Source organism: Phyllobates terribilis, unplaced genomic scaffold (assembly GCF_046119375.1).
Source record: "Phyllobates terribilis strain yellow unplaced genomic scaffold, ASM4611937v1 Scaffold_5__5_contigs__length_657084704, whole genome shotgun sequence".
Taxonomy (NCBI): domain Eukaryota; kingdom Metazoa; phylum Chordata; class Amphibia; order Anura; family Dendrobatidae; genus Phyllobates; species Phyllobates terribilis.
In genome coordinates, this window is record NW_027362765.1 from 204,603,478 (window position 1) to 204,891,835 (window position 288,358).

Below are 288,358 nucleotides of genomic sequence, written 5' to 3' on the forward strand. Positions count from 1 at the left end.
TGTGGAAAGCCGCATCAACACAGCAGCCCTAACACCTGCCCCGGAGGTCTGCAGCAGCACTGGTACCCGTTACCAGAAACCACAGGTGGCGTCACGAGACAAAAACTGTTACCAACCAAAAACCCCTTTTTCAAGAGAGACGGGCCCGGGAGCCAACTGCCGTGACATCCTAAGCAAAGTAAAAGGCCCGGGTACCGAGTCCCCTATATCTCCCTGGGCGAGACACATGCCACCACTACAAACTGTGGATCAAACATGCTCTTTTCAGTTTTGTTTTGTCTGACCTTTGTTGACTGTTGTCCTCTTGTGACTCTCATCTTCGAATTCATCTCAAACCTCTTCCATCTTTTTATTTTGTGGATTGTCCTTAGTATTCAGTTTATCCTCATTCTCTAGTAGATTGGTTGGCTTGACTACCTATTGCAATTCTTGGCAGGTTAACAACTAGTCTTCGGCCAATCTACCTTGTGCCAGCTGTCATCCTTGCATGTCTCAGTGATTATGGTCTGCAGACTTTTTGTAATTAAGCCCAAAAGTGTTAAAATTCTAGTCAGCCACTGGCAATCATTAAATAAAAAACTGTGAATCAGACATCACACATAAGTCCTTATTCATCATACGTATACACAAGGAGGTGACTGTATGTACTTCATTACATGGAAACTAAGAAGATTCCACAGTTCCACCAGCATTGTTCACTGTTCCATCTATAAAATGCAAGATATGCTGTTGCAGCCTCCTAAATAAATTATGTCTACTGATACATACATCACTTCCACTGGAAAATGGTTAACATGCTTCTTGCCTGATATGTTTTTTGAAACTCATTATGATTTAACTCCACAATATGTCATCTGAGATATATGACCATTCAAACAGTATTATGATTGAAATCCTAGGCAAGTGCATAAGACCATGATTGATTGCACGTGCCACTCATGACTTCTTTACTGAATTCATAGTCAGGGGTGTTTCTCATGATCCACGTCTTTCAATTATCGCTTTATTGTTTTATATGCAGTAGAAATTATATATATATATATATATATATATACACACACACACACAGGGTTGTCCAAAAGTAGGTGGACAAAAAGTGTAATAAGGTTATGAAGGGGGAGATTTATCAAACAAAATCCAGTAATTTTAGATAACATTATGTGGAGTGATGAATAGAGATGAGCGGTGTTCAAGTCGAACTGTTCGCCAATCTCAAATTCGAGCTGTTTTGGGCGGTGTTCGAGCCGTTCGACGAACCCGAACGATTTGCAAAAAATTTGGCTGTTCGAGGTTATGTTCGATAACTGTCCGTGCACCAAAAGCGTAACTGGATTTTTTCACAGTAATACTGTTAATCAATGTTCATAGACAGTTTCAGTGTAGAGTGGGCGGGGCGAGGGGCAGGGGATGGATCTCTGCAGAAATAATGCCGATCTCCATTTTTTTTTCTTTCCCGCATTTACAGTGGGGCGGTGCAGTCTGTCAGCCTATCAGCAGCGCACACACGCAGCGAAGTGCTTATTTTTCACACAGGCAAGGGCATGTGTCATTGGCTGTGTATGTCACATGTCCTTGCCCTATAAGACCCAGACATTTTCCCCGTCGCCACCATTTTCTCACTGCTGCAGCTGAGTGTTAGACGGCACCGCTGCTGCTGTGGGCGCTATACAGTATAACTGTGTGAATTGCGAGCAAATTTCCAGTTACATAGAGAGAGATAGAACTAGTCCCTACTCCCTAAACCTAATTGCAGCCCTTTTGAGGGCTAGGTTACAGCAGTTCATAGCACTTTTTGCCAGGCAGGTCTGCGCCAGTGCTGTGCAAGTGTTTTTCACAGCATTTGGCGAAATGTAGCTCAGCCAATCCTTTTGGGCCTGTAGCAGTGTCTGTTAGTCATTGGAGTAGCCTACCACCTGTGTATCTAATACCAATTTTTTACTGCATTTAAGCCAGCCAATCCTTTTGGGCCTGTAGCAGTGTCTGGTAGTCAGTGGAGTAGCCAATCTGAAGCAAGCTACACCACCTGTGTATCTAATAACAATTTTTTACTGCATCTAACCCAGGAAATCTTTTTGGGCCTAGTAGCAGAGTCTGGTAGTCAGCGGAGTAGCCCACCTGTAAAGCCCATTTCTGTTGTGCGAGGTTGGAGTGAGAGGGCAGAGGAAGGAAGCATGATTCTTACCTCGCCACCAACACAACAGGGACTTGGTCCTCCTGGATGCGCAAGACGCATGAATGCCTTCTTGCTGCACTACCTGCAACATGACCCTCGAATTGTCAGAATTCGAAGTAATCCCGACTACTGGGTTGCCACACTCTTAGATCCCCGGTACAAAAGTAAATTTGCCAAAATAATTCCTGCCATAGAAAGGGATTCACGCATGCAGGAGTATCAGCATAGGCTGTTACAGAATCTTACATCTGCTTTTCCACAAAACACCAGTGGTGCACGTAGTGAATCTCACAGTTCTAACTTGCCAACCGTGGGACTGTCGAGTCTTCATCGCTCAAACCTTAACAGTAACACTGTATCTGCTGGTAACAGCAATTTTGTGCAATCATTTCACCACTAGTGTTGAGCATTCCGATACTGAAATATCGGGTATCGGCCGATATTCACAGTATCGGAATTCCGATACTTAATTCCGATACTTTTGCAATATCGTATACCGGAATCGGAAGTTCCCATAATGCAATGAGCCATTTTCATTTTATTCAGCCAATGAGGATCCTAAGAAGAGTGGGCACATCCTGTTAGGCATGTAGGCATCTTAACTAATGGCATGGCTGTGATTGGCTGCTGAAATGATGTCATGATGCACTATAAAAGCCGCCGCCGCCATTTTGAGCTCACTCTGCTGTGAATTCAGTTAGGGATAGAACGCTGTTGTTCTGAGGGACAGTTTTAGCTACCTATTTGGTCTATTCTGCTTTACCCAAGCTACTTTATAAATTGCTGTGCCTTGCAGTGCTAGTGCACAGTTCTCTGTGCTGTTCACCGCTTTCTGCAAGGTCTCTGTGTGTGAGTGCAGCTCACCCTGTAGTGTGTGCTTCAACCACGTCTGGTTGTAGTGCACTCAGTGTGTGTCACTGCCTCATACATTGTCCTTTTTTGCCAATTCAAAATTTTTCCTGATATCTCCTATTAGTGTGGTGGTTCCATCCGTATTCAGCTAAATTGGTTCCAAACACACTATATAGGAGTAGATAGAGAAATTTTTTTGGTCTTGCAGCGCTAGTGCACAGTGCTCTGCATCTGTACTGTTCACCGCTGTCTGCAAGGTCTGGTGTGTGAGTGCAGCTCACCCTGTAGTGTGTGCTTCAACCCCGTCTGGTTGTAGTTCACTCAGTGTGTGTCACTGCCTCATACATTGTCCTTTATTGCCAATTCATAATTTTTCCTGATATCTCCTATTAGTGTGGTGGTTCCATCCGTATTCAGCTAAATTGGTTCCAAACACACTATATAGGAGTAGATAGAGAAATTTTTTTGGTCTTGCAGCGCTAGTGCACAGTGCTCTGCATCTGTACTGTTCACCGCTGTCTGCAAGGTCTGGTGTGTGAGTGCAGCTCACCCTGTAGTGTGTGCTTCAACCCCGTCTGGTTGTAGTGCACTCAGTGTGTGTCACTGCCTCATACATTGTCCTTTATTGCCAATTCATAATTTTTCCTGATATCTCCTATTAGTGTGGTGGTTCCATCCGTATTCAGCTAAATTGGTTCCAAACACACTATATAGGAGTAGATAGAGAAATTTTTTTGGTCTTGCAACGCTAGTGCACAGTGCTCTGCATCTGTACTGTTCACCGCTGTCTGCAAGGTCTGGTGTGTGAGTGCAGCTCACCCTGTAGTGTGTGCTTCAACCCCGTCTGGTTGTAGTGCACTCAGTGTGTGTCACTGCCTCATACATTGTCCTTTATTGCCAATTCATAATTTTTCCTGATATCTCCTATTAGTGTGGTGGTTCCATCCGTATTCAGCTAAATTGGTTCCAAACACACTATATAGGAGTAGATAGAGGAGCCTTTCTGCAGCATTGGGCCCTGCAGCCCCAGCCAGATTAGTATTAGCCTATTTTTTGCAGCCTCATCCATTGCATTGTAGGTTACCTTCCTACATTGTAATAGCTACAAAAAGTTTGTGATACTATCGTTATTACATCTTTAGGCACATCCAGTGTCTTTTTGTGACAAAAAAAACCTAAATAAAGTTCACCAAACACTCCACTTTACAGTTGTGTAGGCCACATTAGCTCATATTAAAGTCTAGTCCACACTTTATAAAATTAGTGTTTCTTATACCTGTTAGCAGCTGTTCAGGAATAAGCACACTAAGCCCTTAGTACTTTTCTGCCTATCTTTATCAGTCTACCAAGATGAAGAAGGCAGGGAGTAAGGCATGTGGGCGTGGGCGTGGAGTTTCTGCAGGGAGAGGACGTGAGGATTCTGTGCCTGCAGGGAGAGGACGTGGGGATTCTGTGCCTGCTGCGGGCACCAGTGACTCAGCATCCCCCAGTTTTACCAGGGAACAGTCCTTTATGCGCAGCTTTGTAGGAGCTAGCCGTACCCCACTGCTGCGCGAGGACCAAATTGAAGCCGTTGTCGGATGGATGGCAGCTAACGCATCGACTTCAATTAGTTCCAGATCCTCTCAGGTCCTGAGCACTGAAGAGCACCCATCTGTCTCTTCACCACCTGCCAAATTGCCCAGGCAGTCAGAGAGCCCTGGACAGGAGCCATCTCTACTTCTGTTCTCTGAATCTCTTGGCTTGGAAAGAGGGGGCCAGCCAAGCAGAATTCTAGAATTTGAAGAAGAGGTAGTATGCAGTGATGCGCAACCGTTTTGTCTCTCTGAATCTGAAGAGGCGGGTGGGCCAGTGCCTATGGTCAGCAGCACACCTCAGTACGCATCTGATGATGAGACTCAGGTGCCACTTTCTGGTGCGTACTGTGCTGTCGAGACTACCCAGGAGAAGCAGTTGTTTGAAGAGGGTGGTGTAGATGATGAGGTCCTTGACCCATCATGGCGTGAGGGACAGGAAGGTGGTGGGAGCAGCTCTGAGGAAGAGATTCCCCGAACGGCCCAAAAAGGAGGGAGAGGGAGGGGGCAGACTTGGTTGCCTGTAGCCTCCACTTCGGCACCCATTAGGAGCATGGCTCTTCCAAAATCCAAAGCGGGCGCTCCCAAGACTTGCAGTGCCTGGTCCTTTTTTGACACAGTTGCAGATGACATTTGCTTTGTCAAATGCAAGCTGTGTAATCAGAAGGTGAAAAGAGGGAAAAGTGTCAGCAACCTCAATACCACAAATATGTGGAAACATGTGCGGACCAAGCACGTGGTGGAGTTACAAAAACACACTGAAGACCTAGGCCAACCTACAGCGCCACCTACCACCTCTTCAGCTCGTGTTGTAGCCTCTTCCTCCAGCTCACACACAGCTGGTTCGGCTTCCTCACAGGATCGCCATGGAAGAATCTCTGGCACTGTTGTACAGAGACACAGTGTAATTCCACCCACAGCACCACTTTCCCAGTCATCCTCACACTCCCAGGCCAGTCTACAGCCATCGTTAGCACAGGCATGGGAGAAAAGGCGCCCATACTCGGCAAACCACCCCCGAGCACAGGCTCTGAATGCTGGCATTGCTAAACTACTGGCCCTTGAAATGCTATCATTCAGGCTGGTGGAGACTGACACATTCCGTAACTTTATGGCATTGGCAGTCCCACAATACAACGTGCCCAGCCGCTTTTATTTCAGCAGGCAAGCAGTCCCTGCCCTGCAACATCATGTGGAGGGAAAAATTAAACATGCGCTACAAAACGCCGTCAGTAGCAAGGTCCACCTGACCACCGATGCGTGGACCAGTAAGCATGGACAGGGACGATACCTTTCCCTCACTGCCCATTGGGTAAATGTTGTGGAGCCGGGTACAAATCTTGAGAGTGGCGCTGTACGTGTTCTGCCAACTCCAAGGATTGCAGGAATCCAGTCTGTACACATTAACTCCTCCTCATACTCCAGTTCCTCTGAATCAGCGCCGCAGGAGCCTTCACGGTCTACCTCCACATCGACCCGTGAACGGTTACCTGTTATGATGACCGATATGAGCACAGCCGTGGCCAAACGTCAACAGGCCGTATTAAAATTAATTTCTTTGTGGAATCGAAGCCACACAGCGCAGAAGCTCTGGAATGCCATCAAGCAGCAGAGCGACGTGTGGTTTGTGCCAGCGAAGTGCATTTAGGTGAAGGGTACATTGCTGGAAAAGGAAGAAAAAAAAAAAAAAAACCTCTTTAAATCTCTTAGTTTGCGAGTGTGAACGAGCTGCGTGTGTCCGGAGCGTAAGTGCGAACGAAAGTAAGTGTGTGACTTGTTTTTCAGTGACTTTGGATTCAGGGAGTTTGGAAGGGAGGACTTAGGACTGAATTGCTGACTGTATTTCATTCTTTCTTTACTTTACTTTTTACTTAATTAATCCACCTGACCTACTTATCTGATTCCCCCGTCCATACTTGATACTTAACTGATCCCCCGCCGATATCTAATTGATACACTTGCACATCCCTAATTGATCCCCGTCCATACACCTATATATAAATAATTGTGTTTTGTACTTGTATATATATACTGACTGTATCCCCATATTTAGAATGACGTCCATGTTGGCCGGAGCCGTGCAGTGTACATCTTGCGCAATGTATGCATTCCGTGAGCAACCGCTCGAGGATCCATACTGCTGCGAGAGATGTGAGCATATCGTGCACTTGGAAGCCCAAATTCTGGATCTAAGTGCTCAGATAGCGATACTGAGGAGCATCGACAACATGGAACGGAGTTTGCTGCTCACCGAGCAGACACTCAATGGGTCAATACTGGGGGTGGAGCATAGAGGGGAAGTGCAGGCTGAACAGGCAGGGAGCTGGATAACAGTTAGGAGGGATAGAGGGAAGAAGTATAGGAAGGCTGGTTCAGAACCGGCATTATTGGAGCACGACAGATCCTCTGACCGCCGGGGGAGTGTATGCTCCAGTAATGAGGGGGAGGGGGGAAGTGTAGGGCAGGCAAGACAGGTTCTGGTAGTGGGTGACTCTATTATTAGGGGGACAGACAGGGCAATCTGTCACAAAGACGGGATCGCCGAACGGTGTGCTGCCTCCCTGGCGCTCGAGTCCGGCACATCGCGGATCGAGTTGACAGGTTACTGGGTGGGGCTGGCGAAGACCCAGCGGTCATGATCCACATCGGCACCAATGACAAAGTGAGTGGTAGATGGAGGGTCCTTAAAAATGATTTCAGGGACCTAGGTAGGAAGCTTAGGGCAAGGACCTCCAAGGTAGTTTTCTCAGAAATACTACCAATCCCGCGAGCCACACAGGAGCGCCAACGGGAAGTTAGGGAGGTGAATAAGTGGCTAAAGAGTTGGTGCAAGGCAGAAGGGTTTGGGTTCATGGAGAACTGGGCCGACTTCGCGGTCAGCTACAGGCTCTACCGTAGGGACGGGCTGCACCTCAATGGGGAGGGTGCAGCGGTGCTGGGGAAGAAGATGGCTAACAGGTTGGAGGAGTTTTTAAACTAGAGACGGGGGGGTGGAAACCAAGGAAATAGGTGGGATGTGAGGAAAGCAAGGGGGAAGGGGAGAAGTGAATATAATGAGGGTGGAGAGGGGGGTGGGGATAGTACAGTTAGATCGTTAGAGAAGAATAGGATGCTAAATAACCCCAAAGTTTTATCTTGCATGCTGACCAACGCAAGACACCTGACCAATAAGGCGGATGAGCTGCAGGCGCTTATATCGGAGGAGAGGTATGACATCGTAGGTATAACAGAGACTTGGCTAGACGATAGCTACGACTGGGCGGTAAATTTATTAGATTATAGTTTATTTAGAAGGGACCGGAAACAGGGGAAAGGCGGAGGAGTCTGCTTATATGTAAAGTCATGTCTAAAACCCAGACTAAGGGAAGATATAGGAGAGGGAGAAGAGGGGGTCGAGTCCATGTGGGTAGAGATAGAGGGAACTAAAAATAATAATAAAATATTACTGGGGGTCTGCTATAAGCCACCAAATATAACAGAGGAGAATGAGAATCTGCTATTAGGACAAATAGACAAAGTAGCAAAACATAATGAAGTGATTGTAATGGGGGATTTCAACTACCCGGATATTGACTGGGAAACAGAAACCTGTAGATCTCAGAAAGGAAAAAGGTTCTTGACAAATATTAAGGATAATTATCTCTCCCAACTAGTGCAGGAACCAACGAGAGGGAAGGCCGTGTTGGACTTAATATTGACTAATAGGCCTGATAGAATAACTGAGGTACAGATAGGGGGGCACCTAGGTAATAGCGACCATAATATTATCGACTTCAAAATGCCCTTCAGTAGGGTTATCAATAAGGGAACAACAAAAACATTAAACTTTAGGAGGGCGAAGTTTGATCAGCTGAAAGAAAGCCTTCAACTTATTGACTGGGACAAAGTTCTTAATCAAAGGAATACGAATAGTAAATGGGAAACCTTCAAAAGAATTCTGAATACTCAGTGCGAGAGATATATACCGTATGGGAATAAAAGGGCCAGAAATAAGAGGAAACCAATATGGTTGAACAAGAACGTAAAAGGGGCGTTAAATAGCAAAAAAGAGGCATTCAAGAGATTAAAACAGGAAAACAGTAAGGAAGCACTAATGTGTTACAAGGAAAAAACGAGAACCTGTAAAAAACAAATAAAAATAGCGAAGGAGGAAACAGAGAGACGTATTGCTAGGGAAAGTAGATCAAATCCCAAACTGTTCTTTACGTATATAAATAGTAAAAGGATTAAATCGGATAATATTGGACCGATAAAAAGTGAGGAAGGCAAAATCATAGAGAAAGATGAGAATAAAGCTAATCTATTAAATAATTTTTTTTCGACAACTTTCACAAAGGAAATCGAAATAACAGGAGAAATGAGAAGTGACAAACTTAATCCTCCACTAAGTATGACAAATCTAACCCAAGCTGGGGTACAGAAACGCCTCAGTAACATTAAAATAAACAAATCACCAGGACCTGATGGCATACACCCACGGGTACTAAGGGAACTAAGTAATGTGATAGACAGACCGTTATATCTTATATTTAAGGACTCTGTTGAGACTGGGTCTGTGCCACTTGATTGGCGACAGGCGAATGTAGTGCCAATATTCAAAAAGGGAGCGAAAAGTGACGCCGGAAACTATCGGCCGGTGAGTCTGACGTCCGTTGTGGGCAAAATTTTTGAAAGCTTCATTAAAGAGGCAATTACGGAGCATCTTGATGCTAATAATCTTTTAATCCCGAACCAACATGGATTCATGAGGAATCGCTCCTGCCAAACAAACCTGATTGACTTCTACGAGGAGGTTAGCTCTCGAGTAGATCAGGGGGAACCAGTGGATGTCGTGTATCTCGACTTCTCAAAAGCGTTCGATAGCGTGCCACATAATAGGTTGGTATACAAAATGAGAATGATGGGGCTGGGGGAAAATGTCTGCAAGTGGGTAGCTAACTGGCTAAAGGATAGAAGGCAGAGGGTGGTTATAAATGGAATATACTCAGATTGGGTAAGCGTCACTAGTGGGGTACCACAGGGGTCTGTACTAGGCCCAATGTTATTTAATATCTTTATTAACGACATAGTCAACGGGATAAATAGTAAAATATCAATATTTGCAGATGACACAAAGTTATGTAAAACAATTAATACAAAAGAGGACAGTGCAGACCTACAGAGGGATTTGGATAAGCTGGGTAGGTGGAGCATTAAATGGCAAATGAGGTTTAACGAGGAGAAATGTAAGGTCATACATATGGGAAGGAAAAATGGAAGTCACCAGTACTCACTGAATGGGAAATCATTGGGGAATTCAGAGATCAAGAAGGACTTGGGCATCTTGATTGATAGCAAACTAAATTGGAGTGCCCAAAGTCAGGCCGCTGCTGTAAGGGCAAACAGGGTAATGGGATGTATCAGAAGAGGTATAGCTGCAAAGGATGAGAACATTGTTCTTCCACTGTACAAAGCACTGGTCAGACCACACTTGGAATACTGTGCTCTGTTATGGGCCCCAATATATAGAAAGGATATAAATGAGCTTGAAAAGGTACAAAGGAGGGGAACAAAATAAATAAAGGGAATGGAGGGACTGCAATACCCAGAGAGGTTGGCAAAACTAGGACTATTCAGCCTGGAAAAGAGAAGGTTGAGGGGGACATAATAAATGTGTACAAATATGTTAGGGGACAGTATAGAGATCTTGCCCGGGATTTGTTCAAAAGGAGGGATATTACGGTAACAAGAGGGCACTCACTAAGACTGGAAGAGAAAAGGTTTCAGCACCAGCATAGGAAGGGGTTCTTTACGGTAAGAGCAGTGAGAATATGGAATTCACTGAGTGAGGAGACGGTAATGTCGGATTCACTACACCAGTTCAAGCGGGGACTGGATGCATTTCTAGATACCAGGCAGATTTCAGCATATACTTAAAAATAAAATAAAATAGTAGGTTGATACAGGGATTTATTCTGACTGCTGGTTTCAGAGTCGGGAGGGAATTTTTCCTCAGGTGAAGATTGGCCAAATCATTTGGGGTTTTTGCCCTCCTCTGGATCAACTTTAGCAATTACAGAACTAACAGGTCGAACTTGATGGGCGCAAGTCTTTATTCGGCTTTACAAACTATGTTACTATGTTACTATGAATCTCCAGCCAGGCATGGTAGTGTGTGACAATGGCCGAAATCTGGTGGCAGCTCTGGGCCTAGGCAACCTCACTCACATCCCATGTCTGGCACATGTGCTCAACTTGGTCGTGCAGAGTTTTTTGAGGGGCTATACGGATCTTGATGCACTGCTTCACAAGGTCCGCATAGAGTGCGCTCACTTGCGGCGTTTCAGCAATGCAAGATCACGCATTGCAGCTCTGCAGCGCCGATTACGTCTTCCGGAACATCGCATCATATGTGACCTACCCACCAGGTGGAATTCAACGTTACATATGTTGGAGAGGTTGTGTGAGCAGCAGGCAGCAGTAATGGAGTACCAGCTGCAGCAGGCGCAAAGAAGTCGCAGTGCGCGCCGTTCACACTTCACCACCACTGAGTGGGCCTCTATGAAGGACATTTGCCACGTTTTGCGTGCCTTCGATTATTCCACGCGGATGGCGAGTGCAGATGATGCACTAGTCAGCATGACTATCCCCCTTATCTGCCTGCTTGAAAAACCACTGCAAGCACTAAAGGACGAGGTTTTGGAAGAGGTGGAGGATGAGGAGTCACAAATGCCATCTGCTTCTCTACAGTCTGCGCAACGTGGTTCCTCACAAAGGCCTAGGCAGGGGACACTTTGTGAGGAGGATGAGGAGGAGTCAATGGATGAGGAAGACATCTGTCCAGAGGAGGGAGGTACACAATGCTCTAGTAGTCAGTATCTAGAGCGAGGGTGGGGTGATGCAGAGCAGGCAGAGATCACGCCTCAAGCAGGGGACAGTGTTTCTTGGCCAGTTGGCAGTCTGCAGCACATGGTTAATTTCATGCTGCAGTGCCTGAGAAACGACCGCCGCATCGCCCACATTCTCAACATGGCTGATTATTGGGTGTCCACCCTCCTAGATCCTCGCTACCGGGACAACTTACAAAGCCTCATAACACCGTTGAACCGGGAGCGTAAAATGCGGGAGTACCAAGACGCACTGGTGCATTCCATCATGTTCTCCATTCCAACCGAGAGCAGTGCTGCTAGTGCTTTACAAAGCAGCTCAGTGCGTCGAGGCAGTGGAGGAAGCTCTGCACAAAGAGGGAGCAGAAGCAGCGCCTCAGCACAAGGCAAGACCAGTATGGCCGAAATGTGGCAAAGTTTTGTGTCCCCGCCGCCACAAATGTCTACACCATCACAGACGGCTCCAGTCAGCAGGAGGCAACGTTTCCGTCAGATGGTGACAGACTACATGTCTTGCCCTCTTAGTGTACTCCCAGACGGCTCTTCTCCCTTCAAGTTTTGGGTCTGTAAGCTGGATACAAGGCCAGAGCTTAGTCAGTATGCATTGGAGGTGCTAGCTTGCCCTGCTGCTAGTGTATTATCGGAACGCGTCTTTAGTGCCGCAGGTGGTGTACTAACAGACCGTCGCATGCGACTATCCTCCGATAACGTTGACCGGCTTACTTTTCTCAAAATGAACAAGGCCTGGATCTCTCATGAATTTGCCAGTCCTCTTCCAGAATAAATAATTGGTTGGCAACAGTATCCAGGTCTCCTGTTGTGTTCATGTTTCTACCACCTGAACTGTAATCCCTGAGCTCCAACACCGCCAGTTGGTGCTCGGAAGTGCCGTCTGCACAGTCAACACTTGCTGCTGTGTTATTGGGGTTCAGTAACGTCAGCTGTTCCCCTGCTGTGCGGACGGCAATTTCTCCTGCTCTGTCCACATTCTCACTACTACAGATTTGAAAGTTTCTCCAATTACACCTCTGGCTCCTCTGTTTTCAGTATTATCCCTGAGCTCCAACACCGCCAGTTGGCGCTCGGAAGTGCCGTCTGCACAGTCAACACTTGCTGCCGTGTTATTGGGGTTCAGTAACATCAGCTGTTCCCCTGCTGTGCGGACGGCAATTTCTCCTGCTCTGTCCACATTCTCACTACTACAGATTTGAAAGTTTCTCCAATTACACCTCTGGCTCCTCTGTTTTCAGTATTATCCCTGAGCTCCAACACCGCCAGTTGGCGCTCGGAAGTGCCGTCTGCACAGTCAACACTTGCTGCCGTGTTATTGGGGTTCAGTAACGTCAGATGTTCCCCTGCTGTGCGGACGGCAATTTCTCCTGCTCTGTCCACATTCTCACTACTACAGATTTGAAAGTTTCTCCAATTACACCTCTGGCTCCTCTGTTTTCAGTATTATCCCTGAGCTCCAACACCGCCAGTTGGCGCTCGGAAGTGCCATCTGCACAGTCAACACTTGCTGCCGTGTTATTGGGGTTCAGTAACGTCAGCTGATCCCCAGCTGTGTGTCCGGCAAATTCTCCTGCTTTGTCCACATTCTCACTACTACAGATTTGAAAGTTTCTCCAATTACACCTCTGGCTCCTCTGTTTTCAGTATTATCCCTGAGCTCCAACACTGCCAGTTGGCGCTCGGAAGTGCCGTCTGCACAGTCAACACTTGCTGCCGTGTTATTGGGGTTCAGTAACGTCAGCTGATCCCCAGCTGTGTGTCCGGCAAATTCTCCTGCTTTGTCCACATTCTCACTACTACAGATTTGAAAGTTTCTCCAATTACACCTCTGGCTCCTCTGTTTTCAGTATTATCCCTGAGCTCCAACACCGCCAGTTGGCGCTCGGAAGTGCCATCTGCACAGTCAACACTTGCTGCCGTGTTATTGGGGTTCAGTAACGTCAGATGATCCCCAGCTGTGTGTCCGGCAAATTCTCCTGCTTTGTCCACATCCACTGTACTACGGATTTAAAACCTCCTCCAAATACACCTCTGGCTCCTCCGTTTTTAGTATTTACCCTGGGCTCCAATACCGCTAGTTGCTGCTCAGAAGTGCCGTCTGCACAGTCAACGCTTGCTCCAGTGTTATTGGGGTTCAGTAACGTCAGCTGATCCCCAGCTGTGTGTCCGGCAAATTCTCCTGCTTTGTCCACATCCACTGTACTACGGATTTAAAACCTCCTCCAAATACACCTCTGGCTCCTCCGTTTTTAGTATTTACCCTGGGCTCTAATACCGCTAGTTGCTGCTCAGAAGTGCCGTCTGCACAGTCAACGCTTGCTCCAGTGTTATTGGGGTTCAGTAACGTCAGCTGATCCCCAGCTGTGTGTCCGGCAAATTCTCCTGCTTTGTCCACATCCACTGTACTACGGATTTAAAACCTCCTCCAAATACACATCTGGCTCCACCGTTTTTAGTATTTACCCTGGGCTCCAATACCGCTAGTTGCTGCTCAGAAGTGCCGTCTGCACAGTCAACGCTTGCTCCAGTGTTATTGGGGTTCAGTAACGTCAGCTGATCCCCAGCTGTGTGTCCGGCAAATTCTCCTGCTTTGTCCACATCCACTGTACTACGGATTTAAAACTTGCTCCAATTACACCGCTGGCTCCTCCGTTTTTAGTATTTACCCTGGGTTCCAGCACCGCCAGCTGGTTCTCGGCAGTTCCATTTGCTCTTGTACCTTCTACTACCCATCCGGGTTCCAGTACCGTCAGCTGGTTCTCGGCAGTGCCTTTGGATTAGGTGCCTCCTTCTCGGTATCCAAGTTCCACCAACGTCTGCTGGTCCTTGGTAGTGCTTTCTGGCACAGGTACCTCCTGCTTAGTAACCGAGTTCCAGTACCGTCAGCTGGTCTTCGGCAGTTCCATTGGCTCTTATACCTTCTGCTACCCATCCGGGTTCCAGTACCGTCAGCTGGTCCTCGGTAGTTCCATTTGCTCTTGTACCTTCTACTACCCATCCGGGTTCCAGTACCGTCAGCTGGTTCTCGGCAGTGACTTTGGCACGGGTACTCCCTCCTGCCCAGCCTGGTTCCAGCACGCCAGCTGTTTCCGGGTAGTGTCAACGTCACTTTGCCTCCAATGCATTGTCCTGTCGTGTTGCGGTCGGGTTAGCCGACTCTATGGTGCCTGCAGTTTAGGTGACTCCTATGTGGGCTGCGGGATCTGGCAATGAAGGCTGGTTCCATAGTGCCAATAGGACAAGCACCCCCTGTAGGACTGTGGGTTTTGGTAACTGCGGCCGGTTCGCGGCCTTGAACTTTTTTTTACATGGGTACCTTCTGCTACCCATCCGGGTTCCAGTACCGTCAGCTGGTTCTCGGCAGTGCCTTTGGATTAGGTGCCTCCTTCTCGGTATCCAAGTTCCACCAACGTCTGCTGGTCCTTGGTAGTGCTTTCTGGCACAGGTACCTCCTGCTTAGTAACCGAGTTCCAGTACCGTCAGCTGGTCTTCGGCAGTTCCATTGGCTCTTGTACCTTCTGCTACCCATCCGGGTTCCAATACCGTCAGCTGGTCCTCGGTAGTTCCATTTGCTCTTGTACCTTCTACTACCCATCCGGGTTCCAGTACCGTCAGCTGGCTCTCGGCAGTGACTTTGGCACGGGTACTCCCTCCTGCCCAGCCTGGTTCCAGCACGCCAGCTGTTTCTGGGTAGTGTCAACGTCATTTTGCCTCCAATGCGTTGTCCTGTCGTGTTGCGGTCGGGTTAGCCGACTCTATGGTGCCTGCAGTTTAGGTGACTCCTATGTGGGCTGCGGGATCTGGCAATGAAGGCTGGTTCCATAGTGCCAATAGGACAAGCACCCCCTGTAGGACTGTGGGTTTTGGTAACTGCGGCCGGCTCGCGGCCTTGAACTTTTTTTTACATGGGTACCTTCTGCTACCCATCCGGGTTCCAGTACCGTCAGCTGGTTCTCGGCAGTGCCTTTGGATTAGGTGCCTCCTTCTCGGTATCCAAGTTCCACCAACGTCTGCTGGTCCTTGGTAGTGCTTTCTGGCACAGGTACCTCCTGCTTAGTAACCGAGTTCCAGTACCGTCAGCTGGTCTTCGGCAGTTCCATTGGCTCTTGTACCTTCTGCTACCCATCCGGGTTCCAGTACCGTCAGCTGGTCCTCGGTAGTTCCTCAGCTTTCTTGTACCTTCTGCTACATTTCCAAGTTCAAGCTTTTTGAAATGGTTCTTGGTAATCACTCTAGATATCCCTGACTAGGACCCTGAAGACGAGGACCCTGAAGACCAACCCTAGGAAGACGAGGACCCCGAAGACGACGACCCTGAAGACGAGGACCCTGAAGACCACCCCAAAGAAGACGAGGACCCTGAAGACCACCCTGAAGAAGACGAGGACCCTGAAGACCACCCCGAAGAAGACGAGGACCCCGAAGACGAGGACACAGAAGACCAACCCGAAGAAGACGAGGACCCCGAAGACAAGGACCCCCGAAGTCGACGACCCTGAAGACCACCCCGAAGAAGACCAAGAAGATGACCCTGAAGAAGTTGACCAAGAGGACAAAGAAGAGAAGACAAGCACCAAGATGCAGAAGAACAAGAGACAGAAAACCAAGAAGCAGAAATACAAGAAGCTGCAGAACAAAAAGCGGAAAAACATTAAGCATAAGACTAAAAATCAGAGCAAAAGATAATATCTAAATTATAAGCAGAAGATGACTAAGCAGTGTATGGGGGTGAGTCCGTTCCTCCTCGTGGTGCCCCTGGAAAAGACCTGCTGCTGCAGGCCAAACTGAACGCGGACAAATCCTGTTGTAAATCTTTTGTGACGGACAGAACGAAAGGTGTAATGTCCAACCTTTTAGAGATAACAACTACAGGAATGCCTGCCACAAATAAGAATATGATGAAGAAGAAGAAGATGAAGAAGATGAAGAAGTAGAATATGAAGAATGTAAAAAAAAAGAATAATACGAAGAAGGTGAAGAAGAAGAAGAAGATGAAGAAGAAGTGGATGAAAAAGATGCTGATGCTGAGGATGATGAAGGAGAAAGTGTGGGAGAAGTAAAAAAGAAGGTGAAGAGCATGGAAGTAGTAAAACATAAATATCTGACAAAATATAAAAATACTTAACATAGTCAATATTTCCGTAACTCAGAACGTCTTAAAAAAATATTAATTCCTGCTATTCCATTTGATTGGGCTAAACCTCTATGCCTTTATTGTCTCACCCACCTCCCCCAATACATTCTACATTATTCTTAGTTGTTTTCCTTCATATAGAATTAACCTACAAGGAAAGAAAGGGTTTATTTTCATTCCGATATTTCTGTCCCATTGACTTGCATTGGTTTCCGGTATCGGAATCGGCGATATCCGATACTTTTTCGGTATCGGTCCGATCCAATCCGGTCCGATATTTCCCGATATCGGAAGGTATCGCTCAACACTATTCACCACCTTTTTAGACCATCCTTTGCAAGGCCACAGGAGACAAGACGTCTGACACATAGTCAATGTCTAGAGAGGATGGTACAGGAGTATCTCCAAGTGAACATCGAAGCCATGACTGTGTCACTGGACCCTTGCTCATTTTGGGCTTCCAATCTGGAAAAATGGCTTGAGCTTGCCACTCATGCCTTGGAGATCTTGTCGTGCCCCGCAGCCAGCATTCTCTCTCAACGTGTGTTCAGCGCTGCTGGTGGTGTGCTGACAGATAAGCGCACGCGGCTGTCCACTGAGAATGTAGACAGACTCACATTCATAAAGATGAACAAATCATCGATCCGCAAGGACTTTTCTACCCCTGTGTCATCCTGGGGAGACTAAAAGCTTGAGGATTTTGGAAAATCACCTCACCAACCATTTTAAGCAACTCTGGGGCAATTGATGCCACTTAAGTGGTGTCTGTGCCACAATTTTTGGAAAAAATGGAGACTCTTTTTGGAGGCCCCTTGCTGTGTTTTACATGATGTTGGCATAGTCAATTCCAGGTGGGTCAGGTCGCTACCCCCCCTTTTAACTGTAAGAAACTGCATACACTATGGCTTGGGGTAACACAGATGGTTGAGTCTGCAGAGCTGTTTACTCATACTATAGCCTGGGAATCAGAGGTCTGCTCCAAAGCTTCAGTGTCTGCTAGTCAGCGTAGTAGCCCAGCTGTGAAGCAAGCTACACCGCCTGTGTATCTAATAACAATTTTTTACTGCATCTAACCCAGCCAATCATTTTGGGCTAGTAGCAGTGTCTCGTAGTCAGCGGAGTAGCCCATCTGAAGCAAGCTACACCACCTGTGTATCTAATAACAATTTTTTACTGCATTTAATCCAGGAAATCCTTTTGGGTTAGTAGAAGTGTCTCGTAGTCAGCGGAGTAGCCCATCTGAAGCAAGCTACACCGCCTTTGTATCTAATAACAATTTTTAACTGCGTCTAGCCCAGGCAATACTTTGGGCCTAGTAGCAGTGTCTGCTAGTCGGCGTAGTAGCCAAGCTGTGAAGTTAGCTACACCGCCTTTGTATCTAATAACAATTTTTAACTGCATGTAGCCCAGGCAATACTTTGGGCCTAGTAGCAGTGTCTGCTAGTCAGCGGAGTAGCCCAGATGTTAAGCAAGCTACACCGCCTGTAGATCTAATTACAAATTTTTAACTGCATCTAGCACAGGTAATACTTTGGGCCTAGTAGCAGTGTCTGCTAGTCAGTGGAGTAGCCCAGCTGTTAAGCAAGCTACACCGCCTGTAGATCTAATTACAAATTTTTAACTGCATCTAACCCAGGCAATATTTTGGGCCTAGTAGCAGTGTTTGCTAGTCAGCTGAGTAGCCCAGCTGTTTTGTAAGCTACACCGCCTGTAGATCTAATTACAAATTTTTAACTGCATCTAGCCTAGGCAATACTTTGAGCCTAGTAGCAGTGTCTGCTAGTCAGCGGAGTAGCCCAGCAGTTAAGCAAGCTACACCGCCTATAGATCTAATTACAAATTTTTAACTGCATCTAGCCCAGGCAATACTTTGGGCCTAGTAGCAGTGTCTGCTAGTCAGCAGAGTAGCCCAGCTGTTAAGCACCACCTGTGCTTTGGACACTTAATTTTTTCAAAGGAAACGCTTCGGGCGCCCGGGACACTCAGTCAAGAGCATCGGGGAGGCGCCCCAAGGCAAAGGGGCTGGGACTGACCGCCAAGCTCGATCCTTATAAAAGCTTTTTAACTGCAGCAGCTTTAGTGGACGCTACTGGAGCTGGAACTCTATTTTATTATAAATGTAAAAACACAAACAAGTACAAGTAACGAAAACAATTTCCAGCAATATAACCGATACATAAACAATGTATATACAAGGGACCCCACCTGCTTGACATCCACCATACAACCACAGCCTATCCAAACATACCTCAAACTTCCTCCACACTTACACCTGATTCTGCCGTAACAAAAACCAGAGATGCAGAAGCAAAATACATATAACAAAATATAAACCACATAAACCATATGAAATAACACACAACACTTAAATCATGAGTAACACATAATAACACATACACTACCCCAACTCTCACTATACCCCCAACCCGAACCGGCCTCTAAGTTCCGAAAAAGTCCTTTCGGACTTAGGGCGAACCCCGACAGTTTTGGGCCCGGGCCAGTCCAAGTTCATGCTTAACCCCCCTCAAAACCCCCACCCCACCTAACTAACCCCCAAAGTAAAAGAACAATAAGACAACAATAATAATAACAACAAGAACAATAACAAAAATACCATCCGCACCGGTTCGGTGCTTGTAAACCCTTTTCATGATACCATTCTCAAAACAAAAAGCTACGGTGAGAACTTAGCCCACCACCAGGAGGCTCGGAGCAATCCAGAATTAAGGCACCTGGAAGGAGAAACCCCTCCAGAGACGGGAGCCAGCCTAGGCCAGTCAATGGAAGCGCCCACCCTGTTGCATACCTCTGCATTAAAGGGACACTGAAGCAGGAAGTGCTCCATGCTCTCAAGCGTGTCAGCACAACTCTCACGAGGACAATTCCTATCCTCGGAGTTCCTGTACTTCAAGTTGTCCCTCCCTGAAAGCAGCGCCAAGTCAAGTCCCAATACTTCGCGGGGATCCGTTTTGAATTTAAAAGACGCAACCCCACCTCCAGATCCCGACTTGGGCAGTCCCTGAGTGCCAGTGGCTTTTGAAAATGGGTCGATAAGATCCTCCCCTTGAGAAGTTTCCTTGTGAGAGTCCTCACCTCCCACACTCCCAAACCCCACCGGCGTATTACTTTCAAAACCGGGGTAACATAAGCCGGGAGATGCCCGTGCGGTGTGCGAAGATCCTTCACACGCCCTCCTGTCTCCCAATCCTGGAAGAAGGACTGCAACCATCCCCTACAGGAGAATACCCACAGAGGAGCCCTCTCTTTCCAGAGGTTTGATATATTTAGCTTAAGAAAGGTGCAAACCAAGAACACCATGGGGTTGACCATATTCAACCCCCCTAGTCTCCTCGTACGGTAAGTAACCTCCCGCTTGACTAGGTTCAGCCTGTTTCCCCATAACAGTTGGAAAAACAGGCCATAGACCCGCGTCCAGAGAGGCTCTGGCAAAATGCAAATGCTGCCTAGATACATTAACAATGGGAGCAGGAAACCTTTGCACAAGCTCACCCTTTCCCTCAGGGTCAAAGACCAACCCTTCCACTGGTCCACTCTCTGGGCAGCAGTTTTAAGTCTACCTTCCCAGTTTTTGGTTGGGTAATCACCCTGGCCAAATTCAACGCCTAGGATCTTGGCATACTCTTGGGGCTCTGGGTGGGTGTCCGGGAGATCAAACCTGGGATCTCCTCCCCCCAGCCAAAGACTCCCACACTTGCTCCGATTGACAATGGAACCAGAGGCCCTGGAGTAGCCCTCCACCTCAGACATCACTGCCCGCACCTCCTCTTCCGACGAGACAAAAACAGAGACATCATCAGCATAGGCCACTACCTTCAGGGCGGCCTCCCGTTCGCCCGCCTGGTCCATCCTCACCCCCGCTATTGGTCCACGATCCACCCTCCTTATGAAGGGATCAATCGCGAACACATACAGCAGGGGACTGAGAGGACATCCCTGACGAACGCCGGAGCCCACCGCAAAGGCCTGTCCAATCCAACCATTCACAAGTGGGAAACTCTCCGCCCCTCTGTACAATGTCTTCAGTCAGTCCACGAACCTCCCTGGCAGACCATACCTCAGAAGAGCGGACCACAGGTACTCGTGATCAACCCGATCAAAGGCTTTGGCCTGATCCAAGGACAGCAGATACCCCTTCCAGAGGCCAGCCCTACCCTGTTCCACAGCCTCCCGGACACCGAGAACAGCACTAAAAGTGCTACGGCCAGGAACACAGCAGTGCTGGGACTCCGAAAGGAGCCGTGGCGCAAACCTCACCAACCTGTTAAAGAGTACTTTAGCCAAAACCTTCCTGTCCACATTGAGAAGCGCTATGGGCCTCCAGTTCTCAATGTGCGACGGATCCTTTCCCTTAGAAAGAAGGATCAAAGCTGACCTCCTCATTGATCTCGGAAGAGTGCCCGAGGAGAGACACTCATTAAAAACCTGAGTCAATAAGGGGACCAAAAGGTCCTTGAAGGTCTTGTAGAACTCCGACGTTAAGCCGTCCGGACCTGGTGATTTTTTGAGCTGGAGCCCGTCAATCGCCAGTCTAACTTCCTCTTCTTTGATCTCATCCACCAAGACATCGAGCGAGGGGTCTACCCCTGATTCAGGAATGGCCTCAGCCAGGAAAGCCGACGTCTCATCTCGATCCAGCTCCTTCCTCCCCAAGAGATGTGAGTAAAAGGATCTGACGACCTCCAAGATCCCTGACCTGGACCTGGTCAGGGATCCTGTACTGTCCCTCAGACCCGCCACTATCTTACTACTCACTGACATCTTGCAGTTTCTGTAGGGGTCGGGTGAGCGATACTTCCCGAAGTCCCTCTCAAAAACCAAAGATGTGTGCCTATCATACTGACATCTCTTGAGTAAGGCTTTCACCCTGGTGATGTCCTCAAGGCCACCCCCAGTCGAGACAAGTTCCTCGAGTTTCCTCCTCAGGCCCCGATACAGGAGATCCCTGTTCAGGCTTCTGAGGTTAGAAAGCTGGCGGAAGAATCTCGCCACCCGATGTTTGAAGATCTCCCACCACTCTGACTTAGTGTTACCAAGGCCCAGTAGCGGTACCTGACTTTGAAAGAAATCCTCAAAGGACTGTCTTACAGCTGCTTCCTTCAGGAGTGACGAATTCAGCTTCCAAAAACCTCTTCCCATCCGAGGAGTCTCTGTGACACTCAGAGAAAACATAATCAGGCAGTGGTCGGAGAATTCAACCTCTACCACCGATAAAGGTGAAGAGACTGCCTCCTCCTTCAAATAAAACCTGTCTATTCTAGACCTAGTCTGACTACCTCTGAAATAAGTGTAACCCGCGTGGCCCGTGGTGTTCCGGATGTGGACATCCACTAGGCGAGCCTCACTAACTATGCTATTCAAGGCGACGCTGTCGTCGGCCAACCGGTCTCTGGAACCTCCTCTGTCTTGGGGCCTCGAGACATTGTTGAAGTCCCCTCCAAAGACCACCTGTCGGCTACAAAACAAAAAGGGTTTAATACTCATAAAGAGACACTTGCGGTCCCACTTAGTCTGGGGACCATAGATGTTTATGAGCCGAAGCTCTTGTCCCCTTATGAACACATCCAAGATCAAGCACCTCCCCATTTCCAACTCAATAACCCGTCGGCATACTACATCTGCGGTCTTGAAAAGGACCGCCACACCGCTATACGGCTCAGCCGCAAGAGACCAATAGGAAGGCCCATGTACCCACTCCCTCTTAGCTTTTTTAAGGGACGAGAGATCGACCAACCTGGTCTCCTGCAAAAACAAAATGTCGGCATCAAGCTGGCCGAGAAAATGAAAGGACGTGAACCTAGCCGCATCAGACTTTATGCTGGCAACATTAATGGTCGCCAGCGTCAACGGGGTGAGTGCCGCCATCATGAGTGATCAGGTTGGACAGCGACCTTCTTCCAACACACCTTACCCTTTACATGTGCTCCATTTTCCTCCTCAGAGGACGATATAGCACGTTTCAGGCACACCGACACATCCATACCTGCTGTTCCACACACAACTTTAACGGGCACAACTGTTTCAGGCGCACCCTTGCCCTTGTCAGGAGGCCCTGGGTCGACGCCCCCCCACCAGAGGCCCGGTTTCCCCGACCCCCGATGTTGAGGGCCTGGCGCCCCCTTTAGCCCCTACATCCTTGTCCGCAACCCCCAGCACCAGACCCCCCTCCTCACCCCCATCTGAAGACAAGGGAGACTCGCTTAGGGCCTGGTACTGGTTGGAGAGCTCCACCGGAGGAAGGTAGGAAGAGCCTTCCTTTGGCACCTGGCCCCGGGTGGCCTTCTCCTTCGAGTTACCCTTCTTCCTCACCCTTTTCTTCTCCCTCTTCTTTTGCTGTTGCCACTCTTCATTCCCCCCCTCATCCACACCTTCGCTGGATGAGGATAAGGGAGAGGTGGCCCCATCCTCCCTGACCATCCTCCTGACCTCTTCGTCTATCTCACTGTCCGGGACCTCAGCTGCAAGCTCCCCCGAACTAGGGACTAGAGGCAGGGACATAATCCCCTGGTCCCTCTCCACCACTCTCCTCGGACGCTGTTATTTCCCTCCCACCTCAGGGGGAGTTCTGCTCCTCACCGGTCCCTTACTTCCTACGCCGCCGCTAGTCCCTTCACCGGCTGGTCTGGTCCTCGCCTCCTCCCTACCAGCACCTCCCGGATTCAGGCCAACATTGACATAGGAGCGCGGACAGCGACTAAACGGGTGTCCCAAGACACCACACAGGTTACACCGAATGTCCCTACAGGTTGCGGCCAGATGACCCACCCCTCCACACATTGCGCACTTCTCCACCTTGCACCCCGCGCTGAAGTGAGAGGGGCTGCCGCACCTGTGGCACAACTTCGGCTGCCCCTGGTAAAAGATCAGGATTCGGTCCCTTCCCAAGAATGTTGAAGTGGGAATGTGGGTAACCGAGTAACCCGAGACCTTCAGTTTTACCATAAAGGTCCAGGTCCCTGACCAGATGCCATGCTTGTCCAGATTCTTTTTGGGAATCTGGACCACCTCCCCATACCTGCTCAGCCAGGTCATGATGTCCATCTCAGAAAGTGACTCGTTACTGGTGAGCACGGTCACTTTCTTCACTGAGTTTTGGCGAGAGATAGCCTGGACTATAAACCCTCGCCATTCAGGGCAAATCCGAGCCAGCTCATACTGAGACCAGAAGAGCTCTAGGCCCTCCGATCTCACAAAGCTGACGTCGAAAAAGGTGGCACCATAGGGATGAATCAGGGCATAGATGTCATCAGCCCTGAAGCCCATCCCCAGGAAAAGCTCCACCACCTTGTCCCTAGAGGGGCACGTTTCATTGCCTTCCCACCGGAGACGGACCACCCTGCCCTGCTGTCGGCAGAGACCACGTAACGTTCTCTGCCCCTAACTCTCGGAAGGCGGACAGACCATGTCGGTCTATCCAGAACGATAAATCTACCTCCCTGCCCTCCACTGTAATGGACTGCTCTCCCCTCTTCAGGGCGTCCAGGAGACGCCATTGCAAGTAACCCTGCCCAGCGTCCCCTGACAAGGACCCTCCACTACCCGCGGCAGCGGCCGCCGCAAAAGTGCGGACATGTGAACCGCCCTCTAACGAGGCCGCCAACGAACTGGGATTCCTTGGCCTCACACTTGGCCCCTCATTCACACTCACACTCTGCCTCACAGCCTCACCTACCGCCCCTGCACCACTACCATCACCACCAGCCGTACCACTCACCACTTCCATACCTGCATCCTCACCTCCATCCTCACCTCCTTCATGTACCCCATTCATCCCCACCTCATGCACCCCATCCATGCCAGCTAGAACAGGTGGGGTACTAACCGCTTTACCCAAGGTCCTGGCATCGCTGGGTGGGGGTTTCAGGACACTCACCACATCCGCAGCATTGTCCTTACTCCCCTTCTCCCCCTCTGCCACCTTGGACCCTCCAATATTCATGCGCTGGGTATCACAGGGGCCGGGATTTTGGGCGGCGGGTTTCACCAACCTCACAGGTGCAGACACCCCGGCCGGTTTACCCCCAGCAGCCTTGTCCCCAGCATGCGGCCCCTCAACCCTCTGGCCTGATATGGAAGCAGTGGCTCTCTCCTTCCCCACCATCCTCCAGACCTCAGCCAAGATCTCTGAAAAAGCTGCTCCGGCTCCACCGCCACAACCCCCACCTCCCTCTGCCCGAGACCCAGAGGCCATGGGAGACAGAGACGGGAACTCCACCGCACTGAATATGTCTGGCGCCACCGCCAGCGATGACCCTTTGCCATCCCTACTGTCCTCCGCAGGGATCGCCACACCATCACCACTCGCCTTACATTTGCCTTTACTCTCCCCACCGGACCTGCGCCGAGGACCAACTTCATGATTCGGGCGCCCTTGACCGGCGGGGGTTACACAGGAGACAGCAGCAGCATCAGTATCATCATTAAACACGTAACGCATACTCACCGTCTCCTGTGCCTTCTTCTTGCGCCCCTTCTTCTTTCCGGGTCCCGGATCTTTGTCCCCGAAACAAAAATGCTGGAGGTTCACCGGGGACTCCAGCAACCGGATGGCCGCCATGAGCCCCCCGGACCCCAAAGACGCCTCCATGTCCTCCTCCTCTGATGTGCTGGAGGCAGGCAGCGCCACCTGCTCAGGACGCAGACCGGAAGATTTAGGAAGCTCCCCAGTAACATCGGCAGGCTGCTCGACCGGGGTTACTGCCACCTCCTGGGACACTGTTCGTGGATCCGCCTCTGTCTTCCCTGCTGTTTTTCCTGCTGCCTCCCTCCCAGCCGCAGGTTTCTTCTGGGCAACTCCAGGTGCTGTGGTGGGTAGGACGAGGGGCGGGGCACCGGCGCAAGGCTTGCTGAGCCTTGTGGTACTATAAGCATTGCTTGCTGCTTTTTCTTTCATGTCCCTCCAGCCTCCCTCCTTCCCTCCGCCCACAGACTGTACAGAGGCAGTTCAGAGTGCTGCGGTGGGCGGGACTAGAGGCAGACCAGCAGACCGGGAACTGCTGGGCTCTGCAGTTCCACTCGCGGCTCTCATGGTGGCCGCGCCGAGGTGGGCGGGGCTTGGGGCGGGTTGGCAGACTGGGGGCCGCTGGGCTCTGTAGTTCCACGTGTGCCTCTCATGGTGGCCACGCTGAGCGCCGAGGTGGGCGGGGCTAGGGGCGGACTGGCAGACCGGGTGCCGCTGGGCTCTGCAGTTCCACGTGTGTCTCTCATGGTGGCTACGCCGAGTGCCGAGGTGGGCAGGGCTTGGGGCGGGTTGGCAGACTGGGGGCCGCTGGGCTCGGTAGTTCCACGTGTGCCTCTCATGGTGGCCGCGCTGAGCGCCGAGGTGGGCGGGGCTTGGGGCGGGTTGGCAGACCGGGTGCCGCTGGGCTCTGCAGTTCCACGTGTGTCTCTCATGGTGGCCACGCCGAGCGCTGAGGTGGGCGGGGCAAGGGGCGGAGCCCCGGACCGCGATCCCCCGGCCTTTGTGCCCGCACCCACACTATCCTCTGCTCTCACTAACAGCGTGCCACTTCCTCCACCCGCCACCTTCTCCTCCTCCATGGCTGGGGTAACCCCTGGGGCAGCACCCAGCGCTGTGGTGGGTGGGACAGGGGGCGGGGCTCCAGACAAACGTTCCTTTCCAGGCTCCTGGCTGCCATGCATAGTCCTGGGAGTGCCTTCACTGGCCGGCAGGCCCCCTTCATACGCCCCCCTTCCTTGCTGCGTGGTTAACCCCTCCTGGCCCGAGAACCGCCGATCATTAGAGAATTTCTCCAGAAAGGGACCCGCAGCCCTCTCTATTTCCGCCTGCCTCTGCTCCACCTCGGCAATCCTATCCTTGACCCTCTGGAAAAAAGTCCTAGTTGGAGCTTCCCAGGAGCTCCTCCACACAGCTCTCACTCAGCTAGGAACACAGGCCACACCTCCTCCACTCTCTGCTACCGTGGCTGCTGGCATGAGACTTGCCCTCCAATAGATCCTTGTAAATGGATGTAAAGTGTACTCATTCAAATTACAGAGCCAATTTAAATTACAGAGCTTAGACCGGCCTCCACCGCGGGGGGTCTCGACCCACCAACGGACAGGCACCAGTATTGGGAGATGGGGGCTGGCCGCCAGGGTCCACCGCGGCTCTGGCACAAACCCGGCGACACGGAGGTCGCTCGCGCCCGTAACCTCAAAGGGATGCGCAAGTGGCTTTTCTTTCCAGGGCTGTTCCCCGCCCAGCAGGAACGTGGGGAAGCTCAGGTCGGCTTTCCACCGTACTCCCTTACCTCCCTCGCCCTCTTTTCTTCTTCCGTTCTCCATCTAGCCCCTCAGCTCTGTGGTGTCCGCTCTCCCTCCACCTCTCTCCTTCTCACAGGTGGACTACCGCGTGTATTCACACTGTGGCGAATCTTTTGGGCCCAGGCATAAGAAATCGTCGAGGTAATGGATAATATGTGCCCCCTTAGAAACGTCCATGACGACCCATTCAAGGAAGCAACTAAACGCCTCAAATAGTGAGCAGGATATGGAGCACCCCATGGGCAAACAGCGATCTATATAGTATGCTCCTTCCCAGAAGCAGCCCAAGAGGCGGACACTATTCAGAGGCACAGATAGTAAGTAACCGGAACGCACCCTTAATGCCTGTTTTCGCCATTAGGCTGCCCCTTCCCAACTTCTTGACCCGCCTGATTGCCTTGTCAAAGGAGGTACAGTATATACTACTGTACTTGGTTCCGCGTCGATGTTGTCGTTTACTGACCTGCCCCTTGGATATGACAAATGGTGGATTAGTCCGAATGTATTGGGTTCCGTTTTTGGCACGACTCCCAACGGGGATACCACTACATCTTGTAAGGAAAGTGTTCTGAATGGAACCGCCATTCTACCTAAAGATATTTCTTTTTTTAATTTTCTTGTCACGACGTCTGGGTGTTGGTAGGCTGATTTTAGATTTTTACTCCAGCCTTTCTTGACTTTAGAAGGGCATGACATGCCTATATCTGTGTCTCCTCCTCCTTTTACTCCTCCTCCTCTTTTCTTTTCGCATGACTATATGTACTTGTCACTTTTCCATGTGTTAGCTGTGTCTTCTGAGCAGTTTGTCAGCTTTTTGAAGGTGTTTTCTATGTGTTTTCTATGTGTTTTTGTTTCCTGCCATTGGTTTAAACGGTGTTCGACGGTGTTCAACGAACATGCCGGTGTTCGACGAACCGAACCCGAACACTATGGGGGTGGCTCAACACTAGTGATGAAGCTTCTTTCAAATTATCCGGCCATATTAACAGACATAATTGTATTTACTGGTATAATGAGAATATGCATTTAACTTTAGAGCAACAACTAAATGAGCCTGGTGTCAATGTTTGGGGTGGTATTTCAAGTTTTGGTGTTTTAGGACCAATATTTTTTGATGGAACTGTCACAGGAGATAAGTATCTCAAAATTCTAATGAATCAAGTTGTTCCCCAGTTATAGCAACAGCCTAATTCAAATTACCTTTACTTCCAACAAGATGGGGCCCCTCCACATTATTCAAGAGTAGTCCGCGAGTATCTTGATGAAACATTTACTAATAAATGGATTGGCCGAAGAGGCCCACTTTATTGGCCAGCACGTTCACCAGACTTGACCCCAATGGATTTTTTCTTTTGGGGAGTACTCAAGGACAAAGTTTATAGTCGAAAACTAAAAGTGTCAGTGATTTGAAAAATGAATGCATTTCAAGAAATTAAAACCCAAGGAGACTTGTGCAAAAAAGTTTGTCGAAGCGTAAGAGGCAGACTTCAAAGCTGTGCAAATTGTAATGGAAGACAGTTTGAGCACCTGCGTTGATAAAATTTAAGGGCTTTTATATTACTGTTCAGAATAAAATTTAATTGTCAATGTTATGCTTGTGTTAGTAAATATAATTTTATATATAAATCAAAATAAATGTTATTTTTGTCCACCTACTTTTGGACCACCCTGTATATAAGACTGGTTGGCTGGTTTTAAACAAGGTGGTGCCTTGGACAAGATTAAAAATGGGACCCCAAATGCTAAGGTATTGCACCATCTCACACAGAAATATTTAAATGCATCTACAGAAGTCGATTTTAGGCCATTAAATGAATGCCGCTTAACTACAGTGGTGGCCAAAAGTATTGGCACCCCTGCAATTCTGTCAGATAATACTCAGTTTCTTCCTGAAAATGATTGCAATCACAAATTCTTTGGTATTATCTTCATTTAATTTGTCTTCAATGAAAAAAACACAATAAGAATTATCCTAAAGCCAAATTGGATATAATTCCACACCAAACCTAAAAAAGGGAGTGGACAAAAATCATGTGATGCTTCTCTAATTCGTGTAATTAACAGCACCTGTAACTTACCTGTGGCACCTAACAGGTATTGGCAATAACTAAATCACACTTGCAACCAGTTAACATGGATTAAAGTTGACTCAACCTCTGTCCTGTGTCCTTGTGTGTACCACATTGAGCATGGAGAAAAGAAAGAAGACCAAAGAACTGTCTGAGGACTTGAGAAACCAAATTGTGAGGAAGCATGAGCAATCTCAAGGCTACAAGTCCATCTCCAAAGACCTGAATGTTCCTGTGTCTTCCGTGCGCAGTGTCATCAAGAAGTTTAAAGCCCATGGCACTGTGGCTAACCTCCCTAGATGTGGACGGAAAAGAAAAATTGCCGAGAGATTTCAATGCAAGATTGTGCGGAAGGTGGATAAAGAACCTTGACTAACATCCAAACAAGTTCAAGCTGCCCTGCAGTCCGAGGGTACAACAGTGTCAACCCGTACTATCCGTCGGCGTCTGAATGAAAAGGGACTGTATGGTAGGATACCCAGGAAGACCCCACTTCTTACCCCGAGACATAAAAAAAGCCAGGCTGGAGTTTGCCAAAACTTACCTGAGAAAAAGCATCAACATAGAGTGTACAGGAAAAAAAAAAGAGGCATTCAAAAAAAAAGAACACGGTCCCTACACTCAAACATGGCGGAGGTTCTCTGATGTTTTGGGGTTGCTTTGCTGCCTCTGGCACTGGACTGCTTGACCGTGTGCATGGCATTATAAAGTCTGAAGACTAGCAACAAATTTTGCAGCATAATGTAGGGCCCAGTGTGAGAAAGCTGGGTCTCCCTCAGAGGTCATGGGTCTTCCAGCAGGACAATGACCCAAAACACACTTCCAAAAGCACTATAAAAAGGTTTGAGAGAAAGCACTGGAGACTTCTAAGGTGGCCAGCAATGAGTCCAAAACTGAATCCCATAGAACACTTGTGGAAAGATCTCAAAATGGCAGTTTGGAGAAGGCACCCTTCAAATATCAGGGACCTGGAGCAGTTTGGCAAAGAAGAATGGTCTACAATTCCAGCAGAGCATTGTAAGAAACTCATTGATGATTACCGGAAGCGGTTGTTCGCAGTTATTTTGGCTAAAGGTTGTGCAACCAAGTATTAGACTGAGGGTGTCAATACTTTTGTCTGGCCCATTTTTGGAGTTTTGTGTGAAATGATCAATGATTTGATTTTTGCTTCATTCTCTTTTGTGTTTTTTCCTTGCAAGCAAATTAAATGAAGATAATAAGACCAAAGAATTTGTGATTGCAATCATTTTCAGGAAGAAACTGAGTATTATCTGACAGAATTGCAGGGGTGCCAATACTTTTGGCCACCACTGTATATTCAAGTTGATCATTGGTCATTAATTTGACTGTTGACAGAGGCCAAAAAACAATGATAGTGACTAGTGTTGAGCGAGCATGCTCGACACTGCTCGGTACTCACCCGAGCATCATGCTACTGTGTCTGTGACAGTTCAGACACAAATATACAGTATCTGTTTAAAAGAGTCTGGTGTAGGCCAGAGAAATAGAAGTGTGGTTTTGCAGTTCCACGGTTCAAACCTCTGTATTATCCACTTTTGGGCCATTTTTACCTTAAAAAAACAGTTTGAGTGTGTCGCTCACTGTTCAGCCACAAATATATCTATTTAAAAAAGTCTGGTATACACCAGTAAATTATAACTGTGGTTTTGCCGTTCCACGGTAAAAAAATCTCTATTATCCAGCTTTTGGTATTTTTTCAGTAAAGAAAAACAGTAATAGTGTCTCCTGGTTGTTCAGACACAAATATATCTGTTTAAAAGAGTCTGGTATACACCAGTAAATTATAACTGTGGTTTTGCCGTTCCACAGTAAAAAAATCTCTATCCAGCTTTTGGTATTTTTTCCGTAAAGAAAAACAGTAATAGTTTCTCCCTGATTGTTCAGATTGTTTAAAAGAGTCGGGTGTAGGCCAGAGAAATAGAACTGTGGTTTTCCTCTTCCACGGTTGTAATCTACTTTTTATTACCCTTTTTACATTGATAGTGCGAGTGTAAGCTATTTTACTTAATTTACAATGGGCAAGGCACGTGGCAAGTGACGTGGAACTGGACGTTCTGGTGATGGTGCGTGCAGAGGACGGGGCCGTGGCCAAGGTGAAAATGTGCCACAACCAACAGCCACATCTTCTCACTCCCAGTTCTTGACTGAATTACTAGGGAAGCACAGAACAACACCAGTATTGCGAACTGATCAGTGTGAACAGGTTATTAATTGGATAGCAGATAATACTTCCAGTTACCTGGACACCACCACCTCCAGTCTGTCTTCCACACGGTCAAATCTTAGTAGCCGTGAGTCTCGACTGCATACTCCTCCTCACCCTGATGCTCCTTCCTCCCACCATGCCGAGTGTCGTCAGACAGCAGCTGATCCCACACTTTGACACTCTGAAGAGCTGTTCACTGGTCCATTTCCAGATTTGTGCCCCTCGCCTGCTCCGCTTGAAGTGGTGGAAGAGGATATCCCATGTAGTGATGCCCAAATATTTGAACAGCCATGGCCAGAGGAAGTCGACGCTGGCAATTTGTCACAAGAGGTGGACAATGGCGAGATACAATTGCCAGGAAGTGAGGAGGAGGATCGTGGTGCGCAAGTGGAAGAGGAGGAGGTGGTGGATGATCTAGTAACTGACCCAACGTGCCAGGAGGGCATGCAGAGCGAGGCCAGTAGCACACAGGGTGAGGGAAGCAGAGTACCCCAACAGGCAGGAAGAAGCAGTGTGGTGGCCGCACACAGAAGGCAGGCAACAGTTCCCCGTAACACCAACACGAGGGACGTTGCCAGTACAACCTGTAGGTCTTCCAGAGTCTGGAATTTTTTTAAAGACTCTGCTGATAACCACAAAAAGGCCATTTGTACCATCTGCCATGCCAGCATCAGCAGGGGTGACAAAACTACCAGCCTTACCACCACCAGCATGATCAGGCACATGGAAGCAAAGCACCCGACTTTGTGGGACGAACCCCAGGGTCCACGACCAGTGTCAGCGGGTGTCACCACTGCTTCTTCCGCTGTTGTGCATGCAATAGAACCCCCTGTTGTGTGTGCAAGGCAATCCCTGTCCATACTGCATGCAAAGATGCTCCCTCCTCTCAGTCTTCACTTGTTATGGCAGTTTCTCAAGAAACAGCATCAACATCCAAGTCCACGTCCCACTGCAGCGTTCAATTGTCCATATCCCAGACCTTTGAACCAAAGCGCAAATTCGCAACCAATGCCCCACAGGCCACAGTCCTAAATTCGCACATTTCACGACTGCTTGCGTTGGAAATGCTGCCTTTTAGGCTGGTGGAGACGGAATACTTCCGCAACCTTATGGCGGTGGCCGTCCCTCGGTACTCGGTCCCCAGCTGACACTATTTTGCCCGGTGTGCCATCCCTGCACTACACAAGCACGTGTCCCAAAACATCTGCCGTGCCCTCAACAACGCAGTTACTGGGAGAGTCCACCTGACAACAGACACGTGGACAAGTGCTTGTGGCCAGAGACGGTACATCTCCCTGACGGCACACTGGGTAAACATAATGGAAGCCGGGACCCAGTCGGACCTTGGGACGGAACACATCCTCCCCACACCGAGGATTGCGAGCCCTATGTCAGTCAGAGTTGCCCCCACAGTGTACAGCTCCTGCGCATCATCCTCCTCCTCCTCCTCCTCATGTTCAACCTCCATCTCAGATATCACCACATCAGTTACAAGCTGGAAGCACTGCAGTACTGCCTCCGCCAAGCGGCAACAGGCTGTGCTGAAACTCATAAGCTTAGGTGATAAACCTCATACTGCTTGTGGGTTGTGGACAGCTGTGAAAGAGCAGGCAGATCTGTGGCTGAGACCGCTGAACCTACATCCAGGCATGGTCGTGTGTGACAATGGCCGTAACCTGGTGGCGGCTCTGAGGCGAGGCGAGATCACACACGTACCATGCCTGGCTCATGTGCTTAACCTCGTGGTTCAGCGGTTTCTTAAATCGTACCCCGAGTTGCCAGATCTGCTCGTCAAAGTACGCCGCCTGTCAGCTCATTTTCGCAAGTCGGCTACAGCTTCCGCCGCCCTTGCTGTGTTCCAGCAGCGTTTGCAGCTTCCGTCACACCGACTGGTCCCCACACGTTGGAACTCTACCCTCCACATGTTGCAAAGGATTTGTGAGCAGAAGAGAGCAGTTGTGGAGTACCAGCTGCAACAAGGCCGTCGATATTCAGGTCAGACTCCACACATAAGACCTCAGGAGTGGACCTGGATGTCTGACATATGTACCATCTTGACAAACTTTGAGGAGTCCACCAAGATGGTGAGTTGCGATGACGCCATCATTAGCGTCAGCATTCCACTTGTCTGTCTTTTGCAACGCTCTCTGCAGAGAATTAAAGAGGAGGTATTGCAGCCAGAGCATGATGAGATGTATCAAGAAGCCGTAGCGGTCGATTACACACAGACAAGCCTCATTTCATCCCAAAGTGCATTGGGGGACAATGAGGGAGAGGAGGAGGAGGAGGAGGAGGAAGTACAGGAACTGGTATCATGCGCTGTAGACGGTAGTAACTGTACAACTGTCATACCGTCGGTTCAGCGTGGGTGGCCTGAGAACAGGGGGGAGGAGGAGGAGGAGGAGAGCATGATCAGTCGTCATCTTGGTGAGGACACGGAAGTCTTGCCCGTTAGCAGTCTGGCACGCATGGCTGACTTTATGTTACGCTGCCTTAGCCGTGACCCCCGCGTTGTCAAAATGTTGGGTGAAAGTCATTACCGGTTGTTGACACTTTTAGACCCCCGCTACAAGGAGAACTTTCACTCTCTTATTCCTGAGATGGAGAGGTCTACAAAAATGGGGCAGTACCAGAAGGCCCTTGCTGCAGAACTGTTAAAAAAATTCCCATCTGAACACGCTAGCGGCAGAGGTCACAGTTCGTTGCCCAACCAAGGCGTACATGCGAGAGAGATGCAACTCCAATCCAGCAGAGGCAGGGGAACACTATCAATGTTCTGGGACATTTTTCTGAGACCTGCCCACCATACAGGCCCTGAGGCGCGGGGTACTCTCACACGGAGTGGAAAGTTTCAAAAGATGGTGAGGGAGTACCTTGCCGACCGTACAAGCGTCCTCCGTGCTTCCTCTGTGCCTTTTAATTTTTGGGTATCCAAGCTGGACACTTGGAATGAACTCGCTCTGTATGCCTTGGAGGTCCTGGCCTGCCCTGCCGCTAGCGTGTTATCGGAGAGTGTTTTTAGTGCCGCTGGAGGAATTATAACTGATAAGCGCACTCGCCTGTCAACTGACAATGCTGAGAAGCTGACCCTTATCAAAATGAACAAGGGCTGGATTGGGCCAGACTTCTCATCACCACCAAATGACAGCAGAGTAACATAAAGTCAAATCCAGTGTTATTTCGGGAGGTGTATTCACATGCACCGCTTCACACTCACACATGGGTATACGCTTCCTCATTTCGGCTGTTTTTTGCTCTTCTCCATATCCTCAGCCACTATACCACCAGGGTGACCGTGGTCCGTGTTGCCATTATTGCAAGTTCCTCAGTCCTTATTTTTGGAAGCTTTTGCTTGGAAGGCATAGGCAAAGACTATGGGAGACCCACTCCCCAATAATGGGAATAATGTTTTCAAGATGCTGTACTGTATGGCTCTTGGAAGGGTAATTAAAACCGTCTTGTTAAGCTACTGTGACCTCCACGTCTCTTCCAAGGGGCATTAAAACCATCTTGTTAAGCTACTGTGACCTCCACGTCTCTTCCAAGGGGCATTAAAACCATCTTGTTAAGCTACTGCGACCTCCACGTCTCTTCCAAGGGGCATTAAAACCATCTTGTTAAGCTACTGTGACCTCCACCACTTTTCCAAGGGGCATTAAAACCATCTTGTTAAGCTACTGCGACCTCCACGTCTCTTCCGAGGGGCATTAAAACCGTCTTGTTAAGCTACTGTGACCTCCACCACTTTTCCAAGGGGCATTAATACCGTCTTGTTAAGCTACTGCGACCTCCACGTCTCATCCAAAGGGCAATAAAACTGTCTTGTTAAGCTACTGCGACCTCCACGACTCTTCCGAGGGGCATTAAAACCGTCTTGTTAAGCTACTGAAACCTCCACGTCTCATCCAAAGGGCAATAAAACTGTCTTGTTAAGCTACTGCGACCTCCACGACTCTTCCGAGGGGCATTAAAACCGTCTTGTTAAGCTACTGAAACCTCCATGTCTCATCCAAAGGGCATTAAAACCGTCTTGTTAAGCTACTGCGACCTCCACCACTTTTCCAAGGGACATTAAAACCGTCTTGTTAAGCTACTGCGACCTCCACCACTTTTCCAAGGGGCATTAAAACCGTCTTGTTAAGCTACTGCGACCTCCACCACTTTTCCAAAGAGCATTAAAACCATCTTGTTAATCTACTGCGACCTCCATGTTTCTTCCAAGGGGCATTAAAACCGTCTTGTTAAGCTACTGCAACCTCCACGTCTCATCCAAAGGGCATTAAAACCATCTTGTTAAGCTACTGCGACCTCCACCAATTTTCCAAGGGGCATGAAAACCGTCTTCTTAAGCTACTGTGACCGCCACGTCTCTTCCAAGGGGCATTAAAACCGTCTTGTTAAGCTACTGCGACCTCCACGTCTCATCCAAAGGGCATTAAAACCGTCTTGTTAAGCTACTGCGACCTCCACGTCTCTTCCAAGGGGCATTAAAACCGTCTTGTTAAGCTACTGTGACCTCCACGTCTCTTCCAAGGGGCATTATAACTGTCTTGTTAAGCTACTGCGACCTCCACGTCTCTTCCGAGGGGCATTAAAACCATTTTTTCAAGCTACTGCGACCTCCACGTCTCTTCAAAGGGGCATTTAAACCATCTTGTTAAGCTACTGTGACCTCCACGTCTCTTCCAAGGGGCATTAAAACCGTCTTGCTAGCTACTGTGACCTCCACGTCTCTTCCGAGGGGCATTAAAACCGTCTTGTTAAGCTACTGCAACCTCCACGTCTTTTCCAAGGGGCATTAAAAGTGTATTGTTAAACCACTCTGAGCTCCACAGCTCTTCCAAGGGGCATTGAAATTTTGTTTTTTAATTCACTCTAACCTCCACGACGCTTCCAACGGGCATTGCATTTCCTCCTAATTTCTGGCAGCTTTTGCTTGGAAGGCATAAGCAAAGACTATGGGAGACCCACTCCCCAATAATTGGAATAATGTTTTTAAGACGCTGTACTGTATGGCTCTTGTAAGGGTCATTAAAACCATCTTGTTAAGCTACTGTGACCTCCACGTCTCTTCCAAGGGGCATTAACACCGTTTTGTTAAGCTACTGTGACCTCCACCACTTTTCCAAGGGACATTAAAACCATCTTGTTAAGCTACTGCGACCTCCACCACTTTTCCAAGGGGCATTAAAACCGTCTTGTTAAGCTACTGTGACCTCCACGTCTCTTCAAAGGGGCATTAAAACCGTTTTGTTAAACCACTCTGAACTCCACAGCTCTTCCAAGGGGCATTGAAATGTTGTTTTTAATTACCTCTAACCTCCACGACTCTTCCAACGGGCCTAATTTTAGTCAGCTTTTGCTTTTCAATGCAAAGGCGAAAACTAAGGGAGACCCACTTCCCAATAATGGGTAGAAGGTTTTAGTACGCGGTAATCCACGTCTGTTTCACGGGGCATTGCAGTTCCTCATAATTTTTGGAAAGCCTTCCATTCACTGCTTAGGCCAACAGTGTACAGGAGACCCAGTTGCTATAAATGGAAAAAATGGTTTAGTTAAGGCCCTCTGACCTGCATGTCACTTCCAAGGGGCATTGGAGTGCCTCGAAATTTTTGGTAGGCATTGCACTCACTGTATGCCCTATAACTGTGTAGCTGAACCGCTCCTTTTGGTACAGAAACATATCCTACAAGACATGTGTGGTTGACTGGCCTGATATTGATGTGAATGGTCTCTGTTCCTCCTGCTCTTTCTCCTTTGCCACCACCTCATCCATCATTTATCACCTGAAGCTTTGTTTTAACGGGAGTCATAGAACTGGGAGAGTAGCAGGAAAACATCCAGCAATCCTTGGAGGAGGTAGGATATGCGCCAAAATGCTGACCACCTCAGGCCTAGCCGCTACTACGTACATGCGCTTGCATTCCAAGAAAACAAAGCAGATGCTAACTTCTATCATCATCATCATGATCCTCACCTTGGCACTCTCAACTCCCCTGATGGAGAAGCCAGGGCCCACCGGAGGAGTCTGGTTCTCTGGTGGGCTCGTCCAATGCTGCCCTAAAGCAGGAAAGGCTAAGAAAAGTGTGGGGGAAGGTCACAGGAGAAATAGGGGCGGCTGGGGACCGTTTATGGACACCCGGCCGCCTCCAGGCGGCTGGGGACCGTGTGTGGACACCCGACCGCAGGGCGGCTGGGGACCGAGTATGGACACCCGGCCGCACCCTTGTGGCCGGGGACCGAGCGTGGACCCCCGGCCGCCGGGCGGCTGGGGACTGAGCATGGATACCTCGCTGCCGAGCAGCCATGAGGTAGTGGCCAGCTTCGGCCTCCTTCAAGTGCAAGCTAGCAGTATGGCATTGCAGCCTGCAGGTGGGTGGGTCGTTGGCTGCATATTTGTGCTTGCATTGCAATGAATGGGGGAGGTACAATTGAACACTGCCCTGGGACAAGGACTTGCATGGGGATAGTTGCAAGTCTGCATCTTCTGATGTGGCAAGGATCACTTCTGATGGAAACACTTTTAGGCAGTGACCTGGGAGTCAGAGATGCTTCCAGGGGACTTCCCCATGCTGTTCCCATGTCTTTTCAGCACTGTATGCATGTGTCACACAGCACATGGCCAGATAAGGTTGTAAAATGTTAAAATGACATTTACCGGTGAATGCATTTGTCACAGTTGAAAGCAATACAAAAGTGCAAAAACGCATAAAAAATGCTACTTGTGAACATAGCCCAAGGTGTAGAGGAGTATTTTTGTTTTTGGTTATTTATTTTACCTTATACACAAGTCTTTACCCTGGAAAGGATGTTCCTTAACATATTTCACAGGAAAACCGTTTCAATTTCGTTTTTGAACGTTTTATTGTGAGCCCGTAAAAGTGGCTTAATACCTCTGACAGCAGTGACCTGGGTGTCAGAAATGCTTCCTGGGGCGATCCCCATGCTGCCCCCATGTCATTTGAGCACTATCACTATCATTTTGGGCACTTTTTAGGCTTTCTACAGACTGCCGGGGGAGCCGCCGCAAAAATGCTCAGGTCTCCCATAGACTAACATTGGGCTCGTTGCTCGGGTTGAGCACCCGAGTATCACGGTGAGCTCGGCCCGAGCTTCGAGCACCCGAGCATTTTAGTGCTCGTTTAACACTAATAGTAACAGAACAATCACTAATATGATCATTTTGTCCCTATATACAATATCATGTTATTGTCATGTAAAAATAGCACAGACTTTTATGTTGGCATAAACGATCCAGTCACCCGATGATTGATAATTTTTGTTTGTTTGTTTACTAATTGCTCACATATTTATGCTGCTGTATAATCAGAAATGAGCATTCCTATGAATACTACTTGTCTACGCTATAGGAATTTTTTTTATGTGAATAGATGCTATACCACCTCCCTGGCAAACTAGTGAATACTATCTATCATTGAGTAAAGGAATATAAAAATAGGATGACACCATGTAAAACCAGTTGAGTAGAAATGTCTTTGAAGAGGGAAAAGCTTCAACAGGAAATAGGAAAATGACGCTAAATATGGGGTGTTGTACTTCCACAGAGCTCAAAACAGCTAGAGCTTCTATGATGAACAGACTATGCTAAACAATGGTTTTCTAATTATTTTAAAAATATAAATCTGAAAATTGAGACATGCATTTGTTTTCAGCCCCCTGTAGTTTTATACCCCTAAATAAAATTGTGAGTGACCAATTGCATCCAGAAGTATGTTATTAGTAAATTGAGTTCACCTGTGAGTAATTTATTCTCTGTATAGCTACAGCTGTTCTGTGAAGGCCCCAGAGGTTTGTTTGAGAACATTATGGATCAAACAGTATCATGAAAACCACAGAACACACAAGACAGGTCAGGGATAACGTTTTGGAGAAGAGTAAAGCAGGGTTAGGTTATAACAAAATCACTCAAGCTCTGAACATCTCGCGGAGCACTGTTAAATCCATCATCCTAAAAGGGAAGGAATGCGGCACATTTGCAAACCTGCCAAGACATGGCCGTCCAACTAAACTGACATCCCAAGGAAGGAGAGCACTAAGTAGAGAACCAGCCAAAAGAGCCAATGGTCACTCTGGAGGAGCTACAGAGATCTACAGCTCAGGTGAGAGAATCTGTCCACAGGACAACTATTAGTCATATACTCCAGAAATCTGGCCTTTATGGAAGAGTGGCAAGGAGAAAGCCATTTTTTAAAGCAAGCCATAAGAAGTCAGGTTTGCAGTTTGCAAAAAGCCATATAGGAAACACAGCTATCATGTGAAAGAAGGTGCTCTGGACTTATGAGACCAAAGTAGAACAATTTTGGCTAAATGCAAAATGCTATGTGTGGCAGAAAATTAGCACTACATATGACCTAGAAAATACCATCCCCACCGTGAAACATGGTGGTGTCAGCATCATGCTGTTGAGATGCTTCTCTTCAGATGGGCAGGGAAGATGGTCAGAGTTGATAGGAAGATGGATGGAGGTAAATACAGGGCAATCCTTAAGTAAAACCTGATAGAGGCTGCAAAAGAATTGAGACTAGGGTATAGATTCACCTAACAGCAACACAACAACCCTAAACATACTGCCAGAGGTATAATGAAATTGTTTAGATCAGAGCATATTCATATGTTTGAATTTCTCAAAGTCCATACCTAATGTAACGAGTTTACCACGACAGAGAGGAACCAGAAGACCGCGCCGTCTGATTTCTCCTACTCCTGCACTGACTAAAAGCACTTCTCCTTCATATTAAATGGTGCAGGTTTCTTCTAGCAGTGCTCAGTTGAGAGATCCTGGAAGCTTACCTGCATTAAGGCTCTCCCCTCTCCTAAATATGCTGGACTCTGGCAAGCAATCATTGCTGCAAGGTTCAAGAGTTGGTGGAGAGTTGTTTGAGAAGGCATTTGGTAGATTTTTCTAAAATTGTTGCGTGGTTTTGGTTGTGTGCAAATCTTCTTCTTCTCCTACTTTAGTTTTTCCCCCCATCCTCCACTCTCCGGTGTTTTCCTCTGTTTGTGTGTGCATAATTGTATGATTGGTATTTTCCTTTATTCCTGTTTGTATTACCTTGATTGTCTGGTTGGTGTATTGCCATACACCACTACTTCCCTCTTCCCTGGGTATGGGGAGGGAACAGACTAAGGGCGGATTCAGGAGCTCAACAAGGTACGTGGCCCCGACGTCTTCACCTTTAAAAGTAATATGGGGAAGATGGATAGCTAGGGCGCTGCCTAGCATTAGGGACAGTGAAGTAGCCCCTGGTCCCGGGATACCTGACAACAGAATTGTGACACCTAAATCCCATTGAGAATCTGCGGCAAGACTTGAAAATTGCAATTCACAAACGCTCTCCATCCAATCTCACTGTGCTAGAGCTAGTTTCCAAAGAAGAATGGGTAAAAATGTCAGCCTCTAAATGTGCAAAGCTGGTAGAGACAAACCCCAAAAGACTTGCAGCAGTAATTGTAGGGAAAGGTGGTCTTACAAATTATTGACTTAGCGGGGCTGAATACAAATGCACGTCATAATTTTCAGATTTATATTTTTAAAATATTTAGAAACCATGTATAATTTCCTTTACACTTCACAAATACTTGATACTTTGTGTTTGTATATCACATAAAATACATTTAAGTTTGTTGGTGTAAAGTGAAAAAATGAGGAAAATTTCACAGGGTATGAATACTAATACACCCCATATTAAAAACTACAACAGCTAGTATGGTGTACGATCTCCATGATTTTTAAGGGCAGCAAGTCTTTCTAGGCATGGAATGAACAAGTTGGCGATATATTGCAACAACTTTTTCCTTTCTTCAATAAGGACCTCCTTTTGAGTCTGGATGTTGGATGGAGAATTATGCTTTACTTGTGTCTTCAGAATTTCCCATAGGTGTTTTAGTTGGATGCAGATCAGGAGAAATACTTGACCATTGAATCACTTTCACCCTGTTCTTCTTCAGAAATGCAACAGATGTGTGTTCTGGATTATTGTCATGTTAGAAAAGTGCACATCTACCAAGGGCACATAGTGATGGTAGCATCTGCTCTTTCAATATACAGCAGTACATCTGTGAATTCATGATACTATCAATGAAATGTAGCTCACAAACACCGGCAGCACTCATGCAGCCCCACATTTCGACACTGCCACAACCATGTTTCACTGTAGGCACCATGCATCTTTCTAAATTCATTCTTCTAAATGCATGGTGCCTTCAATGAAACATGGTGGTGGCACTTTCTTTATGTGGGGCTGCATGAGTGCTGCTGGTGTCGGGGAACTACATTTCATTGATGTTATGATGATGGTATCATGAATTCACAAATGTACTGCTCTATATTGAAAGAGAAGATGCTACCATCACTCTGTGCCCTTGATAGACGTGCATGTTTTGAACATCCCAATGGTCCAAAACATCATCCAAAATGTGAAAACTGTAAGTTGATTTTGTAAAAATGTTTTATGAAACTTAGCCATGTCAAAATTATGGAAGTTGTTCTTGTGTTCAGTTAGGAGATATTGATCTTACTTTTCAAAGGGGGTGTCCTTATTTATGCCCAGCACTATAATAATATATATATATAGATATATATATATATATATACATATATATATGTAGCACCCTGAGGATTCGGCTGCTACAGGAGTATTGCACCTCAACCCAGAGGTGTGATATTCCACTCCCGGGCAAGGATGGAGAGTGGAACTGAGCTCGGTAGGCTGCATGCACTACACACATCCCATTTCCGGGGAACAGACCGACGGTACTCCCACTTAGAAATGTGCAGGTACGACCGAGTCTGTTCCTGGCTGGAGTGGGAGGGGGGTGGTACATCCCATGTAGTGTAGGGGCAGATAGGGGGAGCAGCCTGGGTAAAGATAGGAGCTCATTGGGTGCTGGTCACCTGAGCTCACACATAGAGGGTGTATATAAGGTGGGGACCAACTAAGATCAGGGTCAGATGCAGAGGATCAGATGCAGAGAGTCAGTCAGCTGCAGAGAACAAGTCAGGAGCAGAGGAGAGAAGAAAGACAAAGACCCAGAGTGAGAGAGGAGAAAAGAGAGAGACCCAGAGCACAGAAGAGAAGGACTCTGAGATCCCAACTAAAAGCACCGGGTGAAGAGTCGGCATCAGGGTACCGGAACCCAAGCTGGTGGGGGTAAAAACATTCCCCAGCCAGAGACCGGAGACCGTGGGCAGCGTCTGCCACGGTCACCCATCACATCCACCCCGAAGGCACACCACATGAAGGGTCAGGGAACCCAGGGCCAAGGGTGTCCCAACAGAAGGCCCGAGGGAGCTGGACCTAGGTGGATTACTGGTGGGGACGGCCAGAGAACGGGACAGAAAGAGAGCTCAGGGCCACGCTCCGGACTTGTTTGGGGGTTGGCTGGATCCAGGACCTGGTGGACGCAGCACGGCTCGGGTGGTCACTAGCAGCTGGAGTGACCAGTACAACATCTGCAGTAAGTAAACACCCTTAACTGCACAACCCGACTCTGTCTTCACTGCCGTCTGCACTACACCACCACAACCCCCATCCTCTGCACCTGTCCTCCCTGAGGCTATACCCCTCCCGTTGGGGGTTATTCCACCAAGCTGCGCACCCACCATCAGCCTCAGCGGACCCTGCTGCAGCGGCGGCCACAGTGACCGCATCACAACGGGTGGCGTAGTCGACACAAAAGAACTCTTAATAACATCTGTAGGACTGCCACATAACACTGAGCTTGACGCCCTGGGCACGGGCCGGGTCGCAGCCGCTCGGAGACTACAATCCCCCATCTGATCCGGTGCCGGGTATTCCCCTCAAAAAGGAATATGTCCCAGGGGGCGCGTCATATACACATATACATACATACATATACACACACGTCACTACATAAGGTTTATAGAACAGCACCATGTAATTACTCACAGTTGGTGCCAAGCCTCCAAACAAATGTCCAATTTGTCCCATAATATAGATCAAAAAACAAAGGAGTGCTTGAGAAAGGTTCCATGAACCGAAATGTTGTCATTTAGGCTAAATAAAGTCCATTTTCTTCTAAAAATCATCTTTTGTTGGAGAGCTGTCTTTCTTTTTGAGATATGTACATATATATATATATATATATATATATATATATATACCGTATTTTTCGGACTATAAGACCCACTGGAACATAAGGCGCACCTAGGTTTTAGAGGAGGAAAATAGAAAAAAAATTTAAGCCAAAAATGTGGTCATGAATGATGCCCTGTTAAGGGGGAAGGGGGCCTGCTGCTGATACTGTTATAGGGGTAATGTCCCCCAATTCTGTTAATACCCCCCCATCCTGGTATATATGGCCCCCTCCTTCCTGTTATACGTGGCCCTCATCCCCATCCTGATATGCATGGCACCCCAATCCACCATCCTGGTATGCATGGCCCCCTCATCCCTCTTCCTGGTATGTATGGCACCCTTCATCCCTCTTCCTGGTATGTATGGTACCTTCATTCCTCTTCCTGGTATGTATGGCACTCTTCATCCCTCTATGTATGGCCCCCTCATCCTGGTATGTATGGCCCCCTTCATCCCTGTATGTATAGCCCCCCCTCATCCTTCATCCCTGTATGTATGGCCCCCCTCATCCTGGTATGTATGGCCCCCTTCAACCCTGTATGTATGGCCCCCTTCATCACTGTATGTATGGCCCCCTTCATCCCTGTATGTATGCCCCCCTTCATCCCTGTATGTATGGCCCCCTTCATCCCTGTATGTATGGCCCCCTTCATCCCTGTATGTATGGCCCCCTTCATCCTTGTATGCATGGCCCATGGGAGTGGTGAATATTCATGGCCTTTAATAGCGGGCATACTGACAGCCGAGCGCAGCAGGAGCCGTGCTGCAGCTAAAGTGTGCGCACTATTAGCGAGAATGAATGGTTGCTGCTCCCCATGCACGCAGTCCCGGCGTGGGGAGCAGTGACTATTCCGGCACAGAGCGGAACACAGCGTTGAAGGAGAGAGGAGGTGAGTATTATTGTTTATTTTTTTTCTGTGCAGCATGACGGGGATCAGGGGGTGCGAAGCATACCTGGATGAGGGGGGCCATACATACAGGGATGAAGGGTGCCATACATACCGGGATGAGGGATGAGGGGGGGCCATACATACAGGAATGAAGGGTGCCACAGATACCAGGAGCCGTGCTGCGGGCACAGTGTGCCGGTTATTAAGGAAAATTAATATTCACTGCTCCCCACGCCCATGGGCATGGGGAGCAGTGAATATTCATTTTCTTTAGTAGTGGGCACAGTGTAGGCTGCAGCAGGTGGTTGCTGCCTCCTGTGCCCTGCTATTCCGCCACTGTCGCTTCCCCCACATCCCCCACCACCCACAGCCACAGTATTTATGTATATCAGACTATAAGATGCACCCCCCAGTTTCCTACAAAATTTTGGAGGAAAAAGGTGTGTCTTATAGTCCGAAAAATACAGTGTAAAGCAAAGAAATCAAACCATAGATGGACATAAATTAAGTTATGTGTAATAATGAGGAATTACACTGGGAAAAAGTATTGAACACATGAAGAAAGAGAGGTGCAAAAAGCCATGGAAAGTCACAACAGCAGCTGAAATCTATCAGTAATTAGAAAGCAATCCTGCCACTTAGTGAAACATAATATCAGCTGGTTTAAATGATGGCCTATAAAAAGGTGTCTCATTACCAAGGAGCCATACAAGAAACATTTCATGATCGTAAAACCAGCAGCTGTCTCAAGACATTTGCAACCTTATTGTTGGAAAACATACTAATGGCATTGGTTGCAGAAGAATTTCTAAACTTCAGAAGGTTACAGTGAGCACTGTTGTGTAATGCACTCAATCTCTGTGGACTGTATGTGCGTTCATCATGCAAGACTCCATTGCTGAATAAAAAGCATGTTTAAAATTTGCTCAACAACATTTAGACAAGCCTGTGAAATACTGGGAGAATATAGTTTGGTCAGATGAGACCAAAATTGAACTCTTTGGATGCCATAATACACTTCATATTTGGAGGCCAAAAGGCACTACTTATCACACCAAAAACACCATACCAACAGTGCAGTTTGGAGGTGGGAACATCCTGGTGTGGGAAGGTTTTTCAGCACTAACAAACTTCATATAATTGAAGGAAGGATGAATGTACAAATATACTGAAACATTTGTGATTAAAATTTGCTGCCACCTACCAGGATGATGAAAATGAAACAAGGGTGGACATTTCAGCAAGACAATGATCCCAAACACACAGCCAAGGAAAATTTCAATTGGTTTCAGATAAAGAAAATAAAGCTGCTAGAATAGCCAGCCAATCTCCTGATCTGAATGCAATAGAAACTTTATGGAAGAAATTAAAGCTCAGAGTTCATAGAAGGAGCCCACAGAGGATTTGGATTTGGAGAGTGTTTGTGTGAAAAAATGGGCCAAAATCACACCTGTACAATGCATGCGACTAATTACTCCATACAGGAGGAGTCTTGAAGATGTCATCTCCATCAAAGGCCTGCAGATTCATGTATCACAAGGGAATCCTTATATCACTAGGGTAGTACAGTGCATAGCACAGTGCCACCTGTACACTGCCACAAGAGCCAATGAAGGGGGAGAACTACACATGTGACATGGCTTTCATAACTACTCTGCCATGTGTACTATACCTATATTTCTCTGTATCTTGTATGTGCTAAAGATGCCCACAGAAACCTTCCTCATTATGCCTTTATCTGCACAATCCTGTCTATGCTCTGCATCAGACTCAAATCTCTTTACAGTTTGAAGATCACGCTTAAGTTTTCATGAAATATGTAATGTTTTCATACCTTGTCCAAGGCATTGCACTATTTGATGTTTTTTGGCAGCAGAGAGATCCTTTTTCATTCCCATATTGCTTGAAAACTGTGGCCTGCTTAATAATGTGGAACATACTTCTTAAGTAATTTTCTTTTAATTGGGCTCACCTGGTAGACTAATTATCACAAGTGTTTAAGATTGATTTCAGTGATCCAAGGAGCCCTGAGACACAATACCATCCATGAGTTTATTTGAAAAGTAAAATATTACTTCTTTATGACACATATCAAAATTGCATAATAATTTGGAATGCGGTGTATTCACACAATATACACTATATATAGATGGTATGTATTATATACGTACAGTTTGCACTATGTACAGATAGTATATACTATATAAACTATATACAGACAGTATATAATATATAGATAATATATATTAAATAGACAGTATACAATATATACACATAATTTACACTATATACAGACAAGCTATATACAAATTACTATTCTACATATATTTATCTGCTTGAGAAAGCCGATCAGTCTACACGCGAAACGCGCGTCGGGAAGCGGCTTATCTCCTTTATTTGCTGTTGTACTGACCTAGGGTAAGCACTGCCTTATGCCATTCTTCTCCACTGTGTTTTTTTCTATATGCCCCAAGGGGGGTCCCTTCTCTCTGCGGTCAATTGGATCTTTATGGCTGAGGTACCTATCAGTGATTGAACAAATTTGAATACGGCCATAAATCACATTTTCTATGCAGAGCTATACTTAGTGGAGTCTTATTACCACAGTGAGGGGTTTAGGGGCTACATGGGTACAAGCTATATTTATTGAGATATGACTACTATTTTGGCACGTATTCCCCTGTCATCCCCACCCCCCCTCCCCCAGTATTGCCAGTACCCGCTGCTACTGTTCCTAGCCCTCTTGCACATGTCTTTTTATTATGTGTCTTGTTTGGTCTGATATTCTGTGTTAATAAAATGTATACATTTTTTATCTTTAAACCTAAGCTCCATTTTCTTTTCTTGTGGTACATATGTCTTTTGGAGTCTAATACTTGTAACTGCACACCACCAGTGGTCTGTATTGTGTGCTATAGGGCAACATGCCTTTGGGTTTTTTTGTTGCATATATTTATCTGCATATACTACATTTTATATACACACAAAAGTGATATATACAGGATTTACTAAATACACAGGAACAGTCCTCCAGACTCCCACAAGGTAAAGGACCTTTGGCTATGTGACTATGATGTCAACAAAGGTCCTATACATGTCTAACCTCAGAAAGTAGAAAATAATGCAAGACTTCCATTATAAGTGCAGTTTCTGTTAGTTAAGGCAGGCAACCCATGGACTAACCTGCTCACTGAACATGCAGCAGGGTAGAGTCTTGCAGGAAGCCCCTTTGAGGATTACCCAATTTGCTCTCCCTAACACTGTAAGTTTGTGTATATATATATATATATATATATACAGTACAGACCAAAAGTTTGGACACACCTTCTCATTTAAAGATTTTTCTGTATTTTCATGACTATGAAAATTGTACATTCACACTGAAGGCATCAAAGCTATGAATTAACACATGTGGAATTATATACTTAACAAAAAAGTGTGAAACAACTGGAAATATGTCTTATAGTCTAGGTTCTTCAAAGTAGCCACCTTTTGCTTTGATGACTGCTTTGCACACTCTTGGCATTCTCTTGATGAGCTTCAAGAGGTAGTCACCGGAAATGGTTTTCACTTCACAGGTGTGCCCTGTCAGGTTTAATAAGTGGGATTTCTTGCCTTATAAATGGGGTTGGGACCATCAGTTGTGTTGTGCAGAAGTCTGGTGGATACACAGCTGATAGTCCTACTGAATAGACTGTTAGAATTTGTATGATGGCAATAAAAAAGCAGCTAAGTAAAGAAAAACGAGTGGCCATCATTACTTTAAGAAATGAAGGTCAGTCAGTGCGAAAAATCGGGCAAACTTTGAAAGTGTCCCCAAGTGCAGATGCAAAAACCATCAAGCGCTACAAAGAAACTGGCTCACATGAGGACCGCCCTAGGAAAGGAAGACCAAGAGTCACCTCTGCTTTTGAGGATAAGTTTATCCGAGTCACCAGCCTCAGAAATCGCAGGTTAACAGCAGCTCAGATTAGAGACCAGGTCAATGCCACACAGAGTTCTAGCAGCAGACACATCTCTACAACAACTGTTAAGATGAGACATTGTGCAGCAGGCCTTCATGGTAAAATAGCTGCTAGGAAACCACTGCTAAGGACAGGCAACAAGCAGAAGAGACTTGTTTGGGCTAAAGAACACAAGGAATGGACATTAGACCAGTGGAAATCTGTGCTTTGGTCTGATGAGTCCAAATTTGAGATCTCTGGTTCCAACCACCGTGTCTTTGTGCGATGCAGAAAAGGTGAACGGATGGACTCTACATGCCTGGTTCCCACTGTGAAGCATGGAGGAGGTGTGATGGTGTGGGGGTGCTTTGCTGGTGACACTGTTGGGGATTTATTCAAAATTGAAGGCATACTGAACCAGCATGGCTACCACAGCATCTTGCAGCGGCATGCTATTCCATCCGGTTTGCGTTTAGTTGGACCATCATTTATTTTTCAACAGGACAATGACCCCAAACACACTTCCAGGCTGTGTAAGGGCTATTTGACCAAGATAGAGAGTTATGGGGTGCTACGCCAGATGAGCTGGCCTCCACAGTCACCAGACCTGAATCCAAATCGAGATGGTTTGGGGTGAGCTGGATCGCAGAGTGAAGGCAAAAGGGCCAACAAGTGCTAAGCATCTCTGGGAACTCCTTCAAGATTGTTGGAAGACCATTTCCGGTGACTACCTCTTGAAGCTCATCAAGAGAATGCCAAGAGTGTTCAAAGCAGTCATCAAAGCAAAAGGTGGCTACTTTGAAGAACCTAGAATATAAGACATATTTTCAGTTGTTTCACACTTTTTTGTTAAGTACATAATTCCACATGTGTTAATTGATAGTTTTGATGCATTCAGTGTGAATGTACAATTTTCATAGTCATGAAAATACAGAAAAATCTTTAAGTGAGAAGGTGTGTCCAAACTTTTGGTCTGTACTGTATATATATATATATATATATATATATATATATATATATATATATATTGGCATGTAAATGTTTGGGCACCCGTTGCCAAAAGTACTGTTATTGTAAACAGTTAAGCAAGCTGCAGATGAAATTATCTCCTTTGTATTTTAGGCAAAAAATATATATTGTCATTTTTTACAAAACGGAAAATGGTCCGATGCAAAGGTTTGGGCACCCGTGGAGATTTGTGTGCTCAGGTAACTTTGAGCAAGGTTTCAGACTTTAATTAGCCTATTAGGCTTATGGCTTGCTCACTAGCATCGTAAGGACAGGTCAGGTGATGCAAATTTTCCAGCTTTATAAAAACCTAGCCTCCTCTAACCTTGTGCCAAAAAACAGCAGCCATGGGTTCTCCTAAGCAGCTGTCCAGTACTCTGAAAATACTGGAGGACCACAAAGAAGGAGAAGACTATAAGAAGATTGCAAAGCATTTTCAAGTTGCCCTTTCCTCAGTTCGAAAATGTAATTAAGAAATGTCAGTGAACAAGAACAGTGGAGGTCAAGATAAGGTCGGGAAGATCAAGCAAAATTTCGGTGAGAGCTGCTCGTATGATTGGTGGAGAGGCAAACCAGAACTCCTGCTTGGCTTCAAAAGACCTTCAGAAAGATTTACCAGACTCTGGAGTTGTGATAAATTGTTCTACTGTTCTACTACAAATATGGCCTTCTTGGAAGAGTCATCAGAATAACACCTCTCCTGTGTACTCATCAGAAAATTCAGCATCAGAAGTATGCAAAAGAACATCTAAACAAGCCTGATGCATTTTGGAAACAAGTCCTGTGGACCGATGAAGTTAAAATAGCACTTTTTGGTCACAATGATCAAAGGCATGTGTGGAGGAAAAAAGGCACAGAATATCAGGAAAAGAACATCTCACCAGCCATTAAGCATGGGAGTGGATCATTCATGCTCTGGGGTTGTGTTGCAGCCAATGGCACGGGGAACATTTCACGGGTGCAGGAAAGAATGGATTCAATGAAATGTCAACAAATTCTTGATGCAAACATAACATCATCTGTAAAAAGATGAGGTTGAAAAGAGAATGGCTTCTACAAATGGATAATGATCCAAAACACACATCAAAATCCACCATAGACAACCTCAAAAGGCACAAGCTGAAGGTTTTACAGTGGGCCACACATTTCCCTGATCGTAACATCATTGAAAAATCTGTGGCTAGACCTCAAAATAGCAGTGCATGCAAGATGACCCAGGAATCTCACTGGAAGTATTTTGCAAGGAAGAATGGACGATAAATCACTCAAACAAGAACTGAGAGATTCTTGTCTGTCTACAAAAACTGTTTACAAGCTGTGGTACTTTCAAAAGGGGGTGCTACAATGTTCTAATCATGGAACCTACGAAAACAACTACTAAAATGGAGTACACAAGAACCACCAGGCGAGAATGTTACCTAAAAAATCACTCTTTATTAACAATAGAAAGAAAAATGAATCACCAATAATAATATATACAGATCAAAGATGGAGGAGATATTTTGGACAACATCATAAACCAAGGCAAAACATGTACCTAGCAGCAATGAAACACTATGCATGTCAATTCCAATAATACACCATGGTCAATAGACAAAACAATATGAAATAGTATAGGTAGTGAAATTGCATAGGTCTAAAGTGCATGTTCTATACAGTATCCGATGTAGTGCCTATCCTTGAAATAAGGGAGGATTAGATGAGCCCACCACAACTGGGCAGTTGTGGTGGGCTCATCTAATCCTCCCTTATTTCAAAGACAAATTGGACATAATTTCACACAAAACCCCCAAAATTGTCTGGATAAAATTGTTGGCACTTTTCCAAAGTTGTGGGTAAACAACTTTGTTTCAAGCATGTGATGCTTGTTCAAACTCACATGTGGCAAGTAACAGGTGTGGTCAATATGAAAATCACACCTGATACCAGATAAATAGGGGAGAAGTTAACTCAATCTTTGCATTGTGTGTCTGTGCGCACACACTAAGCATGGAGAACAGAAAGAATAGAATAGAACTGTCTGAGGTCTTGAGAATCAAAATTGTTGCACAATATCAACAATCTCAAGGTTACAAGCCCATCTCCAGAGATCTTTATGTTCCTGTGTCCATGGTGCTCAACAAGAAGTTTACAACCCATAGCACTGTAGCTAATCTACATGGACATGGACGGCAGAGAAAAATTGATGAAAGGTTGCAAAGCAGGATAGTCCTGATGGTGGATAAGCAACCCAATCAAGTTCCAAAGAAATTCAAGCTGTCCTGTAGGCTTAGGGTGCATTAGTGTCAGTGAGAACTATCCATTGACATTTGAATAAAATTAATTGTTATAGCAGGAGAACCAGAATCACCCCACTGCTGACAAAGATACATAAAACATAAAAAAGCTAGACTGCAGTTTGCCAAAATATATGTGAGTAAGCCAAATCCTTCTGGGAAAGCGTCATGTGGACAGATGAGACCAAGATTAATATTTTTGATAAAGCACATCATTCTACTGTTTACCAAAAATGGAATGAGGCCTAAAAAGAAGAGAACACAGTACCTACAGTCAAATACGTTGGAGGTTCAAAGATGTTTTGGGGTTGTATTGCTACCTCTGGCACTGGTTGTCTTGACTGTGTGCAAGGCATCATAAAATCTTAAGATTACCAAAGGATTTTGGGTCTCAATGTAGTGCCCAGTGTCAGAAAGCAGGGTTTGCGTCCTAGGTCATGGGTCTTCCAGCAGGACAATGACCCCAAACATACCTAAAGAAACACCCAGAAATGGATGGAAACAAAGCTCTGGAGAGTTCTGAAGTAGCCAGCAATGAGTCCAGATCTAAATCCCATTGAACATCTGTTGAGAGATTTTAAAATTGCTGTTGGGAGAAGGCACCCTTCAAATATGAGAGACCTGGAGCAGTTTGCAAAAGTAGAGTGGTTTAAAATTCTAGTAAAGAGGTTTAAAGAAGCTTGTTGATGGTTATTGGAAGTGATTTATTGCAGTTTATATTCTAAAGGGTGTTCAACCAAATATAAAGTTGAGGGTGCCAACAATTTTGTCGGGCCGATTTTTGGGATTTTGTGTGAAATTATGTCCAATTTGCTTTTTTCAATTCACACAAAGGAAATAGACATGTGTATAACAAAACGTGTAATTGCAATAATTTTCTAGGAGAAATACTTAATTTTCTGGAACAATTTCAAGGGTGCTAACACTTTGGACCATGACTGTATATATAGATACATATACCGTATATATGTATGTATATATTTATATGTACGCTACATTTGCTGACATAGTTTATTCCAAGTACAGTACTATAATATTGAATAATTCTGTTCATTGCAGCTCATGAGATTTGTGTAAGTTAGGTGAGAACATTTCTGAATTTCCCCTCAACTGTCACATTCTGTGGGATTTTTATTTGATTTCCTGTAAATTCGCCCACACTCATCTAAGGCAAAGTGATTACCTCTTAAACCAGGGCTTACTACTCTACTTGGGGCCTTTCAGTAAAAACATTGTAATTCATGGGCTTCACCACCTGTGGTCATTTTCATACCAGAATATACAGTAAAACATTGCTTTATTAATCTTGTATTTTATGTCTGGAACCCAGTATAATATAAAAACAAGAATACAATGAATTAATTATGTACAAATAGCAGAGATTTCTGCATCTAAAAAAGGGGGGTTTGCAACTTACAATCACTTATGTAAAAAAAACACCAACAGTTGGAAGAGCTTCAGTAGTGAGGTTTACCTCCACAATTTGAGGACATTCCTAAAGCAATGGCCTACATTATATGACCAATGTTGTGTTACCAACAACATGAACAGTTTGGGATTGTGTCTGAAGATTTCAGATTAAACAACCAAATCTAAAAAGAATTGCGATCCATATTCCTATACATGCCAATGCTACATGTATTCCAATGTATTCCAATTTTCTAACATAACACTAGGCGTGGAGTGTGGGGCGATGGCAGCATCTCAACCATGAACCTGGTTCAGTAACTTTTTTCCATCACTTCTTTCACAGTGTTTCCATAGGACTTTACTGATGTTCTTTTTTCAATGACTGGCACTTGTATTTCATATATTTATTCCTCACTGCTCCTTAGTTATAATTCCCATCTCTATATTTTTCATTGCACTTGTACTTTATATATAAATATAACCATGTTAGTTTGTATAAATGGATAGTGATGACACTTGATAATGTATGATTCATAGTGTTTATGTTCCTCCGCTTCTAAATTTTAAACTTGTTTTTATTTTTGTTTTGTATATGTTTTTCATCTTGTAGGCATGTAGAGTCCATCCATTCACCTTTCCACAAAGACACGGTGGTTGGAACCAAAGATCTCAAATTTGGACTCATCAGACCAAAGCACAGATTTCCACTGGTCTAATGTCCATTCCTTGTGTTCTTTAGCCCAAACAAGTCTCTTCTGCTTGTTGCCTGTCCTTAGCAGTGGTTTCCTAGCAGCTATTTTACCATGAAGGCCTGCTGCACAAAGTCTCCTCTTAACAGATGTTGAAGAGATATGTCTGCTGCTAGAACTCTGTGTGGCATTGACCTGGTCTCTAATCTGAGCTGCTGTTAACCTGCGATTTCTGAGGCTGGTGACTCGGATAAACTTATCCTCAGAAGCAGAGGTGACTCTTGGTCTTCCTTTCCTGGGGCAGTCCTATGTGAGCCAGTTTCTTTCTAGCGCTTGATTGTTTTTGCAACTGCACTTGGGGACACTTTCAAAGTTTGCCCAATTTTTCAGACTGACTGACCTTAATTTCTTAAAGTAATGATGGCCACTCGTTTTTCTTTACTTAGCCACTTTTTTTTTGCCATCATACAAATTCTAACCGTCTATTCAGTAGGACTATCAGCTGTGTAACCACCAGACTTCTGCACAACACAACTGATGGTCCCAACCCCATTTATAAGACAAGAAATCCCATTTATTAAACCTGACAGGGCACACCTGTGAAGTGAAAACCATTTCCGGTGACTACCTCTTGAAGCTCATCAAGAGAATGCCAAGAGTGTGCAAAGCAGTAATCAAAGCAAAAGGTGGCTACTTTGAAGAACCTAGAATATAAGACATATTTCCAGTTGTTTCAAACTTTTTTGTTAAGTATATAATTCCACATGTGTTAATTCATAGTTTTGATGCCTTCAGCGTGAATGTACAATTTTCATAGTTATGAAAATACAGAAAAATCTTTAAATGAGAAGGTGCGTCCAAACTTTTGGTCTGTACTGTATATATATATATATATATATATATATATATATATATATATATATATACACACACACATATATATATATGTACAGTATATATATACACAGTGTATGGTTTGGAAGAGAAATGGGGTCCCGTAAGAGAAAGGTTGCCTTGACATGGCTAGTGGGCTCGCACAACTGAGCCAAACTTTGTGCAATTTAAATGCAACATATTTAAAGGTTTATTTGGGACTTGTGTTTTTGTTTTTTTTTTGCTATGGGGCTAAGAACTTACTGACAGGTAGTTGCTAACTATTTCCCTGCCATGTGATGATCTTTTCCTCCCTTTTATGTTTGCATGCATCTTAGAGCATTCATAGTCGTGTTGCATTCTTTAGTCTATCTATCTATCTCTTACTGTGCCCCCTCATCATACTCCCCCTTTTTAGCATACTGTCCCCTCCTGGCTGTGACATTACACTGTCCCCCCATGGTACCCTCCCACACTACTCAGTTTCTATTCTGTGCCCACTCACACTTTTCTCCCCCCATAATGTCTCCTCACACTATTCCCCTCAATAGTCTCCTCACACGTTTCCTCCTCCCTCCTCATGCTGTCTCCTCTCACATTCCCCCTGTTAACCATACTGCCTCCTCATATATTTACCCCCTCACTCTCCATACTGCCTCCTCACATATCCCCCCTACTCCCCATACTGGGATGTATGAGAACACATCATGCTCGCTCCCCATACTTTGTCCGCACACATCCCATCAGCCTCGCTTTCCATACTGTGTCTGCACATATTTTTCGCCTCGCTCCCCATTTTGTGTCTGCACCCACTCGCTCCCCACAGAATAAACCTACCATCTCCACACAGAATAAATCTCCCTCAACAACACAGAATAACCCTCCCCACACACAGAATAAATTCCCCACTGCACACTAAATAAGTCCCCCCTCCACAATGAATAAATCCCCCATCCACACTGAATAAATCCCTTGTCCACACTGAATAAACTCCCCCTCCTCACTGAATAAATCCCCCCGCCAAACTGAATAAATCCGCCACCACACTGAATAAATCCCCCTCGACACTGAATAAATCCCCCTCCACACTGAAAAAATCCCCCTTCCACACTGAAAAAATATCCCCCCTCGCTGAACCTTCAGTGTCTTCAGCTCCACAACCACAGGAGCACTTACCACACTGAATAAATCCCCCTCACACTGAATAAACCCCCCACACTGAATAAATACCCTTGCCACACTGAATAAATCCCCCATCATCCCCCATCCACGCTGAATAAATCCCCCGCCACACTGAATAAATCCCCCCTCCACACTGAATAATTCGTCCCTCCACACTGAATAATTCGCCCCTCCACACTGAATAATTCACCCCTCCACACCGAATAAATCGCCCCTCCATACTAAATAAATTTCCCCGCCACACTGAAAAAGTTCCCCATTCCACACTGAATAAATCCCTCATTCCACACTGAATAAACCCCCTCACACTGAATAAATCCCCTTGCCACACTGAATAAATCCCCCATCATCCCCCATCGACGCTGAATAAATCCCCCCTCCACACTGAATAATTCCCCCCTCCACACTGAATAATTCGCCCCTCCACACTGAATAATTCGTCCCTCCACACTGAATAATTCGCCCCTCCACACCAAATAAATCGCCCCTCCACACCGAATAAATACCCCCCTCCACACTGAAAAAATCCCCCCCGTCACACTGAATAAATCCCCCCTCCACACTGAATAAATCCCCCCTCCACACTGAATAAACCCCCCATCCACCCTTAATAAATCCCTCTCACACTGAATAAATCCCCCACACTGAATAAATCCCCCCCTCCACACTGAATCCTCCCCTCCACACTGACTAAATCCCCCCATCACACTGAATAAATCCCCCCCTCCACATTGAATAAACCCCCATCCACGCTTAATAAATCCCTCTCACACTGAATAAATCCCCCACACTGAATAAATCCCTCCTCGACACTGAATAAATCCCCCCTAAACACTGAAACCCCCCACACTGAATAAATCTACTCAAACTGAATAAATCCCCCCTCCACACTGAATAAATACCCCCCGCCACACTGAATAAATCCCCCCCGCCACACTGAATAAATTCCCCCTCCACACTGAATAAATCCCCCCCGCCACACTGAATAAATCCCCAATCCACACTTAATAAATCCCTCTCACACTGAATAAATCCCCCACACTGAATAAATCCACCTCACACTGAATAAATCCCCCCTACACACTGAAACCCCCCCACACTGAATAAATCCACTCACACTGAATAAATCTCCCCCTCCACACTGAATAAACCCCGCTACACACTGATTAAACCCCCCCTCACACTGAATAAATCCCCCACACTGAATAAATTCCCCCTCCACACTGAATAATTCCACCCTCCACATTGAATAAATCCCCCCCTCCACACTGAATAAATCCCCCCCCTACACATTGAATAAATCCTCCCACACTGAATAAATCCCCTATCCACACTGAATAAATCCCCCCCACCACACTGAATAAATCCCCCCTCCACACTGAATAAATCCCCTCCTCCACACTGAATAAATCCCCCACTCCACACTGAATAAACCCTCCTCCACATTAAATAAATTTCCCCGCCATACTGAAAAAGTCCCCTCCTCCACACTGAATAAATCCCCCATTCAACACTGAATAAACCCCCCTCACACTGAATAAATCCCCCATTCCATACTGATAACCCCCCTCACACTGAATAAATTCCTCCATACTGAATAAATTCCCCCTACAATGAATAAATCCCCCCTCCACAATGAATAAATCCCCCTACACACTGAAACAAATCCACCTCACGCTGAATAAATCCCCCTCACAATGAATAAATCACCCTACACTAAATAAATCCGCCTCACACTGAATAAATCCCCCCTCACACTAAATAAATCCCCCTCACACTAAATAAATCCCCCCCACACACTGAATAAATCCACCTCCACACTGAATAAATTCCCACTTTTCACACTGAATAAATCCCCCCTCACTAAATAAATCCCCCCTTCCACACTGAATAAATATCTCCCCCTTGCTGAATCTTCGATGTCTTCAGCTCCACAGCCACAGGAGCTCTTACCACCGATGCTCTTCTTTCTTCTGGGCGCCGATGAGTGATGTCAGCAGTGTGATCACATGACCTGATCACGCTGTTGATGTCGCTTTGAGCCGACGGTCAGAGCTTCAATTGTCTTCTTGAGAACAATTGAACACTGGGAGCCGGAGCGCTGCACATTTTGTGAGCCGGCTATCAGCTTGACAGCTGGCTCAGAGAACTGCCGACTCCCAGTCCGGGGGGCAGCAAAATGCAACTGCCAGGGGATACACTTTGGACCGCAGCATTAGGCAGCCCTACTGTGCCCCCTGTCAGCAGTGCCTCTGTAGCACCCTGAGGACTCGGCTGCTACAGGGGTATTACACCTCGAGCCAGAGGTGTGGTATTCCACTCCCGGGTAAGGATGGAGTGTGGAACTGAGCTAGTAGGCTGCATGCACTACATACATCCCATTTCCGGGGGACAGAACGACGGTACTCCCACCAGCTTATGTGCAGGTACGACTGCGTCTGTCCCTGGCTGGAGTGGGAGGGGGGTGGAACATCCCAGTAGTGTAGGGGCAGATAGGGGGAGTAATCTGGGTAAAGATAGGAGCTCATTGGGTGCTGGTCACCTGAGCTCACACATAGAGGGAGTATATAAGGTGGGCACCATCTTAGAACAGGGTGAGAGTTTAGCCTGAGGAGCAGAGCAGAGGAGCTCAGCCAGGAGGGCTGACAGGGAGCTGTGGCTCCGGCTGGGCCCAGCTCCAGAGCAGAGCCTGCAGAGAGAGAGAGAGGAGTGAGAAGGACCCAGAGAGGAAACAAGAAGGAACCCCAAGATCCCAGAATAAGGACAGAAGGGTGAAGGGTTGGCGGACAAGGGTACCGGATCCCAAGCTGGCGGAGGCCCAAAACGAACCTTAGCCAGGAACCGGAGGTCGTGGTCAGGATCTGCCACGACCCTCACCAAATCCACTAGAAAGGCACACCGAGTATAGGGTCAGGGAGCCCAGAGGAGGCTTGACCACCAAGAGACCCGAGGGAGCCGGCCAAAAGTGGATCCCTGGTGGGAACGGCCAGAGGAAGGGAGAGTCAGAAAGGAGCTCAGGACCACGCTCCGGAATTGCCTGGGGGTTGGCCGAGTCCAGGACCTGGTGGACGCAGCACGACTCGGGTGGTCACTCAAGGCCAGAGTGACCAAAAGAACACCAGTAAGTAAAAACCCTGAACTGCATCTCCTGACTCTGAATCTTATTTCTGCATCATCACAACCCCCATCATCTACACCTGCTGCCCTGAGGCCATACCCCTCCCGTTGGGGGTTATACCATCACTGCTGCACATATACCACCGGCCTCAGTGGACTGCTCTGCAGCGGCGGCTTCAAAGCCGCACTCAACGGGTGGCGTAGTCGACAATCAAGTTAAACATCTACTGCCATAGACTGCCACTTAGTTTGACACCCTGGGCACGGACCGGGTCACCGCCACAAGGACTACTACCCCCATCGAGATCCGGCTCCGGGTATCCCCTACAGCACTGGCCCAGGGGGCGCGTCACCTCCATAGACACGCCTTTGTGTATAGCAATGCATGATGATATCCTTGTGGAGATATACTGTAGATGGCACAAGGTGGCATATTTTTTAGAAAAGTTTAAAATTACAGAAACATTACTTTGTTAGATTCTGTGTTACTATATTCTACCCTACCCTAGGGCTAGACACTAGAGTCGTATGCACCTGCAACTTTCTTGAAGTTTTCATGTAATTGGGTTGGGACTTTATCAGTTTTAAAAATATGAAGCAAAAAAAATTATGTTGATGCTTATTGTGAGACAGTTTTTATTGAAGCTGTCATGCTCAAGGTACATGACAGCTGAAATTAGAACAGTATGATAACAAAGATCTGGGCATAATCCCTTGACGGGACAGCTGCAGTCTTTAGGAACCCATTGGCAGCCTCTAACATTATGTACAGGTGCAACTTTCAAGAGATTTTCATGCAGTTTTCGAGCAACAAATGTATAAAACAATAGGGGGAAAACGTGCACCATATGCATTGAAGTCAGCAAAAATCTGCAGGATGTTGGTTAACAGCTGAAATTGGAGTCTCTGAGTTATGAGTAATCCCAGTTTTAGACAGGATGAAGAAGTATATCTAATTGCAATTGACATTTGAATACCTAATACATGCATTGGTCCCATTTCTTTTCAATAAGCCATTATGCATCACAAAGTAATTATTAAAGAAACATACAGATCCATCAACATTAGCATGTTGACAGTTTTCATTTAGCAAAGGGATAAAACACACTGAAAAAAAAGCAATCAAGATTTTTACTGCAGTGACATTAATAGAGAAGAGGGGGTCAAATCAGAGATCAAAATGTCTTTCCTTCCTTTCTTCCTCATAGTACTTATATTTGCCATCAAGTGCAGAAGGGCTCAATATTTGTATATTCTCTTTTAAGAAAGAGGTCATGCACAAGTTGTTACTACCCAATATCAATGGAAATGGGACCAAACATTGCTGTCCCCCATTTCTACTCTGCTAGGGTCACCTCTATGATATGCATGATTATGTATTATTAATCAAAGATAAAGCATTGCTTTAGCTATGCATTTTACTTAATAATTCTAATTTATATATAATTTTTATCATTGTGAAGGCATCCTTATTTGTACAACTATATATTTTTTAATCAAAATATAGTGTATACGATACAATATGTAATTATTGCTGGTAAGTATTATGGAAGCTAAGACCATCAATTATTTACATCAATTACTGATTCTTGCAGACCATGAATGTTCAGCTAATGGAAGCAAGTAAGAAAAAAAGATAATAGAATTAAAATATATATAGACATGGAAGTTGTGGTTTTAGGTAAGTTAGAGCCATTGTTCATCCATTATCTGTTCAATGAATGACATCATTTTGTAAGTTAAATCACTGTAAATGAGGATAAGGATCTATCGAAATCACCAATTCTTATTCCATCAATTACTTTCTATAATTTCACATTTTCTTAGATTTCCTAAAAAATAAAGTTGCATTGTGCATTCCGTTTAGTAAAACCCATTTTCTGACAGACCATGGTTATGCAACCACAAAACTGACTATGTAGGCAGTGGTTTTACATAGTCAGTGAAAATAACAGAACCATAGATGAGCAAATCAATATGCAGAATCCGGGCCAGTGATCACAGTAGTGGGCCCGGGTCGCCAGACGAGAACCATGTGAACTGCCTCGTACCTGCCGGACCCCTGATACCTTTTCTGATTTATAGGTGATGTCATCTTTGCAGAATCATGTGCATATAATGTGGTGCCATGCTTACAAATACCAGGGATTCCAACAGATATGTCAGTTCATAGGGCTCTCGGCTGGAAGCAAGGACCTGGTTGCTTGACCGGGGTCCTGTTAATTAATTTGATCATCTAGAACAAGACCTAAAAAGTGTTACAGTTTTCATACCTTGTAAATGAAGGAAAAAGGCAGAAGCAAGTCTATAAAAACATGTATAAGAAATGCATCAAAATGTTTATGCTCTTAATATATTTCAGTCATTGTATTATATGGTATTGTGCACTTACAATTGCTCATTTTGCCTTTCTACACAGCTAATTCTTCTGTTTTCCATTAGGTCTATGACATCACGTGATTAAAAAGTGACTAGCTGAATCCTTCTAAGATTTATGTAGAAACAGGAGGTCAGTTTTCCCTGTATGAGTCATAAGTCACTGCAAAGTCCCTGGCAGGGGGAGGAGCAGAGGAGCTGTGTCAGAAGTTGAAGAGGGGAATGATAAATGCAGGGACAAGAGACTTCCTGTTTCTACATAGAGCAAAGAAAAGAGAAGAATTAGCTAGGTACAAACTCAAAATGAGCAATTGTAAGTACACAGTGTTATATAATATGATGATTGCAATATATTAAAAGGATAAAAACTTTAATGGGAGGAGTGCTTCTTTAAAGCTGAATTTAGGCTCTGTTCGCTATAAGGTCATGGCTTCCAGCATTCTAAATTATGGTCAACTGATTTCATTGAAATATAAAAGTATTCATTGAGGTTCCATCAACTTTTCTATTATTTAGATGCCAAGAATAAGGCTGAATATTAATTTATTATTATCATGCATTGCTTATATAGCTCCATCATATTCCACAGCTATTTACAGCCTTCATCATCACTGTACCCATTGAGACTCACAATCTAAATTCTCTATGAGGATGTCTTTGGAGTGTGGGAGGAAACTGAAGTACCCAGAGGAAACCCAAGCAAACACAGGGAGAACATACAAACTCCTTGCAGATTTTGTCCTTAGTGGGATTTGAATCCTGGACCCCAGCGCTGCAAAGCAACAATGCTAACCACTGAGCCACCATTCAGCACACTATGTTCATTTTTGCCACCAGTATCAGAAACCCCCAACAAAGTTTCACAACACTAAAATGTGAACATAGCTTTAAGAACACTGAATACAGCCTGCTGTTTGTACTTTATTAAGGCAAATAGCCATCATTGAGGGGGGTAGTTATTTCCTCTGAATTCTCCTCTATTACAGTTGTGCTCAAAAGTTTACATACCCCGGCAGAATTTTTCCTTTCTTGGCCTTGTTTCAGAGAATATGAATGATAACAAAAAAGTCAAACTACTATGTTTTCTCTTTTTAAATCTTAATGACAACCAAAAACATCCAAATGACCCTGATCAAAAGTTCACATACCCCAGTTCTTAATACCGTGTTTTGCCCCCTCTAACATCAATGACTGCTTTAAGTCTTTTGTGGTAGTTGTGGATGAGGTTTTCTAATTTCTCAGATGGTAAAGCTGCCCATTCTTCTTGGCAAAAAGCCTCCAGTTCCTGTAAAGTCGTGGGCTGTCTAGCATGAACTGTGCGCTGGAGATTTCCTCAGAGTGGCTCAATGATATTGAGGTCAGGAGACTGAGATGGCCACTTCAGAACCTTCACTTTGTTCTGTTGTAGCCAATGACAGATCGACTTGGCCTTGTGTTTTGGATCGTTGTCATGTTGGAACATCCAAGTACGTCCCATGGCCAGCTTCCAAGCTGATAAGTGCAAATTTGCCTCCTGCATTCATCTTTCCTTCAACTTTTACCAACTTTCCTGTGTCTTTGTAGCTCACACATCCCCAAAACATCAGCGATCCACCTCTGTGCTTTACTGTAGGAATGGTGTTCCTTTCATCAAAGGCCTTGTTGACCTCTCTCCAAATGTAACATTTATGGTTGTAGCCAAAAAGTTAAATTTTGGTCTCATCACTCCAAGTTACCTTGTACCAGAAGTTTTGAGGCTTGTCTGTGTGCTGTTTGGCGTATTGTAGGCGAGCTACTTTGTGACATTTGCGCAGTAATGGCTTTCTTCTGGCGACTCGACCATGCAGCCCATTTTCCTTCAAGTGCCTCCTTTTGTGCATCTTGAAACAGCCACACCACTAGTTTTCAGAGTCCTGAATTTCAGCTCATGTTATTTGTGGATTTTTCTTTGCATCCCGGACAATTTTCCTGGCAGTCATGGCCGAAATTTTTCTTGGTCTACCTGACCGCGGTTTAGCTTTTACAGAGCCCCTGAATTTCTATTTGTTAATCACAGTTTGTACACTGATTACTGGCACTATCAATTCCTTGGATTTTGTATCCCTTTCCTGTGTTATACAGTTCAGCTAACTTTTCCTGTAGATCTGTTGTCAATTCTTTTGCTTTCCCCATGACTCACAATCCAGAAACATTAGTGGCTGAATGAAAGATGCAAGAGTCTGTCTGGATCCAACAAACTCACTCAGCTTTTATGCACACACACTGATTACAAGCAAACAGGTCACAGGTGAGGATGTTACCTTTCATAGCCATTCAAAGCCATTTGTGTCAAATTCTGTGCATGTTATCAGACCAAAATCACCAGGATATGTGAACTTTTGATCAGGGTCATTTGGATGTTTTTGGTTGTCATTAAGATTTAAAATGAGAAAACACAGTAGTTTGACAATAATTTGGCTTCACCAAACCAATAACCATGAGTGGAGAAAAAGTTTTTTTGTTATCATTCATATGGTTTGAAACAAGTCCAAGAAAGGAAAAATTCTGCCAAGGTATGTAAACTTTTGGGCACAACTGTACCTACAGCAAACATCTCAAAGACTATTTATTACTTAAATGTGATCCATGGAACCAATTGTACACAAAATCAATAAGCGCCAGAAGCAGGACCATCTACAATGATCTCACTAAGCAAGCTACCAATAGAAAAAGACATCCTGATGACAAAATCCATTTAGTAATTTGGATTTAAAAAGGTACACATTTGGAAAATAAAGTCATATTTTATGATTTGGTTTGTTTTATCACATATTGTTTTACCACAGCTACAAAACTAAAAAAGATTATGAACATGAGAAAAATATCTAATTGGTGTCTTGTCATAAGGAACCAAAATGCGCTAGTAATGAAGTGGCTAAGCTGTATTGTCAAAATCCTGTTACACAGAATGTATAGCTAAAGCAAGAGTTAATAATATACCTGCAAAATAATTTAATTCCAAGGACCAAAACATTTAATCATTGAATATCTTATTTTTTGTTTCCCTTTTATTTCACTAGTACAATTATCAGAAATATTCTGTTTGCATTCATTATTAAGAGAGCAACAGATGGCGAATGTTTAGTTTAAAATAATTTGTCCATTAAAATATGCTGCTGAGTTTTCACAGTAATGAATTTACTGCCTTTGAAATACTGGGGAAAGGATTCAGAAATCTTGGATGTGCTGAAACGCTATGGTATTGAAGTCTAATTGCCTTAGTGTGCAGCTTTTTGTGAGAATTGAGCTGTTATAGAAATAGATGATAGATAGATGGATAGATAGGTAGATACATAGATACCCTATAAATAGAAATAAGCCTATATATATTACTCAGCCAAGCATATTATGCATGCACTGTTCAGGTGAGTGTTTTTCCACATGGACCAAGTGTTCTTGTGAAAAAAATTGCATCATGCACTAGTCTCTTCCATTTTTGGATCAGATTCGTCTATTCAAGTCTATTAGTGTGCAAAAAAAAAACGGATCCCACACTGATCATCTGTTTTGCATCCATTTTTTCCAGATGCCTTGAAATAACTAAAATTTTTTAACTTAACGTGTATTGTGTAGAAAATCATGCTTTATAAATGTCAAAAACAAATGCAATATGGATGTCAAAAACAGATGCCATATGGATGTCTAAAATGGACGAATGGATGAGACACGGATGGCATATTGATGGAATTCTGGTGACTATGGATAGTGTAGGGAAGCAGCTGAAAAAGTCCTGAGATGGTTAGCCTCGGTAATGTAGGTCCCGGAGACAAAGGCTCCAGCAGTGGTAAGTTGCTGATAGGGTTTTTTTAATGGACCCGGATTTTTGGGTCCTGTTTTAGAAGTGACCAGAAGAGCTGAGTGGGACTGGCCACTCCCATACCTCAAACTGCCAGTGATCTGTAAACTATTCCCATTTCTATGAATAGGGGAAAACTTAATATTTTGGGAATAATCCTTTAATTCAATATTTTAATCAAAACCAATATGTAACCTCAATATACACACAAAGTACTCCCGTTGTAAGTACAGTCATGGCCAAAAGCATTGAGAATGAGACAAATAGTAATTTTTCCAAAGTTTACTGCTTCATTTTTTGTAATGGCAATTTGCATATACTCCTGAATGTCAAAGAGTGATCAGCTTAACAGCAATTACTGTACTTGCAAAGTCAATATTTGCCCAGAAAATGAACTTTAACCCCCAAAACACATTTCAACATCATTGCAGTCCTGCCTTAAAAGGAGCAGCTAACATCGTTTTAGTGATTGATCCATTAACACAGGTGTGGGTGTTGATGAGGACAGGGCTGGCGATCAATCAGTCATGATTAAGTAAGAATGACATCACTGGACACTTTAAAAGGAGGCTGGTTCTTGGTATCACTGTTTCTCTTCAGTTAACCATGGTTATCTCTAAATAAACACGTGCAGCCATCATTGCACTGCACAAAAATGGCCTAACAGGGAAGAGTATCGCAGCTGCAAAGATTGCACCTCAGTCAACAATATATCGCATCATTAAGAACTTCAAGGAGAGAGCTTCCATTGTTGTCAAAAAGGCTCCAGGGCGCCCAAGAAAGACCAGCAAGCGCCAGGACCGTATCTTAAAACTGTTTCAGCTGCGGGTTCGGACTACCAGCAGTGCCGAGCTTGCTCAGGAATGGCAGCAGGCTGGTGTGAGCGCTTCTGCACGCACTGTGAGGCGGAGACTCTTTGAGCAAGGGCTGGTTTCAAGGAGGGCAGCAAAGAAGCCACTTCTCTCCAGAAAAAACATCAGGGACCGACTGATATTCTGCAAAAGGTACAGGGAGTGGACTGCTGAGGACTGGGGCAAAGTCATTTTCTCTGATGAATCCCCTTTTCGATTGTTTGGGACATCTGGAAAACAGCTTATTCGGAGAAGAAGAGGTGAGCGCTACCACCAGTCTTGTCTCATGCCAACTGTAAAGCATCCTGAAACCATTCATGTGTGGGGTTGCTTCTCAGCCAAGGGAATCGGCTCACTCACAGTCTTGCCTAAAAACACAGCCATGAATAAAGAATGGTACCAGAATGTCCTCCAAGAGCAACTTCTCCCAACCGTCCAAGAGCAGTTTGGCGCCCAACAATGCCTTTTCCAGCATGATGGAGCACCTTGCCATAAAGCAAAGGTGATAACTAAATGGCCCATGGAACAAAACATAGAGATTTTGGGTCCATGGCCTGGAAACTCCCCAGATCTTAATCCCATTGAGAACTTGTGGTCAATCATCAAGAGACGGGTGGACAAACAAAAACCAACAAATTCTGGCAAAATGCAAGCATTGATTATGCAAGAATGGACTGCTATCAGTCAGGATTTGGTCCAAAAGTTGATTGAGAGCATGCCAGGGAGAATTACAGAGGTCTTGAAGAAGAAGGGGCAACACTGCAAATATTGACTTGCTGCATTAACTCATTCTAACTGTCAATATAACCTATTGGTACTCATAATATGATTCCAATTATATTTCTGTATGTGATATAAACATCAGACAAACACTAATAAAAACCAGAGGCCAGCAGATCATGTGAAAATATAATTTTGGTGTCATTCTCAATACTTTTGGCCATGACTGTAGAGTACCGTATATGTATATGAATTTCATATATTGGTTTTGATTAAACTATTAAACTTACACTCGCTTGGCTGCTTTCTGACAGCCATGCAAACTGACCTTTGGTTTGTAATATGCCTTCCTGGATTCTGGATTGAACTTTAAAGAAAGTCTTCTTTCCCTGTTGTGTTGCTACCTGCTTATGATTAGTCAGCATCAAAAAGAAGAAGTACACGCCCCCAGTGAAATCTCTCTGGTAATGCCCACTTAAAAAATTAACTGTTTAGGTGCTAAATACTTTAATTACATTGATTGCTAGTATCTCCATAAAGGACAGAAAAATGTTTTATTGTGCTCTATTTCGTGTGTCCCGTTCAACATGAAAAATTTTGTGAAAGGTTCTCTTTAAATGGTTGGTTTATCTTCCCCCAAATTGTGTGAGAAGTGCTTCTTTATAAACTGATTAGTGACAACAATTTATACTTCCACACTCAGCGCAATGTTTTCCAAATGTTTCTTCTTGTTTTTCATGTTTTTATGTTGTGACATATCAATTTATATTGTCTAATGTTCCCATGTACTATTTGCAGGTGTATTTCCTGAGAGAGTGGTAGGACGCCATCAAGGTCACATATGTCAATTCTTCCATTTTGCCTTTTGTAAGACTGGCCAATAGATTTCTTGTTGCTTTTTGCTATGGTGATAAATGCTGCACTTTGCTTTTATTTGATTTTATGTTGAAACAATTGTAATATGTGGAAACCACAGTGAAGATTCCTGGCTCACTGCCACACACAAATCTTACTTAGAACTCTTAAGATGTCAGGATTTCAAGGTTTCAGGCAATTACATTATATTTCAGCTTGTGTGAAGTGCAGGGCATTTAGGATCCTTTCACTGCATGTTGAATTTTGTGTAAACCGTAGGTGACTATGTTCAGTACAAAGCCATGGAGGATTGAGCTATGTTGTGTACAATGTTCATCTTATGCAGGTTTAATGCTGCGGGACACACATAGATGAAGAACCAACAAACTCTGCTGTTCATTAGGACTTGTCCGTGTGGGACATGCCTGCTTGCATTCTCTAAAAGCAGAATATGATGATATCTCTCCGATGAGATTACAAGTTGCTTCTAAAAGAGACATACCAATGTATTGTTGCCAACAGTCTAGTTTTCTATGAGGCTGACTCACAAACCAGACTACAAATGTGGTTTACTTTATGCAAAGTGTTTTTTTTCTATGCAGTTTTGGGGTGTTTCTGGATAAGATGGGCATAGGGCTTAAATGTACTTTAACATTGATGGCCTATCCTTAGGATAAGTCATTAATGTCTGATCGGAGGCGGTGCGACACCTGGCACCTCCCGCCTACCATCTTTTCATTGTGTCGGCGGCATCCGGAATTGCTCAGTTACAGAGCTGTACAACACAGCTCCGTTGACAAAATAGTGAATAGGTACTGCACATCCATCCCTTATTGATTTGAATAGGGGGCGGATGTGCAGTACCTAGTAGCAGCCAATATACAGTCGATGGAGCTTTGCTATGTAGCTCCGTAGCTGAGTAGTTCCAGCTGCCAATGACACTGGAAACAGCTGATCGAGGGGGTGCCAGGTGTTGAACCCCCACCGATCAGACATTGATGACCTATCCTAAGGATCGGCCATCAATGTTAAAGTCCCGGACAACTCCTTTAAAATGGCAATTTTTTTTGCGTGTAGCAAATTTAACATTCTTTTGCACCATTTTTCATCTAGTTTACAGCAAATCCAAAAGTTCAGATAATATTATATTAATGAAAGTGAGCAGGGTTTCATTGCCAGATGTTTTAAGGCACATTTATGACTTGTCATTTTTAAAAAGTCACATAATTTTTCCACTATACTGTACTGTCAGGTTGGTGGTAGTGCTACTAAAACTAGAAAAGATTCCTAAATAATCATTTGCCTCAGGTCTGAATTTTTTTTTTATACTATTATGAATTTTAATATTAAAAGTGAGTTTTTTCTCAAAGTTAGTATCATTATGAATGCCAAAATCAAAATATTTATCATTTTTGAAAAATAGTCCTTGTTAGTTCCAGGGTCCTGAATCCTTTTTTGTCTGTGTGGCAGTTTTTACAATCCTTGTTTAGAGATGGACGGTCCCGTGGATGGATGTGTGGGTCCATCTGCGGTCGGCCGAACTTTATAAAAAAGTTTGGTTTGGGTACCAGAACTTGATCCCAAACCCCATTCAGGTGAATGGGGGGCCGAACAGCCAGCAGTTCCCACACGGTCCTCTGTGTGACAATGTGGGAAACAGCCACTCTGGCCAGCTGCAAGCTTACTGAAATCACTGCCAGTAACAGCCGCTGGGGATCGCGGAACAACTGCGGGTTCACTTGCTGTCACACAGACCGGCGTTGACAAGGTTGCTGCTGTTAATACTGATAGCAGCGAGAGTAGACGACACTGATGAAAGTAGTCATCAGCCTCCGCATGTGCATAGCGGTAGCTTTACTGCTATCCACAGGCACTGGAGACCCAGATGAACGGGGACTAATTTGTGGGATCATTTCATTAAATGGATGAACGAGGGCTAGTGTGGGAGTCTTTTTTCAAATAAAGTTTTTTTGTGTGTTTATTAGTGATGAGCGAGCATGCTTGCTACTGCTCGGTGCTCGCCTGAGCATCTCACTGCTCGAGATGCTCGGCGCTCGCCGAGTATTTCCAGGGTTGCTCGGCGGGAGCTCGGGTCCCCTCCCTGCATGTTTGGCGCTCTTTACAGAGCCAATGAACATGCAGGGATTGTCAGCCACTCACTAATGCTGCAGCCATGTTTGTTGTGGCATTACAGTGTTTTGCTGGCCGCACACCGTCATCAGGTCTATATCAGACCTGGCGCCGCTGTGCTAGTCACAGTTACTCTGGAATCAGACAGTGTAGGGAGAGGTGCTGCTGAATTAGGGAGAAATTGGTTTGTTTCTAGTTAGTGTAGGTATACCAAACTATATTAGAGACACATATCCATCTCAACAAACAGTCCTTCTGAGGACTAATCCAGCTGCAGAGATATCAGGCAGGCAGTGTTTATAGCAGACTGCAGTGCATATAGCACAATAGGCCCCGTTCCAGTTTTGTCTGCTGCTGTTAGATATTTCTAGAAATAGGCCCAGGTCTCAAGGGCCAGGAGTAATTTTTTTGGATCTTAATCCTCATTATTTGCTTAAAAAGCATTCCAGAGAACACCGTTTTTCAGCGCCATTTGCTTGTTGGCACTGCAGAATAAAGCCAGGTCCTTTCCATATTACAGCGCTAAAAATCCAGCTATTTAAAACTGTGTTTTCTCCGTCACACAGATTACATGTACGTTTTCAGAAAATACTGCCATTTCTGGCCTGCCGTGGGCAAGCTGAAATTGTGCCACAACAAACACCCACATCTTCTCGCTCAACCTTCCTGTCCCAATTAATAGGGGACCACAGAACACCACTATGGAGCACAGAGCAGTGTGAAAAGGTTATTGGTTGGATAGCAGATAATGCTTCCAGTCACTTAGCACCACCTCCCTGTCTTCCACACGGTCAAGTCTCAGTAGCCGTGAGTCTGGACCGCATATTCCTCACACTGAACCTCCTTCCTCCCACCATGCGAGTGCCCAGAGACAACTGATCCCACACTTGGACACTCCGAAGAGCTGTTCACTTTTCCATTTATAGATTCGGGCCTCTCGCCCAGTCCACTTGAAGAGGGGCAAGAGGAGATCGCATGTAGCGATGCCCAAATATTTGAGTAGCCACGGTCACATGAAAGTGATGGTGGGAAAGTGTTACAAGAGGTGGACGATGATGAGACACAATTGCCAGAAAGTCAGGAGGAGGACCAGAGTGCGGAAGTGGAAGACGAGGTGGTGGATGATATAGTAACTGACCCAACCTGGCAGGAGGACATGCAGAGCGAGGAGAGCAGCACACAGGGGGAGAGAGGCAGAGCACTCCAACAGGCAGGAAGAAGCAGTGTGGTGGCCGCAGAAAGAAGGCAGGCAACCGTTCAACGTAACACCAACATGAAGGAAGTTGCCAGTACAACTGTTAGGTCTTCCCAAGTCTGGGTGATTTTTAAAGACTCTGTCGATAACCCCAAAAAGGCCATTTTCACCACCTGCCAGGCCAGCATCAGCAGGGGTGGCAGAACGACCAGTCTGACCACCACCAGCATGATCAGGCACATGGCAGCAAAGCACCTCACTTTGTGGGCCGAACCCTAGGGTTCAGGAACAGTGTCTGCGGTTGGCACCACTGCTTCTTCCGCTGTTGTGCATGCAAGCCAATCCGCTGTCCATGGTGCATGCAAAGATGCCTCCTGCCCTGCACCTGTCATTGCACACTCTCACGTAGCATCATCGGGAAGCACATCCACGTTCTTGTCCCAGCGCAGCATTCAGTTGTCCATACCCCAGTCCTTGGAACGCAAGCGCAAATACGCAGCCAATGCCCCACAGGCCACACTACTAAATGCCCACATTTCGCGATTGCTTGCCCTCGAAATGTTGCCTTTTAGGCTCGTGGAGACGGAAGCATTCTACAACCTGACGCTGGCGGCAATTCCTCGGTACCCGGTCCCCAGTTGCCACTATTTCTCCTGGTGTGCCGTCCCCACATTACACAAGTATGTGTCCCAAAATATTAGCCGTGCCCTCAACAACGCAGTTACCGGGAAAGTCCACCTAACCACGGACACGTGGACAAATGCTTGTGGGCAGGGATGGTACATCTCGCTGACAACATACTGGGTTAACATAGTGGAATCCAGGACCCAGTCAGACCTTGGGACGGAGCACGGCCTCCCGATGCCAAGGGTTGCAGGCCCTAGGTCAATCAGGGTTGCACCCTCGGTCTACAGCTCCTGCACTTCATCCTCCTCAGTCTCCTCCTCTTCAGCCTCCATCTCCGAAATGACCACAGCAGTCATGAGCTGGAAGCACTGCAGCACTGCCTCGGGCAAGCGGCAACAGGCTGTGCTGAAGCTAATATGCTTAGGTGACAAACCGCACAATGCTGAAGAGTTGTGGACAGCTCTGAAAGAGCAGGCAGATCTGTGGCTCAAAACACTGAACCTACACCCAGGCATGGTTGTGTGTGACAATGGCCGGAACCTGGTGGCGGCTCTGAGGCAAGGCGAGCTCACACATGTACCATGCCTGGCCCATGTGCTTAACCTCGTGGTTCAGCGGTTTCTCAAATCCTACCGGGAGCTGCCGGATCTGCTTGTTAAAGTACGCCGCCTGTGTGCCCATTTTAGAAAGTCACCTACAGATTCCACCATCCTTGCCGTGTTTCAGTAGCGTTTGCAGCTTCTGGCTCACAGACTGGTGTGTGATGTTCCCACGCGTTGGATCTCTACACTGCAGATGTTGGGAATGATTTGTGAGCAGAAGAGGGCAGTTATTGAGTACCAGCATCAACAAGGCCGTCGGTATTCAGTTCAGACTCCACACATAAGACCTCAGGAGTGGACATGGATGTCAGACATATGTACCATCCTTCAAAACTTTGAGGACTCCACCAAGATGGTGAGCGGTGATGACGCCATAATTAGCGTCATCATCCCGCTTCCCTGTCCTCTGAAACACTCTCTGCTCACAATCAAAGAGGATGCATTGCAGGCGGAGCACGATGAGATGGAGCAAGTTACCATACAGGGTGATTACACACTGCCCAGCCTCATCTCATCGTAACGTGGATTGGGTGACAATGAGGAAGAGGAGGAGGAGGAGGAAGAACAGGAGCTAGTTTCATGCACTATAGACGGTACTACCTGCACAACTGTCATACCGTCTGTTCAGTGCGGATGGCCTGAGGACAGAGAGGAGGAGGAGGAGGAGAGCATGGTCATTCATACTCTTGGTGAGGACACGGAAGTCTTACCTGTTAGCAGTCTGGCACGCATGGCTGAGTTTATGCTACGCTGCCTTTCCCATGACCCTCGCGTTCTCAAAATTTTGGGTGACAGTCATTACAGGTTGGTGACACTTCTAGACCCACGCTACAAGGAGAACTTTATATCTCTTATTCCTGAGGTGGACAGGTCTACAAAAATGGTGCAGTACAAGAAGGCCCTTGTTGCGGAACTATTAAAAAAATTCCCATCTGAAAACGCTGGCGGCAGAGGTCACAGTTCATTGGACAACTAAGGAGTACAGGCGAGAGAGACACAACTCCAATCCAGCAGAGGCAGGGGAACACTGTCAAAGTTCTGGGAGAATTTTCTCAGCCCCTCTCATCGCACAGCACTGAGGCACGGGGAACTCTCACAAGGAGTGCAAAGTTTGGGAAGATGCTGAGAGAGTACCTTGCTGACCGTACCAACATCCTCCGTGCCTTATAATTATTGGGTATCCAAGCTGGATACGTGGAATGAACTGGCTCTCTACACCTTGGAGGTCCTGGCCTGCCCTGCCGATAGCGTTTTGTCAGAGCGGATTTTTAGTGCCGCTGGTGGAATTATAACTGATAAGCGCGTCCGCCTGTCAACTGAAAATGCTGACAGGCTGACTCTTATAAAAATGAACAAGGGCTTGACTGGGCCAGACTTCTCAACACCACCGAATGATGGCAGCATAACATAAACTCAAATTCAGTGTCTCTTTTTGGGAGGTGTATTCCCATGCACATTTTTAACACCCACACATGGGTATACGCTTCCTGATTTCAGCTATTTGCTCTTGTCCTCCTCCTTTTCCTCATCCTCATCCTCAACCACTATATCACCAGGGTGACCGTGGTTCGTGATGCAACACCCACATCATTTTTTTAGAGGGTCTTTATGATGCCCGTAAAAAAATTTTTTATACAGTATGTTCATGTATACCCACCAGGGGTAAATGTTTGTCAGCCCATACACTTAGTGCATGGGCATTACAAGTACAGGAGACCCGCTTCTTTCTAATGGGAAAAAATTTTTACGAGGCCCTCCTCTACGTCTCTTCCAAGGGGCATTGGAGTGCCTCCTAATTTTTTGCAGCCCTTGCATTCACTGCATAGGCCAACACTATGGGAGACCCACTTCCTAATAATGGGAACATTTTTTCATGAGGCCCTCTACGTCTCTTCCAAGGGGCATTGGAGTGCCTCCCAATTTTTGGCAGCTTTCGCATTCACTGCATAGGAAAACACTATGGGAGACCAACTTCCTAATAATGAGAACATTGTTTTTAGGAGGCTCTCCGACCTCTACGTCTTTTCCAAGGGGAATTGGAGTGCCTCCAAATTTTTGGCAGAGTTTGCTTCACTGTATAGGCAAACAGTATGGGAGATCCTCTCCTTTCTAATGGGAATTTGTCATTACTGTGGCCCTGCTCTATGTGTCTTTAAATTGTTAGTGGGGTTTTTCCCAAATTTTGGCAACCCCTGCAATAACAGCATGGGCATTACCACTATAGGAGACCCGCTCCTTTATAACGGGAACATTATTTTTATTGAGACCCTCCTCTATGTCTCTTCAAAGGGGTTTTGGGTTGCGTCCAAATTTTTGGCAGCCCTTGCAGTCACTGCGTATGCAATAACAGTATTGGAGACCCACTCGTTGATAATGGGAGCAACAAAGCATAGCCGACTGATGGCTCTCTAACAATAGCGAGGGTCGACTGATGTCCTTTTAAGAATAGTAAGGGCCACATGATGGTCCTATAAAAATAGGCTTTGTGACTTTCAGAGTCCCACCATCATAAATGAAACAGGATGTGTCTGATGATGTCACACACCACATGGCCAGATAAAGTTGTAAAATATTAAAATTATATTTCCCGGTGAATGCATTTGTCTTAAAAAAAAAACTTAAAAATAAACAAAACAGTAGGATCTTTCTTTAGAATAAAAAACAGAGTCGCCAATGTAACCTCAAAGTAATCACATTGTTCAGCTCCTGCACATCCTCCTCCATCTCCGAAATGACCACATCAGTCACAAGCTGACAGCACTGCAGCACTGCCTTGGCCAAGCGGCAATAGACTGTGCTGAAGATTACATGCTTAATGCTTAGATGACAAACCGCCCAGTGCAGCAGAGTTGTTCAAAGCTGTAACACAGCAGCCTGATCTGTGGCTCTCACCGCTGAGCATACAGCCAGGCATGGTCGTGTGTGAAAATGGGCGGAACCTGATGACGGAGAAATGAGAGCCGGAATAGATACGGGTTCCCTCTATGCCAGTCCTTTCACCGAGCTAAAGAATATGGCTGTGGTGAAATACAACTCCCGCTGAGAAGCAGTTTCAAAATGAAAAACATTGGGCCCACCAGAGATTTTGATTCTGAGGGCTCACCTTTCTTCCCCTCTCAAGAGCCCCATAGCTGCTGCAAAGTTTGCGCTATTATGAATAGAGATGAGCGGTGTTCGACTCGAACTGTTCGCCAATCTCAAATTCGAGCTGTTTTGGGCGGTGTTCGAGCCGTTCGGCGAACACGAACAATTTGAAAAAAATTTGGCTGTTCGAGGTTATGTTCGATAACTGTTCGTGCACCAAAATCATAACTGGATTTTTTCTCAGTAATGCTGAAAATTAATGTTAATACGCAGTTTGAGTGTACAGTGGGGCGGGGGGAGGGGCATGGGATGGATCTCTGCAGAAATAATGAAGGTCTCCATTTTTTTTCTCTTTCCCGCATTTACAGTGGGGAGGTGCAATCTGTCAGCCTATCAGCAGCGCACACACGGAGCGAACTGCTTTTTTTCACACAAGCAAGGGCATGTGTCATTGGCAGTGTATGTCACATGTCCTTGCCCTATAAGACCCAGCCATTTTCCCCGTCGCCACCATTTTCTCACTGCTGCAGCTGCATGTTAGACGGCACCGCTGTTGCTGTGTGCGCTATACTTTGCTAATTTGAAGCCAATTTTCGCACAAATCTACAGATAGCTTGGGAGTAGGGAATTGTTGTGATTGCAGTCCTTTTAAGGACTAGGTTACATCATTTCCTACGACTTTTATCAGGCAGGTCTGTGCTCTTAAATAGATACGTTGGGAGTAAAGACTAATTGTAATTGCTGTCCTTTTGAGGGCTAGGTTACATCAGTTCCTATCACTTTTTGCCAGGCAGGTCTGTTTTGGTGCTGTGCAAGTTTTTTTCACAGCATTTGGCTAAATCTAGTAAAGCAAATCCTTTTTGGCCTCTTGCAGTGTGTGTTAGTCAGTGGAGTAGTCTATCTGTGTTGCAAGCTACACCACCTGTGTATAGAATACAATTTTTTTTACTGCACCTAGTGAAGTAAAACTTTTTGGGCATAGCATCATTCTATTAGTCCATCTATACTAACCTCCACCAGGTTGCAAATTCACAATTATTTTTATCTGCATCTAGCTCTGAAAAAATATTTCGGCTTGTAGCAGTGTGTGGGACTTGTTCTATTAGTCCATATATACTAACCTCCACCAGGTTGCAAATTCAATATAATTTTTTTCTGCATCTAGCTCTGAAAAAATATTTCGGCTTGTAGCAGTGTGTGGGACTTGTTCTATTAGTCCATTTATACTAACCTCCACCAGGTTGCAAATTCAATATCATTTTTTTCTGCATCTAGCTCTGAAAAAATATTTCGGCTTGTAGCAGTATGTGGGACTTGTTCTATTAGTCCATCTATACTAACCTCCACCAGGTTGCAAATTCAATATAATTTTTTTCTGCATCTAGCTCTGAAAAAATATTTCGGCTTGTAGCAGTGTGTGGGACTTGTTCTATTAGTCCATCTATACTAACCTCCACCAGGTTGCAAATTCAATATAATTTTTTTCTGCATCTAGCGCTGAAAAAATATTTCGGCTTGTAGCAGTGTGTGGGACTTGTTCTATTAGTCCATCTATACTAAACTCCACCAGGATGCAAATTCAATATAATTTTTTTCGGCATCTAGCTCTGAAAAAATATTTCAGCTTGTAGCTGTGTGTGGGACTTGTTCTATTAGTCCATCTATACTAACCTCCACCAGGTTGCAAATTCAATATAATTTTTTTCTGCATCTAGCTCTGAAAAAATATTTCGGCTTGTAGCAGTGTGTGGGACTTGTTCTAATAGTTCATCTATACTAACCTCCACCAGGTTGCAAATTTAATATAATTTTTTTCTGCATCTAGCTCTGAAAAAATATTTCGGCTTGTAGCAGTGTGTGGGACATGTTCTATTAGTCCATCTATACTAACCTCCACCAGGTTGCAAATTCAATATAATTTTTTTCTGCATCTAGCTCTGAAAAAATATTTCGGCTTGTAGCAGTGTGTGGGACTTGTTCTATTAGTCCATCTATACTAACCTCCACCAGGTTGCAAATTCAATATAATTTTTATCTGCATCTAACCCAGCCAATACTTTTGGGCTAATACCACAGTTTGGCCGCTCAGCTCTGCTCGGTTCCCATCCATTGTTTTTTGTGCAAACAACTCCAGAGTTGTGAATTAGTTAACCACCAAAATGAGTGGAAAAAGGCCTGCTGCTGGTGGAAAGGGGAATAGGTGTGTTGGGAAGGAAAAAAAAAGTTGTGTCCGTGTCCGTGGGGTAGGTGTTAAAGCAACAGTAACATCTGCAGAAGAAAGACCATCTTCCAGCTAAACTAAGATGTCTACTTCTTTTAGCAGACAATGTGATAAGATCCCTTTCTTACGGCCACGCCAATCGTTACAAATTCCAGATGAGGCACAAAAACAGCAGGTGCTTCAACGGATATCAAGTGCTCCTTTAAGTGGGCTCTCCTCCACCTCAACTTCAACATAACAAATACTCCAGTCCTCAGAGGTGTCACCCCAATCGCACTTGCTTCCTCACTGCTCCCAAGTCTCCAGCTGCCTGTCTGAGTATGGGGTAGAAAAGATGGTTGAGTCTGCAGAGCTGTTTACTCATACTATAGCCTGGGAATCAGAGGTCGGCTCCAGAGCTTCTGTGAATCCAGATGAGGAAATGATCTGCACTGATGCCCAGAATCTTTGAGTCGGATCCAGGACCAGACGCAGAAGGTTCTGACCATAATGTAGACCCTCGTTCCAAAACTGTAACTCCTGTTGGTGGAGACAATGAGTAAGACGATGATGAGACTCAAATACCTGATTGGAGCGACAACTTTAGTTTTTTGTCAGGGCAGGAAGAGGTTGGCTCTGAGGACGACGGGTGTGATAACACACAGGGTGATGATGAAGAGGTTGGAGATCCCACTTACTGTCAACCCACAGTCAGCCAAGAGATGAGGTCAGCAGAGGAGGTGGAGGAGGATGCTAGTGACGACGAAGTCAGGTTGCGCCTTCCTGGACAGAGACGTAGTACAGGAAGCAAGTCAACAACTGCATCCTCAAACACAACTCTGCCTCTGACCACAAGTCGTGGTGGCTCTTCAGGTCGCATGGGTGCTAAGCCTTGCATAGCCTGGGCATTTTTTCAGATCGATAAAGATGACCCAACTCGTGTTATCTGTAACATTTGTCAGCAAAAGCTAAGTAGAGGCCAAAAAATACATAGTTTGAGTACTTCATGCATGAACCGGCACATGGATATGAAGCATATGTTGCAGTGGGAAGCTCACTGTGCTACAATGCGGCCTAGCCGGACGGGCCAACCACCGTCTGCCACATCTTGTGCATCCGCGGCCTCTTCATCCTCTGTGACTGGGGGGACAGCAGTCACACCTGTTTTGGGACGCAGACCTGCCACCTCTTTACCCGCAACAGCCAGCGTTATTGGCAGGTCATCATTTTCTTTGGAGGTGGAAACACCTGCTGGTGTTCAGCGCTGTCCGACATCGATAGCACCACCTTTGGATCAAGCCAACCTAACATGTCCGCCTGCATCTTCCTCACAGACCAGCAGTTTGCCGGGGACACCCTTCTCAACCCCATCTAAGCACAACAGCCAGCCCTCGGTCCTTCAGATGTGGACAAGTAAAAGACCATTTCCTCCTAGCCATGAGAAAGCTAAGAGGTTGAATTTCACCATCTGCAAGCTGTTGGCTACAGAAATGCTGCCTTTCCGCCTGGTGGACACAGAGGATTTTCGAGACCTTATGTCCGTCGCAGTGACCCAGTACCAGATGCACAGTCGGCACTACTTCTCAAAGAAAGGTGTGCCTGCGCTCCACCAGCATGTCGCACACAACATCACCGCTTCTTTGAGAAACTCTGTGTGTGACAGGGTGCATTTCACCACAGACACTTGGACGAGTAGGCATGGACAGGGACGTTACATGTTGCTGACTGGGCACTGGGTAACTATGGTGACAGCAGGACAAGGGACTGCTGTCCAAGTCTTACCGTCCCCACGAGTTGTGCGTCAATCCTCTTTATCTCAAGGTTCCTTCACTGCTTCTGCCTCTTTAACCTCCTCTCTGTCCTCCACCTGCACCCAAAGCCTGTCTGGTCATGCCACAAGCTTTCTAACTGCGCAGAAGGGATCCTGCACACCTCCTTAGTATGCTGGCAGCAGGGCTCAACGTCATCAGGCGGTTTTTACTTTGAAATGTCTGGGAAATGTGAGTCACAGAGCTGAGGAGTTGTGGTCAGCTCTGGAGAACCAGTTTCATGAATGGTTGTTTCCACTGGACCTGAAACCAGGGAAGGCCGTGTGCGACAATGCTGCAAACCCGGGTGCAGCCCTTCGCCGGGGCAATGTCACACACGTGCCTTGTATGGCTCACGTGTTGAACCTGGTTGTCCAGCAATTTTTAGCCCACTATCCCGGACTAGATGGCCTTCTGCAGAGGGCACGGTCACTGTGAGCTCACTTCCACCGTTCGCATCCCGCAGCTCAACGACTTACATCTCTACAGAAGTCGTTGGGCTTGCCACTTCACCGGCTAAAATGCGATGTGCCTACCTGGTGGAATTCAACTCTGCACATGTTGCAGCGACTGTGGCAGCACCGACAAGCCCTGGTGCAAAACGTTCCGACGTATAACCTGGGCCAACGAGATCCAGAGGTGGGGCAAATCACGCTGGAGGAGTGGTCTCAGATCAGGGACCTATGCACCCTTCTGCACAGTTTTGAAATGGCGACGAAGATGTTTAGTGCTGACGATGCCATTATCAGCATGACTATTCCGGTGATTTACATGCTGGAGCACATGTTAAACAGAATTCGGAGTCAGGTGGTGGCACAAGAGGAGGTGGAGGAAGTAGAGGAGCAGGAGTTGTATGCGGAAGGGCTAACATCTGCAAGGTCCAGACGGTCGGCAGCACCAAGGCGGCAGGCATGTGAGGGTGGGGGAGATGGTTTTACCAGGGCGCATGGTAGCAGCCAAACTAGTGAGGAAGGTGCAGGAGCCCAGGAAGAAGTGGAGGACGAACTGATGGAAGTACCTCGCCACCAACACAACAGGGACTTGGTGCTCCTGGATGCGCAAGACACATGAGTGCCTTCTAGCTGCACTACCTGCAACATGACCCTCGAATTGTGAGAATTAGAAATAATCCTGACTACTGGGTTGCCACACTCTTAGATCCCCGGTACAAAAGTAAATTTGCAGAAATTATTCCTGCTATAGAAAGAGATGCACGCATGCAGGAGTATCAGCAGAGACTGTTGGAGAATCTTACATGTGCTTTTCTCCAAAACACTAGTGGTACACGTAGTGAATCTCACAGTTCCAACTTGCCAACCGTGTTCAGCACTCAAAACGTAACAGAAACAAAGTATCTGCTAGTAACATCAATTTTGCGGAATCATTTCACCACTTTTTTAGCCCATCCTTTGCAAGGCCACAGGAGACAAGAAGTCTGACACATAGTCAATGCCTACAGATGATGGTACAGAAGTATCTCCAAGTAAACATTGAAGCCATGACTGTGTCACTGGACCCTTGCTCTTTTTGGGCTTCCAATCTGGATAAATGGCCGGAGCTCGCCACTTACGCCTTGGAGATCTTGTCATGCCCCGCAGCCAGCGTTCTGTCTGAACGTGTGTTCAGCGCTGCTGGTGGTGTGCTGACAGATAAGCGCACGCTGCTCTCCACTGATAATGTAGACAGACTCATGTTCATAAAGATGAACAAATCATGGATCCGAAACGACTTTTCTACCCCTGTGTCATCCTGGGGAGAGTAAAAGCTTGATGATTTGTTAAAATCACCTCACCAACCGTTTTAAGCTTTCAAATTTCTAATCATGTTTATCTGTATCTTGGCTGGAAAATAATTTAGGCCTTGTAGCAGTTTGCACTACTGATTCTATTAGGCCATCTATACTAAGCTCCACCAGCTCTCAAATTAATAATAATTTTTAGCTGCATCTAGCCCGGAATATAATTTTGGGGCTACTAGATGCGCAAGACACATGAGTGCCTTCTTTCTGCACTACCTGCAACATGACCCTCAGATTGTCAGAATTCGAAATAATCCTGACTACTGGGTTGCCACACTCTTAGATCCCCCACACTCTTCGATCAACCTTTATATTTTAATAAAGAACAAAAAAATGGTCATTTTTGAAATTATAAGCATTAGCAGGTTATTAGAAACTGAAATCAAACAGTTTTCAACTCAAAACTTTATTCTAGGTGATGTTACATTTGCACATTGGACCCCTTGTTCGAAAGGAGCTTCTGAACTCTCTCGTCCATTGAATTTGTCAGGTTTTGGATGGTTTCTGCTTCAATTGTTTTGCATGAGGACAGAATACCCTCCCAGAGCTGTTGCTTAGATGTGAACTGCCTCCTGCCATCATAGACACTCCTTTTGATGATGCTTCAGAGGTTCTCAATCGGGTTGAGGTCAGGGGAGCATGGGGGTCACACCATAAGTTTGTCCCCTTTTATGCCCATATCAGCCAGAGATGCAGATGTGTTATGTGCAGCATGAGACGGTGCATTATCATGTATGAAAATGATCTTGCTGTGGAATACACGGTTCTTCTTCTTGAACCATGGCAGGAAGTGCAGTTTGAGAAACTCCACATACATTATGGAGTTCATATTTTCCCCTTCAGGGATCCTAAAGGGGCTGACAATCTCTCTCCCCATGATTCCAGCCCAAAACATTACTCCACCTCCTCCTTGTTGGCGCCGTAGCCGTGTTTGCATGGGGTGTCCATCAACCAGCCATCCTCCACTCCATCCATCTGGACCATCGAGCGTTGCACGGCACTCATCGGTGAACAAAACAGTTTTGAAGTCAGTCTTCATGTATTGTTTGGCCCACTGGAGCCGTTTCTGCTTATGTGCAGTGGATAGAGGAGGTCAACAGGATGGCTTACGCACAGCTGCAAACCTCTGAAGGACCCTGCATCTTGTTGTTCGGGGGACGTTGGAGGCACCAGCTGCTTCAAAAACTTATCTGCTGCTATGACAAGGTTTTTTGCCGCTGCTCTTTTAACCTGACGTAATTGCCTGTAGGAAAGAGTCCTCAATTTTCCCTTATCAGCACGCACACATGTGTACTGTGAATCAGCTACATACTTCTTGATTGTGCGATGATCACGATGAAGTGTCTTGGCAATGTTGATTGTAGTCATGCCTTGACCTAAACACTCCACAATTTGTTGCTTCTCAGCAGCTGACACATCCTTTTTCTTTCCCATTTTGGCAGAAAATGTCGGCTGCTTAATAATGTGGGACAGCCTTCTTAAGTAGTCTTGCCTTTCATTGGACACACCTGCCAAACTAATTAGCACAGGTGTCTGCAATTGCTTACAGTGATATAAAGAGCCCTGACACACATCACCATCAATGAGTTTAACTGACAAACAAAAAAATTCTTACCTTATCACTCCTAAACACTTTTTGCATAATAATTTGGAACACAGTGTACATGTGCTTTTCCACAAAACACCAGTGGTTCACATAGTGCATCTTACAGTTCTAACTTGCCAACTGTGGTCTGTATGGAGTTGTTCAATAAAGGGCCCAAAATTAAGATAACATAGACGGGAGAGGTCTCTATGAATACGAATTCCTAAGTATTTGATACCCTGTGAGGGCCAGGCAAAGGGAAAGTTGGACTGGATGGAATCCTGTATGGATTTGGGGAGGGAGACATCAAGGGCCTCAGACTTCGCTGCATTGATTTTAAAATTTGACCATGTAACAAAGTGATCTATTTCAGCCATAACAGCAGGGATGGATATATGTGATTGAGTGATATATACTAGGACATCATCAGCAAATGCAGAGCACTTGTACTTCGTGCCTCCCACCTCAATCCACCTAATATTGGGGTTATGGCGAATTGATGAGAGCAGGTGCTCCGTCACTAGGATGTATAAGAGAGGGGACAGAGGACATCCCTGCCTTGTCCCATTGGTGATTATGAAAGGTGATGAAAATGTTCTATTTATCTTCAGCCTAGGTGACGTATTGCGATGCAGGGCCGTGATTTTGCCTATAAAAGGGTCCCCTAGACCCCTAAGCCAAGCTTTTTAAGAGAATAATATATGGCGTGCCAGGAGACTCTATGGAATGCTTTCTCAGCATCCAACGAGAGTATCTAATTACAAATTTTTCACTGCATCTAGCCCAGGAAATACTTTGTGCCTAGTAGCAGTGTCTGCTAGTCAGTGGATTATCCCAGCTGTTAAGCAAGCTACACCACCTGTAGTTTGGACGCTTAATTTTTTCAAAGGAAATGCTTCGGGCCCCCGGGACACTCAGTGAAGAGCATCGGGGAGGCACCCCAAGGCACAGGGGCTGGGACTGGCGGTAGGACGCCTTGCGGTGGACCGCCAAGCTCGATCCTTGTAAAAGCTTTTTAACTGCAGCAGCTTTAGTGGACGTTACTGGAGCTGGAATTACCGCGGCTGCTGGCATGAGACTTGCCCTTCAATAGATCCTTGTAAAAGGATTTAAAGTGTACTCATTCAAATTAGAGAGACAATTTAAATTAAAAAGATTAGACCTGCCTCCACCGCAGGGGGGTTCGCTCGACCCACCAGCGGATAGGCACCAGTATTGGGAGAGGGGGGCTGGCCGTCAGGGTCCACCGCGGCTCTGGCACAAACCCGGCGACACGGAGGTCGCACGGGCAGGAACGGACTGGCCGTGTCGGCTTCGCACTTTTTTGGTTTTAGAAGGGCATGACATGCCTATATCTGTGTCTCCCCCTCCTTTTACTCCTCCACCTCTTTTCTTTTCACATGACTATGTGTACTTGTCACTTTTCCATGTGTTAGTTGTATCTTCTGAGCAGTTTGTCAGCTTTTGGACACCTTTGAAGGTGTTTACTATGTGTTTCTATGTGTTTCTGTTTGCCTGACATTGGCTTTAACAGTGTTCGAAGGTGTTCGACGAACATACGGGTGTTCGACGAACCAAACCGAACTCGAACACTACGGGGGTGGCTCAACACTAATCATGAACTCATCTGATGGAGAAGCCAAGGCCCACCCGAGGACTCTCTGGTGGGACTGTCCAACCCTGCCAAGAAACAGTCCTGGTTAAGAAAAGTGTTTGGGAAGGTTCCTGGACACTCTATGGCTCATTGGTTACTGAGGTGGAAACCCATGCAAACACGGAGAGAACATAAAAAATCCTTGCAGATGTTGTCCTTGCTGGGATTTGAACCCTGGATCCCAGCGCTGCAAGGCTTCAGTGCTAACCACTGAGCCAATGTGCTGCCGTTCACCCTCTGATATCTAACAGGCTGGAGAAACTTGCACCTACTGCCACTCTATGTTCAGCTCCTTTGTGAGAAACTAATGGGTTTGGGCAGCCACTCACTCTACTAAATAGAATTCCTGAGAAAGAAATTGGAGTTGGCTTCGCTACTGGTACTCAGGGCAGTGCTAATACCATGGCGTTGTACCATAGTTCACTGGACATATTCCAGGCTGGTAGGAGGCAAGCAGATTCCCACAGGAAAGTACCAGCAGTAATGTTCAGGGACCCTTGCTTGTGGAAGGCGGAGATGATACCGGTAGAAATAGTGGCAGCTGGGGACTGAGTATGGACACCCGGCCGCTGCCGACATGAGGTTGTGAAAAGCTTCCGCCTCCACGAGCCTAAAACACCACATTTTAAGTGCAAGCAGCTTTAGAGGACTTCCTGGGAGAAATGACAGCTGGAGTAGATTTGGTTTCCCAAAAGTCAGTCCTTTCACCGAGCTAAAAAATATGGCTTTGGTGAAATACAACTCACCGATGAGTTGTGGACTGGATCCATACCGTCCCTTGCCACATTTACTTGTCGACATGTTTGTAGTTAGGCGGTCCTCCCCAGTAAGTAAACTGGGGAGGGCACGGGTAATGTTGTAGGACCCGTGCTTGTGGAAGGCGGAGACAACACCGGGACAAATAGTGGCGGCTGGGGACCGAGTATGGACACCCGGCCACCGCTTTCATGAGGTTGTGGACAGCTTCTGCCTCCACGAGCCTAAAAGGCCACATTTCAATTGAAAGCAGTGCTTTAGAGGACATCCGGGGAGAAATGACAGCTGGAGTAGATACGGTTTCCCAAGTCCTTTCACCAAGCTAAAAAATATGGCTGTGGTGAAATACAACTCACCGACAAGCTGTGGACTGGCTCCGTAACGTCTCTGGCCATATTCACTTGACCACGTGTTTGTGGTTAGGCGGTCCTTCCCAGTAAGTGCACTGAGAAGGGCACGGGTAATGTTGTGGGACTCGTGCTTGTGGAAGGCGGAGACGACACCGGGAGAAATAGTGGCGGCTGGGGAATGAGTATGAACACCCAGCCACCGCCTGCATGACGTTGTGAAAAGCTTCCGCCTCCACGAGCCTAAAACGCGGCATTTCAAGTGCAAGCAGCTTTAGAGGACTTCCTGGGAGAAATGACAGCTGGAGTTTTCCAAAAGTCAGTCCTTTCCCCGAGCTAAAAAATATGGCTGTGGTGAAATATAACTCACCAGCAAGCTGTGGACTGGCTCCGTACCATCCCTGGCCACATTCACTTGTCCACGTGTTTGTGGTTAGGCGGTCCTTCCCAGTAAGTAAACTGGGGAGGGCACGGGTAATGTTGTACGACCCGTGCTTGTGGAAGGTGGAGACGACACCAAGATAAATAGTGGCAGCACACAAATAGTGTCAGCTGGGGACCGAGTATGGATACCCGGTCTCCGCCGCCATAAGGTTGTGGACAGCTTCCGACTCCACGAGCCTAAAAGGCCACATTTCAAGTGCAAGCATCTGTCAAAAATTTGGCAGTATAGTATTGCAGCCTGTGGGTGGGTGTCTGGCTGCATACTTGCGCTTGCATTCCAAGGAATGGGGTAGGGACAACTGAACGCTGCACTGGGATAAGGACATGGATGGTGATTGTGGAAAGTCTGCAATGACAGGTGCATGACGGGAGGCATCTTTGCATGTGTCAAGGATCACTTTTGATGTTCACACTTTTAGGCAGTGACCTGGGAGTCAGAGATGCTTCCAGGGGTCTTCCCCATGCTGTTCCCATGTCTTTTCAGCACTGTATACATGTGTTTGATGACCTGTCACACCATATGGCCAGATAAGGTTGTAGAATGTTAAAATGACATTTCCCAGTGAATGCATTTGTCTTGGTTGAAAGCAATGCAAAAGTGCAAAAACGCATCAAAAACGCTACGTGTGAGCATAGCCCAAGGTGTGGAGGAGCATTTTTGTTTTTGTATATTTATTTTGCCTAATATACAAGTCATTACCCTGGAAAGGATGTTTCTTAACATATATCCCAGGAAAATCCATTTTGGTTTCGTTTTTGTATGTTTTATTGTGAGTCTGTAAAAGTGGCGTAATTCCTCTTACAACGTTGTTGACAGCAGTGACCTGGGAGTGAGAAATGCTACCAGGGGTCTTCCCATGCTGTTCCAATGTCATTTGAGCACTGTTCCCATCGATTTAGGCAATTTTTAGGCTCTCTGCAGACCACTGGGGGGAGCCGCCTGAAAAATGCTTGAGTTTCCCATAGACTTATATTGGGCTCGTTGTTAAGGTCGAACACCCGAGTATTCCAATGTGCTCGACCCGAGCATCGAGCACCCGGGCATTTTAGAACTTGCCCATCACTAGTGTTTATTTATTTTTACTACTGGGTTAGTAATGTGGGTGTCTGACTGACACCTCTCCATTACTAACCCCAAAAACAATTACCCCAATTGCCACTGCACCAGGGCAATCGGGAAGAGATGAGGACAAGCACCAGAATTGGTGCATCACATTTGATGCGCCACTTCTGAGGCAGCTGCAGGCTGTTATTTGTGGGTTGGGAATGGCCCAATAACCATGGGCATTTTCAGCCTATTAATATTAGCCCGCAGCTGTCTGCTTTCCCTTAGCTGGTTATTAAAAATAGGGAACCCCACGCCATTTTTTTCATTTATTTATTTATTAATTTACTTATTACTAATAAATAAATGAAAAATACTAAGAAATAAATAAATGAAAAAAACGACTTGGGGTCCCCTCTATTTTTAATAACCAGCCAAGGGAAAGAAGATGGCTGAGGGCTGGTCTTATTCTAAGAAGAAGCCAATATCCACAGAGCTTCCTAGCCTATTAGTATTAGCCCCTACTGTCTTCTTTGCCTTTGCTCGTTATTAAACATGGGGGGACCCTAAAAAAATATAATGTGGGTCCCTCCTATTTTTAATAACCAGCTAAGGAAAATCAGACAGCTGGGGGCTGATATTAATAGACTGGGAAGGGCCATGGATATTGACCCCTTCCCAGCCTAATAAGACCAACTTTCAGCCGCCCTAGAAATGACACATCCATTAGATGAACCAATCCTGGAGCTTAGCCTCGGCCCTTCCCGATTGCCTTGGTGTGCTGCCAATCTGGGTAATGGGATTGTGGGGTTGATGTCAGCTGTGTATTGTTTGCTGACATCAAGCCCACAGGTTAGTAATGGAGAGGCATTTATCAGACACCCCCATTACTAATCCAGTAAGTAAAAAGAGAAGAAAACACACCGAAAACAAATCTTTATTTGAAAAAAAAACTCCAACAATTTCCCTCTTTCCCCGATTTATTAAACAATAAATAAATAATAATAATCCACAGGGTCTGCCATAATCCATAATATGGAGGTCCCACAACTATCCCAGTCTTCTTCATCCAGTCTATTGAGCCCAATTCAGAGAACGCAGGTCTATAGCTTGGAGCAGCAACCACGGCCGGGTCTCGCGCTGCGCTCTGCGAGACCCAGCTGCTGTGAACTAACGTGATGTTAGTAAGGGTACTTAGTTCACAGCAGCCGATTCTCACAAGGGCAGCACAAATGCCGGACTAATGAGCGATTGTTCATCAGTCCAGCACTCACACTGCCCTTGCGGGAACAGCAAATTGTTGGGGAGTTTTTTTTAAAATAAAAATATTTTTTTATGTGTGTTTTTTTCAAATAAAGATTTTTTTGGGTGTGCTTTCTTCTCTTTTTACTTACTAGTTTAGTAATGGGTATGTCTGATAGATGCCTCTCCATTACTAACCTGTGGGCTTGATGTCAGCAGTAGTGATGAATGAGCATGCTTGCTTCGGCTCTGTACTCGCCCGAGCATCTCACTGCTCGAGATGCTCTGCGAGTACTTCCGGGATGCTCGGGTGGGATCCCGAGTCCCCGCCCCGCATGTTTGACGCTGCTTTAACAGTGAATAAACATGCGGGGATTGCCTGCCACTCACTGTAATGCCACAGCCATGTTGGCTGTGGCATTACAGTAATTGGCTGGCCCCATAGCATCATCGGATGTACAACAAACATGGGGACCCTATGCTCTTCACAGTCTACCCTTCAGACAGGCAGAGTAGGGAGAGGTGCTGCTGAGCTAAGGAGAGAATTGGCGGTTTATTAGTTAGGTATTCCACATCCACAGCAATATATATATTTATATATATATACAGTACAGACCAAAAGTTTGGACACTCCTTCTCATTTAAAGATTTTTCTGCATTTTCATGATTTTGAAAATTGTACATTCACACTGAAGGCATCAAAACTATGAATTTAACACATGTGGAATTATATACTTAACAAAAAAGTATGAAACAACTGAAAATATGTCTTATATTCTAGGTTATTCAAAGTAGCCACCTTTTGCTTTGATTACTGCTTTGCACACTCTTGGCATTCTCTTGATGAGCTTCAAGAGGTAGTCACCGGAAATGGTTTTCACTTCACAGGTGTGTCCTGTCAGGTTTAATAAGTGGGATTCATTGCCTTATAAATGGGGTTGGGACCATCAGTTGTGTTGTGCAGAAGTCAGGTGGATACACAGCTGATAGTCCTACTGAATAGACTGTTAGAATTTGTATTATGGCAAGAAAAAAGCAGCTAAGTAAAGAAAAACTAGTGGCCATCATTACTTTAAGAAACAAAGGTCAGTCAGTGCGAAAAATTGGGCAAACTTTGAAAGTGTCCCCAAGTGCAGTTGCAAAAACCATCAAGCGCTGCAAAGAAACTGGCTCACATGAGGTCCGCCCCAGGAAAGGAAGACCAAGAGTCACCTCTGCTTCTGAGGATAAGTTTATCCAAGTCACCAGCCTCAGAAATTGCAGGTTAATAGTAGCTCAGATTAGAGACCAGGTCAATGCCACACAGAGTTCTAGCAGCAGACACATCTCTACAACAACTGTTAAGAGGAGACTTTGTGCAGCAGGCCTTCATGGTAAAATAGCTGCTAGGAAACCACTGCTAAGGACAGGCAACAATGAGAAGAGACTTGTTTGGGCTAAAGAACACAAGGAATGGACATTAGACCAGTGGAAATCTGTGCTTTGGTCTGATGAGTCCAAATTTGAGATCTTTGGTTCCAACCACCGTGTCTTTGTTTGACGCAGAAAAGGTGAACGGATGGACTCTACATGCCTGGTTTCCACCGTGAAGCATGGAGGAGGAGGTGTGATGGTGTGGGGGTGTTTGCTGGTGACACTGTTGGGGATTTATTCAAAATTGAAGGCATACTGAACCAGCATGGCTACCACAGCATCTAGCAGTGGCATGCTATTCCATCCGGTTTGCGTTTAGTTGGACCATCATTTATTTTTCAACAGGACAATGACCCCAAACACACCTCCAGGCTGTGTAAGGGCTATTTGACCAAGAAGGAGAGTGATGGAGTGCTATACCAGATGACCTGGCCTCCACAGTCACCAGACCTGAACCCAATCAAGATGGTTTGGGGTGAGCTGGACCACAGAGTGAAGGCAAAAGGGCCAACAAGTGCTAAGCATCTCTGAGAACTCCTTCAAGATTGTTGGAAGACCATTTCCGGTGACTACCTGCTGAGGGAGCGCAACAAAGACCCACATCATGTCGAACTACCTTTCTGTCCCAATTTCTAGTGGGTCTCGGAACACCATCACACTGCTCTTGAAGCCAGAGCAGTGTGAAAAGGTTGTTGGTTGGATAGCAGATTATGACGATGGTGCAGACAACAAGGATTTGGATTCCTGGACCACGGTGTGAATTACCTCTATGACGGACTCCTTGCCAGAGACGGACTACACCTCAACAAACCCGGGAAACACACATTCGCCAGGAGACTCGCAACACTCATCAGGAGGGCGTTAAACTAGAAGAAGAGGGGATGGGAAGAAAAACGCCGGACACGAACATGCAACCAGAGAACATACTAATGAAAGATATGAAGTGCGACAAAGAAGGTCCAAGACAAGATAATTGGAAGGGAGGTAAGAAAATTTCTAATACAATCCACAGGGAAAAGATTGGAACAAAACAAAATCGTGTAAACTGCGTGCTAGCAAATGCCAGGAGCCTGACAAACAAGATGGATGAACTGGAAGCAGAAATATCTACAGGTAACTATGACATAGTGGGAATAACCGAGACATGGTTAGATGAAAGCTATGACTGGGCAGTTAACTTACAGGGTTACAGTCTGTTTAGAAGGGATCGAAGAAGTCGGAAAGGGGGTGGAGTCTGTCTATATGTAAAGACGTGTCTAAAGCCTACAATACGGGAGGATGTATGGGAGGGAAATGAGGAGGTCGAGTCCTTATGGGTGGAGATACATGGGGCAAAAAACAATAATAAAAGTATCATAGGAGTCTGTTATAAACCACCAAATATAGCAGAAGCCACGGAAAGTCTATTAATGAGACAAATAGACGAAGTAGCAAAAAATAACGAGGTGCTTATTATGAGGGACTTCAACTACCCCGATATAGACTGGGAAACCGAAAGCTGTAGATCTCAGAAAGGAAACAGGTTTCTGTCAATTATCAAAGACAATTATTTGTCACAACTTGTGCAGGAACCAACTAGAGGGACGGCCCTTTTAGACTTAATATTAACTAACAGGCCCGACAGAATAACTGAGGTGCAGGTCGGGGGGCACCTGGGAAATAGTGACCACAACATTATACAATTCCACATGTGCTTCAGTAGGGTGCCCAGCAAGGGAGTCACAAAAACACTGAACTTCAGGAGGGCAAAGTTTGATCAGCTAAGAGATGCCCTTCACCTTATAGACTGGGATAGTATCTTTAGTAATAGGAGCACGGATAGAAAATGGGACATTTTCAAAACAGTCCTACATAGTCACTGTAGAAGGTACATACCTTATGGGAATAAAAGGGCTAGGAATAGGAGGAAGCCAATGTGGCTAAATAAGGAAGTCAAGAGGGCAATGAAAAACAAAAAAAGGGCTTTCGGTAAACTTAAACAAGAAGGCAGCGAGGAAGCGCTAATATCTTATAGGGAAAAAAACAAAATCTGTAAGAAACAAATAAGAATAGCAAAAGAGGAGACAGAGAGACTAATTGCCAAGGAAAGTAAAACGAATCCCAAACTGTTCTTTAACTATATAAACAGTAAAAGGATTAAAACTGATGACGTTGGCCCATTGAAAAATAACCTGGGTAAAATCATAGAGGACGATGAGGGTAAAGCAAACCTACTCAATAGCTTCTTCTCCACTGTTTTCACAAAAGAAAACAATTTATCGGAGGAAATGCAGAGTGATAAAGTAAACCCTCTGCTAAATATCACCCACCTAACCCAGGAGGAAGCTCAGAAACGCCTAAATAATATCAAAATAGACAAGTCACCAGGCCCAGATGACATACACCCCCGAGTACTAAAAGAATTAAGTAATGTGATAGACAGGCCACTGTATCTTATATTCAAGCACTCTTTATGGACAGGGACTGTCCCACTAGACTGGCGCCAAGCAAATGTGGTACCAATATTCAAAAAGGGGTCTAAAAGTGACCCTGGGAACTATAGACCAGTCAGCTTAACGTCTGTTGTGGGTAAATTGTTTGAAGGATTTCTTAGAGATGCTATTGTAGAATATCTTAATGATAATAACTGTCTAACTCCATATCAACATGGATTCATGAGGGATCGCTCCTGCCAAACAAACCTGATCGCCTTCTACGAGTAGGTGAGCTCACAGCTGGACCGGGGAGAGTCAGTGGATGTTGTATACCTTGACTTCTCCAAAGCGTTTGATACCGTGCCACACAAAAGGTTGGTATATAAAATGAGAATGCTTGGTCTGGGGGATAATGTGTGCAAGTGGGTAAATAGCTGGCTGAGTGATAGAAAGCAGAGGGTGGTTATCAATGGAGTAAGCTCAGGGTGTGTCAGGGTTACTAGCGGGGTGCCTCAAGGGTCTGTCTTGGGCCCTATATTATTTAATATATTTATTAATGATCTAGTGGAAGGGTTGCATAGTAAAATAGCAATATTTGCAGATGATACTAAACTTTGTAAAGTAGTTAATACAGATGAGGACAGGGCACAGCTACAGGAGGATTTAGATAAATTGGGGAGTTGGGCCAAAAAATGGCAAATGGGGTTCAATGCCGATAAATGTAAGGTCATGCACATGGGAAAGAAAAACAGCAGTCACCCATACATATTAAATGGGAAACCGTTGGGGAAATCTGACATGGAGAAGGACCTGGGCGTCTTGGTTAATAGCAAACTAAATTGGAGTGCCCAGTGTCAGGCAGCAGCTGCGAAGTCAAATAGAGTCATGGCATGCATCAGAAGAGGAATAGGGGCATAAAGCGCTGGTAAGGCCGCACTTAGAATATTGTGCACAGTTCTTGGCTCCGGTGCTCAGGAAAGACATATTGGAGCTAGAGAGGGTACAAAGGAGGGCGACTAAGGTAATAAAGGGAATGGAGGGACTAGAATACCCAGAGAGGTTGTCAAAATTAGGCCTATTTACATTGGAAAAGAGAAGGCTTAGGGGGCAGTACAGAGATCTCTCCCATGACCTGTTTATTCCAAGGATGGTGACAAAGACGAGGGGGCACACTATGCGTCTGGAGGAAAGGAGGTTCCTGCACCAGCATAGAAGGGGATTCTTTACGGTCAGAGCCGTGAGACTCTGGAACTCTCTGCGAGAGGAAGTGGTGATGTCCAACTCACTTAAAGAGTTCAAGAGAGGCCTGGACGCCTTTCTTGAGAACAATAAAATTACATCTTATGCTTAGTTAATTAATCCAGGGATTTAATCTTACTGCCAGATTGGTGTCGGGAAGTGAATTTTTCCTCAATGATGTAAATTGGCCTATACCGCATGGTTTTTTGTTGCCTTCCCCTGGATCAACGCTGCGGAATAGCTGCAGTGCACAAGAAATAGGCTGAACTGGATGGACGCTTGTCTTTTTTCGGCCTTATAAACTATGTAACTATGCTTCCAGTCAGTTTGCCAACACCACCACCACCACCCTGTCTTCCACACAGTCCAGTCTCAGTGACCATGAATCTGGACCACATATTCCTCATGCTGATCCTCCTTCCTCCCACCATGCCATTTGCCTGGAGACAAGTGATCCCACACTTGGACACTCTGAAGAGCTCTTCACTTTTCCATTTATAGATTTGGGCCTCTTGCCCGGTCCGCATTAAGCTGGGCAAGAGGAGATCGCATATAGTGATGCCCAAATATTTGAGCAGCCACAGTCACATGAAGTCAACCATGGGAAAGTGCAATTACTGTCACAAGAGGTGGATGATGATGATGAGACACAATTGCCAGCAAGTCAGGAGGAGCCCCAGGGTGTGTACGTGGAAGACAAGATGGTGGATGATGAAGCCACTGACCCAACCTGGGAAGGTGACATGCATATCAAGGACAGCAGCACAGAGGGCGAGGGAGGCATAGCACCACAAAAGGCAGGAACAACCAGTGGGGTGGCTACAGACACAAGGTGGGCAACTGTTCCCCGGAACACCAACACAAAGGAAATTGCCAGTCCAACTGTTAGGTCATCCAGAGTCTGGCTCTTTTTTAAAGACTGTCCAGATAACCCTAAAAATGCCATTTGCAACATCTGCCATGCTAGCATCAGCAGGGGCAGCAAAACTACCTGCCTGACCACCACAAGCATGCTCATGCACATGACCACAAAGCACCCGACTAGTTGGGCCGAATGCTAGGGTCTATCAGACTCCCTCATTACTAACCCGGTAAGTGCATGGTTAAAAAAACACAGATACACAGGAAAAAATCCTCTGTTTGAAAAAAGATTCCCCCATACTCCCTCGTTTACCCATTTATTAAGTAAAAATCAATTTAGGAAGTACCGTGATCCAAGAGTGTAAGGTCCCACGACATCCATTGAATCCTATAGGGTCTTCTCCTGAGAAATTTATCAGAATGAGACAACATAGGTCACTACTGTTTAGCGGCAGACACAGAAATTCTCACGCTCATGCCTGCTGTTGATCAGGAGTAACCCTATTGAGCCTCGTTCTCAGAATGTTCTCAGAACGAGACTCCATAGGGTTTCTCATAGCCAGCAGCAGGCAAGAGCATGAGAATTTCTGTGCCTGCCCCTAAAAATGAGTGACCTATGAAGGCTCATTCAGAGAACTTTCTCAGAACAAGACTCCATAGGATTCAATGGACGTCGTGGGACCTTACACTCTTGGATTACTGTTGGAACTTCCTGAATTTATTTTCAATTAACAAATGGGTAAACGTGGGAGTGTGGGAGAGTCCTTATTCAAATAAAGTATTTTTTTCCTGTGTCTCTGTCTCTAACTATTCACTTAACAGGTTATCAACAGGGGTGTCTGATAGACACCGCCCCATTACTAATCTCTGGGCTTGATGTCAGAGGACATTACACAGCTGACATCAACCCCAAAATTGCCCCTTTTGCCAACACACAAGGGAAGAGCCGGGAAAAGCGCCAGAATTGGCGCAACTAATGGATGCACTTTTTCTGGGACGGCAGCGTGGTACTATTTTAGGCTGGGGATGGCCAAATATCCATGGACCTTCTCAGCCTGAGAAAACCAGGATCCAGCTGTCTGATTTATCTTGGCTGATTATCAAAAATGGGGGGGGGGACTCCAAGGTGTTTTTTTAATTAGTTATTTAAATAATTTTATAAAACGGCATGGGGGCCCCTCTATTTTTGATAACCAGCCAAGATAAAGCAGAGAGCTGATGGCTGCAGCCCGCAGCTTTCTACTTTACCTGCGCATGTTATCAAAAATAGGGGGGCCCCATGTCTTTTTTTATCAGTTTTTTTTAACATGTTGCATCTGCCATGCTGCACCGGCCAACCACAACCACCATCACTACTATCCCAGCTATGATGGGGCCAGAGGTGCCCACACCGGAAATGCTTGTTAATTGGCTTTCAACAAGCTTTGTTTGTGCTGCCGAACCTAAACTGTAACATGGACTTCCATGAGAAGTCCATGTTCAGGGTCGGTACACGGACACTAGGTGTCTGGTATGTACTCCGAACTTTACAGTTCGGTTTCGCCCATCACTATCCTTGTTGCATCCGGTTATAAAAAAACACCTCACCTTCTTGTACTACAGATGATTGGATGAATCTGTGTTGAATGGAATTCGAGAAGAATTTACTGAAATTCACAGTTCCCCGAGAATCTCAATAGTTTGTGATTTGAATCTTACGGCTTAGCCAGAAAAATGACTAGTACCATTTCACATACTTCTGAAGAGTCACAGAGTGGGTAGGATCTCATATTTTGGGTTTGATATATTGATATACTTCATACTATCATGCATGTGGGCTATGGACATTTGTTTATTATTTGATATGTTTTTATATGTATTAGCATTCTATTAGGTTTTTCCATTGTATAAATGTCTTATATACCTTATATGAGGCCACTGCTTTCATATATCTACACAGATTTTTGTATTCTTGTCTACACTTGATCATTTAGGTTTTTTGGTTTTGCAGTTTTATTATCATGTATTGATTTGTCTAATAATAATAATAATAATTTTATTTCTATAGTGCCAACATATTCCACAGCACTTTACAATTCAGAGGGGACATGTACAGACAATATCAGACATAACAGAGTAAACACATAATTCAACACATACCAAAGGAGTGAGGGCCTACTCATAAGCTTACAATCTATGAGATCCATCTACTGTATATATTCATATACTCCCATAGGTCTGGAGAATATCATATTTACATTCAGGGTTCCAGGTTTACAGATTTTGTGTTTTTATTTGATTTTATCATGTAATGTACAGTATATTTGTCAGATTTTGAATAAATTGTATTTTTCATACTTGTGTGCACATCATTACGGTGTGGAACTTTATTCTTCTTTTCGGTTCAGATTATCTTATCATTGATGTAACACCTGTGTTATTTTGTCTGTGCATCGTTATTTATTGATACTTATATGCTGTCCATTTTTTTCACGGGGCCATTGACTTCCATTGGCGAGTTTGATCCACAATACAGGTAAAAGTAGGCTAGATGTCCAACTTTTCATTGCAAACAATTGTTCTGCAAAAAAAAGGACATCTGAAACGGCACATTGATTGTAATGGATCCCTGACTTATCCGCAAAAAAAATGGATAGAACACGTACCAAAAAAATCTCACGTGTGAAACTGGCCTTATGTGAAGGCCTACTGATCAGTCCACCTACAGTATATGTGGCACCCCAGGGGTTTGGTTTCCACAGTAACAGCAATGTTATGTCTGAGAGCAGGTGGGAGGTCTCTTGGTCAGGGATCCTGTGCATGCCACACCTCCTGCCCAGTCCTGGGAGGGGAAGAACTTCCCCTATATAAACCTAGGGCTGAGGCAGGGTTAGAGAGTAGAGAAGAAGTAGAGACAGAGAAGCAGATATAGGAAAAGAACATCAGGAGCTCTGTGGGAGCAGTGCTACAAGGAGTCAGGGGCTGGCAGCTGCAGAGCTCGCCCTGACTGAGAAGTTATCACCGGACCCGGAGTCCGAGGCTGTGGGGACTAACTCCTATCCAGCAGCAGAAACCGACCGGCAGGGGATTGCAGGTCCTCTGGCCCAGAAACCCGAAGGCACGGTCACACGCGTGGGACCAGCACCGCCGTCGTGGAGCGGAAGCTACTAGAAGGCCCCGAGTCACTGGCCATACGGGTGAGCACCACACGGTACACTCAGGGACGTGGGCTACTTATACCCGCTTCTAGCAAGGTAGCCAGAAGAGTATCGTTAGTTTGGGAGGCCTACAACTCCGCCTGGCCAGGGGAGATCCCATCTGCTCAAGGACTGACCAGGCCCCAATCGCTAGCCAGTACTCCGGGAGGGTCTATCGTTGTCACCAGTAAAGACCCTGAACTACACCGTACCGTCTCCGAGTGGTTCCTGCTACCCCCATCATCCACGTCGGCTGCCCTGAGGCCATACCCCTCCCGTTGGGGGTTATACTATCACGCTGCACAATCCTACCACCGGCCTCAGCGGTCTGCCCTGCAGCAGCAGCTCCTTAGCTGTACTCAACGGGTGGCGTAGTCGTCCAACATCTACCGCTAATACAGCGCCACTTAGTCTGACTCCCTGGGCACGGACCGGATCACCGCCACGAGACTACAACCCTCAAGAGATCCGGCTCCGGGTAAGCTCCCACGTGCGCAACGCAGCGCGACACAGGCCCAGGGGCGCGTCAACTTTTGGCGTAGTCGGCAGGATTTCGTGCCCGCAACCACCGGGTACTGCGTGCCTGAAAAAGACTGTTCAAACTTACCAGTGGTGAAGATTCCCGCCATCCGTGAAGATTCCCGCCATCCGGCACCATCTTCAGCCTTCTTCCCGCCATCCGCGAAGATTCCCGCCATCCGGCGCCATTTTCAGCCTTCTTCCCGCCTTCCGTGGAGTTTTCCCGCCGTTGGACGCCATCTTGAAGACGCCGCGCGGGAAGAAGAGGGGCGTGGACTCCAAAAGCGCGCGAGAACTGAAGCCCCGCCTCACGTCCAGACGTCGCGTAAGGTCCTGGAAGGAGCCCAGCAGACGCTGACGTCACAGGAGCGCGACGGAAGGTCTTCAACCCTGACGATCCACTGCGGAGCCGCGGCCTACGGAAGAGGATCATCGCAAGGTAGGCCACGGTCCACTAGGGGGGAGAAAGATGTCGGATACGGAGGAGAGCTTCACTGCCTCAACCCCCGCCAGCGCCACCGCTGCTGCAGTCATGCCTTTCACCATGCCCTATATCCCGGGAGCAGCCTGGCTACCCCAGTACTCAGGGGAGTCACATACCCTGAATGACTTTAAAGAAAAGCTGGATAGCCTCTTCCAGGTGTACCCCCTCACAGAGGAGCAAAAAGTGAGCATCCTGGTGGCCCAACTAACCGGGGCAGCCCAAAGGGAGGTAAAGTCCTGGCCACCTGGGAGGAAGACTGTCGCGGGGATACTAACCCGGCTGAGGGACACCTTTGATACCCGCACCTCAGCCGAGATTAAGCTTAGATTCTATGGGTGCAAGCAGCGAGCACATGAGAGTATAAGGGACTATGCACTAAACCTACAAGAGGCCCTGAGAGCCATTAAGCAGACCGACCCTGACGGTGTGGGAAACGAGGACAGGCTGTTGACCGAACAATTTATAGAGGGACTATATTGCAATGCCCACCGAACCCAGTTGCGGGCAATGGCCTTACAGGATCCTCATCTGGACTTTGCACAGTTCAAGGACAGAGCCATCCGGGTGCTCCGAGATCCGGCACCGGGTGGCGTTGTGACCCACAGGCGCCCAGCTATCACTTATCACCAGGAGGCGGCGCCCTGGTCGGCAGGGCCTGTGGGGGCTGATGCGCAGGCTTTGAACAATGACCCGGCTCCAGACCTGCACCATCAGGTCCAAGAGCTAGCTAAAAGCGTTGCTGCGCTAACCCGAACTGTGCAGTCTTTACAGGTTTCCACTCCAGGGAATATCCAGCTGGCATCCGGACCGGAGGACATCCCGTGGCGTCGACCAAGGAGGACCCCACCGGCCAGAGGAAGACCCAGCGACCGATACAACGAGGACGGACGACCCATCTGCCGCCGCTGCAATCAACCCGGACATATGGCAAGGTACTGTCCTTTAAACTGGCACAACCTGGGGTAGAGGGCCAACCCCCAGGAAAAAGATCACCAGGCCCATCGAACTGGAGCGACAAATATGTGGGAGGACGTCCAGTCTTACCCGTGGTACTGGATGGCATTCCTATGAGTGCCCTACTGGACACCGGGTCACAGGTCACCACCATCCCGTACGTGCTCTTCAAGCAGTACTGGAATGACTCGGATATCACCCGCTACCCTGACGACGACTTGAGTATCATCGCCAGCAATGGTCAGCAGATTGGATTTAAAGAGGTGACCATTAAAATTGGTAGAGTCGAACTGGCAGCACAGGGACTGATCATTGTAGACATTGACAAACACGAGAGTCACCCAAAGATAACTCTAGGAACTAATGTAATTGAAAATTGTCTTGCAGAGGTGATTTTCCTTTTACAGCAGGTTGCCAAGAACGCCAGCTCCGGCCAGCAGCGAGTGCTCCAGAAAGAGATCCGGGCACTGATGCGACGGCAACAGCTAGAACTCTCCGGTGGTGAGATTGGTAGCGTGCGAAAGTGTGACCCTTTCCCTATTGCCATGCCCCCGAAAAGTGAAATGATGATTTGGTGCCGGGCAGCTATTGGTCTGAGAGGTAGAGATTACCAGGCAATGGTAGAACCAGTTTACTCAGACAGTAGGCCCACCATTTTGACAGCATGGGGGGTGGTCAATGTACGCCATGGGAGGGTGCCCGTTCGCATAATAAATATCGGGAAGAGGGAAGTGTACCTGCCCCGGTATGCCACGCTAGCCAAATTGTATACCATCAATCAAGATTCCATACAGTCCGTAGAACCCTTGCCTCCATCTTCCCCGGAGGAAGGTAACGGCTCTCAGAAAACAATGGAGGACTGGTGTCAGCAACTACATTTGGGTACTGACTCCACTCCCTCACACCAGAAACAGGGAGTCTATCGGGTGGTTCAAGAGTACGAGAGAGTGTTTAGTAAACACCCGTTAGACTTCGGGCGAGTCAAGGGGGTAGAACACCACATCCCCACGGGAGACCATCTTCCCATAAAAGAGAGGTATCGACCCGTACCCCCTGCACACTACCAACACGCCAAGGGGATGCTTAGGGACATGAAGGAGGCTGGGGTGATCAGGGATAGCTGTAGCCCCTGGGCAGCTCCACTAGTCTTAGTCAAAAAGAAAGACAACACCATGAGGATGTGTGTAGATTACCGGAAAATCAACCGTATCACACACAAGGATGCGTACCCCTTACCAAGGATAGAGGAGTCTTTGGCTGCTTTAAGATCTGCTAACTTCTTCTCTACCTTGGATCTCACTAGCGGGTACTGGCAGGTTCCTGTAGCAGAGGCGGACCGGGAGAAGACCGCATTCACCACCCCGATGGGACTTAGCGAGTTTACCTGCATGCCGTTCGGACTCTGTAACGCACCAGGAACCTTTCAACGATTAATGGAGTGCTGTCTGGGCCACAGAAACTTTGAGACGGTCCTGTTGTACCTGGACGATGTCATCGTATATTCCAAGACTTATGAGGACCACCTGAAACACCTGGCGGAAGTGTTCGAAGCTCTGGCAAACTACGGCCTAAAGGTAAAACCCTCCAAGTGTCACCTCCTAAAACCAAAGGTGCAGTACCTGGGACACGTGGTGAGCGCTGACGGAGTGGCTCCCGACCCTGATAAGATCACCGCAATTAAGGAATGGCCAAGTCCCTCCAGTGTAAAGGAAGTGCGGCAGTTCCTCGGGTTGGTAGGCTATTACCGCAGATTCATCCCCAGTTTCACCAAAAAGGCAGCTCCTATGCAGGACCTCCTGATAGGCCAGTCCCGGAAGGCCAAGAACCAGAAGCCACCCTTCAAATGGGAGAAGTTAGAAGAAGAGTCCTTCCGCCAGCTGAAGATGGCCCTCACGGGGGATGAAATCCTGGCGTACCCTGATTACAGCCAGCCCTTTATCCTCTACACCGACGCAAGTAACATCGGGCTAGGAGCCGTACTGTCCCAGATCCAGCAGGGGAAAGAACGAGTAATCGCTTACGCCAGTCGAAAACTGCGACCCACCGAAAGAAACCCTGAGAATTACAGCTCATTTAAGCTAGAGTTCCTGGCAGTGGTGTGGGCAGTCACCGAACGCTTTAAGCACTACCTCGCTTCTTCCCGGTTCACCGTGTACACGGATAACAACCCGTTGACACACCTGGACACTGCAAGACTCGGTGCCCTAGAGCAGAGATGGATGGCCCGCTTGTCCAACTATGAGTTTACAATCAAATACAGGGCAGGACGCTCCAATACCAACGCGGACGCCCTGTCCAGGATGCCGAACCTACCGGACGTAGGGGAAGATTCAGAGGAACTGGAAGAAGTTGAACTCCCCGCGTTCCACCGTCATGGGACTATCCAGTATTCCCACCGTGTAAGGAGTAAGCAATCCACCACATTTAACCCCTTGCCTCACTACAACTGGGAGGAAACGCAAGACAGTGACCCTGCCGTCCGGCTGGTGAAGGAGATGCTGACTCAGCCAGAAGCTCGCCTTGACCCAGACGCTCCGGAGGAGGCCAAGCAACTGTGGGCAGAGAAGAGTCGACTGTTCCTTTACAAGGGGAAGTTGTGCCGCAGAATGGTTAACTCCCGGACGCATGAACTAATCTGGCAAGTAGTGGTGTCACGGACAGACGCAGCCATGGTGATGGAAGCATACCACGATGGGGCTGGACACTTCGGATGGAAGAAGCTGGAGTTCCTGCTGCGTGGGCGGTTCCACTGGGTAGGCATGAGGGGAACCATCGAGAGGTGGTGCAGAGACTGTGGCCCGTGCAACCTAAGAAGGAAGGACCGTGCCAGCCAGAAGACTCCCCTGCAGTCCATCGTCACCCGGCAGCCGTTGGAACTGGTAGCCTTGGATCATGTAAAACTGACCCCAAGCAGAAGTGGCTACGTCTACGCGTTAACCATTGTGGATCATTACTCCCGGTTCTTGGTTGTCGTCCCCGTTAAGGACTTAACGGCTCAAACAGCAGCTAGAGCCTTCCAGCAGCACTTCTGCCATCCACACGGGTACCCGGACCAAGTGCTGACGGACCAGGGACCTGCCTTTGAAGCGGAGGTCTTCCAAGAATTCTGCACTCTGTATGGCTGCCGGAAGATAAGGACGACACCCTATCATCCGCAAACTAATGGACTTTCTGAGAAAATGAACCAGGTGGTGATAGATCTTCTGAAAACATTGCCCCTGGAAGAACGCAGTCTGTGGCCTGAGAGGCTGCCCGACCTAGTGGACCTATACAACCACATCCCGGTAGGTTCCAACAACTGTACCCCGGCTTACCTAATGAGGGCGAGACCTGGTAAGTTACCTGTTGACCTGGAAATGGGAGTCCTGACACCCGAGGACACTTCACCAGAAGCAGACTGGGACACAGAGAGGCAGCAGCAGTACCGGAAAGTACAGGAGAGCATGGAGCGAAGTCTCTGTCAGGCTAGGGAAAGACAAGAGAAAACTTACAACCAGTATGCTCCCGCTGTTCCCCTGGTACCTGGAGAGCAGGTCTTGAAGAGGAAGAGACGGCTCCACAAGTTGGACGACCAGTGGGAGAAGGACCCGTACACCGTACTGCCCTCAAGCCACGACAACCCAAAGGTTTGTACCATCAGTAAAGACGGAGGGGAAACCACAGCCATTGTATCCCGGGATCACCTGAAGAAGTGTCCCGAACAGCTACGGAACCCAGAAGGAGAGCAAGAAGACCCTCGACCCGTAGAGGAAAGGGAAGATATGGTTAGTACTGTGCTCGGAGACTTCCCTCGATCCTGGACTCAAGTCAATGGTGCAGTTGTGGTACCCGTCCTCACGTTCCTCCAACCAGCATCCCAAGTGCCTACGGAGCAACAGGTAGAGCTGGAAGAGCAGCCGGTCCAGGAGGCAGCAGACTCCACACAAGCAGAACAGGAGGATCAACCCTCTGCTCATAGTGAGCCTGCCGTACCCCTAGTGAGCCAAAGAGCCCGTAGACAGCTGCCCAGTTTACCCTTGACAGCTCCTACACCCTGTAGTTCAGGGCCAGACAGTCAACTCCGTAGGTCCACTAGGGCCACTAGAGGCCAGTTACCCGCACGTTGGAGGATTTGAAGTGTTTAAATTGTTTTATTTGTGGTCACCTGTCTGTTACTTGTAAATAATTATGTGTTTCTAGTTATTTTTAGGAGTCCTTGGTGGATTTACCGGGAATCCTTGTACAATTGGTTGGAGCGTAACCCAGGAATGGACTAAAAGACTGTTAAGGACTCGGGGCAGGACAGACCCCTACCTGGTTACGTCTCCCTGTTTTGGTGAAATGGACACCTTTGTTTTCTTCAAAGACTGCACCCGGTTGCGGACACGCCGTAACCATCTTTATGTGTTTTTCTTATTGTATTATTATTGTTTATACCTTGTTATGTTTTTCTAAAAATATGTTTAGTCCCGGAGTACTAAATTTCACTAGGGGGGCATGTGGCACCCCAGGGGTCTGGTTTCCACAGTAACAGCAATGTTATGTCTGAGAGCAGGTGGGAGGTCTCTTGGTCAGGGATCCTGTGCATGCCACACCTCCTGCCCAGTCCTGGGAGGGGAAGAACTTCCCCTATATAAACCTAGGGCTGAGGCAGGGTTAGAGAGTAGAGAAGAAGTAGAGACAGAGAAGCAGATATAGGAAAAGAACATCAGGAGCTCTGTGGGAGCAGTGCTACAAGGAGTCAGGGGCTGGCAGCTGCAGAGCTCGCCCTGACTGAGAAGTTATCACCGGACCCGGAGTCCGAGGCTGTGGGGACTAACTCCTATCCAGCAGCAGAAACCGACCGGCAGGGGATTGCAGGTCCTCTGGCCCAGAAACCCGAAGGCACGGTCACACGCGTGGGACCAGCACCGCCGTCGTGGAGCGGAAGCTACTAGAAGGCCCCGAGTCACTGGCCATACGGGTGAGCACCACACGGTACACTCAGGGACGTGGGCTACTTATACCCGCTTCTAGCAAGGTAGCCAGAAGAGTATCGTTAGTTTGGGAGGCCTACAACTCCGCCTGGCCAGGGGAGATCCCATCTGCTCAAGGACTGACCAGGCCCCAATCGCTAGCCAGTACTCCAGGAGGGTCTATCGTTGTCACCAGTAAAGACCCTGAACTACACCGTACCGGCTCCGAGTGGTTCCTGCTACCCCCATCATCCACGTCGGCTGCCCTGAGGCCATACCCCTCCCGTTGGGGGTTATACTATCACGCTGCACAATCCTACCACCGGCCTCAGCGGTCTGCCCTGCAGCAGCAGCTCCTTAGCTGTACTCAACGGGTGGCGTAGTCGTCCAACATCTACCGCTAATACAGCGCCACTTAGTCTGACTCCCTGGGCACGGACCGGATCACCGCCACGAGACTACAACCCTCAAGAGATCCGGCTCCGGGTAAGCTCCCGCGTGCGCAACGCAGCGCGACACAGGCCCAGGGGCGCGTCATATATATTCTCATGTTGTTTTAATTTTGTGCTAAACACGACATACATTTTCTGAAATCTTAATAGATTTGGCACAAAGGCCATTGGCATAGAAAAATAAAAGACGCTTCAAAAAATGACATGCTCATACTGTTCTGGAGACTTAAGCTACGTTCACACAATCAGTATTTGGTGAGTTTTTATGTTGCAGATTTTCTGCAGCATTTCTGCATTTTTTAGGTAAATTAAGTTACTTGCAATTTTTAAATTTTGTGTGCAGTTTTTTACATGTGCTTTTAGAATGTTTTTGACGCAGCGGTTTTTGTCTCTTATTGGTGTGTCATGTTTTAAATAAAGCTGCTTTATTTTTGATACTTCCTCGTATTTAGCTTTGACAAAACTTTATACAGTGTGGAATATTAGTGTAGAAATGTATTTTTACCTGAAGATTTTCAGCATCTAATGCAAGTTGATGAGTCTACATAAAACACAGCGTATTCGAAAGAGAAATTGACTTGTTGCAAATAGGCAGTGTGCCAGAGCACATCGATGATTTTCCAAAGGGACCATGTGTGTAAAAAATTTGAGACATGTGGATGTTACATAATAGTCACTGCAGCTGTAAATAAATTCATTGAAATGTATAGTTTCTACAATGGGGTCACTTTTGGGGTTTGTCTGCTGTTCTGGCACCTTTGGAGCTCCGCAAACTATTCTACCAAAATCTATGCTCCAAAAGTCAAATAGCGCTCCTTCCTTCTCAGCCCTGAGGTGTAGCCTAACAGTAATTTCTGATGACATATGGGGCATCATCAACAAATTATGGGGTCCATTTTCTCCTGTTACCCATTGTAAAAATTACAAATTTGGGGCTAAAACTACATTTTCGTGAAAAAAATGAAAATGTTCAATATGCTAAACTAATGTTATCAAATTCTGTGTAGTACCTGTGGGTTCAAAATGCTCACTATACCCCTGGATAAATTCCTTGAGGGGTGTAGTTTCCAAAATGGGGTAACTTGTCAGGGTTTTATACTGTTTAGGCACATCAGGGGCTCCCCAAACGCGACATGACATCCGCAGACCATTCCATCAAATTCTGCATTTCAAAGTCACTCCTTCCTTTCCAAGCCCTGCCGTGCGCCCAAACAATAGTTTTCCCCTATATATGCATTATGTCTGTACTCAGAATCAATTGCGCAACTAATTTTGGGGTTCATTTTCTCCTGTTATCCTTGTAAAAATAAAAAAAATAGGGCTAAAATTACATTTTTGTGGAAAAAAATTTGATTTCTTGTTTTCATGACTGCATGGTATAAACTTCTGTGAAGCACCTAGAGGTTGAAGGTGCTCATCACACATCTAGATAGATTCCTTGAGTAGTCTAGTTTCCAAAATGGGGTAACTTGTCAGGGTTTTCCACTGTTTAGGCACATCAGGGGCTCTCCAAACGCGACATGACACCCGCAGACCATTCCATCAAAGTCTGCATTTCAAAGTCACTCCTTCCTTTCCAAGCCCTGCCGTGCGCCCAAACAATAGTTTTCCCCTACATATTGGTTATGTCTGTACTCAGGAGCAATTGAGCAACAAATTTTGGGGTCCATTTTCTCCTGTTACCCTTGTGAAAATAAAACAATTTGGGCTAAAGTTACATTTTTGTGGCAAAAAATTTGATCTCTTATTTTCACGGCTATACGTTATAAACTTATGTGAAGCATCTGGCAGTTCAAGGTGCTCACCACACATCTAGATAAGTTCCCTGAGGCATATAGTTTCCAAAATGGGGTCACTTGTGGGGGGTTTCCACTGTTTAGGCACATCAGGGGCTCTCCAAATCTCCAAATGCAACATGGCGCCTGCTCTCAATTCCAGACATTTTTGCATTCAAAAAGTCAAACGGTGCTCATTCCCTTCCGAACCATGGCGTGCACCCAAATAGTAGTTTTACCCCACATATAGGGTATCAGCGTACTCAGGAGAAATTGCACAACAAATTCTGGGATCGATTTTCTCCTGTAATCCTTGTAAAAATAAAAAAAATTAGGGCTAAAAGTACATTTTTGTGGAAAAAAAATGATTTCTTGTTTTCATGGCTCTATGGTATAAACTTCTGTGAAGCACCTGGAGGTTGAAGGTGCTCATCACACATCTAGATACAGTGGCATGTAAAAGTTTGGGCATCCCTGGTCAAAATCACTGTCATTGTGAACAGTTAAGCAAGTTGAAGATGAAATGATCTCTAAAAGGCATATTGTTAAAGATGACATATTTCAGTTGTATTTTAGGCAAATAAGTATATAGATGGTCTTTTTTTTTCATTTTAAAAAATTACAATAAGGGAAATGGGCCTAAGCAAAAGTTTGGGCACCCTTGGAGATTTGTGTGCTTTGATAATTTTGACCAAGGTTTCTGACCTTAATTAGCCTGTTAGGGTTATGGCTTGTTCACTACCATCGTTAGGAAATGCCAGGTGATGAAAATTTCCCAGCTTTATAAAAACCAAGCCTCCTCTAACTTTATGCCAAAAAAAACAGCAGCCATGGGTTCTTCTAAGCAGCTGCCTAGCACTCTGAAAATGAAAATGGTGGAGGCCCATAAAAGAGGAGAAGGCTATAAGAAGATAGCAAAGTGTTTTCAAGTTGCCCTTTCCTCAGTTTGAAATATAATTAAGAAATGGCAGTTAACAGGAACAGTGAAGGTCAAGATAAGGTCTGGAAGACCAAGCAAAATTTCAGTGAGAGCTGTTCGTACGATTGCTAGAGAGACAAATCAGAACCCCCGCTTGACCTCAAAAGACCTACAGAAAGATTTAACAGACTCTAGCTTTGTGGTTCATTGTTCTACTGTTCAGAGACACCTGCACAAATATGACCTTCATGGAAGAGTCATCAGAAGAAAACCTCACCATAAAATTCAGCATCAGAAGTATGCAAAAGAACATCTAAACAAGCCTGATACATTTTGGAAACAAGTTCTGTCGACCGAAAAGGTTAAAATAGAAGTCTTTGGCCACAATGATCAAAGGTATGTGTGGAGAAAAAAGGCCACCAAATTTCAGGAAAATAACATCTCGCCAACTATTAAGCATGGGGGTGGATCAGTTATGCTTTGGGGTTGTGTTGCAGCCAATGGTACAGGGGACATTTCACGGGTAGAGGGAACAATGGATTCAATGAAATTTCAACAAATTCTTGATGCAAACATAACACCATCTGTAAAAAAGCTGAAGTTGAAAAGAGGATGGCTTCTACAAATGGTTAATGATCCTAAACAAACATCAAAATACACAATAGGCTACCTCAAAAGGTGCAAGCTGAAGGTTTTACAATGGCCCTAACAGTCCCCTCTTCTGAACATCAATGAAAATCTGTGGCTAGACCTCAAAATAGCAGTGCATGCAAGATGACCAAGGAATCTCACAGAACTGGAAGGATTTTCCAAGGAAGAATGGATGAAAATCCCTCAAACAAGAATTGAAAGACTCTTGTCTTGCTTCAAAAAGCTTTTACAAGCTGTGATACTTTCAAAAGGGGGTGCTACTAGGTACTAACCATGCAGGATGCCCAAACTTTTGCACTGGTCCATTTTCCTTTTTCGTCATTTTTAAAATGTAAAAGATTAAAAAATATATATTTTTTGCCTAAAATACAAAGGAAATCTGTCATCTTTAACTTCAGGCCTTTTAGAGATCATTTTGTCTTCAACTTGCTTAACTGTTCACAATAACACTAACTTTGACCAGGGGTGCCCAAACTTTTACATGCCACTGTAGATTCCTTGAGGGGTCTAGTTTCCAAAATGGGGTAATTTGTCAGGGTTTTCCTCTGTTTAGACACATCAGGGGCTCTCCAAACGCAATATGGCGTCCACTCTCGATTCCAGACAATTTTGTGTTCAAAAAGTCAAACGGTGCTCCTTCCCTTTTGAGCTCTGCAGTGCACACAAACAGTGGTATTCCCCCACATATGGGGTATCGGCATGCTCAGAATAAATTGCACAACAAATTTTGTAGTCCATTTTCTCTTGTTACCCTTTGTGAAAATAAAAAATATTGGGTCTGAAGTAAACATTTTGTGAAAAAAAAAAAAAGTTAAATGTTCATTTTTTCCTTCCACGTTGCTTCAGTTCCTGTGAAGCACGTGAAGGGTTAATAAACTTCTTGAATATAGTTTTGAGCACCTTGAGGGGTGCAGTTTTTAGAATGGTATCACTTTTGTGTATTTTCTGCCATATAGACCCCTCAAAGTCACTTCAAATATGATGTGGTCCGTAAAAAAATGGTTTTATAAATTTTGTTGGAAAAATGAGAAATCGCTGGTTAACTTCCCTTATAACTTCCTAACAAAAAAAATTTGGTTTCAAAAGTTGTACTGATGCAAAGTACATTTGCATACAGTATTTATTAACTATTTTATGTGATAAAACTCTGATTTAAAGGCATAAGAATTAAAAATGTGAAAATTGCAATATTTTCACCAAATTTCAGTTTTTTTCACAAGTAAACGCAAGTCATATCGAATTAATTTTACCACTATCATGAAGTACAATATGTCAGGAAAAAACTGTCTCAGAATCAGAGGGATCCGTCGAAGTGTTCCACAGCTATTATCTCATAAAGTGACACTGGTCAAAATTGTAAAATTTGGATTGGTCATTAAGGACATAATTGGCTCCGTCCTTAAGGGGTTACCCTTCTGATTGTTATTTTAATATACATTTCTATTAATATAATTTTTAATTCTGTATATCACAATATGTCTTATCCTAAATAATCAACTTGCACATGGCCTTTGATCCAATTTATCTATTCTTGAAAGTTCCTCTTTTAATTTTTTTGATTTTAAACTATTTATTGCTTATTGTTTTTGTTCATGATTTTATATTTATGAAAATTACAATCCCCATTTTTCATCCCCTTTTTAATTCAATTTTTTTCATTCTTTTTTTGTTATTTACCACTCATCAGTCTCACTACACCTTACCGTGGCTCTTTCTGGCTCCTATTCACTGGCTCATGAGTTCAAATCCTGTTTCTCCTGCACTCCAAACTCCAATCATTTCACTCCTTTCTCTTCAACGCTTTTTGTCCTTTTTATTCATTTTTCTGTATAGTTCCCTTTTCTGTATCACCTTTCCCTTCTCTACCTAGGTGGCTACACCTTAGAATGTCCTCTTTCTGGTTCTTATTTACTGGCTCATCCTGGGTTCTAATCCCATTTCTCTTGAACTCATCTTTTTACTACTTTCTTTTCAACATTTCGTCCTTTATTAATCCAATAATCTATATTATATTGTATCAGTTATATGTTTAGTTCCCTTGTCTGTATTACCTTTCCCGCATCCACCTACATGTCTCCTTTGTTAAATGTTGCCTTTCTGACTTCTATACACTGCCCCACCCCAGGTTCTAATCATTTCTCCAAAGCAATTTGTCCTTTATTTATGTGGTATCATTTATGTGTATAGTTCCCTTCTTTCCCTTGTCCCCTTTTACTCATCTGCCTGGGTGGCTCCTTTCTTAAACATTCCCCTTCTGGCTTCTATTCACTGTCCCGTCATGGGTTCTTATCCCACTTCTCCTACATTCCAATAATTTGTCCTCTATTCATCTGTTTACATTTTATCATTAATAAGTTAATAAGTATGGTTCTTTATTTTTTTCTCTCTAAACTTTAATCAATTTGAAGTTGCCAGTTGAACTTCCCTCCCCTTCCTAATTTCCCTATTGGTTTAAGTGTTCCTGTGGGTATTCCCTATGTAATTGGCATCCATTTTGGCCCTTTAAAAACCCATCCATTGTCATGTTTTGCACATTTGTTTATTTCACTTGAAAAAAGACGCCGGTATGGCATTGAAACTAGTGTTGACATCTGTAACATTTGTGTGACAGTGTGGCAAATCAGGGATGTTCGTGAGCGGAGCCGATTTTTTGGCGCGAACAAGCCGGAACCCCGAAATGCCGAACAAATTCGCTCAACACTAATTGAAACGCGTTGTGAATAAAAAGCCTTTTCTTCATCATCATCATCATTATCTCTGAAGAATTGATTTACTTCAGCAGCACAACCCACTTATGTCTTCATCTAACTGGATCCAATATCTCCTGCAGGATTTATCCACCATCCACGGAGCAGCAGCTATTTTTCTTCATGCATACATAGGAGTTGTGCCTGTCACAACCCCATCAGGTGAGCGTAACCAACACTATCCTACTCTCCCTCTATAGAGTATCACCCTATTGCGCGCTCTATTCCCCACATCTAGATTTACATATCCCTTATTATATAGCATTCCTTCTTGTTATGTATAAGGCTGTGTGCCCACGTTGCAGATTACAAGCGTTTTTGATGCGGATTTTCCGCAGCGAAAACGCTTGTAAAACGCTTGTTAATCCGCACCCCATGGTCCCCAATGAGAATCCGCAAGTTCTATGCCAATGCTGCGGATTTTTCCGCAGTGTTTATGTTGCGTTCAATAATCCGTAGCATGTTCATTAATTTTGCGTTTCCGCATGCGGAATTGCCTTATTCAATGCATGAAAAAACGCAAGGCAATTCCGCATGTCGAAAACGCGTGAAAAACGCGCGATAAATGCGTGCGGAATTCCGCATACGTTTTTCCGGGAGAGGACATGCGGAAATGAAGCAGAAATTTTCTGCTTCATTTCCGCAACATGGGCACATAGCCTAACGATGCCCCTTATTACATAGCATTCCCTTTTGTTATATATAGTTCTTTCCCTAATTACATAGCATTCCCTTTTGTTATATATTGTGCCATCCTTTATTACATAGCATTCTCTCTTGCTATGTATACAGCTATCTTTTATTACATAGCATCCCCTCTTGTTATGCATAGCGATTTCAGTTATTACATAGCATCCCCTCTTGTTATGTATAGAGCTGTCCCTTATTACATACCATCACCTTCTGTTATATAGCGGAGCTGTAGCTTACTACATAGCGTTCCCTCAGTTTTGTATAGAGCTGACACTTATTATGTAATATTCCTTTTGTTATGTATATAGCTGTTCCTTATTATGTAGCATCCTCTCTTGTTTTGTATAGCACTGTCCTTTATTACTTAGCATCCCCTTCTGTTATATATAGCGCTGTCCCTTACTAGCGTCCCCTCTTAGAATCATAGAATCATAGAATGGTAGAGTTTGAGGGGACCTCCTGGGTCATCTGGTCCAACCCCCTGCTCAAAGCAGGATTCACTAAATCATCTCAGACAGATATCTGTCCAGCCTCTGTTTGAAGACGTCCATTGAAGGGGAACTCACCACCTCTCATGGCAGCCTGTTCCACTCATTGATCACCCTAACTGTCAAAAAGTTTTTTCTAATATCTAATCTGTGTCTCCTCCCATTCAGTTTCATCCCATTGCTTCTAGTCTTTCCTTGTGCAAATGAGAATAAAGATGATCCTTCTACAATGTGACAGCCCTTGAGATATTTGTAGACAGCTATTAAGTCTCCTCTCAGTCTTCTTTTTTGCAAGTTAAACATTCCCAAATCCTGCAACCTTTCCTCATAGGACATGGTTTGCAGACCGGTCACCATTCTGGTCGCTCTTCTCTGAACTTGCTCCAGTTTGTCGATGTCTTTTTTAAAATGTGGTGCCCAAAACTGGACTCAGTATTCCAGATGAGGTCTGACCAAAGAGGAGTAAAGTCCGATAATGACTTCACGTGATCTAGACTGTATGCTTCTGTTAATACATCCCAGAATTGTATCTGCCTTTTTTGCTGCTGCATCACACTGTTGACTCATGTTCAGTCTATGATCTATTAGTATACCTAAGTCTTTTTCACATGTACTGTTGCTTAGCTCTATTCCTCCCATTTTGTATATGCTGTTTTCATTTTTATTGCCCAGATGTAGTACTTTGCATTTTTCCCTGTTAAAAACCATTCTGTTGGTTACAGCCCACTGCTCCAGTTTATTTAGGTCTTTTTGAATCCTCTCTCTCTCTTCTCTAGTATTAGCTATCCCTCCAAGCTTTGTGTCATCAGCAAATTTAATCAGTTTACCCTCAATTCCTTCATCTAAATCATTGATAAAGATGTTGAACAATACAGGTCCCAGGACAGAGCCCTGTGGTACCCCACTTGAGACATTCATCCAACTGGATGTGAAGCCATTTACGACCACTCTTTGAGTCCGATCACTAAGCCAGTTATGAATCCACCTAACAGCTGCCTTGTCCATTCCATACTTGGTAATTTTTTCAATAAGGATGGTGTGAGATACTTTGTCAAATGCTTTGCTGAAGTCAAGATATACTATATCTACAGCATTTCCCTGATCCACCCAGTCAGTGATTCTGTCATAGAAGGAAATTAAGTTAGTCTGACATGACTTGTTAGTTACAAACCCGTGCTGACTCTGGTTAATCACTTCATTCTTATCCAGGTACTTACATACATGTTGTTTAATAATTTGTTCAAAGATCTTTCCTGGAATAGAAGTCAGACTCACCGGCCTATAGTTCCCTCGGTCCACCTTCTTCCCCTTTTTGAAGATAGGAACAACATTTGCTCTTCTCCAGTCTTCTGGGACTTTTCCTGTTCTCCAAGAATTTTCAAAGATTATGGAGAGTGGTTCTAAAATTTCTTCTACGATCTCCTTCACTACTCTGGGGTGTAATTCATCTGGACCTAGAGACTGGAACTCATTTATGTTAGCTAAATATTTCCTCACAATCTCTCTGTTTACAGAAAACTTGGATTTTTCTATTCCTTTAATAGGACAGTGAAGATCAGTTGATGTTACATTTTCTTTCTGAGAGAAAACAGATGCAAAATAGGAATTAAAAAGTTCGGGCTTCTCAACATCCTTTCTTACCATTTCACCATTTTCATCCTGTAAAAATCCTATAGCATCTTTGACTTTTCTTTTACTTTTGACATACCCCCAAAATCCTTTTTTATTGCTTTTGACATCTCTTGCAAGCCTTAATTCATTCTCAGCTTTAGCTAACCTGATACATGCCCTGCAGGATCTGCAGACTGCATTATAATCTTCTTTAGATATGCCTCCCTCTTTCCATTTGATAAACATTTCTTTCTTTCTTTTTAGCATGTGTTTAAGTTCTGTGTTCATCCATCCTGGATTCCTTAAATGCTTCCCATTCTTCCTACTTTTCGGGATTGTTAACGATTGTGCTTTGAGAATCTCATTTTTAAAAATTTCCCATCCTTCCTGGAAATTTTTGTCCTTAAGGACATCTAGCCATTGGATCCCTCTATTCTCTTTCTGAGTCGCTTAAAATCTGCCTTTCTGAAATCTAACCTTGAAGTTTGAGTCTTCACATGTCTTCCTCCTCTAGTTATCCAAAATTCTATAATAGCATGATCGCTGCCTCCTAGGGTTCCAGCCACTTTTAACTCCTCAACCATTTCCTCCCTGTTTATAAGGATTAGATCCAAAGTAGCAGATCCCCTTGTTTTCTCCCCTACCTTTTGGAAGATAAAGTTGTCAGCAAGAGAGGATAAGAATTTGCTTGACCTGTTAGCTTTACTTGAGAGAGATTCCCAACAAATGTCTGGATAGTTGAAATCTCCCATGACCACTACGTCATATTTTTTGGAGAACTTGGTGATTTGATACATAAAGAGTTCATCCATATCTTCAGCTTGCCCAGGTGGCCTGTAGTAAATGCCTACAATGGTGTCCTTTCCGTTGTTCTCTCCTTGTATTCTTACCCAAACAGTTTCCACAGAACTCCCAGTCCCTGAAGCTTCAATCTCTGTGCAGATATACGCTTTTCTAACATACAATGCGACACCTCCTCCTCGTTTATCAAGTCTGTTTCTTGCAAATAAGTTGTATCCTTTTAGCCTTGTATTCCAATCATGTGTATCGTCCCACCAAGTTTCAGTGATTCCAATGACATCATATTCCTTTTCCTGCATTAGTAGTTCAAATTCTCCTTGTTTGTTGCCCATGCTTTGTGAATTTGTATAAAAACATTTTAGTTTGTGATTGGTTTCTCTTCCTCCCATATTTTTATTATTTACATTTTTTTGTCTTTGTTCTTCCTTTCCACTTCCAGTAGCAGAGATCTCAATAGTATTTGTCAGCTGTATATCTTTTTCTGGCCTTTTGCTTCCCTTCCCACATTGTTCTAGTTTAAAGCTCTCCTGATGAGTGTAGCAAGGCGACTTCCAAATACATGTTTCCCAGTCTTCGTAAGGTGCACCCCATCTCTAGCAAGTAGAGATGAGCGTTGTTCGACTCGAACTGTTCGCCAATCTCAAATTCGAGCTGTTTTGGGCGGTGTTCGAGACGTTCGGTGAACACGAACGATTTGAGAAAAATTCGGCTGTTCGAGGTTATGTTCGATAACTGTTCGAGCACCAAAATCATAACTGGATTTTTTCTCAGTAATGATGAAAATTAATGTTAATACGCAGTTTGAGTGTACAGCGGGGCGGGGGGAGGGGCAGGGGATGGATCTCTGCAGGAATAATGAAGATCTCCATTTTTTTTTCTCTTTCCCGCATTTACAGTGGGGAGGTGCAATCTGTCAGCCTATCAGCAGCGCACACACGGAGCGAAGTGCTTTTTTTCACACAAGCAAGGGCATGTGTCATTCGCAGTGTATGTCACATGTCCTTGTCCTATAAGACCCAGCCATTTTCCCCGTCGCCACCATTTTCTCACTGCTGCAGCTGCGTGTTAGACGGCACCGCTGTTGCTGTGTGCGCTATACTTTGCTAATTTCAAGCCAATTTTCGCACAAATCTACAGATAGCTTGGGAGTAGGGAATAGTTGTGATTGCAGTCCTTTTAAGGACTACGTTACATCATTTCATACAACTTTTATCAGGCAGGTCTGTGCTCTTAAATAGATAGGTTGGGAGTAAAGACTAATTGTAATTGCAATCCTTTTCAGGGCTAGGTTACATCAGTTCCTATCACTTTTTGCCAGGCAGGTCTGTGCCAGTGCTGTGCAAGTTTTTTTCACAGCATTTGGCTGAATCTAGCAAAGCTAATCCTTTTTGGCCTATTGCAGAGTGTGTTAGTCAGTGGAGTAGCCTATTTGTGTATAGAATACCAATTTTTTTACTGCACCTAGTGAAGTAAAACCTTTTGGGCATAGCATCATTCTATTAGTCCATCTATACTGACCTCCATAAGGTTGCAAATTGAATATAATTTTTTTCTGCATCTAGCTCTGAAAAAATATTTGGCCTTCTAGCTGTGTGTGGGACTTGTTCTATTAGTCCATCTATACTGACCTCCATCAGGTTGAAAACTGAATATAATTTTTTTCTGCATCTAGCTCTGAAAAAATATTTGGCCTTCTAGCAGTATGTGGGACTTTATCTATTAGTCCATCTATACTGACCTCCATCAGGTTGCAAATTAAAAATAATTTTTATCTGCATCTAGCTCTGAAAAAATATTTGGCCTTCTAGCAGTGTGTGGGACTTTCTCTATTAGTCCATCTATACTGACCTCCATCAGGTTGCAAATTCAAAATAATTTTTTGTCTGCATCTAGCTCTGAAAAAATATTTGGCCTTCTAGCAGTGTGTGGGACTTTCTCTATTAGTCCATCTATACTGACCTCCATCAGGTTGCAAATGAAAAATAATTTTTATCTGCATCTAGCTCTGAAAAAATATTTGGCCTTCTAGCAGTGTGTGGGACTTTCTCTATTAGTCCATCTATACTGACCTCCATCAGGTTGCAAATTAAAAATAATTTTTATCTGCATCTAGCTCTGAAAAAATATTTGGCCTTCTAGCAGTGTGTGGGACTTTCTCTATTAGTCCATCTATACTGACCTCCATCAGGTTGCAAATTAAAAATAATTTTTATCTGCATCTAGCTCTGAAAAAATATTTGGCCTTCTAGCAGTGTGTGGAACTCATTGTATTAGGCCATCTATACCAAGCTCCACCAGCTTTTAAATTAATAATAATTTTTAGCTGCATCTAGCCCTGAAAATAATAATTTCTTCCCAATAGTGGTAGCAATAGAAATATGGGGCGCGCGCCTGGCTTACAAAAATATACGCTTCATAACAAAAAACACCAGCCTAGCGCACTGCATTAATAAGATGGCATCATCGTCTCTCCCAGTGCTAGGCCTACTACCCAGGCTAGCATTCCTGTGCCTAAAACACAATGTATGGGTCCGCGCTAGCCACTATGCTGAGGGGTCTAAAGCTGTTGCTAACACTTTATAACAATTCAATTGGCAGATTTTCACAGAGCTCTTCCACAACGCCCACCCATCGGGCAACAGTTGCCCACCTTCCCTATGGGATCTAGTGGCGAATAGTTGATGCCATTAATCAGAGCGTCAGTTGCCCCGTCGACGTGGCAAGCATACGGTAAGGCATGGGAAGAGTGGACACGACTAGGAGCAGGCAGACGGGTTGACCAATGTGAACAAGCCAGATCACAAGTCACCATAGAATTTCTCCACCAGCTATCAGGGGCGTCAGCGCAGCGGTGTCTGACCGGAGTAGCATTTCACTTCCAACTACTGAATTGGGGAGATGTGACAAAGGTTCATCATCAGACAATCCATAAAAAGGTGGAAAAGGGGTCAGCCAAGTCAGGAGTGTAGACGTCCCGTCCCGTCTCACTAAAACTGATTTCTCACATCTTATCCCTAACACCATTAACATGACACTCACAATTTGAAGCAACACTACTGTCTACTGCATTTGTTATCGCCTTCTTCGGGGCACTATGCATAAGCGAATTAGTCCCTCAATTCAAAATTACCACCAGTGGAGGCTTATTACACCAGGACGTAGTCATAGCCAATAATGCAATACGTCTACGCATACACAAATCGAAAACGGTTCCAGCGGGCAGGGGCACTTGGGTACTTCTACAACCCACAAACGGTACACTGAGTCGGGTAACAATAGTAAAAACATATCTAACCATCAGATCACAAAGTAATTTCTTCCTATCACACATTGATGGAATGCCATTATCAAGATACCAGTTCCAAGCTATATTTAATAAATGCATAACATCGGCAGGGAACCACCCCAAAGATTACGGGACACACTCATTCCGCATAGGCGCGGCCACGGAAGCAGCAAGAGCAGGACTGTCAGAAACGGAAGTTCAGAGGATAGGGAGATGGCGATCCACGTGTTTGGCAAGATACATAAGACCGGACTTGTTATCCTAACGTGATTTGTTTCTTTTACAGGTGACGCTAAGCCAACAGTGTGGGTGATAGGCCACTCGTATATGTATTGGGCAGAAAAAAGGGTGAAAGTCTGCCCAGGCGGGAGGAAATTAGAGTTTCATAACACATATTTCAGCTAGAGAGGTATTAGAGGCCTGCTATGGCCACAGGTACTAATGGAGGTAATCAAGGTAGGGAGAGAGGCAAGATGTCCGGTCATCTTAGTTATACAGGCCGGGAGAAACAACCTAGCTCATCACAACAGCGCATAACTAATGGCAATAATGAAACTAGACACTGAGCGCTTCAGAGAATTTTTCACAAAACTAGCTATAGTATGGTCAGAGATTGTGCCGATAGCAGTATGGCAAGGTGCGCGAGACATCACGGCCATCGAACGGACAAGGCGGGTAATAAATATTCGGATGGCAAAATTTAGAAGAGACAGAGGCGGTGTAGTGGTACGACACCGACAACTGGAAGGAGATAAAGCAGGCCTCATACGGCCCGACGTTGTTCACTTAATGGATATTGTACTGGACATATTCCTGTCAGGACTCCAGGACGGAGTGGAACAAGCGTTAAGAGTGATGGGTGGGGGTCAGAGTCCTGCATACGAGTAAGCAGGATCCTCCGTGGCCTGGAAATAGAAAAGACATGTTGGAGAGTTACACTTGTTGGCCAACTTGCCGGAGTGGAGACCTAGGGCATGCTGCAACAAGCTGAATTATTTTAGAAATGAAATGCCTTTCTAATGGAATGAGTATAAAGAGTTAATAAAGCTGTGACCGATCCTCACCCATCCAGTTGTAAGAGTTACATTATTGTATTGTCAAGGAAAGGGGGGCGGTAGGTGGGCTGAGCGTCTGGGTTTGGTTGGGGGTCCCCACAGTCTGCCTAGGCTAGATGCATTTAAAAATTCTTATTAGATACACAGGCGGTGCAGCTTGCTTCGCAGCTGGGCTACTATGCCCAAAGTATTGCCTAGGTTAGATGCAGTTAAAAATTCTACGCTGACTAGCAGACACTGAAGATTCGGAGCAGACCTCTGAGTAAACAGCTCTTCATACTCAACCATCTGTGTTACCCCAAGCCATAGTGTATGTAGTTTCTTACAGTTAAAAGGGGGGGGGAGAGACCCAACCCACCTGGAATTGACGATGCCAACGTCACGTAAGACACAGCAAGGGGACTCCCAAAAGAGTCTCCATTTTTTCCCAAAATTGTGGCACAGACACCACTTAACCCTAGAACGCATACCTGGGGCCTCGCAGGCCCGCCCTGTTAATTGTTTTCTATTTTCTGCAAGATTACTTTAGTTAGAATTTTGAAACTCTAGGTATTCTTCATGTATATAGTTGTTTGTCATTTGAGTTTGAGTTATTCCATGTTATTTGCACACGAGCCTAAAAGACCCCAGGTATATGAAAGTGTAGATTTTTATGGTCATGCGTTCTAGGGTTAAGTGGCATCAATTGCCCCACAGTTGCTTAAAACGGTTGGTGAGGTGATTTTACCAAATCCTCAAGGTTTTAGTCTCCCAAGGATAACACAGGGAAAAGTCCTTGCGAATCCAAGATTTGTTCATCTTTATGAACGTGAGTCTGTCTACATTCTCAGTGGACAGACGCGTGCGCTTATCTGTCAGCACACCACCAGCAGCGCTGAACACACGTTCAGAGAGAACACTGGCTGCAGGGCATGACAAGATCTCCAAGGCGTGAGTGGCGAGCTCTGGCCATTTTTCCAGATTGGAATACCAAAATGAGCAAGGGTCCAGTGACACAGTCATGGCTTCGATGTTCACTTGGAGATACTCCTGCACCATCCTCTCTAGGCATTGACTATGTGTCAGACTTCTTGTCTCCTGTGGCCTTGCAAAGGATGGTCTAAAAAAGTGGTGAAACGATTCCACAAAATTGCTGTTACCAGCAGATACTGTGTTACTGTTACGGTTTGAGTGATGAAGACTCAACAGTCCCACGGTTGGCAAGTTAGAACTGTGAAATTCACTACGTGCACCACTGGTGTTTTGTGGAAAAGCACATGTAAGATTCTGCAACAGCGTCTGCAGATACTCCTGCATGCGTCAATCCCTTTTTATGGCAGGAATTATTTCAGCAAATTTACTTTTGTACCGGGAATCTAAGAGTGTGGCAACCCAGTAGTCGGGATTACTTCAAATTCTGACAATCTGAGGGTCATGTTGCAGGTAGTGCAGCAAGAAGGCACTCATGTGTCTTGCGCATCCAGGAGGACCAAGTCCTTGTTGTGTTGGTAGCGAGGTAAGAATCATGCTTCCTTCCTCTGCCCTCTCCCCCCAACCTCGCACAACAGAAATGTGATCAAGGTCTCCCTCATCTGATGAGTCTTCCATGCCCATCGCCAGTTCGTCCTCCACTTCTTCCTCGGCTCCTGCACCTTCCTCAACAGTTTGGCTGCTACCATGCGCCCTGGTTAATCCCTCTCCCCCACCCTCCCATGCCTGCCGCCTTGGTGCTGCCAACCGTCTGGACCTTGGAGATGTTATCCCTTACGCATACGACTCCTCCTCTACTTCCTCCACCTCCTCTTGTCCCACCACCTGACTCTGAATTCTGTTTAATGTGTGCTCCAGCATGTAAATCACCGGAATAGTCATGCTGATAATGGCATCGTCGTCAGCACTAAACATCTTCGTCGCCATTTCAAAACTGTGCAGAAGGGTGTGTGGCGCCCCTGAGGGTTCAGTCGCCACAGAGTTACTGCATCTCACCCAGAGGTGTGGTATCTCACCCTCAGGTAAGGAAGGCATATGGCTCGGGACCCTAACACCTGCATCCAACACATACCCGCAGTGGGGGTAGGGCGAGATTGCTCCTAAGGGAGAGCACAGTCCCAGGTCCCTAGCTGGTGGGAGGGTCCTATGTAGTGGGTGCTTAGGGGAGCAGCTTAGCGGAGCACATGACAGGGAGAGTATAAATAGGAAGCCATCTTAGAAAGAGCAAGCCAGTCAGAGGAGGAAAAGTGACAGGAGCAGAGGCTCGGCATGAGCTCTGCTCCAGAGGTGGGCCTAGCCTGGGAGGCCCAGGACTGAGGGAGAGAAGAGAGGAGTGGGAGCAGGAAGGTTCCAGGAACCGAAGGGACCCTAGGGCTACGGGCCGTGCAGAAGGCCACCTGTACTCCTGCTGCTACCGGGAGATAGAGGGGTCAGGCCAGATAAGGGGAACCGGTCCCTCAACTAGCGGAGAAACAGCAAGGCTCAACTAGAAACCGGAGGCTGCAGCATTTCATGTACTGCAGGTAAAAGTCCACACCAGTCTCACTAAGAAGGTAGCCACATAGGACCCAGGGGACGGAACACAAGTCGCCCGACAAGGCCCGAGGATACCGGATATAAGTGTCACTGGGTGTGAGGTGCAGGGAGAAGGCCAGAGAAAGGACACACAGAAGGGGGTCCTGCTAAGTACTCCGGAGCTATCTAGGGGTGGACTGAGCCCCTCACTGAGTACGCACAGCACGACGGGTGAGATTGCTCTGGTACCTGTAATCTGGACTGCAACAACTGTGAGTAAACATCTTGGGACTGCATCACACGGACTCTGTGTTCATTACTGACTCCCTGAACTACAACCACCATCATCCACCCACACTGCCCTGAAGCTACACTCTTCCTGTGGTGAGTAATAATACCATTGCTGCAAAACCACCAGCTTCAGAGGACTGTTCCGCAGCGGCGGCCCCTTTGGCCGCACTCCAGAGGTGGCGTAGTCGGACATTATAAAACCCATATATACAAATTACCCTTGGATTGACCGCCCTGGATCACGGACCGGGTCACCGCCACAGTGACTACAACCCCCAGCGTCTACCGGCCCGGCTCAGGGTACCCCACGGCCCAGGGGGCGCGTCAATGTCATAGGTCCCTGATCTGAGACCACTCCTGCAGCGTGATTTGCCCCACCTCTGAATCTCGTTGTCCCAGGCTATACGTCAGAACGTATTGCACCAGGGCTTGTCGGTGCTGCCACAGTCGCTGCAACATGGTCAGAGTTGAATTCCACCGTGTCGGCACATCGCATTTCAGCCGGTGAACTGGCAGGCCCAACGACTTCTGTAGAGATGTAAGTAGTTGAGCTGCGGGATGCGAACTGCGGAAGTGAGCACACAGCGACCGTGCCCTCTGCAGAAGGCCATCTAGTCCGGGATAGTGGGCTAACAATTTATGGACAACCAGGTTCAACACGTGAGCCATACAAGGCACGTGTGTGACATTGCCCCGGCGAAGGGCCGCACCCAGGTTTGCAGCATTGTCGCACACGGCCTTCCCTGGTTGCAGGTCCAGTGGAGACAACCATTCATGAAACTGGGTCTCCAGAGCTGACCACAACTCCTCAGCTGTGTGACTCACATTTCCCAGACATTTCAAAGTAAACACTGATGCCTTGAGCCCTGCTGTCAGCATAGTAAGGAGGTGTGCAGGATTCCTTCTGCGCAGTTAGAAAGCAGGTGGCATTACCAAACAGGCTTTGGGTGCAGGTGGAGGACAGAGAGGAGGTTGAGGAGGCAGAAGCAGTGGAGGAACTTCGAGATAAAGAGGATTGACCCACAACTCGTGGGGACGGTAAGACTTGGACAGCAGCCCCTTGTCCTGCTGTCACCATAGTTACCCAGTGCCCAGTCAGCGACATGTAACGCCCCTGTCCATGCCTACTCGTCCAAGTGTCTGTGGTGAAATGCACCCTGTCACACACAGAGTTTCTCAAAGAAGCGGTGATGTTGTGTGCGACATGCTGGTGGAGCGCAGGCACACCTTTCTTTGAGAAGTAGTGCTGACTGGGCATCTGGTACTGGGGCACTGCGACGGACATAAGGTCTCGAAAATCCACTGTGTCCTCCAGGGGGAAAGGCAGCATTTCTGTAGCCAAGAGCTTGCAGATGGTGAAATTCAACCTCTTAGCTTTCTCATGGCTAGGAGGAAATGGTCTTTTACTTTTCCACATCTGAGGGACCGAGGGCTGGCTGTTGTGCTTAGACGGGGTTGAGCAGGGTGTCCCCGGCAAACTGCCGGTCTGTGAGGAACATGCAGGCGGACATGTTAGGTTGCCTTGATCCAAAGGTGGTGCTCTCGATGTCAGAGAGCGCTCAACACCAGCAGGTGTTTCCACTTCCCAATGAACTGACGACCTGCCAATCACACTGGCTTTTGCATGTAAAGAGGTGGCAGGTCTGCGTCCTAAAACATGTGTGACTGCTGTCCCCCCAGTCACAGAGGATGAAGAGGCCGCGGATGCACAAGATGGGGCAGACGGTGGTTGGCCCAGCCTGCTAGGCCGCATTGTAGCACAGTGAGCTTCCCACTGCAACTTATGCTTCATATCCATGTGACGGTACATGCATGAAGTACTCAAACTATGGATTTTTTGGCCTCTACTTAGCTTTTGGTGACAAATATTACAGATAAAATGTTACAGATAACACGAGTTGGGTCATCCTTATCATTCTGAATAAATGCCCAGGCTATGCAAGGCTTAGAGCCCATGCGACCTGAAGAGCCACTACGACTTGTGGTCAGAGGCAGAGTTGTGGTTGAGGATGCAGTTGTTGACGTGCTTCCAGTACTCCATCTCTGTCCAGGAAGGCGCAACCTAACCTCGTCGTCAATAGCATCTGTGACGCCCCGCTGTGCTTGGTATCACAGATCCTAGAAGAGTGTATTGATGGAATCCTCCACAAGAGGCCCCCATAAACATTCACACATCTCCACCTTCCACCTCAGACCAGCAGAGGGAGCCCATTAGGGATATAAATAGGGAAGGTGGAGCTAGGCAGTTCAGTTCCTCTGAAGAGTTCCTGCAGTAGAGAAGCCTAAGAGAGGTCAGTCTGCAGTGGAGCTCAGTCTAGTCTAGAGAACTCAGTTAATAGTTCAGCAGTGGAGCACGAGGCTCCTGCTAGCTAGATTCAGTAAGGCATAACTGGAATCCCTGGAGAACTACAAGTCCCAGGATCGCTAAGGTGCTGATACATAACAGAGCCAGGAGACGCTTAGGCCCCGCATAGTGGGAGCGTGAACTCCAAGAGAAGGCCCTACCACAAGGTCAGCCAGCGCAGGACAGAGACAAAGTTAGGCCTAGCTCCAGGCAGGTCAGAAACTTACTACGCAGAGGCAAGAAACAGGAGGCCCTACACCCGCTCATTGGGGAGGATCCTGATATTCACCCTTCACCCTACAGTGCTCCGGGATGTGCCTGAATTTCCTCCAGTAAAAGGTACTGAAGTGACTACCGTGTCCGTTCCCGTTCTTGCTCTGACCCAGCTGGGTCTCGCCTGTCCTGCATTCCCCTGCATACGCTGCCCTGAGACGTAGCTCCACCTGTGGGGAGCTATACCATCGAGCTGCCTTATCACAGGTCTCAGTGGACTGCTGCAGCGCTGGTGCTTCTCACCAGATACCACAGGTGGCGTCACGAACTCTTATAAAATTAACAATTATCCACTCTTTTAAAGAGTGACCCCAGGGTACGGGCCAGGGAGCCGACCACCGCGACATCCCCAAGGCCAGGCAAAGGCCCGGGTACCGAGTCATCCCCATCCCCTGGGCTAGTCACATCCTCCTCCACCTCCTCCGTTGACCTCATCGACTGGCTGACTGTGGGTTGACAGTAAGTGGGATCTCCAACCTCATCATCATCACCCTGTGTGTTATCACACCCGTCGTCCTCAAAGCCAACCTCTTCCTGCCCTGACCGAAAAGTCAAGTTGTCGCTCCAATCAGGTATTTGAGTCTCATCATCGTCTTCATCATTGTCTCCACCAACAGGAGTGACAGTTTGGGAATGAGGGTCTACATTATGGTCAGAACCTTCTTCATCTGGTCCTGGATCCGACTTATAAAGATTCTGGGCATCAGTGCAGATCATTTCCTCGTCTGGATTAACAGAAGCTCTGTAGCAGACCTCCGTTTCCCAGGCTATAGTATGAGTAAACAGCTCTGTAGACTCAACCATCTGTGTTACCCCATACTCAGACGGGCAGCTGGAGACTTGGGAGCTGTGAGGAAGCAAGTGCGATTGGGGTGACACCTCTGAGGACTGGAGTATTTGTGATGTTGAAATTGAGGTGGAGGAGAGCCCACTTGAAGGAGCACTTGATATCCGCTGAAGCACCTGCTGTTTTTGAGCCTCATCTGGAATTTGTAGCGATGGACGTGTCCGTAAGAAAGGGATCGTATCACATTGTCCACGAAAAGAAATCGACATCTTAGTTTGGCTGGAAGATGGTCTTTCTTCTGCAGATATTACCCCCCCCCACCGCGGGGGGGGCTCGACCCAGCAGCGGACAGGCACAAGTATTGGGAGAGGGGGGCTGGCCGTCAGGGTCCACCGCGGCTCTGGCACAAACCCGGCGACACGGAGGTGGCACGGGCAGGAACGAACTGGCCGTGTCGGCTTCTCACTTTTTGGATTTTAGAAGGGCATGACATGCTTATATCTGTGTCTCCCCCTCCTTTTACTCCTCCACCTCTTTTCTTTTCGCATGACTATATGTACTTGTCACTTTTCCATGTGTTAGTTATGTCTTCTGAGCAGTTTGTCAGCTTTTGGACACCTTTGAAGGTATTTTCTATGTGTTTCTATGTGTTTTTGTTTGCCTGCCATTGGTTTTAACGGTGTTCGAAGGTGTTCGACGAACAGTTCGACGAACAGTTCGGCGAACACACGGGTATTCGACGAACCGAGCCGAACTCGAACACTACATGGGGTGGCTCAACAATAGAGATGAGCGTTGTTCTACTCGAACTGTTCGCCAATCTCAAATTCGAGCTGTTTTGGGCGGTGTTCGAGCCGTTCGGCGAACACGAACAATTTGAGAAAAATTCGGCTGTTCGAGGTTATGTTCGATAACTGTTCGTGCACCAAAATCATAACTGGATTTTTTCTCAGTAATGATGAAAATTAATGTTAATACGCAGTTTGAGTGTACAGCGGGGTGGGGGGAGGGGCAGGGGATGGATCTCTGCAGGAACAATGAAGATCTCCATTTTTTTTTCTCTTTCCCGCATTTGCAGTGGGGAGGTGCAATCTGTCAGCCTATCAGCAGCGCACACACGGAGCGAAGTGCTTTTTTTCACACAAGCAAGGGCATGTGTCATTGGCAGTGTATGTCACATGTCCTTGCCCTATAAGACCAAGCCATTTTCCCCGTCGCCACCATTTTCTCACTGCTGCAGCTGCGTGTTAGACGGCACCGCTGTTGCTGTGTGCGCTATACCTTGTTAATTTCAAGCCAATTTTCGCACAAATCTACAGATAGCTTGGGAGTAGGGAATAGTTGTGATTGCAGTCCTTTTAAGGACTAGGTTACAGCATTTCTTACGACTTTTATCAGGCAGGTCTGTGCTCTTAAATAGATAGATTGTGGGAGTAAAGACTAATTGTAATTGGAGTCCTTTTCAGGACTAGGTTACATCAGTTCCTATCAGTTTTTGCCAGGCAGGTCTGTGCCAGTGCTGTGCAAGTTTTTTTCACAGCATTTGGCTGAATCTAGCAAAGCTAATCCTTTTTGGCCTATTGCAGAGTGTGTTAGTCAGTGGAGTAGCCTATCTGTGTTGCAAGATATACCACCTGTGTATAGAATACCAATTTTTTTACTGCACCTAGTGAAGTAAAATCTTTTGGGCATAGCATCATTCTATTAGTCCATCTATACTGACCTCCATCAAGTTGCAAATTGAATATAATTTTTTTCTGCATCTAGCTCTGAAAAAATATTGGGCTTCTAGCTGTGTGTGGGACTTGTTCTATTAATCCATCTATACAGACCTCCATCAGGTTGCAAACTGAATATATTTTTTCTGCATCTACCTATGAAAAAATATTGGGCTTCTAGCTTTGTGTGGGACTTGTTCTATTAATCCATCTATACAGACCTCCATCAGGTTGCAATCTGAATATATTTTTTTCTGCATCTACCTCTGAAAAAATATTGGGCTTCTAGCTGTGTGTGGGACTTGTTCTATTAATCCATCTATACAGACCTCCATCAGGTTGCAAACTGAATATATTTTTTTCTGCATCTACCTCTGAAAAAATATTGGGCTTCTAGCTTTGTGTGGGACTTGTTCTATTAATCCATCTATACAGACCTCCATCAGGTTGCAAACTGAATATATTTTTTTCTGCATCTACCTCTGAAAAAATATTGGGCTTCTAGCTGTGTGTGGGACATGTTCTATTAATCCATCTATACAGACCTCCATCAGGTTGCAAACTGAATATATTTTTTTCTGCATCTACCTCTGAGAAAAAATATTGGGCTTCTAGCTGTGTGTGGGACTTGTTCCATTAATCCATCTATACAGACCTCCATCAGGTTGCAAACTGAATATATTTTTTTCTGCATCTACCTCTGAAAAAATATTGGGCTTCTAGCTTTGTGTGGGACTTGTTCTATTAATCCATCTATACAGACCTCCATCAGGTTGCAAACTGAATATATTTTTTCTGCATCTACCTCTGAAAAAATATTGGGCTTCTAGCTGTGTGTGGGACTTGTTCTATTAATCCATCTATACCGACCTCCATCAGGTTGCAAACTGAATATATTTTTTTCTGCATCTACCTCTGAAAAAATATTGGGCTTCTAGCTGTGTGTGGGACTTGTTCTATTAATCCATCTATACAGACCTCCATCAGGTTGCAAACTGAATATATTTTTTTCTGCATCTACCTCTGAAAAAATATTGGGCTTCTAGCTTTGTGTGGGACTTGTTCTTTAATCCATCTATACAGACCTCCATCAGGTTGCAAACTGAATATATTTTTTTCTGCATCTACCTCTAAAAAAATATTGGGCTTCTAGCTGTGTGTGGGACTTGTTCTATTAATCCATCTATACAGACCTCCATCAGGTTGCAAGCTGAATATATTTTTTTCTGCATCTACCACTGAAAAAATATTGGGCTTCTAGCTGTGTGTGGGACTTGTTCTATTAATCCATCTATACAGACCTCCATCAGGTTGCAAACTGAATATATTTTTTTCTGCATCTACCTCTGAAAAAATATTGGGCTTCTAGCTGTGTGTGGGACTTGTTGTATTAGTCCATCTATACTGACCTCCATCAGGTTGCAAACTGAATATATTTTTTTCTGCATCTACCTCTGAAAAAATATTGGGCTTCTAGCTGTGTGTGGGACTTGTTCTATTAATCCATCTAAACAGACCTCCATCAGGTTGCAAACTGAATATATTTTTTTCTGCATCTACCTCTGAAAAAATATTGGGCTTCTAGCTGTGTGTGGGACTTGTTCTATTAATCCATCTATACAGACCTCCATCAGGTTGCAAACTGAATATATTTTTTTCTGCATCTACCTCTGAAAAAATATTGGGCTTCTAGCTGTGTGTGGGACTTGTTCTATTAATCCATCTATACAGACCTCCATCAGGTTGCAAACTGAATATATTTTTTTCTGCATCTACCTCTGAAAAAATATTGGGCTTCTAGCTTTGTGTGGGACTTGTTCTATTAATCCATCTATACAGACCTCCATCAGGTTGCAAACTGAATATATTTTTTTCTGCATCTACCTCTGAAAAAATATTGGGCTTCTAGCTGTGTGTGGGACTTGTTCTATTAATCCATCTATACAGACCTCCATCAGGTTGCAAACTGAATATATTTTTTTCTGCATCTACCTCTGAAAAAATATTGGGCTTCTAGCTGTGTGTGGGACTTGTTGTATTAGTCCATCTATACTGACCTCCATCAGGTTGCAAACTGAATATATTTTTTTCTGCATCTACCTCTGAAAAAATATTGGGCTTCTAGCTGTGTGTGGGACTTGTTCTATTAATCCATCTATACAGACCTCCATCAGGTTGCAAACTGAATATATTTTTTTCTGCATCTACCTCTGAAAAAATATTGGGCTTCTAGCTGTGTGTGGGACTTGTTCTATTAATCCATCTATACAGACCTCCATCAGGTTGCAAACTGAATATATTTTTTTCTGCATCTACCTCTGAAAAAATATTGGGCTTCTAGCTGTGTGTGGGACTTGTTCTATTAATCCATCTATACAGACCTCCATCAGGTTGCAAACTGAATATATTTTTTTCTGCATCTACCTCTGAAAAAATATTGGGCTTCTAGCTTTGTGTGGGACTTGTTCTATTAATCCATCCATACAGACCTCCATCAGGTTGCAAACTGAATATATTTTTTTCTGCATCTACCTCTGAAAAAATATTGGGCTTCTAGCTGTGTGTGGGACTTGTTCTATTAATCCATCTATACAGACCTCCATCAGGTTGCAAACTGAATATATTTTTTTCTGCATCTACCTCTGAAAAAATATTGGGCTTCTAGCTGTGTGTGGGACTTGTTGTATTAGTCCATCTATACTGACCTCCATCAGGTTGCAAACTGAATATATTTTTTTCTGCATCTACCTCTGAAAAAATATTGGGCTTCTAGCTGTGTGTGGGACTTGTTCTATTAATCCATCTATACAGACCTCCATCAGGTTGCAAACTGAATATATTTTTTTCTGCATCTACCTCTGAAAAATATTGGGCTTCTAGCTGTGTGTGGGACTTGTTCTATTAATCCATCTATACAGACCTCCATCAGGTTGCAAACTGAATATATTTTTTTCTGCATCTACCTCTGAAAAAATATTGGGCTTCTAGCTGTGTGTTGGACTTGTTCTATTAATCCATCTATACAGACCTCCATCAGGTTGCAAACTGAATATATTTTTTTCTGCATCTACCTCTGAAAAAATATTGGGCTTCTAGCTGTGTGTGGGACTTGTTGTATTAGTCCATCTATACTGACCTCCATCAGGTTGCAAACTGAATATATTTTTTTCTGCATCTACCTCTGAAAAAATATTGGGCTTCTAGCTGTGTGTGGGACTTGTTCTATTAATCCATCTATACAGACCTCCATCAGGTTGCAAACTGAATATATTTTTTTCTGCATCTACCTCTGAAAAAATATTGGGCTTCTAGCTGTGTGTGGGACTTGTTCTATTAATCCATCTATACAGACCTCCATCAGGTTGCAAACTGAATATATTTTTTTCTGCATCTACCTCTGAAAAAATATTGGGCTTCTAGCTGTGTGTGGGACTTGTTCTATTAATCCATCTATACAGACCTCCATCAGGTTGCAAACTGAATATATTTTTTTCTGCATCTACCTCTGAAAAAATATTGGGCTTCTAGCTGTGTGTGGGACTTGTTCTATTAATCCATCTATACAGACCTCCATCAGGTTGCAAACTGAATATATTTTTTTCTGCATCTACCTCTGAAAAAATATTGGGCTTCTAGCTGTGTGTGGGACTTGTTCTATTAATCCATCTATACAGACCTCCATCAGGTTGCAAACTGAATATATTTTTTCTGCATCTACCTCTGAAAAAATATTGGGCTTCTAGCTGTATGTGGGACTTGTTGGATTAGTCCATCTATACTGACCTCCATCAGGTTGCAAACTGAATATATTTTTTTCTGCATCTACCTCTGAAAAAATATTGGGCTTCTAGCTGTGTGTGGGACTTGTTCTATTAATCCATCTATACAGACCTCCATGAGGTTGCAAATTGAATATAATTTTTTTCTGCATCTAACCCAGACAATAGTTTTGGCCTAATACCACAGTTTGGCCACTCAGCTCTGCTCGGTTCCCATCCATTGTTTTTTTGTGCAAACAACTCCAGAGTTCTGAATTAGTTAACCACCAAAATGAGTGGAAAAAGGCCTGCTGCTGGTGGAAAGGGGAATAGGCGTGTTGGGAAGGGGAAAAAAGGTTGTTTCCGTGGGGTAGGTGTTAAAGCAACAGTAACATCTGCAGAAGAAAGACCATCTTCCAGCCAAACTAAAATGTCTACTTCTTTTAGCGGACAATGTGATAAGATCCCTTTCTTACGGCCACGCCAATCGCTACAAATTCCAGATGAGGCACAAAAACAGCAGGTGCTTCAACGGATATCAAGTGCTCCTTTAAGTGGGCTCTCCTCTACATCAACTTCAACATCACAAATACTCCAGTCCTCAGAGGTGTCACCCCATTCGCACTTGCTTCCTCACAGCTCCCAAATCTCCAGCTGCCCGTCTGAGTATGAGGTAGAACAGATGGTTGAGTCTGCAGAGCTGTTTACTCATACTATAGCCTGGGAATCAGAGGTCGACTCCAGCGCTTCTGTGAATCCAGACGAGGAAATGATCTGCACTGATGCCCAGAATCTTTATGAGTCGGATCCAGGACCAGACGCAGAAGGTTCTGACCATAATGTAGACCCTCATTCCCAAACTGTAACTCCTGTTGGTGGAGACAATGAGGAAGACGATGATAAGACTCAAATACCTGATTGGAGCGACAACTTTAGTTTTTTGTCAGGGCAGGAACAGGTTGGCTCTGAGGACGACGGGTGTGATAACGCACAGGGTGATGATGATGAGGTTGGAGATCCCACTTACTGTCAACCCACAGTCAGCCAAGAGATGAGGTCAGCAGAGGAGGTGGAGGAAGATGCTAGTGACGACGAGGTCAGGTTGCGCCTTCCTGGACAGAGACGTAGTACTGGAAGCACGTCAACAACTGCATCCTCAAACACAACTCTGCCTCTCACCACAAGTCGTGGTGGCTCTTCAGGTCGCATGGGTGCTAAGCCTTGCATAGCCTGGGCATTTTTTCAGATCGATAAAGATGACCCAACTCGTGTTATCTGTAACATTTGTCAGCAAAAGCTAAGTAGAGGCCAAAAAATACATAGTTTGAGTTCTTCATGCATGAACCGGCACATGGACATGAAGCATAAGTTGCAGTGGGAAGCTCAGTGTGCTACAATGCGGCCTAGCCGGCCGGGCCAACCACCATCTGCCATATCTTGTGCATCCGCGGCCTCTTCATCCTCTGTGACTGGGGGGACAGCAGTCACACCTGTTTTGGGGCGCAGACCTGCCACCTCTTTACCCGCAACAGCCAGCGTGATTGGCAGGTCATCATTTTCTTTGGAGGTGGTAACACCAGCTGGTGTTGAGCGCTGTCCGACATCGATAGCACCACCTTTGGATCAAGGCAACCTAACATGTCCGCCTGCATCTTCCTCACAGACCGGCAGTTTGCCGGGGACACCCTTATCAACCCCGTCTAAGCACAATAGCCAGCCCTCGGTCCCTCAGATGTGGACAAGTAAAAGACCATTTCCTCCTAGCCATGAGAAAGCTAAGAGGTTGAATTTCACCATCTGCAAGCTCTTGGCTACAGAAATGCTGCCTTTCCGCCTGGTGGACACAGAGGATTTTCGAGACCTTATGTCCGTCGCAGTGCCCCAGTACCAGATGCCCAGTCGGCACTACTTCTCAAAGAAAGGTGTGCCTGCGCTCCACCAGCATGTCGCACACAACATCATCGCTTCTTTGAGAAACTCTGTGTGTGACAGGGTGCATTTCACCACAGACACTTGGACGAGTAGGCATGGACAGGGGCGTTACATGTCGCTGACTGGGCACTGGGTAACTATGGTGACAGCAGGACAAGGGGCTGCTGTCCAAGTCTTGCCGTCCCCACGAGTTGTGCGTCAATCCTCTTTATGTCAAAGTTCCTCCACTGCTTCTGCCTCCTCAACCTCCTCTCGGTCTTCCACCTGCACCCAAAGCCTGTCTGGTCATGCCACAAGCTTTCTAACTGCGCAGAAGGGATCCTGCACACCTCCTTACTATGCTGGCAGTAGGGCTCAACGTCATCAGGCGGTTTTTACATTGAAATGTCTGGGAAATGTGAGTCACACAGCTGAGGAGTTGTGGTCAGCTCTGGAGAACCAATTTCATGAATGGTTGTCTCCACTGGACCTGAAACCAGGGAAGGCCGTGTGCGACAATGCTGCAAACCTGGGTGCGGCCCTTCGCCGGGGCAATGTCACACACGTGCCTTGTATGGCTCACGTGTTGAACCTGGTTGTCCAGCAATTTTTAGCCCACTATCCCAGACTAGATGGCCTTCTGCAGAGGGCACGGTCGCTGTGTGCTCACTTCCGCCGTTCGCATCCCGCAGCTCAGCGACTTACATCTCTACAGAAGTCGTTGGGCCTGCCACTTCATCGGCTAAAATGCGATGTGCCTACCCGGTGGAATTCAACTCTGCACATGTTGCAGCGACTGTGGCAGCACCGACAAGCCCTGGTGCAATACGTTCTGACGTATAGCCTGGGCCAAAGAGATTCAGAGGTGGGGCAAATCACGCTGGAGGAGTGGTCTCAGATCAGGGACCTATGCACCCTTCTGCACAGTTTTGAAATGGCGACGAAGATGTTTAGTGCTGACGATGCCATTATCAGCATGACTATTCTGGTGATTTACATGCTGGAGCACATGTTAAACAGAATTCGGAGTCAGGTGGTGGCACAAGAGGAGGTGGAGGAAGTAGAGGAGGAGGAGTTGTATGCGGAAGGGCTAACATCTGCAAGGTCCAGACGGTCGGCAGCACCAAGGCGGCAGGCATGTGAGGGTGGGGGAGATGGTTTTACCAGGGCGCATGGTAGCAGCCAAACTAGTGAGGAAGGTGCAGGAGCCCAGGAAGAAGTGAAGGACGAACTGATGGAAGACTCATCAGATGAGGGAGACCTTGATCACATTTCTGTTGTGCGAGGTTGGGGGGAGAGGACAGAGGAAGGAAGCATGATTGTTACCTCGCCACCAACACAACAGGGACTTGGTGGTCCTGGATGCGCAACACACATGAGTGCCTTCTTGCTGCACTACCTGCAACATGACCCTCGAATTGTGAGAATTAGAAATAATCCTGACTACTGGGTTGCCACACTGTTAGATCCCCGGTACAAAAGTAAATTTGCAGAAATTATTCCTGCCATAGAAAGGGATGCACGCATGCAGGAGTATCAGCAGAGACTGTTGCAGAATCTTACATGTGCTTTTCCACAAAATACCAGTGGTGCACGTAGTGAATCTCACAGTTCCAACTTGCCAACCGTGGGACCGTCAAGTGTTCAGCACTCAAACCGTAACAGAACCACAGTATCTGCTGGTAACATCAATTTTGCGGAATCATTTCACCACTTTTTTAGCCCATCCTTTGCAAGGCCACAGGAGACAAGAAGTCTGACACATAGTCAACGCCTAGAGACGATGGTACAGGAGTATCTCCAAGTAAACATTGAAGCCACGACTGTGTCACTGGACCCTTGCTCTTTTTGGGCTTCCAATCTGGATAAATGGCCGGAGCTAGCCACTTACGCCTTGGAGATCTTGTCATGCCCCGCAGCCAGCGTTCTGTCTGAACGTGTGTTCAGCGCTGCTGGTGGTGTGCTGACAGATAAGCGCACGCGGCTCTCCACTGATAATGTAGACAGACTCACGTTCATAAAGATGAACAAATCATGGATCCGAAACGACTTTTCTACCCCTGTGTCATCCTGGGGAGAGTAAAAGCTTGATGATTGGTTAAAATCACCCTACCAACCGTTTTAAGCTTTCAAATTACTAATCATGTTTATCTGTATCTTGGCTGGAAAATAATTTGGGCTTTGTAGCAGTGTGCAGCACTGATCCTATTAGGCCATCTATACTAAAGCTTCACCAGATTTAAAATTAATAATAATTTTTAGCTGCATCTAGCCCGGAAAATAATTTTGGGGCTCCGAGATGCGCAAGACACATAAGTGCCTTCTTGCTGCACTACCTGCAGCATGACCCTCATATTGTCAGAATTCGAAGTAATCATGACTACTGGGTTGCCACACTCTTAGATCCCCCAAACTTTTCGATCAACCTTTTCATTTTAATAAAGACTAAAAAAAATGGTCATTTTTGAAATTATAAGCATTAGCAGGTTGTTAGAAACTGAAATCAAACAGTTTTCAACTCAAAACTTTATTCTAGGTGATGTTACATTTTCACATAGGACCCCTTGTTCGAAAGGAGCTTCTGAACTCTCTCGTCCATTGAATTTGTCAGGTTTTGGATGGTTTCTGCTTCAATTGTTTTGCATGAGGACAGAATACCCTCCCAGAGCTGTTGCTTAGATGTGAACTGCCTCCCGCCATCATAGACACTCCTTTTAATGATGCTCCAAAGGTTCTGAATGGGGTACAGGTCAGGGGAGCATGGGGGTCACACCATAAGTTTGTCCCCTTTTATGCCCATATCAGCCAGAGATGCAGATGTTTAATGTGCAGCATGAGATGGTGCATTATCATGCAGAAAAATGATCTTGCTGTGAAATACACGGTTCTTCTTCTTGAACCATGGCAGGAAGTGCTGTTTGAGAAAATCCACATACATTATGGAGTTCATCTTTAGCGCCTTCAGGGATCCTAAAGGGGCCGACAATCTCTCTCCCCATGATTCCAGCCCAAAACATTACTCCACTTCCTCCTTGTTGGCGCTGTAGCCGTGTTTGCGTGGGGTGTCCATCAACCAGCCATCCTCCACTCCATCCATCTGGACCATCGAGCGCTGCACGGCACTCATCCGTGAACAAAACAGTTTTGAAATCAGTCTTCATGTAATGTTTGGCCCACTGGAGCCGTTTCTGCTTGTGTGAAGTGGATAGAGGAGGTCGACAGGATGGCGTATGCACAGCTGCAAACCTCTGAAGGACCCTGCATCTTGTTGTTCGGGGGACGTTGAGGCACAAGCAGCTTCAAAAACTTGTCTGCTGCTATGACAAGGCTTTTTTGCCGCTGCTCTTTCAACCTGACGTAATTGCCTGTAGGAAAGAGTCCTCAATTTGCCCTTATCAGCACGCACACGTGTGTACTGTGAATCAGCTACATACTTCTTGATTGCCAAGACACTTCATCCTGATCATCGCACAATGTTGATTGTAGTCATGCCTTGACCTAAACACTCCACAATTTGTTGCTTCTCAGCAGCCGACACATCCTTTTTCTTTCCCATTTTGGCAGAAAATGTAGGCTGCTTAATAATGTGAGACAGCCTTCTTAAGTAGTCTTGCCTTTCATTGGACACACCTGCCAAACTAATTAGCACAGGTGTCTGCAATTGCTTACAGTGATATAAAGAGCCCTGACACACATCACCATCAATGAGTTTAACTGACAAACAAACAAATTCTTCCCTTATCACTCCTAAACACTTTTTGCATAATAATTTGGAACGCAGTGTACATGTGCTTTTCCACAAAACACCAGTGGTTCACGTAGTGAATCTTACAGTTCTAACTTGCCAACCGTGGTCTGTATGGAGTTGTTCAATAAAGGGCCCAAAATTAAGATAACATAGATGGGAGAGGTCTCTATGAATAGGAATTCCTAAGTATTTGATACCCTGTGAGGGCCAGGCAAAGGGAAAGTTGGACTGGATGGAATCCTATATGGATTTGGGGAGGGAGACATCGAGGGCCTCAGACTTCGCTGCATTGATTTTAAAATTTGACCATGTAACAAAGTGATCTATTTCAGCCATAACAGCATGGATGGATATATGTGATTGAGTGATATATACTAGGACATCATCAGCAAATAGAGAGCACTTGTACTCGGTGCCTCCCACCTCAATCCACCTAATATTGGGGTTATGGCGAATTGATGAGAGCAGGTGCTCCGTCACTAGGATGTATAAGAGAGGGGACAGAGGACATCCCTGCCTTGTCCCATTGGTGATTGTGAAAGGTGATGAAAATGTTCTGATGCACCCCCTGGGCCTTGGGACACCCAGAGCCGGACCCTTTTTGGTGGATGCTGGTGGTTGTAGTCTTCGTGGCGGCGACCCGGTTCCGTGGCTCAGGGTGGTCAAACCAGTGGCGGAACTATTTATGTGGTTTTGATGTTTAAATGTCCGACTACGCCACCCGTGGATTGCGGTCAGAGTGAACCGCCGCTGCAGGGCAGACCGCTGAGGCTGGTGTTGTGGGTGCAGCAGAGCGTAGCATAACTCCCCACGGGAGGAGTATAGCCTCAGGGCAGTGTATGCGGAGGATGGGGGTGATGGTGCAGGGCAGCAGCAGTAACGACACGGAGTCAGTGATGCAGTCCAGGGCCTTTACTCACAGTTCTTATTATCCAGACCACGTCTGCAGGTAACGGCTGCCCACGTCGTACTGTGCTCACCAGGTGAGGGGCTCAGACAACTCCCAGATAACTTTGGAGCGCTTCACAGGACCCCCTTTGTGTGTCCTTTGTCTGGCCTTTCTTACCAACCCTTCTGTCCGGCTGCCTCGGGCCTCCTCTTGGTAAACTTGGCGCCAGTTTCCCTGACCCTATGTGGTGCCTTCCTAGCGGGTGTAGCGAGGGGCTGCGCCACATAAAATGTCACAGCCTCCGGTTTCTAGCTGAGGGTCGTTTCCTGCCTCCACTAGTTTCGGGGACCGGTCTCCCCCTTTGGCCTGACCCCTCCACGCAGGTGGATTCGGGCGTGCGGTGGCGACTCGCCCGTCCGCACCCCTGGGATCCCTTCATTCCTCGTTCCTGGAGCCTTCTCCGCTCCTCTTCCTTCCTTCTCCCTCTTCCAGGCCTGGGCCTCTGTTACTAGGCCCGCCTCCGGAGCAGAGCTCATGCAGAGCCCCTGCTCCCTGCCACTTCTGCTCAGACTTCTCTGCACTGAACTAAGATGGTGCCCACCTTTTATACTCCCTTCTCAATGCACCCAGGAACTGCTTCCTCCCTGCTCCTGCACTACAGGGTTCCCCTTCCTCAGTGTTCCCTCCCCCCACTCCAGCCAGGGACAGGGACTGTCGTGCCCATCTCAGAGGCATATTGGTCGCCCTGCCCCACGGCAATGTGGTGTAATGCATGCAGGTGTCGGGTCCTGATCCACACTCCATCCTTACCTGAGAGTGAGATATCACACCTCTGGGTGAGGTGCAATACCTCTGTAGCAACCGAGCCCTCAGGGTGCTACAGTTCCATTTATCTTCAGCCTAGGTGACGTATTGTGATACAGGGCCGTGATTTTGGCTATAAAAGGGTCCCCTAGACCCCTACCCCAAGCTTTTTAATAGAATCATATATGGCGTGCCAGGAGACTCTATGGAATGCTTTCTCAGCATCCGAGAGTATCTAATTACAAATTTTTAACTGCATCTAGCCCAGGAAATACTTTGTGCCTAGTAGCAGTGTCTGTTAGTCAGCGGATTATCCCGGCTGTTAAGCAAGCTACACCACCTGTAGTTTAGACACTTAATTTTTTCAAAGGAAATGCTTCGGGACCATGGGATACTCAGTGAAGAGCATCAGGAGGCACCCCAAGGCATAGGGGCTGGGACTGGCAGTAGGATGCCTTGCGGTGGACAGCCGAGCTCGATCCTTATAAAAGCTTTTTAACTGCAGCAGCTTTAGTGGACGCTACTGGAGCTGGAATTACGCGGCTGCTGGCATGAGACTTGCCCTCCAATAGATCCTTGTAAATGGATTTAAAGTGTATTCATTCAAATTAGAGAGACAATTTAAATTAAAAAGCTTAGAGCTGCCTCCACCACAGGGGGGCTCGCTCGACCCACCAGCGGACAGGCACCAGTATTGGGAGAGGGGGGCTGGCCATCAGGGTTCACCGCGGCTCTGGCACAAACCCGGCGACACGGAGGTGGCACGGGCAGGAGCGGACTGGCCGTGTCGGCTTCTCACTTTTTGGATTTTAGAAGGGCATGACATGCCTATATCTGTGTCTCCCCCTCCTTTTACTCCTCCATCTCTTTTATTTTCGCATGACTATATGTACTTGTCACTTTTCCATGTGTTAGTTATGTCTTCTGAGCAGTTTGTCAGCTTTTGGACACCTTTGAAGGTGTTTTCTATGTGTTTCTATGTGTTTTTGTTTGCCTGCCATTGGTTTTAACGGTGTTCGAAGGTGTTCGACGAACAGTTCGACGAACAGTTCGGCGAACACACGGGTGTTCGACGAACCGAACCGAACTCGAACACTACGGGGGTGGCTCAACACTACTCAACACTACTAGCAAGTAGTCCATCATATAGGTAATTCATTCCGTGATCCAGAAATCCAAATCCTTGTTGACGGCACCATCAACGTAGCCAGTTGTTCACCTGTAGAATCTTATTCCACCTCATTGTTCCATGGCCATCCACTGGGAGGATGGATGAGAAGACAACCTGCGCTCCCAATCCTTTCACTTTCTTGCCTAAGTCTTCAAAGTCACTGCAGATGGTTTCCAGGTCCTTTCTTGCGGTGTCATTTGTCCCCACATGTATTAGCAGGAATGGGTAGTGATCTGTAGGTCTGAAGAGTCTTGATATCCTGTCAGACACATCTTTAATTTTTGCTCCTGGAAGACAGCGCATTTCTCTTGAGGTTAAGTCTGGTCTGCAGATAGCGGCCTCTGTTCCTTTCAACAGTGAATCCCCCATGACCACCACTCTCCGTTTTTTCTTCACAACATTTTTCTTTCTCCATCCAGGAGTATTCTGAGGGCTTACAAGGTTATTCATTGTGGGCAAAGTCTTATCTTGCTGTATTTCTTCATGGTTCTCCTGCGTGAGAGCCTGGTACTGGTTCCTGAGCAGTATGGGTGCTGACTGCCTCTCGATCCTCCTGCTTCTCTGGGTCACATGCTTCCATTCCTCTGTTTCGTCAGGTGCAGTTCAAATTTCTTCTCTTTCTGTATCATGAAGAGATAATTCTGCTCTGTCTAAGAACTCTTCACCTTCCTTAATGCTTTTCAAGGTAGTTAACCTCTCTTCTAGATTTCACAACTTTTCCTCCAACAGGGACACAAGCTTGCATTTCTGGCATGTGAAGTTTGGCTTTTCCACTGGCAAGTCTGTGAACATGTAGCAGGATATGCAGCTTACCAAGTAGCTCCTAGACTCTTCCATGTTCTTATTGTTGATATGTTATGAAAACAGTGAAAAACGCTCCAAAATTCAGTGTTCTTTGAGCTCACGGAGACTCTTCACTTATCCCAAAATGCAGTGAGAATATGCAAATTGTCTCCTCAAGACTCCTCCCCTGGTTCACCGATGTCCTCCTTTCAGCTCCAACGGCCAAAATCCAGTGTTCTTTGAGCTCGTGGAGACTCTTCACTTATCCCAACATGCAGTGAAAATATGCAAATTGTCTCCTCCCCTGGTTCACCGATGTCCCCCTTTCAGCTCCAACGGCCAAAATCCAGTGTTCTTTGAGCTCGCGGAGACTCTTCACTTATCCCAAAATGCAGTGAGAATATGCAAATTGTCTCCTTCCCTGGTTCCTATAAAAAACAATTGTCTCTTGTTTTTTATAGAGCTATCCTTATTACATAGTATTCCTTCTTGTTATGTATAGCACTGTCCCTTATTACATAGCATTTCCTCTTGTAATATATAGCGCTTTCCCTTATTACATTGCATCCCTTCTTGCTACCTATAAAGCTGTCCCTTATTATATAGCATCCCCTCTTGTTTTGTATAGCGCTGTCCCTTACTACACAGAGTCCGCTCTTGTTATATAAGTGGATTTCCCTTATTACATATAATCCCCTCTTGTTACGTATAAAGCTGTCCCTTATTATGTAGCTTCCTCTCTTATTATGAGCTGTCCCTACATTACATAGTATTCCCTCTTGCTATGGATAGCACTGTCTCTTATTACATATCATCTCCTCTTCTTATATATTGCGCTGTCCCTTATTACATAGAATCCCATCTTGTTATGTATAGCGCCACCTCTTATTACACATCATTCTCTCTTGTATATGCTATGTATAGGGCTGTCCCTTATCACATAGCATCTTTTCTTATTTATAGGGCTGTTCCTTATTATATATTGTCTTCTCTTGTATGTATAGCATTGTACACAAGGGAAATAATTTGGCGTGCTGCTCCCTCTGTCTTCTTGCATCTGCAGATATGCACCAGAGCACCTGTATGTTCATCACAATGACCTCTTAAAAATATTATTTGACATATCACATGATACATTGTGTGCTGGGGGGACCATGTGCTCTAAACTGTCCGGGGTCCTGGTTACCCTTACTACACACCTGTTCAGGACTAATTTTCCCTTATTGGTAATAGTGGAGATAAAACATGGTTATCTAAGTTGCCTTTCTGACAATGTTGCCTACAAGCTGTGTGCTCTGGAAATGATAGAGGTAAAAAAATAGCTTTCTGTCCACAAGATATGTCTGTAGTTGAGCTTCTTGACTTCATTGGCATGTTGTTTTAAGCCTTTCACTTTTAGATTGCTCAACTTACAGGGAAAACACTTTATACTATATATGCCATTATTATATGATATATGCTATGTGACATATTATGATATATATCCTCATATATGTACTGATGCTGGGCAGTAATACAACAAGGGATCGGCCAACCAGTGGAAGTTCAGGTTTTGGTACCCGGCCCAAACTTTATTCCAGAGTTCAGTTCTGGTACCAGAACTGTACCCAAACTTGAACCAGAACCCAAACCTCATTGAAAACAAAGGGGATCTGAACTTTTTCTGGAAAATTTATTTCTTCTCCCAAAAGAACGTTGCAATGTTCAGAGTTCCAGGGGAAGTCTGGGAGAAGTCCATGTTCGGCGATTATACACCGGACACTAACTGTCCAGTACAAACCCTAAACCGTCAAGATTGAGTTTGCTCATCTCTAATTACAACCTTGTCACCTTGTCATTCAGGTTTGCTCAATGATAATGAGCTGTGACTAACTTGTGGCTGAAGTGGACAAAACATGCAATAAGTTTATATGAAATTGCAGTAATTGTAAGGGATAAACGTTTGCATCCTCCAGATAGATGAGGACAAGCTGCCCACAAAAGACGAAGAGTTACCAAACCTGAAGATGTTTGATGGCCGTTGCCTGAGTGCAGGGGCAAAACCAGGAAAGTCAGAGCTCATGCCACAGAAAAGTTTTTAATACACCCCCCACCACCACCCAAAATGATGACCAGTCCTGACACTGACTAATGCAGCAAAGAGTGGGTGGAGTACATACAATATTTTTTTGGACTATAGGGTGCCCCTTATTATAAGATGCACATTAGGTATAGATATCAGAATATATTTACCCTGGTGGGGTAAATAATTGGAGGGGTCAAAACCTCTAATTTTCTTATCCTAAACTAGCATAGAGAAGTAATCGTTAACAGTAAGATACTGTTAGTGTTTCTATGCAGCATGTACATTCTATACACACAGCTCTGCATCATCCACATTATATACACCAACAACTCTACAATGTACACATACACTTAACACTTCTGCATGCATGGTAGATGCAAAGCTCTGATGCGCTAAAAGTACATGTGCACACACAGCCGTGATACATACATACACACTCAGATCTGCTGCATACGTACACACACACAGCACTGCTGCGTATATACACACACTCACACAGCTCTAATGCATACATACACAAACAGTACCACTGCGCACAAACACATTAAGACAGTTCCGCTACATATACACTCGCACAGCTCTGCAGCATAAATAGACACACAGCTCTACCACATATATACACACACAGCTCTGCTGCAGACAAGCTCAAACTCCCATAGCTCTGCTGCATACATAACACACACTCAAATAGCTCTACTGTTAACATACACTCTCACTGCTGGGTGTCATATATATATATATATATATATATATATATATATATATATATAACACACACTAGCACAGCTCTACTGCAAACCACACACATAATTCTCCTGCATACACACACACTCACACAGTTCTGCTGCATACATAACACACTACACAGCTTTACTGTAAACATACACACACTTACAATTCAGCATCTCTATATATAACACACAATTACACAGCTTTACTGCAAACATACACTCACACAGTTCTGTTGCATACATACACACACTCTCACAGCTCTGCTGCATACATACACACCTTTATTAATGAATAGTTCAATACTTGGTGTAGTTTTGCACCTCCCCCTCTTTCACATTCCTTACAGATTGTTTACTGATCACATCATGGGAGGTCTTACTGCTAATTAGGACCTTTGCTGGTCCTATCCAGCTCACTCTCCTGCACTAATCAATGTTGAGCAAATAGAGAGAAAAACTTGTGCAGCTCTTGTGCAGCTATTTCCCTGCACAGGTCTCTCTTTCCCTGTCAGGCATCCTGTTGTTGCCCCCTGCACATCAAAAAGATTGCCACATCAGAGACAAGGAGACTGGCATCTGATGTTGTGTGAGTATGCCACAAAGGTACACAGATTGCCAAGACACACTACAACAGTGCATTACTTCTAATAGGGGAGGCTGCAACAGAATGTGTGCTGTGTTGCATTCAGTGACACATGCACTGTGCCATGGTGGAGAAGAACCTGCCGAACACATTGCCATCAGGCTGTGACAAGTGCCAAGGAAGTGTCACGAGTGTTAGACAACTACTGTACTACCACTGGCCGGTTTTAAATGTCCTATAGATTTAATTGCACAATACTTGACATCCAGAGGTTTTTGTTTTTTTAAAATTACATTTTATTTAGCTCATAAGGACCCCTAACCACCAAACAATGTTCCTACCTTATATTAGCATGTGCTATTAAATCTATAATTCATTCCATGCTTACCGTGCTGATATACATCGTGCTCTGTCAATCTGGCAGGTGAAAAATATAGCCCTACTAATTGTAAAATCTATTAAGTACTCGGAGACTTAAAAGGAACTTCTCACCAAACGTTTAGTGTGCAGCGATTTCTATTAAAACAAAAGCTTCACTCTGGAACAGAGTGGAAAAAGAGGAAGAAAAACATTGTCACTTTAATTGCAATAGCATAAATATTTGATATTCAGTAAATTAGATCTCTAGCTAGGAAAACATCCTTGCAAATGGATTTTTACCTGTAGCACACTGCCATTAGCAGGAGAAAGTCAGCACAGCCCTGGGCCCTGTAATTAACTCCAACCATGCAGAACTAAACATTTTTGACAGTTTCCCTGGTCTGGAATTAACTGTCATAGGAAAAAAAGAAAGAAACTGCATTGTCACATCGTGTTTACGTAAAGTCTGTAAAATGCTGTGTATCTGTATTTCTCTTTTCGTTACAGCTAGGTTTCATGCCCCATTATCTCTCCCTTGTTAGGGATCAGACCCATGCCCTTTTAATGATGTACATTACGTCCTCTGTAAAATTGTTAGAAGAGAGGAAGCCTGTATTCATCACCCACCCCTGTACAATGGCAAAAAGAGCTGTACCCCTTCCCCCCCACCCACATGAGATCTTTAATGAATTTAGATAAATAACATTCAGTCCCTCCTCCTGAAATCTAATAAGCAATAACTGTGTCACTGACTAGATCCTGCGTCATTAGGAAAATTACCTAGCGATCAATCTCTGGAAATGCTTAGATATCAAGACAAATTTTACTAAGAGCGTTACTGGATAGAACAACATGTTCATTTCCTCTTGGAAACCAGGTCAGAGCTGAAAGCAAAAAAGCTTTGATGGTTTTTATAACCAGATGATGCATTGATTCGAGACCCAACTGAAAGAACCAAGAATATTTAGCAATTTTGTATAGACTGACAAAGAGACCAGATATTTGATAATCAGGCTGGATCCGAAAAGTGATCAAAAATCTAACCTGATAAGTAAAATTCCCCTAATCTGCCAAGATGAGCTGATCACATTGATTTTCTTTTTTCTGGCTTCTACTTCTGGTGACATTTTGGATTATCGTGTAGATCGGTCTTTGAAATCAATGTCAAAATATTTGACATTGCTGTTTATCGTCTTTAAACTGCAATGATATGCAAAAAAAAAATTGAAAACTATTTCTTTCATATTTGCATATAAATAATTATACCTACCCACAGTTTTCCCAATGTCTTTCTGATTTTTTTCAGTGAGAAATAAACTGACATTGCGTAGCCATTGTAGCCAATAACTAGTCACAGTGAGTTGTCGCTATCAGTTACACTAACTTTATCGCTCATGTGACATATGGGGCATTGCTCCTGTGCTGTCACTGCTGCTGATCACCATCGATTTCAGCAGCCGTTACTTAGGAAGGATTTGTCCTTATGAATTGAACTCTTTAGCGCTGATTCACATTGCCTTGGTCCTGTTTTCTGTCTAGTTTTGTGGATTTTACACCTTTTTTTTTCGTTTGTACCCAAATCATTATTCTATTTGCATCTTTTTCGAAGTCTATTTTATTTGCTCGCCTGTTTTTTTTTTTGCTTTCCGTTTTCTCTTGCGAATTTACTGATTCCAGAAGTCAACAAAATTTAACGCAACTCTACTCCAGTCCCTCCTGGTGTATTTTCAGTATGCCAGTATTGGCGTAGTTTAACTTTTGGCATTAAAAAGACACAGAAAGAGTTTAAGACATGAAAAAAAAACATTTAGAATTTGCACCAAATTCATGAATCGAAGGCACCATTTTGAAAAATTTGGTGCCAAAAACGGCAATTAATATCACAAGACAAGAAAAAGGAAAATGACTTTAAAAAAAAACAGCAAATGATGAATCTGGGACCTTTAAAAACATGATGAAAGTACTGTACAGCTCATAAAAGATGATACTTTCATTGCTAGGCAAGAGAAAAGTGTAGTTTAATCATCTGAACATTGCTGTCTCTGTCTGCTACCTGTATACGCATCAGACTAGGAGATGACGCTTCATGTCCTATTGCCTGCTGTTACACTCAAGGGTGGAGCACGTGGATTGGTGGACCCACTGTGCCACAGTTCCGGGTCTGCCTATGTAGGGGCGTAGCTAAGTGGCTACCTTGTGTTCAGTGGAGCTCCTGTTGGTGGAGACTGAGCTGCAGGTAGCCACCAGGTACCACTCTTGGGCAGATCTCGGTACTGCGCTGGTGAGTTGCTGACAAGGACTAAGGCTCTGTTCAGACACATCAGTCTAAAATGCTGGATCAAGGACTGGCTGCACACAGACCAGGGACAATGTTCAGGAACTGGCCGCACTGGGGCAAGGGGACATCAAGGACAAGACTGGTCGCACCAGGATCAGTGAACAATGTTCAGACACTGGCCACACTAGGACCAGGGGACTTTGGGGACAGGAATGACCGTGTAAAAGGCCCCGACTACTAACGGCGGGGGTAAGATTCTGTTTTGATACAGTGATGCCTCTGACAGGACAGATGAGCTTCAAAAGAAAAACGGTGGTAAAACAATAACAAGATTTATTGTAACAAAACTCGCCCCTGTTTGTATGAGGAAGAAAAGTGAATAAAATAAACAGTAAAATTTTTAATCCAACAACTTGTACAAAAGAATTGTGTTTTATTTTTCTTACCAGGAGAACAGCCACATATCCCTGGTCCTAGTAAGGGGATGTCTTCCCTTGGGCCAATAATGCCACCCCTCTCCCCTAAATGTGTCCGGACTTAAACAGGGCTAGTTCCTAAGGGGAAGCCGTAATATGTGTCTTTTATCCTGGTTCACAATCTTATACTATTCCCAAGCAATAAACTTTCTGGGATCCCAATATGACCAAACTCAGCTGTACAGCTAGGCGTATTACAGCCCAAGTTCACCTAACAAGAATAACATATACAATAAACAACCATATTCAATTCCCATTTACAAGAACACAGATGATAGCAAATTCATTTGATTAGCATGCTCTGCGGGAAATTCAATCCAGACAAGTGGGTGCCTTGGGAGCTTCACCATGGACTATGGCCTTTCTGAACTTTGCACCGCACTATCAACAGTCGTTGACAAGATGAACACAGTTCGTGCCTCACTGACACCGTCCCATAGACACTAGTCATTTAGATTGGTCTCAACACCTAGCTGACCCTAACTAACTCGTTGAACCGGTCAGGAAGAATTTTAAAATAAGAAGAGCATGAGGTACCTCATCCTTGTTTAAAACATAGGGGGCTTTACCCTCCGCGGGCACCGTGTCACACTTCACAAGATGGCCGGCTCTTTTCAATGTTATCCCACTGTTGCACTTCCCCGCGCTCTTCACCGAACAGAAATAGAGGATTATTGTACCAGATGTCACCAATCACAGGAGCACGAAACTGCTGCACTCCAAGGGGGAACCAGGTTCGCCTACTCCGGACCTTCCTTTTTTTCTCATCCATCAGGAGCTCCCAGACCACATGCCTCACGTCCCAGCTCCGTCTCCCTGACAACCCAACCCTTCTCCACCAAACAAACTTTATCCATCCTTAGCTTGAGTGGCAGAGCAATGATTCAATGAAAGTATTTTATAACTCAAGCAGCAAAATTGCATTTTCACTGCACAGTTCGTGTATTATTTGCATGGCAGCATACATAAAATTATTCAAGTATTGTTTTGTTAACACTTAATAAAATTTAGATCAACAGTGAGTGTCACTGACATCTAGTGGTCAGATGTCATCGTTACAGGTGTGGCCTCCACTCACAGTCATCACCAACACACATATCTCTATATACCCTCTTACAACCGCACCAGGTCCGGGGAACAATGTTCAGGCACTGGCTGCACTGGCACCAGGGGACTTCCTTAACAGGACTGGCCACACGAGGAGCAGGGGACAATGTTCAAGCACTGACCACAATTGGACCATGGGATTTCGGGAACAGGACAGGCTGCACAAGGACCAGGGATTCGGGTTCAAGACGCTAGCCGCACTGGGACCAGGGATTTGGATTCAGGACACTGGCCGCACCAGGAACAGGGGACCTTACAAATGCACTTGTAGAACACGACAATACCTACTGACTAAACTTGTTGCTTGGCGACTCCCTAAGGCGCAAGGAGTCTTTTATGCAAGCTGCCTCCCAGCTATTGGCTGGGAGCCATATTGCAGGTGCACCATTATACTAAATGCCTCTCAGCTACAAGCTGAGGGCATTTACTATATGCTCACGCTGCCCCTTTAAAAGCAGGGGAGCGCACGCCGCCGGAAACTGGGGCGCACAATACAGCAGAGGGCAAGAAGCATGCTGGGGACCACGCCGCAGGGCCGGGACAGTGAGTAAGCTGGCGTCCCTGCATGGAGGGAGAAGGGGACACCATGCACGGGCGCCGGCCATAGCGCTACACCTGCCTCTATCACAACATACTAAACAAATGATGACATATACCAAATAATGAGTTTGGAGGATTATACATGAGTTCATTAAATATAGTAATCTATAACATATGCCTTAATTTATATTATTACCTGGAGAAGTCATTATTTTGTTATATTACAAGGGCATATATAATAAAATTGTACACAAGAGTCCAGAATGTATTATTACTAATTAGACAGTAATGTTAGAGACTGACTTGTTTGTGAGCTATATTTTGCCCTAAATTTTGGGCACATTTCTAGCACAATTTTAATTTGCTAAAAATAATTTAAAATCAACTGATTTCTAAATAAGCAATCACTAACCACAATAGTTAATTGCGCCTGCAGTTTGTAGCCGCAGCGTGGCTGTGACCTGGCCTCTCCATAGTGTCTTACCCTTAGACATTAAGGAGTGATCTAATTGACCCTCTACATGGACCCCAGATTTTTGTCCTAATACTGAATGCAAAACAGCAAAATCTTCGTAATAATCTAGCCACCATCCAGGGTCAATGATAACTGTCCTTGAATGCAGGGAACAGGAACAGGGTATGACATAGGGTGATCATAGGCGGATCTGCATCAGCATACTCAACTAATGTGATTCGGAGAAAGAAAGAGTAGTCAGTTGAGAGCTGTTCCTACCAATCCAGGCAACGGATGGCTGCATGGTATCTTCCTGCCTGCTTCAGTCACAGATACAGGGATTCACGCAGTAACAGGCAGTTTCATGTACAATCATGGCTGAAAGTGATGGCACCCTTGAAATTGTTCCAGAAAATGAACCATTTCTCCCAGAAAATAATTGCAGTTACACATGTTTTGTTATACATGTTTATTTCCTTTATGTGTATTGGATCAACACAAAAAAAAACAGAAAAAAACTGCAAAATGGACATAAAATTCACACAAAACCCAAAAAATGGGCCGGACAAAATTGTTGGCACTCTCAACGTAATATTTGGTTGCACACCCTTTGGAATAAATAACTGTAATTAATCGCTTCCTATAACCATCAACAAGTTTCTTACACCTCTCAACTGGAATTTTGGACCACTCTTCTTTTGCAAACTGCTCCAGGTCTCTCATATTTGAAGGCATCTTCTCCCAACAGCAATTTTAAGATCTCTCCACAGGACTTCAATGGGATTTAGATCTAGACTCATTGCTGGCCACTTCAAAACTCTCCAGCGCTTTGTTTCAATTAATTTCTGGGTGCTTCTTGAATAGAACCAAAAAATGATCAGGGTAGCAAAATTCATTATAGATCAAGACTCATAATATAATACCTACAAAGCACAGATTTAGAGTCATAAAAAAATCCAAACAATTGCAATATTAGAAATAACCATGATTTTATTAAACATTAATCATACAAACATGATAAAAAGACTGTGTTCATTTGAACAACAGAAAAAGAGAAAAAATCCTCAGAAAGTTAGAATGAGGTCCAGATATAGGCTCACAAACAGTGCCGTGCAAACCACATGGAAGCAGGGAGAAGAGGGGGCAGAAACGGATCACAGATCCGTATATACCTGCCACAAGTCATGAGTCACAGGTGTGCATGAAGGATATAAATCATGCACATGTTATGCTATAGTCAGCCTATGTTTGTAAGGCAAAACCTGTCATACTAAAAATTATTAATAATTAACCCCATGACTCAGAAAACATGTACCCAGGTCTCAATTCTGACCTTAATACATATACATGATTTTGTAATTAGTGTTGAGCCACCCCCGTAGTGTTCGGGTTCGGTTCGGTTCGTCGAACACCGGGATGTTCGAGGAACTGTTCGTCGAACTGTTCGTCGAACACCTTAGAACACCGTCGAACACCGTTAAAACCAATGGCAGGCAAACAAAAACACATAGAAACACATAGAAAACACCTTCAAAGGTGTCCAAAAGCTGACAAACTGCTCAGAAGACGCTCTCTTTAAAAAAGCCGGCCGGCAATTCAGCAGCGGCATACACCGGTACCCGACAATTTAGACAAGAAGGAATAGAGCATCACACATAGATTAGATAGATAGAAACATGTCAGTCACACATATAAGAAGCACAGTGACAGTGTTGCTTACTGTACTTGTCATTTAGTGTAAAGGATTTATTAAAAAAAATAATAGTGTTTTCGTGCACCGTCTCTTTAAAAAAGCCGGCCGGCAATTCAGCAGCGGTACCCGACAATTTATAACAGAAAGAATAGAGCATCACACATAGATAGATATAAACATGCCAATCACATATATAATAAGTACAGTGACAGTGTTGGTTACTGTACTTGTTATTTAGTGTAAAGGATTTATTTAAAAAAATAATAGTGTTTTCATGCACCGTCTCTTTAAAAAAGCCGGCCGGCAATTCAGCCTCGGTACCCGACAATTTAGAACAGAAAGATAGAGCATCACACATAGATTAGATAGATAGAAACATGTCAGTCACATATTTAAGAAGTACAGTGACAGTGTTGCTTACTGTACTTGTCATTTAGTGTTAAAATAAAGGATTTATTAAAAAAAAAATTGGCGTGGGGTTCCCCGTAATCTTAGTCTCTAGCAGAGGTTAATCAGACGGCTGGGGCAGATGTTTGAAGCCTGGGAAGGGGGTAATACCCACGGAGCTTCCCAGGCTACTAATATCAGCCCCCAGCTGAAAACCTAGCCTTCACTAGCTATTAAAATGGGGGACCCCCCCAAAAAAATGATGTGGGGTCCCCCCTATTTAAATGGCTAGCAAAGGCTAAGAAGACAGCTGGGGGCTGATATTAATAGCCCAGGAAGGGTGCCATGAATATTGGCCCCCTCCCAGGCTAGAAACACCAGCCGTCAGCTGTCCCAGAAATGGTGCATCCGTAGGATGTGCCAAATCTGGCACTTAGCCTCGCTCTTCCCACTGCCCTGTAGCGGTGGCAGTGGGGTAATAGGGCTGGGGTTGATGTCAGCCTATAATGCCAGCTGACATCAAGCCCAGGTTAGTAATGGAGAGTCGTCTATAAGACACCCCCATTACTAACCCCATAGTCAAAGTTAAAAAACCCCCACAAACACCCAGAATAAAGTCCTTTAATTGAAATAAACACACAATTCTTTATTGTTCTAAATTAAACCATACTTACCATCACGCCCATTCCAGCTGAAGCCAACGATCTCCTGCAATAAAAGTAAAATAATAAACCAACATCATCCTTACCTTTCCATGGTTCCCACGACAGCTTCAGCTCTGCTACATCGAGATGACAGGCTGGACCGCAGCAGAACGCTGCCATCCAGCCTGTCATCCCGCAGACACTGAGAAGCGCAGGCTTGCTTGAGCTCCTCAGTGTCTGGCTGTGACGGCATAAAGATGAGCCGAGGTCATGTCCAATGAGCTCGGCTCACCTCATGCACGTCACTGACAGCGTGGGAGAATTCTCACGCTGAAGCGCTGAGTGCAGGTGAATTTTCCCACGCTGTCAGTGACATGCATGAGGCTGATATTTAAATTTGGCGCACAAATCGGTGATTGGTCGCGGGCAGCGTCCGCGACCAATCAGCACAGTAGTGTTTAACTTTGGCGGCAAGATCAGTGATTGGTCGCGGTCAAGACGGCGACCAATCACCGATTTGTGCGGCACATTTAAATAGCGGCCGCGACCAATTGGATGTCAGCGCCGCTCTCCGGTCCTCCCTTCACGCCCTAGCCGCATGGATGTCAGCGGCGCTGCCTGTGCGGATACTTCCGCTGCGAGAACCCGGGACATGAGCGGGCGCTCGGAGCAGAAGTATCCCGACCCGCAGCGCCGCTCCCCGGTCCTCCCTTCACACCCTAGCCGCTGATGTCCCCACAGTATCCGCATGGTGTTACAAAGGTCCGGACATTTGTGTTAAAAATCGCTGATTGGTCGCTGGCGCTGCCCGCGACCATTCACCGATTTGGGCGCCAAATTTAAATATCGGCCGCGACCAATCACCCATCTTGGCTCCACATTTAAACACTGCTGTACTGATTGGTCGCGGACGCTATTTAAATGTGGCGCCAAAATCGGTGATTGGTCGCGCCCAGCGTCGGCGACCAATCAGCACAGCGGTGTTTAAATGTGGAGCCAAGATCGGTGATTGGTTGCGGCCGATATTTAAATTTGGCGCCCAAATCGGTGATTGGTCGCGGGCAGCGCCAGCGACCAATCAGCGATTTTTAACACAAATGTCCGGATCTTTGTAACACCATGCGGATACTATGGGGAGATCAGCGGCTAGGGTGTCAAGGGAGGACCGGGGAGCGGAGCTGCGGGTCGGGATACATCTGCTGCGAGCAGTCGCTCATCTCCCGGCTTCTCGCAGCGGAAGTATCCGACCAGGCAGCGGCGCTCCCCGGTCCTCACCAATACGATTCGCTGATTGGTCGCGCTCTCCGCACGCGACCAATCAGTGATCTTGGCGCTAAAGTTAAACACCGCTCTGCTGATTGGTCTCGGAAACTGCCCGCGACCAATCACCGATTTGGGCGCCACATTTAAATAGCGGCCGCGACCAATCAGTGAGATTGGCGCCAAATTTAAACAACGCTCTGCTGATTGGTCGCGGACTCCAGCCGCGACCAATCAGCGAGATTGGCGCCAAATTTAAACCCCGCTCTGCTAATTGGTCGCGGATGCCGGCCGCGACTAATCAGCATTATTGGCGCCAAATTTAAACACCGCTCTGCTGATTGATCGCGGTCGCCGTCCGCAACCAATCAGCAGTATTGGCGCCAAATTTAAACCCTGCTCGGCTGATTGGTCACGGTTGCCGGCCGCGACCAATCAGCAGTATTGGCGCCAAATTTAAACCCCGCACTGCTGATGGGTCACGGTTGCCGGCCGCGACCAATCAGCGATTTTGGCGCCAAATTGAAACACCACTCTGCTGATTGGTCGCGGCCGGCGATTGCGACCAATCAGCATTATTGGCGCCAAATTTAAACCCCGCTCTGCTGATTGGTCGCGACCGCCGGCCGCGACTAATCAACATTGTTGCCGCCAAATTTAAACACCGCCTTGCTGAATGGTCGCGGTCGTGACCAATCACCGTTATTGGCGCCAAATTTAAACACCGCTTTGCTGATTGGTCGCAACCGCAACCAATCAGCATTATTGACGCAAAATTTAAACACCGCTTTGCTGATTGGTCGCGACCGCGACCAATCAGCATTATTGGCGCAAAATTTAAACCCCGCTCTGCTGATTAGTCGCAACCGCCGGCCGTGACCAATCAGTGATATAGTCGCCTAATTTCAACATCGCTTTGCTGATTGGTCGCGGTTGCTGGCCGCGACCAGTCAGCGATTTTGGCGCCAAATTTAAACACCGCTCTGCTGATTGCGCCGGGTCTGCCGCATACATATTCTAGAATACCCGATGCGTTAGAATCGGGTCACCATCTAGTTTCATGAAATAATTTTAAAAAAAATTGACGTGGTGCTTCGCACTATATTTGTGTCCAGCCAGGTACAGCAGGCAGGAACGGGCTGCCCCCAACCACCAGCTGCCTATTTGTACCTGGTTGGACACAACAATATAGGGAAGCCCTTTTTTTCTTAATTATTTCATGAATTTCATGAAATAATTAAAAAAAAAAATACGTGGGGCTTCGCCCTATTTTTGTGTCCAGCCAAGTACAACTAGGCAGCTGGGGGCTGGAATCTGCAGCGCAGGGAGGCCCAAGCTTTCTGGGTCCCCCCCGCTGCAAATTGCAGTCCGCAGCCACCCCGGAAAATGGCGCGTTCATAGAAGCGCCATCTTCTGGCGCTGTACCCAACTCATCCAGGGCCCTGGTGCGGTGGCTCACTGGGTAATAAAGGGGTTAGGGCCAGCTTGGCATTATCAGCTGGCCCTAAGCCCGAAATTCATGGGGTCACGCCAATATTAGACATGACCGCCATGAATTTCTAGTAAAGTATTTAAAAAAAACACAACACCCAGAATAAAGTCCTTTAATTGAAATAAACACACAATTCTTTATTGTTCTAAATTAAACCATACTTACCGTCACGCCCATTCCAGCTGAAGCCAATGTCTTCTGCAATAAAAGTAAAATAATAAAGCAACCTCATCCTTACCTTTCCATGGTTCCCACGACAGCTTCAGCTCTGCTACATCGAGATGACAGGCTGGACCGCAGCAGAACGCTGCCATCCAGCCTGTCATCCCGCAGACACTGAGAAGGGCAGGCATGCTTGCGCTCCTCAGTGTCTCGCTGTGACGGCATAAAGATGAGACGAGTTCATGTCCAATGATCTCAGCTCACCTCATGCACGTCACTGACAGCGTGGGAAAATTCTCCTGCACTCAGCGCTACAGCGTGAGAATTCTCCCACGCTGTCAGTGACGTGCATGAGGTGAGCTGAGATCATTGGACATGAATGAGCTCACCTCATGCACGTCACTGACAGCGTGGGAAAATTCTCACGCTGTAGCGCTGAGTGCAGGAGAATTCTACCACGCTATCAGTGACGTGCATGAGGTGAGCTGAGTTCATTGGACATGAACTCGTCTCATCTTTATGCCGTCACAGCGAGACACTGAGGAGCGCAAGCATGCCTGCGCTTCTCAGTGTCCGCGGCATGGCAAGCTGGATGGCAGCATTCTGCTGCGGTCCAGCCTGTCATCTCGATGTAACAGAGCTGAAGCTGTCGTGGGATCCATGGGAAGGTAAGGATGATGTTGCTTTATTATTTTACTTTTATTGTAGGAGATCGTTGGCTTCAGATGGAATGGGCGTGGTGGTAAGTATGGTTTAATTTAGAACAATAAAGGAATGTGTCTTTATTTCAATTAAAGGAGTTTATTCTGGGTGTTTGTGTTTTCTTTTAACTTTGACTATGGGATTAGTAATGGGGGTGTCTTATAGACGCCTCTCCATTACTAACCTGGGCTTGATGTCAGCTGGCATTATAAGCTGACATCAACCCCAGCCCTATTACCCCACTGCCACCGCTACAGGGCAGTGGGAAGAGCGAGGCTAAGTGCCAGAATTGGCGCATCCTATGGATGCGCCAGTTCTGGGGCGGCTGACGGCTGGTGTTTCTAGCCTGGGAGGGGGCCAATATTCATGGCACCCTTCCTGGGCTATTAATATCAGCCCCCAGCTGTCTGCCTAGCCTTTGCTAGCTATTAAAATAGGGGGGACCCCACGTCATTTTTTTGGGGGGGGTCCCCCATTTTAATAGCTAGTAAAGGCTAGGTATTCAGCTGGGAGCTGATATTAGTAGCCTGGGAAGCTCCATGGGTATTACCCCCCTCCCAGGCTTCAAACATCTGCCCCAGCCGTCTGCTTAACCTCCGCTAGAGCCTAAAATTATGGGGACCCCCACGCCAATTTTTTTTTAAATAAATCCTTTATTTTAACACTAAATGACAAGTACAGTAAGCAACACTGTCACTGTACTTCATATATATGTGACTGACATGTTTCTATCTATCTAATCTATGTGTGATTCTCTATTCCTTCTATTCTAAATTGTCGGGTACCGCTGCTGAATTGCCGGCCGGCTTTTTTAAAGAGACAGTGCATGAAAACACTATTATTTTTTTTAATAAATCCTTTACACTAAATGACAAGTACAGTAAGCAACACTGTCACTGTACTTCATATATGTGACTGACATGTTTCTATCTATCTAATCTATGTGTGATTCTCTATTCTTTCTATTCTAAATTGTCGGGTACCGCTGCTGAATTGCCGGCCGGCTTTTTTAAAGAGACGGTGCATGAAAACACTATTATTTTTTTTGATAAATTCTTTACACTAAATGACAAGTACAGTAAGCAACACTGTCACTGTACTTCGTATATATGTGGCTGATTTGTTTCTATCTATCTAATCTATGTGTGATGCTCTATTCTTTCTGTTCTAAATTGTCGGGTACCGGTCTATGCCGCTGCTGAATTGCCGCTTTTCATGTTTCACTGTTGGCACTATTCCCATCGATTTGGGCAATCACTGTAATGCCACAACCACCATGGCTGTGGCATTACAGTGAGTGGCAGGCAATCACTGCATGATTGGTGCTCAAAATAGCGCCAGACATGCAGGACACGCTTTTGGTGCACGAACAGTTATCGAACATAACCTCGAACAGCCGAATTTTTTGCAAATCGTTCTTGTTCGTCGAACAACTCGAACACAGCCCAAAACAGCTCGAATTTGAGATTGGCGAACAGTTCTAGTCGAACACCGCTCATCTCTATTTGTGATTGCAATAGTTGCAAATCATAAGGTAAACATGTCAGTATAATAATTACTTCCCCTGTGTGTTTGCACCGCTTGGTTCAGTGCCCCTACGCACGTTTCGGTGCTCACAGCACCTTCTTCAAGGGGAAATGACCTGGGCTTCTTGAAGTATGTTTGGGGTCATTGTCATGCTGGAGGACCCATGACCAAGACGCAAACCCAGGTTTCTGAAACTGGGCACTACATTGCGACCCAAAAATCCTTTAGTAATCTTCAGATTTCATCATGACTTGCACACAGCCAAGGCACCCAGTGCCAGAGGCAGCAAAACAACCCTGAAACATCTCTGTACTGCCACCATATTTGACTGTAGGTACTGTGTTCTTTTTTTTGTAGGCCTATTTCCATTTTAGGTAAACAGTAGAATGATGTCCTTTACCAAAAAGCTACATCTTGGTCTCATCTGTCCACAAGACAGTTTCCTAGAAGGATTTTGGCTTACTCATATACACTTTGCCAAACTGCAGTCTAGCTTTTTATGCCTCTGTGTCAGCAGTGGTGTCCCCATGGGTCTCCTGACATAGCATTTAATTTCATTCAAATGTTGATGGATAGTTCGGCCTGACACTGATGAACGCTGAGTCTGCACGACAGCTTAAATTTCTTTGGAACTTGACTGGGACTGCTTATCCAACATGTGGTCTATCCTCCGTTGCAACCTTTCATCAATTTTTACCTGCCGTCCACGTACAAGGAGATTAGGTACAGTGCTATGGGTTGTAAGCTTCTTGATTATGTTGCGCACCGTGGACAAAGGAACATCAAGAACTCTGGAGATAGACTTATAACCTTGAGATTGTTGATATTTTTCAACAATTTTGGGTCTGAAGTCCTCAGGAGTTCTCCTCTCCCTGTTCTCCATGCTTAGTGTGACACACACACAAACAATGAAAATATTGAGTTAACTTCCAATTTGCCTTTTTTCTCTGTTTTTTTTTGTGTTGTTCCAATACACATAAAGGAAATAAACATGTGTATAAAAAGCTTGTAACTGCAATAATTTTCTGTGAGAAATACTTCATTTTCTGGAACAATTTCAAGGGTGCCAACACTTTCGGCCGTGACACTAATTGACCAGTTATTAAGCTTCCTCTTACAAGAGAAGAAAAAGATTTTCTATTTTAGCTACTAGCCCTATCATAATTTAACCTCAGTCTCTCTAAATTGATTATGAAACATGAAGGTGCTATACTGGCTACAGGAAAAAAATTAAAATGGAAATTTGGGAGTACACATAGGCCCCAATTCATCAAACTTTTTACGCTAGAAATGCTTTGAAAAGTTGCAACATTTTTGTACAAGGCAGAGGGCAGAGCTTGGGAAAACAAATTCATCAAAAGTGGCGGTTCACAATACACCAGAACTATTGATCCAGTCCGTGACTGGAGTAATATTTCTGGTATGATGCACAGAGGCTCAAGCCACTGATACAATGCACTGAATTCCTTAGGTGATGTGTGCCTAGTAATGAATTTGGATCATATTATTCCTGCATGCCCCTCATTAAAACTAGCATATGAAACGCAAGTCTTAATGAATACGGACCATTGTGTCTCTATTACCTTAGATGGCAGAAATAACATAAAGGCCATGTTCAGAAGTGTTGGAAATGGTACAGTTTGTTTGGTGGTGCCTGTTTGTTTTTCCTACTGGAAATGTATGAATATATTGGTATCTGGAATCTATCAATTCTCTTGTTATTAGCAAGAACCTGAATACTACAGTGGTGACACTGTCAGACACACTCTATTGACAACAGGAATTGTAACACCCAGTTATTATCGAACCCCTTAAGGAGGATGTCCAGGAATTTTTTTTTACTATGTGCCTAAAAACTAACAGGCAGGTACAGTAGCTGCTAACAGAGGCAAATACCTTTCTATTGTATCCAACACTGGATCAAAGTGACTGCTGGCATCATACTGATTGACAGCCCGCTTCCAGCAGTTAGGCAGCAGAAAGCTGTCTGTCAATCAGCATGACGTCGGCAGTTACACTCCATCAACAGATCAGAGCGGAAAAGAAGCTGCTTTGTCAACATGACAACAGTTAACAACCCCCAGCCAGTTAGTGCTAAGGCACATTGTAATAAAAAAAGAAAGGCTTGGAAACTCTACAAGGGGTTATTCCCAACTCAGATTTTCATGGTTGAGATGGGAATAACTCTGTCCTGGCCACGACTACTAGAGGTGGAGCTATGGAAATAGCTGAGAGAAGCTGAGCTGTGCTGTTTCTGTAGCTCATAGAAGTGAACTGAGCACAGCACAGCTCAACACAGAATTGTTATTTCATGGAAATTACAAGTATTTACTAAATTGCACATTTCACGACAGCAGAAGCCTTTCCATGGATAACACCATAAACAGGCGCAGCTTGAAATATACTATTAACACAACATATAAATTGCTTTCGGTATTGTTCTTGCCTAATGGCGATGGGGAGGCTACTTTAAAGAGCCTCCCATGGAATACATCACACTGAACACAGGGTTTTAGCTAAAGTGTTAGAACTTTGTAAATGTTAAAAGTCATCGCTCCTCTTTTTTCAGCGATGCGGAATAATGGGAAGAAGTGCTGCACTAAGAAGAGAGCTTTGTGTCTGCGCAAACATCAGATAGATCTGTGTGCCAAGCTAGTGACCCACATGGAGAATGGTTTTTATCCCCTGCTTCATTTCTGAATATAAAAGCTTGTAAAATATAAGCAGCCCTCCATCGCTCCCCGTTATACAGCCAGATTGCCGGTTGCCAAGGAGCTCTAACGTGTGTTTCTGTGTTATCTGTTTCAGTATCTTATTTTTCTTAATTGGCAAATAACAACGCCTGCCAATAATTCATTAAAAGTATTTGGAAGACAGTTGTACACAAAATCCCTAATGTTAGAAACTTTTACATGCTGTTAAAGGGGTATTCTGCTCTTAGCAAATTAAGGTAATTAATTGTATAATGAAAAGTTACTTTTCTGTATCAATTTTTCATGGTTTTTAAGATGTCCCTCAGTGAATAAAAAAAAGTGTGCTGGTCATGTCATGAACGCACAATGCTTTTTACCTTTCTGGTAATTGTAACTTTGGATAAATCAATAATAAAAATCAATTATAAGAAACTTTGTACTACTGTGGTGGCCAAAAGTATTGGCACCCCTGCAATTCTGTCAGATAATACTCAGTTTCTTCCTGAAAATGATTGCAATCACAAATTATTTGGTATTATTATCTTCATTTAATTTGCTTGCAAGGAAAAAACACAAAAGAGAATGAAGCAAAAATCAAATCATTGATCATTTCACACAAAACTCCAAAAATGGGCCAGACAAAAGTATTGGCACCCTCAGCCTAATACTTGGTTGCACAACCTTTAGCCAAAATAACTGCGAACAACCGCTTCCGGTAACCATCAATGAGTTTCTTACAATGCTCTGCTGGAATTGTAGACCATTCTTCTTTGGCAAACTGCTCCAGGTCCCTGATATTTGAAGGGTGCCTTCTCCAAACTGCCATTTTGAGATCTCTCCACAGGTGTTCTATGGGATTCAGGTCTGGACTCATTGCTGGCCACCTTAGAAGTCTCCATTGCTTTCTCTCAAACCATTTTATAGTGCTTTTGGAAATGTGTTTTCGGTCATTGTCCTGCTGGAAGACCCATGACCTCTGAGGGAGACCCAGCTTTCTCACACTGGGCCCTACATTATGCTGCAAAATTTGTTGGTAGTCTTCAGACTTCATAATGCCATGCACACGGTCAAGCAGTCCAGTGCCAGAGGCAGCAAAGCAACCCCAAAACATCAGGGAACCTCCACCATGTTTGACTGTAGGGACCGTGTTCTTTTCTTTAAATGCCTCTTTTTTTTTTCCTGTACACTCTATGTTGATGATTTTTGCCAAAAAGCTCTACTTTTGTCTCATCTGACCAGAGAACATTCTTCCAAAACATTTTAGGCTTTCTCAGGTAAGTTTTGGCAAACTCCAGCCTGGCTTTTTTATGTCTCGGGGTAAGAAGTGGGGTCTTCCTGGGTATCCTACCATACAGTCCCTTTTCATTCAGATGCTGGGCAGCTTGAACTTGTTTGGATGTTAGTCGAGGTTCTTTATCCGCACAATGTTGCGTTGAAATCTCTCGTCAATTTTTCTTTTCCGTCCACATCTAGGGAGATTAGCCACAGTGCCATGGGCTTTAAACTTCTTAATGACACTGCGCACTGAAGACACAGGAACATTCAGGTCTTTAGAGATGGACTTGTAGCCTTGAGATTGCTCATGCTTCCTCACAATTTGGTTTCTCAAGTCCTCAGACAGTTCTTTGGTCTTCTTTCTTTTCTCCATGCTCAATGTAGTACACGCAAGGACACAGGACAGAGGTTGAGTCAACTTTAATCCATGTTAACTGGCTGCAAGTGTGATTTAGTTATTGCCAACACCTGTTAGCTTCCACAGGTAAGTTATACAGTGCCTACAAGTAGTATTCAACCCCCTGCAGATTTAGCTGGTTGACACATGCGGAATTAACTTGGCATTGTGACATTTGTACTGTAGATCAGCCTGGAAGTGGGAAATGCACTGCAGCAAATTTTTTTTTTTTTTTAAAACGTAAAAAGTTAATTCAGAGTGTCATTTATTATTCAACCCCTCAAACCACAAGAATTCTGTTTGGTCCCCCTAAAGTATTAAGTAAGAAGTAGTTCAGGCACCAAGAATAATGAGCTTCACATGTGTGGATTAAAGATCTCTTTTGCCAGCCTTTTCTGACTATTTAAGACCCTCCCCAAACTTGTGAACAGCACTCAGACATGGTCAACATGGGAAAGACAAAGGAGCATTCCAAGGCCATCAGAGACAAGATCGTGGAGGGTCACAAGGCTGGCAAGGGGTACAAAACCCTTTCCAAGGAGTTGGGCTTACCTGTCTCCACTGTTGGGAGCATCATCCGTAAGTGGAAGGCTTATGGAACTACTGTTAGCCTTCCACTGCCAGGACAGCCTTTGAAAGTGTCCTCCCGTGCCGAGGCCAGGCTTGTCCGAAGAGTTAAGGCTAACCCAAGGACAACAAGGAAGGAGCTCTGGGAAGATCTCATGGCAGTGGGGACATTGGTTTCAGTCAATACCATAAGTAACGTACTCCACCGCAATGGTCTCCGTTCCAGACGAGCCCGTAAAGTACCTTTACTTTCAAAGCGTCATGTCAAGGCTCGTCTACAGTTTGCTCATGATCACTTGGAGGACTCTGAGACAGACTGGTTCAAGGTTCTATGGTCTGATGAGACCAAGATCGAGATCTTTGGTGCCAACCACACATGTGACGTTTGGAGACTGGATGGCACTGCATACGACCCCAAGAATACCATCCCTACAGTCAAGCATGGTGGTGGCAGCATCATGCTGTGTGGCTGTTTCTCTGCCAAGGGGCCTGGCCATCTGGTCCGCATCCATGGGAAGATGGATAGCACGGCCTACCTGGAGATTTTGGCCAAGAACCTCCGCTCCTCCATCAAGGATCTTAAGATGGGTCGTAATTTCATCTTCCAACAAGACAACGACCCAAAGCACACAGCCAAGAAAACCAAGGCCTGGTTCAATAGGGAAAAAGTCAAGGTGTTGGAGTGGCCTAGTCAGTCTCCTGACCTTAACCCAATTGAAAACTTGTGGAAGGAGCTCAAGAATAAAGTCCACATGAGACACCCAAAGAACCTAGATAACTTGGAGAAGATCTGCATGGAGGAGTGGGCCAAGATAACTCCACAGACCTGTGCCGGCCTGATCAGGTCTTATAAAAGACGATTATTAGCTGTAATTGCAAACAAGGGTTATTCCACAAAATATTAAACATAGGGGTTGTATAATAATTGACCCACACTTTTATGTTTAAAATTTAATAAAATTCAACTGAGCAACATAACTTTTTGGTTTGTAAGATTTATGCTTCTGTTCATAAAACCTACTCTCGTTTGCAGTTTGAAGGCTCTAACTTATTTGCATCTTATCAAACCAGCTAAATCTGCAGGGGGTTGAATACTACTTGTAGGCACTGTAGGTGCTGTTAATTAAACGCATTAGAGAAGCATCACATGATTTTTCAAACAGTGCCAATACTTTTGTCCACCCCCTTTTTTAGGTTTGGTGTGGAATTGAATCCAACTTGGCTTTAGGACAATTCTTTTTGTGTTTTTTCATTGAAGACAAATTAAATGAAGATAATAATACCAAAGAATTTGTGATTGCAAACATTTTCAAGAAGAAACTGAGTATTATCTGACAGAATTGCAGGGGTGCCAATACTTTTGGCCACCACTGTATATCTTATAAGGGAAATATGCTTATTTCTCCAATTATGAGCGCTTTCTCCCCCACTGCCTAAACTCATCTTTCCCTCAGAAATAGAGCTAAAATCCAAGTAAGATGGACTGCTAGTTCACTGAGGGATCAGATTAGTCTGTAGAGGGCGGAAGAGGAAATTGTAGGTTTGAGGAGAGTGAGATAAAGGGTATAGGCACTAGTGTTGAGCGAGCATGCTCGACATTGCTCGGTACTCGCCCGAGCATCTCACTACTCGGGATGTTCGGCGAGCACCGAGCATTTCCGGGTTACTCGGGTGGGAGCTCGGGTCTCCCTCCTGCACGTTTGCCGCTCTTTACAGAGCCAATGAACATGCAGGGATTGCCAGCCAGTCACTGTAGTGCCGCAGCCATGTTGTTTGTGGGCATTACAGTGATTGGCTGGCCGCACAGCGTCACCTCGAGTATTTAAAACCGGGCGCCGCTATCTTGGACACAGTCGCCCGGGATCAGACAGTGTAGGGTCAGTGCTACTGAGTTAGGGAGAGATATATAGTGCGAAATAGGTAGTGTAGGGTCTCTAAAGCCTGCCAAATCAAACAAACAGTCCTTCTCAGGACTAATATCCATCCCAGATATCAGGCAGGCAGGCAGGCTGTATAGGAGACGCAGTGGTTATACCAACAAACAGTGCATTACAGTCCTGTGTGCTCCTGCTGGTCAAATTGCTAAAATTTTCCCCCGGTCTCAGGGGCCAGGAAAAATCCTTTTTTTTTTCATCTAAATCCTGTATTTTTTTTTCCTCAGTCAGACTGTACAAATACGCGTTTTATTAACCTTTTGGTATCCCCCCCCCCCCCCCAAAAAAAAAAAAATTGAGTGTGTCTGTGACTGTTCAGACACCAATATATCTGTTTAAAAGATTCTGGTGTAGGCCAGATAACTAGAACTTGGGTTTTGCAGTTCCACGGTTCAAATCTCTGTATTATCCAGCTTTTGGCCATTTTTCCGTAAAAAAAACAGCAATAGTGCCTCCCTGACTGTTCAGACACAAATATATCTGTTTAAAAGATACTGGTGTAGGCCAGATAACTAGAACTGTGGTTTTGCAGTTTCACGGTTCAAATCTCTGTATTATCCAGCTTTTGGCCTTTTTTGCGTAAAAAAAAACAGCAGTAGTGCCTCCCTGACTGTTCAGACACAAATATATCTGTTTAAAAGATTCTGGTGTAGGCCAGATAACTAGAACTGTGGTTTTGCAGTTCCACGGTTAAAATCTCTGAATTATCCTGCTTTTGGCATTTTGTCCGTAAAAAAAAACAGTAATAGTGTCTCCCTGTCTGTTCAGACACAAATATATCTGGTTAAAAGATTCTGGTGTAGGCCAGATAACTAGAACTGTGGTTTTGCAGTTCCACGGTTGAAATCTCTGTATTATCCTGCTTTTGGCATTTTTTCCATAAAAAAAAACAGTAATAGTGTCTCCCTGACTGTTCAGACACAGGTATATCTGTTTAAAAGATTCTGGTGTAGGCCAGATAACTAGAACTGTGGTTTTGCAGTTCCACGGGTCAAATCTCTGTATTATCCTGCTTTTGGCATTTTTTCCGTAAAAAAAAAACAGTAATAGTGTCTCCCTGACTGTTCAGACACAAATATATCTGATTAAAAGATTCTGGAGTAGGCCACATAACTATAACTGTGGTTTTGCAGTTCCACGGTTCAAATCTCTGTATTATCCAGCTTTTGGCCGTTTTTCCGTAAAAAAAAAAAAAACAGTAATAGTGTCTCGCTGACTGTTCAGACACAAATATATCTGTTTAAAAAATTCTGGTGTAGGCCAGATAACTAGAACTGTGGCTTTGCAGTTCCACGGTTCAAATCTCTGTATTATCCTGCTTTTGGCATTTTTTCCGTAAAAAAAAAGTAATAGCATCTGCCTGACTGTTCAGACACAAATATATCTGTTTAAAAGATTCTGGTGTAGGCCAGATAGCTATAACTGTGGTTTTGAAGTTCCACGGTTCAAATCTCTGCGTTATCCAGCTTTTGGCCGTTTTTCCGTAAAAAAAAAACAGTAATAGTGTCTCCCTGACTGTTCAGACACCAATATATCTGTTTAAAAGATTCTGGTGTAGGCCAGATAACTAGAAATGTGGTTTTGCAGTTCCACGGTTCAAATCTCTGTATTATCCAGCTTTTGGCCATTTTTCAGTGAAAAAAAACAGTAATAGTGTCTCCCTGACTGTTCAGACACAAATATATCTGTCTAAAAAATTCTGGTGTAGGCCAGATAACTAGAACTGTGGTTTTGTAGTTCCACGGTTGAAATCTCTGTATTATCCTGCTTTTGGCATTTTTTACGTAAAAAAAAACAGTAATAGTGACTCCATGACTGTTCAGATACAAATATATCTGTTTAAAAGGTTCTTGTGTAGGCCAGATAAGTAGAACTGTGGTTTTGCAGTTCCACGGGTCAAATCTCTGTATTATCCTGCTTTTGGCATTTTTTCCATAAAAAACCCAGTAATAGTGTCTCCCTGACTGTTCAGACACGAATATATCTGTTTAAAAGATTCTGGTGTAGGGAACATAACTATAACTGTGGTTTTGCAGTTCCACGGTTCAAATCTCTGTATTATCCAGCCTTTGGCCGTTTTTCCGTAATAAAAAACAGTAATAGTGTATCCCTGACTGTTCAGACACAAATATATCTGTTTAAAATATTCTAGTGTAGGCCAGATAACTAGAACTGTGGTTTTGCAGTTCCACGGTTGAAATCTCTGTATTATCCTGCTTTTGGCATTTTTTCCGTAAAAAAAAACAGTAATAGTGTCTCCCTGACTGTTCAGACACAAATATATCTGTTTAAAAGATTCTGGTGTAGGCCACATAACTATAACTGTGGTTTTGTAGTTCCACGGTTCAAATTTCTATATTATCCAGTCTTTGGCCGTTTTTCCGTAAAGAAAACAGTAATAGTGTCTCGCTGACTGTTCAGACACCAATATATCTGTTTAAAACATTCTGGTGTAGGCCAGATAACTAGAACTGTGGTTTTGCAGTTCCACGGTTCAAATCTCTGTATTATCCAGCCTTTGGCCGTTTTTCCATAAACAAAAACAGTAATAATGTCTCCCTGACTGTTCAGACACAAATATATCTGTTTAAAGGATTCTGGTGTAGACCAGATAACTAGAACTGTGGATTTGCAGTTCCACGGTTCAAATCTCTGTATTATCCTACTTTTGGCACTTTTTCCGTAAAAAAAAACAGTAATAGTTTCTCCCTGACTGTGCAGACACAAATATATCTGTTTAAAAGGTTCTGGTGTAGGCCACATAAATATAACTGTGGTTTTGCAGTTCCATGGTTCAAATCTCTGTATTATCCAGCCTTTGGCCGTTTTTCCGTAAAAAAAACTGTAATAGTGTCTACCTGACTGTTCAGACACAAATATATCTGTTTAAAAGATTCTGGTGTAGGCCAGATAACTAGAACTGTGGTTTTGCAGTTCCACGGTTCAAATCTCTGTATTATCCAGCTTTTGGCCATTTTTCTGTAAAAAAAATAGTAATAGTGTCTCCCTGACTATTCAGACACAAATATATCTGTTTAAAAGATTCTGGTGTAGGCCTGATTACTAGAACTGTGGTTTTGGAGTTCCACGGTTTAAATCTCTGTATTATCCACCTTTTGGCCTTTTTTACAAAAAAAATGAAAATTTAGTGTCTCGCTCAGTATTTAGACACAAATATATCTGTTTAAAAGATTCTGGTGTAGGCCAGAGAAATAGAACTGTGGTTTTCCTCTTCCACGGTTCTAATCTTCTTTTTATTACCCTTTTTCCATTGACATTGCGAGTGTAAGCTATTTTACTTCATTTACAATGGGCAAGGGGCGTGGCAAGGGACGTGAAACTTGACGTTCTCATGATGGTGGGTGTAGAGGATGGGCCCGTGGCCAAGGTGAAAATGTGCCACAACCAACAGTCACATCTTCTTGCTCCCACTTCTTGACCGAATTACTAGGGAAGCACACTACAACACCTGTATTGTGAACTGATCAGTGTGAACAGGTTATTAATTGGATAGCAGATAATACTTCCAGTTACCTGGGCACCACCACCTCCGCTCTGTCTGCCACACGGTCAAGTTTTAGTAGCCGTGAGTCTCGACTGCATACTCCTCCTCACCCTGAAGCTCCTTACTCCCACCATGCCGAGTGTCGTCAGACAGCAACTGATCCCACACTTTGACACACTGAAGAGCTGTTCACTGGTCCATTTCCATATTTGTGCCCCTCGCCTGCTCCGCTTGAAGTGGTGGAAGAGGAGATCCCATGTAGCGATGCCCAAATATTTGAACAGCCACGGCCAGAGGAAGTCGACGCTGGCAATTTGTCACAAGAGGTGGACGATGACAAGATACAATTGCCACAAAGTGAGGCGGAGGATAGTGGTGCGCAAGTGGAAGAGGAGGAGGTGGTGGATGATCTAGTAACTGACCCAACGTGGCAGGAGGACATGCAGAGCAAGGCCTGCAGCACACAGGGGGAGGGAGGCAGAGTACCCCAACAGGCAGGAAGAAGCAGTGTGGTGGCCGCACACAGAAGGCGGGCAACATTTCCCCGTAACACCAACACGAGGGACGTTGCCAGTACAACCGGTAGGTCTTCCAGAGTCTGGAATTTTTTTAAAGACTCTGCTGATAACCCCAAAGAGGCCATTTGTATCACCTGCCATGCCAGCATCAGCAGGGGTGACAAAACTACCAGCCTGACCACCACCAGCATGATCAGGCACATGTCAGCAAAGCACCCAACTTTGTGGGGCGAACCCCAGGGTCCACGACCAGTGTCAGCGGGTGTCACCGCTGCTTCTTCTGCTGTTGTGCATGTAAGAGAACCCCCTGTTGTGCGTGCAAGGCAATACCCTGTCCATACTGCATGCAGAGATGCCCCCTCCTCTCAGTCTTCACTTGTTATTGCAGTTTCTCAAGAAACAGCATCAACGTCCACATCCACGTCCCACCGCAGCGTTCAATTGTCCATATCCCAGACCTATGAACGAAACCGCAAATTCGCAGCCAACGCCCCACAGGCCACAGTCTTAAATTCGCACATTTCACGACTGCTTACACTGGAAATGCTGCCTTTTAGGCTGGTGGAGACGGAATCCTTCCGCAACCTTATGGCGGTGGCTGTCCCTCGGTACTCGGTCCCCAGCTGCCACTATTTCGCCCGGTGTGCCATCCCCGCACTACACAAGCACGTGTCCCAAAACATCTGCCGTTCCCTCAAAAACGCAGTTACTGTGAGAGTCCACCTGACAACGGACACATGGACAAGTGCTTGTGGCCAGGGACGGTACATCTCCCTGACGGCACACTGGGTAAACATAGTGGAAGCCTGGACCCAGTCGGACCTTGGGACGGAACACATCCTCCCCACACCGAGGATTGCGGGCCCTATGTCAGTCAGAGTTGCCCCCACAGTGTACAGCTCCTGCGCATCATCCTCCTCCTCCTCATGTTCATCCTCCATCTCAGATATCACCACATCAGTCACAAGCTGGAAGCACTGCAGTACTGCCTCAGCCAAGCTGCAACAGGCTGTGCTGAAACTCATAAGCTTAGGTGATAAACCTCACACTGCTTGTGAGTTGTGGACAGCTGTGAAAGAGCAGGCAGATCTGTGGCTGAGACCGCTGAACCTACATCCAGGCATGGTCGTGTGTGACAATGGCCGTACCCTGGTGGCGGCTCTGAGGCGAGGCGAGATCACACACGTACCATGCCTGGCTCATGTGCTTAACCTCGTGGTTCAGCAGTTTCTTAAATAGTACCCTGAGTTGCCAGATCTGCACGTCAAAGTACACCGCCTGTCAGCTCATTTTTGCAAGTCGGCTACAGCTTCCGCCGCCCTTGCTGTGTTGCAGCAGCGTTTGCAGCTTCCAGCACACCGACTGGTGTGTGATGTCCCCACATGTTGGAACTCTACCCTCCACATGTTGCACAGGATTTGTGAGCAGAAGAGAGCAGTTGTGGAGTACCAGCTGCAACAAGGCCGTCGATATTCAGGTCAGACTCCACACATAAGACCTCATGAGTGGACCTGGATGTCTGACATATGTACCATCCTGACAAATTTTGAGGAGTCCACCAAGATGGTGAGTGGCGATGACACCATCATTAGCGTCAGCATCCCACTTGTCTGTCTTTTGCAGCGCTCTCTGCAGAAAATTAAAGATGAGGCATTGCAGCCAGAGTATGATGAGATGGATCAAGAAGCCGTAATGGGCGATTACACACAGCCCAGCCTCATCTCATTCCAACGTGCATTTGGGGACAATGAGGGAGATGAGGAGGAGGAGGAAGAACAGGAGCTTGTATCATGCGCTGTAGACGGTAGTACCTGTACAACTGTCATTCCATCGGTTCAGCGAGGGTGGCCTGAGGACAGGGGGGGAGAAGGAGGAGGAGAGCATTGACAGTCGTCATCTTGGTGAGGACACGGAAGTCTTGCCCATTACCAGTCTGGCACGCATGGCTGACTTTATGTTACGCTGCCTTAACCGTGACCCTCGCGTTGTCAAAATGTTGGGCGACAGTCATTACTGGTTGGTGACACTTCTAGACCCCCGCTACAAGGAGAACTTTCACTCTCTTATTCCTGAGGTGGAGAGGTCTGCAAAAATGCGGCAGTACCAGAAGGCCCTTGCTGCAGAACTGTTAAAAAAATTCCCATCTGAATATGCTGGCAGCAGAGGTCACAGTTCGTTGATTAACCAAGATGTACAGGCGAGAGAGACGCAACTCCAATCCAGCAGAGGCAGGGGAACACTGTCAACATTCTGGGAGAGTTTTCTGAGACCTGCCCAGCTTACAGGCCTTGAGGCGCGGGGTACTCTCACAAGGAGTGGAAAGTTTCAAAAGATGGTGAGGGAGTACCTTACCGACCGTACCAACGTCCTCCATGATTCCTCTGTGCCTTTTAATTATTGGGTATCCAAGCTGGACACTTGGAATGAACTCGCTCTGTACGCCTTGGAGGTCCTGGCCTGCCCTGCCGCTAGCGTGTTATCGGAGCGTGTTTTTAGTGCCACTGGGGGAATTATAACTGATAAGCGCACTCGCCTGTCAACTGACAATGCTGACAAGCTGACCCTTATCAAAATGAACAAGGGCTGGATTGGGCCAGACTTCTCATCACCATGAAATGACAGCAAAGTAACATAAAGTCAAATCCACTTTGTTATTTCGGGAGGTGTATTCCCATGCACCGCTTCACACCCACACATGGGTATACGCTTCCTCATTTCGGCTGTATTTTGCTCTTCTCCTTATCCTCAGCCTCCACCACCACTATACCACCAGGGTCACCGTGGTCCATGTTGCCAGCATTGCAAGTTCCTCCATCCTACTTTTTGGCAGCTTTTGCTTGGAAGGTATAAGCAAAGACTATAGAGACCCACTCCCCAATAATGGGAATAATGTTTTGAATATGCTGCACTGCATCGCTCTTGTTTGCCAGCATTGCAAGTTCCTCCGTCCTAATTTTTGGCAGCTTTTGCTTGGAAGGCATAGGCAAAGACTATGGGCTACCCACTCCCCAATAATGGGAATAATGTTTTGAATATGCTGTACTGCTTGGATCTTGTTTGCCAGCATTGCAATTTCCTCCGTCCTAATTTTTGGAAGCTTTTGCTTGGAAGGCATAGGCAAAGACTATGGGAGACCCACTCCCCAATAATGGGAATAATGTTTTGAATATGCTGTACTGCATGGCTCTTGTTTGCCAGCATTGCAAGTTCCTCCGTACTAATTTTTGGCAGCTTTTGCTTGGAAGGCATAGGCAAAGACTATGGGAGACCCATTCCCCAATAATGGGAATAATGTTTTGAATATGCTGTACTGCATGGCTCTTGTAAGGGGCATTAAAATAGTCTTGTTAAGCTACTGCGACCTCCACCACTCTTCCAAGGGGCATTGATATTGTCTTTTTATTCCACTGTGACCACCACGTCTCTTCCAAGGGTCATTAAAACCGTCTTGTTAAGCTACTGTGACCTCCACGTCTCTTCCAAAGGGCATTAAAACCGTCTTTTTAAACCACTCTGAACCCCACGTCTCACCAAGGGGCATTAAAACCATCTTGTTAAACCACTCTGACCTCCACGTCTCTTTGAAGGGGCATTAAAACCGTCCTGTTAAACCACTCTGAACTCCACGTCTCTTCCAAGGGGCATTAAAACCGTCTTAATAAACCACTCTGACCTCCACGTCTCTTCCAAGGGGCATTAAAACCATCTTGTTAAGCTACTGTGACCTGCACCACTCTTCCAAGGGGCATTAAAACCGTCTTGTTAAGCTACTGCGACCTCCACCACTCTTCCAAGGGGCATTGATATTGTCTTTTTATTCCACTGTGACCTCCACGTCTCTTCCAAGGGGCATTAAAACCGTCTTGTTAAACCACTCTAAACTCCAAGTCTCTTCCAAGGGGCATTAAAAAGACTTGTTAAGCTACTGTGACCTCCACGTCTCTTCCAAGGGTCATTAAAACTGTCTTGTTAAACGACTCTGAACTCCACGTCTCTTCGAAGGGGCATTAAAAGCATCTTGTTAAGCTACTGCGACCTCCACCACTCTTCCAAGGGGCATTAAAATCGTCTTGTTAAGCTACTGTGACCTCCACATCTCTTCCAAGGGGCATTAAAACCGTCTTGTTAAACCACTCTGACCTCCACGTCTCTTCCATGGGGCATTAAAACCGTCTTGTTAAGCTACTGTGACCTCCACCACTCTTCCAAGGGGCATTAAAACAGTCTTGTTAAGCTACTGCGACCTCCACCACTCTTCCAAGGGTCATTGATATTGTCTTTTTATTCCACTGTGACCTCCACGTCTCTTCCAAGGGCATTAGAACCGTCTTATTAAACCTTCCTGACCTCCACGTCTCTTCCAAGGGGCATTAAAACCGACTTGTTAAGCTACTGCGACCTCCACCTCTCTTCCAAGGGCATTGATATTGTCTTTTTATTCCACTGTGACCTCCACGTCTCTTCCAAGGGGCATTAAAACAGTCTTGATAAACCACACTGACCTCCCTGTCTCATCAAAGGGACATTAAAACCGTCTTGTTAAGCTACTGTGACCTCTACCACTCTTCCAAGGGGCATTAAAACCATATTGTTAAGCTACTGCGACCTCCACCACTCTTCCAAGGGGCATTGATATTGTCTTTTTATTCCACTGTGACCTCCACGTCTCTTCCAAGGGACATTAAAACCGTCTTGTTAAACCACTCTAAACTCCAAGTCTCTTCCAAGGGGCATTAAAACCAAATTGTTAAGCTACTGTGACCTCCACGTTCCTTCCAAGGGGCATTAAAACCGTCTTGTTAAACCAATCTGAACTCCACGTCTCTTCGAAGGGGCATTAAAACCATTTTGTTAAGCTACTGCGACCTCCACCACTCTTCCAAGAGGCTTTAAAACCATCTTGTTAAGCTACTGTGACCTCCACATCTCTTCCAAGGGGCATTAAAACCATCTTGTTAAACCACTCTGACCTCCAATTCTCTACCAAGGGGCATTAAAACCATCTTGTTAAACTACGGTGACTTCCACCACTCTTCCAAGGGTCATTAAAACCATCTTGTTAAGCTACTGTGACCTCCACCACTCTTCCAAGGGGCATTGATATTGTCTTTTTATTCCACTGTGAATTCCACGTCTCTTCTAAGGGGCATTAAAACCGTCTTGTTAAACCACTCTGACCTCCACGTCTCTTCCAAGGAGCATTAAAACCGTCTTGTTAAGCTACTGTGACCTTCACCACTCTTCCAAGGGGCATTGATATTGTCTTTTTATTCCACTGTGACCTTCACGTCTCTTCCAAGGGGCATTAAAACCATCTTGATAAGCCACTGCGACCTCCACGTCTCTTCCAAGGGGCATTAATATTGTCTTTTTATTCCACTGTGACCTCCACGTCTATTCCAAGGGGCATTAAAATCATCTTGTTAAGCTACTGTGACCTCCACGTCACTTCCAAGGGGCATTAAAACCGTCTCGTTAAGCTACTGCCACTTCCTCAACTCTTCCAAGCGGCATGAAAAACATCTTGTTAAGCTACTGTGACCTCCACGTCTCTTCCAAGGGGCATTAAAACCGTCTTGTTAAACCTCTCTGACCTCCACGTCTCTTCCAGGGGCATTAAAACCGTCTTGTTAAACCACTCTGAACTCCACTTCTCTTCGAAGGGGCATTAAAACCGTCTTGTTAAGCTACTGCGACCTCCACCACTCTTCCAAGGGGCATTAAAACCATCTTGTTAAGGTACTGCGACCTCCACCACTCTTCCAAGGGGCATTGATATTGTCTTTTTATTCGACTGTGACCTCCACCTCTCTTCCAAGGGGCATTAAAACCGTCTTGTTAAACCACTCTGACCTCCACGTGTCTTCCAAGGGGCATTAAAACCGTCTTGTTAAACCATTCTGAACTCCACGTCTCTTCGAAGGGGCATTAAAACCATTTTGTTAAACTACTGCGACCTCGACCACTGTTCCAAGGGGCTTTAAAACCATCTTGTTAAGCTTCTGTGACCTCCACGTCTCTTCCAAGGGGCATTAAAACCATCTTGTTAAGTTACTGTGACCTCCACCACTGTTCCAAGGGGCATTAAAACCGTCTTGTTAAGCTACTGTGACCTCCACCACTGTTCCAAGGGGCATTAAAACCGTCTTGTTAAGCTACTGCACCCTCCACCACTCTTCCAAGGGGCTTTAAAATAGTCTTTTTAAGCTACTGCGACCTCCACCACTCTTCCAAGGGGCATTAAAACCATCTTGTTAAGCTACTGCGACCTCCACCACTCTTCCAAGTGGCATTAATATTGTCTTTTTATTCCACTGTGACGTCCACCTCTCTTCCAAGGGGCATTCATATTGTCTTTTTATTCCACTGTGACCTCCACGTCTCTTCCAAGGGGCATTAAAACCGTCTTGTTAAGCTACTGCACCCTCCACCACTCTTCCAAGGTGCTTTAAAATAGTCTTTTTAAGCTACTGCGACCTCCACCACTCTTCCAAGGGGCATTAAAACCATCTTGTTAAGCTACTGCGACCTCCACCACTCTTCCAAGTGGCATTAATATTGTCTTTTTATTCCAATGTGACGTTCACCTCTCTTCCAAGGGGCATTAAAACCGTCTTGTTAAGCCACTCTAAATTCCACATCTCTTCCAAGGGGCATTAAAACCGTCTTGTTAAACAACTCTGAACTCCACGTCTCTTCCAAGGGGCATTAAAACCGTCTTGTTAAACCACTCTGAACTCCACAGCTCTTCCAAGGGGTATTGAAATTTTGTTTTTGGTTAACTCTAACCTCCACGACTCTTCCAACGGGCATTGCATTTCCTCCTAATTTCAGTCAGCTTTGCTTTTCAATGCATAGGCGAACACTAAGGGAGACCCACTCCCCAATAATGGGTAGAAGGTTTTTAGTATGCTGTAATCCACGTCTGTTTTAAGGGGCATTCCAGTTCCTCATAATTTTTGGAAAGCCTTCCATTCACTGCTTAGGCCAACAGTGTACATGAAACCCAGTTGCTATAAATGGAAAAAACAGTTTAGTTAAGGCCCTCTGACCTCCATGTCACTTCCAAGGGGCATTGGAGTGCCTCGAAATTTTTAGTAGGCGTTGCACTTACTGTATGCCCTATAACTGTGTAGCTGAACCGCTCCTTTTGGTACAGAAACATATCCTACAAGACATGTGTGGTTGTCTGTCCTGATATTGATGTGAATGGTCCCTGTTCCTCCTGCTCTTTCTCCTTTGCCACCACCTCATCCATCATTCATCACCTGAAGCTTTGTTTTAACCGGAGTCATAGAACTGGGAGAGTAGCAGGAAAACATCCAGCAATCCTCGGAGGAGGTAGGATATGCGCCAAAACGCTGACCACCTCAGGCCTAGCCGCTACTACATACATGCGCTTGCATTCCAAGGAACAGAAAGCTAAGGAGATGGATGGCCTCATGATCATGAATAATTTACTCGTTATGTAGGGGGCCGACCACTGCTGCTGTCTACCTTCTGAACTTTGTGTTGAAGCCTGATTGACCCAGGACCCACAATCCTCTATGTCTGGAGGACGTGTTGCATTCTAGTGTCCAACTGTGTCCCGGCTTCCACAATATTAACCCAGTGTAGCGGCATCAGTCAGATGAACCATCCCTGGCCACATTCACTTGTCCACATGTTTGTGGTTAGGCTGTCCTTCAAATAGGGGAGGCTGGGGACCGAATATGGACACCCGGCCACCCCCTGGCAGCTGGGGACCAAGCGTGGACACCCGGCCGCCGGGCGGCTGGGGACTGAGTATGGATACCAGGCCGCCGACGCAGCCATGACGTGGTGGCCAGATTCCGCCTCCAAATGCCTAAAAGGCCCAAGTGCAAGCAAGCAGTATGGTGTTGCAGCCTGGGGGTGGGTGGGTGGCAGGCTGCATACTTGGGCTTGCATTGCAAGAAATGGGGGAGGTACAATTGAACACTGCCCTGGGACAAGGACTTGCAAGTCTGGTGCGGCAAGAATCACTTCTGATGGGCACAATTTTAGGCAGTGACCTGGGTGTCAGAGATGCTTCCAGGGGTCTTACCCATGCTGTTCCCATGTCTTTTCAGCACTGTATGCATGTGTCACACAGCAAATGGTCAGATAAGGTTGTAAAATGTTAAAATGACATTTCCCGGTGAATGCATTTGTCACTGTTGAAAGCAATACAAAAGTGCAAAAACGCATAAAAAATGCTACTTGTGAACATAGCCCAAGGTGTGGAGGAGTATTTTTTTTTTGGTTATTTATTTTACCTTATACACAAGTCTTTACCATGGAAAGGATGTTCCTTAACATATTTCACATTAAAGCACTTTCAGTTTCGTTTTTGAACGTTTTATTGTGAGCCCGTAAAAGTGGCTTAATACCTCTGACCACGTTGTTGACAGCAGTAACCTGGGGGTCAGAAATGCTTCCTGGGGCGATCCCCATGCTGTCCCCATGTCATTTGAGCACTGTCACTATCGTTTTGGGCACTTTTTAGGCTTTCTACAGACTGCCGGGGGTGCCGCCGTAAAAATGCTCGGGTCTCCCATAGACTAACATTGGGCTCGTTGCTAGGGTCGAGCACCCGAGTATCACGGTGAGCTCGGCCCGAGCTTCAAGCACCCGAGCATTTTAGTACTCGCTCAACATTAATAGGCACACATTGACAGCTGCTTTTACACACAGAAAGCTGCATCTTCCTAGGAAGTGTTTTATCTAGTGATGAGCGAGCACTAAAATTCTCGGGTACTCGTTGCTCGGGTCGAGCAAATTGGAATACTCGGGTGCTCAACCCGAGCAACGAGCCCAATGTAAGTCTATGGGAAACTCGAGCATTTTTCAGGCGGCTCCCCCCGGTGGTCTGCAGAGGGCCTAAAAATTGCCCAAATCGATGGGAACAGTTCTCAAATGACATGGGGACAGCATGGGAAAGACCCCTGGAAGCATTTCTGACTCCCAGGTCACTTCTGTCAACAACGTTGTCAGAGGGATTACGCCACTTTATGGACTCACAATAAAACATACAAAAACGAAACCAAAATGGATTTTCCTGGGAAATATGTTAAGGAACATCCTTTCCATGACATGTACAATGTATATAAAGCAAAATAAATAACCAAAAACATAAATACTCCTCCACACCTTGGGCTATGTTCACACGTAGCTTTTTTGATGCATTTTTGCACTTTTGCATTGCTTTCAATCAAGACAAATGCATTCACCAGGAAATTTAATTTTAACATTTTGCAACCTTATCTGGATATGTGGTGTGTGACACATCATCAGACACATGCATACAGTGCAGAAAAGTCATGAGAACAGCATGGGGAAGACCTCTGGAAGCATCTCTGACTCCCAGGTCACTGCCTAAAAGTGTGCCCATCATAAGTTAGATCCTTGGCGCATGCGACGATGCCTCCCACCATGAACCTGTCATTCAGACTTGCAACAATCACCATCCACGTCCTTGTCCCACTGCAGCATTCAGTTGTCCCTACCCCATTCCTTGGAATGCAAGCGCAAGTATGCAGCCAGCCACCCACCCACCCACAAGCTGCAATACTGCACTTGAAATGTGGCCTTTTAGGCTCGTGGAGGCGGAAGCTTTTCATAACCTCATACCGGCGGCAGCTGGGTGTCCATACTCGGTCCCAAGCCGCCATTATATTTCTCGGTATCGCCTCCACCTTCCACAAGCACGGGTCCCACAACATTACCCGTGCCCTCCACAGTGCACTTACTGGGAAGGACCACCTAACCACAAACACATGGACAGGTGAATGTGGCCAGGGACGGTACGGAGCCAGTCCACAACTTTGGTGAAAGGACTGGCATAGAGGGAAACCCTATCTACCCTGCATGTCATTTCTCACAGGAAGTCCTGTAATGCAGCTTGTTGCAGAAGCAATGGCAGCCCGTCCAATATCAACTCGCCCTTGTCGGTGGTGCTTTGACACACACACATCTTTCTTTGCGCATTTAATTTATTGAATACAGAGTTGGACAATGGCCTGATCAGTAATGCGGTTTGAGAAATAACATGCATAAGCATGGCCGATTCACATTAAAAAAGCAGTCATAGAATGTCCGGGAACCTTCCCCCACACTTTTCTTAGTCAGAGCTGCTTTTCGGCAGGGTTGGACAGGCCCACCAGAGAACCGGAGACTCCTCCAGCGGGCCCTGGCATCTCCTTCAGGAGAGTTCATAGTGCCGAGGTGAAGCCATGATGATGATAGAGGCCACCATCTGCTTAGTTTTCTGTTACTTAGAATGCAAGTGCAAGTATGCAGCCAGCCAGCCACCCACCCACTCACAGGCTGCAACACTAAACTGCCAGATTTCCGGGCAGATTTTTGCACTGGAAATATGGCCTTTTAAGCTAGTGGAGGCGAAATCTTTTCACAACCTCATGCCGGCGGCGACCGGGTGTCCATACTCGGTACCCAGCCGCCACTATATTTCCCTGTATCGCCTCCGCCTTCCACAAGCACGGATCACACAACATTACCCGTGCCCTCCTCAGTGCACTTACTGGGAAGGACCGCCTAACCACAAACACGTGGACAAGTGAATGTGGCCAGGGACGGTACGGAGCCAGTCCACAACTTTTTTTGCTGACAGTTGTATTTAGCTCGGTGAAAGGACTGGCATAGAGGGAAACCCTATCTACCCTGCATGTCATTTCTCACAGGAAGTCCTGTAATGCAGCTTGTTGCAGAAGCAATGGCAGCCCGTCCAACATCAACTCGCCCTTGTCAGTGGTGCTTTGACACACACACATCTTTCTTTTCGCAATTAATTTCTTGAATACAGAGTTGGACAATGGCCTGATCTGTAATGCGGTTTGAGAAATAACATGCATAAGCATGGCCGATCCATGCTTATGCAATGAATGTAAATGCAAGTATGCAGCCAGCCACCCACCCACAGGCCGCAACACTAAATTGCCAGATTTCTGGGCAGCTTTTTGCACTTGAAATATGGCCTTTTAAGCTCATGGAGGCGGAAGCTTTTCACAACCTTATGCCGGCGGCGGCCGGGTGTCCATACTCAGTCCCCAGCTGCCACTATATTTCCCGGTATCGCCTCCGCCTTCCACAAGCATGGGTCCCACAACATTACCCGTGCCCTCCCCAGAGCACTTACTGGGAAGGACCGCCTAACCACAAACACGTGGACAGGTGAATGTGGCCAGGGACAGTACGGAGCCAGTCCACAACTTTTTTTGCTGACAGTTGTATTTAGCTCGGTGAAAGGACTGGCATAGAGGGAAGCCGTATCTACCCTGCGTGTCATTTCTCACAGGAAGTCCTGTAAAGCTGCTTTCACTTGAAATGTGGCCTTTTAGGCTCGTGGAGGTGGAAGCTTTTCACAACCACATGCCTCATGCCTTGTGTCCATACTCGGTCCCCAGCCATCACTATTTCTCCCGGTGTTGTCCCCATCTTCTACAAGCGCGGGTCCCTGAACATTACTGTTGGTATTTTTCTGTGGTAATTTGCTTGCCTCCTACCAGCCTGGAATATTTCCAGAAAACTATGGTATGACGCCATGGTATTAGCACTGCCCCCAGTACCAGTAGCGAAGCCATCCCCAATTTCCTTCTCAGTAATTTTATTTGGTAGACTGAGTGGCTGTCCAAATACATTTTCTCACAAAGGAGCTGAAGATAGAGTGGCAGTAGGTGCAAGTTTCTCCAGCCTGTTAGATATTAGAGGGTGAACAGCAGCACATTGCATCAGTGGTTAGCACTGAAGACTTGCAGCGCTGGGATCCTGGGTTCAAATCCCAGCAAGGACAACATCTGCAAGGACTTTGTATGTTCTCCCCGTGTTTGCGTGTGTTCCTCCTCAGTAAAAAAGCAGCCATAGAGTGTCTGGGAACCTTTCCACACACTTTTCTTAGCCAGGACTGCTTCTTGGCAGGGTTGGATGGTCCCACCAGAGAATCCTCTGGTGTACCTTGGCTTCTACCATAGGAGAGTTCATGATAGCGCTAACTTTGCAGCTGCTATGGGGCTCTTGAGCGGGGGAGAACGGTTAGCCCTCAGAATCAAATCCTCTGGTGGGCACAACGTTTTTCAATCTGAAACAGCTTCTCAGCAGGAGTTGTATTTCACCACAGCCATATTCTTTAGCTCGGTGAAAGGACTGGCATAGAGGGAAACCGTATCTACTCCGGCTGTCATTTCTCAGTCACCAGGTTCTGCCCATTGTCACACACGACCATTCCTGGCTGTATGTTCAGCAGTGAGAGCCACATATCAGGCTGCTGTGTTACAGCTTTCAACAACTCTGCAGCCCTGGGCGTTTTGTCAATTAAGCATTAAGCATGTTATCTTCAGCACAGTCTGTTGCCGCTTAGCCAAGGCAGTGCTGCAGTGCTGTCAGCTTGTGACTGATGTGGTCATTTCGGAGATGGAGGAAGAGGTGCATGAGCTGAACAATGTGATTACATTGTTGTTAAATTGGTGATGCTGTTTTTTATACTAAAGAAAGATCCTATTGTTTTGTTTTCTTACTTTTTTTTTAAGACAAATGCATTCACAGGGAAATGTCATTTTAACTTTTTACAACCTTATATGGCAATGTGGTGTGTGACACATCATCAGAAACATCCTGTTTTATTTATGATGGAGGGACTCTGAAAGTCATAAAGACTATTTTTATAGGGACATCAGACGGCCCTTACTATTCTTAAAAGGCCAGCAGTCGGCCCTAGCTAATGTTAGAGAGCCATCAGCCAGCTATGCTTTATTGTTCCCATTACTAACAATGTTGTCTCCTATACTGTTATTGCGTACCCAGTGACTGCAAGGGCTGCCAAAAATTTGGACGCAACCCAATATCCCTTTGAAGAGACATAGAGGAGGGTCTCAGTAAAAAAAATGTTCCCATTATAAAGGAACGAGTCTCCTATAGTGGTAATGCCCATGCTTTGACTGCAAGGGCTGCCAAAATTTGGGAAAAACCCCACTAAGAATTTAAAGACACATAGAGCAGGGCCACAGTAACAAGGTACGACATGTTCCCATTAGAAAGGAGAGGGTCTGCTATACAGTTATAGGGTATGCAGTGAGTCGAACGGCTGACAATTTTAGGAAAAACCCCACTAAGAATTTAAAGACACACAGAGCAGGGCCACAGTAACAAGGTACGACATGTTCCCATTAGAAAGGAGAGGGTCTACTATAAAGTTATAGGGTATGCAGTGAGTCCAACGGCTGACCAATTTTAGTAAAAACACCATTAAGAATTTAAAGACACATGGAGCAGGGTCACAGTAGCAAAGTATGACATGTTCCCATTAGAAAGGAGAGGGTCTGCTATACAGTTATAGGTTATGCAGTGAGTCCAATGGCTGACAATTCTAGGAAAAACCCCACTAAGAATTTAAAGACATATGGAGCAGGGCCACAGTAGCAAGTACGACATGTTCCCATTAGAAAGGAGAGAGTCTGCTATACAGTTATAGGGTATGCAGTGAGTCCAACGGCTGACAATTTTAGGAAAAACCCCACTAAGAATTTAAAGACACACAGAGCAGGGCCACAGTAACAAGGTACGACATGTAGAGATGAGCGTTGTTCTACTCGAACTGTTCGCCAATCTCAAATTCGAGCTGTTTTGGGCGGTGTTCGAGCCGGTCGGCGAACACGAACAATTTGAGAAAAATTCGGCTGTTCGAGGTTATGTTCGATAACTGTTCGTGCACCAAAATCATAACTGGATTTTTTCTCAGTAATGATGAAAATTAATGTTAATACGCAGTTTGAGTGTACAGCGGGGTGGGGGGAGGGGCAGGGGATGGATCTCTGCAGGAACAATGAAGATCTCCATTTTTTTTTCTCTTTCCCGCATTTGCAGTGGGGAGGTGCAATCTGTCAGCCTATCAGCAGCGCACACACGGAGCGAAGTGCTTTTTTTCACACAAGCAAGGGCATGTGTCATTGGCAGTGTATGTCACATGTCCTTGCCCTACAAGACCAAGCCATTTTCCCCGTCGCCACCATTTTCTCACTGCTGCAGCTGCGTGTTAGACGGCACCGCTGTTGCTGTGTGCGCTATACCTTGTTAATTTCAAGCCAATTTTCGCACAAATATACAGATAGCTTGGGAGTAGGGAATAGTTGTGATTGCAGTCCTTTTAAGGACTAGGTTACAGCATTTCCTATGACTTTTATCAGGGAGGTCTGTGCTCTTAAATAGATAGATTGTGGGAGTAAAGACTAATTGTAATTGGAATCCTTTTCAGGACTAGGTTACATCAGTTCCTATCAGTTTTTGCCAGGCAGGTCTGTGCCAGTGCTGTGCAAGTTTTTTTCACAGCATTTGGCTGAATCTAGCAAAGCTAATCCTTTTTGGCCTATTGCAGAGTGTGTTAGTCAGTGGAGTAGCCTATCTGTGTTGCAAGATATACCACCTGTGTATAGAATACCAATTTTTTTACTGCACCTAGTGAAGTAAAATCTTTTGGGCATAGCATCATTCTATTAGTCCAACTATACTGACCTCCATCAGGTTGCAAACTGAATATAATTTTTTTCTGCATCTAGCTCTGAAAAAATATTTGGCCTTCTAGCAGTGTGTCGGACTTTCTCTATTAGTCCATCTATGCTGACCTCCATCAGGTTGCAAATTAAAAATAATTTTTATCTGCATCTACAGTACCTCTGAAAAAATATTTGGGCTTCTAGCTGTGTGTGGGACTTGTTGTATTAGTCCATCTATACTGACCTCCATCAGGTTGCAAACTGAATATATTTTTTTCTGCATCTACCTCTGAAAAAATATTGGGCTTCTAGCTGTGTGTGGGACTTGTTGTATTAGTCCATCTATACTGACCTCCATCAGGTTGCAAACTGAATATATTTTTTTCTGCATCTACCTCTGAAAAAATATTTGGGCTTCTAGCTGTGTGTGGGACTTGTTGTATTAGTCCATCTATACTGACCTCCATCAGGTTGCAAACTGAATATATTTTTTTCTGCATCTACCTCTGAAAAAATATTGGGCTTCTAGCTGTGTGTGGGACTTGTTGTATTAGTCCATCTATACTGACCTCCATCAGGTTGCAAACTGAATATATTTTTTTTTGCATCTACCTCTGAAAAAATATTGGGCTTCTAGCTGTGTGTGGGACTTGTTGTATTAGTCCATCTATACTGACCTCCATCAGGTTGCAAACTGAATATATTTTTTTCTGCATCTACCTCTGAAAAAATATTGGGCTTCTAGCTGTGTGTGGGTCTTGTTCTATTAATCCATCTATACAGACCTCCATCAGGTTGCAAACTGAATATAATTTTTTTCTGCATCTAGCTCTGAAAAAATATTTGGCCTTCTAGCAGTGTGTGGGACTTTCTCTGTTAGTCCATCTATACTGACCTCCATCAGGTTGCAAACTGAATATAATTTTTTTCTGCATCTAGCTCTGAAAAAATATTTGGCCTTCTAGCAGTGTGTCGGACTTTCTCTATTAGTCCATCTATACTGACCTCCATCAGGTTGCAAATTAAAAATAATTTTTATCTGCATCTACAGTACCTCTGAAAAAATATTTGGGCTTCTAGCTGTGTGTGGGACTTGTTGTATTAGTCCATCTATACTGACCTCCATCAGGTTGCAAACTGAATATATTTTTTTCTGCATCTACCTCTGAAAAAATATTGGGCTTCTAGCTGTGTGTGGGACTTGTTGTATTAGTCCATCTATACTGACCTCCATCAGGTTGCAAATTGAATATAATTTTTTTCTGCATCTAACCCAGCCAATAGTTTTGGCCTAATACCACAGTTTGGCCACTCAGCTCTGCTCGGTTACCATCCATTGTTTTTTTGTGCAAACAACTCCAGAGTTGTGAATTAGTTTACCACCAAAATGAGTGGAAAAAGGCCTGCTGCTGGTGGAAAGGGGAATAGGCGTGTTGGGAAGGGGAAAAAAGGTTGTGTCCGTGGGGTAGGTGTTAAAGCAACAGTAACATCTGCAGAAGAAAGACCATCTTCCAGCCAAACTAAAATGTCTACTTCTTTTAGCAGACAATGTGATAAGATCCCTTTCTTACGGCCACGCCAATCGCTACAAATTCCAGATGAGGCACAAAAACAGCAGGTGCTTCAACGGATATCAAGTGCTCCTTTAAGTGGGCTCTCCTCCACATCATCTTCAACATCACAAATACTCCAGTCCTCAAAGGTGTCACCCCAATCGCACTTGCTTCCTCACAGCTCCCAAATCTCCAACTGCCCGTCTGAGTATGAGGTAGAACAGATGGTTGAGTCTGCAGAGCTGTTTACTCATACTATAGCCTGGGAATCAGAGGTCGACTCCAGCGCTTCTGTGAATCCAGACGAGGAAATGATCTGCACTGATGCCCAGAATCTTTATGAGTCGGATCCAGGACCAGACGCAGAAGGTTCTGACCATAATGTAGACCCTCATTCCCAAACTGTAACTCCTGTTGGTGGAGACAATGAGGAAGACGATGATAAGACTCAAATACCTGATTGGAGCGACAACTTTAGTTTTTTGTCAGGGCAGGAACAGGTTGGCTCTGAGGACGACGGGTGTGATAACGCACAGGGTGATGATGATGAGGTTGGAGATCCCACTTACTGTCAACCCACAGTCAGCCAAGAGATGAGGTCAGCAGAGGAGGTGGAGGAAGATGCTAGTGACGACGAGGTCAGGTTGCGCCTTCCTGGACAGAGACGTAGTACTGGAAGCACGTCAACAACTGCATCCTCAAACACAACTCTGCCTCTCACCACAAGTCGTGGTGGCTCTTCAGGTCGCATGGGTGCTAAGCCTTGCATAGCCTGGGCAATTTTTCAGATCGATAAAGATGACCCAACTCGTGTTATCTGTAACATTTGTCAGCAAAAGCTAAGTAGAGGCCAAAAAATACATAGTTTGAGTACTTCATGCATGAACCGGCACATGGACATGAAGCATAAGTTGCAGTGGGAAGCTCAGTGTGCTACAATGCGGCCTAGCCGGCCGGGCCAACCACCGTCTGCCATATCTTGTGCATCCACGGCCTCTTCATCCTCTGTGACTGGGGGGACAGTAGTCACACCTATTTTGGGGCGCAGACCTGCCACCTCTTTACCCGCAACAGCCAGCGTGATTGGCAGGTCATCATTTTCTTTGGAGGTGGGAACACCAGCTGGTGTTGAGCGCTGTCCGACATCGATAGCACCACCTTTGGATCAAGGCAACCTAACATGTCCGCCTGCATCTTCCTCACAGACCGGCAGTTTGCCGGGGACACCCTTATCAACCCCGTCTAAGCACAATAGCCAGCCCTCGGTCCCTCAGATGTGGACAAGTAAAAGACCATTTCCTCCTAACCATGAGAAAGCTAAGAGGTTGAATTTCACCATCTGCAAGCTCTTGGCTACAGAAATGCTGCCTTTCCGCCTGGTGGACACAGAGGATTTTCGAGACCTTATGTCCGTCGCAGTGCCCCAGTACCAGATGCCCAGTCGGCACTACTTCTCAAAGAAAGGTATGCCTGCGCTCCACCAGCATGTCGCACACAACATCACCGCTTCTTTGAGAAACTCTGTGTGTGACAGGGTGCATTTCACCACAGACACTTGGACGAGTAGGCATGGACAGGGGCGTTACATGTCGCTGACTGGGCACTGGGTAACTATGGTGACAGCAGGACAAGGGGCTGCTGTCCAAGTCTTGCCGTCCCCACGAGTTGTGCGTCAATCCTCTTTATGTCAAAGTTCGTCCACTGCTTCTGCCTCCTCAACCTCCTCTCGGTCTTCCACCTGCACCCAAAGCCTGTCTGGTCATGCCACAAGCTTTCTAACTGCGCAGAAGGGATCCTGCACACCTCCTTACTATGCTGGCAGTAGGGCTCAACGTCATCAGGCGGTTTTTACATTGAAATGTCTGGGAAATGTGAGTCACACAGCTGAGGAGTTGTGGTCAGCTCTGGAGAACCAATTTCATGAATGGTTGTCTCCACTGGACCTGAAACCAGGGAAGGCCGTGTGCGACAATGCTGCAAACCTGGGTGCGGCCCTTCGCCGGGCCAATGTCACACACGTGCCTTGTATGGCTCACGTGTTGAACCTGGTTGTCCAGCAATTTTTAGCCCACTATCCCAGACTAGATGGCCTTCTGCAGAGGGCACGGTCGCTGTGTGCTCACTTCCGCCGTTCGCATCCCAAAGCTCAGCGACTTACATCTCTACAGAAGTCGTTGGGCCTGCCACTTCACCGGCTAAAATGCGATGTGCCTACCCGGTGGAATTCAACTCTGCACATGTTGCAGCGACTGTGGCAGCACCGACAAGCCCTGGTGCAATACGTTCTGACGTATAGCCTGGGCCAACGAGATTCAGAGGTGGGGCAAATCACGCTGGAGGAGTGGTCTCAGATCAGGGACCTATGCACCCTTCTGCACAGTTTTGAAATGGCGACGAAGATGTTTAGTGCTGACGATGCCATTATCAGCATGACTATTCCGGTGATTTACATGCTGGAGCACATGTTAAACAGAATTCGGAGTCAGGTGGTGGCACAAGAGGAGGTGGAGGAAGTAGAGGAGGAGGAGTTGTATTGCGAAGGGCTAACATCTGCAAGGTCCAGACGGTCGGCAGCACCAAGGCGGCAGGCATGTGAGGGTGGGGGAGATGGTTTTACCAGGGCGCATGGTAGCAGCCAAACTAGTGAGGAAGGTGCAGGAGCCCAGGAAGAAGTGGAGGACGAACTGATGGAAGACTCATCAGATGAGGGAGACCTTGATCACATTTCTGTTGTGCGAGGTTGGGGGGAGAGGACAGAGGAAGGAAGCATGATTGTTACCTCGCCACCAACACAACAGGGACTTGGTGCTCCTGGATGCGCAACACACATGAGTGCCTTCTTGCTGCACTACCTGCAACATGACCCTCGAATTGTGAGAATTAGAAATAATCCTGACTACTGGGTTGCCACACTGTTAGATCCCCGGTACAAAAGTAAATTTGCAGAAATTATTCCTGCCATAGAAAGGGATGCACGCATGCAGGAGTATCAGCAGAGACTGTTGCAGAATCTTACATGTGCTTTTCCACAAAATACCAGTGGTGCACGTAGTGAATCTCACAGTTCCAACTTGCCAACCGTGGGACCGTCAAGTGTTCAGCACTCAAACCGTAACAGAACCACAGTATCTGCTGGTAACATCAATTTTGCGGAATCATTTCACCACTTTTTTAGCCCATCCTTTGCAAGGCCACAGGAGACAAGAAGTCTGACACATAGTCAACGCCTAGAGACGATGGTACAGGAGTATCTCCAAGTAAACATTGAAGCCACGACTGTGTCACTGGACCCTTACTCTTTTTGGGCTTCCAATCTGGATAAATGGCCGGAGCTAGCCACTTACGCCTTGGAGATCTTGTCATGCCCCGCAGCCAGCGTTCTGTCTGAACGTGTGTTCAGCGCTGCTGGTGGTGTGCTGACAGATAAGCGCACGCGGCTCTCCACTGATAATGTAGACAGACTCACGTTCATAAAGATGAACAAATCATGGATCCGAAACGACTTTTCTACCCCTGTGTCATCCTGGGGAGAGTAAAAGCTTGATGATTGGTTAAAATCACCCTACCAACCGTTTTAAGCTTTCAAATTACTAATCATGTTTATCTGTATCTTGACTGGAAAATAATTTGGGCTTTGTAGCAGTGTGCAGCACTGATCCTATTAGGCCATCTATACTAAAGCTTCACCAGATTTAAAATTAAAAATAATTTTTAGCTGCATCTAGCTCGGAAAATAATTTTGGGGCTCCGAGATGCGCAAGACACATAAGTGCCTTCTTGCTGCACTACCTGCAGCATGACCCTCATATTGTCAGAATTCGAAGTAATCATGACTACTGGGTTGCCACACTCTTAGATCCCCCAAACTTTTCGATCAACCTTTTCATTTTAATAAAGACCAAAAAAATGGTCATTTTTGAAATTATAAGCATTAGCAGGTTGTTAGAAACTGAAATCAAACAGTTTTCAACTCAAAACTTTATTCTAGGTGATGTTACATTTTCACATAGGACCCCTTGTTCGAAAGGAGCTTTTGAACTCTCTCGTCCATTGAATTTGTCAGGTTTTGGATGGTTTCTGCTTCAATTGTTTTGCATGAGGACAGAATACCCTCCCAGAGCTGTTGCTTAGATGTGAACTGCCTCCCGCCATCATAGACACTCCTTTTAATGATGCTCCAAAGGTTCTGAATGGGGTAGAGGTCAGGGGAGCATGGGGGTCACACCATAAGTTTGTCCCCTTTTATGCCCATATCAGCCAGAGATGCAGATGTTTTATGTGCAGCATGAGATGGTGCATTATCATGTAGAAAAATGATCTTGCTGTGAAATACACGGTTCTTCTTCTTGAACCATGGCAGGAAGTGCTGTTTGAGAAAATCCACATACATTATGGAGTTCATCTTTAGCGCCTTCAGGGATCCTAAAGGGGCCGACAATCTCTCTCCCCATGATTCCAGCCCAAAACATTACTCCACCTCCTCCTTGTTGGCGCTGTAGCCGTGTTTGCGTGGGGTGTCCATCAACCAGCCATCCTCCACTCCATCCATCTGGACCATCGAGCGCTGCACGGCACTCATCCGTGAACAAAACTGTTTTGAAATCAGTCTTCATGTAATGTTTGGCCCACTGGAGCCGTTTCTGCTTGTGTGAAGTGGATAGAGGAGGTCGACAGGATGGCGTATGCACAGCTGCAAACCTCTGAAGGACCCTGCATCTTGTTGTTCGGGGGACGTTGGAGGCACAAGCAGGTGTCTGCAATTGCTTACAGTGATATAAAGAGCCCTGACACACATCACCATCAATGAGTTTAACTGACAAACAAACAAATTCTTCCCTTATCACTCCTAAACACTTTTTGCATAATAATTTGGAACGCAGTGTTCATGTGCTTTTCCACAAAACACCAGCGGTTCACGTAGTGAATCTTACAGTTCTAACTTGCCAACCGTGGTCTGTATGGAGTTGTTCAATAAAGGGCCCAAAATTAAGATAACATAGATGGGAGAGGTCTCTATGAATAGGAATTCCTAAGTATTTGATACCCTGTGAGGGCCAGGCAAAGGGAAAGTTGGACTGGATGGAATCCTATATGGATTTGGGGAGGGAGACATCGAGGGCCTCAGACTTCGCTGCATTGATTTTAAAATTTGACCATGTAACAAAGTGATCTATTTCAGCCATAACAGCATGGATGGATATATGTGATTGAGTGATATATACTAGGACATCATCAGCAAATAGAGAGCACTTGTACTCGGTGCCTCCCACCTCAATCCACCTAATATTGGGGTTATGGCGAATTGATGAGAGCAGGTGCTCCGTCACTAGGATGTATAAGAGAGGGGACAGAGGACATCCCTGCCTTGTCCCATTGGTGATTGTGAAAGGTGATGAAAATGTTCTGACGCACCCCCTGGGCCTTGGGACACCCGGAGCCGGACCCTTTTTGGTGGATGCTGGTGGTTGTAGTCTTCGTGTCGGCGACCCGGTTCCGTGGCTCAGGGCTGTCAAACCAGTGGCGGAACTATTTATGTGGTTTTGATGTTTAAATGTACGACTACGCCACCCGTGGATTGCGGTCAGAGTGAACCGCCGCTACAGGGCATACCGCTGAGGCTGGTGTTGTGGGTGCAGCAGAGCGTAGCATAACTCCCCACGTGAGGAGTATAGCCTCAGGGCAGTGTATGCGGAGGATGGAGGTGATGGTGCAGGGCACCAGCAGTAACGACACGGAGTCAGTGATGCAGTTCAGGGCCTTTACTCACAGTTCTTATTATCCAGACCACGTCTGCAGGTAACGGCTGCCCACGTCGTACTGTGCTCACCAGGTGAGGGGCTCAGACAACTCCCAGATAACTTTGGAGCACTTCACAGGACCCCCTTTGTGTGTCCTTTGTCTGGCCTTTTTTACCAACACTTCTGTCCGGCTGCCTCGGGCCTCCTCTTGGTAAACTTGGCGCCAGTTTCCCTGACCCTATGTGGTGCCTTCCTAGCGGGTGTAGCGAGGGGCTGCGCCACATAAAATGTCAGAGCCTCCGGTTTCTAGCTGAGGGTCGTTTCCTGCCTCCACTAGTTCGGGGACCGGTCTCCCCCTTTGGCCTGACCCCTCCACGCAGGTGGATTCGGGCGTGCGGTGGCGACTCGCCCGTCCGCACCCCTGGGATCCCTTCATTCCTCGTTCCTGGAGCCTTCTCCGCTCCTCTTCCTTCCTTCTCCCTCTTCCAGGCCTGGGCCTCTGTTACTAGGCCCGCCTCCGGAGCAGAGCTCATGCAGAGCCCCTGCTCCCTGCCACTTCTGCTCAGACTTCTCTGCACTGAACTAAGATGGTGCCCACCTTTTATACTCCCTTCTCAATGCACCCAGGAACTGCTTCCTCCCTGCTCCTGCACTACAGGGTTCCCCTTCCTCAGTGTTCCCTCCCCCCACTCCAGCCAGGGACAGGGACTGTCGTGCCCATCTCAGGGGCATATTGGTCGCCCTGCCCCACGGCAATGTGGTGTAATGCATGCAGGTGTCGGGTCCTGATCCACACTCCATCCTTACCTGAGAGTGAGATATCACACCTCTGGGTGAGGTGCAATACGTCTGTAGCAACCGAGCCCTCAGGGTGCTACAGTTCCATTTATCTTCAGCCTAGGTGACGTATTGTGATACAGGGCCGTGATTTTGGCTATAAAAGGTTCCCCTAGACCCCTACCCCAAGCTTTTTAAGAGAATCATATATGGCGTGCCAGGAGACTCTATGGAATGCTTTCTCAGCATCCAACGAGAGTATCTAATTACAAATTTTTAACTGCATCTAGCCCAGGAAATACTTTGTGCCTAGTAGCAGTGTCTGCTAGTCAGCGGATTATCCCGGCTGTTAAGCAAGCTACACCACCTGTAGTTTAGACACTTAATTTTTTCAAAGGAAATGCTTCGGGACCATGGGATACTTAGTGAAGAGCATCAGGAGGCACTCCAAGGCATAGGGGCTGGGACTGGCAGTAGGATGCCTTGCGGTGGACAGCCGAGCTCGATCCTTATAAAAGCTTTTTAACTGCAGCATCTTTAGTGGACGCTACTGGAGCTGGAATTACGCGGCTGCTGGCATGAGACTTGCCCTCCAATAGATCCTTGTAAATGGATTTATAGTGTATTCATTCAAATTAGAGAGACAATTTAAATTAAAAAGCTTAGAGCTGCCTCCACCACAGGGGGGCTCGCTCGACCCACCAGCGGACAGGCACCAGTATTGGGAGAGGGGGGCTGGCCATCAGGGTTCACCGCGGCTCTGGCACAAACCCGGCGACACGGAGGTGGCACGGGCAGGAGCGGACTGGCCATGTCGGCTTCTCACTTTTTGGATTTTAGAAGGGCATGACATGCCTATATCTGTGTCTCCCCCTCCTTTTACTCCTCCACCTCTTTTATTTTCGCATGACTATATGTACTTGTCACTTTTCCATGTGTTAGTTATGTCTTCTGAGCAGTTTGTCAGCTTTTGGACACCTTTGAAGGTGTTTTCTATGTGTTTCTATGTGTTTTTGTTTGCCCGCCATTGGTTTTAACGGTGTTCGAAGGTGTTCAACGAACAGTTCGACGAACAGTTCGGCGAACACACGGGTGTTCGACGAACCGAACCAAACTCGAACACTACGGGGGTGGCTCAACACTAATGACATGTTCCCATTAGAAATGAGAGAGTCTGCTATACAGTTATAGGGTATGCAGTGAGTCCAACGGCTGACCAATTTTAGGAAAAACCCCACTAAGAATTTAAAGACCCACAGAGCAGGGCCACAGTAACGACAAATTCCCATTAGAAAGGAGAGAGTCTCCCATAGTGTTGGCCTGTGCCGTGAATGCAAGGGCTGCCAAAAATTTGGAGACACTTCAATGCTCCTTGGAAAAGACGTGGAGGAGGGCCTCACAAAAAAAATGTTCCCGTTAGAAAGGAGCGGGCCTCCTATACTTGTAATGCCCATGCACTAAGTGTATGGGCTGACAAACATTTACCCCTGGGGGGTATACATGAACATACTGTATAAAAAAATTTATTTACGGGCATCATAAACACCCTTTAAAAAAATTATGTGGGTGTTGCATCATGGACCACGGTCACCCTGGTGATATGGTGGTGGAGGATGAGGAGAAGAAGGAGGACAAGAGCAAATAGCCAAAATCAGGAAGCGTATACCCATGTGTGGGTGTGAAAAGGTGCATGGGAATACACCTCCCAAGGAAAGACACTGGATTTGAGTTTATGTTACGCTGCTATCACTCGGTGGTGTTGAGAAGTCTGGCCCAATCCAGCCCTTGTTCATTTTTTAAGAGTCAGCCTGTCAGCATTTTCAGTTGACAGGTGGATGCGCTTATCAGTTATAATTCCACCAGTGGCACTAAAAACCCGCTCTGATAAAATGCTGGCGGCAGGGCAGGCCAGGACCTCCAAGGCGTAGAGAGCCAGTTCATTCCACGTATCCAGCTTGGATACCCAATAATTATAAGGCACAGCGGAATCACGGAGGACGTTGGTACGGTCGGCAAGGTACTTCCTCAGCATCTTCCCAAACTTTGCACTCCTTGTGAGAGTACCCCGCGCCTCAGGGCCTGTCCGAAGGGAGGGTCTGAGAAAACTCTCCCAGAACTTTGACAGTGTTCCTCTGCCCCTGCTGGATTGAAGTTGTGTCTCTCTCGCCTGTACTCCTCGGTTGTCCAACGAAGTGTGCCCTCCGTTTTCAGATGGGAATTTTTTTAATTGTTCCGCAACAAGGGCCTTCTGGTACAGCCCCATTTTTGTAGACCTGTCCGCCTCAGGAATAAGAGATATAAAGTTCTCCTTGTAGCGTGGGTCTAGAAGTGTCACCAACCAGTAATGACTGTCACCCAAAATTTTGAGAATGCGAGTGTCATGGGAAAGGCAGTGTAACATAGTAGTCTGGCATGCATGGCCGAGTTTAACAGGCAAGACTTCCGTGTCCTCACCAAGAGGATGACTGACCATGCTCTCCTCCTCCTCCTCCTCTCTGTCCTCTGACCATCCACGCTGAAAAGACGGTATGACAGCTGTGCAGGTAGTACCGTCTATAGTGCATGAAACTAGCTCCTGTCCTTCCTCCTCCTCCTCCTCTTCCTCATTGTCATTGGGATGAGATGAGGCTTGGCTGTGTGTAATCACCCTGTATGGTTCCTTGCTCCATCTCATCATGCTCCGCCTGCAATGCATCCTCTTTGAATGTGAGCAGAGAGCGTTTCAGAAGACAGAGAAGCGGGATGGTGATGCTAATTATGGCGTCATCGCCACTCTTGGTGGAGTCATCAAAGTTTTGGAGGATGGTGCATATGTCTGATATCCATGTCCACTCCTGAGATCTTATGTGTGGAGTCTGAACTGAATACCGACGGCCTTGTTGATGCTGGTACTCAACAACTGCCCTCTTGTGCTCACAAATCCTTCCCAACATCTGCAGTGTAGAGTTCCTACGCATGGGGACATCACACCCCAGTCTGTGAGCCGGAAGTGCTGCAGTGCTTCCAGCTGGTGACTGATGTTGTCATTTCGGAGATGGAGGCTGAAGAGGAGATGGCTGAGGAGGATGAGGTGCAGGAGCTGTTGACCATGGGGGCAACCCTGATTGACCTAGGACCCGCAATCCTTGGCGTCGGGAGTAGAGATGAGCGTTGTTCTACTCGAACTGTTCGCCAATCTCAAATTCGAGCTGTTTTGGGCGGTGTTCGAGCCGGTCGGCGAACACGAACAATTTGAGAAAAATTCGGCTGTTCGAGGTTATGTTCGATAACTGTTCGTGCACCAAAATCATAACTGGATTTTTTCTCAGTAATGATGAAAATTAATGTTAATACGCAGTTTGAGTGTACAGCGGGGCGGGGGGAGGGGCAGGGGATGGATCTCTGCAGGAACAATGAAGAACTCCATTTTTTTTTCTCTTTCCCGCATTTGCAGTGGGGAGGTGCAATCTGTCAGCCTATCAGCAGCGCACACACGGAGCGAAGTGCTTTTTTTCACACAAGCAAGGGCATGTGTGATTGGCAGTGTATGTCACATGTCCTTGCCCTATAAGACCAAGCCATTTTCCCCGTCGCCACCATTTTCTCACTGCTGCAGCTGCGTGTTAGACGGCACCGCTGTTGCTGTGTGCGCTATACCTTGTTAATTTCAAGCCAATTTTCGCACAAATATACAGATAGCTTGGGAGTAGGGAATAGTTGTGATTGCAGTCCTTTTAAGGACTAGGTTACAGCATTTCCTACGACTTTTATCAGGCAGGTCTGTGCTCTTAAATAGATAGATTGTGGGAGTAAACACTAATTGTAATTGGAGTCCTTTTCAGGACTAGGTTACATCAGTTCCTATCAGTTTTTGCCAGGCAGGTCTGTGCCAGTGCTGTGCAAGTTTTTTTCACAGCATTTGGCTGAATCTAGCAAAGCTAATCCTTTTTGGCCTATTGCAGAGTGTGTTAGTCAGTGGAGTAGCCTATCTGTGTTGCAAGATATACCACCTGTGTATAGAATACCAATTTTTTTACTGCACCTAGTGAAGTAAAATCTTTTGGGCATAGCATCATTCTATTAGTCCATCTATACTGACCTCCATCAGGTTGCAAACTGAATATAATTTTTTTCTGCATCTAGCTCTGAAAAAATATTTGGGCTTCTAGCGGTGTGTGGGACTTGGTCTATTAGTCCATCTATACTGACCTCCATCAGGTTGCAAATTAAAAATAATTTTTTTCTGCATCTAGCTCTGAAAAAATATTTGGGCTTCTAGCAGTGTGTGGGACTTGGTCTATTAGTCCATCTATACTGACCTCCATCAGGTTGCAAATTAAAAATAATTTTTTTCTGCATCTAGCTCTGAAAAAATATTTGGGCTTCTAGCAGTGTGTGGGACTTGGTCTATTAGTCCATCTATACTGACCTCCATCAGGTTGCAAATTAAAAATAATTTTTTTCTTCATTTATCTCTGAAAAAATATTTGGGCTTCTAGCAGCGTGTGGGACTTGTTCTATTAGTCCATCTATACTGACCTCCATCAGGTTGCAAATTGAATAAAAAAATTTTCTGCATCTAGCTCTGAAAAAATATTTGGGCTTCTAGCAGTGTGTGGGACTTGGTCTATTAGTCCATCTATACTGACCTCCATCAGGTTGCAAATTGAATAAAAAAAATTTCTGCATCTAGCTCTGAAAAAATATTTGGGCTTCTAGCGGTGTGTGGGACTTGGTCTATTAGTCCATCTATACTGACCTCCATCAGGTTGCAAATTAAAAATAATTTTTTTCTGCATCTAGCTCTGAAAAAATATTTGGGCTTCTAGCAGTGTGTGGGACTTGGTCTATTAGTCCATCTATACTGACCTCCATCAGGTTGCAAATTAAAAATAATTTTTTTCTGCATCTAGCTCTGAAAAAATATTTGGGCTTCTAGCAGTGTGTGGGACTTGGTCTATTAGTCCATCTATACTGACCTCCATCAGGTTGCAAATTAAAAATAATTTTTTTCTTCATTTATCTCTGAAAAAATATTTGGGCTTCTAGCAGCGTGTGGGACTTGTTCTATTAGTCCATCTATACTGACCTCCATCAGGTTGCAAATTAAAAATAATTTTTTTCTGCATCTAGCTCTGAAAAAATATTTGGGCTTCTAGCAGTGTGTGGGACTTGGTCTATTAGTCCATCTATACTGACCTCCATCAGGTTGCAAATTAAAAATAATTTTTTTCTGCATCTTGCTCTGAAAAAATATTTGGGCTTCTAGCGGTGTGTGGGACTTGGTCTATTAGTCCATCTATACTGACCTCCATCAGGTTGCAAATGAAAAATAATTTTTTTCTGCATCTAGCTCTGAAAAAATATTTGGGCTTCTAGCAGTGTGTGGGACTTGGTCTATTAGTCCATCTATACTGACCTCCATCAGGTTGCAAATTAAAAATAATTTTTTTCTGCATCTAGCTCTGAAAAAATATTTGGGATTCTAGCAGCGTGTGGGACTTGGTCTATTAGTCCATCTATACTGAACTCCATCAGGTTGCAAATTAAAAATAATTTTTTTCTTCATTTATCTCTGAAAAAATATTTGGGCTTCTAGCAGCGTGTGGGACTTGTTCTATTAGTCCATCTATACTGACCTCCATCAGGTTGCAAATTAAAAATAATTTTTTTCTGCATCTAGCCCAGCCAATAGTTTTGGCCTAATACCACAGTTTGGCCACTCAGCTCTGCTCGGTTACCATCCATTGTTTTTTTGTGCAAACAACTCCAGAGTTGTGAATTAGTTAACCACCAAAATGAGTGGAAAAAGGCCTGCTGCTGGTGGAAAGGGGAATAGGCGTGTTGGGAAGGGGAAAAAAGGTTGTGTCCGTGGGGTAGGTGCAGAAGAAAGACCATCTTCCAGCCAAACTAAAATGTCTACTTCTTTTAGCGGACAATGTGATAAGATCCCTTTCTTACGGCCACGCCAATCGCTACAAATTCCAGATGAGGCACAAAAACAGCAGGTGCTTCAACGGATATCAAGTGCTCCTTTAAGTGGGCTCTCCTCCACATCAACTTCAACATCACAAATACTCCAGTCCTCAAAGGTGTCACCCAAATCGCACTTGCTTCCTCACAGCTCCCAAATCTCCAGCTGCCCGTCTGAGTATGAGGTAGAACAGATGGTTGAGTCTGCAGAGCTGTTTACTCATACTATAGCCTGGGAATCAGAGGTCGACTCCAGCGCTTCTGTGAATCCAGACGAGGAAATGATCTGCACTGATGCCCAGAATCTTTATGAGTCGGATCCAGGACCAGACGCAGAAGGTTCTGACCATAATGTAGACCCTCATTCCCAAACTGTAACTCCTGTTGGTGGAGACAATGAGGAAGACGATGATAAGACTCAAATACCTGATTGGAGCGACAACTTTAGTTTTTTGTCAGGGCAGGAACAGGTTGGCTCTGAGGACGACGGGTGTGATAACGCACAGGGTGATGATGATGAGGTCGGAGATCCCACTTACTGTCAACCCACAGTCAGCCAAGAGATGAGGTCAGCAGAGGAGGTGGAGGAAGATGCTAGTGACGACGAGGTCAGGTTGCGCCTTCCTGGACAGAGACGTAGTACTGGAAGCACGTCAACAACTGCATCCTCAAACACAACTCTGCCTCTCACCACAATTCGTGGTGGCTCTTCAGGTCGCATGGGTGCTAAGCCTTGCATAGCCTGGGCATTTTTTCAGATCGATAAAGATGACCCAACTCGTGTTATCTGTAACATTTGTCAGCAAAAGCTAAGTAGAGGCCAAAAAATACATAGTTTGAGTACTTCATGCATGAACCGGCACATGCACATGAAGCATAAGTTGCAGTGGGAAGCTCAGTGTGCTACAATGCGGCCTAGCCGGCCGGGTCAATCACCGTCTGCCATATCTTGTGCATCCGCGGCCTCTTCATCCTCTGTGACTGGGGGGACAGCAGTCACACCTGTTTTGGGGCGCAGACCTGCCACCTCTTTACCCGCAACAGCCAGCGTGATTGGCAGGTCATCATTTTCTTTGGAGGTGGTAACACCAGCTGGTGTTGAGCGCTGTCCGACATCGATAGCACCACCTTTGGATCAAGGCAACCTAACATGTCCGCCTGCATCTTCCTCACAGACCGGCAGTTTGCCGGGGACACCCTTATCAACCCCGTCTAAGCACAATAGCCAGCCCTCGGTCCCTCAGATGTGGACAAGTAAAAGACCATTTCCTCCTAGCCATGAGAAAGCTAAGAGGTTGAATTTCACCATCTGCAAGCTCTTGGCTACAGAAATGCTGCCTTTCCGCCTGGTGGACACAGAGGATTTTCGAGACCTTATGTCCGTCGCAGTGCCCCAGTACCAGATGCCCAGTCGGCACTACTTCTCAAAGAAAGGTGTGCCTGCGCTCCACCAGCATGTCGCACACAACATCACCGCTTCTTTGAGAAACTCTGTGTGTGACAGGGTGCATTTCACCACAGACACTTGGACGAGTAGGCATGGACAGGGGCGTTACATGTCGCTGACTGGGCACTGGGTAACTATGGTGACAGCAGGACAAGGGGCTGCTGTCCAAGTCTTGCCGTCCCCACGAGTTCTGCGTCAATCCTCTTTATGTCAAAGTTCCTCCACTGCTTCTGCCTCCTCAACCTCCTCTCGGTCTTCCACCTGCACCCAAAGCCTGTCTGGTCATGCCACAAGCTTTCTAACTGCGCAGAAGGGATCCTGCACACCTCCTTACTATGCTGGCAGTAGGGCTCAACGTCATCAGGCGGTTTTTACATTGAAATGTCTGGGAAATGTGAGTCACACAGCTGAGGAGTTGTGGTCAGCTCTGGAGAACCAATTTCATGAATGGTTGTCTCCACTGGACCTGAAACCAGGGAAGGCCGTGTGCGACAATGCTGCAAACCTGGGTGCGGCCCTTCGCCGGGGCAATGTCACACACGTGCCTTGTATGGCTCACGTGTTGAACCTGGTTGTCCAGCAATTTTTAGCCCACTATCCCAGACTAGATGGCCTTCTGCAGAGGGTACGGTCGCTGTGTGCTCACTTCCGCCGTTCGCATCCCGCAGCTCAGCGACTTACATCTCTACAGAAGTCGTTGGGCCTGCCACTTCACCGGCTAAAATGCGATGTGCCTACCCGGTGGAATTCAACTCTGCACATGTTGCAGCGACTGTGGCAGCACCGACAAGCCCTGGTGCAATACGTTCTGACGTATAGCCTGGGCCAACGAGATTCAGAGGTGGGGCAAATCACGCTGGAGGAGTGGTCTCAGATCAGGGACCTATGCACCCTTCTGCACAGTTTTGAAATGGCGACGAAGATGTTTAGTGCTGACGATGCCATTATCAGCATGACTATTCCGGTGATTTACATGCTGGAGCACATGTTAAACAGAATTCGGAGTCAGGTGGTGGCACAAGAGGAGGTGGAGGAAGTAGAGGAGGAGGAGTTGTATTGCGAAGGGCTAACATCTGCAAGGTCCAGACGGTCGGCAGCACCAAGGCGGCAGGCATGTGAGGGTGGGGGAGATGGTTTTACCAGGGCGCATGGTAGCAGCCAAACTAGTGAGGAAGGTGCAGGAGCCCAGGAAGAAGTGGAGGACGAACTGATGGAAGACTCATCAGATGAGGGAGACCTTGATCACATTTCTGTTGTGCGAGGTTGGGGGGAGAGGACAGAGGAAGGAAGCATGATTGTTACCTCGCCACCAACACAACAGGGACTTGGTGCTCCTGGATGCGCAACACACATGAGTGCCTTCTTGCTGCACTACCTGCAACATGACCCTCGAATTGTGAGAATTAGAAATAATCCTGACTACTGGGTTGCCACACTGTTAGATCCCCGGTACAAAAGTAAATTTGCAGAAATTATTCCTGCCATAGAAAGGGATGCACGCATGCAGGAGTATCAGCAGAGACTGTTGCAGAATCTTACATGTGCTTTTCCACAAAATACCAGTGGTGCACGTAGTGAATCTCACAGTTCCAACTTGCCAACCGTGGGACCGTCAAGTGTTCAGCACTCAAACCGTAACAGAACCACAGTATCTGCTGGTAACATCAATTTTGCGGAATCATTTCACCACTTTTTTAGCCCATCCTTTGCAAGGCCACAGGAGACAAGAAGTCTGACACATAGTCAACGCCTAGAGACGATGGTACAGGAGTATCTCCAAGTAAACATTGAAGCCACGACTGTGTCACTGGACCCTTGCTCTTTTTGGGCTTCCAATCTGGATAAATGGCCGGAGCTAGCCACTTACGCCTTGGAGATCTTGTCATGCCCCGCAGCCAGCGTTCTGTCTGAACGTGTGTTCAGCGCTGCTGGTGGTGTGCTGACAGATAAGCGCACGCGGCTCTCCACTGATAATGTAGACAGACTCACGTTCATAAAGATGAACAAATCATGGATCCGAAACGACTTTTCTACCCCTGTGTCATCCTGGGGAGAGTAAAAGCTTGATGATTGGTTAAAATCACCCTACCAACCGTTTTAAGCTTTCAAATTACTAATCATGTTTATCTGTATCTTGACTGGAAAATAATTTGGGCTTTGTAGCAGTGTGCAGCACTGATCCTATTAGGCCATCTATAATAAGCTTCACCATATTTAAAATTAAAAATAATTTTTAGCTGCATCTAGCCCGGAAAATAATTTTGGGGCTCCGAGATGCGCAAGACACATAAGTGCCTTCTTGCTGCACTACCTGCAGCATGACCCTCATATTGTCAGAATTCGAAGTAATCATGACTACTGGGTTGCCACACTCTTAGATCCCCCAAACTTTTCGATCAACCTTTTCATTTTAATAAAGACCAAAAAAATGGTCATTTTTGAAATTATAAGCATTAGCAGGTTGTTAGAAACTGAAATCAAACAGTTTTCAACTCAAAACTTTATTCTAGGTGATGTTAAATTTTCACATAGGACCCCTTGTTCGAAAGGAGCTTCTGAACTCTCTCGTCCATTGAATTTGTCAGGTTTTGGATGGTTTCTGCTTCAATTGTTTTGCATGAGGACAGAATACCCTCCCAGAGCTGTTGCTTAGATGTGAACTGCCTCCCGCCATCATGGACACTCCTTTTAATGATGCTCCAAAGGTTCTGAATGGGGTAGAGGTCAGGGGAGCATGGGGGTCACACCATAAGTTTGTCCCCTTTTATGCCCATATCAGCCAGAGATGCAGATGTTTTATGTGCAGCATGAGATGGTGCATTATCATGCAGAAAAATGATCTTGCTGTGAAATACACGGTTCTTCTTCTTGAACCATGGCAGGAAGTGCTGTTTGAGAAAATCCACATACATTATGGAGTTCATCTTTAGCGCCTTCAGGGATCCTAAAGGGGCCGACAATCTCTCTCCCCATGATTCCAGCCCAAAACATTACTCCACCTCCTCCTTGTTGGCGCTGTAGCCGTGTTTGCGTGGGGTGTCCATCAACCAGCCATCCTCCACTCCATTCATCTGGACCATCGAGCGCTGCACGGCACTCATCCGTGAACAAAACAGTTTTGATATCAGTCTTCATGTAATGTTTGGCCCACTGGAGCCGTTTCTGCTTGTGTGAAGTGGATAGAGGAGGTCGACAGGATGGCATATGCACAGCTGCAAACCTCTGAAGGACCCTGCATCTTGTTGTTCGGGGGACGTTGGAGGCACAAGCAGCTTCAAAAACTTGTCTGCTGCTATGACAAGGCTTTTTTGCCGCTGCTGTTTCAACCTGACGTAATTGCCTGTAGGAAAGAGTCCTCAATTTGCCCTTATCAGCACGCACACGTGTGTACTGTGAATCAGCTACATACTTCTTGATTGCCAAGACACTTCATCCTGATCATCGCACAATGTTGATTGTAGTCATGCCTTGACCTAAACACTCCACAATTTGTTGCTTCTCAGCAGCCTTTTTCTTTCCCATTTTGGCAGAAAATGTAGGCTGCTTAATAATGTGAGAGAGCCTTCTTAAGTAGTCTTGCCTTTCATTGGACACACCTGCCAAACTAATTAGCACAGGTGTCTGCAATTGCTTACAGTGATATAAAGAGCCCTGACACACATCACCATCAATGAGTTTAACTGACAAACAAACAAATTCTTCCCTTATCACTCCTAAACACTTTTTGCATAATAATTTGGAACGCGGTGTACATGTGCTTTTCCACAAAACACCAGTGGTTCATGTAGTGAATCTTACAGTTCTAACTTGCCAACCGTGGTCTGTATGGAATTGTTCAATAAAGGGCCCAAAATTAAGATAACATAGATGGGAGAGGTCTCTATGAATAGGAATTCCTAAGTATTTGATACCCTGTGAGGGCCAGGCAAAGGGAAAGTTGGACTGGATGGAATCCTATATGGATTTAGGGAGGGAGACATCGAGGGCCTCAGACTTCGCTGCATTGATTTTAAAATTTTACCATGTAACAAAGTGATCTATTTCAGCCATAACAGCAGGGATGGATATATGTGATTGAGTGATATATACTAGGACATCATCAGCAAATAGAGAGCACTTGTACACGGTGCCTCCCACCACAATCCACCTAATATTGGGGTTATGGCGAATTGATGAGAGCAGGTGCTCCGTCACTAGGATGTATAAGAGAGGGGACAGAGGACATCCCTGCCTTGTCCCATTGGTGATTGTGAAAGGTGATGAAAATGTTCTGACGCACCCCCTGGGCCTTGGGACACCCGGAGCCGGACCCTTTTTGGTGGATGCTGGTGGTTGTAGTCTTCGTGGCGGCGATCCGGTTCCGTGGCTCAGGGCGGTCAAACCAGTGGCGGAACTATTTATGTGGTTTTGATGTTTAAATGTCCGACTACGCCACCCGTGGATTGCGGTCAGAGTGAACCGCCGCTACAGGGCAGACCGCTAAGGCTGGTGTTGTGGGTACAGCAGAGCGTAGCATAACTCCCCACGGGAGGAGTATAGCCTCAGGGCAGTGTATGCGGAGGATGGGGGTGATGGTGCAGGGCAGCAGCAGTAACGACACGGAGTCAGTGATGCAGTTCAGGGCCTTTACTCACAGTTCTTATTATCCAGACCACGTCTGCAGGTAACGGCTGCCCACGTCGTACTGTGCTCACCAGGTGAGGGGCTCAGACAACTCCCAGATAACTTTGGAGCGCTTCACAGGACCCCCTTTGTGTGTCCTTTGTCTGGCCTTTCTTACCAACACTTCTGTCCGGCTGCCTCGGGCCTCCTCTTGGTAAACTTGGCGCCAGTTTCCCTGACCCTATGTGGTGCCTTCCTAGCGGGTGGAGCAAGAGGCTGCGCCACATAAAATGTCAGAGCCTCCGGTTTCTAGCTGAGGGTCGTTTCCTGCCTCCACTAGTTCGGGGACCGGTCTCCCCCTTTGGCCTGACCCCTCCACGCAGGTGGATTCGGGCGTGCGGTGGCGACTCGCCCGTCCGCACCCCTGGGATCCCTTCATTCCTCATTCCTGGAGCCTTCTCCGCTCCTCTTCCTTCCTTCTCCCTCTTGCAGGCCTGGGCCTCTGTTACTAGGCCCGCCTCCGGAGCAGAGCTCATGCAGAGCCCCTGCTCCCTGCCACTTCTGCTCAGACTTCTCTGCACTGAACTAAGATGGTGCCCACCTTTTATACTCCCTTCTCAATGCACCCAGGAACTGCTTCCTCCCTGCTCCTGCACTGCAGGGTTCCCCTTCCTCAGTGTTCCCTCCCCCCACTCCAGCCAGGGACAGGGACTGTCGTGCCCATCTCAGGGGCATATTGGTCGCCCTGCCCCACGGCAATGTGGTGTAATGCATGCAGGTGTCGGGTCCTGATCCACACTCCATCCTTATCTGAGAGTGAGATATCACACCTCTGGGTGAGGTGCAATACGTCTGTAGCAACCGAGCCCTCGGTGCTACAGTTCCATTTATCTTCAGCCTAGGTGACGTATTGTGATACAGGGCCGTGATTTTGGCTATAAAAGGGTCCCCTAGACCCCTACCCCAAGCTTTTTAAGAGAATCATATATGGCGTGCCAGGAGACTCTATGGAATGCTTTCTCAGCATCCAACGAGAGTATCTACTTACAAATTTTTAACTGCATCTAGCCCAGGAAATACTTTGTGCCTAGTAGCAGTGTCTGCTAGTCAGCGGATTATCCCGGCTGTTAAGCAAGCTACACCACCTGTAGTTTAGACACTTAATTTTTTCAAAGGAAATGCTTCGGGACCACGGGATACTTAGTGAAGAGCATCAGGAGGCACCCCAAGGCATAGGGGCTGGGACTGGCACTAGGATGCCTTGCGGTGGACAGCCGAGCTCGATCCTTATAAAAGCTTTTTAACTGCAGCAGCTTTAGTGGACGCTACTGGAGCTGGAGTTACTTGGCTGCTGGCATGAGACTTGCCCTCCAATAGATCCTTGTAAATGGATTTAAAGTGTATTCATTCAAATTAGAGGGACAATTTAAATTAAAAAGCTTAGAGCTGCCTCCACCACAGGGGGGCTCTCTCGACCCACCAGCGGACAGGCACCAGTATTGGGAGAGGGGGGCTGGCCGTCAGGGTTCACCGCGGCTCTGGCACAAACCCGGCGACACGGAGGTGGCACGGGCAGGAGCGGACTGGCCGTCTCGGCTTCTCACTTTTTGGATTTTAGAAGGGCATGACATGCCTATATCTGTGTCTCCCCCTCCTTTTACTCCTCCACCTCTTTTATTTTCGCATGACTTTATGTACTTGTCACTTTTCCATGTGTTAGTTGTGTCTTCTGAGCAGTTTGTCAGCTTTTGGACACCTTTGAAGGTGTTTTCTATGTGTTTCTATGTGTTTTTGTTTGCCTGCCATTGGTTTTAACGGTGTTCGAAGGTGTTCGACGACAGTTCGACGAACAGTTCGGCGAACACACGGGTGTTCGACGAACCGAACCGAACTCGAACACTACGGGGGTGGCTCAACACTAGTCGGGAGGACGTGTTCCGTCCCAAGTTCTGACTGGGTCCCGGCTTTAACTATGTTAACCCAGTGTGCCGTCAGCAAGATGTACAGTCCCTGCCAACAAGCACTTGTCCACGTGTCCATGGTTAGGTGGACTTTACTGGTAACTGCATTGTTGAGAGCACGGGTAATGTTTTGGGACACGTGCTTGTGTAATGCGGTCACGGCACACTGGGAGAAATAGTGGTGGCTGGGGACCGAGTACCGAGGGACGGCTGCCACCATCAGGTTGCGGAATGTTTCCGTCTCCACGAGCCTAAAAGGCAACATTTCGAGCGCAAGCAGTCATGAAATGTGAGAATTTAGCAGTGTGGCCTGTGGGGCATTGACTGCATATTTGCGCTTGCGTTCCAAGGACTGGGGTATGGACAACTGAACGTTGCGCTGGGACAAGGACATGGACGTGCTTCCTGATGCTGCTACTTGAGAGTGTGCAATGACAGGTGCAGGGCAAGAGGCATCTTCGCATGCACCATGGATAGGGGATTGGCTTGCATGCACAACAGCGGAAGAAGCAATGGTGCCACCCGCAGACACTGTTCCTGGACACTGGGATTCGACCCACAAAGTCGGGTGCTTTTGCTGCCATGTGCCTGATCATGCTGGTGGTGGTCAGGCTGGTAGTTTTGCCACCCCTGCTGATACTGGCCTGGCAGGTGGTGCAAATGACCTTTTAGGGGTTATCGGCAGAGTCTTTAAAAAAGACTCGGGAAGACCTAACAGTTGTACTGGCAACTTCCTTTGTGTTGGTGTTATGGGGAACGGTTGCCTGCCTTCTGTCTGCGGCCACCACACTGCTTCTTCCTGGCTGTTGGGGTGTTCTGCCTCCCTCCCCCTGTGTGCTGCTGTCCTCACTCTGCATGTCCTCCTGCCAGGTTGGGTCAGTTACTATATCATCCACCACCTTGTCTTCCACTTCCGCACCCTGGTCCTCCTCCTGACTTTCTGGAAATTGTGTCTCATCATCGTCCACCTCTTGTGACACTTTCCCACCATCGCCTTCATGTGACCGTGGTTGCTCAAATATTTTGGCATCGCTACACGTGATCTCCTCTTGCCCCGCTTCAAGTGGACCGGGCGAGAGGCCCGAATCTATAAATGGAAAAGTGAACAGCTCTTCAGAGTGTTCAAGTGTGGGATCAGTTGTCTCTGGGTACTCATCATGGTGGGAGGAAGGAGGATCAGGGTGAGGAATATGCGTCCCAGACTCACGGCTACTGAGACGTGACCCTGTAGAAGACAGGGTGGTGGTGGTGGTGGCTAAGTGACTGGAAGCATTATCCGCTATCCAACCAACAACCTTTTGACACTGCTCTGGGTTTAATAGTGGTGTGCTACGGTCCCCTAGAAATTGGGACAGGAAGGTCAGGCGAGAAGATGTGGGTGTTTGTTGTGGCACAATTTCGGCTTGCCCACGGCCTTGTCCTCGGCTTCTGCATGCACCATTACCAACACGTCTAGTTCCCCGTCCCTTGCCACGTGCCTTGCCCATTTTAAATGGAGGACAGTATCTTCCACGCTCACTACAAATGACTGAGTTTGGAGCGAATTTATATTTGATCCGTGTGATGGAGAAAACAGAGTTTTAAATACCTGGCCTGTAGGTAAGTAGTTTGACCAGGAAACTGCTGTGAATTGCTTCACTGACACACTGAAAGAAATTTCTAATGGCGGCCAGAAATGGCAGTATTTTCTGACAACGTATACTGTATGTAATCCGTGTGACGGAGAAAACACAGTTTTAAATACTTGGCCTGTAAGTAACTGTTTTGAACAGCAAACCAGTGTCAAAAACTTTACTGACACACTGAAAACATTTTTTAATGGAGGCCAGAAATGGCAGTATTTTCTGACAATGTATATGTAATCCGTGTGACGGAGAAAACACAGTTTTAAATACCTGGCCTGTAGGTAACTGTTTTGAACAGCAAACCAATGTCAAAAACTTTGCTGACACAGTGAAAACATTTTTTAATTGAGGCCAGAAATGGCAGTATTTTCTGAAAACACAATTTTAAATAGATGGATTTTTAGCACTGTAATATGGAAAGGACCTGGCTGTATTCTGCAGTGCCAACAAGCAAATTCCACAGAAAAAACGTGTTCTCTGGATTTATTTTTAAGCAAATTATGAGAATTAAGATGCAAAAATTTTTATTTCTGGCCCCTGAGACCTGGGCCTATTTCCAGAAATATCTAACAGCAGTAGCCGACAGAACTGGAATGGAGCCTCTTGTGCTATATGCACTGCAGTCTGCTATATACTTCCTGCCTATATGTGTGACACCCCAGGGGGTCTGGTTGCCATAGTGGTAGCAATACCATGTCTGAGAGCAGGCAGGAGTTTCCTGGTCAGGAGTGCTTTACATGCATCACCTCCTGCCCCAGGCCAGGAAGGGGGGGATCCTGCCCTTTATAAACTGGATCTGGGGCGGGGTTAGGGAGTAGTTCCAGAGACAGGGACAGTGCAGCAAAGCAAGGAGCCCTGTAGGCAAGACAGGAGCAGAGACCCAGGGACGGGAGCGATTAGAGCTCGTCCTGGCTGGAGACACCACGAACCGGACACCGGAGTCCGAGGCTGTGGGGATTATACGCCCAGCAGCAGAAACCACACGGCAGGGGATTTCAGGTCCTCTGGCCATAGGAAGCCCGGAGGCTCAGCCACACGAAGGGGACCGGTACCGCCACAGAGGAGCGAGGAATACCAAGGGCCCAAGTTGCCAGCCATACGGGTGAGCACCACACGGTACACTCAGGGACGTGGGCTACCACACGACTACAGCAGGGTAGCCAGAAGGAGTACAGTCAGAACGGCAGGCCTACAACTTCACCTGGCCAGTGGAACTCTTAGTTTGCTTTCAGACTGGCCAGGCCTCCACTGCTAGCCAGTACTCCCTGCGAGACCTTAATAATTGCCATCAGTAAAGGCCCTGAACTGCACTGCCAAGACTCTGAGTCGTTACTACTGCTCCCATGCCCAACCAACACCATCATTCAACTGTGCTGCCCTGAAGCTACACTCTTCCTGCGGGGAGTTATACTACACTTGCTGCGCATATCACCAGCTTCAGTGGACTGCTCCGCAGCGGCGGTTCTCCATAACCGCAATCCACAGGTGGATTACACCGTATTCTAGGGCAAATATACCATAATCTGACCTTAATGTAGCCTATTGTGATTTGCTGAGTGTCTCAAGTGCTGCCAGCCCGTACAGACAGGCTATTACGACTTTTGGAAAAAATAATTTCTTCTCATAAACTTCAACTTTCTAAAGATGCATAACCCTCTATGATATTTTCTCCCTTAATATCAATGAATACATGCCGTTCCCTCTCCAAGAACAAATGCTAATTTTTCAAGAAAGCGTAACTATAATTGTTTGTGAAACAACTCGCCTTTAAATATTTATATGCAGTGTGACATGTTGAATTTTCCTGTGTTACATGATGTAATTACGAGGCATAAATCTTGCCAGCAGCAATTATTGCCAGTTATATCACTTGGTCCATCTGTCGGTTGGTGTGCTCTCATTAAGAAGCTATTCCCACTCCATATGACATCATTCAGATTTTCTAAAGAAAATTGTAAAAGTATGCATTCATAGGGATATACCCCTTTAATCTTACAATATTTTATCATGTGTAAATATTTTTAATAGCTTTAAAGCGGATATACAAGCAAACTGCATACATTATTAAAAATATGTCTTAAACTTAATGTCTGGTGTACTTACTATGAAAATCCACATCAGAATAGCTGTGTAATGCTGATATTAAAAAAAGCATTTTTACAAGTCCCCAGCACTTAATGGATTCATCAAATAGATGTTTTAATATTAGTCAAAAAAATTTAAAAAAGATTTTACAGTCATTCTGACATGGATTTTTCAATTTAAAAATATAAATCTGAAAATTTTGATATTCAGCCCTAATGAGTCAATACTTTGTTGGACCACCTTTCTCTGCAATTACTTCTGCAAGTATTTTGAGGTATAGCTACCAGCTTTGCACATCTAGATGCTGACATTTTTGCCCATTCTTCTTTACAAACTAGCTCCAGCTCAGTGAGATTGGATGGAGGCATCTGTGAATCTTGCCACAGATTCTCAATGGGATTTAGGTTTGGACTTTTCCTCAGCTATTCAAACACATGAATATGCTTTGATCTAAACATGATGTTGGTATCGTCAATTCCAGGTGGGTTGGCCCCCACCTATCTTACTCCTAATTCTCCAAAAATGACAGACACCATGGCTTGGATGTAATTGGCTTGGATGTATTAACGCAATAATAAACGTGTTGTGTATATATATATATATATATATATATATATATATATATATATATATATATACATAAAGATGCGGTAAGGTCCTTGAATCTAAGAAGGGTCTGGTGATCCCAATGACACAACTCCACTTGCTCCCAGCGGTGCACTACCAGTTTGGGAGCACCACGAACCCCCCAAACCCAGGGGGTTCAAAACAGTTTTAAACTGCCACACCCGGGACTCGACATTCCTTTATCGTAAGTCCCACAATTCACTAGACCCCAATACCACCTATATAACTAAGGGATCTATGTCCTCTGGACACTCCTATACCAATTTATAGCCAACTTCAAGGACCCTACGCATGCCACCACGAGAGTACTTGACACCTTAAGTACTCGAGACCCCCTTTCCTTTTATGAAATTCACCTGTTCAATGCCTCTCCGCATTGCTGATGGCCATATGTCAATCCCATTATTGTTCAAATGAACTCCGTCGCTTCTCCAAACTTCATCCAAGCCATTTCTGATCCGAAATGCCTGACTGATACTCCCCCGTTTTCCGAGAAAAAAAAATTTCGACTGCTTTATTCTCTTTTTTTCCGTGCTTTGTTTAGACTGTCTATTGACCTGGAGTTTTGCTAACTTTTACGGGGAACGATCTCTGACCAGACTGCCGTGAAAATCGTGCTTGACATCTCTACTTAGCTCTCTACCTGGCCGGACTCCTACGTCTTTGCTGTCCACGTGCGGCAGCACTCCGGGTGATGTAACCCGGAGTGTTTCTCTAGTGCACGTGACACTGAGAAGTTCATTTGGTGCACCTGGGACCGGGTTATGGGTAGCTTGGAGAGTTGGTCCAGCTACCCACATCCAGCTACCCACATACCTCACCTCTGGGTGTGGTTAACAGCCTTAAAAATGGATGCCGTGGTTTGGCACATGGTCTGGGTGTTTGGAGGGAGAAGGCCTCCTGTGTGGTGTTTCGCTGGACTGAGCCAATGAACTGAACGCTACCCAGACTGTGTGCCCAGAGGACTGGCTTAAGCAGAGACTTGCTTAATGGACATTTTACTTTGTTTTGCCTGAACTAAAGGCTGTTTGTATTCCTTTACTTTTGCCGGGTATATGAAGTGATAAACCAAGATGAAGATTTAAAGGAATATGCCTCCTGTTTGCCTTCCACCCAGGTGAGTAAAATCCCTAGAGTTGGTGTTAGCAGTGTGGGCAGCATTCCCAGCAGATTTGTGTGACTGCTACAGGAAGGACTGCATGTCCTGGGTGAAGTCTGCCACAAGTCAGCAAGCGACGCAGGGCAAAATGGAGGACCAGCTGGAACACTTGATCCAGTCACAGCAGCACCAACAAGAGACCAAAAGGCCATTGTTACAGCAGATCCAGCAGCACTAGCAGAAGCAGCGGCAGCAGATGCAGCTTCTGGCAACTGCCATCCAGGGCAGGACAAGTGCGCCAACCCCAAGTCCGGCTGATGACTCCCAAGTCTGGAAGGTGGTAAGACGGGCCTTGTAGAAGATGACCCCTGGGGATGATGTGAAAGCTCTTTTGACTGTATTTAAAAGGGTTGCTGAGAGGGAGAAATTTTTGCCAGAGCAGTGGGCAGAGTTGCTGGCACCATACTTGACAGGGGAGCCCCAGAAAGCATACTATGACTTAGCTTTTCAGGATGCTAAGGAGTATGGCAAGCTAAAGACTGAGATTCTGGCGCACTTGGGGGTGACGATGTCTGTCAGGGCACAGCGGGTCCACCGCTGAGCGTAACACCGGGACAAACCCCCTCGCTCCCAAATGTTTGACCTTTTGCACCTGGTCCAGAAGTGGCTGTAGCCGGAGTCCTCTACGCCTGCACAAATGGTAGAGTGAGTGGTGATGGACCAATTTGTGCATTCCCTGTTGAAGCCAATACAGACTTGGCTTACCCAGGATGATCCCCAGAATGCCGATGAATTGGTTGAACTGCTTGAGAGATACAAGGGGGTTGAGGGTTCCTTGGGAAGCCAGCCCACTCCATACTGGGGGTCCCAATAGGGGGCAAAGGCCCAAAAGGGGGTGGGACATCCAAGGTCAAAAGGGGAGTAATGCCCAAGGTCCCTACGAGTGATGTCATTTGCTGGAGGTGCCACGGCCCAGGCCATATAGCCACCCGTTGTCCCCTGATCCCTGAGCAGATAGACTGCAGCATAGTTCATATTATGTGTATCCAGCCTGCAGTGTGAACTGTCCACCCAGTGAGGAACCATGAGCGTGTCCCGTGAAGGTGAACGGGCAGCAGGTAACAGCACTGCTAGACTCCGGGAGTCTGGTGACCCTTGTGAGGGCCACCCTTCCTCTCTAACTGATCCTGGGGAAAAAGGTTGGCATACAGTGCATTCATGGTGATGCTAAGGACTATCCAATGGCCAGAGTGGACATTGAAACGGCCTACGGTACTGAGTCCCTTGAGGTTTGCGTCATTCAGGACTTGTTGCAACCTATTATTATAGGCCAGGACTTTTGTTTGTTTTGGGATCTGTGGGGGAAGGGTTCTGGGTTTGCTGGCTCGGATAGGAAGCCAGTTAATCCTAATAAGGTATCACCACACCCAGAGTCAAACGGGTTTCCCTTTTGTGTCCTTGTGGGGGATGAGGAGGTAGTGTCCCCTGAGTCTGACATTCCGGAGTTAGGGATGACCAGGGAGAATTTGGGGTCTGCCCAACATAGGGACCTAACTCTGAAAGAAGCCTTTAATAATGTCAGGGTCATAAATGGGATTGCACAGGAGCCAGGGGCTGACACAAGGTTTCCCTATTTTATGATGAGTGAGGAGTTGTTCTACCGGGTAACAAAAGTGAGGGAGGAGCTTGTGGAACAGTTAATAGTGAAGGGGCCCCTATAGATGGAAGGTGTTGGACATAGTCAATTCACATATCTTGGGGGGACATCTGGGAGTGGAAAAAATACAGGAACGGATCGTGCAGAGGTTCTATTGGCCTGGGTGTCACCGGGAAATATTAAAGTATTGCAAGTCCTGCCCTACGTGTCAGTTAACCGCCCCACTTCTCACTTTCCAAGTTCCCTCGTGCCGTTGCCCATTATTGAAGTGCCGTTCGAGAGAACTGCTATGGACTTGGTCGGTCCCCTGGTTAAATCTGCTCGTGGGCATCAATAGATATTGGTCATCCCGGACTATGCCTCAGATTTCTGAGTGAAATCGCACCATGCTTTGTCTTCTTAACAGACAGATTCGGTCAGTGAAAAAAATCAGCATTGACCAATTAAATAACATTGGTCCGAGTGCTATCCAATAAAAAATTGGTTAGCATTCATCCGATAAATACAGTGGTGTGAGCCCTAAACATGAGCAAATTTATTACAATGGAATTGAATCCTCCTTGAATTATACAAACATTCGTCTTCTCCTGAATATCCCCATAGCCTACAGTCAGGTCTTTGGTGCTGCTTCTTTTTACCTTTCCCAGTCACACGCATCTTCTTCAGCCGCTTCACTCTGAGCTAGGAATTCTGGGTTGACCAGGCTGTTGATGCCACTGCGCCCTATCCTGTCACAGCCACGTCATAACTGATATGTGTTTCTAGAGGGTGCCATCTAGGCCTCAGAAGACACATGTTGTAATTAGTGTTGAGCCACCCCCGTAGTGTTCGGGTTCGGTTCGGTTTGTCGAACACCGGGATGTTCGAGGAACTGTTCGTCGAACTGTTCGTCGAACACCTTAGAACACCGTCGAACACCGTTAAAACCAATGGCAGGCAAACAAAAACACATAGGAACACATAGAAAACACCTTCAAAGTTGTCCAAAAGCTCACAAACTGCTCAGAAGACGCTTTCTTTAAAAAAGCCGGCCGGCAATTCAGCAGCGGCATACACCGGTACCCGACAATTTAGACATGAAGGAATAGAGCATCACACATAGATTAGATAGATAGAAACATGTCAGTCACATATATATGAAGTACAGTGACAGTGTTGCTTACTGTACTTGTCATTTAGTGTAAAGGATTTATTAAAAAATATAATAGTGTTTTCGTGCACCGTCTCTTTAAAAAAGCCGGCCGGCAATTCAGCAGCGGTACCCGACAATTTATAACAGACAGAATAGAGCTTCACACATAGATTAGATAGATAGAAACATGTCAGTCACATATATATGAAGTACTGTGACAGTGTTGCTTACTGTACTTGTCATTTACTGCAAAGGATTTATTAAAAAAAATAATAGTGTTTTCATGCACCGTCTCTTTAAAAAAGCCGGCTGGCAATTCAGCATCTGTACCCGACAATTTAGAATAGAAGGAATAGAGAATCACACATAGATTAGATAGATAGAAACATGTCAGCCACATATATACGAAGTACAGTGACAGTGTTGCTTACTGTACTTGTCATTTAGTGTAAAGGATTTATTAAAAAAAATAATAGTGTTTTCATGCACCGTCTCTTTAAGAAAGCCGGCCGGCAATTCAGCATCTGTACCCGACAATTTAGAATAGAAGGAATAGAGAATCACACATAGATTAGATAGATAGAAACATGTCAGCCACATATATAAGAAGTACAGTGACAGTGTTGCTTACTGTAATTGTCATTTAGTGTAAAGGATTTATCAAAAAAAATAATAGTGTTTTCATGCACCGTCTCTTTAAAAAAGCCGGCCGGCAATTCAGCATCTGTACCCGACAATTTAGAATAGAAGGAATAGAGAATCACACATAGATTAGATAGATAGAAACATGTCAGCCACATATATAAGAAGTACAGTGACAGTGTTGCTTACTGTAAGTGTGATTTAGTGTAAAGGATTTATCAAAAAAAATAATAGTGTTTTCATGCACCGTCTCTTTAAAAAAGCCGGCCGACAATTCAGCATCTGTACCCGACAATTTATAACAGACAGAATAGAGCTTCACACATAGATTAGATAGATAGAAACATGTCAGTCACATATATAATAAGTACAGTGATAGTGTTGGTTACTGTACTTGTCATTTAGTATTAAAATAAAGGATTTATTATTAAAAAAAAATTGGCGTGGGGTTCCCCGTAATTTTAGTCTCTAGCGGAGGTTAAGCAGACAGCTGGGGCAGATGTTTGAAGCCTGGGAAGGGGATAATACCCACGGAGCTTCCCAGGCTACTAATATCAGCCCCCAGCTGAATACCTAGCCTTTACTAGCTATTAAAATGGAGGACCCCCCCCAAAAAAATGACGTGGGGTCCCCCCTAATTTAATAGCTAGCAAAGGCTAGGCAGACAGCTGGGGGCTGATATTAATAGCCCAGGAAGGGTTCCATGAATATTGGCCCCCTCCCAGGCTAGAAACACCAGCCGTCAGCCGCCCCAGAAATGGCGCATCCATAGGATGCGCCAATTCTGGCACTTAGCCTCGCTCTTCCCACTGCCCTGTAGCGGTGGCAGGGGGTAATAGGGTTGGGGTTGATGTCAGCTTATAATGCCAGCTGACATCAAGCCCAGGTTAGTAATGGAGAGGCGTCTATAAGACACCCCCATTACTAACCCCATAGTCAAAGTTAAAAAAAAAACACAAACACCCAGAATAAAGTCCTTTAATTGAAATAAACACACAATTCTTTATTGTTCTAAATTAAACCATACTTACCACCACGCCCATTCCAGCTGAAGCCAACGATCTCCTGCAATAAAAGAAAAATAATAAAGCAACCTCATCCTTACCTTTCCATGGTTCCCAGGACAGCTTCAGCTCTGCTACATCGAGATGACAGGCTGGACCTGCAGAACGCTGCCATCCAGCTTGCCATGCCGCACACACTGAGAAGCGCAGGCATGCTTGCGCTCCTCAGTGTCTGACTGTGACGGCATCCAGATGAGCCGACAATGAACTCGGCTCACCTCATGTACGTCACTGACAGCGTGGGAAAATTCTCCTGCACTCAGCGCTTCAGCGTGAGAATTTTCCCACGCTGTCAGTGACGTGCATGAGGTGCGCCGAGTTCATTGGACATGACCTCGGCTCATCTGGATGCCGTCACAGCCAGACACTGAGTAGCGCAAGCAAGCCTGCGCTTCTCAGTGTCTGTGGGATGACAGGCTGGATGGCAGCGTTCTGCTGCGGTCCAGCCTGTCATCTCGATGTAGCAGAGCTGAAGCTGTCGTGTGAGCCATGGAAAGGTAAGGATGATGTTGCTTTATTATTTTACTTTTATTGCAGGAGATCATTGGCTTCAGCTGGAATGGGCGTGGCGGTAAGTATGGTTTAATTTAGAACAATAAAGAATTGTGTGTTTATTTCAATTAAAGGACTTTTTTCTGGGTGTTTGTGTTTTTTTTAAATACTTTACTAGAAATTCATGGTGGTCATGTCTAATATTGGCGTGACCCCATGAATTTCGGGCTTAGGGCCAGCTGATAATGCCAAGCTGGCCTTAACCCCTTTATTACCCAGTGAGCCACCGCACCAGGGCCCTGCATGAGTTGGGTACAGCGCCAGAAGATGGCGCTTCTGTGAACGCGCCATTTTCCGGGGCGGCTGCGGACTGCAATTTGCAGCGGGTGGGGCCCAGAAAGCTTGGGCCTCCCTGCGCTGCAGATTCCAGCCCCCAGCTGCCTAGTTGTACCTGGCTGGACACAAAAATAGGGCGAAGCTCCACGTATTTTTTTTTTAAATTCATGAAATTCATGGAATAATTAAGAAAAAAAGGGCTTCCCTATATTGTTGTGTCCGGCTAGGTACAAATAGGCAGCTGGTGGTTGGGAGCAGCCCGTTCCTGCCTGCTGTACCTGACTGGACACAAATATAGGGCGAAGCCCCACATCAATTTTTTTTTCATTATTTCATGAATTTCCTGAAATAATTTTAAAAAAATTGACGTGGGGCTTCGCCCTATATTTGTGTCCAGTCAGGTACAGCAGGCAGGAACGGGGTGCCCCCAACCACCAGCTGTCTATTTGTACCTGGCCAGACACAACAATATAGGGAAGCCCTTTTTAAAAAAAATTATTTCATGAAATAATTAAAAAAAAATTGACGTGGGGCTTCGCACTATATTTGTGTCCAGCCAGGTACAGCAGGCAGGGACGGGCTGCCCCCAACCACCAGCTGCCTATTTGTACCTGGTTGGACACAACAATATAGGGAAGCCCTTTTTTTCTTAATTATTCCATGAATTTCATGAAATAATTAAAAAAAAAAATGCGTGGGGCTTCGCCCTAATTTTGTGCCCAGCCAGGTACAACTAGGCAGCTAGGGGCTGGAATCCGCAGCGCAGGGAGACCCAAGCTTTCTGGGCCACCCCCGCTGCAAATTGCAGTCCGCAGCCACCCCAGAAAATGGCGCGTTCATAGAAGCGCCATCTTCTGGCGCTGTACCCAACTCATCCAGGGCCCTGGTGCGGTGGCTCACTGGGTAATAAAGGGGTTAAGGCCAGCTTGGCATTATCAGCTGGCCCTAAGCCCGAAATTCATGGGGTCACGCCAATATTAGACATGACCACCATAAATTTCTAGTAAAGTATTTAAAAAAACACAACACCCAGAAAAAAGTCCTTTAATTGAAATAAAGACACAATTCTTTATTGTTCTAAATTAAACCATACTTACCGTCACGCCCATTCCAGCTGAAGCCAATGTCTTCTGCAATAAAAGTAAAATAATTAAGCAACCTCATCCTTACCTTTCCATGGTTCCCATGACAGCTTCAGCTCTGCTACATCGAGATGACAGGCTGGACCGCAGCAGAAAGCTGCCATCCAGCCTGTCATCCCGCGGACACTGAGAAGCGCAGGCATGCTTGCGCTCCTCAGTGTCTCGCTGTGACGGCATAAAGATGAGACAAGTTCATGTCCAATGAACTCGGCGCACCTCATGCACGTCACTGACAGCGTGGGAGAATTCTCCTGCACTCAGCACTTCAGCGTGAAAATTCTCCCACGCTGTCAGTGACGTACATGAGGTCAGCTGAGTTCATTGGACATGAATGAGCTCACCTCATGCACGTCACTGACAGCGTGGGAAAATTCTCACGCTGAAGCGCTGAGTGCAGGAGAATTTTCCCACGCTGTCAGTGACGTGCATGAGGTGAGCTCATTCATGTCCAATGATCTCAGCTCACCTCATGCACGTCACTGACAGCGTAGGAAAATTCTCCTGCACTCAGCGCTACAGCGTGAGAATTCTCCCACGCTGTCAGTGACGTGCATGAGGTGAGCTCATTCATGTCCAATGAACTCAGCTGACCTCATGTACGTCACTGACAGCGTGGGAGAATTCTCACGCTGAAGTGCTGAGTGCAGGAGAATTCTCCCACGCTGTCAGTGACGTGCATGAGGTGCGCCGAGTTCATTGAACATGAACTCGTCTCATCTTTATGCCGTCACAGCCAGACACTGCAGAGCGCAAGCATGCCTGCGCTTCTCAGTGTCTGCGGGATGACAGGCTGGATGGCAGCGTTCTGCTGCGGTCCAGCCTGTCATCTCGATGTAGCAGAGCTAAAGCTGTCTGGGAACCATGGAAAGGTAAGGATGAGGTTCCTTTATTATTTTTCTTTTATTGCAGGAGATCGTTGGCTTCAGCTGGAATGGGCGTGATGGTAAGTATGGTTTAATTTAGAACAATAAAGGAATGTGTCTTTATTTCAATTAAAGGACTTTATTCTGGGTGTTTGTGTTTTCTTTTAACTTTGACTATGGGGTTAGTAATGGGGGTGTCTTATAGACGCCTCTCCATTACTAACCTGGGCTTGATGTCAGCTGGCATTATAAGCTGACATCAACCCCAACCCTATTACCCCACTGCCACCGCTACAGGGCAGTGGGAAGAGCGAGGCTAAGTGCCAGAATTGGCGCATCCTAAGGATGCGCCATTTCTGGGGCGGCTGACGGCTGGTGTTTCTAGCCTGGGAGGGGGCCAATATTCATGGAACCCTTACTGGGCTATTAATATCAGCCCCCAGCTGTCTGCCTAGCCTTTGCTAGCTATTAAAATAGGGGGGACCCCACGTCATTTTTTTGGGGGGTCCCCCATTTTAATAGCTAGTAAAGGCTAGGTATTCCGCTGGGGGCTGATATTAGTAGCCTGGGAAGCTCCGTGGGTATTACCCCCTTCCCAGGCTTCAAACATCTGCCCCAGCCGTCTGGTTAACCTCCGCTAGAGCCTAAAATTATGGGGATCCCCACGCCAATTTTTTTTTTAAATAAATCCTTTATTTTAACACTAAATGACAAGTACAGTAATCAACACTGTCACTGTACTTCATATATATGTGACTGACATGTTTCTATCTATCTAATCTATGTGTGATTCTCTATTCCTTCTATTCTAAATTGTCGGGTACAGATGCTGAATTGCCGGCCGGCTTTTTTAAAGAGACGGTGCATGAAAACACTATTATTTTTTTTTAATAAATCCTTTACACTAAATGACAAGTACAGTAAGCAACACTGTCACTGTACTTCAAATATATGTGACTGACATGTTTCTATCTATCTAATCTATGTGTGATTCTCTATTCCTTCTATTCTAAATTGTCGGGTACAGATGCTGAATTGCCGGCCGGCTTTTTTAAAGAGACAGTGCATGAAAACACTATTATTTTTTTTAATAAATCCTTTATACTAAATGACAAGTACAGTAAGCAACACTGTCACTGTACTTCATATATATGTGACTGACATGTTTCTATCTACCTAATCTATGTGTGATTCTCTATTCCTTCTATTCTAAATTGTTGGGTACAGATGCTGAATTGCCGGCTGGCTTTTTTAAAGAGACGGTGCATGAAAACACTATTATTTTTTTAAATAAATCCTTTACACTAAATGACAAGTACAGTAATCAACACTGTCACTGTACTTCATATATATGTGACTGACATGTTTCTATCTATCTAATCTATGTGTGAAGCTCTATTCTGTCTGTTATAAATTGTCAGGTACCGCTGCTGAATTGCCGGCCGGCTTTTTTAAAGAGACGGTGCATGAAAACACTATTGTTTTTTTTGATAAATCCTTTACACTAAATGACAAGTACAGTAATCAACACTGTCACTGTACTTCGTATATATGTGACTGACATGTTTCTATCTATCTACTCTATGTGTGAAGCTCTATTCTTTCGGTTCTAAATTGTCGGGTACCGGTGTATGCCGCTGATGAATTGCCGGCTTTTCATGTTTCACTGTTGGCACTGTTCCCATCAATTTGGGCAATCACTGTAATGCCACAACCACCATGGCTGTGGCATTACAGTGAGTGGCAGACAATCCCTGCATGATTGGTGCTCTAAATAGCGCCAGACATGCAGGACACGCTTTTGGTGCACGAACAGTTATCGAACATAACCTCGAACAGCCAAATTTTTTGCAAATCGTTCGGGTTCGTCGAACAACTCGAACACCGCCCAAAACAGCTCGAATTTGAGATTGGCGAACAGTTCTAGTCGAACACCGCTCATCTCTAGTTGTAATGTCTTGATGTCGGCGTGCAATGACTTAATAGGCCTGATTGAGCTGGAAGTCCAGACCGAGGTTAAGCAGGTTTTGATCTCCTTCCCGGTGTTTCCTCCTTTCTGCTCGGATAGCAGCAGGCTGCTGCATTGAACACAACTTTAGACCAAAATCAAGCGAGTTAGGAGACTCCAGCGGTGTGGTATAATTAAAATTTCCATTTTTTGAAGAATGATAGTTCCATAAAAAATGCACTTACAACAAGAGCCAATTCACACCATATGGACAAACAGAGTAAAAAAAACGCTACGCGTTTCGGCTTAGAAAAGCCTTAATCATGGTACATACATTGGAATACAGGCAGGGTATAAATACAATAGAACAGCAAACTGACAAAGGAAGTCCAATCAGTTAACTAATTAATTCTTGTGATGTTCAGGTGTTACATCTTCGTTTCCAAGTTGGAGACAGGCTTTTTTCTTTTTGTGGTTATTTAATGCTACAGACGTTATAATAAAAGTCCTGACATTGAAGTTTCTGGCAAGAGAATTGAAACAAATTAGCTGAACAGTATAGATTCTGCATGTTGGAAACAGTAATAAGTATACGAAGCACAATATATACCAATGAAATATATGCATGTATAGCTGAATAAAAAATCTCCCACAGTGGGAGGTGACCAGTTTAGTTTGTCCGGTTTATTCCAGCTTTCATCTAGATATCCATATATATCGTACTATCGTATATAATAAAACTATTATTTTCAATTATCCATTGCTGTATACAAAAGATATGTTGCCATTATTTATTAGTATATATGGAACGAAAAATTACTTACAGTTTGCTGTCAAAAAAGAAAGAAATTGATAACATTTTGCTCACAATGACCTGTTATTAATGTATTATTAATCTCTCCTCCACTTATTTCTCTATAACAGAAAAAGAAAGAAAAATATATGTCATTGTGAATTTTTTTTTTTTGCTTGATTATTCGTCACTTCAAACGCTTGTTCATAGTCGTTTGGTTTCACATCCACTTTCCACTTTAACTTCTAGAAATGGTTAAATTGCTCCCTTTTCCCCCCTTGTAGCGACTTATGACTCTTGCAGAGAAAATAGACTTCCTGTTTCTACATAGAGCTTAGAAGGAGTCAGCTAGTCAGTTTTTAATCAAGAGATGTCATACGCCTAATGGAAAACAGAAGAATTAGCTGGGTAGAAAGGCAAAATGAGCAATTGTAAGTACACAGTGCTATATAATATGATTGCAATATATTGATAGGATAAACATTTTGATGGGAGTACTTATTTAATGTTATAGAAACGGGGGAAGTCCAAAAGTAAGAGCTCTTTATCTTTGAGCTTCTCCTGCCACTTTGGCATTATGACCCCGATTCATCAAGACTGGAGTGAACAGAACTGGTCTTCATAAGTAAGCGTGTTGGACTCAGATGCTACTGATTAATTAAGAGGCACCGCCACTTAATGAATCAGGGGCTTCTGAAATGTGATGAGCATCTCCGTGCCCCTCACCATAACTCTTACTCCAGTCAGGAATGAGAGTAAGGTGTCAGGTGTCAGGAACACCACAGCTGATCATGAATTAAACAAGTTGCGGTGTCACGCCCCAATTCCACATCCATACTGCCCCAGCTCAGCCATTTGGGTCGGAAAGTCGCAACTTTTTTACTTAACTTCGAGTTTTGCAAAAATTTTGAGAACTGTTTTCTGGTGAAAACATTTTGCTGAATTGGGACCAAAATCTTTATTATTGTTTGTGAGTGACACACTGAGTGCACCCCGATATTCTTGGATTGGTTATTTCATTGAATATTACAGGCGAGTATACAACACGTATAAAAAGACCCGTACGTCTCAAAATTTACAAAAAAATGAAATCCTACTTGTAACATTAGATAGGAAGAGATCTGTATAGAGTGTAAAAATAAAAATTGTAAACTCAACATTATCAGCTATTCTAGTAAATATGCATAAGATTCTACAGGTCTCATTGCAGCTCAGCTCAACTGTATTAGATCAGTTGCAACATACAACACACAACTAGCGGACAGGTGTGGCACTGTTTTTGGATGAAAGTATCCGTGTTTAATGGCTAACCCTATAGATTCTGGCTTCAGCGCCCCTGCTCTCCTCCAGTGCTGCTAAGACATGGCGGAGTGCTCTGCTTGCAGTATGGTGGAGAGTACAATTTGGACCAGTGGTGTGACCATGTTACTGGTCATAAATGTCAATCTTCAGGAGCATACCATCCCTTGACAAGCAGGAAAGCGGAAAGCTGTGAGCTCCTGAAGAAACAAACACATTTGTACTGAATGTTGCTTATTTTTTGATTTTCAGTAGCCTTAAAGTAAGTTGTTACATAAAATGGTAAGATGCCATCCACAATTCACAGTTAGTGGCAACATTCAAAATATAAAACAAAAAGAAAACTGAAATGAGTCAACACGTTATAATCAGCAATCGGTCACCAACTATAATTCTACATATTTCCACAATAAACTTTACTGCAGTAAAGATGTAGGATGAAAGCTATTACAAAATTTTCAGAATCGGTTTTAGATGCCCCCATATTAAATGGAGCAAAATATTTTGATAGGAACCAAATGACACTTCAAATTTGTTATGTAAAATTATATGGAAACAAAGGCGCGTGCAGTCACCACCTTCATGTAGAAGTTAAAAGTTCGCTTTGATCAACAGCTGGATTTTGACTGCCATCTTCCACTCGGAGACAGCTGAGACTGTAGGTGTTTCATTTAGTATTTCTTATCTATCTTAGAGGTAAAGTTTTTCCTTGTGGGAAATGCCAAGTTGGCATAAGATGACTTATAGGCCATGCAATGCTCCCCTGGAAAATTAAGTATGCAAATAGCCTTTTCACAGAGGAAGAGAACTGGAACTATAATGCCATCTATTGGAAGTAGCAATCCGAAAATTCAATATCAACTCTTTAAAGGGAATTTGTCACTATGTTTTTGCTACCCATCTGAGAACAGCATGATGTAAGGGCAGAGACCCTGAAGACCAGCCCACACCAGTTTTTTTCTGTACATAGTCTATTATTTTTTCTGTTATAGTCTATTGTTAGCTTCTTGTCACAGACGGAGACAGAGTCGAACCAGTGCTCGCACAGCCAGATAGTCACAGCAATGATAATGTCCTAGTAATAAAACCTTCATTGTAAGTAAACAACAGCACACAGCCTAAGTGACACATCATTGTAATCTGTGGTTTAACCCCTACCATATGCTGTTCTTAGATTACATAGCAAAAACCTGCTGAAAGATTAACTTTAAAGAACCTTGCCAAATCAGGTTTTAAAGCCAAACCAGAATCTCTATTTGCAGACACATAATTTGGGGGTTTGCCCCTCAACAGTGCAAAGCAGGAGAATTGGTTGGCTGTGTGAGATATCTCTGACAGGGAGTGTAAGAAGTAAAGGTTCTCTTTGAGCAGATAGCCATTTTGGCACATGATAACTCATAGGACATGCAATATTCCACTGGAAATTGAAATATACTGAATAAACATTTGCATTGAAAAAATATCGAGTAAAAATACAATTTCATATTCCTGATGAACAAAATAAGCCGGACTTCAGTGATCACAGCACAATTTTAAAAATATCTAGCACTTTCTTTAAAGTCGCATTAAAGGAAAGCACTACCAAGCCTGGGAGTGTACATCAAAGTTTAGGGGAAGCACCAAAGAAGTAAAAATAAAGTAATTCATAATAATAATATTAATGAAAATAAAAAATACTAATACTGTAAAATATTCACAACTAAGGCTATGCTCACATGTAGCATTTTGCTGCATTTTTTTCAGCAGTCAAATCCTGATATCTTGGCAGTAAAAACTCTGCATTCAGCAAAGGTTTTGCTGTGTTTTCGTGGCATTTTTAGTGGCGTTTTTTAGCTGCATTTTTTTGGGTGCAGATTACATGTGTGTTTTGTCTATAGTACATTTTCAATAAAGTTATTTTTATTCATCAAGAGCACAGCAAAAAACATTGCCAAAAATCCAGTAAAACCTGTTTGCTACAATTTTTGCGCATTTGGACGCACATTCAGCTAAAGTGTATTGCTGCACAGAGACTTTTCTGGTCTGTGCACGGCAATACACACTGCCAGCCAATCAGATACCAGTAGCTGATGTCGGCGTGCACGTGACTGGGGGCGCATGGCAGTGACGTCATGCGCTCCCTTTGCTTGCACGCTGAAGTCAGAGGCCGGCTTCAGAAGAGGCGGTGGACCGGATGGGAGGTGAGTATAATTGTTTATTTTTTTCTATGAATTAACGGTGGCAGATTAGGGGACATATACCAGGATGGGGCCTAGGATAAGGAACATATTTACCAGGATGGGTCCTAGGATAAGGGACATATTTACCAGGATAGGTCCTAGGATAAGGAACATATTTACCAGGATGGGGCCTAGGATAAGGGACATATTTACCAGGATGGGGCCTATATATGTAAACTGGTTACTATAACACACATCCTGATTACTTTCTTTTGTTTTTATACAGTTGAAACCAGACGTTTACATACACTATATAAAAAGACACATATGCATGTTTTTCTCAATATCTAACATGAAATCAGATCAAACCTTTCCCGTTTTAGGTCAATTAGGATTACCATAATTTTTAATATTTGCCAAATGCCAGAATAATGAGAAAGAGAGAATGTTTAAGTCATTTTTATTACTTACTGCAACATCAAAAGTTTACATACACTAAGATTACTATGCTTTTAAACAATTCTGGACTCCCCATATGATGTAATGTGTTTAGAAGCTTTTGATAGTTTTTTTTGGCTACTTCTGAGTTAATTAGAGACACACCTTTGGATGTATTTTAATGCACACCTGAAGCACACTGCTTTTTTGTGTAGCATCATGGGAAAGTCTAAAGAAATCAGCCAAGATATCAGGAAGAGAATTGTGAACTTGCACAAGTCAGGCTCATCCTTGGGTACAATTTCAAGATACCTGAAGGTGCCTCATTCATCTGCACAAACAATTATACGCAAGTATAAACAAGATGGGAATGTCCAGCCATCATACCGCTCAGGAAGGAGACCGGTTCTGTGTCCCAGAGATGAACGTGCTTTGTTCCGACTTGTGCATTTCAACCCAATGACAAAAGCAAAAGACCTTGTGAAGATGATGGCTGAAGCTGGTAAGATTGTGTCAATATCCACAGTGAAACGAGTACTGTATCAACATGGGCTGAAAAGCCACTCTGCCAGGAAGAAGCCATTACTCCAAAAGAAACATAAAAAAGGCAGATTAATCTTTGCAAATACACACAGGAACAAAGACCTTAATTTTTGGAGACTAAAATTTAACTTTTTTGGCATAATGACCATCGTTACATTTAGAGGAAAAAGATCGAAGCTTGGAAGCCTAAGAACACCATCCCAACTGTGAAACATGGGGTGGCAGCATCATGTTGTGGGGTTGTTTTGCTGCAGGAGGGACTGGTGCACTTCACAAAATAGATGGCATCATGAGAAAAGAAGATTATGTGGCAATACTGGAGCAACATCTCAAGACATCAGCCAGGAAGTTAAAACTTGGGCGGAAATAGGTCTTCCAAATGGACAATGAACTGAAGCATACTGCCAAAATGGTAACAAAGTGGCTTACGGATAACAAAGTCAATGCTTTGGAGTGGCCATCACAAAGCTCTGATCTCAATCCTATTGAAAATTTATGGGCAAAGCTGAAAAGGCAGGTGCGAACAAGGCGATCTACAAATCTGGAACAGTCACCCCAGTTTTATCAGGAGGAATGGGCCCAAATTCCGACCAACAATTGTGAGAAGCTTGTGGAAGGATATCCCAAACGTTTGACCCAATAAGAAAGCACAGCAGCACACTGTAAAGGCCAATACATAAGCAGACACTGAGAACATAAGCGCTAAACTGCATTATTGCTAAATAAAATGTACTTACAAAAAATGAAGGCTCTTAGCGCATAAATTGGCCAATTCATGTATGCCCATCAACCACGACAATAATGCAGTTTAGCTCTTATGTTCTCAGTGTCTGCATATATATTGGACCTTACAGTGTGCTGCTGTGCTTTCTCATTATATGTTATGCAGTCATTACAGCGTGCACCTGTTCACACTATATGGAGGTGCTGGTCACGTTTTTTGTTCTTTGCGGTTTACTATGGAGGTTTTGACTGCCTACTTTTTTGACTCTGCACTCCACCCATCAGCCCAAGGGTGCTTTTAATTAGTGTTAGTTTCTATCTGCCCACTTAAATTTGTAGGCTTCTAGCCCAAGGGAGGCATGTTTTGCCCATTCATACTGTAGGCGTATAGCCCAAGAGAGGCATATTTAGGAGGTTAGTTACCCATCATGCGGAGGCTACCTTGTCGTGGTTGGTGGGCATACATGAATTGGCCAATTTATGCTCTAAGAGCCTTCATTTTTTGTAAGTACATTTTATTTAGCAATAAGTGTCTGCATATGCATTGGCCCTTACAGTGTGCTGCTGTGCTTTCTTATTGTATGTTATGCAGTCATTGCAGTGTGCACCTGTTCACACTATATGGAGGTGATGGTCAGGTTTTTTGTTCTAAACGTTTGACCCAAGTTATTCAGTTTAAGGGCAATGGTACCAAATACTAATGAAATGTATGCAAATTTTTGACCTTGCAGTAAGTAATAAAAATGCCTTAAAACATTCTCTCTCTCATTATTCTGGCATTTGGCAAATATTAAAAATGATGGTAATCCTAATTGACCTAAATGAGAAAGGTTTATTCTGATTTCATGTCAAATATTGAGAAAAACATGCATATGTGTCTTTTTATATAGTGTATGTAAACTTCTGGTTTCAACTGTATATTCATATTATATCTATTTACTCTATGCATCACACTACCATCCATTATTTAAATGTTATTTATATTCATGCGTGTATACCTGTCTGTTTTTGCATCCTACACATTCCCCTATTTTCTTTTTTTTATATAGTTTTAATACATATATCCCTATGAATTGATGTACCAAAAAAAAGAATTTGTAAATTAATCATAGGAAAAGAGAGTCTCTTTTTTCTGTCTGCTCTATAGAGATAGATATTAGATATAGATAGATATAGACAAATATATAGACAGGCATATAGACAGAGTGACAGACATGTAGACATACAGACATATAGACAGACATATAATTGCACAACTCTTTGACATATAAAATTTCACCCTGTGGAGCTTATTGGACAGCTTTTATTAAATAAATAAATAAATAAAAGAAAAAAATTAGGTCCCCCCTATTTTTGATAGCCAGCAAAGGTAAAGCAGACAGCTGTGAGCTGATATTATCAGGCTGGGAAGGTCTATGGTTATTGGGCTCTTCCCAACCTAAATGCACAAGCTCGCAGCCACCCCAGAAGTGACTTATCACATGAGATACTCCAATTCTGGCACTTCACCTGCTCACTTTCCCATTGATGTGGTGTGGTGGCAATCAGTTTAATGGTAGTTGGAGTTGATGTCAGCTATGAGTTGTCAAAAATCACAGCTGGCATCAAGCCCTGGTGTTAGTAATGGAGAGGCGTCTATCAGACACCCCCATTACTAACCCAGTAATCAAAAATAAAACACACAAAAAAATACTTTATTTGAAAAAACACTCCCCAACATATTTCCTGGTTCAATTTATTAAAAAAAGAAGCCATGCAGGTCCTCTGAGGACCCAGGAGAGGAATCACATTGGGTTAGGTCCCAGCAAAGAGAATCGCCTTACTGCGCCTGTTGGATATACATGAATTGGTCAATTTATGCGCTAACTATTCTATTTTTTTCATATTTTCTAGAGCAGTAATGCAGTTCAAATTTCACATATTTCATGTTTGCATGCTATAGCACTACAGAGTGCAACTTTATTTGTTAGCTAAATCAGGACGAACAAACAGGACTACAAATGGGATGAGGATTTTTAATATAATCATATTCACAAAGCTGACATTTTAGTTGTTCAGTGTTCTGTGTATATTATCAATGCATATATTAGCTTGATCATTTTTTTTGTATACTGGAGAGACATAGCTCAGGTTTATTGCTGAGAGTTGTCAGTTAGTTGTAGTACTTGCTCCACCTGCCCTATATGTAGATATCTTTTGATTATGTACCCGGCTCTTCTATGCATTATTACTAGGCTGCATATTGACTCTGACAACGTACTGCAGCAACCCCGTCACTGACAATGACAGCCGATGTGATCAGAAGGGTCATAGTTGGTGATTAATAGTGATGAGCGTGTATGGTCTGTTAACCCTGAAGATACTGGGCGAGCACCTGAGCATGCTCGCCGAGTATCTTCAGCGTGCTCAGGTGTTATGTTTTAGTCACTCTGTGCTCATGATTTGCGACTGTTTGACAGCTTTAATACATTTGAGGAATGCCTAAGAAACAGGCATTCCTCACATGTATTAAAGCTGTCAAACAGTTGCAAATCATGAGCACGGCGTGACTGAAATATAACACCCGAGCACGCTGAAGATACTCGGAAAACACCCGAGCATGCTCGTAAATCTCGAGTAACGAGCATGCTCGCTCATCACTAGTGATTAAGCTCCATAGGTGCAAATTGTTGTTTGGCTGAAAAAGCTATTAAACATCCACTACTTTTTCATTGATGCCCGGATGAGTAAATGATCGGGGGCGGGGAGCTTAGATTTAATGCGCCACTTCAGCGCTGAACAAAATAAACGCTGGAGTTTTGCTTTAAGTATTTCCCTGCACATCATTAGATGCTCCCATGTAAGACAGGTCTCCCTACAGTCAGTGCAGGTCATTCATAGCAGCTCTCTGTCTTTCTCCCCATCTGCTTGGTTTTTTGGCAGCTGGAACCTTTCATCTGCTGCTCTATTGATTATACGATTTTGCACTAACGCTTATTGATGTTATATATTTTTGTATGATCTAATAAAAATCCTGGCTTCAAGTATGAATAACCTTGAACTTACTGAGCATTTTGATTTGCTGGTACATGTCTGTGGTCTTTTTCCTGATGTGAAGGGTTTCTGGTAAAATTTACTATATGCCTCCCCTCCTTTTTATGTCATGGTTCTGCGGACATGATTCACAGTGTCTGAGAGACATGTTGCGGGATGACTAGGGTGCAGCCCCATATTTTTTTGTGAAATTAAAGCCTTAGATTACATGTTTTTAATATTACAATCAATCACCATGTGATTTATTTATTTTCAGGGATACCGACACAAGTACAACAATGTGATGCTCCGAGGCCAGGAAAATATGGCAAAGTTTCTACCATCATCTCTCGGTGTTTTTCACTTGCAAGCACTGTTCATTTTCACAGTTCACCTGAAGAACCCACAAATAGAGCGTTGTCAATTTTATTTGGCAACCAGACCTGATTGTGAGCAGATTTCTGGTGCTGTGGTACAGGCAATAGCCATACCATAGAAACAGTAAATTTTGTGACAGTTTTTGCAGTTTGGGAGCACAGTATTGTCTTCATGCTAATATACTGTATTTTTTTATATAATCACTAACACAGCTTATTATGTATGAGCTTCTCTAAGGATATAACCCTTCACTAAATCAGTTTATTGCTCGCATTTCAAGTAAATTTGGTGAATAGATTCAATTTTTATGACACTTTGTAGGTTGCCATTTTTAAAAGTTGTAATACACAGATACCCAGATTGTGCCAGTAGCTAGGTTGGTTTCCAACTAGTGGTTTGTTAAATCTACAAGCAATTATTTATAAAAATATAAATTAAGAAAATTAAAAGATTAGGCTTATTTTGTTTTTTTCTTTTTAGTTTTCCTAATCAAGCATGCATGCTGTGGTGGGTTTTTGGTGACAAGAAGGGGTTCACTTACATAACCGTTTCACTTACCATACTGGATGGTTGATCAATCAATGGTCATCTCCTCTAAGGGGCGGACCCTGGGAAGTGATGGCTGATATTTTCGTGGGAGCCCTTGTACACCATTGAAGCTGATTGGAGGTTTTAGAGGCTAGTGGTGGAGGCTAATGTTGCACATATCGGTTAACATGGACATCTAGTATCTTCTGTAAGGGACAGACCCTGGGGAGTGATGGCTGATGTTTTTGTGGAAACCGTTGTACACCACTGTAGCTGGTTGGAGGTTTTAGAGAGAAGTGGTGAAGGCTAACGCTGTACTTATTTGTGCACATGGGCATATGGGTGGAGACTAATATCTAGTTTCGAAATTTTGGAAGTTCAGTAATGAAGCCATGATTGCGAAGGACCCAACCCAGTACTCTGTGGTGCCACTATAGCTGTACTGGTTTTGCAGCTATTGCTTTGTAGTACTGCCAATGATTTTGGTTATATAAATCTGCTTTTATTACACAGTTTTCCTGATTACACTAAATAGGTGATGCCACTGTAGCTGGTTGGGTTTTGCGGCTAGTGGTTTGTGGTATTTGTGTAATGGTCAAAAGAAAGGTCAAAAGACAGGTCAACCTGTCTACAGTCTTGTTAAGCTGAAATATATATTAATTCTGTTTTCCTATTGGCAATACCCAGATGGCACCACTGTAGCTAGGCTTGGTCTGTGGCTACTGAATTATGATAGTTTCACACAACTTAGTTATCAAGAGTCTGGCTATATATTATCGATAAGGGTTCATAATATTTTCCAGTGAAGGCAATACAGAAACATTTTATTTCATAGTCTTGGGTTGAAGAGTCACTTTATGTCTTTTTCCATTACTGAGCTTTTCTTAAGGTGTCAGAGGTAAGTTAGGATCCCTAAACCTAGATACCAGTTTACAATTTCCCCACTGCATTATTAGTTTCGACTGTTATAATTACTGACTCAATACTTTACTGGCAGCTAGGGCGAGGCCAGGATTATTTTATTTCATTATATTTGTCACTTAGTTTAAATTTTAGCAATAATCAGGTCTGACTTTGTTGTATGTTTTTATTGCAGTTAATCCAGTATTACAGATAACATAGTTATCATTGGGAATTAAGATTGAATCATTTGGTGGGGGGTTTGAGACATTTAAGGTGTTAGTTAAATGGCCTCTCCTATGGCGGTTGGGGAGACAGGTGGATGTGGTCGGCAAGTTATGGTGGACTAATTTTAGTTTAATAAAAGCAGTTACACAATGGTGGTGAATAGGCTGAGCTTTGGTGGCCAGCCTGAGGATGTGATAATGGTAACGTCATCCAGGGAAGGCTTAGCTGTTAAACACAGGAATGAGGATCTTTGGTAGGGTCATTGGAGCCCTTGTAGTGGACTGGCTTTGCTAATGTGGCAAGTCAGAGCGTGCCACCCCTGAATTGCTGCCTGCCGATTGCTGTATGGCAGGAAGCTTGGGGATCTCACAATATCCATGAATCTCAGAATACACTTGCTTTGCATTTCACCTGACTTTTACTATACTCATGTGATTTTAAGTAAAAGCTGTGGCCTTTTGACACCAAAAAATAACGTGTTGTGTATTTTTTATTTTATTGGGCTATGTAGATTTGATCATGTGCTAATAAATGAGGGTCCATTCCATATCCAGAAGTCATGCAAATACAGACTACAAGATAAGACTAAATTCAGGGTTTGCTGTCATATTTGATCATAGTGATACCACTGCATAAATCTGGCACACTTAAGTCTGTATAGGAGCTGCATACATAATACGGTAGGATGTTTTCAATCTATAGATATACAGCTTTTTGCTATCTTATTTTGTGTTGGATGTCATATTGAATTTGCATGTTATAGGTTTGTGTAGACATCTCAAAAGGCTGTATATGGCCTATCTATCTATCTATCTATCTATCTATCTATCTCTAAATAAACCACTCTACTTTGCCACGTATTTTTGGAGTGCTGTCTTCAGTTGTTGTTGATTATCTAGATGGCTTGGCCCTTGCCAGGGAGGCTCTGCACCCATACCCTCTTTGCATTGCTCCTTTTTCCTTTTTATATGATCTATCCCTCTATCTATTCATCCATCCATCTATCTATCTATCTATCTATCTATCTATCTATCTATCTATCTAATCAGTCATATCTACTCAGACAAAAAGTCTATGGGGAATAATCTAAATACAGTTTCAGTAATTTCCAGTACAAAAACTTTTAATAACATCTTGCACCCCAATTTTAGAAAGTTTTACCAAAGATATAAAGTAAACGCCTATTCTTTAATTGTATGATCGTTAGTGTGCTCTGATGCACCATCCCGGTAAATCTGCTTTTTATTTTTATGTGATTAATTTAATAAAAACTAGTTTATGCAAAAGAATAAAAACCTGGTTGGGAATTACTATAGATGCATGTACAATCATCTTGTACATAGACAATCCTGACCAATTTTGTTTTAGAACATGCCCCACAGCTTAACCAAACAACCACTGCCATAACATCTTCAACACCAAACAGAATGACTCAGGCAACTGATTATGACTTCAGAAATAATCGTTGTTTTGTGAGACCACGGGACCATTAGTTTTTTGGTAGTATAATATTGTAGTTTTTAACCTCAGAATGGAAAATGCAGACAGTGCAACTGAGAAGCTATGAAAATTTCTCTGCCCAGTTCCCAAACCAGATGAGATGGGCAGGGGATAGCGACATTTATTTTCTCTATACTATATTTGCTAAGACTAATGCTATCTATATATTAGCTATCCTTTGGAAGAGAAAAATGGTAGCCTTGTTTTTAAAAGTCCATTTAGAAGCTTATCCTCCAAGCTCATGGTTTAATGCTAAAATCTAATGGCTGATCTCGTGGCCTAGCTAGTTCTTTATACAAATTGCTTAACCACTTCTCGCCAGAGCCTGTTTTTGCCTTCGTGACCGGGCCAATTTTTTCAATTCTGACCACTGTCACTTTATGAAGTAATTACTCTGGAACGCTTCAACGGATTCCCCTGATTCTGAGAATGTTTTTTCGTGACATATTGTACTTCATGATAGTGGTAAAATTTCTTCGATATCACTTGCGTTTATTTGTGAAAAAATCGGAAATTTGGCAAAAATTTTTAAAATTTTGCAATTTTTAAACTTTGAATTTTCATGCCCTTAATCAGAGAGATATGTCACACAAAATAGTTAATAAATAACATTTCCCACATGTCTACTTTACATCAGCACAATTTGGAACCAAAATTTTTTTTTGTTAGGGAGCTATAAGGGTTAAAAGTTGACCAGCGATTTCTCATTTTTCCACCAAAATTTACAAAAACATTTTTTAAGGGACCACATCATTTTTGAAGTCACTTTGAGGGGTCTTTATGACAGAAAATACCCAAAAGTGACACCATTCTGAAAACTGCACCCCTCAAGGTGCTCAAAACCACATTCAAGAACTTTATTAACCCTTCAGGTGCTTCACAGGAATTTTTGGAATGTGGATGAAAAAAATTAACATTTAACTTTTTTCACAAAAATGTTACTTTAGACCCAATTTTTTTTATTTTCGCAGGGGTAACAGGAAAAAATGGACCCCAAAATTTTTTGTGCAATTTCTCTTGAGCGCGCTGATACCCTACATGTGAGAGAAAACCACTGTTTGGGCGCACTGCAGGGTTCGGAAGGGAAGGAGCACCATTAGACTTTTTGAATGTAAAATTTGTTTGAATAATTAGCAGATGCCATGTTGCATTTGGAGAGCTCCTGATGTGCCTAAACAGTGGAAACCCCCCACAAGTGACACCATTTTGGAAACTAGACCCCTTAGGGAACTTATCTAGATGTGTGGTGAGCACCTTGAACCCTAAGGTGCTTCACAGAAGTTTATAATATTGAGCTGTAAAAATCAAATTTTCACATTTTTCCCACAAAAATGTTTTTCATCCCCTAATTTTGCATTATCATAAGGGTAATAGGATAAATTGCACCATGAAATTTGTTGTGCAATTTCTCCTGAACACGCCGATACCCCATATGTGGGGAAAACCATTGTTTGGGCGCACGGCAGGGTTTGGAAGGGAAGGAGCGCCATTTGACATTTTAAATGTAAAATTTGCTTGAATAATTAGCGGATGCCATGTTGCATTTGGGGAGCCCCTGATGTGCCTAAACAGTGGAAACCCCCCACAAGTGACACCATTTTGAAAACTAGACCCCTTAGGGAACTTATCTAGATGTGTGGTGAGCACCTTGAACCCCAAGGTGCTTCACAGAAGTTTATAATATTGAGCTGTAAAAATACAATTTTCACATTTTTCCCACAAAAATGTTTTTCATCCCCTAATTTTGCATTATCATAAGGGTAACAGGAGAAATTGCACCATTAAATTTGCTGTGCAATTCTTCTTGAGTATGCCGATACCCCATATGTGGGGGAAAACCACTATTTGGGTACACTGCTGGGTTCGGAAGGGAAGGAGCGCCATTTGACTTTTTGAATGTAAAATTTGTTTGAATAATTAGCGGACGCCATGTCGAATTTCAGGAGCCCCTAATGTGCCTAAACAGTGGAAACCCCCCACAAGTGACACCATTTTGTAAACTAGACCCCTTAGGGAACTTATCTAGATGTGTAGTGAGCACATTGGGAGATATAATAAACAAATCAGTAGCAGGTGAAGAATTGGTTTTATTTATTTTTTACGCCGTTCCTCGTGCGGTATAAGTGATTAGATGACTTTATTCTTCAGGTCGGTGCGATTACAGAGATACCAGATTTATATTGGGTTTTTATGATTGACAGCTGTCACACACTAAAAGATGCTTTTTTTTGCAAAATCTATTTTTTGCATCGCCATATTTTGAGAGCTATAATTTTTCCATATTTCTGCCGACAGAGTCATGTGATGGCTTGTTTTTTGCGGGATGAGTTGACATTTTTATTCATACCATTTTTGGGTACGTGACATTTTTTGATTGCTTTCTATTCCGCTTTTTGGGAGGTAAAATTAACAAAAAACAACAATTCAGGAATTGTTTTTTGAGGTTTTTTTTTATGCCATTCTGCGTGTGGTAAAAGTCATAAGACAGCATTATTCTTCGGCTCAGTACGTTTACAGTGATACTACACTTACAGTATATTTTTTTATGTTTTGGCGCTTTTACACAATAAAACAATTTTATAGAAAAAATATTTTTTTTGCATCGCTTTATTCAGAGCTATAACTTTTTTATTTTTCGGCTGATGGAGCAGTATCGCGGCTTTTTTTTGCGGAACAAGATGATGTTTTCAGCGGTACCATTTTTATTTCCATTTTGCTTTTTGATCGCATTTTTTTCCACTTTTTGTTTGGCGATATGAGGAAAAAGCATAGTTTTTTGCTCCGTTTTTTATTTATTTTTATTACGGTGTGCACAGAAGGAGTTAATTAGTGTGACAGTTTTATAGCTCGGGTTGTTTCTGCTATTGTTTAGGCGATACCAAATATGTGTACTTTTTTTGTTTTTGCATAAATATACGGATTTATCGGTTTAATATTTTATTTATTTATTTTCTTTTATTTTGTGATTTTTTTTAACAGTTTGAAAACATTTTTTGGACTTTTTTTTTACATTTTTACTTAGTTCCTGCATGGGACATTAATTTTTATTTTTCTGATCACTGATCTCATGTAATGTAATAGACATATATTACATTGTATGAGACCACTGCTAACAGTTTCACACTCTGTCTCCTGCTGGACTCAGCTTGCAGGCTGAGCCTAGCAGGACACCATATATGGCAGATCTGGAGGCTGCCATAACAACGCCAGGTCCTGGAAGGTATCAGGGGTCGTCGGAGAGGTAAGTAGACGACCCCCTCTCCTCTTACTATCTTCTATATGCCGCGATCACTATAGATCGTGGCATATAGAAGATAGCAAAGGGTTAACATCACTGGGACCTGATCCAATCAGGTCCCGATGATGTTCCCTGTCAGAGCTATCGCTCTGCACCGCACCCGCAGCGCTTGCAGTACCCTGGGGGTCCTGAGCGCTGCGGGACCACCCACCGTTTTTAAACGTCGGCGCTGCACAGAGCCCAGGCAGCGCCGACGTTTATCTACAGTGGGCGGTCGGGAAGCGGTTAATAAATATCCACTGTTAGATGCAATTAACAGAATTTCTCTTAGTGTTCCAAATTCCCTGTGATAAAAGATCAAATTTAGGCTTATTGCATCCACCACTGTAGGGCGCTTAAAACTTACTGCATACCAGTTATATTCTATAGTAAAACAGTATGCAGCATAATTCAAAGCTTCACCTAGTGGTGGCTAAAGGAAGACAACTTTCTATAAATTTAAGCCACTCTCCTGGTTCCTTCTTAACAATAAGTATTACCCTTGTCAGAACATGTGTGAATTTCCTAAAAATCATTTTTGTCCCATGGGAGGTTTAGTAAATCTGTCCTTTATAATCATTCTGTTCTCTCGATAATAGAAATCAGCTCTACATGTACTTACTGGTGAGTAAAATAAGCAAATTGCAATCTTCTTTAGGTTTAAGATTTTATTCTTTTGGGAGTGTCACTCTCTGTAATGAAGGCTGAATGTGTGTCCATGTGTATCCAAGGTGCTGGGGCTTTTAACAGCTCATATATCAGCACTAGAGATGAGCGGTGTTCGACTCGAACTGTTCGCCAATCTCAAATTCGAGCTGTTTTGGGCGGTGTTCGAGCCGTTCGGCGAACACTAACAATTTGAAAAAAATTAGGCTGTTCGAGGATATGTTCGATAACTGTTCGTGCACCAAAATCATAACTGGATTTTTTCTCAGTAATGATGAAAATTAATGTTAATATGCAGTTTGAGTGTACAGCGGGGCGGGGGGAGCGGCAGGGGATGGATCTCTGCATAAATAATGAAAATCTCCATTTTTTTTCTCTTTCCCGCATTTACAGTGGGGAGGTGCAATCTGTCAGCCTATCAGCAGCGCACACACGGAGCGAACTGCTTTTTTTCACACAAGCAAGGGCATGTGTCATTGGCAGTGTATGTCACATGTCCTTGCCCTATAAGACCCAGCCATTTTCCCCGTCGCCACCATTTTCTCACTGCTGCAGCTGCGTGTTAGACGGCACCGCTGTTGCTGTGTGCGCTATACTTTCAGTGTTAATTTCAAGCCAATTTACGTACAAATCTACAGATAGCTTGGGAGTAGGGAATAGTTGTGATTGCAGTCCTTTAGAGGACTAGGTTACATCATTTCCTACGACTTTTATCAGGCAGGTCAGTGCTGTTAAATAGATAGGTTGGGAGTAAAGACTAATTGTAATTGCAGTCCTTTTGAGGGCTAGGTTACATCAGTTCCTAGCACTTTTATCAGGCAGGTCTGTGCTATTAAATAGATAGGTTGGGAGTAAAGACTAATTGTAATTGCAGTCCTTTTGAGGGCTAGGTTACATCAGTTCCTATCACTTTTTGCCAGACAGGTCTGTGCCAGTGCTGTGCAAGTTTTTTTTACAGCATTTTGCTAAATCTAGCAAATCAAATCCTTTTTGGCCTCTTGCAATGTGTGTTAGTCAGTGGAGTAGCCTATCTGTGTTGCAAGCTACACCACCTGTGTATAGAATACAAATTTTTTTACTGCACCTAGTGAAGTAAAACCTTTTGGGCATAGCATCATTCTATTAGTCCATCTATACTAACCTCCACCAGGTTGCAAATTCAAAATAATTTTTATCTGCATCTAGCTCTGAAAAAATATTTTGGCTTCGGCTTGTAGCAGTGTGTGGGACTTGTTCTATTAGTCCATCTATACTAACCTCCACCAGGATGCAAATTCAAAATAATTTTTATCTGCATCTAGCTCTGAAAAAATATTTTGGCTTCGGCTTGTAGCAGTGTGTGGGACTTGTTCTATTAGTCCATCTATACTAACCTCTACCAGGTTGCAAATTCAAAATAATTTTTATCTACATCTAGCTCTGAAAAAATATTTTGGTTTCAGCTTGTAGCAGTGTGTGGGACTTGTTCTATTAGTCCATCTATACTAACCTCCACCAGGTTGCAAATTCAAACTAATTTTTATCTACATCTAGCTCTGAAAAAATATTTTGGCTTCGGCTTGTAGCAGTGTGTGGGACTTGTTCTATTAGTCCATCTATACTAACCTCCACCAGGTTGCAAATTCAAAATAATTTTTATCTGCATCTAGCCCAGCCAATACTTTTGGGCTAATACCACAGTTTGGCCACTCAGTTCTGCTCGGTTCCCATCCATTGTTTTTTGTGCAAACAACTCCAGAGTTGTCAATTAGTTAACCACCAAAATGAGTGGAAAAAGGCCTGCTGCTGGTGGAAAGGGGAATAGGCGTGTTGGGAAGGGAAAAAAAGGTTGTGTCCGTGGGGTAGGTGTTAAAGAAACAGTAACATCTGCAGAAGAAAGACCATCTTCCAGCCAAACTAAGATGTCTACTTCTTTTAGCGGACAATGTGATAAGATCCCTTTCTTATGGCCACGCCAATCGCTACAAATTCCAGATGAGGCACAAAAACAGCAGGTGCTTCAACGGATATCAAGTGATCCTTTAAGTGGGCTCTCCTCCACCTCAACTTCAACATCACGAATACTCCAGTCCTCAGAGGTGTCACCCCAATCGCACTTGCTTCCTCACAGCTCCCAAGTCTCCAGCTGCACTTCTGAGTATGGGGTAGAACAGATGGTTGAGTCTGCAGAGCTGTTTACTCATACTATAGCCTGGGAATCAGAGGTCGGCTCCAGAGCTTCTGTGAATCCAGACGAGGAAATGATCTGCACTGATGCCCAGAATCTTTATGAGTCGGATCCAGGACCAGACGCAGAAGGTTCTGACCATAATGTAGACCCTCATTCCCAAATTGTAACTTTTGTTGGTGGAGACAATGAGGAAGATGATGATGAGACTCAAATACCTGATTGGAGCGACAACTTTAGTTTTTTGTCAGGGCAGGAAGAGGTTGACTCTGAGGACGATGGGTGTGATAACACACAGGGTGATGATGAAGAGGTTGGAGATCCCACTTACTGTCAACCCACAGTCAGCTAGTCGATGAGGTCAGCAGAGGAGGTGGAGAAGGATGCTAGTGACGACGAGGTCAGGTTGCGCCTTCATGGACTGAGACGTAGTACTGGAAGCACGTCAACAACTGCATCCTCAAACACAACTCTGACTCTGACCATAAGTTGTGGTGGCTCTTCAGGTCCCATGGGTGCTAAGCCTTGCATAGCCTGGGCATTTTTCCAGATCGATAAGGATGACCCAACTCGTGTTATCTGTAACATTTTTCAGCAAAAGCTAAGTAGAGGCCAAAAAATCCATAGTTTGAGTACTTCATGCATGAACCGGCACATGGATATGAAGCATAAGTTGCAGTGGGAAGCTCACTGCGCTACAATACGGCCTAGCCAGCCGGGCCAACCGCCATCTGCCACATCTTCTGCATCCGCGGCCTCTTCATCCTCTGTGACTGGGGGGACAGCAGTCACACCTGTTTTGGGACACACACCTGACACCTCTTTACCCGCAACAGCCAGCGTGATTGGCAGGTCATCATTTTCTTTGGAGGTGGAAACACCAGCTGGTGTTCAGCGCTGTCCGACATCGAGAGCACCACCTTTGGATCAAGGCAACCTAACATGTCTGCCTGGATCTTCCTCACAGACCGGCAGTTTGCCGGGGACACCCTTCTCAACCCCGTCTAAGCACAACAGCCAGCCCTCGGTCCCGCAGATGTGGACAAGTAAAAGACCATTTCCTCCTAGCCATGAGAAAGCTAAGAGGTTGAATTTCACCATCTGCAAGCTCTTGGCTACAGAAATGCTGCCTTTCCGCCTGGTGGACACAGAGGATTTTAGAGACCTTATGTCCGTTGCAGTGCCCCAGTACCAGATGCCCAGTCGGCACTACTTCTCAAAGAAAGGTGTGCCTGCGCTCCACCAGCATGTCGCACACAACATCACCGCTTCTTTGAGAAACTCTGTGTGTGACAGGGTGCATTTCACCACAGACACTTGGACGAGTAGGCATGGACAGGGGCGTTACATGTCGCTGACTGGGCACTGGGTAACTATGGTGACAGCAGGACAAGGGGCGGCTGTCCAAGTCTTGCCGTCCCCACGAGTTGTGCGTCAATCCTCTTTATCTCAAAGTTCCTCCACTGCTTCTGCCTCTTCAATCTCCTCTCGGTCCTCCACCTGCACCCAAAGCCTGTCTGGTCATGCCACAAGCTTTCTAACTGCGCAGAAGGGATCCTGCACACCTCCTTACTATGCTGGCAGCAGGGCTCAACGTCATTAGGCGGTTTTTACTTTGAAATGTCTGGGAAATGTGAGTCACACAACTGAGGAGTTGTGGTCAGCTCTGGAGAACCAATTTCATGAATGGTTGTCTCCACTGGACCTGAAACCAGGGAAGGCCGTGTGCGACAATGCTGCAAACCTGGGTGCGGCCCTTCGCCGGGGCAATGTCACACACGTGCCTTGTATGGCTCACGTGTTGAACCTGGTTGTCCAGCAATTTTTAGCCCACTATCCCGGACTAGATCGCCTTCTGCAGAGGCCACGGTCGCTGTGTGCCCACTTCCGTCGTTCGCATCCCGCAGCTCAGCGACTTACATCTCTACAGAAGTCGTTGGGCCTGCCACTTCACCGGCTAAAATGCAATGTGTATACCCAGTGGAATTCAACTCTGCACATGTTGCAGCGACTGTGGCAGCACCGACAAGCCCTGGTGCAATACGTTCTGACGTATAGCCTGGGCCAACGAGATCCAGAGGTGGGGCAAATCACGCTGGAGGAGTGGTCTCAGATCAGGGACCTACTGGGTTGCCACACTCTTAGATCCCCGGTTTAAAAGTAAATTTGCAGAAATTATTCCTACCATAGAAAGAGATGCAAGCATGCTGGAGTATCAGCAGAGACTGTTGCAGAATCTTACATGTGCTTTTCCACAAAACACTAGTGGTGCACATAGTGAATCTCACAGTTCCAACTTGCCAACCGTGGGACCGTCGAGTGTTCAGCACTCAAAACATAACAGAAACACAATATCTGCTGGTAGCAATTTTACGGAATCATTTCACCACTTTTTTAGCCCATCCTTTGCAAGGCCACAGGAGACAAGAAGTCTGACACATAGTCAACGCCTAGAGACGATGGTACAGGAATATCTCTAAGTAAACATTGAAGCCATGACTGTGTCACTAGACCCTTGCTCTTTTTGGGCTTCCAATCTGGATAAATGGCCGGAGCTCGCCACTTACGCCTTGGAGATCTTGTCATGCCCCGCAGCCAGCGTTCTCTCTGAACGTGTGTTCCGCGCTGCTGGTGGTGTGCTGACAGATAAGCGCACGCAGCTCTCCACTGATAATGTAGACAGACTCACGTTCATAAAGATGAAAAAATCATGGATCCGAAACGACTTTTCTACCCCTGTGTCATCCTGGGGAGAATAAAAGCTTGATGATTTGTTAAAATCACCTCACCAACCGTTTTAAGCTTTCAAATTACTAATCATGTTTATCTGTATCTTGGCTGGAAAATAATTTGGGCCTTGCAGCAGTGTGCAGTACTGATTCTATTAGGCCATCTATACTAAACTCTGCCAGATTTAAAATTACTAATCATGTTTATCTGTATCTTGGCTGGAAAATAATTTGGGCCTTGTAGCAGTTTGCAGTACTGATTCTATTAGGCCATCTATACTAAACTCCACTAGATTTAAAATTGCTAATCATGTTTATCTGTATCTTAGCTGGAAAATAATTTGGGCCTTGTAGCAGTTTGCAGTACTGATTCTATTAGGCCATCTATACTAAGCTCCACCAGCTTTCAAATTAATAATAATTTTTAGCTGCATCTAGCCCGGAAAATAATTTTGGGGCTCCTAGATGCGCAAGACACTTGAGTGCCTTCTTGCTGCACTACCTGCAACATGACCCTCAGATTGTCAGAATTCGAAATAATCCTGACTACTGGGTTGCCACACTCTTAGATCTTGATCTTGGAATCCTGTATGGATTTGGGGAGGGAGACATCGAGGGCCTCAGACTTCGCTGCATTGATTTTAAAATTTGACCATGTAACAAAGTGATCTATTTCAGCCATAACAGCAGGGATGGATATATGTGATTGAGTGATATATACTAGGACATCATCAGCAAATAGAGAGCACTTGTACTCGGTGCCTCCCATCTCAATCCACCTAATATTGGGGTTATGGCGAATTGATGAGAGCAGGTGCTCCATCACTAGGATGTATAAGAGAGGGGACAGAGGACATCCCTGCCTTGTCCCATTGGTGATTATGAAAGGTGATGAAAATGTTCCATTTATCTTCAGCCTAGGTGACGTATTGCGATACAGGGCCGTGATTTTGCCTATAAAAGGGTCCCCTAGACCCCTACCCCAAGCTTTTTAAGAGAATAATATATGGCGTGCCAGGAGACTCTATGGAATGCTTTCTCAGCATCCAACGAGAGTATCTAATTACAAATTTTTAACTGCATCTAGCCCAGGAAATACTTTGTGCCTAGTAGCAGTGTCTGCCAGTCAGCGGATTATCCCAGCTGTTAAGCAAGCTACACCACCTGTAGTTTGGACACTTAATTTTTTCAAAGGAAATGGTTCGGGCTCCCGGGACACTCAGTGAAGAGCATCGGGGAGGCACCCCAAGGCACAGGGGCTGGGACTGGCGGTAGGATGCCTTGCAGTGGACCGCCAAGCTCGATCCTTATAAAAGCTTTTTAACTGTAGCAGCTTTAGTGGACGCTACTGGAGCTGGAATTACCGCGGCTGCTGGCATGAGACTTGCCGTCCAATAGATACTTGTAAAAGGATTTAAAGTGTACTCATTCAACTTAGAGAGACAATTTAAATTAAAAAGATTAGACCTGCCTCCACCGCAGGGGGGCTCACTCGACCCACCAGCGGACAGGCACCAGTTTTGGGAGAGGGGGGCTGGCCGTCAGGGTCCACCGCAGCTCTGGCACAAACCCGGCGACACGGAGGTCGCACGGGCAGGAACGGATAGGCCGTGTCGGCTTCGCACTTTTTGGGTTTTAGAAGGGCATGACATGCCTATATCTGTGTCTCCCCCTCCTTTTACTCCTCCACCTCTTTTCTTTTCGCATGACTATATGTACTTGTCACTTTTCCATGTGTTAGTTGTGTCTTCTGAGCAGTTTGTCAGCTTTTGGACACCTTTGAAGGTGTTTTCTATGTGTTTCTATGTGTTTTTGTTTGCCTGCCATTGGTTTTAACGGTGTTCGAAGGTGTTCGACGAACAGTTCGACGAACAGTCCGGCGAACATACGGGTGTTCGACGAAACGAACCGAACTCGAACACTACGGGGGTGGCTCAACACTAATCAGCACCTCTTCTATCCTGCATTCATTTCCTGTTAAAGGGCTTTTTTCCTTTTCTAGCACCTGTTTTCTCTGCCCTTCCTGAGACTGTTGATGGTTTCTCCCTTGAGATATATGTAAAAACAGCTAAGATCTGTGTAAAAACCCTCCCCTTACCTGATGATATCTATAACACTGAGAAAAGGGAGAGAGAACAAAGAAACAGATCAGATTTAGAGCAGGAGCTCTGATGGATTTAAATCTTTTTTTGCTTAGCATTCACCTAGATAAAAGACTTACAGACACTGCAGCAACAAAATGTTTTACAAATTTTTTTTAAGGGATTGGCCCATTTTTTTTCAGGTGCACACCATTCTCAATATTCCAGACTTCCTAATTGCTAGATGGCGGGCTCTCTTGATTAATTGACATTTGAGACCAGCATCATGGTTGATTGTTGCACCACTGGCCAAAACTGTGCGCTAAAGATGCTGTTATATTAGACAGCTTTGCCTCTGCAGCTTGGGAAGAGCAGTGGCACTTAAACTGTCCAGGATTAGTTGTCAGCAGCTTACTCCAGCAATTTCAGCCAGCTTTAGTAAAGTGCTTACAAGCTGATTAGAAAAGAGCTTGTAAGCATTGCTAGAACACAGCCAATATCAGAAAAAGAGGGAAATTTTAATATATGTTCAACAATACCCATAAATGTGAAAAACCCTTTAACTTCACATTCAATAAGAAAATGAGCAATAAAAAATGTGGATAAAGGTGTGCATAGCCTTGAAGCTGAGCCAAAAATGGGTAAAGGAACACGATCTGAAGAAAATAAATAGCAAGTAACTCGACATCTCCCATCTAGTCATTGACTAGTGGTGATTGAATCTTTTCAAGTTAGAATTTTCCAGATTGGGCAATTTTTTCTAAATTTCAGGTACACAAATATCCCTGAAATGTACAGTACAGACCAAAAGTTTGGACACACCTTCTCATTTAAAGATTTTTCTGTATTTTCATGACTATGAAAATTGTACATTCACACTGAAGGCATCAAAACTATGAATTAACACACGTGGAATTATATACTTAACAAAAAAGTGTGAAACAACTGAAAATATGTCTTATATTCTAGGTTCTTTAAAGTAGTACCGTATATATTTTTTCCTTTACTTTATCCTATCCATTGTCATTGTCACTTATTCTTTTACCATACATTTTGTAGAACAGTATATTTAACTATTGACAATCCTTTCAACTCTAATTGTTCAAAAGAACGTAGTAAAATATGCTGGGTAGGCAGGTCCACATACAGAAAGTATAATGTGGCGGTATGTCACAGTATAAATGTGGCGTGTATGGTTGTCAAATTGGACTAGTAAAACAGGTGTGTAAGAACTGACATGAACAGTTAAATGTCTACTTTTTAAAAAAAAATCAATTCTTTCAAAAAATTCAACTCTTTTCTCAAAAAAGAGAAAATAGGAAATGCTAGGTGGGTAAACAACCAAAAATCAGCAGCACCTGAAACAAAGCACTGTATTGGTGTGATGTGTATGGCTGAAAATTTTGAATAGCAAAACACCTATGCAAACTTAAAAAAATTGTGTCATGCACATTGTGTGAGGATGACAATTACAATTAAATACCTGGCTTTTAAGAAATTTTGGTCAGATTCCTCCTGTTCATATAAATGCACAAGAAATGCAAAAAAATCAGTACTGTCACTTGTGATAAGCAAACACACCATCTGACGCTGATTTAACATTTTTTTTTCTTTAAAAACTATTGTGTTGTCTTGATTCTGCTTTCTAGTGCATTAAGAATGAAAAAAAACAATAATTAATTGTAACTCAAATGCAGCAGGACAGATGCCAGCAACTCCATATCACTGATCTACTGATCCATCAGACTGCGTCTGGCACCGTTGCTAGCACCACCTCTATCTTTCTCCCCCCTATCAAACTAATCTTTTTATTATTCTGAAACTACTACTCTCATCTACAAATGCACTGCTACAGTTATACAACATATTACTATCGGATGTGTGTATCCAATGTATTAGGATTTTCCCTTCCTATCTTTGTTGCTGAGCTGTGAAATCTGACATACTCTCACTATACTAAAATCACGTTAAAATTACTGTTGCATTTTCTGCCTAGGCTGTTATACAGGATATGATAGTACCCCTGCGCTGCACTATACTATACAATGGGAAAGCTTCAAGGTTTTGTGGGGAAGCCCGTGTGGTTGCGCCTAAAGTCATGATAGCCTACCGTGACTGTTGTAATCTTCTGTGTAAAAAGATGGTGGTCATTTTTTTGGCAATTCATGAGAATCGAATTGCAAATTGTTTGAAGTTACCAGTACCTACGAATTTCATAAAACACATTAAAAAAAATGTAATTCTTAAAAAAATTCATAAAACTTTAATAAAAAGCGTATTGACAAATGCATCAAGTTTATGCAAATACTGAATATTTACAGTATTGCCCCTTATTTTTCAAGAATGATTTCTAGAAAAGAAAAGGTGAGCACTGCCATGAGTCCAGTGACAGACTAAGGCCACTTGCACACATTGAGTTTTTGATGATTTTTTTACCTCAATATCTGTAAGCCAAAACCAGGAGTGGAACAATCAGAGGAAAAGTATAATAGAAACATATCACCACGTCTGCATTTATCACCAACTCCTGGTTTTGGCTTCCAAATACTGATGCAAAATACTGACTAAATACTAAACGTGTGCATGTGGCCAGTAAATCATTCTGAGACCATTCATGTGTGAGGTTGTTTATCATCCAAGGGAGTGGACTCACTCACAATTTTGCTAAGAACACTGCCAAGAATAAAGAATGGAGAGCAGCTTCTCCAAATGATCAAGGAGCAATTTGGTGATGAACAATGCTTTCTCCAGATTGATGGAAACCATGTCACAAGGCAAAAAGTGATGAGTGGCTTTGTGAACAAAACAATGAAATTTGGGGTACAATGCTGGAAACTCCCCAGATCTCAATGTCATTGGGAACCTGTTATCAATTGTCAAAAAGTGGGTGGACAATGAAAATCACAGAAATTGTGATAAACTCCAGGCACTGATTAGGGAAGAATAAATTGCCATCAGTCTGGATTTTGCTGATATCCAGCTGCCAGTGGAAGGGCCAAAGTCTTCAAAAATAAGACTCAACACTGTAAATATTGATTCTTTGCATAAACTTGATGTATTTGTCAAATAAAAGTTTAAAAACGTATGAAATTCTTCGAAGGTTATGTGCCCACGATGCAGAAATGAAGCAGAATATTTCTGCACCATTTCTGCATCTCCCTGGCAGAAAAAACGCATGCAGATTGTACATGCGTTTTTCCTGCGTAATACATGCGGATTCACATGCGTTTCCACATGTGTTTCCGCATGCGGATTGACACGCGCTTTCCAGGTGATTTTAGCATCACCTGGAAAGTGCTTGACAACTAGGTCACACTATATAAATCCATGCAACCGACATGGATTTATATAGTGTGACCATAAGAATGCTTAAAAATAAAAAAATAAAGCTATACTTACCCTCCGATGGCCTGGCGTGTGCTGCCGCGTTCGTTCCTGGCTCGTTCCTGGCTGCCGGGATATCGCGAGACACTGCGCTGAAGGGCCTGCGGTCACATGACTGTGACGTCACCTCAGGTCCTTCAGTCTTGCACGCAAGCACAGGGAAGGAGACCGGGGGCCGTCGGAAGGTTAATATAATCTTATTTTTTATTTTATTCTTGTTTTACAGCTTTTTATGGTACCTGGGTGTGGAGGAGAGTCTTCTTGTCTCCACACTCGGGTACCATCCGCACATTAGAACGCGCCAATAACGCAAGTACAGATGCAGTCTTGCGTTATTGGCGCGTTCTAATGCAAGTCAATGGCGGCGAAAACGCTGCGCTTCCGCAAAATTAATGGACATGCTGCGGATTTTTGAGCGCAGCATAAACTCTGCGGAAAAGGGCATGGGCATTGAAAGTGCGGAATTGCATTGGGGACCATGGCAGAAGGCTTACCATGCGTTTATCATGCGTTTACGCTGCAGAGATTTCCGCACCAAAAACGCATGAAATACGCATCGTGGGCACACAGCCTAATTATACTTCAAAAATCATAGCAACATCTGACTAAAATATCTAAAAACATCAAAGCAGCAGACTTTGTGAAAACCAAAATTTGTGTCGGTCTCAAAACTTTTGGCAATGTCTGTACAGTATGTACTAATCTATACTGTATTTATCACCAGGCATCCTAGAGCCGGGGGCAGCATTATAATGAGAGCATTTTTTCCTTTTATTAAAAAGTAGCTGGTGCCACCCAGATAAAACAATTGCTTAAAGGGGTTTTATGGATTCAGAAAACCCCTGTATCCAGAAGCAGTTTAAAAAAAATAAATAAATAAACAGAGTTTTACTCACCCTCCCCTGGTCCGGAGTACCCGTCACTGCTCCAGGCGCTAATGTCATGTAATCAGCAAGTTCAGTGGTTCCGAGAGGCTTGTGCCGTCTACACGGCCAGAACTGCTGAGCTCAATTATTGGCTGCAGCAGTTTTGACATGAAAGCGATTCAGACAATAACAGGGAGGAGTGGTGGAAACGCGATGCCGGACCCAGGGAGGGTGAGCATAGCACAATCATCACCATCCACCATCAGGAAAGAAGTTTTATCTAAGCATAGGGAGCATGTGTGCAGTAATATACAAATAAAGTTACCACTGCAGTTGTCATTGAGTGAGTAAGGTGTGACTGGTAGACGTTATTACAAGACCAAATCTTAATGGATAAACATTGAATTCTGAAAAGTGGCAACCAGAAAAACAGGGCACACTCAATCTCCATGTCTAGATCGGCAAGAGATTTAAATACGGCCCTGTCTGAACATACTAAACAATTTCCTTTTCTATGCGACGGCTTTTAATTAAACTGGAAATTTCCATTAATCCGAATGAGTTATTATATAACCTTTCAAGGCTGATAGGTTTCATGTAGTGTAAAAAGTCATCGGCTGTGAGAACCGACTTAGTGGACGTGTCGCTCCATTTTTGCGAGGGTGTTTAAAAAAACCTGATGAAACACAACTGTACATAACATAACCTCAGACACTGTTTTGGATCGGTTAGTGGAAACCCTGGGGGCTGTAGCAGACGTGACATTACTGATCACAAAACTAAGCAGAAGCCACAAAAATAGGACAAAATGTCCCTTTTAAACACAGTTCCAGAAAGATGATTTAAGTTTTGCTTCGATAAGAAATGAAATACAACAAAAGAGACAGTTTTAAATCGGATCAGCGTTCTTATGCACTGCATTCCTTCATTTGTAGGATTTACCTTTCTCTTAAATTTCTTACAAAAATGATGTATAAAAAAGCATTTACAAATGAAAACTTTTGAAAAAAAAAAGAAATATCTCATTAGAAACATTACCATTTTAGTTACACAAAAGTGGATCCTTGTACTGCAATTGCTTTGCACTGGCTAAACTGAGGCATGGGGTATAAAGAATACCTGTTACCAGATTCCACAATCTATATATATTATTATTATTAGATATTTTAAACCTGATGAGACCGGTGTACTTATTTTGAAAATCCGTGTCAGAATTGCTGTATAATCCTGATATTAGAATGAGCATTATAACAGTACAGTCCATTTAGAATTAAATATTTCACGAGTCCAAGTGTATTCAGTCTTCATCCTCTCATTGACTGCTGCAGCTTGTACTGATCAGTGCGAGATCTCAGCAGGGAGGAGGGACACTGGGGATTTATCAATCAGGCTAGGTGAGACTAAGTTAAACTAAAAGGATTATACATCCATTCTGACATGTAAAGAAAATACAGCATTCTAATCATGTCTGATTGATTTATTTAGTATCAGTGTAGTTTGTATTGTGAGGTCTGCTCACAGATGTGATAAGCCTGCTTATAAAGAGCTCAGCATTCAGATATCTTGTAGATGGGCAGAAGATAAAACAAAGATTTTATCAAAACTACAGCAAGCAGCCCAATAAGTAACACATTGCTGGAATCAGATTTTCTGTCTCTACATTGGGTCACCTCAGATTAAATGGCAAAACCCTGGTCACGGATTCCCTTTAAGGAATTTGCCTTTTCTATTTAGACTGTATTTTCAAGAGCTGGTGGCTGGGAGATGCATTGTCTTGCTCCTCATTTTGTTTTTTGCCATACGTGAAAATTGGTGGCACATGATAGAAAAAATGGACACAGATTACAAGCAGGAAAAAAATATATCATCACATAAATAAAAATGGTCCATTTTTGCAGGTGCAAAACGGACACTCAGGCGCATTACAGAAAAGTTTAAATTTCATCTAGTATAGAGCTCAATGTGAGAAATGGAAGCAGAGAACGGCGTTTTCTTCAATGGAGGGTCAGTAATTGTTTATATTGTCAGCCTGCTCAATCTTGTGGATCTATTGGGTTTTGAACTTAGAGCATCTGTGTTTTAGTACCTGCTGTGTAGATCCTAGGATATTGTAGCAGATGCTTGGGTTTCTTCTCTTGTATACTCTTTTTATATCTTGGTCTCGGTTTGTTACCCTCCATGCAGTAAGCCAGATGTTCTGGACGGCCAGAAATTTTGAAGGTCTCCCTTGCTAGCAAGAAGTTGTTAAGTTTGTCTCAGTTAACAAAAAACTCCAGTAATTTTCTTGTTGTATAACATAATCCACGCCTTCCTCGTGCATTATTTCATTATTATTATTGGTAATATTGTTTTTTTAACACGCACTTAAAGGGGTATTCCCATCTCCAAGATCCTATCCCAATATGTAGTAGGTGTAATAATGGTAATATTAGCAAATATCACCAATTAGAAATGTAGTATATTTTTTCTGATTTGCTATCTCTCTCACCTCATGAGTAGGCATCGCAGGACCTTAGGTATCCATGGTTACGTCCACTGATAAAGTCAGTTAGTTAGCTGCTAGTGGTCGTAACCATGGATACCTAAGGTCCTGCGATGCCTGCACATGAGGTGAGAGAGATAGTGAATCAAAAATACCATACTACATTTCTAATTGGAGATATTTGCTAATATTATTAGAAGGAAATTAAGTTAGTCTGACATGACTAGTCAGCATGGGTTTGTAACTAACAAGTCATGTCAGACTAACTTAATTTCCTTCTATGACAGAATCACTGACTGGGTGGATCAGGGAAATGCTGTAGATATAGTATATCTTGACTTCAGCAAAGCATTTGACAAAGTATCTCACACCATCCTTATTGAAAAAATGACCAAGTATGCAATGGACCAGGCAACTGTTAGGTGGATTCATAACTGGCTTAGTGATCGGACTCAAAGGGTGGTTGTAAATGGCTTCACATCCAGCTGGATGAATGTCTCAAGTGGGGTACCACAGGGCTCTGTCCTGGGACCTGTATTGTTCAACATCTTTATCAATGATTTAGATGAAGGAATTGAGGGTAAACTGATTAAATTTGCTGATGACACAAAGCTAGGAGGGATAGCTAATACTAGAGAAGAGAGAGGGAAGATTCAAAAAGACCTAAATAAACTGGAGCAGTGGGCAGCAACCAACAGAATGGTTTTTAACAGGGAAAAATGCAAAGTACTACATCTGGGCAATAAAAATGAAAAAAGCATATACAGAATGGGAGGAATAGAGCTAAGCAACAGTACATGTGAAAAAGACTTAGGTATACTAATAGATCATAGACTGAACATGAGTCAACAGTGTGATGCAGCAGCAAAAAAGGCAAATACAATTCAGGGATGTATTAACAGAAGCATACAGTCTAGATCACGTGAAGTCATTATCAGACTTTACTCCTCTTTGGTCAGACCTCATCTGGAATACTGTGTACAGTTTTGGGCACCACATTTTAAAAAAGACATAGACAAACTGGAGCAAGTTCAGAGAAGAGCGACCCGAATGGTGACTGGTCTGCAAACCATGTCCTATGAGGAACGGTTACAGGATTTGGGAATGTTTAGCTTGCAAAAAAGAAGACTGAGAGGAGACTTAATAGCTGTCTACAAATATGTCAAGGGCTGTCACATTGTAGAAGGATCATCTTTATTCTCATTTGCACAAGGAAAGACTAGAAGCAATGGGATGAAACTAAATGGGAGGAGACACAGATTAGATATTAGAAAAAACTTTTTGACAGCTAGGGTGATTAATGAGTGGAACAGGCTGCCACGAGAGGTGGTGAGTTCCCCTTCAATGGACGTCTTCAAACAGAGGCTGGACAGAAATCTGTCTGAGATGATTTAGTGAATCCTGCTTTGAGCAGGGGGTTGGACCAGATGACCCAGGAGGTCCCCTCCAACTCTACCATTCTATGATTCTATGATTCTATGATTACTCCTACTACATATTGGGATAGGATCTTGGAGATGGGAATACCCCTTTAAAATAGTTGATGGTTGTTGCATAACAATAGCTTTAACAGCAAGATGATCATCATCTCTGTTATTAGATTCTAGCGTTATGTGGTGGTCAACTGGAAGCAATAAAAGCCCACTCCACATGTGTTTAGTAATGGCGCAGGCTCTCACTCTTCCATGTCAACAGAATTACGAAGGGTAATGGGGGGTTATGCTTTAACCCCTTAAGAATGGAGCCAATTATGTCCTTACTGACCAAGCCAAATTTTTCATTTCTGAACGCAGTGATACCAAATATGTACCAAGAGTCTATATAGCTATGTTAGCTATATTTATACATAAATGAGTGGAGAGATGATGTTTGTCCTATGATTAGTATCTTAGTATTAGTATCTTGTCTTATGATTAGTATCTTATGTATATGATGCGCCCCATGGGCCTGTGCTGTGCAGGGTATACCCGGAGCCGGGCCTTCTGTAAGATGCTGGGGGTTGTAGTCTCCGTGTGGCGGCGACCCGGTCCGTGCCCAGGGTGGTCAAACCAGTGGCAGTCTATTGGTATTGTAATTGTCCGACTATGCCACCCGTGGATTGCGGTCAGTGGGGACCGCCGCTGCGCTGCAGAGCGCTGAGGCTGATGTTATATGCGCAGCCAAGAATGGGATAACTCCCCACGGGAGGAGTATTGCCTCAGGGCAGCTAGAGTAGATGATGGTAGTGATGGTGTGAGCGTCCCAGTACTAATGGTGCTGGTGCGGCGATGAAACACAGAGACTTGTAATTGCAGTTTCCAATGCTTTACTCATGGTTGTTATTCTGGTCACTTGTGCACATGAGGGACCGCCTGAGCCGTGCTGCGTTCACCAGGCAAGGGACTCGGTCAACACCCAGGCAATTCCAGAGCGTGGCACAGGGCTCCCTTCCTTTCCTTTCTCTGGCCGTCCCCACCAGTGACCCACCTTTGTCCAGCTCCCTCGGGCCTTCTCTTGGCGAAACCTATTTCCGGTTTCCCTGACCCTATGCGGTATGCTTTCCTGGTGGATGTAGTGAGGGGTCACACCAAGATGTGGTAACAACCTCCGGTCTTTGGCTGAGGAATCTGTTGCCTCCACCAATTTGGGTTCCGGTACCCTGTTCTGCCAACCCTTCACCCTGTATCTCCTGGGCATATGGGGTTCCTTCTGTCCTCGTGTCTCTGGGCCTTTCTCTGTGTTCCTTGCTTCCTTTCTCCTCTATTCCAGTTCCTTTCTTACTTTCCTTTCTGTTCTTTCTTCTCTCTCTCAGGCTCCAGCCTTCTGACAAGGCCTGCCTGCGGAGCAGAGCCCATGCAGAGGCTCTGCTTCCTGTCTTCTCCTCTCACTCTTAACACTGACTGAACTGGCCTCTAAGATGGTGCCCACCTTATATACCTCCCTCTATGTGTGAGCCCAGGTGACTAGCAACCAATGGGCTCCTACCTATGCCCAGAGACCCACCCCTATCTGATCCTACACCACTGGGTATTCCACCCCCCGCCCCACTCCAGCCAGGGACAGATGCTGTCGTGCCTGCACTTCTGTCTAGTGGGAGCACCGTTGACCTGTCCCTCGGAAATGGGGTGTGTGTGGTGCATGCAGCTTACTGAGTCCTGGTCCATACTCCATCCTTACCCGGGAGTGGAATATCACACCTCTGGTTCGAGGTGCAATACCCCTGTAGCAGCCGAGCCCTTGGGGTGCTACATATACCATCGCACCTACACTTTATGGACTTGTAACGCGTTTCCGCCTGGCACGTGTTAAATGCCGCTGTCAGTGATGGCTAACTGGTTAACAGCCACGGGTGGATCTCGGATCCACCTGCTGCTGTTAGAGGCACATGACATCTAATCAGACCAGCTGACTTGTGTGGGGAAAGATGTGAGCTCAGCGTCAGAGCCCACATCAAAGGGAGGGAAACGACTTTTTACGTACTTACAGTATATACATCAGAGGTCATGAAGGGGTTAATGACTTGTACTACATTTATCATGAGACAATTTCTGCTGATTCCCGACACCAAAAAGGAGTGTGAGTTTGCTAGAAATGGGTGAGGTCTAAATTGAACACCATGCACCCAAATTTTAGTTGCAAATTTCTGGCACAAAGTCAAATGATAGGTGGTATAAACCTAGACTAGGCAGTCTAAAGATGCTCTAGATTCAGCAAAGAGCATGAACCACTGGGACAAATTTTGGCTCATTTTTAGCACTATTTTGTCTAACTTGGCTCAGTCTAAAAATTATAGAGTATTGAGAAATATGCCCCATGGGTGCTTATGGTAAAGATTATCTTAAGTCATATAATAGTCTATGTTACCATATTCTCATTCTTGGTTAAAGAGGTTTTCCCACGAACAAAAGTTCATTTTAGAAATTGTCTGTGTCTGACCGTGTACAGAACATACCACATCTCCTGGGGAGGGGGGGGAAGCAAAATACAATACAGATATTACAGCAGGGGATCACAGAGGATTCAATTTGTGAGGTAAAATATTATTTAAAAATAGGCAGTGAAATATTTTACCTCACAAAATGAATCCTCTGTGATCCCCCTGCTGTAATGTCTGTATTGTCTATTGCTTGCTCCCCTGCCCAGGAGCTGTGGTATGTTCCATACATGGTCAGACACAGACAATTATTAAAATTAACTTTTGTTTGTGGGAAAACCCCTTTAACTTACTTGAAATACTTCAGTGTACAGTATAGAATTCGTGCAGCTCAATAAATGGCCATGTGCATAAATAATTTATTTATCCTACTTAAAGTGTTTGTCCACTACTTCACCATATTCCCCACATAAAATGTTAACAATGTCTACTCCCTTCCGGTGCCGGCACCATTCCAGTGATGCCAGTGGCAGGTCTTCAGGGACTTGCGTGACATTATGTCCCATGTGGCCTGCAACCAATCAGTGGACACTAATGGACTGCTTCACTCTCATTTCGGGACATAACTGACCATGGAAGGGAGTCAGTGAGCAGCAGCAGCTTTCATTTTTTCCGGATGTCATTTTCATCCAAATTTGATGGTCAACCTTAGACATGGGCTTTCCATGCAAACTCAATTGTGTCTTTCACAATAAAAAAGAAAAATACCAATATCTTTATAAATTAAGTGAACCATAATTACCGAATTTTGGCTGCTGTTCTGGACGGTAATGTGCTATGTGGAGCAATCTCATGCAGTTTACTGTGAATTACCTTGGGATTGCAATGCAGTTTATGGCTGCTTTACAACGTGCTTCACCTTTACTTATGGAGTGGCCAATAACTGTGTTGCAGAACTGTGGCAATTCATGATAAACCATGGCTTTTGATTCACTAGTAGTATGTAGCCAATTTTACATTTTCAGGTTAAAATCCACTTTCAACAAGCATCTGCATTTGTATATTTAGGAGCATATAAAACAGATTGCTTCGCTTTTCTGGAGACAAAAGCAGAGAGGCAGAAACAATTGACAAAATAAATTGAGACAGTGGAAAATGTTATATTCAGATGAAGATGAAAGAACAAAGTCAAGAAATGAAACAACCGAAAAGAAGTTGAATAAATACTAAATTAGTTGTACGCCTACATAATATGACTTGTCAGATAGGAAATGCAAACTATTTGCCCCAAGACCTATTGACTGACTATATTATGGTTCAGTGCAATATGCACCACATTATTTTCTGTTCATGCCTCAAGAGGAAGAAAAATATATATATTAATTATATTATTAGTGTTGATATTTTTTACTATCTTATGTGCTACATCTTTTGTCATTGAATAACGTCAATTCTTTAATGTAGACTTATACAGGGTTATACACAGTGAGCAATAGGAAGTTCGATGTCATTTTTTTCTTGACCCTATGCTCGCATATGACCCTCCTTTTGATAAGCATATCTGGCAGTGGCATACATAGAAGAGAGGGGATTTTATAACACACATCAAAATTAGCCCCCCATTATTGCCTGGTGCGAAGGACCAGTGACCCTTCATGCAATCGCTATCCCAATGCCACTGATCCTCTTGACAGTGGCATAACTTGAAGCTCTTGGGCCACAATGCAAATACTCCAACAAGACCTGAATGACTGGTCTTTAATAGCCTTCTCATATGGATCAGAGGTACCTTGTGGGCCCCCTTATGCCTCAGGGTCCATATTTGAATTCAACCCCTGCACCTACTATAATTGCGCCCCTGCCTCTAGAGAGTGAGTCCTACATAGGCTCTTTCTACCTAGTGGCAAAATAATAGAAAACAACCAAGCCTTGGTCTTTTCTCTCTAAAGACCCCATGGTATCTAGAACTATCGCCTCTGTGGTACCTATGCCCGTGTTAATTAATATTCTGTATTTTAGATAAAAATTGGTTTGAGTTTAATATATGAAATTATCTCTAAAATAAATATGGCTATCGATCATGCATGCAATTTTTGCTCACAAATTTCTGACTCTTCATGGCTCTCACCAGTTTTGAAATGTTTTAGGAAAAGTAGGTGTAATTTTCTTGCTGTGGGTGAGGTATACAATTTTTTGGCATATTTACTTATAGCAAGTAAAAATGTCATATTTTGACTTTTTAACAGTCCAAAATAAGCCAAATTTATTAAGGGATGTGTGTTTTTTAATAGCCAGAGCTACAATGAAATGGTTTAGATCAAAGCATATCCATGTGTTAAAATGGCCCAGTCACAATCCAGACCTAAATCCCATTGAAAATCTGCGGCAAGACTTGAAAATTGCTGTTCACAGATGCCCTCCATCCAATCTCATTGAGCTAGAGCTAGTTTGCAAAGAAAAATAGGCAAAAATTTCAGCTTCCAGATGTGCAAAGCTGGAAAACAGAATTAGTAAATGTGGGACTGTTGGTAAGTGTATTAATATTGGAGCCTTCCTGAGGTTTGTGCACATGTTCAAATATTTGTATTAATTTTATACTTCATGGCAGACTTTGGTTTTCAGGAATTACCATGTGAAACACATAATCCACTGTATGAAAATCTCCAGTCTGTTCTATTCTTCAGTGCCTGACTAAATAATCATTGAGCAGCAAACTCATTTGCAGGTCAATGACTTCTATAGTTTACAGACTGGGCTATTGAGGTCAGAGTAACAATAACAATCTTTACTACACAGAACTCGGAACTTAAATATATATACAGTGGGGAAAATAACTATTTGATACACTGACGATTTTGCAAGTTTTTCCACCTACAAAGAATAGAAAGGTCTGTAATTTTTATTGTAGGTACACTTCAACTGTGAGAGACATAATCTGAAAAAAAAGCCATTCTATGAATTTTACATATTTAATCTGCATTTTATTGCATGAAATAAGTATTTGATACAATAGATAAACAGAACTTAATATTTGGTATTGAAACATTTGTTTGCAATTACAGAGGTCAGACATTTCTTGTAGTTCTTGACCAAGTTTGCACACACTGCAGCAGGGATTTTGGCCCACTCCTCCATACAGATCTTCTCCAGATCTTTCAGGTTTCGAGGCTGTTGCTGGGCAACATTCAGTTTCAGCTCCCTCCAAAGATTTTCTATTGGGTTCAGGTCTGGAAACTGGCCATTCCATGACCTTGAAATGCTTCTTACGGAGCCAATCCTTAGTTGCCCTGGCTGTGTGTTTCGGGTCATTGTCATGCTGGATGACCAAGCCATGACCCATCTTCAATGCTCTTAGTTAGGGAAGGAGATTGTTGGCCAAAATCTTGTGATACATGACCCCATCCAACCTCCCTTCAAAACGGTGCAGTCACCCTGTTCCCATTGCAGAAAAGCACTACCAAAATATGATGTTTCCCCCACCATGCTTCACGATTGGGACGGTGCTCTCGGGGTTGTACTCTTTCTTCTTATTCTTCCAAACACGGCGAGTGGAGTTGATACCAAAAAGTTCTATTTTGGTCTCATCTGACCACATGACCTTCTCCCATGCCTCCTCTGGATCATCCAGGTGGTCATTGGCAAACTTCAAACAGGCCTGGACATGTGCTGGCGTGAGCAGGGGGACCTTGCATGCCCTGCAGGATTTTTATTACTAACAGTAATGTTTGAGACTGTGGTCCCTGCTCTCTTCAGGTCATTGACCAGGTCCTCTCATGTAGTTCAGAGCTGATTCCTGACTTTTCTCAGAATCATCCTTACTCCACAAGGCGAGATCTTGCATGGATCCCCAGACCAGGAAGATTGACAGTTATCTTATGTTTCTTCCATTTTCTAATAATTCTGCCAACAGTTGTTGCTTTCTCACTAAGCTGCTTGCCTATTGTCCTGTAGCCCATCCCAGCCTTGTTCAGGTCTTCAATATGTTTTTCTGGTGTCCTTAGACAGCTCTTTAGTCTTGGCTATGCTGGAGAGATTGGAGTGTGATTGATTGAGTGTGTGGACAGGTGTCTTTTATACGGGTAACAAGATCAAACAGGTGCAATTAATACAGGTAATGAGTGTAGAGTAGGAGGGCTTCCTAAAGAAAAACTAACAGGTTTGTGAGGGCCAGAATTCCTGTTGGTTGGTAGGTGATCAAATACTTATTTCATGAAATAAAATGTAATTTAATTATTTAAAAAACATAAAATGTGATTTTCTGGATTTTTATTTTTAGATTCTATCTCTCACAGTTGAAGTTTACCTATGATAAAAATTACAGATCTCTCCATTCTTTGTAGGTGGGATAACTTGCAACATCGGCAGTGTATCAAATATTTATTTTCCCTACTGTATATAAACATATGTATACATATTTTTACATATATATATATATATATATATACAGTACAGACCAAAAATTTGGACACACCTCATTTAAAGATTTTTCTGTATTTTCATGACTATGAAAATTGTACATTCACACTGAAGGCATCAAAACTATGAATTAACACATGTGGAATTATATACTTAACAAAAAAGTGTGAAACAACTGAAAATATGTCTTATATTCCAGGTTCTTCAAAGTAGCCACCTTTTGCTTTGATGACTGCCTTGCACACTCTTGGCATTCTCTTGATGAGCTTCAAGAGGTAGTCACCGGAAATGTTCTTCCAACAATCTTGAAGGAGTTCCCAGCGATACTTAGCACTTGTTGGCCCTTTTGCCTCACTCTGCGGTCCAGCTCACCCCAAACCATATCGATTGGGTTCAGGTTTGGTGACTGTGGAGGCCAGGTCATCTGGCATAGCACCCCATCACTCTCGTTCTTGGTCAAATAGCCCTTACACAGCCTGGAGGTGTGTTTGGGGTCATTGTCCTGTTGAAAAATAAATGATGGTCCAACTAAACGCAAACCGGATGGAATAGCATGCTGCTGCAAGATGCTGTGGTAGCCATGCTGGTTCAGTATGCCTTGAATTTTGAATAAATCCACAACAGTGTCACCAGCAAAGCACCCCCACACCATGACACCTCCTCCTCCATGTTTCACGGTGGGAACCAGGCATGTAGAGTCCATCGGTTCACCTTTTCTGTGTCACACAAAGACAAGGTGGTTGGAACCAAAGATCTCAAATTTGGACTCATCAGACCAAAGTACAGATTTCCACTGGTCTAATGTCCATTCCTTGTGTTCTTTAGCTCAAACAAGTCTCTTCTGCTTGTTGCCTGTCCTTAGCCGTGGTTTCCTAGCAGCTATTTTACCATGAAGGTCTGCTGCACAAAGTCTCCTCTTAACAGTTGTTATAGAGATCTGTCTGCTGCTAGAACTCTGTGTAGCATTGACCTGGTCTCTAATCTGAGCTGCTGTTAACCTGCGATTTCTGAGGCTGGTGACTCGGATAAACTTATCCTCAGAAGCAGAGGTGACTCTTGGTCTTCCTTTCCTGGGGCGTTCCTCATGTGAGCCAGTTTCTTTGTAGCGCTTGATGGTTTTTGCAACTGCACTTGGGGACACTTTCAAAGTTTGCCCAATTTTTTGGACTGACTGACCTTCATTTCTTAAAGTAATGATGGCCACTCGTTTTTCTTTACTTAGAATTTGTATTATGGCAAGAAAAAAGCAGCAAACAGTCTATTCAGTAGGACTATCAGCTGTGTATCCACCTGACTTCTGCACAACACAACTAATGGTCCCAACCCCATTTATAAGGCAAGAAATCCCACTTATTAAACCTGACAGGGCACAGTTGTGAAGTGAAAACCATTTCCGGTGACTACCTCTTGAAGCTCATCAAGAGTATGCCAAGAGTGTGCAAAGCAGTCATCAAAGCAAAACGTAGCCACTTTGAAGAATCTAGAATATAAGACATATATTCAGTTGTTTCACACTTTTTTGTTAAGTATATAATTCCACATGTGTTAATTCACAGTTTTGATGCCTTCAGTGTGAATGTACAATTTTCAAAGTCATGAAAATATAGAAAAATCTTTAGATGATAAGGTGTGTCCAAACTTTTGGTCTGTACTGTATATACACACACAGTGCATATATATATATATATATATATGTATATATATATATATATATATGTATATATGTACCAATATAGATGTAGGTCAGACTAACAGTGTACATATCGTTTAGGCAGCAGTTAAGGCCCCCATACACAGTAGACTAGAGTTGGCCAAATGCCGACAGGTTCTGCTGACATACTAATGTGTATTGAATTGATGCCCCTGACATAGCATTATGGGGAAGATGAGCATCCGGCATTTCCAATTTTGGACTGCCGATCCTTTTGTTCTGTAAGCATAAGTTTGAAATCTCTGGCAGCTGCTCTCTCAAAATGAATGCCGGAGCACTTGGCAGAGCGAGTACTCCAGTGTACTTAAACATTAGGTAAGATAGCTGCTGCCAGATGACAATACTTGAATGTGATGATTGAACCAACTCCCTGTGCATTAAAGATGGTTGTACAAGATTAGAAAAAAAAAACATTTTTTTATTTTCAAAAACAGCGCTGTGCCTGTCAACAGGTGATGTTACAGCTCACTTTAATGGAGCTGAGCTACTATAGCAGACACAGCCCATTGACAGATGTGACGCTTTCTCTAAAGAAGTAGCCATATTTTTCTAAATCTCTGCAATCCCTTTAACCATAATCCAACACTGACCCTGAGAAGCAGAGTACTGATAGTGGCCCCAGTTGACATCCACAACTACCTTATTCCTTGACTTTTTGGTCCTTAGGCTCATCCAAACTTCAATACATATCAATAGACCTAGAAGTCAAAGGCTATCCTATAAAGATTAAAGCAATACCTACATAGAGAACTAGGAGTACAAAGTCATATATAAATTCAACAGGTTTTATTAAGTAAATAAATACACAACAAATAACAAACAGTAAAAGGGAGATGCTAAAACAGAAATAAATCTAACCAAGGGTTCTGTTATGCAAATGGTATAAGAGTATCAATATCATGTTCAAATTTGATTAAAAAAGAGTGTATCGTCAGATGCTTTTCTTCAAATATACCATCTACACACAAGGGGTTTTATATGTGCAAAACACAATACATTGATGGAAAAATTTCCCCTGATCAACAAAAAGTATTAAAAAAGTAACAGGAAGGGACAGCATTTAAATTAATAAATATCTATATCACATGTGGACAGAAAATCCTACAGAACTATAATAATCTTTATTTTTATATAGCGCTAACATATTCCGCAGCGCTTTACATACATTATCGTCGCTGTCCCCATCGGGGCTCACAATCTAGATTCCCTATCAGTATGTCATAACCCGGATTTGAACCCAGGACCCCAGCACTGCACCGTGCTGCTCTGGGACCAAAGTATATCTATACTATCTGTTATACATAATAATGCTCAAACCAGATTTCTTTAAACATAAAAAATAATAAAAAATAAAATATAAAATAATAATAAATAATAGTGAACGTGTAGACAATATCAATATTAAATTAATTCCTCTCCATGAATTGAAGGAGTCGCTAATAATGTTGAAAATTGTGCATATGTAGAAGAAGTTGTTATTGAATAAGTCATTCTAAAAAAATAATAATGAAAAATGAATAAAGAGTATGTAATGTAATGACACAAACAGTGTGTTCATGTATACGGTATATAGACAAAAAACATTTTCCTCTAGAAAATATATGAGTATAGATATTGTATAATTATGTAATTCAAAGTTATTTCTGTTTCAGCATCTCCCTTTTATCCTATTTGTTATTTGTTGTGTATTTATTTCTAGAGATGAGCGTTGTTCTACTCGAACTGTTCGCCAATCTCAAATTCGAGCTGTTTTGGGCGGTGTTCGAGCCGGTCGGCGAACACGAACAATTTGAGAAAAATTCGGCTGTTCGAGGTTATGTTCGATAACTGTTCGTGCACCAAAATCATAACTGGATTTTTTCTCAGTAATGATGAAAATTAATGTTAATACGCAGTTTGAGTGTACAGCGGGGTGGGGGGAGGGGCAGGGGATGGATCTCTGCAGGAACAATGAAGATCTCCATTTTTTTTTCTCTTTCCCGCATTTGCAGTGGGGAGGTGCAATCTGTCAGCCTATCAGCAGCGCACACACGGAGCGAAGTGCTTTTTTTCACACAAGCAAGGGCATGTGTGATTGGCAGTGTATGTCACATGTCCTTGCCCTATAAGACCAAGCCATTTTCCCCGTCGCCACCATTTTCTCACTGCTGCAGCTGCGTGTTAGACGGCACCGCTGTTGCTGTGTACGCTATACCTTGTTAATTTCAAGCCAATTTTCGCACAAATATACAGATAGCTTGGGAGTAGGGAATAGTTGTGATTGCAGTCCTTTTAAGGACTAGGTTACAGCATTTCCTACGACTTTTATCAAGCAGGTCTGTGCTCTTAAATAGATAGATTGTGGGAGTAAAGACTAATTGTAATTGGAGTCCTTTTCAGGACTAGGTTACATCAGTTCCTATCAGTTTTTGCCAGGCATGTCTGTGCCAGTGCTGTGCAAGTTTTTTTCACAGCATTTGGCTGAATCTAGCAAAGCTAATCCTTTTTGGCCTATTGCAGAGTGTGTTAGTCAGTGGAGTAGCCTATCTGTGTTGCAAGATATACCACCTGTGTATAGAATACCAATTTTTTTACTGCACCTAGTGAAGTAAAATCTTTTGGGCATAGCATCATTCTATTAGTCCATCTATACTGACCTCCATCAGGTTGCAAACTGAATATAATTTTTTTCTGCATCTAGCTCTGAAAAAATATTTGGGCTTCTAGCAGTGTGTGGGACTTGGTCTATTAGTCCATCTATACTGACCTCCATCAGGTTGCAAATTAAAAATATTTTTTTTCTTCATTTAGCTCTGAAAAAATATTTGGGCTTCTAGCAGTGTGTGGGACTTGTTCTATTAGTCCTTCTATACTGACCTCCAGCAGGTTGCAAATTGAATATAATTTTTTTCTGCATCTAGCTCTGAAAAAATATTTGGGCTTCTAGCGGTGTGTGGGACTTGGTCTATTAGTCCATCTATACTGACCTCCATCAGGTTGCAAATTAAAAATAATTTTTTTCTGCATCTAGCTCTGAAAAAATATTTGGGCTTCTAGCAGTGTGTGGGACTTGGTCTATTAGTCCATCTATACTGACCTCCATCAGGTTGCAAATTAAAAATAATTTTTTTCTTCATTTATCTCTGAAAAAATATTTGGGCTTCTAGCAGCGTGTGGGACTTGTTCTATTAGTCCATCTATACTGACCTCCATCAGGTTGCAAATTAAAAATAATTTTTTTCTGCATCTAGCTCTGAAAAAATATTTGGGCTTCTAGCAGTGTGTGGGACTTGGTCTATTAGTCCATCTATACTGACCTCCATCAGGTTGCAAATTAAAAATAATTTTTTTCTTCATTTAGCTCTGAAAAAATATTTGGGCTTCTAGCAGTGTGTGGGACTTGTTCTATTAGTCCTTCTATACTGACCTCCAGCAGGTTGCAAATTGAATATAATTTTTTTCTGCATCTAGCTCTGAAAAAATATTTGGGCTTCTAGCGGTGTGTGGGACTTGGTCTATTAGTCCATCTATACTGACCTCCATCAGGTTGCAAATTAAAAATAATTTTTTTCTGCATCTAGCTCTGAAAAAATATTTGGGCTTCTAGCAGTGTGTGGGACTTGGTCTATTAGTCCATCTATACTGACCTCCATCAGGTTGCAAATTAAAAATAATTTTTTTCTGCATCTAGCTCTGAAAAAATATTTGGGCTTCTAGCAGTGTGTGGGACTTGGTCTATTAGTCCATCTATACTGACCTCCATCAGGTTGCAAATTGAATAAAAAAAATTTCTGCATCTAGCTCTGAAAAAATATTTGGGCTTCTAGCGGTGTGTGGGACTTGGTCTATTAGTCCATCTATACTGACCTCCATCAGGTTGCAAATTAAAAATAATTTTTTTCTGCATCTAGCTCTGAAAAAATATTTGGGCTTCTAGCAGTGTGTGGGACTTGGTCTATTAGTCCATCTATACTGACCTCCATCAGGTTGCAAATTGAATAAAAAAATTTTCTGCATCTAGCTCTGAAAAAATATTTGGGCTTCTAGCGGTGTGTGGGACTTGGTCTATTAGTCCATCTATACTGACCTCCATCAGGTTGCAAATTAAAAATAATTTTTTTCTGCATCTAACCCAGCCAATAGTTTTGGCCTAATACCACAGTTTGGCCACTCAGCTCTGCTCGGTTACCATCCATTGTTTTTTTGTGCAAACAACTCCAGAGTTGTGAATTAGTTAACCACCAAAATGAGTGGAAAAAGGCCTGCTGCTGGTGGAAAGGGGAATAGGCGAGTTGGGAAGGGGAAAAAAGGTTGTGTCCGTGGGGTAGGTGCAGAAGAAACACCATCTTCCAGCCAAACTAAAATGTCTACTTCTTTTAGCGGACAATGTGATAAGATCCCTTTCTTACGGCCACACCAATCGCTACAAATTCCAGATGAGGCACAAAAACAGCAGGTGCTTCAACGGATATCAAGTGCTCGTTTAAGTGGGCTCTCCTCCACATCAACTTCAACATCACAAATACTCCAGTCCTCAAAGGTGTCACCCAAATCGCACTTGCTTCCTCACAGCTCCCAAATCTCCAGCTGCCCGTCTGAGTATGAGGTAGAACAGATGGTTGAGTCTGCAGAGCTGTTTACTCATACTATAGCCTGGGAATCAGAGGTCGACTCCAGCGCTTCTGTGAATCCAGACGAGGAAATGATCTGCACTGATGCCCAGAATCTTTATGAGTCGGATCCAGGACCAGACGCAGAAGGTTCTGACCATAATGTAGACCCTCATTCCCAAACTGTAACTCCTGTTGGTGGAGACAATGAGGAAGACGATGATAAGACTCAAATACCTGATTGGAGCGACAACTTTAGTTTTTTGTCAGGGCAGGAACAGGTTGGCTCTGAGGACGACGGGTGTGATAACGCACAGGGTGATGATGATGAGGTCGGAGATCCCACTTACTGTCAACCCACAGTCAGCCAAGAGATGAGGTCAGCAGAGGAGGTGGAGGAAGATGCTAGTGACGACGAGGTCAGGTTGCGCCTTCCTGGACAGAGACGTAGTACTGGAAGCACGTCAACAACTGCATCCTCAAACACAACTCTGCCTCTCACCACAAGTCGTGGTGGCTCTTCAGGTCGCATGGGTGCTAAGCCTTGCATAGCCTGGGCATTTTTTCAGATCGATAAAGATGACCCAACTCGTGTTATCTGTAACATTTGTCAGCAAAAGCTAAGTAGAGGCCAAAAAATACATAGTTTGAGTACTTCATGCATGAACCGGCACATGGACATGAAGCATAAGTTGCAGTGGGAAGCTCAGTGTGCTACAATGCGGCCTAGCCGGCCGGGCCAACCACCGTCTGCCATATCTTGTGCATCCGCGGCCTCTTCATCCTCTGTGACTGGGGGGACAGCAGTCACACCTGTTTTGGGGCGCAGACCTGCCACCTCTTTACCCGCAACAGCCAGCGTGATTGGCAGGTCATCATTTTCTTTGGAGGTGGTAACACCAGCTGGTGTTGAGCGCTGTCCGACATCGATAGCACCACCTTTGGATCAAGGCAACCTAACATGTCCGCCTGCATCTTCCTCACAGACCGGCAGTTTGCCGGGGACACCCTTATCAACCCCGTCTAAGCACAATAGCCAGCCCTCGGTCCCTCAGATGTGGACAAGTAAAAGACCATTTCCTCCTAGCCATGAGAAAGCTAAGAGGTTGAATTTCACCATCTGCAAGCTCTTGGCTACAGAAATGCTGCCTTTCCGCCTGGTGGACACAGAGGATTTTCGAGACCTTATGTCCGTCGCAGTGCCCCAGTACCAGATGCCCAGTCGGCACTACTTCTCAAAGAAAGGTGTGCCTGCGCTCCACCAGCATGTCGCACACAACATCACCGCTTCTTTGAGAAACTCTGTGTGTGACAGGGTGCATTTCACCACAGACACTTGGACGAGTAGGCATGGACAGGGGCGTTACATGTCGCTGACTGGGCACTGGGTAACTATGGTGACAGCAGGACAAGGGGCTGCTGTCCAAGTCTTGCCGTCCCCACGAGTTGTGCGTCAATCCTCTTTATGTCAAAGTTCCTCCACTGCTTCTGCCTACTCAACCTCCTCTCGGTCTTCCACCTGCACCCAAAGCCTGTCTGGTCATGCCACAAGCTTTCTAACTGCGCAGAAGGGATCCTGCACACCTCCTTACTATGCTGGCAGTAGGGCTCAACGTCATCAGGCGGTTTTTACATTGAAATGTCTGGGAAATGTGAGTCACACAGCTGAGGAGTTGTGGTCAGCTCTGGAGAACCAATTTCATGAATGGTTGTCTCCACTGGACCTGAAACCAGGGAAGGCCGTGTGCGACAATGCTGCAAACCTGGGTGCGGCCCTTCGCCGGGGCAATGTCACACACGTGCCTTGTATGGCTCACGTGTTGAACCTGGTTGTCCAGCAATTTTTAGCCCACTATCCCAGACTAGATGGCCTTCTGCAGAGGGCACGGTCGCTGTGTGCTCACTTCCGCCGTTCGCATCCCGCAGCTCAGCGACTTACATCTCTACAGAAGTCGTTGGGCCTGCCACTTCACCGGCTAAAATGCGATGTGCCTACCCGGTGGAATTCAACTCTGCACATGTTGCAGCGACTGTGGCAGCACCGACAAGCCCTGGTGCAATACGTTCTGACCTATAGCCTGGGCCAACGAGATTCAGAGGTGGGGCAAATCACGCTGGAGGAGTGGTCTCAGATCAGGGACCTATGCACCCTTCTGCACAGTTTTGAAATGGCGACGAAGATGTTTAGTGCTGACGATGCCATTATCAGCATGACTATTCCGGTGATTTACATGCTGGAGCACATGTTAAACAGAATTCGGAGTCAGGTGGTGGCACAAGAGGAGGTGGAGGAAGTAGAGGAGGAGGAGTTGTATGCGGAAGGGCTAACATCTGCAAGGTCCAGACGGTCGGCAGCACCAAGGCGGTAGGCATGTGAGGGTGGGGGAGATGATTTTACCAGGGCGCATGGTAGCAGCCAAACTAGTGAGGAAGGTGCAGGAGCCCAGGAAGAAGTGGAGGACGAACTGATGGAAGACTCATCAGATGAGGGAGACCTTGATCACATTTCTGTTGTGCGAGGTTGGGGGGAGAGGACAGAGGAAGGAAGCATGATTGTTACCTCGCCACCAACACAACAGGGACTTGGTGCTCCTGGATGCGCAACACACATGAGTGCCTTCTTGCTGCACTACCTGCAACATGACCCTCGAATTGTGAGAATTAGAAATAATCCTGACTACTGGGTTGCCACACTGTTAGATCCCCGGTACAAAAGTAAATTTGCAGAAATTATTCCTGCCATAGAAAGGGATGCACGCATGCAGGAGTATCAGCAGAGACTGTTGCAGAATCTTACATGTGCTTTTCCACAAAATACCAGTGGTGCACGTAGTGAATCTCACAGTTCCAACTTGCCAACCGTGGGACCGTCAAGTGTTCAGCACTCAAACCGTAACAGAACCACAGTATCTGCTGGTAACATCAATTTTGCGGAATCATTTCACCACTTTTTTAGCCCATCCTTTGCAAGGCCACAGGAGACAAGAAGTCTGACACATAGTCAACGCCTAGAGACGATGGTACAGGAGTATCTCCAAGTAAACATTGAAGCCACGACTGTGTCACTGGACCCTTGCTCTTTTTGGGCTTCCAATCTGGATAAATGGCCGGAGCTAGCCACTTACGCCTTGGAGATCTTGTCATGCCCCGCAGCCAGCGTTCTGTCTGAACGTGTGTTCAGCGCTGCTGGTGGTGTGCTGACAGATAAGCGCACGCGGCTCTCCACTGATAATGTAGACAGACTCACGTTCATAAAGATGAACAAATCATGGATCCGAAACGACTTTTCTACCCCTGTGTCATCCTGGGGAGAGTAAAAGCTTGATGATTGGTTAAAATCACCCTACCAACCGTTTTAAGCTTTCAAATTACTAATCATGTTTATCTGTATCTTGACTGGAAAATAATTTGGGCTTTGTAGCAGTGTGCAGCACTGATCCTATTAGGCCATCTATAATAAGCTTCACCAGATTTAAAATTAAAAATAATTTTTAGCTGCATCTAGCCCGGAAAATAATTTTGGGGCTCCGAGATGCGCAAGACACATAAGTGCCTTCTTGCTGCACTACCTGCAGCATGACCCTCATATTGTCAGAATTCGAAGTAATCATGACTACTGGGTTGCCACACTCTTAGATCCCCCAAACTTTTCGATCAACCTTTTCATTTTAATAAAGACCAAAAAAATGGTCATTTTTGAAATTATAAGCATTAGCAGGTTGTTAGAAACTGAAATCAAACAGTTTTCAACTCAAAACTTTATTCTAGGTGATGTTACATTTTCACATAGGACCCCTTGTTCGAAAGGAGCTTCTGAACTCTCTCGTCCATTGAATTTGTCAGGTTTTGGATGGTTTCTGCTTCAATTGTTTTGCATGAGGACAGAATACCCTCCCAGAGCTGTTGCTTAGATGTGAACTGCCTCCCGCCATCATAGACACTCCTTTTAATGATGCTCCAAAGGTTCTGAATGGGGTAGAGGTCAGGGGAGCATGGGGGTCACACCATAAGTTTGTCCCCTTTTATGCCCATATCAGCCAGAGATGCAGATGTTTTATGTGCAGCATGAGATGGTGCATTATCATGCAGAAAAATGATCTTGCTGTGAAATACACGGTTCTTCTTCTTGAACCATGGCAGGAAGTGCTGTTTGAGAAAATCCACATACATTATGGAGTTCATCTTTAGCGCCTTCAGGGATCCTAAAGGGGCCGACAATCTCTCTCCCCATGATTCCAGCCCAAAACATTACTCCACCTCCTCCTTGTTGGCGCTGTAGCCGTGTTTGCGTGGGGTGTCCATCAACCAGCCATCCTCCACTCCATTCATCTGGACCATCGAGCGCTGCACGGCACTCATCCGTGAACAAAACAGTTTTGAAATCAGTCTTCATGTAATGTTTGGCCCACTGGAGCCGTTTCTGCTTGTGTGAAGTGGATAGAGGAGGTCGACAGGATGGCGTATGCACAGCTGCAAACCTCTGAAGGACCCTGCATCTTGTTGTTCGGGGGACGTTGGAGGCACAAGCAGCTTCAAAAACTTGTCTGCTGCTATGACAAGGCTTTTTTGCCGCTGCTCTTTCAACCTGACGTAATTGCCTGTAGGAAAGAGTCCTCAATTTGCCCTTATCAGCACGCACACGTGTGTACTGTGAATCAGCTACATACTTCTTGATTGCCAAGACACTTCATCCTGATCATCGCACAATGTTGATTGTAGTCATGCCTTGACCTAAACACTCCACAATTTGTTGCTTCTCAGCAGCCGACACATCCTTTTTCTTTCCCATTTTGGCAGAAAATGTAGGCTGCTTAATAATGTGAGAGAGCCTTCTTAAGTAGTCTTGCCTTTCATTGGACACACCTGCCAAACTAATTAGCACAGGTGTCTGCAATTGCTTACAGTGATATAAAGAGCCCTGACACACATCACCATCAATGAGTTTAACTGACAAACAAACAAATTCTTCCCTTATCACTCCTAAACACTTTTTGCATAATAATTTGGAACGCGGTGTACATGTGCTTTTCCACAAAACACCAGTGGTTCACGTAGTGAATCTTACAGTTCTAACTTGCCAACCGTGGTCTGTATGGAATTGTTCAATAAAGGGCCCAAAATTAAGATAACATAGATGGGAGAGGTCTCTATGAATAGGAATTCCTAAGTATTTGATACCCTGTGAGGGCCAGGCAAAGGGAAAGTTGGACTGGATGGAATCCTATATGGATTTAGGGAGGGAGACATCGAGGGCCTCAGACTTCGCTGCATTGATTTTAAAATTTTACCATGTAACAAAGTGATCTATTTCAGCCATAACAGCAGGGATGGATATATGTGATTGAGTGATATATACTAGGACATCATCAGCAAATAGAGAGCACTTGTACTCGGTGCCTCCCACCTCAATCCACCTAATATTGGGGTTATGGCGAATTGATGAGAGCAGGTGCTCCGTCACTAGGATGTATAAGAGAGGGGACAGAGGACATCCCTGCCTTGTCCCATTGGTGATTGTGAAAGGTGATGAAAATGTTCTGACGCACCCCCTGGGCCTTGGGACACCCGGAGCCGGACCCTTTTTGGTGGATGCTGGTGGTTGTAGTCTTCGTGGCGGCGATCCGGTTCCGTGGCTCAGGGCGGTCAAACCAGTGGCGGAACTATTTATGTGGTTTTGATGTTTAAATGTCCGACTACGCCACCCGTGGATTGCGGTCAGAGTGAACCGCCGCTACAGGGCAGACCGCTAAGGCTGGTGTTGTGGGTGCAGCAGAGCGTAGCATAACTCCCCACGGGAGGAGTATAGCCTCAGGGCAGTGTATGCGGAGGATGGGGGTGATGGTGCAGGGCAGCAGCAGTAACGACACGGAGTCAGTGATGCAGTTCAGGGCCTTTACTCACAGTTCTTATTATCCAGACCACGTCTGCAGGTAACGGCTGCCCACGTCGTACTGTGCTCACCAGGTGAGGGGCTCAGACAACTCCCAGATAACTTTGGAGCGCTTCACAGGACCCCCTTTGTGTGTCCTTTGTCTGGCCTTTCTTACCAACACTTCTGTCCGGCTGCCTCGGGCCTCCTCTTGGTAAACTTGGCGCCAGTTTCCCTGACCCTATGTGGTGCCTTCCTAGCGGGTGGAGCAAGGGGCTGCGCCACATAAAATGTCAGAGCCTCCGGTTTCTAGCTGAGGGTCGTTTCCTGCCTCCACTAGTTCGGGGACCGGTCTCCCCCTTTGGCCTGACCCCTCCACGCAGGTGGATTCGGGCATGCGGTGGCGACTCGCCCGTCCGCACCCCTGGGATCCCTTCATTCCTCGTTCCTGGAGCCTTCTCCGCTCCTCTTCCTTCCTTCTCCCTCTTGCTGGCCTGGGCCTCTGTTACTAGGCCCGCCTGCGGAGCAGAGCTCATGCAGAGCCCCTGCTCCCTGCCACTTCTGCTCAGACTTCTCTGCACTGAACTAAGATGGTGCCCACCTTTTATACTCCCTTCTCAATGCACCCAGGAACTGCTTCCTCCCTGCTCCTGCACTACAGGGTTCCCCTTCCTCAGTGTTCCCTCCCCCCACTCCAGCCAGGGACAGGGACTGTCTTGCCCATCTCAGGGGCATATTGGTCGCCCTGCCCCACGGCAATGTGGTGTAATGCATGCAGGTGTCGGGTCCTGATCCACACTCCATCCTTACCTTAGAGTGAGATATCACACCTCTGGGTGAGGTGCAATACGTCTGTAGCAACCGAGCCCTCAGGGTGCTACAGTTCCATTTATCTTCAGCCTAGGTGACGTATTGCGATACAGGGCCGTGATTTTGGCTATAAAAGGGTCCCCTAGACCCCTACCCCAAGCTCTTTAAGAGAATCATATATGGCGTGCCAGGAGACTCTATGGAATGCTTTCTCAGCATCCAACGAGAGTATCTAATTACAAATTTTTAACTGCATCTAGCCCAGGAAATACTTTGTGCCTAGTAGCAGTGTCTGCTAGTCAGCGGATTATCCCGGCTGTTAAGCAAGCTACACCACCTGTAGTTTAGACACTTAATTTTTTCAAAGGAAATGCTTCGGGACCATGGGATACTTAGTGAAGAGCATCAGGAGGCACCCCAAGGCATAGGGGCTGGGACTGGCAGTAGGATGCCTTGCGGTGGACAGCCGAGCTCGATCCTTATAAAAGCTTTTTAACTGCAGCAGCTTTAGTGGACGCTACTGGAGCTGGAATTACCGCGGCTGCTGGCATGAGACTTGCCCTCCAATAGATCCTTGTAAATGGATTTAAAGTGTATTCATTCAAATTAGAGAGACAATTTAAATTAAAAAGCTTAGAGCTGCCTCCACCACAGGGGGGCTCGCTCAACCCACCAGCGGACAGGCACCAGTATTGGGAGAGGGGGGCTGGCCGTCAGGGTTCACCGCGGCTCTGGCACAAACCCGGCGACACGGAGGTGGCACGGGCAGGAGCGGACTGGCCGTGTCGGCTTCTCACTTTTTGGATTTTAGAAGGGCATGACATGCCTATATCTGTGTCTCCCCCTCCTTTTACTCCTCCACCTCTTTTATTTTCGCATGACTATATGTACTTGTCACTTTTCCATGTGTTAGTTATGTCTTCTGAGCAGTTTGTCAGCTTTTGGACACCTTTGAAGGTGTTTTCTATGTGTTTCTATGTGTTTTTGTTTGCCTGCCATTGGTTTTAACGGTGTTCGAAGGTGTTCGACGAACAGTTCGACGAACAGTTCGGCGAACACACGGGTGTTCGACGAACCGAACCGAACTCGAACACTACGGGGGTGGCTCAACACTATTTATTTCCTTAATAAAACCTGTTGAATTTTTATATGGCTTTGTACTCCTAGTTCTCTATGTAGGTATTTCATCCAAACTTTAGTATAGAAATATGTAATCTGGACCATGGAACGTTCTGCTGGTTATTTCCTGCTATGCCATATGACAATAGCATGGACTACCTCATTTTGCTAAATAAATGTATATTTCGCAATGATATTGAGTTTGTGTGTCAAGTTTGTTATTTCGAAAAATAGTAAGACTGTGATGAATTATCTAATTTGTCAATCAAACTTCAAATGAAATGCTTACATTGCACCTTTCTAGTCGAGCCCTGGATATTTCTGACAGTTAAAAGGCAAATAAACCCCAAACGTTATTTTTTTCTATTCAAAACACAAATATAAAATTCAAAGTTCAATATTCTGCTGACTTTCCACAGCATCACTGATGATAACACTGAGACCATTTGAATTGTAAAAAAGCATTTTCCTCCCAAGCATTCATCATAAACAAGATGTTGAGATCTGACAAAAAAGCTAAAATAATTAGTCCCATATGACTGTGCTTGAATCCACTAGCCTTTATGGGATATTTGGTTAGAGAGGACTCCGATCAATGATACTGTGGACAATGATGGGCTATGTGTTTAAACTGCTACTTCTACAAAATGAAAAATTCATTTTTATTTAAAGGCCACCTCCAATGTTACTGATGTTCTTGTCTCCAGCCAGAAGTTAAAATCTAAAAGTGGAGAACGCAGTTGGCAGACTGAATGGTAATGTTTTTGGAAATAATTGAATTTGTTGAAAGAGAGACTAAATGACCCGTCAGCGTTTCAAAAAAAAGAGAAAAATCCTCCTTCTCTGTACAGTTTCAGAGGGTCGTAATAGGGCTACATTTTATCAATCATAATATTGCAGTAAAACACAGGTGACTTAATCTACAGCTCACCATCAAACCTTGTGGTGATCTGCAACAGGTTCAGTAGTACCATATTAATGTTAAGATAAGTGAAATCAGCTTTAGAAGCTTTAAAAAATATTACTTCATTTTAAAAAATTTAAATAAAACTTGCAATAAAATTTTGTGTTCTATATAAATACTCATAAACCACAAGGCCAAATATTAATAAACCTAATGATTGTTATATTGGAATCATGAGAAGCTGGCAACTAGAGATGAGCGGTGTTCGACTCGAACTGTTTGCCAATCTCAAATTCGAGCTGTTTTGGGCGGTGTTCGAGCCGTTCGGCGAACACGAACGATTTGAAAAAAATTCGGCTGTTCGAGGTTATGTTCGATAACTGTTCGTGCACCAAAATCATAACTGGATTTTTTCTCAGTAATGATGAAAATTAATGTTAATACGCAGTTTGAGTGTACAGCGGGGCAGGGGGAGGGGCAGGGGATGGATCTCTGCAGGAATAATGAAGATCTCCATTTTTTTTTCTCTTTCCCGCATTTACAATAGGGAGGTGCAATCTGTCAGCCTATCAGCAGCGCACACACGGAGCGAAGTGCTTTTTTTCACACAAGCAAGGGCATGTGTCATTGGCAGTGTAAGTCACATGTGCTTGCCCTATAAGACCCAGCCATTTTCCCCGTCGCCACCATTTTCTCACTGCTGCAGCTGCATGTTAGACGGCACCGCTGTTGCTGTGTGCGCTATACCTTGTTAATTTCAAGCCAATTTTCGCACAAATCTACAGATAGCTTGGGAGTAGGGAAGAGTTGTGATTGCAGTCCTTTTAAGGACTAGGTTACAGCATTTCCTACGACTTTTATCAGGCAGGTCTGTGCTCTTAAATAGTGTTGAGCCACCCCCGTAGTGTTCGAGTTCAGTTCGGTTCGTCGAACATCCTTGTGTTCGCCGAACTGTTCGTCGAACTGTTCGTCGAACACCTTCGAACACCGTTAAAACCAATGGCAGGCAAACAAAAACACATAGAAACACATAGAAAACACCTTCAAAGGTGTCCAAAAGCTGACAAACTGCTCAGAAGACATAACTAACACATGGAAAAGTGATAAGTACATATAGTCATGCGAAAAGAAAAGAGGTGGAGGAGTAAAAGGAGGGGGAGACACAGATATAGGCATGTCATGCCCTTCTAAAATCCAAAAAGTGAGAAGCCGACACGGCCAGTCCGTTCCTGCCCGTGCCACCTCCGTGTCGCCGGGTTTGTGCCAGATCCGCGGTGGACCCTGACGGCCAGCCCCCCTCTCCCAATACTGGTGCCTGTCCGCTGGTGGGTGGAGCGAGCCCCCCTGTGGTGGAGGCAGCTCTAAGCTTTTTAATTTAAATAGTCTCTCTAATTTGAATGAATACACTTTAAATCCTTTTACAAGGATCTATTGGAGGGCAAGTCTCATGCCAGCAGCCAAGTAATTCCAGCTCCAGTAGCGTCCACTAAAGCTGCTGCAGTTAAAAAGCTTTTATAAGGATCGAGCTCGGCGTTCCACCGCAAGGCGTCCTACCGCCAGTCCCAGCCCTTATGCCTTGCGGTGCCTCCCGACGCTCTTCACTGAGTATCCCGGGGTCCCGAAGCATTTCCTTTGAAAAAATTAAGTGTCCAAACTACAGGTGGTGTAGCTTGCTTAACAGCTGGGATAATCCGCTGACTAGCAGACACTGCTACCAGGCACAAAGTATTTCCTGGGCTAGATGCAGTTAAAAATTTGTAATTAGATACTCTCGTTGGATGCTGAGAAAGCATTCCATAGAGTCTCCTGGCAGGCCATATATTATTCTCTTAAAAAGCTTGGGGTAGGGGTCTAGGGGACCCTTTTATAGCCAAAATCACGGCCCTGTATCGCAATACGTCACCTAGGCTGAAGATAAATGGAACTGTAGCACCCCGAGGGCTCGGTTGCTACAGAGGTATTGCACCTCACCCAGAGGTGTGATATCTCACTCTCAGGTAAGGATGGAGTGTGGATCAGGACCCCGACACCTGCATGCATTACACCACATTGCCGTGGGGCAGGGCAACCAATATGCCCCTGAGATGGAGACGACAGTCCCTGTCCCTGGCTGGAGTAGGGGGAGGGAACACCGAGGAAGGGGAACCCTGTAGTGCAGGAGCAGGGAGGAATCAGTTCCTGGGTGCATTGAGAAGGGAGTATAAAAGGTGGGCACCATCTTAGTTCAGTGCAGAGAAGTCTGAGCAGAAGTGACAGGGAGCAGGGGCTCTGCATGAGCTCTGCTCCGGAGGTGGGCCTAGTAAGAGAGGCCCAGGCGGGGAAGAGGGAGAAGGAAGGAAGAGGAGCGGAGAAGGCTCCAGGAACGAGGAACGAAGGGATCCCAGGGGTGCGGACGGGGGAGTCGCCACCGCATGCCCGAATCCACCTGCGTGGAGGGGTCAGGCCAAAGGGGGAGACCGGTCCCCAAAACTAGTGGAGGCAGGAAACGACCCTCAGCTAGAAACCGGAGGCTCTGACATTTTATGTGGCGCAGCCCCTCACTACACCCGCTAGGAAGGCACCACATAGGGTCAGGGAAACTGGCGTCAAGTTTAGCAAGAGGAGGCCCGAGGCAGCCGGACAGAAGCGTAGGTAAGAAAGGCCAGACAAAGGACACACAAAGGGGGTCCTGTGAAGCGCTCCAAAGTTATCTGGGAGTTGTCTGAGCCCCTCACCTGGTGAGCACAGTACGACGTGGGCAGCCGTTACCTGCAGAAGTGGTCTGGATAATAAGAACTGTGAGCAAAGGCCCTGGACTGCATCACTGACTCCGTGTCATTACTGCTGCTGCCCTGCACCATCACCCCCATCCTCCGCATACACTGCCCTGAGGCTATACTCCTCCCGTGGGGAGTTATACTACACTCTGCTGCACCAACAACACCAGCCTCAGCGGTCTGCCCTGCAGCGGCGGTTCACTCTGACCGCAATCCACGGGTGGCGTAGTCGGACATTTAAACATCAAAACCACATAAATAGTTCCGCCACTGGTTTGACCGCCCTGAGCCACCAACCGGATCGCCGACACGGAGACTACAACCACTAGCATCCACCAAAAAGGGTCCGGCTCCGGGTGTCCCAAGGCCCAGGGGACGCGTCAGAACATTTTCATCACCTTTCATAATCACCAATGGGACAAGGCAGGGATGTCCTCTGTCCCCTTTATTATACATCCTAGTGACGGAGCACCTGCTCTCATCAATTCGCCATAACCCCAATATTAGGTGGATTGAGGTGGGAGGCACCGAGTACAAGTGCTCTCTATTTGCTGATGATGTCCTAGTATATATCACTCAATCACATATATCCATCCCTGCTGTTATGGCTGAAATAGATCACTTTGTTACATGGTCATTTTAAAATCAATGCAGCGAAGTCTGAGGCCCTCGATGTCTCCCTCCCCAAAACCATACAGAATTCCATCCAGTCCAACTTTCTCTTTGCCTGGCCCTCACAGGGTATCAAATACTTAGGAATTCCTATTCATAGAGACCTCTCCCATCTATGTTATCTTAATTTTGGGCCCTTTATTGAACAACTCCATACAGACCACGGTTGGCAAGTTAGAACTGTAAGATTCACTACGTGAACCACTGGTGTTTTGTGGAAAAGCACATGTACACTGTGTTCCAAATTATTATGCAAAAAGTGTTTAGGAGTGATAAGGGAAGAATTTGTTTGTTTGTCAGTTAAACTCATTGATGGTGATGTGTGTCAGGGCTCTTTATATCACTGTAAGCAATTGCAGACACCTGTGCTAATTAGTTTGGCAGGTGTGTCCAATGAAAGACAAGACTACTTAAGAAGGCTGTCCCACATTATTAAGCAGCCTACATTTTCTGCCAAAATGGGAAAGAGAAAGGATGTGTCGGCTGCTGAGAAGCAACAAATTGTGGAGTGTTTAGGTCAAGGCATGACTACAATCAACATTGCCAAGACACTTCATCCTGATCATCGCACAATCAAGAAGTATATAGCTGACTCACAGTACACACGTGTGCGTGCTGATAAGGGCAAATTGAGAACTCTTTCCTACAGGCAATTACGTCAGGTTAAAAGAGCAGCGGCAAAAAAGCCTTGTCATAGCAGCAGACAAGTTTTTGAAGCTGCTGGTGCCTCCAACGTCCACCGAACAACAAGATGCATGGTCCTTCAGAGGTTTTCAGCTGTGCGTAAGCCATCCTGTCGACCTCCTCTATCCACTGCACACAAGCAGAAATGGCTCCAGTGGGCCAAACAATACATGAAGACTGACTTCAAAACTGTTTTGTTCACGGATGAGTGCCGTGCAATGATCGATGGTCCAGATGGATGAAGTGGAGCATAGCTGGTTGATGGACACCCCATGCAAACACGGCTACAGTCTGTCGACATTATCAGTGGAGAGCCGCGTGCGCTTATCTGTCAGCACACCACCAGCAGCGCTGAACACACGTTCAGACAGAATGCTGGCTGCGGGGCATGACAAAATCTCCAAGGCGTAAGTGGCGAGCTCCGGCCATTTATCCAGATTGGAAGCCCAAAAAGAGCAAGGGTCCAGTGACACAGTCATGGCTTCAATGTTTACTTGGAGATACTCCTGTACCATCGTCTCTAGGCGTTGACTATGTGTCAGACTTCTTGTCTCCTGTGGCCTTGCAAAGGATGGGCTAAAAAAGTGGTGAAATGATTCCGCAAAATTGATGTTACCAGCAGATACTGTGTTTCTGTTACGGTTTGAGTGCTGAACACTCGACGGTCCCACGGTTGGCAAGTTGGAACTGTGAGATTCACTACGTGCACCACTGGTGTTTTGTGGAAAAGCACATGTAAGATTCTGCAACAGTCTCTGCTGATACTCCTGCATGCGTGCATCCCTTTCTATGGCAGGAATAATTTCTGCAAATTTACTTTTGTACCGGGGATCTAAGAGTGTGGCAACCCAGTAGTCAGGATTATTTCTAATTCTCACAATTCGAGGGTCATGTTGCAGGTAGTGCAGCAAGAAGGCACTCATGTGTCTTGCGCATCCAGGAGCACCAAGTCCCTGCTATGTTGGTGGCGAGGTAACAATCATGCTTCCTTCCTCTGTCCTCTCCCCCCAACCTCGCACAACAGAAATGTGATCAAGGTCTCCCTCATCTGATGAGTCTTCCATCAGTTCATCCTCCACTTCTTCCTGGGCTCCTGCACCTTCCTCACTAGTTTGGCTGCTACCATGCGCCCTGGTAAAACCATCTCCCCCACCCTCACATGCCTGCCGCCTTGGTGCTGCCGACCGTCTGGACCTTGCAGATACAACTCCTCCTCCTCTACTTCCTCCACCTCCTCTTGTGCCACCACCTGACTCCGAATTCTGTTTAACATGTGCTCCAGCATGTAAATCACCGGAATAGTCATGCTGATAATGGCATCGTCAGCACTAAACATCTTCGTCGCCATTTCAAAACTGTGCAGAAGGGTGCATAGGACCCTGATCTGAGACCACTCCTCCAGCGTGATTTGCCCCACCTCTGGATCTCGTTGGCCCAGGCTATACGTCAGAACGTATTGCACCAGGGCTTGTCGGTGCTGCCACAGTCGCTGCAACATGTGCAGAGTTGAATTCCACCGGGTAGGCACATCGCATTTTAGCCGGTGAAGTGGCAGGCCCAACGACTTCTGTAGAGATGTACGTCGCTGAGCTGCGGGATGCGAATGGCGGAAGTGAGCACACAGCGACCGTGCCCTCTGCAAAAGGCCATCTAGTCCGGGATAGTGGGCTAAAAATTGCTGGACAACCAGGTTCAACACGTGAGCCATACAAGGCACGTGTGTGACATTGCCCCGGAGAAGGGCCGCACCCAGGTTTGCAGCATTTTAGCACAAGGCCTTCCATGGTTTCAGGTCCAGTGGAGACAACCATTCATGAAATTGGTTCTCCAGAGCTGACCACAACTCCTCAGCTGTGTGACTCACATTTCCCAGACATTTCAAAGTAAAAACCGCCTGATGACGTTGAGCCCTGCTGCCAGCATAGTAAGGAGGTGTGCAGGATCCCTTCTGCGCAGTTAGAAAGCTTGTGGCATGACCAGACAGGCTTTGGGTGCAGGTGGAGGACCGAGAGAAGGTTGAGGAGGCAGAAGCAGTGGAGGAACTTTGAGATAAAGAGGATTGACGCACAACTCGTGGGGACGGCAAGACTTGGACAGCAGCCCCTTGTCCTGCTGTCACCATAGTTACCCAGTGCCCAGTCAGCGACATGTAACGCCCCTGTCCATGCCTACTCGTCCAAGTGTCTGTGGTGAAATGCACCCTGTCACACACAGAGTTTCTCAAAGAAGCGGTGATGTTGTGTGCGACATGCTGGTGGAGCGCAGGCACACCTTTCTTTGAGAAGTAGTGCCGACTGGGCATCTGGTACTGGGGCACTGCGACGGACATAAGGTCTAGAAAATCCTCTGTGTCCACCAGGCGGAAAGGCAGCATTTCTGTAGCCAAGAGCTTGTAGATGGTGAAATTCAACCTCTTAGCTTTCTCATGGCTAGGAGGAAATGGTCTTTTACTTGTCCACATCTGAGGGACCGAGGGCTGGCTGTTGTGCTTAGACGGGGTTGATAAGGGTGTCCCCGGCAAACTGCCAGTCTGTGAGGAAGATGCAGGCGGACATGTTAGGTTGCCTTGATCCAAAGGTGGTGCTATCGATGTCGGACAGCGCTCAACACCAGCTGGTGTTACCACCTCTAAAGAAAATGATGACCTGCCAATCACGCAGGCTGTTGCAGGTAAAGAGGTGGCAGGTCTGCGTCCCAAAACTGGTGTGATTGCTGTCCCCCCCAGTCACAGAGGATGAAGAGGCCTCTGATGCACAAGATGTGGCAGACGGTGGTTGGCCCGGCCGGCTAGGCCGCATTGCAGCACAGTGAGCTTCCCATTGCAGCTTATGCTTCATGTCCATGTGTAGGTTCATGCATGAAGTACTCAAACTATGTATTTTTTGGCCTCTACTTAGCTTTTGCTGACAAATGTTACAGATAACACGAGTTGGGTCATCTTTATCGATCTGAAAAAATGCCCAGGCTATGCAAGGCTTAGCACCCATGCGACCTGAAGAGCCACCACGACTTGTGGTCAGAGGCAGAGTTGTGTTTGAGGGTGCAGCTTTTGACGTGCTTCCAGTACTACGTCTCTGTCCAGGAAAGCGCAACCTGACCTCGTCGTCACTAGCATCCTCCTCCACCTCCTCTGCTGACCTCATCTCTTGGCTGACTGTGGGTTGACAGTAAGTGGGATCTCCAACCTCATTATCATCACTCTGTGTGTTATCACACCCGTCGTCCTCAGAGCCAACCTGTTCCTGCCCTGACAAAAAACTAAAGTTGTCGCTCCAATCATGTATTTGAGTCTCATCATCGTCTTCCTCATTGTCTCCACCAACAGGAGTTACAGTTTGGGAATGAGGGTCTACATTATGGTCAGAACCTTCTGCGTCTGGTCCTGGATCCGACTCATAAAGATTCTGGACATCAGTGCAGATCATTTCCTCGTCTGGATTCACAGAAGCTCTGGAGCCGACCTCTGATTCCCAGGCTATAGTATGAGTAAACAGCTCTGCAGACTCAACCATCTGTTCTACCCCATACTCAGATGGGCAGCTGGAGATTTGGGAGCTGTGAGGAAGAAAGTGCGATTGGGGTGACACCTCTGAGGACTGGAGTATTTGTGATGTTGAAGCTGAGGTGGAGGAGAGCCCACTTAAAGGAGCACTTGATATCCATTGAAGCACCTGCTGTTTTTGTGCCTCATCTGGGATTTGTAGCGATTGGCGTGGCCGTAAGAAAGGGATCTTATCGCATTGTCCGCTAAAAGAAGTAGACATTTTAGTTTGACTGGAAGATGGTCTTTCTTCTGCAGATGTTACTGTTGCTTTAATACGTACCCCATGGACACAACCTTTTTTCCCCTTCCCAACACGCCTATTCCCCTTTCCACCAGCAGCAGGCCTTTTTCCACTCATTTTGGTGGTTAACTAATCCACAACTCTGGAGTTGTTTGCACAAAAAAACAATGGATGGGAAACGAGCAGAGCTGAGTGGCGAAACTGTGGTATTTGGCCAAAAGTATTGGCTGGGTTAGATGCAGATAAAAATGATATTGAATTTCCAACCTGATGGAGGTCAGTATAGATGGGCTAATAGAACAAGTCCCACACACTGCTAGAAGCCCAAATATTTTTTCAGAGCTAGATGCAGAAAAAAATTAAATTGAATTTGCAACCTGATGGAGGTCAGTATAGAATGACTAATAGAACAAGTCCCACACACTGCTAGAAGCCCAAATATTTTTTCAGAGCTAGATGCAGAAAAAAATTATATTCAATTTGCAACCTGATGGAGGTCAGTATAGATGGACTAATAGAACAAGTCCCACACACTGCTAGAAGCCCAAATATTTTTTCAGAGCTAGATGCAGATAAAAATTATTTTTAATTTGCAACCTGATGGAGGTCAGTATAGATGGACTAATAGAACAAGTTCCACACTCTGCTAGAAGCCCAAATATTTTTTCAGAGCTAGATACAGAAAAAAATTATATTCAATTTGCAACCTGATGGAGGTCAGTATAGATGGACTAATAGAACAAGTTCCACACACTGCTAGAAGCCCAAATATTTTTTCAGAGCTCGATGCAGAAAAAAATTATATTCAACTTGCAACCTGATGGAGGTCAGTATAGATGGACTAATAGAATGATGCTATGCCCAAAAGGTTTTACTTCACTAGGTGCAGTAAAAAAATTGGTATTCTATACACAGGTGGTGTAGCTTACAACACAGATAGGCTACTCCACTGACTAACACACTCTGCAAAAGGCCAAAAAGGATTAGCTTTGCTAGATTTAGCCAAATGCTGTGAAAAAAACTTGCACAGCACTGGCAGAGACCTGCCTGGCAAAAACTGATAGGAACTGATGTAACTTAGCCCTGTAAAGGACTGCAATTACAATTAGTCTTTACTCCCAACCTATCTATTTAAGAGCACAGACCTGCCTGATAAAAGTCGTAGGAAATGCTGTAACCTAGTCCTTTAAAGGACTGCAATCACAACTCTTCCCTACTCCCAAGCTATCTGTAGATTTGTGCGAAAATTGGCTTGAAATTAACAAGGTATAGCGCACACAGCAACAGCGGTGCTATCTAACACGCAGCTGCAGCAGTGAGAAAATGGTGGCGACGGGGAAAATGGCTGGGTCTTATAGGGCAAGGACATGTGACATACACTGCCAATAACACATGCCCTTGCTTGTGTGAAAAAAAGCACTTTGCTCTGTGTGTGCGCTGCTGATAGGCTGACAAATTGCACCTCCCCACTGTAAATGCGGGAAAGAGAAAAAAAAATGGAGATCTTCATTATTCCTGCAGAGATCCATCCCCTGCCCCTCCCCCCACCCCGCTGTACACTCAAACTGCGTATTAACATTAATTTTCATCATTACTGAGAAAAAATCCAGTTATGATTTTGGTGCATGAACAGTTATCGAACATAACCTCGAACAGCCGAATTTTTTTCAAATCGTTCGTGTTCGCCGAACGGCTCGAACACCGCCCAAAACAGCTCGAATTTGAGATTGGCGAACAGTTCGAGTCGAACACCGCTCATCTCTACTCTTAAATAGATAGGTTGGGAGTAAAGACTAATTGTAATTGCAGTCCTTTTCAGGACTAAGTTACATCAGTTCCTATCAGTTTTTGCCAGGCAGGTCTGTGCCAGTGAGGTGCAAGTTTTTTTCACAGCATTTGGCTAAATGTAGCAAAGCTAATCGTTTTTGGCCTATTGCAGAGTGTGTTAGTCAGTAGAGATGAGCGTTGTTCTACTCGAACTGTTCGCCAATCTCAAATTCGAGCTGTTTTGGGCGGTGTTCGAGCCGGTCGGCGAACACGAACAATTTGAGAAAAATTCGGCTGTTCGAGGTTATGTTCGATAACTGTTCGTGCACCAAAATCATAACTGGATTTTTTCTCAGTAATGATGAAAATTAATGTTAATACGCAGTTTGAGTGTACAGCGGGGCGGGGGAGGGGCAGGGGATGGATCTCTGCAGGAACAATGAAGATCTCCATTTTTTTTTCTCTTTCCCGCATTTGGAGTGGGGAGGTGCAATCTGTCAGCCTATCAGCAGCGCACACACGGAGCGAAGTGCTTTTTTTCACACAAGCAAGGGCATGTGTGATTGGCAGTGTATGTCACATGTCCTTGCCCTATAAGACCAAGCCATTTTCCCCGTCGCCACCATTTTCTCACTGCTGCAGCTGCATGTTAGACGGCACCGCTGTTGCTGTGTGCGCTATACCTTGTTAATTTCAAGCCAATTTTCGCACAAATATACAGATAGCTTGGGAGTAGGAAATAGTTGTGATTGCAGTCCTTTTAAGGACTAGGTTACAGCATTTCCTACGACTTTTATCAAGCAGGTCTGTGCTCTTAAATAGATAGATTGTGGGAGTAAAGACTAATTGTAATTGGAGTCCTTTTCAGGACCAGGTTACATCAGTTCCTATCAGTTTTTGCCAGGCAGGTCTGTGCCAGTGCTGTGCAAGTTTTTTTCACAGCATTTGGCTGAATCTAGCAAAGCTAATCCTTTTTGGCCTATTGCAGAGTGTGTTAGTCAGTGGAGTAGCCTATCTGTGTTGCAAGATATACCACCTGTGTATAGAATACCAATTTTTTTACTGCACCTAGTGAAGTAAAATCTTTTGGGCATAGCATCATTCTATTAGTCCATCTATACTGACCTCCATCAGGTTGCAAATTAAAAATAATTTTTTTCTGCATCTAGCTCTGAAAAAATATTTGGGCTTCTAGCAGTGTGTGGGACTTGGTCTATTAGTCCATCTATACTGACCTCCATCAGGTTGCAAATTAAAAATAATTTTTTTCTTCATTTATCTCTGAAAAAATATTTGGGCTTCTAGCAGCGTGTGGGACTTGTTCTATTAGTCCATCTATACTGACCTCCATCAGGTTGCAAATTAAAAATAATTTTTTTCTGCATCTAGCTCTGAAAAAATATTTGGGCTTCTAGCAGTGTGTGGGACTTGGTCTATTAGTCCATCTATACTGACCTCCATCAGGTTGCAAATTAAAAATAATTTTTTTCTGCACCTAGCTCTGAAAAAATATTTGGGCTTCTAGCAGTGTGTGGGACTTGGTCTATTAGTCCATCTATACTGACCTCCATCAGGTTGCAAATTAAAAATAATTTTTTTCTTCATTTAGCTCTGAAAAAATATTTGGGCTTCTAGCAGTGTGTGGGACTTGTTCTATTAGTCCTTCTATACTGACCTCCAGCAGGTTGCAAATTGAATATAATTTTTTTCTGCATCTAGCTCTGAAAAAATATTTGGGCTTCTAGCGGTGTGTGGGACTTGGTGTATTAGTCCATCTATACTGACCTCCATCAGGTTGCAAATTAAAAATAATTTTTTTCTGCATCTAGCTCTGAAAAAATATTTGGTCTTCTAGCAGTGTGTGGGACTTGGTCTATTAGTCTATCTATACTGACCTCCATCAGGTTGCAAATTAAAAATAATTTTTTTCTTCATTTATCTCTGAAAAAATATTTGGGCTTCTAGCAGCGTGTGGGACTTGTTCTATTAGTCCATCTATACTGACCTCCATCAGGTTGCAAATTAAAAATAATTTTTTTCTGCATCTAGCTCTGAAAAAATATTTGGTCTTCTAGCAGTGTGTGGGACTTGGTCTATTAGTCCATCTATACTGACCTCCATCAGGTTGCAAATTAAAAATAATTTTTTTCTTCATTTATCTCTGAAAAAATATTTGGGCTTCTAGCAGCGTGTGGGACTTGTTCTATTAGTCCATCTATACTGACCTCCATCAGGTTGCAAATTAAAAATAATTTTTTTCTGCATCTAGCTCTGAAAAAATATTTGGGCTTCTAGCAGTGTGTGGGACTTGGTCTATTAGTCCATCTATACTGACCTCCATCAGGTTGCAAATTAAAAATAATTTTTTTCTTCATTTAGCTCTGAAAAAATATTTGGGCTTCTAGCAGTGTGTGGGACTTGTTCTATTAGTCCTTCTATACTGACCTCCAGCAGGTTGCAAATTGAATATAATTTTTTTCTGCATCTAGCTCTGAAAAAATATTTGGGCTTCTAGCGGTGTGTGGGACTTGGTCTATTAGTCCATCTATACTGACCTCCATCAGGTTGCAAATTAAAAATAATTTTTTTCTGCATCTAGCTCTGAAAAAATATTTGGGCTTCTAGCGGTGTGTGGGACTTGGTCTATTAGTCCATCTATACTGACCTCCATCAGGTTGCAAATTGAATAAAAAAAATTTCTGCATCTAGCTCTGAAAAAATATTTGGGCTTCTAGCGGTGTGTGGGACTTGGTCTATTAGTCCATCTATACTGACCTCCATCAGGTTGCAAATTAAAAATAATTTTTTTCTGCATCTAACCCAGCCAATAGTTTTGGCCTAATACCACAGTTTGGCCACTCAGCTCTGCTCGGTTACCATCCATTGTTTTTTTGTGCAAACAACTCCAGAGTTGTGAATTAGTTAACCACCAAAATGAGTGGAAAAAGGCCTGCTGCTGGTGGAAAGGGGAATAGGCGTGTTGGGAAGGGGAAAAAAGGTTGTGTCCGTGGGGTAGTTGCAGAAGAAAGACCATCTTCCAGCCAAACTAAAATGTCTACTTCTTTTAGCGGACAATGTGATAAGATCCCTTTCTTACGGCCACGCCAATCACTACAAATTCCAGATGAGGCACAAAAACAGCAGGTGCTTCAACGGATATCAAGTGCTCCTTTAAGTGGGCTCTCCTCCACATCAACTTCAACATCACAAATACTCCAGTCCTCAAAGGTGTCACCCAAATCGCACTTGCTTCCTCACAGCTCCCAAATCTCCAGCTGCCCGTCTGAGTATGAGATAGAACAGATGGTTGAGTGTGCAGAGCTGTTTACTCATACTATAGCCTGGGAATCAGAGGTCGACTCCAGCGCTTCTGTGAATCCAGACGAGGAAATGATCTGCACTGATGCCCAGAATCTTTATGAGTCGGATCCAGGACCAGACGCAGAAGGTTCTGACCATAATGTAGACCCTCATTCCCAAACTGTAACTCCTGTTGGTGGAGACAATGAGGAAGACGATGATAAGACTCAAATACCTGATTGGAGCGACAACTTTAGTTTTTTGTCAGGGCAGGAACAGGTTGGCTCTGAGGACGACGGGTGTGATAACGCACAGGGTGATGATGATGAGGTCGGAGATCCCACTTACTGTCAACCCACAGTCAGCCAAGAGATGAGGTCAGCAGAGGAGGTGGAGGAAGATGCTAGTGACGACGAGGTCAGGTTGCGCCTTCCTGGACAGAGACGTAGTACTGGAAGCACGTCAACAACTGCATCCTCAAACACAACTCTGCCTCTCACCACAAGTCGTGGTGGCTCTTCAGGTCGCATGGGTGCTAAGCCTTGCATAGCCTGGGCATTTTTTCAGATCGATAAAGATGACCCAACTCGTGTTATCTGTAACATTTGTCAGCAAAAGCTAAGTAGAGGCCAAAAAATACATAGTTTGAGTACTTCATGCATGAACCGGCACATGGACATGAAGCATAAGTTGCAGTGGGAAGCTCAGTGTGCTACAATGCGGCCTAGCCGGCCGGGCCAACCACCGTCTGCCATATCTTGTGCATCCGCGGCCTCTTCATCCTCTGTGACTGGGGGGACAGCAGTCACACCTGTTTTGGGGCGCAGACCTGCCACCTCTTTACCCGCAACAGCCAGCGTGATTGGCAGGTCATCATTTTCTTTGGAGGTGGTAACACCAGCTGGTCTTGAGCGCTGTCCGACATCGATAGCACCACCTTTGGATCAAGGCAACCTAACATGTCCGCCTGCATCTTCCTCACAGACCGGCAGTTTGCCGGGGACACCCTTATCAACCCCGTCTAAGCACAATAGCCAGCCCTCGGTCCCTCAGATGTGGACAAGTAAAAGACCATTTCCTCCTGGGAATGAGAAAGCTAAGAGGTTGAATTTCACCATCTGCAAGCTCTTGGCTACAGAAATGCTGCCTTTCCGCCTGGTGGACACAGAGGATTTTCGAGACCTTATGTCCGTAGCAGTGCCCCAGTACCAGATGCCCAGTCGGCACTACTTCTCAAAGAAAGGTGTGCCTGCGCTCCACCAGCATGTCGCACACAACATCACCGCTTCTTTGAGAAACTCTGTGTGTGACAGGGTGCATTTCACCACAGACACTTGGACGAGTAGGCATGGACAGGGGCGTTACATGTCGCTGACTGGGCACTGGGTAACTATGGTGACAGCAGGACAAGGGGCTGCTGTCCAAGTCTTGCCATCCCCATGAGTTGTGCGTCAATCCTCTTTATGTCAAAGTTCCTCCACTGCTTCTGCCTCCTCAACCTCCTCTCGGTCTTCCACCTGCACCCAAAGCCTGTCTGGTCATGCCACAAGCTTTCTAACTGCGCAGAAGGGATCCTGCACACCTCCTTACTATGCTGGCAGTAGGGCTCAACGTCATCAGGTGGTTTTTACATTGAAATGTCTGGGAAATGTCACACAGCTGAGGAGTTGTGGTCAGCTCTGGAGAACCAATTTCATGAATGGTTGTCTCCACTGGACCTGAAACCAGGGAAGGCCGTGTGCGACAATGCTGCAAACCTGGGTGCGGCCCTTCGCCGGGGCAATGTCACACACGTGCCTTGTATGGCTCACGTGTTGAACCTGGTTGTCCAGCAATTTTTAGCCCACTATCCCAGACTAGATGGCCTTCTGCAGAGGGCACGGTCGCTGTGTGCTCACTTCCGCCGTTCGCATCCCGCAGCTCAGCGACTTACATCTCTACAGAAGTCGTTGGGCCTGCCACTTCACCGGCTAAAATGCGATGTGCCTACCCGGTGGAATTCAACTCTGCACATGTTGCAGCGACTGTGGCAGCACCGACAAGCCCTGGTGCAATACGTTCTGACGTATAGCCTGGGCCAACGAGATTCAGAGGTGGGGCAAATCACGCTGGAGGAGTGGTCTCAGATCAGGGACCTATGCACCCTTCTGCACAGTTTTGAAATGGCGACGAAGATGTTTAGTGCTGACGATGCCATTATCAGCATGACTATTCCGGTGATTTACATGCTGGAGCACATGTTAAACAGAATTTGGAGTCAGGTGGTGGCACAAGAGGAGGTGGAGGAAGTACAGGAGGAGGAGTTGTATGCGGAAGGGCTAACATCTGCAAGGTCCAGACGGTCGGCAGCACCAAGGCGGCAGGCATGTGAGGGTGGGGGAGATGATTTTACCAGGGCGCATGGTAGCAGCCAAACTAGTGAGGAAGGTGCAGGAGCCCAGGAAGAAGTGGAGGACGAACTGATGGAAGACTCATCAGATGAGGGAGACCTTGATCACATTTCTGTTGTGCGAGGTTGGGGGGAGAGGACAGAGGAAGGAAGCATGATTGTTACCTCGCCACCAACACAACAGGGACTTGGTGCTCCTGGATGCGCAACACACATGAGTGCCTTCTTGCTGCACTACCTGCAACATGACCCTCGAATTGTGAGAATTAGAAATAATCCTGACTACTGGGTTGCCACACTGTTAGATCCCCGGTACAAAAGTAAATTTGCAGAAATTATTCCTGCCATAGAAAGGGATGCACGCATGCAGGAGTATCAGCAGAGACTGTTGCAGAATCTTACATGTGCTTTTCCACAAAATACCAGTGGTGCACGTAGTGAATCTCACAGTTCCAACTTGCCAACCGTGGGACCGTCAAGTGTTCAGCACTCAAACCGTAACAGAACCACAGTATCTGCTGGTAACATCAATTTTGCGGAATCATTTCACCACTTTTTTAGCCCATCCTTTGCAAGGCCACAGGAGACAAGAAGTCTGACACATAGTCAACGCCTAGAGACGATGGTACAGGAGTATCTCCAAGTAAACATTGAAGCCACGACTGTGTCACTGGACCCTTGCTCTTTTTGGGCTTCCAATCTGGATAAATGGCCGGAGCTAGCCTCTTACGCCTTGGAGATCTTGTCATGCCCCGCAGCCAGCGTTCTGTCTGAACGTGTGTTCAGCGCTGCTGGTGGTGTGCTGACAGATAAGCGCACGCGGCTCTCCACTGATAATGTAGACAGACTCACGTTCATAAAGATGAACAAATCATGGATCCGAAACGACTTTTCTACCCCTGTGTCATCCTGGGGAGAGTAAAAGCTTAATGATTGGTTAAAATCACCCTACCAACCGTTTTAAGCTTTCAAATTACTAATCATGTTTATCTGTATCTTGACTGGAAAATAATTTGGGCTTTGTAGCAGTGTGCAGCACTGATCCTATTAGGCCATCTATAATAAGCTTCACCAGATTTAAAATTAAAAATAATTTTTAGCTGCATCTAGCCCGGAAAATAATTTTGGGGCTCCGAGATGCGCAAGACACATAAGTGCCTTCTTGCTGCACTACCTGCAGCATGACCCTCATATTGTCAGAATTCGAAGTAATCATGACTACTGGGTTGCCACACTCTTAGATCCCCCAAACTTTTCGATCAACCTTTTCATTTTAATAAAGACCAAAAAAATGGTCATTTTTGAAATTATAAGCATTAGCAGGTTGTTAGAAACTGAAATCAAACAGTTTTCAACTCAAAACTTTATTCTAGGTGATGTTACATTTTCACATAGGACCCCTTGTTCGAAAGGAGCTTCTGAACTCTCTCGTCCATTGAATTTGTCAGGTTTTGGATGGTTTCTGCTTCAATTGTTTTGCATGAGGACAGAATACCCTCCCAGAGTTGTTGCTTAGATGTGAACTGCCTCCCGTCATCATAGACACTCCTTTTAATGATGCTCCAAAGGTTCTGAATGGGGTAGAGGTCAGGGGAGCATGGGGGTCACACCATAAGTTTGTCCCCTTTTATGCCCATATCAGCCAGAGATGCAGATGTTTTATGTGCGGCATGAGATGGTGCATTATCATGCAGAAAAATGATCTTGCTGTGAAATACACGGT